This window comes from Erinaceus europaeus, chromosome 6, assembly GCF_950295315.1.
Source record: "Erinaceus europaeus chromosome 6, mEriEur2.1, whole genome shotgun sequence".
In the NCBI taxonomy this organism is placed as follows: domain Eukaryota; kingdom Metazoa; phylum Chordata; class Mammalia; order Eulipotyphla; family Erinaceidae; genus Erinaceus; species Erinaceus europaeus.
The window spans coordinates 14933255-15210509 of NC_080167.1; the positions used below are offsets into that span (position 1 = coordinate 14933255).

General features: G+C 45.7%; 4 protein-coding genes, 1 long non-coding RNA gene and 2 pseudogenes across 18 annotated transcripts; 3 read left to right on the forward strand and 4 right to left on the reverse strand.

Moving 5' to 3' along the window:
* The first annotated feature begins 3194 nt into the window (after positions 1 to 3194).
* Positions 3195 to 21066, forward strand: RNF34 (ring finger protein 34). 2 transcript variants are annotated; one of them, XM_007529226.3, is made up of 6 exons: positions 3195 to 3342; positions 14314 to 14532; positions 15790 to 16188; positions 18569 to 18661; positions 18945 to 19146; positions 20147 to 21066. In XM_007529226.3, exons 1-6 carry the CDS (start codon positions 3337 to 3339, stop codon positions 20335 to 20337), a joined length of 1110 nt encoding a protein of 369 aa, XP_007529288.2. In that variant the 5' UTR covers positions 3195 to 3336; the 3' UTR covers positions 20338 to 21066. The 2 variants fall into 2 exon arrangements, with proteins under 2 accessions (XP_007529288.2, XP_060049143.1); XM_060193160.1 differs by having other exon boundaries at positions 18948 to 19146.
* Positions 21067 to 23273: 2207 nt separating this feature from the next.
* On the reverse strand, positions 23274 to 175124 carry KDM2B (lysine demethylase 2B). Of its 12 annotated transcripts, none has more exons than XM_060193140.1 (24): positions 174900 to 175124; positions 173551 to 173695; positions 170809 to 170887; positions 168482 to 168528; positions 136429 to 136607; positions 136143 to 136249; positions 124126 to 124219; positions 123004 to 123157; positions 113826 to 113941; positions 104824 to 104950; positions 101398 to 101873; positions 86379 to 86465; positions 46532 to 46756; positions 37556 to 37699; positions 36236 to 36323; positions 35806 to 36074; positions 35491 to 35604; positions 34804 to 34842; positions 34007 to 34686; positions 33311 to 33474; positions 33047 to 33208; positions 32310 to 32528; positions 24484 to 24676; positions 23274 to 24390 (listed from the first exon to the last, which is right to left on the reverse strand). In XM_060193140.1, exons 2-23 carry the CDS (start codon positions 173561 to 173563, stop codon positions 24495 to 24497), a joined length of 3765 nt encoding a protein of 1254 aa, XP_060049123.1. In that variant the 5' UTR covers positions 173564 to 173695; positions 174900 to 175124; the 3' UTR covers positions 23274 to 24390; positions 24484 to 24494. The 12 variants fall into 12 exon arrangements, with proteins under 12 accessions (XP_060049123.1, XP_060049118.1, XP_060049117.1 ...); XM_060193135.1 differs by having other exon boundaries at positions 35806 to 36066; positions 36237 to 36323; positions 174717 to 175124; XM_060193134.1 differs by having other exon boundaries at positions 174717 to 175124.
* On the reverse strand, positions 45112 to 45667 carry LOC107522126 (large ribosomal subunit protein eL21-like; annotated as a pseudogene). Its single transcript, XR_001601376.2, has one exon. The product of XR_001601376.2 is annotated as a large ribosomal subunit protein eL21-like (transcript).
* Positions 175125 to 194288: 19164 nt separating the features above from the next.
* LOC132539091 (uncharacterized) lies at positions 194289 to 220664 on the reverse strand. The gene is made up of 3 exons (XR_009550399.1): positions 219990 to 220664; positions 219405 to 219684; positions 194289 to 194372 (listed from the first exon to the last, which is right to left on the reverse strand). It is a non-coding gene; the product is annotated as an uncharacterized LOC132539091 (long non-coding RNA).
* A 189-nt stretch (positions 220665 to 220853) lies between these two features.
* Positions 220854 to 249366, forward strand: ORAI1 (ORAI calcium release-activated calcium modulator 1). The gene is made up of 2 exons (XM_007539817.3): positions 220854 to 221380; positions 248341 to 249366. Exons 1-2 carry the CDS (start codon positions 221081 to 221083, stop codon positions 248950 to 248952), a joined length of 912 nt encoding a protein of 303 aa, XP_007539879.1. The 5' UTR covers positions 220854 to 221080; the 3' UTR covers positions 248953 to 249366.
* LOC103128885 (transcription and mRNA export factor ENY2-like) lies at positions 242414 to 242976 on the forward strand (annotated as a pseudogene).
* An 8955-nt stretch (positions 249367 to 258321) lies between the features above and the next one.
* On the reverse strand, positions 258322 to 269064 carry MORN3 (MORN repeat containing 3). Its single transcript, XM_060192664.1, has 6 exons — positions 269052 to 269064; positions 268150 to 268307; positions 263931 to 264090; positions 259162 to 259346; positions 258863 to 258946; positions 258322 to 258564 (listed from the first exon to the last, which is right to left on the reverse strand). The coding sequence occupies exons 1-5, from the start codon at positions 269062 to 269064 to the stop codon at positions 258869 to 258871; spliced, it is 594 nt and encodes a 197-aa protein (XP_060048647.1). The 3' UTR covers positions 258322 to 258564; positions 258863 to 258868.
* Positions 269065 to 277255: the final 8191 nt, after the last annotated feature.

A 277255-nucleotide genomic window follows, 5' to 3' on the forward strand; every position in this document is an offset into this window, starting at 1 on the left:
GGCTACACTAGATAAGAAGTCAAATTACATTATCTGAGTATTGCTTTACACAAGAATAATCATGTAAGATGCGAGCTTAAACTACAGATAATTTCAGCCTAAAGAAGTGGTATTTATTGGCTTATGCTTTAAAAAATTTTTTTAATTACCTTTATTTATTTATTATATAGAGACAGGTAGACATTGAGAAGGAACGGGGTTATAAAGAGGGAGAGAGACAGAGAGACACCTGCAGCCCTGCTTTACCACTTGTGAAGCTTTCCCCCTGCAGGTGGGGACCAGGAGATTGAACCTGGGTCCTTGCGCATTGTAACATGTGGCCTCAACCAGGTGTGCCACCACCTGGCCCGGTTTATGTTTTTTTCTATATATGTATTTTATTTATTTTTGAGTGAGGTGCAGAGAGACAGAGACAGAGAGAGAGAAAGAGGAACACCAGAGCACTGCTCAGCTCTGGCTTATGGTGGTGCAGGGGACTGAACCTGGGACTTAGGAGTCTCAGGCATGAGAGTCTGTTTGCATAACCATTATGCTATCTCCCCCACCTGGTTTATGTTTTTTTTTAAATATACTTTATTAGGTAGAAAGAGAAAAAAATGAAGAGGGGAGGGAGTGGTAGCGCAGCGGGTTAAGCACAGGTGGCACAAAGCGCAAGGACCAGCGTAAAGATCCCGGTTCAAGTCCTGGGCTCCCCACCTGCAGGGGAGTCGCTTCACAGGCTGTGAAGCAGGTCTGCAGGTGTCTATCTTTCTCTCCCCCTCTTTGTTGTCCCCTCCTCTCTCCATTTCTCTCTGTCCTATCCAACAATGACGACATCAATGACTACAATAAAACAAGGGCAACAAAAGGGAATAAATAAATAAATAAATAAATAAATGAAGAGGGGAGGGGAAAAGAGAGAGAGAGAGAGAGACCGAGAACTGCATTACTGCTTCATGGCTCAAGAAGTTTCCCCTAGCAGATGATGTGGGGTTTGAGTCTAGGTCCTTTTGTATTGAAACATGTGCACTCAACTGGGTCCTGATCTGTGTTTAACCTAACATAGTACATATAAAGGAAACTGTTACTAAAAGTCCCAATTCAGGAGTATCACCTTTCAAATCAAACATAGTGCTTGGAGAGAGGGAGAAGCAGGACTTACTTAGATCTGGCCAAAGTAAGAACAGAAGAGCAAAATCTCTCAAACCTATCTGCCTGGTAAACCAAAGGCACCTTGTTCCATAAGATCAGAGAATAAGAAGAGGAAACTTTAGGTAGGAGATTTACATTTTTCTTTAAGACCCTGTTAACACTGTGCGTAAGTAGATGTCTTGACTTCAGCAGCAGCTGGAACTGGAATATCTGGTGATTGTAACTTTGAAAACTGAACATGGATGCCTGGTGCCACAGAAAGTCAAACATGGTTCCTCACCAACTTTTGTAAACAGGAAAAAAAAATTTTATTGCTATTCAATCCTGCAATTGGAGACCAGGGCTAAGCTCAAATCAACCTTCCTGCCCTCTAAAGAATGAGTTTTGGGGGTCAGGTGGTGGTGCAATCTGTTAAGTACATATGTTACCAAGAACAAGGACCTGAGTTCAAGCCCTGGGCATCCACCTGTAGCAGAGAAGCTTCACAAGTGGTGAAACATTGCTACAGGTCTTTCTTGTCCTGGCCATCCTCTTTCCCTCTCAATTTCTCTATCCTATTAACTAATAAAAAAGTAAAAAAAAAAAAAGAAAGAAAAAAGAAAAGTACGTTTTTGAGGGCTAGAAATCCAGGAGCTGGATTCTGGGGCAAGCCGGGAGAGGAACCCAGGAACTTGAGGTCTTCCTGCCTCCTGGGTCATGGTTTCATCAAACATCATTCTATATAGAGCAAAGCCTATACTCTACTATTTATTCTTCATTATAAGAGACAGGGTTAGCAGTGAGATAACTGTGAGGGTGTTTAGTCTCCAAAAGTTACTATCCATCACCTTCAGGGGTACTTGCTTCTTCTGCAAAGCACATTCATACATTTTCCAGTGACCCTGGAACTTGTCACAGGACAGCAATGCACTAACAAGTTGTGGAAATAGGGTGACTAACAAAGAACCAGTTACTTGGGTGTTGGGCGGTAGCGCAGCGGTTAAGGGCACGGGGCACAAAGCACAAGGACCGGCTTAAGGATCCCGGTTCGAGCCCCGTCCCCCTACCTGCAGGGGAGTCTCTTCATAGGCGGTGAAGCAGGTCTGCAGGTGTCTATCTTTCTCTCCCCCTCTGTCTTCCCTTCTTCTCTCCATTTCTCTCTGTCCTAACAACGACGACATCAACAACAACAATAGTAACTACAACAACAATAAAAACAAGGACAACACAAGGGAAAAATAAATAAATAAATATTTTTAAAAAAGAACCAGTCACTCTGGTTAAATTTAACAATAAAGAAAAGTGGTGTTAATATAGAGGCGATTTGGTTCCAAATTTAATAAGAAGGAATACAACAATCCTGGCTTAAGATCATCACATCTCTATCTCTATTTAAATACTTAAATACTGTTTGGATTAGGGATGAGGGCAAAAAGTGTAGGGAAACCAAGTGTCATCTGATCAGGTTGCAGTTTCTGCAACTCTCAGGTCTTACCGCAATTCTCTCACTGTGCTAGGATAGAACTTACTTTGAACGTGACATTGTAAGGGCAGTTGGGGTCTGAGAACCCTTGCGCTTTCAAATGTCTTCAATAAAACCTTGCTTTGTAAAAGCTAGGGTCCCCCTGGGCGCAGCTGCCACTGCTCAACACACCCTTTAAGGCAAGTGTGCGAGGCCTGTCAGGGCAGGAGACCCCAGGCCCGGCTCTGAGAGCTGCAACAAAAGCCTCGCAAGCCGCCGGCCTTTGCAAATCTGTGGCACCCTTACCCACCCTCTAAACTCCACCGTCTGCACGCGCACTGAAGTCAAATCTCTGACCGCTCAGGGACTCCCCCCTCCCTCCTCTCCCCAGGGAGAAACAGCCCAACTAAGAAAACCGTTTCTGAGTGCGCCTCCCGCCCTGCCCGGATCCGCCCCTCTGCGCTCCTTCCAGAATGGAGCCTTCCTCACCCGGCCGCGCCGAGGAAACGCCCCACTCCCACGATTTCATTGGCTCTGGTGACCGACCCCCTGAGCCTCGGCTCCAGATTGGCTGGCTGGGCTGCCGCTCGGCGTTCTTTGGGGGGGGGGCGCGGCGGGCGTGAGCACGCCCCTGACGTCCGGACGCTCGGTTTCCTCAGAAAGCTCTGTAATCGCCGGCGGGAGCGAAGCAGGGCGTCCGTGTGGGGAGCTGCTATGGTGCGGAGTTCCCGTGTAGAGCCGACCGAGACGCGGCGGTCGCGGCCATGAAGGTGAGAGAGCCGAGGAGCCGGCGAGCCTTCCTCGCTTGTCCTAATTCGGCCGGAATCTGCCGGTTGCTTTCTTCGGCGGCTAGCGGTTATCCCGCCGGCACCTTGGAGAGCTCCGCTGAGGGGTGTGTGTGGTGGTGGTGGTGGTGGTGGTGTGTGTGGGGGGGTCGGCTCCCGGCCCGTTTCAGGGGCCTGAGCAGCTCGGCGCGCCGCTGCTGGGCTCCCGGACTCGCCGGGCGCCTCTGGTCAGCCGGCGGGTGGGCCCCTGTCTGCGTCGGGCCCTTCCGCTTCCTCGTTGGCCGGGCTGACCCCTGCGCTGGCAGCAGCCCCGCACCTCTGCCCGCCCCGAGTTCTTGAGCGACTGTGGCGGCCACCGCGGGGCTGTCGCGGTCTGGAGACCGCAGGGCCCAGGGAAACGGTGCGGGGAGTCGCGAGTCCGGGCCCGGGATCACAGGTTAGAAATGTCTCGGGGTGGCGGGAACCCCACCCTGGAGGATCGCATCCCGGGGGCCGTGTGTGCGTGTGGGGGGAGGGGGCGGTTAATTAAGCCTCGCGCCCGGGTGCGTCGCCGTCGCCACTGGGTGCGCAGCGAGCACCCCGACAGCTTGAGTCCTTGCAGGTGGGTGTGAGCGTGGGAGCGCCGCCGAGTGAGAAGCTTGAGGCGAGGGGGCGGCGGGGGAGAGCCTCCCCGCTTGCTCGCTCAAAGTTGGGAAGAACTGTGTGTGCGACAATCAATCCAGGTATTGATTCACTTGCCCGCACTCGGAGAGAGCAAGTGGCAGTGAGTCATCAGGCGACGTTCTTCCAGCCGCGGGCGAGTTGGTGAAACCCGATGAAGAGATGTGTGAGGGGGCTGGGGGAGGAAAACAGGCGAACTGCTAGCTTCCGACGTGTGCGCACGACGGACGGGGACCCCAGTGGAGAGACTGGGGGGGGGGGGTTCGGCCCACGACTTCCTGGACATGGACTGTGTGTTCGCTAAGAGGGAAGACACTGAGAAGCAGGGGAGCTGAAAATACAATCCCCACCCTTGTAGTCTGCCAATTGGAAGAGAGGCACATTGTAAATCTGTGACTCGAGGTACCAAAATATACAAAACTTTACAGTCCAAGAACAGATTCTTTTGACTGTAACAGACAAGGAAAACATGTCGGTGGAAATATGAAGACATTGTAAATAACTTATTTTTAACTCTCTTCCAGTATAGGTACAAAACACTTAAATTTTTGAACAGCGAGTTATCTACAAAGGAACTTTAATTCCTGAAAGATCCCTGTTAAGACCCAAGAAGCTGTGCAGTGACCTTCATAGTAGTAGTAAATTTTGTGGCCTATCACATTATGCAGGTAAACAGTGTCGTAGCGGAGGGCCAGTCAGATAGCTCCTTGGGATAGTACGTCTGCTTCCACTGCACTGGAAGAAACTCAGGTGCTGTGATATTTTTCCTTCTCTCTCTCAGTCCCTCATCTCTCTGTATCTGAATAAGTTAGCCTGGAGCAGTAAAGCCCTGAAAACACATGTGCGCGCGTGTACACACACACACACACACACACACACACACACATTGTGGCCTATTAAGCAACTAAATATAGAAGAGAATCAGGGAAGACCCTAATTGAAAATTTTAATCAAGTTTTTATTTATTTTGTTTTTTTAAGAAACAAGCAGAAAAGGTGAAAGCTCACAGCATTTTTCCAATGTGGTGTGGGCAGGGCTTGAACCTGGGTGGAGCAAATGATAAAACATCACACTTTCCATTTTTTTTGTTTAGTGACAAAATTGACTTACAACACTGAAAGAGTATAATTTTACACCATTTCCACCACCAGAATTCTGTATCCCCGTTCCCTCTATTGGAAACTGCAGTAGTGGACAGAGGTAGATAGCATAATGGTTGTACAAAGATTCTCATGCCTGAGGCTCCAAAGTCCCAAATTCAGTCCCTTGCACCACCATAAGCCAAAGTTGAGCAGTGCTCTGGTAAAAAAAAAAAAAAAAAAAAAAAAAAGAGTTTGTGTGGTTGGTGGTGCATTTAGTTGAGCACATGCATTACAATGTGCAAGGACCCAGGTTCAAGCCCTTTGTTCCCATCGCAGGGGGAAAGCTTCACAAATTAAGTAGAGCTGCAGGTGTCTCTCTTTCTCCCTATCATCCCTTCCCTCTTGATTTCTGGTTCTCTATCCAATAAATAAAGATAATTTAAAAAATGGAAAAAAGAAACAGTAATTCTCCCAAGGTTGCAAATACGTTGACTGTTATTCTATAATTATTTGTCTATATTTATATATATTTGCCCCCTTTTCCTCCTGTGGTCCTGCCTTCTTTTCCTAAGTCATACCTACATCTTTTACTACTTCTGAATGTCTTTCCTTTTTCCTTCTCTCTCCGGGTACTGTTGCTGTTGTAGTTCAGAGCCCTCTGGTCATCTTCCCTTATCATTTCTCCCCTCTGTGAGTATGGACCAAAATTCTTTTTTGGGGTGCAGAAGGCAGAGTTCTAGCTTCTGTAATTGTTTCTCCACTGGACATGGTTGTTGACAGGTCGATCCATACCCCTGGCCTGTTTCTTTCTTTCTTTTTTTTTTTTACCATTTATTTATTTTATTTATTTTTTATTATAGGGGAATTAATGTTTTACATTCAACAGTAAGTAAATAGTTTGTACATGCATAACATTCCCCAATTTCCCATATAACAATACAACCCCCACTAGGTCCTCTGAATCCTTCTTGGACCTGTAATTCTCTCCACCCACCCACCCCAGATTCTTTTATTTTGGTGCAATACGCCCTGGCCTGTTTCTGTCTTTTCCTAGTGGGGGAGGGCTCTGGAGAGGTGAGGTTCTGGGACACATTGGTGAGGTCATATGCCCAGGGAAGTTAGGATGGAATCATGATAGCACCTGCAACTTGCTGACTGAAAGTCAGTAAAATAGAAAGCAGGACAAAATAATTTATGAACAGGAACCAAAAAATAGAAATAGAGCAGGTGAGAATATGGATCATAGGATGGAAAAAAGGAAGTCTATTAGGTATGTTCCTAGGGGCCCATGACTTTCGTAGTTTTTGCTTGAGTTTGCTAGTTAACATGAAAGTAGACAAAAGTAACTGTCTGGAAAGATGGTGCCAAGAGTTGAGAATAGGGCTGGAAAGTTAGATTAGGACAGAGAGTAGTTCCCAAACTTAAAGAAAATCTATGAATAAAATTAACTTTACCCCATCAACCTGACCCAAGGCCCATATGTATATTCATATTTAGCACAGGAGCCTGTTGGTCTGAACTCGCAGTTCTTGGTCACAGCTGGGAACATTCTAGGTTGTACTCATTTCAGGAACAGTCTCCCTTAAATGGCAGGGTAAAATGACCCAGCCTCCTTTCAGAGAGTGGGACAATTCCTACCGATGCTACTTTATAGGGAGAACAAGCTCCTGGAGTGGGCCATGAGAAGGCTTATGGTAACTTTCCTGATGAAAGTGATCAGTAATGATGGAGGGATCTATTAGAGGTCTAGGTCCATCATATCTATGTGAGAATCCAAGGATTCCTTAACTAGGGCTGCAGATGATGGGTTGGTATTGACCAAAAAGGCCATCATTAAGTGAGCCAGATCTTGCCCTTATGCAGCTTTTGTAGTCCTTTCTTTATCTTAAGGTTTTAAAGGGGAGGTTATTGCATGAAAGATAGAGCCAAAACTATCATTCTGGTATAGGTGGTGGCTGGAATTGAACTCCAAAGCACACACATGCAAATCATACTCTGTTAAGGAAAAAGTAATTTGTTGAATGTAATTGCCTCCCCTGCCGAGACAAAGGTGGGAAGTGGCGTTAAGGTTCAGTTATACTGTTGAACAAACATGAGGCAGGTAACATTTATGATCTCCAGCACTTATCTGCAAAAATCAATTTTGCCAAATGTCTTGCCTTTTAAAGATCACAATCTGTTTTTCATCTGCTTAATGTCCAAATGATGTGAGATAAAAAAACTTAGGATGCAGAATTTTCTTTTATGTGATGCATGGTCATTAAGAAAGCAGAATCCCTGCGTATTATATTTCAGCTGAAGCAGCAGTTTCAATGAGAAATCCTTTCACATTCTAAGGAGGATGTTTCTCAAGTGGCTCTAAAGATTTTTTTGCTTATTATCTCAACTCTCCTTCTGCTTGGTTTGAGTTTTGTAAGAAATTTAAACTGTAAAACTCACTGGTGCTAAGATTTAAAGCATCTTGTTTGACATGAGGACATTGGGTTGAAGGTTGTTTGGAGTTTAAAACAAAGCTTATGGCGGGTGACTTCTGAGGAAACTTTCACTATTGAAGGAACTGAATCCCTGCCTGATCCTTATAGCTTCTTACAACATTCAAGAAAATTAATGTTCTTGAATTTGGGACTTCTAGACTTACCTTTAAAATAAGTGTGTGAGGGCTGGTGAAATAGGTCATTTGGAAGGTTGCGCCTTTTGCCATGCTTGTGACCCAAGTTAAAGCCCCTGGTGCACCACAGGGGAGGACTACAAAACTGGGGAGATCTTCCATGTTGTAGTGTCTGTAAATTTGAAAAAGTCAGCCTGGAGCAGTGAGGCACTAGCGATGACCCAAAAAAATGTGTGTATAATATTTCCATGCTTAGTGTTGTGGCAAGCAACTCTAGGAGGTGGCATTATATACCTAATTTAGTCAAAAGCAAGTGATTTAGATCATCATTTTTCAGCTGTTTTTACCCACCAACTTTTCTTTCTTCCTGCAATGACTGTCATTTAATCCTGGAAATCACATAACATTCCTTACTCTTCATTCTAGTCTTCCTGATTAGCTACATTTGGTGGAATAATTAAAAGGACTCACATCTTTATTTATGGTACAGTTTTTGTTAATTCTTTAAGTAGACCATTTTGGAAATAACACACAGACAGACACACACACACACACACACACACACACATTCTAGAAGCACATTAGATCACACATTCTTACTCAACTGAACTTTGAGGTCATTTGAAAGCTGTGGCACATTGCCACAAAGAAGGGTGGGTTACTGCTCTTGCAGAGAAGACATATTTCCTATCATTTTTGTCAGGTAAAGAGATTATTTGGCTTGGGATTAAATTGTGTGATTCAGACGTTAGAACCTGAGAGAACTAAAAAAATTGGTGATCTGTTATAAAATGAGTGTGTAAGTGGTGGAAACCATCATTCCCACACACATGCAATAATTGGTAGGGTAGTGAATAACAATCCCCTCTCTTTTATACTCCTACAGAGGGGAGGGAATCTAATTTATTCTCTAGTAAGAAACAATATAGGGGGAACATGCTCAGCTTTTCTGTTGCAGAGAAAGAAGAGGAACTTTTTTGTTTGTTTTTATTTTTTTATATTTATTTATTTTCCCTTTTGCTGCCCTTGTTTTTTTATTGTTGTAGTTGTTATTGATGTCCTTGTTAGATAGGACAGAGAGAAATGGAGAGAGGAGGGGAAGACAGAGGGGGAGAGATAGACCCCTGAAGGCCTGCTTCACTGTCTGTGAAGTGACTCCCCTGGTAGGTGGGGAACCGGGGGTTCAAACCAGGATCCTTATGCCAGTCCTTGGGCTTTGTGCCACATGTGCTTAACCCACTCAAAATCTAGGAGGAAAGTAAATGGGGTGTTTTAATCTTACTACCAAAATGTTAGCAGAGAGTAATGCATCATTCGGTGCCTAGTGTACAAGAGTGGTGCTCTAGCTTACCTCTTTGTCTCTTGCAAAACTCACTTTCATATATAATAACTGTATATGTCTTTCAAAAGTGAAATGGATTTTTTTAAGCAGGGATGTAGGCTGATTAAACTTGTGGAAGAGGATAGAAAAGATAGAAATGGAAAGAGAAAGAACACGAATATAGGTATTTAAAAGGTTTTTTTGGGGGGAGAGCAGAAAAAAGGAAGCTGTTTGGTTACTACCTAACCAGAAATCATTAACTGGACTCCAAGGAAATATAACAAGCGGAAAGGCAAGAGCTTTGAGAATAAATTGTTATGTCTGTTTCTATTGCACTGCCGTATATACATATCCCCAGATTCAATAAACTGTTAGGGGAAAAAATGTTCTTTTAAATAGTTCCCTAATTGCTTTTAGAATTTCTGTTGCTTGACAATTAACAAGTATAATAGAAAATTGGGACAGATTTGATTGGAGAAAGCTACATACAGAACATTTCAAGCATCATTTGGTGAAAGTCAAGGTGACATTTGCTTGCAAGGGGTGCTGGTCCCCAGAGGGAACACGCACAACAAAATCATTAAATTGGAACTTTAAGGTAAAGTACAGGAAGATGAAACATAATAAAGGGAAGGCAGGGAGGTAGAGTTCAAGCCTGGGAGGCTTCAATTTTCTGTGTGGGTTCTTGAGTTAGGCGGAAGGACAAAAATAGTTTGAACAATGGCTATTTTTGACAGACCCAGAAATCACTCCTCTCTCCCAGTATTTGGTATTTTACAAAAGAAAATAGTAAAGGAATGTTAGGATATATATATAAAAAAAAACTGGGCTGGGCTTGGGAGATACACAGATAGTAGCACACCTCTGAGCTTCAGAGGTCTTAAATTCAATCCCCAGCACCACCAATAAGCCAGAGTTGAGCAGTGCTTAGTTTCTTTCTCTCATTAAAATACTTTTTAAAGTTTGGATCAAACTGAAAAGAGCAAATAAAGACACCAACATCCAGTGAAAGTTCTATGTCAATATGTTCTACAAAAAAAAAAAAGGACTAATTTAAGAACCAGATTAAATTAAGCTTTTCTAAAAGGATTAGGGGCAGCAGAGAGGGAAAGCAATCACTAGAGGCTTGTTCCTCTCCTGTACACACAAGTTGTGAGGACCACATGGCCCTTTCCCTTTAGGTATATGCTAAGAGCGATTCTGTAGGAGAAATCCTTTAGACTTAACATTTTAAACACCTCAGAAATTAAAAATAATAACAGCATCAACATTATTTTCAAGGTCCAGGCTGCATATATGCCAGACAAGTTAATTCAGAATCTTTGGGACTGAGACCTAGGCATCATTTTTCTTTAAAGTCCCCTAGTGAGTTCAACTGCTGCTGTCTTAAGTGCAGTTCCATAGGCCTAGGCATTTCCTTAGCAAGAGGCAGTGACAGCAGCCATTGTGGTACAGGACTAAAAATACCTGCACCAAGGAAACTAGGGAGGCTGAATCACTAAAGCAGTCACCTTCACTTCATCACTGGAGTGTCAGAAAACACAGAGCTTAAAGGGGAAATGGAAATTAACTTTTAGAAATATGCCAGATAGAGAAAAGAAATGTACTTCAAGTAAAACTAGTGACGGGGGTTTCAACTCTTAGAAATTTCTGAACACTAAAGAAGGTTGGAGTGTTGCGGCCTAGGCACAGTAGATAAAGCATGAAGTTTTGAGTTTGAGCCTTGGCAGCAGATACACCAGAGTGATATTCTGGCTCTTTCTCATAAACAAACATTTTAAAAAATATTTATTTATTGCCTTTTGTTGTCCTTGTTTATTGTTGTAGTTATTATTGTTGTTGTTATTAATGTCATCGTTGTTGGATAGGTCAGAGAGAAATGGAGAGAGGAGGGGAAGACAGGGGGAGAGAAAGATAGACACCTGCAGAACTGCTTCACTGCAGGTGGGGAGCCGGGGGCTCGAACTGGGATTCTTAAGCTGGTCTTTGTGCTTTGTGCCACGTACGCTTAACCCACTGTGCTACTGCCCAACTCCCACAAACATATTTTTTAAAGGTTGGAGTGTGGTGCTAGGCTGTGGCAGACCCAGTAGAACACACGTTACTATGCACACGGATCTGGGTTCAAACCCCCCCCCCCCCCCCCGTCTACCTTTGGTATGAGTGGAAGCTTCACTATCCAAGAAACAGTGCTGTTAGGTGTTTCTCTCCCCCTCCCATCTCAATTTCTGTCTCAAAGGAAAAAATGGTCAAATAAAAAGGATACTAACTAAAGGTGGAATGTTAGAAATATCACTCAGTAAGAACAGACATAGATGCCCTTCAGACAGTATTATTCTTTTTAATGAGATGCCAGGGAATGAACCCAGGACTTTTTGCATCCACAATACCACTGCTGAGCAGTCTCCCCAACCCAACTTTTCACTTCAAAAGGACTTGTGGATGAATCCTTTGGTAAAAGAATAATCACTTTAGAGGAATCAAAATCATGTTTGGGGGAGAGAAAAGATAAGACACCTGCAGACCTGTTTCACAGCTTGTGAAACTCCCCACCCTGCAGGTGGGAAGTGGGGGCTTGTACCTGGGTCCTTGTGCAAAGTAATGTATGCCCTCAAAAGGATGCACCACCACCTGGCCCCCAAATTTAATTTATTTTTTATATTTATTTATTTTCCCTTTTGTTGCCCTTATTTTTTATTGTTGTAGTTATTGTTATTATTGATGTAGTCGTCATTGTTGGATAGGACAGAGAGAAATGGAGAGAGGAAGGGAAGACAGAGAGGGGGAAAGACACCTGCAGACCTGCTTCATTGCCTGTGAAGTAACTCCCCTGCAGGTGGGGAGCTGGAGGCTCCAACTGGGATCCTTATGCTGGGTCCTTGTGTTTGGTGCCACGTGCGCTTAACCTGCTGTGCCACCGCCCGACTCCCATTTTATTTTTATTGCCACCAGAATTACCACTAGGACTTGGTGCCTGCACGATGAATCCACCATTCCTAGTGGCCATTTTTCCTTTTATTTTTATTATTTTTAAAAATTTAATAGGATAGAGAGAAATTGAGAGGGGAGGGGGAGGAGAGGGGGAGAGGGAGAGGACAGGGGGAGAGGGAGAGAGAGAGAGAAAGAGATAGAGAGAAATACAATACTGCTTCAGTGCTACTGAAGCTTTTCACTGGTAGGTGGTGACTGGGGGACTTGAACCAAGTCCTTCTGTATGGTAATGTGTGCATTCAACTGGGTGTGCCACTGCTCAATCCCAATCTTACTTATTTTTAAAGGACTTACTTATTTCACGAGAGAAACCAGACCAACACCCTGGTACATGTGGTGCCAGGATTGGAGACCTCATGCCTGCAAACAAAATGCATCGTGTTGTACTAGCTGTGTTCACTTGTTTGCTTATACAGAGCAGAGGTAGAGAGTGAAGAGACCACAGCACTGAAGTCCTTTAGTATGGTGGAGACTTGGGCTGGAACCTGGGGTCACACACATAGTAAAGTAGCACACTATGCAAATGACCAATTAACATTTCACTGTCCTGAACTGGTTAAAATTTTCTGACATACTGGCCTGGCAGGTGAGTGCACGCATCACAATGTGCAAGGACCTGGTTAAGTCCTGGGCCACAACAGAGGAGCACCTGTAGGGAGGAGCTTCACAAGTTGTGTCACAAGTGTCTCCCTTCTGTTTCTCACCCTTTATAAGAGTGTGTGTGGGGAGGGAGAGGAAGCCATCAGGAGCAGTGGTGCCATGTGTGTACTGAGTCCCAGCAGTAACTCTGATGGCAAAAAAGATAAGTTAAAATTTCCAGTAAACTGTGTGTGTGTGTGTAAGCATAGCCCCTCCCTCCCCTCAGCACCAATCAGCTCTGGCTTATGGTGGTGTGGGAGTCTGAACCTGGGACTTTGGAGCCTTGGGAATAAAATTATGCTATCTCCCCAGCCAGGTGTAAGCATATTCTAATTATTACAAAGAAGCTTCTATATTTTCTGTGTGGATGTACATATATCTGAGCATGTTATATGTGGTTCTTTTGAAGGTAAAATTAAAGTTAAAAAACTTCAGGGAGTCGGGCGGTAGCGCAGCGGGTTAAGTGCAGGTGGCACAAAGCGCAGGGACCAGCGTACAGATTCCGGTTCGAGCCCCCAGCTCCCCACCTGCAGGGGAGTCACTTCACAGACAGTGAAGCAGGTCTGCAGGTGTCTTATCTTTCTCTCCCCCTCTCTCTCCATTTCTGTCTGTCCTATCCAACAACGACAGCATCAATAACAAAGGCGACAAAAGGGAATAAATAAATTAAAAAAAAACTTTATTGAAGATAATGATTTACCAGACAGTTGTCACATATGTAGTTTTTTTTTTAATTGGGGAGACTAATTGCTTACAGTAAACAGCTGATACATGTGTAAAATTTATCAATTTTCTGAACAATACTCACCCTACCCTAGGTCCTTCTCCACTGTCATGCACCAGAGCCTGCAGATCCCCCCTCCCCGCCCTGTTCTTTGCTTTGGTGCAATACACATGTATTTTCTCATCTCCTTGGGATAGGTGTCTTCACACCATGCCCACCACCAGCTCGAGTCTTCCACCATAGTGCACTGGGTCATCAGTCTTTTTTTTTTTTTTTTTTTTTTAAGTTTTTTATTTTTTATTTATTTAGTCCCTTTTGTTGCCCTTGTTGTTTTATTGTTGTAGTTATTATTGATGTCGTTGTTGTTGGATAGGACAGAGAGAAATGGAGAGAGGAGGGGAAAACAGAGAGGGGGAGAGAAAGACAGACACCTGCAGACCTGCTTCACCGCCTGTGAAGGGATCTGCCTGCAGGTGGGGAGCCGGGGGCTTGAACCGGGATCCTGACGCCGGTCCTTGAGCTTAGCGCCACGTGCGCTTAACCCACTGCGCTCATCAGTCTTTCAATCCACTCCCACCACTCCACCTTTGAATCCCTTGACATGTTGCAATAAACCACAGTTAGACCCAAGTTTCATGCTGTATATTCTCTGAGGTCACCAGGCATTTGTCCTTCTGGCTTATTTTCAATAAAATTGAAATATGATTGTATCTTTCCCTGTTTAAAATAAATCATGAATATTCCCTGCATCAGATTTTTAAAAGAATCTGTAAATACTTAAAACTCTCTTTCAAAATAGTGTGATGCATATAAAAATAATCTCAAAGTTAGTTTGGACAAGCTCACCTCTCCAGAATGGTACTCCCAGAAGAATCCAGAGAACCTAGGTTCCACTTCAGCTTTCAAGTGTGACTCCTGTGTTCCTTTTCAGGCGGGGGCCACATCTATGTGGGCTTCGTGCTGTGGGCTGCTGAATGAAGTCATGGGAACCGGAGCGGTCAGAGGCCAACAATCAGGATTTGCAGGAGGCACCGGTCCATTCAGATTTACACCAAATTCTGACTTTCCCACTTATCCATCAGCACCTACAGAAGGGCCTAATATAGTTTGTAAAGCCTGTGGACTTTCATTTTCAGTCTTTAGAAAGAAGGTGAGTTAGATGAAATGTTGCAATAAGAGGTGCTAATGGATGTTCATTAATTTGTATAAAATGTTAATCCCATTAATTATTTCCCATTTAGAAAAGTTTTCAAGTTGAAGGAACTGGATTGCAGCCGTGTTCTGACTAGACTATGACTTGCTCATGTTGATCAAGCATACTGAGTTGTTTAGACATTGAGTCTCTACTAACGCTCATGTTTTGAAAAAGGAAAAGTCTGATTTTGTTCATAAAGTATTTATTGATTGCAACTCTGGCCTCAAAGAAAAAAGTATATATATATATATATATATATATATATATATATATATATATATATATCCATCCTTATCCATGTTCAAGTGAGGAAATGAGTGTATCAAATTAACTACTGGACCAGGGATGTAGCTCAGAGGTAGAGCACACAGTGCTTCTCATGTACGAGGCCCTGAATTTGACACTAAAACAAAACTAGAAATTCATTAGGGGCAGGGGAGACAGCATGATGGTTATGCAAAAGGCTTTCAATCCAGCACCACAAGCCAGAGCTGAGCAGTGCTCTGTGTGTATCTTTCTCTTTCATTAAAAATAAGTAAATATGAAAAGAAAAAAGAACACTTGGGCTAAAATAGTCCTTGCTGTAGGACAGTTAGTTGTTCTGGTACTGTCATAATGCTAGGCTTTCTCACAACCCTTGATTAGCAGTTCAGTCTTTTGAAATACTTAAGGAACAGGATGTTCACTTGTAGCAATAATGCAAAAAAAAAACAAAAAACACACAAGTGACCACTCTTAGTTTCTATTGTGAGTTTTACTAGTAGGATGGCTTTGCTTTTGATTATAGCTCTGTAGGGTACAGATTACTGCCTTTGCTTGAACTGACCTTGAGAGATCAGTTGTTTCTTCCTGTTATACTTTCCCCTCCCTCTTTGAAAAGAGCAGGAGGAGAGTTTGTGGTTGTGCTTCTGCTGCATGTGCTAGTCAGTTCTGCTAATTACATGTTTGCAGCAAGGGGTAGGAAGGTTTTAATTCATTAACACAAGAGTATGTTTTTCTTTAAGGTCTATGTTTGAACTTCTGTGAATCCAGACTGCTTTGGCAGTAACTGTTTTGATTTGAATGGCTTTTGGAACATGAAAAATACCTGAGAGAATTGTCCTGTGCCGTGGGGACTTTATAAGAACTAAAAAATTTAATAAAGGGAAAACTAGTGATTTTACCAGGGTTTTTATCTGGCTATCAGTGAATGCTTCTTTTCTGTTTATTCAGCATGTATGTTGTGACTGCAAGAAGGATTTTTGCTCCGTTTGTTCAGTCTTACAAGAAAATCTCCGTAGATGTTCTACTTGTCACTTATTACAAGAGACGGCCTTTCAGCGCCCTCAGCTAATGCGACTGAAAGTGAAGGATCTACGACAGTATCTCATCCTTAGAAACATACCAATTGACACCTGTCGAGAAAAAGAAGACTTGGTAGATCTAGTACTGTGCCATCATGGGCTCGGCTCTGAGGATGACATGGACACAAGCAGTATGAATTCTTCAAGGTCCCAGACTTCTAGCTTTTTTACACATTCATTCTTTTCAAACTACACAGCCCCCACTGCTACCTTTCAGGGAGAGCTTATGGGTGGAGATCGGACCCTAGGATCTGGAGCACTGGCACAGGTATGAGAGGACCTGATATTTACTTTTGGCTAAACAAGAAGGGAACTTTAGGACTTGACACTTGGCAGAGCAGAACCCACACCCAGCTGAACTCTGGCTCTCTAGATATGAGTCCTAGTGCTTAGGAGCTCTGTGACCCCAAAATTGGCTATTTGTAGGACTCCCCAAATAGCTCAGTCTCTGACCTTAATTATCTCAGTTTCTCTATTTTACATAGGTAAATGCTGTTGAAACAATTTTGAAAAGTAGCATATAAACATTTGCAGGGCTACTAAGTGTCACTGTGTGAAACAGTGCAAATTAACCTAAAAGTTACTTACCTTGCTATAGTTAAAAAAATATATATATATATATACACACACACACACACACACACACACACACACGAGAAAGAGCTATCTGGATTAGTGAAATAATGTGGTTATATCCTAGTTTCAAGGAATGTATTTATTTATTCAAGGAATAAAACAGTTTTATTCCAATGAGGTCTGTGGCTAATTCTCACTGATTAACATGTAAGGGCTTATACTTAACAGTCATACATATGAATGACCTTGAGATAGATACTAAATTGTTTTGAGCAATTCTCCCCACATTTTTCTTCCTTGAAGAAAGGGATACCAGGGCCAAGTATAGTGGTTTATGTAACAGACTTACATACCTGAGGCTCTGTGGCCAAGGTTCAATCCCCAGCACCACCATAAACTAGAGCTGAGCAGTGCTCTGGTATTAAAAAAAAAGGGGTGGGGGGTGGGGAGGGCAAAAATAGAAATTTGCCTTGGTTACCTTATAAATCATCGTAAACTAGACTGTGACTGAGCTATGAGTTATTTTTCCCCCAAATAAGCCCATAATTATGATTTAAACAACCAGCTTTTGTGCCATTTAGGGGGCACATGTGACACCACCTGGGCTAGCTTGGTCTCTGGAGGCTACAGTATGATGCTTACGATCCAGTGGCATAGAATATTTATTTGAACATTGTTAATCTAAGAAGACTGTCTTTAGAGTTGTGGTCAAAAGAGGAGAAAAATACGAAAGTATAGAACTGAAGAGATTTCTGGGGTTCCTAAGAGAAAAAAAAAAAGTACCTAATCATTGAGGAACTTCTAAAAACCAGAACTACTATCAGTGAAGAAATCTTAAAAAACATGTGGTAGAATTAGGATGTCTGGGAGCTGGGTGTGGTGGTGCACCTGGGTATGTGCACATTACAGTGTGTAAGAACCTGGCTTCAAGCCCCCAGCTTTGCAAGTGGTGAAGCAGTGTTGCAAGTGTCTGCTATCACCCCTTCCCTCTTGTCTCTAATAAATAATAATAAGACTTAGAATGTCTGAATATGATGTAGTAGGGTTGAGATCTTTCAAATTAAATACTTCTGACACTTAGGCTGATCTTTCAACTTCAGTTTATCTTAGAGAATCTAGTTAAAGCAGCCATTTGTGGGAGTTGAGCGGTAGCGCAGATCCAGTGTAAGGATCCAGGTTCAAGCCCCTGGCTCCCCACCTGCAGGGAGTCACTTCACAGGCGGTGAAGCAGGTCTGCAGGTGTCAAGAAAAAAAAAGCAGCCATTTGTAACTTTCTAAAATGTATGATTAATAGGTCACATGACTGTAAGATAGTTTATACAGTTCCACACCACACTCACCACCAAAGTTCTATACCCTTACTCTCCCACCTCCCAATTTGTAGCCTTTTGTGAAGCAGTGCTGTTCCATATGCATGTGGTTCTGACTTTCCATGATGGCATTTTCCTCAAGGACTTGATACTTGGGGGCTATGTTTTACAAATTCACAAATTTATCTTTTGAGGTAACTTTTAAGAAAAATTGTTGGGGCTGGATGGTGGCACACCCAGTAGAGTGCACATACTACAGTGTGCAAGGACTAGGATTCATGACCCTGCCCAGTCCCTACCTGCATGGGGAAAAGCTTCATGAACGGTGAAGCAGTGCTGCAGGTGTCAAGGTGTCACTTTCTCTCTCTCCCCCCCAAAAAAATACATATTGGGGAAAAAAAAAGATTGGGTTGGGGAGAATGCCTAATGGAAAAGGTTATGCAAAAAGTTTTCATGCCTGAGGTTCTAAGGTCCCAGGTTAACTCCCAGAACCACCATAAGCCAGAGCTGAGCAATAATTTAGTCTCTGTTTTTCTGTAGCTCTCATTAAAATATTTTTTAAAAAATTAATTGTTCATTGAATTATGTAGGGCCCTACTCTTTGGGAGGTATTGTAGCATTCAAGATCCAAAGACAAGAAGTATGACAGGTGTTGGGGGTCATTCTTGGGGAGGATCTTTGGAAGTTTTCCCTAGTGATAAAATATGTGTTGATACTATTAGGAAAATGATTTCTGACCTTACAGATCTACTGTGTGTGTAGGTACAGACTGAAATAGCTTCAGCAAACACAGATGACGACGACGACGACGACGACGATGACGATGATGAAGATGAAGAAGACTTAGAGGAGCAGGTAATATTTGGGTTCTCTGACATGTCAACCTGTGTTGTATAGGGAGAGGGCTGCCCATGTGAATTTGCTAGATTAGTTCAGGAAGTTTCTTCTACCTTGAATGTAGGATTGACAATATCAACAGTAAAGGATATGTAAGATACATCAAAGGACTGGGACTGTCATTAGGGGAGAATATCCAAGGCCAAGCTGACCAAAGGGTGAAGGGAGAAGTATGTGTTTTCCTTGCTCACTGAAGTCTGGGTTTACAGAAGCAGAGGTAATGTACACTCTCTGATTTCAGAAGCCTGGCCTCTCAAAGAACAGAGTAAGAGCTTCGTTGTCTGACCTGTCAAGCCTTGAAGACATAGAAGGGATGAGTGTTCGCCAGCTGAAAGAAATCCTTGCTCGGAACTTTGTCAACTATTCTGGCTGTTGTGAAAAATGGGAGCTAGTAGAGAAAGTAAATCGGTTATACAAAGAAAATGAAGAAAACCAAAAATCATGTATGTAACTTTTCTCCCCTTTAATCCAATACTCTTGTTCTCTAAGCTTTTTAAAAATGGGCTTTGAGGGAGTTGGGTGGTAGTGCAGCAGGGAAGCGCAGGTGGCACAAAGCATAAGGACCGGCATTAAGGATCCCGGTTTGAGCCCCCAGCTCCCCACCTGCAGGGGAGTTGCTTCACAACAACAATAAAAAAGGAAAATAAATATTAAAAAAAAATTTTTAAAGGGCTGTTGGGGTGGGGGTGGATTCAGGAGTTGGTGCACCCAGTTAAGCACACATATCACCAAGCAAGGACCTGGGTCTGACCCCTACTCCCCACCTGCAGGGGGTCTGCTTCATGAGTGGTGAAGCATATCTACAGGTATCTTTTCTCTCCCTCTATTTCCCTATCCTCTCTCAATATTTGTCCTAGCTAATAAAAATTAAAGAGGGGAAAAAAGATAAAAAATTAATGGGGGGGGGGGAGTTAGGTGGTAGCACAGTGGGTTAAGTGCACATGGTGCAAAGTGCAAGGACCGGCGTAGGATCCCGGTTTGAGCCCCCAGCTCCCCACCTGCAGGGGAGTCGCTTCACAGGCGGTGAAGCAAGTCTGCAGGTGTCTATCTTTCTCTCCCCGTCTTCCCCTCCTCTCTCCATTTCTCTCTGTCCTATCTAACAACGATGACAACAATAATAACTACAACAACAATAAAAACAAGGGCAACAAAAGGGAAAATAAAGAAATTAAAAAAATCTTATTTCTTAAAAAAAAATTAATGGGGGTAATAAATTAGTAGCTTAACATTTGTTGGGCATCTCATAACCTGTCCCTAAACTAAGCATTTCTTGTTCTCACAAAACAGCAAGGAGGTGTAGGCATTGCTTCTATTTTTAAGTGAAGGAACCCAAAGTGCAGAGAAGTTAGGACTATTCTGGGCCTCTCTCCTTGGGTCACCAAGCAGATGGCTGCCAGGTTCTTTCAGGTGTCTGTGCCCTGACACAGCTCTGTTGCTTTTCAGATGGCGAGCGGCTGCAGCTGCAGGATGAGGAAGATGACAGCTTGTGCCGTATTTGTATGGATGCCGTCATTGACTGCGTCTTGCTTGAGTGTGGGCACATGGTCACCTGCACCAAATGTGGCAAGCGGATGAGTGAGTGTCCCATCTGCCGGCAGTACGTGGTGCGTGCTGTGCATGTGTTTAAGTCCTGAAGCTGAGGCTAGCCCCATGAGGACACAGCCCCCAAGCTCAATACCAGACATTTCAATACACAGAAGGGTTTGTAAAGATACTGTTCAAAGGCTGAAGCTATTTTTTAAATCCTCTTCACTAATTGGGGGCTGAAAGATTCATCCTAAATTGCAGCAACACGTACCCTGCCCTAATACCTGGCTGCTTGTGGACATGCATATTCCCAGGTTCTTCCAGCTTCATCACAGGTCTGTGATCACTAGCTGCTGAAGTCAGACTGACTGTGGGCATTGCCACAGCTAAGGAGGACATTCATCCTCTTGTTTCTCCTTCATCCTGTTTCTAACAGAACCACTCAGATGAGATCACTGTCCCCAAGTGGCCAACATGGTACAGGCTAAGCAACAGCCCCTCTGAATGTTCACTTTTAGTCATGTGTATTTTAAATGCTACTATTCTATTTGATGAATGTAAGTTTCCATATTGTTGCTATTTCTGCATTTAAATGTAATTGGGAACAACTGACATTCTAGTCACCTGCCAGGGCCTTAGACTATGTCCATTTCTGTGCAGGTACAGCTTTTTATAGCAAGGGCTGCATCTAGCTTCTTTCATTAGAGAAATGTATGTTTTAAATTCTTAATGTGTAATCAGTTTACACTGTTTTGTATAGTGAAAGTGTATTTTCAGTGCTACCTGCTAGCTAATTTGACTTTAGGAATAAAATTAGATTTTAAATGCTTTGTTTACATTGTCCCGGTGAGTTTTTACTTCACTTGGGTACAGCATGGATAGGTGTCTGTGCCTTGCTAAAGAGAATGAGGCACTTTTTAAAGATATTGTCACCTTTGCTGCTGACTTAACACTAAGATTAATAGGCTTACCATGTGCTGTGCTGGTCCATGATAAATTCCTATTAAAGTTTTTAAGGTAGAATTCAACCCCAGAGATTTACTATTTTAATCTATGCTGATTTTTCTTTGCCCAGAGCACCCACAAAGCTCTGGTTTATGGTGGTGCAGGAGATTGAACATGTGAATTAACAGCTTCAGGTATGAACGTCTTTTTGTATAACCATTATGCTTTCTCCCTGCCCTCTATGCTGATTTTCAATCTGACCAAATGTAGCAGTGAATTAGTGACTAGCCAACAACAACTTTTAGTTGACAGTCTAAATACTTTAAACACTTAAATTACAAGTTACTTTTTTTTGTAGAAAGTAAACATTTTCCCTTGGAATCTGTATTTTTAACATGAGTCTTTTATATTTTTTATTAGACAGAAATTTGGAGGGGAGGGGGAGATAGAAAGGGTGAGACAGAAATACTTGCAGCCTTTCTTTACCACTTGTGAAGCTTTCCCTGTGCAGGTGGGGACCAGGAGCTTGAACCTGGGTCCTTACACACTATAGTGTGTGAGCTTAACCAGGTGCACCACTCCCTGGCCCCTGGCATCTATATTTTAATTGGCATGCCATGTCTTTTAACTTTTTAAAAATTCTTGAAATGCAGTGACTATTCCTTGTTCCTACCCTCACAATATGAAAGTATGATTTGAGCTAAAAACTGCCTTTCCTTTGTAAACTTCAAGTTCCTCACAGGAATAGGGGTGGAGCTGCTTATTATCTTCAGGATTAAGAAGATGTGATTCAGCACTCCTCTGGCGTATGGTTCTCTTGCTCATTAGCTATGGTGTTTGCAAGCATCTAGCTTAGACTGGTCTCATCTACTTTTCAAATACAAGATCTGTACAGAGACTTGTGTGCTAAGATCTAATCTTCTTAGATTGTTCAGCACTCTTGGGAGGAGCTCACTGGTGTCTGACCACTGTAATATTGTAGCTTATGTCAAGCCTGCATGGAGTGTTTTTATGGAAGTCTGGCTGTACAGTTCTTTCCTCATGGAAATATAAATTAAGGCCCTCCCCCTCTAAACCTGAAAATGTTTCCCTGGAGCCCACTATAGCTCTTAAAGCAATTCCCCAGAAAGGATGGCTTTAATGGACAGCAGGGTGTAACTCTTAGGAAATTAAGAAAAATGCCAAGAAGACAAACTTTACTTCTTGTGGGGGGTAAGAACTTGCAAAAGTAACTCATGTCTTTATAAATAAACCCAAGTATTAAACTAATCTTACCTCTGTTAAGTACATCTCCTGAGTTTGATCTTGGTTGCAACAGATTCAGATGTCTCCAGCTTGAGTCAGAATCTTTGGATTTAAATTGACAGGAGTAATCAATCTACATAGAACTAAAACTACTCTGCCAGTGCAAAACCGAAAAAAAAAAAAGTGAGCAGGAAGGGACAATAAGAAAAATATCACTCGCATGAAAGGCTGGGCCCAAGGTCTTGTGTTGCTATTAATTGTTGAAGGAAGTTAGGTTTTTTTTTTTTAATTGATTGCTTTTGTTGCCCTTGTTTACCATCATTATTATTATTGCTGTCATTGTTAGATAGGACAGAGAGAAATGGAGAGAGATGGGGAAGATAGAGAGGAGGGGAAAAAGATAGACAACTTCAGACCTGCTTCACCACTTGTGAGGCAACTCCCCTGCAGGTGGGGATCCTTACGCAGGTCCTTGCGCTTTGTGCCACATGGCTTAACCCGCTGTGCCACCGCCCGGCTCCCTGGAAGTTAGGTTTCTCTATAATATGAGGGTGAAGGGTCCAGTAATTTAAAAATATACATGATCTAAAATGCTCACATAATTTTCTGGATCTGCTGAGGAAGTTATTTCAACCAAGTGCCCATGGTTACCCAGGCCCAAAGCTATAAGCATAATGTGGCCTCCTTGAATTGCTTCTAGTGGTAGGTTTTCCCCAGGGGCACACAGGTCTGAACCCCTGTGCAACAGAAATGCCAAGTGACAATAGAAATTATCAGCTATGGTCCTTACCCCTTAAGGAATTCCTATATGTGATCAGTGCAGCATAACCTTTCTGAAGGACAATCTCAAGAGAAATCAGAGTATAGTTTATCTTTCAAGCATTGTACTAAAGCTGGGGTCATCAGATTTCTATTTACACTCTAGGACAGAAACCCACAAAATCCAAGTTTTTTGTACAACTGTTTATACAAATTCAACAAAGGTAAACCGTGTCAGGGAAGGTCTAGGAAAACAACACCTTACAACAATGGCACTTATGAATGCATAACTTTACATCTAGGAAACAGCCATGTTTTAAACCTTAAATGAGAACTCAACTCACACTTCAAAGAAGAAAAAAGGGGTAGAAAGGCTATGTTGGATCGTTCTACTTCTTGACCCACTTGTATAAATTAATCTAGGTAGAATACAAGAGCTCATGCTGGAGCAAAACTCTCCTGAGTGCAAAGGTTGAAGTTGGAATTTTAAAATTTTGAGAAAAAGGTGAGTTCTATACAGAGGAAAGCTGGCAAAGTATCTTTGACTATAATTTACATATTCCCAACAACATGCTTATGTAACTTCTTGACATACAAAGCAGACCCTCATCATCTAGTTAAACATGCTTTTAACTGGAAGGTTTTAGCCTGCTTTGCCTTATCTGGGCATGTCTGGATTATTTGTGTTGATGAAGTACAGGTTAAGTTCTCTCCTACCTCAAGGACATTAGGAAAGTTGGCAATCTCAAAACAAAAACACTGGTATGCATTCAAACCTTGCATAAATAACTTTTAAACAATTTATACAAAAATAGTTCTGCATAATGTAAGATGTAACAAAACCAAACAAAAAATATGTTAAAAGGGCAGCAGATGTGGTGTGTGGTCCACATTAGGTAGACACTGGAAAACCCTGGAGGAGGTGCAAGGTATGAGGTGTCCAAGACAAAACCCCACCAACCATAAACTCTTTTAAGTTCATGCTTCAATAAGAGAATTTCTCCGAAGTCCACCCTCTCCAACAGGAATGTCTTCTTGGTAAAGGCCGCCTTAGAAATGGTCCAGAAAGCAGTGCAGTTATGTTTCAGAAAGCCCAAAGGAATGCATCCAACTCACTCAGCCACTCCAATGGGTGATGGGATGGCTAGCTTTTCCCTTGGCAAGATTTGAAAAATGCAATCTTTCTGTGGTCTGTTGTTCCAAGGTCCAAACTGAAAGTAAAAGCCCTAGGTTTGGTAAAGTCTTTTTTGTCCTCCACTACTATGTTCCCTTCCCCCCTCCCCACCCACCCCATATTTACATACTTGTCCTAGGACTAACTCAGTTTCTGTAGGAGTTTCTCTTCCACTTGTCCAAACTGGACACTCACAGACATTTCAGCTATGAACTGCTCACAGCCTTCCTTGGTAACTTGCTTGCAGTACCTCAGGTCAATATGACAGATATTTCCACAGCGTTTGAAGAAGGACAGGCACTGATCAGTAACCTTATTGCAGTCTGCAGGGAAGAGGAAATAATGTGAAGGAGTGTAGAGTGTGGAGCCCAAAGACCCCTCCCAAGACTATAGGGGCTTAACAATGAAGAAATGGACCTGGCTCTCAAGAATATTCTGGTATCCTAGAGAAAAGCTGTATTAGCTTAAAATCTAACTTCAAATAGGGAATGGTCTCATCTGCCTATTATAAAATAAATGTTTGGGGGGGGTCAGGCGGTAGCGCAGCGGGTTAAGCGCAAAGCACAGAGACGGGCGTAGAGATCCTGGTTCGAGCCCCTGGCTCCCCACCTGTAGGGGAGTCACTTCACAGGCAGGTCTGCAGGTGTCTATCTTTCTCTCCCTTTCTCTGTCTTCCCCTCCTTCCATTTATCTCTGTCCTATCCAACAACAAATGACAACAACAACAATAACCACAACAAGGCTACAACAACAAGGGCAACAAAAGGGGGAAAAATGGCCTCCAGGAGCGGTGGATTCATGGTGTAGGCACTGAGCCCCAGCAATAACCCTGGAGGCAAAAAATAAATAAAAATAAAGGGAGTCGGGCGATAGCGCAGCGGGTTAAGCACACGTGGTGCAAAGCACAAGGACTGGCATAAGGATCCCAGTTTGAGCCCCTGGCTCCCCACCTGCGGGGGGAATCGCTTCACAGGTGGTGAAGCAGGTCTGCAGGTGCCTATCTTTCTCTCCCCCCCTGTCTTCCCTTCCCCTCTCCATTTCTCTCTATCCTATCTAGCAACAATGACATCAATAACAATAACTACAATAAAACAAGGGTGAAAAAAGGGAATAAATATTTTTTAAAAATTAAAAAAAATAAGTGTTTGAAAAGCCTTCAGATAGCCAGACAATAAATAGTGCACTTAGTTGAGTGCACAAATTAACTGTGCACAAGGATCCAGGTTCAAGCCCCTGGTCCCTACCTGCAGGGGGGAAGCTTTGTGAGGAGTGAGGCAGTGTTGAAGGCTCTTTTTCCCTTTCTGACTCTCCTCCCCATCTCATTTTCTGTGTACTATCAAGTTAGATGGAGAAATGGCTAAAAGGGAGCAGTGGATTCATCATGCAGGCACTGATCCTCAGCAATAATCCCAGTGGCAAAAAGAAAAAAAGAAATCATAAATGGTGGGGTTGGGGTGGGGGTGGTTGATCAGATGATTGGCACACCAGGTTAAGAGCACATATCACTATGCACAAGGACCCAGGTTCTAGTCCTTGCTCCCCACCAGCAGGGGAGACACTTCACAAGACACAGGTCTGCAGGTGTCTTTCTATCTCCCCCTCCCCTTTAATTTCTCTCTAGCCTATCAAGTAAAATAGAAAGAAGAAAAAGTGGTGGATTCATAGTGCCAGCACTGAGCCCCAGCAATATCACTTGTGGCAATAATAAACAAAAAAAAAAAAAATCCTAAATGAAATCACTCAGAATTTCACCAGATAGTTTTGTCTTTTGTATAATGTTACAAGCAGGTCTCTTATGTTGTTTTACAAATATACAATCACACAATATGTTAAGTAGTTCATGTTTTCTGCCTAATGTACTCATGAAAACCTCTGTACATCACTGCACATTTGCTTATTCCCTTTAGGAAAATTCTAGGGAGAAGCCTGGGGAGAGGGAAAGTGTAAGTCATTTTGGAAATCTTTGCTGACATGGGTACTTGTGAGGCACATGCTATTGAAGGTCTATCTTAAACCTACAAAGCAGACCACCAGCATGCTAGAAAGAGCTGGAAACTGTCTACAGATAAATCCCAGCATTCAGAAACCTTCATTATGCCCTTAGCTGTCAATACACTCTTCAACCTGTGCATTTTTATCAGTTTGTACTTTGGTTTCATGCCAGCTAGTGTCCCCTGAAGCTCAGAGTTCTCTCTCAGAGCCAGATGATCCCTTTATCTCAATGGTATTATAATTTTGAGCCTTCTGCTTGTTATCACTAGCATGTGTACTTTTCCATCAAATTGAGTAGGAATATAGTAAAGGCAGACTGCAATGACACAGAGCTTGTACTATGAAGGCCCCTGCAGGTTAGGAGGTGGCATAAACAGTAATGTGAGCAACACAAGTCACCTACAGCAGCCCAGCTGGTGGTGCAATGGTAGAGTCCTGGACCTACACGCAGGAGGTTCTGAGTCGGATCTCTAGCATCCTACTCTGACCTCTATCTCAAAGAATAAGTCTAAACACCCAAGATCTGACCATCTTTCAAACATCTCACATCAACACACAAAGTTTTTGCATTGACAATGATTCTTGGATGCACACTTTAGACAACAAGCCTATCCTCACAAGGCAGTAGTGGCATGCTGTGTCACGTGCATAACCGCTGATAAACAAGGGCCAAATGAAGAAAAGTGACAGGTACTTCAAAAGATAACACCCCAGGGGCAGGGGTAGATAGCATAATGGTTATGCAAACAGACTGTCATGCCTGAGGCTTCGAAGCTAAGTCCCAGGTTCAATCCCCTGCACCACCGTAAACCAGAGCTGATCAGTGCTCTGGTAAAAAAAAATAAAATAACACCTCAGTTTTTTTTTTTTTGAAGGGGGCCCATAAGTCTTCTGATTAATCCTATTTCTATCCAAGTGGCTAACCTCTTTATAATCTTAATTCTAAAGTGTGGGGGCTAGAGAGTGGTGCACTGGGCTGAGTACACAAATTACCATGAGCAAGGGCATAGGTTTGAGCCCACACTCCCCACCTGCAGGGGAGAAGCTTATTGAGTGGTAAAGCAGGCCTGCAGTTGTCTTTTTCCTTATCTCTTTGCCTTCTCAATTCCTGTTTTATAATAAGAGAGAAAGAAAAAGGAAAAATGACCACTGGGAATGGTGTTGACATTAAAAAAAGTCAAGTGTGAAGGATATTGTACAATGCTAGAATACAATTCATTCTGAACACTTATGCTGTCCCCCTCCAACTTAAGTACAAACAGAATTCAAATTAAATTTTACTGCCATATATTCACATTATTTTCACTATGACATATAGATGCCTATAATAGATCTTTTTTGGTTTCAGCTGTCCTTGAGTATAGCAAGAGCCACTTTCATTAGTCTTTTTTTTTTTTTTTGCCTCCAGGGCTATTGCTGGGGCTCGGTGCCTGTACCATGAATCCACTGCTCCTGGAGGCTATTTTTCCCCTTTTGTTGCCCTTGTTTTAGCCTTATTGTGGTTATTATTGTTGTTGATGTCGTTGTTGGATAGGACAGAGAGAAATGGAGACACAGAAGGGGAGAGAAAGACACCTGCAGACCTGCTTCACCGCCTGTGAAGTGACTCCCCTGCAGGTGGGGAGCTGGGGGCTCGAACCGGGATCCTTACGCTGGTCCTTGCACTCTGTGCCACGTGCGCACAATCCGCTGAACTACCAACCCCCACTTTCATTAGTCTTACAGGGGTAGCAAGAGCTGGGGGCTCGAACCGGGATCCTTACGCCGGTCCTTGCACTCTGTGCCACGTGCGCACAATCCACTGAACTACCCAACCCCCACTTTCATTAGTCTTACAGGGGTAGCAAGAGGAACACACTCCTCAGTGGCTGAGCCTTCTTTCCTCTGTGGGAATGCTTACCTGTGAAGGTGTGACCCACCCACCTGCAGGAAAGTCTCCTGTACACAAGCAGGAAACTATCTTCACTTTTCCATGAGAACTATAGATTCTCCCTCCCCAAAAATTCCTTTTCACCTAGTACTGTTAGAAGGGTCTTTTGAACTAAGTAGGAAAGAGTTCTAGAGGGACATGAGTGAGCCTTGAAGTGCAGCCAAAGCTGTTTGCCCAAAGACAACTTGAAAAAGGGGTCAGCTGGGGCTCTAGGCCATACTCCACACAATTTCACAAGCATGGAGGCATACTGGAAGCCCCCTCCACCATCTGACAGCCTAGTGGCATGGGATGAGGGGAGTGAGCAGTGGGGAGACAGTCAGATGGCAAGAATTCTCCTGAGTCAGACTTTTCCACAGGCAACTGGGAGAATACTTCAGGGGAGTTGTTCTGTGATGAAGTTGAGTCTGGAGGTACACATCCCCAGTTGGGTCTGAGTATGAAATGAGATATAATGTGAGAATGAAGTAGCACATCTCAGAAGTGGGGCATTCTGTAGGGAAAACTACACTGGGCACCTCAAAATGTCAATATTAGAGAAAATAGAGGTGCACTATTCTAAAACAAAAGTATCTTCTTAGTCTTAACTAATTTTCTCCTTTGGTATGATAATGCCATTGCATTTATATGGGGGAACTGGCATTAGTCCCAAGTATCTAGGTGCTTAGGGGTTAGTGTCACAATGTTTGCTTGCCCCCTCCCTTTTCTTCTTCTTTTTTTCTTGCCAGAACACTGCCTAGCTCTGGCCTGTGATGGTGCTGGGGATTGAACCTGAGAACTTTGATGCCTCAGACATAGAATACTTTTTTGCATAACCACTATGCTATCTCCCTAGTGCATGCCACTTTCAAATGACATGGTAAAAATTATATCTAGAAATAAAGTACATGTCAACACAATACTAATAATTACTGAACCAGTTGAAGGATATACGTATGTTCACTGTACCACCCCTTCAATTTTTCATGTTTTAAAAGATAATACTGATGATGTGAGGAACATTATGAACAGGCAGGCCCATTAGTAAAAAGCAAAAATATTTTTGCTTAGCTTAGAAAAAAAGTATTCATATTTAAAAAAAATATTTATTGTGGTCTGGGAGGTGGCGCAGTGAATAAAGTATTGGATTCTCACACATGAGGTCCTGAGTTCGAACCCTGGCAGCACATGTACCAGAGTGATGTCTGATTCTCTCCTATCTTTCTATGAATAAATAAATTCTTTAAAAAAATTTACTATCTTTATTGGATAAGGACAGCCAGATATTGAGAAGGAAGTGGGTGATAGAGACCTGCAACACTGCTTCACCATTTGCAAAAGCTTTTCTCCTACGGGTAGGGGGACCAGGGGCTTGAATCTAGGTACTTGTGCATTGTAGTATGTGCGCTCAACCAGCTGCGCAACCACTTGGCCCCTTCATTTTATTTATTACATAAGAGTTTTACTTGAGGAAGAGAGGAAAAACCCCTAAAGATCACACACAAACACATATCTGTTAGAGGTAACATTCAGCAAAGCTGTAAGATTTAAAAGCAGTATAAAGGACCTGGAGTTGGTTCAACAGTAGAGTGCATACCTTGTATGCGGTAGATCCAGAGTTCAGAAACTAGAAGCTCATAAAAACAAAGACAAAAAGCAAACAGAACACCATAAAAGGCCAGCAGTAGTCTGGCCTCTCATTTTAAATAAAATGGAATGTCTTAGTAATCAAAAATCTGAAAGAAAAATAGTTATTGACAATACAATAATAATATATAATATTGATAATACAATAATAATATGAATAAGTTATGAAATGTGGCTGAAATTAAAAGATAGATGTTTCACAGAAGACTAGATATGTTGGAGACTAGATAGTAATATGTTGGAACAGCATAGTGGTTATGCTGAAAGACCATCATACCTGAGGCTCCAGATTCTAACCTAGTACCCTGTAACCTAGAAGCCAGAGTTTAGCAAAGCTCTCATTAAAAAACAAAAGGGCAGGGGCTGTGCACCTGGTTGGTGGTATACCTAGGAGAGCACATGTCACAGCATACAAGGACCTGGGTTCAAGCCCCGAGTCCCCACTTGTAGAGTGGGAAGTTTCACAACTGGTGAAGCAGGTCTACAAGGTGTCTCTCTCCCTTTCTTCTCCCCCTCTTCTCTCAATTTCTCTGTCCTATCCAATACAATAGAAAGGGGGCAAAAGGTGGGGGTGGGAGAAAGAAGAAAAATATGGCCACTGGAACAGTAAATTTGTAGGGCTAGCAGCAATCCTGTGGCAAAAGGGGGGAAAAAAAGACTGGGTGCAGCCTAAGTTGTGATGCAGCGGACAGCGTTAGACTTTCGAGCATGAAGTCCTCACTGTGATCCCTGTTATTACATGTGCATAGGGAAGCTTCACAGTAATGGTGGGGCATCGCTGTGGTGTTTTCCCTTCTCTGTCTCCCCCTCTCTAACTTAAAAAAGTGTTAGCAAGATGAGGGAATATACAATGTTGTAGTCATTATGGGAAACCATGTTAGTTGAAATTCTGAAACATACTACAACATGAATTAATTCTGAGGATATTATGCTCAACATCAGTCCCAGAAAAACAACTATTACAGACTGCAAAAGCAATTTAACTGGTAGATTACTGTGCTTGGGGGTCTGATGTTCCCAGTTTGATCCCTAGAGCCACATGGAGTAGTGTTCTGGCTCTTCTATTTCCCTTTCACATGTAAAGTTTATCTGATAAGAAATCAAATAAATACTGAAAAGTAAATAAAGCATTTAAACCTAAACTTGAAGGGAAAGCAGAGAATCATACTTATCCTATAAAACATCCCAAAGGTTCAGGTACTAGAACAAATGGTACACTAGAGACCAGGTGGAGGGAGTGAAAGTAGTAAAAGAGACTACAGCACCAAAGACTCCTTCAGTGATGTATGGGCTGGGCCTGAACCCGAGTTGTACATACTATCGCACTGAGCTATTTTGTCAGCCCTAAAGCATGCATTCTACCTGCTGAGCCATCTCCAGCCCCTTGTATAAATTTAAACTGTGTGTGTGTGTGTGTGTCGTGTCAGAGAGCATAATAGTTATTCAAAGAGACTCATGCTTGAGGCTCCAAAGTCCTAGGTTTGGGAGTCGGTCGGTGGCACAGTGGGTTAAGCGCATGTGGCACAAAGTGCAAGGACCTGCATAAGGATCCCAGTTCGAGCTCCCGGCTCCCCACCTGCAGGGGAGTCCATTCACAGGCAGAGAAGCAGGTCTGCAGGTGTCTATCTTTCTCTCCCCCTGTCTTCCCCTCTTCTCTCCATTTCTCTCTGTCCTATCCACCAACAACGACATCAATAACCACAATAATGTTAAACAATATTGTTTGGGCAACAAAAGGGAAAAAAGAAAAAAAAAGTCCCAGGTTCAATATCCCCCCCCCACCCATGCATAAAACCTACATAAGCCAGAGCTGAGCAGTTATCTGGTTAAAAAAAAAAAAAAAAAAGTAGCAGAGCTTCTTTTAATGTGGTGGGAGTCAGTATGAACCTGAATTGCTATGCCATGGCAAAGCGGCACACTCACCAAATAAGCTATTTTGACAGTCTACCCTAAAGTCTCTAAGACTCTAGAAAGGCAGTAAGGACTTCTTGCTTTGAGGTGGCATACATAACTAAATGAAATTTTCTTCTTCCCAGCAAGTCCTGAAATGGTAGGAGGCGTACACGCCAGCAGTAACAATGGCAGGAGCCAGTCCCCTTGCCCGTTAAGGCCTGGTCTCTACCCCACATCCCCATTCACTGGCACTTGAAATTTCTCTAGACCACAATCTGGGTCAGGAACCACTGCTATACGTTATCACTGCTGCTGGCACTATTTTTTATTTTGGTAGTAATTATTACAAGTCCAAGAACTTATAAAGCATGCTCCCTCTCTAAGCCAGGTCATGTGTCTTTCTCGCTCATTGGTATATCCTAGCATCTAACACTGTGATATGTGACTGCAGACACCCAAGTACCTCCCAATGAATGTGAAACTCCTAGTCCATCCGGACTAGGAGCCCAACTCACCTGACAAGTTGATCTCAGTTAAGGAGTCCCGGGTGGTGGTGCCCACAGCGGTGAGCAGGTTGATGGACTGGTCAGTAACGTGGTTACAGTAACTAAGGTGGAGCTTGGAGAGCAGGGGCATGTGGCGGATGATGAGCCGGAGGGAGGCGTCTGTGATGTCCAAACCCGCCAGACGCAGCTCCACAATGTTACGGAGCTTGCTCCGATTGTCCATCTGACCTGAGGAGACAGAAAGGAGACACAACAAACTATCAGCATTACTGGGGAGACCTGGTCACTGTGATGTAATACTTGAGGCTCATTTCACCATCAAAGTTTCTCCCCCTAAATCAAAGTTAGCTCTAGTGTCTGAAATCATTAAGAGTCCATATTTAAATTTACATTTTTATATTCTTGGAAAAAAAAATTAGGAATACAAAGCTCACATTCTACCCAGCAGTGATGGGCCAATGGGAACAGAGATGACACCTCAAATGCGGTTTCCTCACTTCAGCTACCAGAAGGACAAATTAACAGAGAAGCAGCTACAGGCATGCAGAGCCCCAACTGATGTCTTGGATGTGTAAAGGAAGCTCTGCTTGCCTTATACGCCTCTGTGTCTGACCCAACTGAGAGCACAGTAGTCAGGCTCTTCTATGCATTCCCTAGACAAGGTCAGAGGACACCCAGATCTGATGGACACCCAGAGTGGTGAAAACCAAGTCCCTCTTGGGCACACTGTGGGCCTGGACACTCACCTGGTCTGTTATCTGTGGGTGGGGACAGAAGATCCCTCATCTGGGCATCCTTCAGTCCTTCTACCCACTGGACATCCAGGGTTCTGAGCAATGGACAGCTGGAGCTACAGAGTGCCGAGACAGCAATCCACGAGCAGCCCGACAGCACCAAATCTCGGAGCCCTGAAGAGAAAGGAGTGGGGGACAAAGATGAAGTAGTGTATCAGGCAACGAAACCCCCTGTCCCTACCACCACACACTTGGGGTCCCTAGCTCAGTGCTTACCAGGCAACCGGTTGATAAGCCAACTCAGTTGCTTCTTGGAGATATTGGTCCAGCTGAGGTCCAGGGAGACAGGCTGCCGCCGGATAATACCACTCAGCATCAGGGGTGTGATGGACTTGCAGTGGTTCAGGTCGATGCGGGTCCATAACCGCTTATCGCAGCACCTGAGGGTCAGATACAGCAAAGGGGACATTGTCAGAGTGGCAGCAAAGACCCTGCCATCCAAGATAAGGCTTCTTAACCCAACCCTTTGGGACCTTCCATTTAGCTATGATTGCCACAGGCCTACTTGCCACTTACTGGGGGTTTTGCTTTCCACCAACCCATTCACAGAGGAGGGTGGGTGAGTAAATTGGTCAAGGTTGGAAAGCATCAAAACTGGCACCATTACTGTAACACGGGCTGTTTCTTAAAGATAAGAGTCCACCTGGCCCTTAACTTTATCAAGTGAGAAGCTAACTCAGAAAATCAAATACTAGTCACTTCTGAGAACACTCTGACAGACTGCTATAGCTGCCAGGTGCCCTCTGGACAAGTAACCTGCACTGGGCTCAGAGGAAAGAACTTTAGTAGTGACTAAAGAGGGGGTGTGGACCACACAGGTTTTGCCTCTAGCCCAGCCCAAGCTTTAACCCAGAGTCTGCCAAGTGCTGGCCCCAAACTGCCTCCCTGAGCTCACCCAGCCCATCCCCTCACCAGCGGTTCCAGGTCCTGCAGACCCGCATGCAGACACATAGGTCTTGGTGGCTGAGGTAGCTGAAGACGGCCATCCACACCTCCCTGTGCATGACATGGGCAGCCCCATCATCCAAGGGCAGCAAGTCAGGCGGGGGGCTGATGGGTGGTGGCCGGATCACATGTCGCTCCATCTGGATACACTTGGGTGGGGACACAGAGGGAGGGGGCCGGGAGATGACTCGGGGTGGGCTGCGCAGGCCAGGCCCCAGCTGGTGGCGCAGCTCCCGGGGGGTACCATTGAGACCCTTGCTGAAGCGATGTGGACGGTCGCAGAGGCCCAGGGGCCGCTTGGGCTCCTCGTTCTCACTCTCAGGCTCCGACTTGATGGGCTGGTGGTTCTCATTGGCCAGGCTATTCTCTGTCTTCTGTATCTCTTGATTGAGCTCCTTGCTCAGCTCCTTACTCAGCTCCTTGTTGGGGAGCCTTCGTTTCCGGCGCATCTTCACCTTCTTCTTCTCCTCTGGGCCTTCAGCCCCCTCCGTGCTGGGTCCAGCTGTGGGGGAGCTGGAGCGAGAATGGTCACTCTCCCTGGTCTTTGGGGGCGCCTCAGGAAGGTCATCCTCAGGTTCCTGCTTGAAACGCCTAAGAGGTTTGTTGGCTAGAGGGAGCCGGTCCTCTGAATTTTTCCAGGATCGCCGCTGAGGAAGGAAAGGGGGGAGGTAAGCCTGTAGACACAGTGCTGCACCCACCAGATCTCAAACTTTGGGACCCCCCCAGGAGTAGGTCTGGGGTGAGGGAAGTAGAGGAAGCGGTACCTTTTTCCTGAAAAGTTTGTCTTCTTTGCCAGGTTTTAGCTGTTAAAGGAAGAAAGTATACAGAGCTTGCTCCCAGGGTTCTTGGGATTTGGGCCACACCACACACCCTCCCCCCAAGTCTAGTCTCTATGCAGTCAGGGCCTGAAGGTTAGCTTTCCCTCAAATCCCACATCCTCCTCTGACAGACAGAGATGTGAGCCTTGACTGCTAATTTTAAGGAATAAGCTGGGACTGGAGGAGTATGGTCAAACTGTTCCCACCCAGTAGCCCTCCCATTCTCCCAGAGGTACGCAACTGCCCATTCAGGTGGGAATGGGCTCTGAGAGCTGTTCCTGGAGGTGTGGGCCTGCCAGCACTCCCAGCAGAGCCTTAGTGGCTAGGGCCAGAAGACAAGTGGGCGCCACCTCGTGGCTGATGCTGGAAGGGCATCATGATGATGGTGGGCGGAGCATGGCTGCCAGGATCTTCAGAGGTTCCCCAGTTCCATAGGGCTTCCCAGCAGCAGCTTCAGCTTCCCAGGCCCCATGCCAGACCCGCGAGGCAGCCGTCTGGGACTGAGTGAGGCCTGGGAAGCTCCGATGAAGAGGTGCCTAGGTCTGGGGACCAGTGGGAGTGAAATGGGGTGGGGGGTAGCCCAGGACTCCAGAGTCCCCAGGGCCTTGGGAGGGCGGGGCGACGTGGGAGCACCTGCTGCTGGAAGTAAGTGAGACTGGATCTCCACCAAGGGCTGAGGCTGCTGCCTAGAGGGGGCCTCGGCGAGAGGTGAGAGGAGGAACCGGGGGACGTTTGAAGCGTTGAGGCCTAAAGGGGTGGGAAGAGGAGTGACTTGCTGGTGTGCCCCTCCTTGCTTTTGGGCTGGGCTCTCGGGACTAATGTGACCTATTCAGGGCAGCAAGAGGCCAGGATCCCAAGTTCTCCCAGGTTACAATCCCCACCCCACTGTACCCCTGCCCCCAGGGACCAGCCTGGCCACCCCCGTTGCCCGTCCCTCCCAGTTCGTACTCGCTTGCGTCCACTCAGCTCTTGGGGCTTCTCATATTTTCGCTTCCTCCTCAGGTGCACATCATCCGACTTTCTGCGCAGGATGCCATCAGGGGGCACCTTTTTGGGGTGCTCGTCTGACCGGCGGCGAGGCGCCTCCTCACACTCACTCCTCCGTTTGGCAGGCTCCTGCCCTTCCTTGTTGTCCCGGTTCATCTTCTGCTCCTTCAGCAGGGAGCCAGGCAGGTTGGAGGCATACTTGAAGCCTGGGCCACGCTTTTGCTTGTAGGCCAAAAAGAGAGAAGGAACAAACCAACTGTATATCTTTGGACATGCCTCCCTCCCCGAGGCTGTGACACCCCACTGGCCACACCAGGAGACAGGCTGGCTATGGGAAGGCCAGGACGCACCACCCTCCCTGGCTGACCCAGCACCTGGAGCCCAGCACTCACTTTCCCGGTCTTGCCGGCATGGTTACACTTAGGACACTCCCAGCAGTTTGGAAGCTCATCGTTGACCACGCCCTCTGACTCCTTAATCTGCAAGACACAAGCCAGCCATCAGCAAGCAGGGAGGGGGCAGTGGAGGCCAGATCTGCCATAAACATTGACGCCCCCTTCCAATCTATCTTTTGTTAAAAGACAAGACTGGCTAAAAGAAGTGGCTCTGAATTTAGGCCAGGGTTCAGATTCTTTGATTCTTCTATTTATAGAACTCAGTGATCCTGTGCAAATCAATTTTCTGTAGGCCATGAAAGTGTCCCTATTTCCTAGTTTTGGGAGAATTCCTTGAGAGAAGGTAGGTAAAGCAATTAGTGCAGGGCCTGGCACAAAGATAGGACCCAATAATCTATACTGACATCATCTGAGTGCCCGGTGTGGGCAGGCCCTGCCCTCCTACAGCTTCTGCTCTGGGTCTGAAAATACGAAGGTTTGAATTCCACAGCTAGAAAAAAATCATAGCACTCCCCACTTAAGAGTGGGAACTGGGGGAATCAAAACAACCTCCACCACCATTTCTGAGGACAAGGGGACATGTCAGAAGTGAGATGTCATTTGGGTCAAGCATGCCCTGATCTCTGAATCACAGGCACACACAGGCTGACACCTGGAATGACAAAGACAACAGCATTCTCGGGATAGGAGGTATGTGCCAGCCCAGACTGGTCTCTTCCTTTCAAAACTGGCCTACCATACATAGCACAGCATTGCAATGCCCAGGGAGAAGTCCTGCCCTGGGCACATGGAAGAAGCAGGTTCCCGGTGCACAGAGCAGGAATGCAGCCACTTGTCAGGATACACCCTCTCCTGGCTTAGGCTCATTCTCCCAGAAGTCAGGAGCCAGGACTCCATCAAGCAGCCCAATCAGCCCTGTTTTTCCTCTAGTCCAAGTGCAAGAAACTTGTCATTGAGAAAAAGAATGCTCCTGTTTTCACAAGATATGGGTAGAAGGGAGGTCTGAGTTCCATGATTACCACTGGGGTTTTCATATCTGCAGTAGTCCTCCAGAGGGTGAGAGACTGAGATGGAGAATGAAAGAAGAGTCACCAGCACTGCTCTACTACTTCTGAAGCTTCCTCCATGTAGGTGCTCCTATGTAGTGGCTGGGCACTCAAATCCAGGCCCTCACACATGGTAAACCATGTGACCTACGAGGTGAGCCACTACCTGGAGCCCTCCAGGGAAGTACTCTACCACTACCAGAAGGTCCTGGGTGCCTGGAGTGTCGAGCAGCACAACCAGAACCCCCATCCCCCTCAGGAGTCACTCACCTTAAGGCATCCAGGGTGGATTATTTCGTTGCAGATGGAGCACTCCATGAGCATGAGGTTAAACTTGCTCTCTTCCTCTTCCACTGTGTCCTCCTTCCCCGCCTCGCCACACACGAGACACACGGCGGTATGGGGTAGCACTGGCTGGAGGACCAGGGAGAACAGACAATTGAGCAGTGGCTGGGGCCCCACAGGGAACCGGCTAAAGGACACCAAGCTGTCTCCTGGGTGGGCGGGCCTGCTAGTAGATGTTGGAGAACCAGCCCAGGCACCACCCATCATTCATTCATTCTTTCAAATTCTGATCCAGCTAACACCCTATTAACCAGGTACTATGAAAAGTAATAGTAATTAAAGTCAGGAAGGCTCTGTTGCCTTGAGCTTATATTTTAGTGGGGGGGGAGTAAAAGCAGAACAATAGAGTATGTCAGACGAGAAGAGAGAAAGAGAAAGATGCAGTGAGGGTCAGGATGGGAATGGGAGACTAGTCTGAAATGTGGCAGTCAGGGAAGGCCTCACATTTAAGTAAGAGCTGATGGAGGTAGGATGTGAGTAAAGTCCACTTTTTTTTTTTTCCTTCAGGGTTATTGCTGGGGCTTGGTGCCTGCACTAGGAATCCACTGCTCCTGGAGGCCAGTTTCCCATTTTGTTGTCCACATTTTTGAAAAGTTGAGACTGCACATATCAACACAGAGCACAGATTCTGGGGTTCCCCCAAACCATCTTCAGAACAGTACAAGGATATTATTTATTTTTTTTACAACATGTTGAAGGTGGCATTAGCTGGAGCAAGGGGACCCTATAGTGACATATGGCCTGGCCCATGACGTCCCTGACCACATCATTCACTTAAAAGGTTTAGTTTCTAAAGGCCTTTGATAAATCAGTGTAAATTGTGAATTTTATGAAAACGGACTCATTCCTTGAATATTCTGCACGATAAACAGGAGTGTGCTCAAAACACTTCCGCATGGCAGGTGACAGCAGAGGCTCTCTGAGCTGAGCCAGCCACTTTCTCAGACAGCATCATTTTAGCACAAGGACCAGCATAAGGATCCCAGTTCGGGCCCCCCCGCTCCCCACCTGACCTACTGGGGAGTCCCTTCACAGGCGGTGAAGCAGGTCTGCAGGTGTCTATCTTTCTCTCTCCCTCTTTGTTTTCCCCTCCTCTCTCCATTTCTCTCTGTCCTATCCAGCTACGACTACATCAATAACAACAATAGTAACCACAACAATTAAAAAAAAAAAAGGGCAACAAAAGAAAGAGAGAAAGAAAGAAATGGATCTGCCACATTTCCCTCAAATATGAAAGAAGCCAGTCTGCCAATTCCAGAACAACATTTGTTACAAATTATAAAATAGGAGGTTTCAAACTAGGCTTTTGAAAAACTTACACTGGCCACCACAAATTGGTCAGCTTCTCAATATTTAAAGGTTTTTCTGTATAAGTACCATGCGCTAACCAACTGCGCCACTGGGGCTCCATTTCAAGGTTTTTCTAACAAGACTAGTAGTAATGTTAATTTTTTTTCTTTACTGGATAATACCATGTGCCACTATTTGAAAAATTCATTAACTTAGCAAGCCTGTATTTCCCAAATGACTTATGCATGATGTTAGAGTAACAAGGAGCAAATGAACTACTCAAAGGGCAAGAAAGACTAATGACTCTAATGTAACAGTCTGAAAGGTCACTGATATGGTTTCAGATTACACATTGCAACTGACCTGGGGGACTTCCGAGAGGCGTGGCTAATGGAATAGCCATGATCAGATCAGCGCTTGCCCCCCAAAAATTGAATGAATACAAGAGACCGAATTGGACACATAATTTACAGCTGAAAGATCCACAGTCTCAGGTGGGTGCTTGCTTGTGGTTGGGGCAATAAGGGGCGCAGGTTGAAAGACCAACATAGTCAAACCAGAGTTTCAGGTGCACCATTTTGGACAATAGTGCAGTTATCAGACCCAGAAGAAAAGAAAAGGGAGCTTAAAACCTCTCAATCTTTGACCCAGGGCTTTCTTTAGCCTGAATTTAAGGCAAGGACACAACAAGAAGCTAATAGCTTTTGCAACCACAACTCCCCCCCCCCCCCATTATACAAACAGGAGAAGCCTAGAGAACACAACTGCACCACCTGCTGGCCAACAATAACCAACACCATACACGTGTAAATAAACAACCAAATATGCCACAACAAGCAGACAGAAAAAGCAGAGGAAATCCAAGAAATTTCAGATGCAGAGTCTGTCAGAGACAGACTATAGAAAAATTAAGAGAACTCTACAAGAACTTAAGCAAGAATTGAAAGAGCATTTTACTTTGGAATTAAGACACACAAAAGAGGAACTCAGAATAGAATTTGATAAGAAGCTACAAAGCTTGAAAGAAGAACTTCAAGCAGAGTTCACTAAGCAATTAGGAAGAATGAAAGAAAAATTTCAAACAGAACTTCAAGAACTGAAAGACACCTTTAGTACAGGTCAAACTCAGGTAGAAGGTTTAGGAAGTATACTCATACATGCAGAAGAATTTCCAATCTAGAAGATACAATTAGCCTACTCTTTCAATTCAAAGATGAGGGAGAGGAAAGGTTTAGAAAGAATGAAGCTACTCTTTGTGAAATTTCAGACTCCATAAAAAGGTCAAATGTGTGGTCCAGGAGGCGGCACAGTGGATAAAGCATGGAATCCTCAAGCATGAGGTCCCTAGTTCAATCCCTGGCAGCACATGTACCACAGTGATGTCTGGTTCTTCATCTCTATCTCCTCCTATCTTTCTCATTAATAAGTAAATAAATAAAATCTTTTTTAAAAAGTTGAGTGTAGGAGTGACAGGAATATCTGAGGATAACAACCAGGTCAAAGGACCAGAGACACCAATTTGCAGGTGCTATCATGATGGCATCCTGACTTTTCCAAGCAGATGACCTCACCAGGGTGTCCTGGAACCTCACCTCTCCAGAGCTCTGGCCCACTGGGGAAGGATAGAAACAGGCTGGGAGTATGGGTTGACCTGCCAATGCCATGTCTAGTGAAGCCACAACTCCCACCTTCTGCTCCCCATAAACAACCTTAATCCATATTCCCAGCGGGGGAGAAGTGAGAGGAGGAAGATAAGAGGGCTCTAAGCTCCAGCTCCATCAGCACCCAGAGAGAGAGAAGGAAAAGGAGAGGGACATGTGGAGGTAGTAATGTTGTCATGAGTGGCTTGGAGGGGAAGAGAGGATTGAATCAGGAAGAAAAATGGGGCACTTATGTATAAATGTAGGCAGGTAGTTGTGGAGATGATGGCTGGCCCATACGGGTGACTGAAGATTCAGAACCTTGGTGGTGGGAATGCAGTAGATATATACCCTGTTGGCATGTAATTTTGTAAATCAATATTAAATCGCTATTTTTTTTTTTTAAGGAACTGCCACCTATTGCAGTATGGTAGAGAATATCAAAGAAGAAACTCCTTGACTGGGTGGGGGAGATAGCATAATAGTTATGCAAACAGACTGTCATGCCCTAGGCTCCAGGGTCAGGTTCAATCCTCCACACCACCATTAGCCAGAGATGAGCAGTGCTCTGGTAAAAAAAAAAACAAAAAAAAACCCTGATTATCTTTAAAGGCTTCCCAATGACAAATTTGCATAAGGTCACATTGGCCTCAATTGGTCTCTCCAAAATCACAGGTCAGGATAGCACAAATAGGTACAAATAGACAGCAAAAACAGATACAAAACCCTGACTTTTTCCCAATGAACCAGAGGTATATAAAAGCAATGCCACTCTTCCTAATTTTTGTTTTGTTTCATAAAGTTATTTCACATAGAAACTTACTATCTTTTTTAAATTTCTTTATTGGGGAATTAATATTTTACATTCAACAGTAAATACAATAGTTTGTACATGCATAACATTCCCCAGTTTCCCATATAACAGTACAACCCCCACTAGGTCCTCTGTCATCCTTCTTGGACCTGTATTCTCCCCACCCACCCACCCCCACCCCACCCCAGAGTCTTTTACTTTGGTGTGATAGGCCAATTCCATTTCAGGTTCTACTTGTGTTTTCTTTTCTGATCTTGTTTTTCAACTTCTGCCTGAGAGTGAGATCATCCCATATTCATCCTTCTGTTTCTGACTTATTTCACTTAACACGAATTTTTCAAGGTCCATCCAAGATCGGCTGAAAACGGTGAAGTCACCATTTTTTATAACTCAGTAGTATTCCATTGTGTATATATACCACAACTTGCTCAGCCACTCATCTGTTGTTGGACACCTGGGTAAAACTTATTATCTTAACATGTTTTTTAAAAAAAATTGTATTATCTTTATTTACTGGAGACAGAAATAAAGAGGGGTGGTCTGGGAGATGGCTCAGTGGATAAAACACTGAATTCTCACGCATGAGGTCCTAAGTTCAAGCCCCAGCAGCACATGTACCAGGGTGCTATCTGATTCTTTCTCTCTTCCTATCTTTCTCATTAATAAACAAAGTCTTTTAAAAAAATAAATAAATAAATAAATAAAGAGGGAAGGGGGAGATAGAGAGGGAGAGGGACAGAAATACCTGCAGACCTGCTTCACGACTTGCAAAGCTTTTCCCCTGCAGGTGGGGTCCGGGGGCTTGAACCTGGGTCCTTGTGCATTGAAACGTGAGCTCAACCAGGGGAGCTACCACCCAGCCCCTACATGTTTTTTTTTTTAAGTGAATAAAAATATTACCTAAGCCCCTCAATTTTAACTTCAAATACAGTCACATTGCAACCCAGATAGTGGCAAAAATGGTTGGAGCATTGTACTTAAGATTAATAAGAGGATAAGTTCCAGAGTTTAATATCTGGCATTGCATGTGTCAATAATGCTTTGGTGTTCTTTCCCATGTTAACAAATAAATAATTAAAAAAAAAACAGTTACATTAATAAAGAAGTCATATAAAATAAAGATTCTTTGGGGTCTGATAATTTTTTAAGTCTATTATAGAAGGGTCCTGAGGGGTGGGGGAAAAAACAGTTACATTAATAAAGAAGTCATATAAAATAAAGGTTCTTTGGGGTCTGATAATTTTTTAAAAGTCTATTATAGAAGGGTCCTGAGGGGTGGGGGCACAGCATAATGGTTATGCAAAGAGATTTCCATGCCTGAGGCTCTCAAGTCCCAGGTTCAACCCCCAACACCACCATAAGCCAGAGCTGAGAAGTGCTCTGGTAAAAAAAAAAAAAAAAAAGTCCTGAGATGAAAGTCTAAGAACAACAAGTTCCAGACCTGTTAAGTATTTGGTCTTAAATTCAATCTCTGGGGTCCAGGAAGTGGCCTACCTGGTTAAGTGCTCACATTAAAGTGAACGAGGACCCAGGCTCGATCCCCTGACCCCTACTTGCAAGGGGGAAAGCTTCACAAGTGATGAAACAGGGTTGCAGGTGTCTTTCTGTCTCTTTCTCGCTCTCTTTCCCTCCCCTCTCAATTTCTGTCTCTATCCAATAAAATATATATATATATGAAATTCAATCTCTGGCATCTCATGTGCCAGAGTGATGCTTTATTTTCCTGCTATGTTAATAAACAAACTGTAAAGAAAAAGGGGAGGAGGAGGAGAACCATTACCACCACAACCACCACATTAAACTGTAAACCACTCAAGGACAGGGTCAGCAGATGGTTACTCTCTCCAAACACCTAACATGCCTCCCAGCACTTCACACTCTATTAACGGCCCAAATGAAACAAAACTTGTTACACTGAACAAAAAGAGTTTTAAATTAAAAGGAGTCAGTAGTGTAAAAGAGGGATATTCACTCCACTGAAAGTCTATATAGCTTGGCACAAGCATTTGAATTCAAATAAATGGGGCACTGAAGATAAAGAGGTTATCATAGTTCTACAAATAATAAGCATCTGCTGATGCCTGAAGTCAGCAATCAGGGAACAGCAAGGTGGAGGAAAGCTGTTCCCTCCAAAGGGTATAGGAAGATGAAGACAGAACATAATGAAATCTCAGGAAAATGAAAAGACATGTGCAAGTGATAGAACAAGTGTGCAAGCAATGAGAACAATAGACGATTTCTGAAGGGTTTACAAGACAAGAGAATTTGGGTTATTCAGGGATAAGAAGGACAAAAGGGTCCTCCAAATGGAAAGACTGAGATCAGTATGAACAAAGAAGCAAGAAAGAGTTGGATATAATTGGAGCAGGAGGCAGGCGTGGCCACCTGGAACTGTCAGGTGGGGAACACCCAGGCTAAAAGGCCAGTGATGGGTGAAGCAGGGACAGAGGAGGACACAGAAGTAAAGCTGCAGCAGAGATGGAGAGCAGGGTACCCAGGTCCGGGCTGGCAAAGAGATGGCACTGTACAGGTCAAGCGCATGACAAAAGCCTTACCAAGATGAAGCAAAGAAGCTGATTCTAGAAAGAGGGAGACTTTAGCACATCAGGAGAGAAGGGTATGTAAAGGGAACAGAGACAGACAAGCATAAGTTAGAGGTGAGGAAAATGCGGCTGGATTGGCCCAAAAAACGCAGAAAGGCTCAAAGAGTAAAAGGGCCCAGAAAGTTCTGCTAAGCCCGCATTTGCTATCAGTTCCATAAGCCAAGTCAGGTTGGAGAGGAAGCAGCACAAAAGTGAAGTTGTCTTCAACTGACTTCACTGTTTCAGGTACCAAGCCAGAGATCAGAGCTGCAAAGGTGACAGCAGATAGGTTTCCTGTAACTGGGCCAGGACACCAGCATGGAAAAAGAGAACACTAAAGTGGCAGAGAAAGCAATGGGTCACTGCCAACATGTCAAGTTTTTGATGTCACTCTTCTTAAAACCAACAGTCCCAGGAGTCGGGTGGTAGTGCAGCTGGCTAAGTGCACGTAGCGCAAAGCACAAAGACCAGTGTAAGGATCCTGGTTCAAGCCCCCAGCTCCCCACCTGCAGGGGAGTCGCTTCACAAGTGGTAAAGCAGGTCTGCAGGTGTCTATCTTTCTCTCCCCCTCTGTCTTCCCTCTCTCCATTTCTCTCTGTCCTATCCAACTACAACGACATCAATAACAACAATAATAATAACTACAACAATAAAATAGCAAGGGCAACAAAAGGGAAAATAAATATAAAAAAAAAAAAAAAACACCAACAGTCCCTATAGATGACCTTCCTTAAATTCTGACAGACATGAAAGGCCACCTGGACCATCGCTTCAGGACAATGCCCACATACACATGCACACAGGCAAGAATCTGTATTTAACTTCACAGAAACTTTCAAATTCCCTGAAATCCATTCAAATAACCTGGGGTACAAGTAGTAATTAAAATCACATGCTGTGAAACTTAAAAGACCTCTATGAGCAAGAGAAACTCATACTATGTACAAGATGACAGAGTACTATAGTGCAGGGGCCTGAACCAGGAACCCGAGCCATGGAAACCTGATACTCTACCAGTTGTGCAGTTTCCCTACCTGCTGTACTTCTTTTTACTGTGATTAAAAATACAACACAAAATTTACCTGAGTACAGTTCATTCATGCTACATAAATACTCATTGTTGTACAAACTTCATCTCTAGAACTTTTTTTCTTTTTTTTTTTTTTATAGTTCTGATATTTTATTAAGTTTTTATATTGATCATGCCATGAATTCATAGGGAATGGGTTACAGCAGTTCTGGTTCCTTTCCATTGGTTCTCACAAAGTGTGCTTCTCTGGGTGGAGCAGGCTGGCGCTTCAGTTGAACCCAAGTCCCCTTCTCTTTGGCTTCCTTTTTTTCCTAATCATTTTCCTTCACACGTTTCAAGAAGCTGTCTCTGCTCTTAGAGTGCTTAATATGCTCAATACGAACATTAATTCTCTTGGCAAGAATCTTGCCCTTTACTTGTCTGTTTACAACAATGCCAACAGCATGCTGGGTAACATTGTAGACTCTTCCAGTTTTGCCATGGTAACATTTGTGGGGCATTCCTTTTTGAACAGTGCCCATTCCCTTTATATCTACAATATCACCTTTCTTATAGATCCTCATATATGTGGCCAAAGGAACAACTCCATGTTTTCTAAAAGGCCTAGAGAACATATAGTGTGTTCCTCTCCTTTTTCCCTTTGTGTTAGTCATTTTGGCGATTTACTGGAAGATGGCTGCTCCTCTAGAACTTTTTTCATCTTGCCTAACTGAAACTCTGGGTCCTTTGAACAAGAATGCCTCACCCCCACCCAATACCCAGCACTCTGTCTTCTCTCTCCTTTCTGTCCCCTGAGAAATGCATAGTAAATTAAATATTAAGAAAGAGAGGAAGGAAGGAAGGAAGGGAGGGAGGGAGGGAAGGAAGGAAGGGGAAGTGGAAGGGGAAGAAAGGAAGGGGAAGGGGAAGAAAGGAAGGCAGGCTCAGCTGAAGCCAGGCTCACCCAGGACCTGGAAACCTGTCTCACCCCCTGAGCCTGCTTCCCCACAGGGTCTGGGAGGAGGACCCATGGGGAGGGGTAGTAGGTGTCCACAGAAGGAGATACAGCGCAGATCACAGGACCACCAGGCTGCTAGAGCCTGCTGTGGTCTACCGCCCTGTCCTGGGGGCAAGGCCAGAGGGAAGGTAGTCCACAGGGCCTGGACAGGTTTCCCAGTGGTCCAGCTCCTGGGCACCATCAATCAGTAACCGTCACTGCTGGGTGGTCTTGAGGAGGGCACTGACCCTCATGAACTGGATCATAAATGTGAGCAATGGGGTCACAGATAGGACAAGATTCCCTGACATCATTAATGGCAGAGGCTTCAAAGTCCTCTGTCATTTGGGAAAGGAAAGAGTCTATCAGACTACAAAAAAAAAGGAGCCCATCCTAAGTCTTAAAATGTGGAATCTGAAAATGGCGTTAGTGCTGGTCTCTATTCCTGGGATAGAGCACCTATGGGGGTTTCTGCAGCTAGAACGTTCTTTCAAGCAGAGAGGGTTGAGATGTGTGTGTGGGGAGGGGGGCAGAAAGCCTGAGGAGGCAGGTCAGGGGGCAGTACTCACCGCGATGCACTGCCTCATGATGCAGCTCTGCTTCATGCGCCCAGGACCCCCGAACTTCTTCATGTCCTTGCAGAAGTGGCACTCTCCGCACTCGGTCCGCAGGCAGGCCTCGCACTTGCGGCATCGCGTCCGGCGCCGGCGAGCTCCCGCTGTCGTCCTGTTGGCGGCCAACTTCACTGCAGAGGTCGGACCCAGCTTCCCCTTGGGCCGGCCCACTGCCCGGTTCTACAAGAGGACAGACAGGACAGGTGAGATAGACAGCTGCAAGGCTGGCTGGGCCCCAGCACAGGATTATGGGCTGAAGCATGTCCCACAATAAAAGACGATATATTTAGGGGCTGGGTGGGTGGGGTCACCTGAACACACATTACAGTGTATGAGGACCCAGGTTCAAGCTCTGGTCCTCCACCTACAGCCAGGAAGCTGAATGAGTGATAAAACAGTGCTCTGCAGGTGCTCTTCTCCCTCCCCCACCCCTCAGCCCTTTCCCTCAATTTCTGTCCCCAAAATAAGCACACACATTTCTTTAGATGATATATTCACCCCAAGAAGTTATTTAGAAACAGGTTCTTTGGGGGCCCAGCGGTAGCACAGTGGGTTAAGCGCACATGACACTAAGCACAAGGACTGGTGCAAGAATCCTGGTTCAAGCCCCTGGTTCCCCACTTGCAGGGGGTTGCTTCGCGAGTGGTGAGGCAGGTTTGCAGGTGTCTTTCTCTCCCCCTCTCAAACAACAACAATAACAACAATAACAACAACTGCAACAAAAGAGAAAAAAATAGCCTCCAGGAACAGTGCAGGCACTGAGTCCCAGTGGTAACTTTGGAAGCAAAGAAAAAAAAAAAAAAAACAGGGTCTTTACTAAGGCCCTCAAATTATAGTAAGGTCATGCAGATAGTCCCTAGACTATCAAGAATGGTGTCCTGATGACTGTTCTTTTAGTGAATTTCGAGTTGTCATGGAAAGCTGCTAAAGAACTGCTGTTACTCCTTGGCCATATTCTGGGTCTATGCTTTGGTGTCCTTTGAAAGGGGGAGATCTGGACACTGGCAGGACTGCAGGACTGCCATGGGACTGGAGTAACACATATGCCTGGCAAGAAACACCAAGGGAGCCAGCAAACACCAGAAGCTAGAGAGGCAGCAGGGTTCTCCCCAGCCGGCTGGCCTCCAGCACTGAGAGGTTTCTCTTGTTCTGAGCCTCTCCCTGCTCCCCGGAAAGCTCCAAGCAGCGAACAGTCACCCCCCCACCCCCTCACCCCCCGCTCCTGATGGCAGCAAACTCTTAATGTCAGTCAGACCCTTCTCTGGTACCCACACCTCACGTCAGGCCCTACTGTTAGGTACACCTTCCCAGAAGACACACAAGGACACACAGTCCTCGCCCCTGTTCCCTCTGCCAAGACACCAAATGCCCTGTACATTCCACATGGCTAGGGCCTCCCTGTCCCATAGCCCTACTTCAAATACTGCAGCTACCCTTACCAACCTGCACTGGGTTCTGGTCACTTCATGGGGCCCTATCATTCTGTCTGTTCCCATGTGTTCCCTCTGACAGCGGACACAAAAGGACAATGATAAAGGGTGTCTCTCAACATGATGGTCTGACACAAAAGACGAGCTCAGTGAACCAAGAGAATGAGAGAGACAGCCGCCCTAAGGCAGGCTGACTCCTGAAGCTTTCACCAAATGCTTCTTACCCGTGTTGGACGGTCCTGTCCCAGGTCCTTCTATACTGGCCACCAGTCACCAGGGGACACAGTTTGATAACCTTTCTGAGTAGCATGACTTTCCTGAAAAATGGCTCTGCCCTCATCAGTGAACACAACGCCCACCCAGAACTATCTGATCTAACTGGCATCTAGCACTTGAAGACCCTTCTTAGATGATTAAAGCACATCAGTCTAGTTTCCCCCCCTTTTTTTTTTTGCCTCCAGGGTTACTGCTGGGGCTCAGTGCTTGAACCATGAATCCACTGCTCCTGGAGGCCATATTTTTACCCCTTTTGTTGCCCTTGTTGTAGCCTTGTTCTGGTCATTATTGTTGATGTTGTTCATTGTTGGACAGGACAGAGAAATGGAGAGAGGAGGGGAAACAGAGAGGGGGAGAGAAAGATAGACACCTGCAGACCTGCTTCACTGCCTGTGAAGCAACTCCCCTGCAGGTGGGGAGCTGGGGCTCGAACCGGGATCTTTATGTCGGTTCTTGCACTTTGCGCCACGTGCGCTTGACCTGCTGCGCTACCACCCGACCCCCTAGTTCCACCTTTTAAATTTTGACTGCTTATCAAATTTGGCTCCCTAAGCAAAACCCCATCCTTCAGTTAACTCCAGGGCCCAGAAGAGCAGCCACAATTTGTCACTACAATGCAGATCACCCTCATCCCAGTAGCCTCAACACCTACCCCACAGGGGCTGCCTAGACCCCACCATGCAGGAAGAATGTAGTCCTCTTTTCTCATCATCAGCTCTCCTCTGCTGCCTGCAGAGAGCTGAGGATCTCTGTTCTTTTCTTTTCTTTTCTTTTCTTTTCTTTTCTTTTCTTTTCTTTTGCTTCCAGGTTTATCACTGGGGCTCAGTGCCAGCACTACAAACCCACTGTTCCTGGAGGCCAATTTTTCCTTTTTTTTTCTTTTTTTAAATTGGCTAGGACAGAGAATTTGAGAGAAGGGGAAGAAGGGGTTGGGTCACTACCCAGCACATCTGCTTGAGTACAACTGTTACAATGCACAAGAACACAGGTTTGGTTTGAGCCCCCATCTCCACTTGCAGGGGAAAGCTTTGCAAGTGGTGAAGCAGTGCTGCAGGTGTCTCTGTCTCTCTCACTCTCCATTTCCTCGTTTCCTCTCGATTTCTCACTTTCTCCAACAAATAATGATAATTTAAAAAAAATTTAGAAGGGGGGAGGAAGGGAGGAAGGGGAGACTGAGAGGGCACAAGAAAGATAAGACACCTGCAGGCCTGCTTCACCACTTATGAAGTGACCCCCCTGCAGGTGGGGAGTGGGCTTGATACTATGAAGCACTTAATCTGGTGTGCTACCGCCTGCTCCCAGGATCTCTTTACCTTCCCACCTCTGCATGTATACCTTGTGCTGGCACCTAAGTAGATCCTTCCCTCACATTTACTCTCCTACTAGCTGGGAGCATTCCAAAAGACTGCAGTGTCTCTGCCACTGGGTGCCCACTTCAGGAAGGTCCACCCAGCTAGTGGTCCTGTCACCAGAGCCCCACATCAAGGCAGATGCCTCAGGGAAAAAGGTTGTCCCAGTGCAACTGAGCAGGAAGGGTTTCACAGTTCCTGACACAAGTCCACACACACACACACACACACACACACACACACACACACACACACCCCTCCCTAGTGGCACAAATGAAGAATTACACAGGAAAACATCTAAAGCAGGGTCAATCAACACACACATCTCCCTGTCCACTCAGGTCAGGTCTTGCTGCCATTGCTAAAGCAACAAAAGATAGTTTGAGAGTGGCACACAAGGGATCACAAACCTGAGAAAAAAAGCATCTCAGCAAAGATGGGCAAAAAGTGCCAAGCAGGGGTGTCAAGGATGACAGCAAGGTAGGGAAAATTCTAGAATACTACCTAGATTCCCCACTATTAGCACTATAGAGATGTTTGCTGCTTTTCTGATATGGAAAGTGGAGCAGGAGGTTAAACAACTAGCCATAGCCATGGAGCCAGTAGAGAATGGACGTAAGTCGCGAGTGCCTCACTGAGCACTGTAAATGCGGCAGATGTGTGGAGGAAGTAGCACCAAGAAGCCTCGGACGCCACTGGAAATGACCACTCTGCTTTGAAGGGAGTCACAGAGCCTAGGTATGAAGTGGACCAACAGGACATGCAGAGAAGCCATGTATGGGTAAAGAGGTGCAATGAGGACGGGTAGACAGCATAATGGTTATACAAACAGACTCTTGTGCCTGAGGCTCAGAAGTCCCAAGTTCAGGGAGTTGGGCGGTAGTGCTGTGGGTTAAGCGCACGTGGCGCAAAGCGCAAGGACCAGCATAAGAATGCTGGTTTGAGCCCCCCGGCTCTCCACCTGCAGGGGAGTCACTTCACAAACAGTGAAGCAGGTCTGCAGGTGCCTTATCTTTCTCTCCCTCTCTGTCTTCCCCTCCTCTCTCCATTTCTCTCTGTCCTATCCAACAACAACGACATCAATAACAATAATAACTACAATAATAAAACAAGGGCAATAAAAGGGATTAAATATTAAAAAAAGAAGTCCCAGGTTCAATCCTTTGTACCACCATAAGTCTGGAAAATAAATAAAATTTAAAATGCGGGGTGGTGGTGCAGATGAAGAGGTGGAAAGGGCTCTCTCCCTCTCTTCATAGGCCACAGGGACTTTCTGACTTTACTCTTCGGGAGAGCCAGAGTCCTGTTACCATCATCACTCAAACCTCTGAAGAGGCAGGCACTAAGTTGGGTGACTTGGAGAGCTTCAAGTCATATTCAGAGATAGCAGTACATTGTCTAGTCTCCAAGGACAAAGCCACTTAAAAAATAAAATAAGTAAACAAAATCAGGCATAAATAGTTGCTGAGTGTCTCTGCTCTGCTGGCCAGGAAGACAGTGCCTCTTGGAGTAGAAAAGAGTCCACCAATCCAGCCAGTCACCAAGTCTACCTGCGATTATAAAAGAAACCCACCTTTCCAAAGCATCTCTCATCTCAACCAGTGGGGGGAAAATTCTGCTTCCATCTCCGTGACATCCGAGACATCCTGGCAATGACAGGCAATGCCTTGAAAAGAGGTATAAGGAGCTGCCTTTCACAGACACCTCGAGTCAGGCCCTTTGTCAAATCAGGTTGGAAAAGCTGCCGCTGCCACAACCTCACAAAGCAGCAGGAGGAAGCGAGCACCAGCTGACCTGAGAGGAGCAAACTGAGCAACACCTGAAACTCGAAATCCTAATAAAGACCAGTGAGGAAACCAACAGGGAAGAAAGACACAGGAGGGGGCCGGGTAGGCAGTGGTGTACCCAGTTGAGCGCATACATAATCATGTGTAAGGACTGGGGTTCAAGTCCCCCCCCCCCCGTGCCCATTTACAGGAAGAAAGCTTTACAAGCAGTAAAGGAATGCTGCAGGTGTCTCTTTCTCCCTCTCTATCCAACCCCATCAATTTGTCTTCATCCAATAAAATAAAAAAAAAAAGTCATGAGAGGGTCTCTGTTTCAGGAAGGTGAACAAACAAGTCAGTTCTCTCATTCTGATAAGAATCTTCTGTCCTAGTCTTTTATGGGATGCTAAATACTCACAAACCAACACTGAAGTCCACTCCATCCTTCCCTTTGCCTCTGTTTAAGTAACCCAGTATCTCTTTGTTAATTTTACCACAAACACAAAATCACAAAAAAAATGACAGCACTACTTTCACTTATAAACTAGTTTCCTGGGCACCCAAGTCACTAGTTTATCACCACATGACCTGTATCCTTGCCTCTAACTGATTAAGATAATCCAAGAGTAAGAGAGCAACACAAATTACAGTATCCCAATGTCTTTTTTCTCTTCACTAATAATTCAGAAGCATTTTCATTAAGAGAATACTACTGAGACCAGAGAAGGTGTTCAGTTACAGAGCATATGTCATGCATGTGTGAGGCCCCAGGTTCAACTCTCAGTACTACAAAAAATAAAGAAAAACAAAGAGGATACATTAGGGTAGTGCTTTGACTCATTCCATAATTATCTGTTGAGTGTTTCCTACCCATCAGATCCTATTTTACAAAATATCTATGGCAATCTCTTCAATGCTTATCTCTAAACTATTGGGATCCTGGGAGGTAGCTAGTGGATAAAGTCTTCAACTCACAAGCATGACATCCTGAGTTTGATCCTTGGCATCCCATGTGCCAGGGTGATGTTCTGATTCTCTCACTCTCACTCCCTCTTCATAAATATTCTTTAATATATTTATTTTGGGTAGAGACAAAGAAATTGAGAGGGAAAGGGGAGACAGAGTGGATGAAAGAAAACATCTGGAGGGGCTGGTGGTGACGCACTGGGTTGAGCACACATAGTACACATAGGGACCAGCACAAGGATCTGTTCGAGCCCTCGGCTCCCCACCTTTGGGGGGTCGCTTCACAAGCTGTGAAGCAGGTCTGCAGATGTGTCTATCTTTTCTCTCTCCCTCTCTATTTTTCCCTCCTCTCTCAATTTCTCTCTGTCCTAACAATAACAAATGGAAAAAACAGACCCCAAGAACAGTGGATTCATAGTGCAGGCACTGAGCCCCAACAATAACCCTGGAGGCAAAAAAAGAAAGAAAAACACCTGAGGGACTGAGTGGTAGCACAGTGGTTAAGCGCACAATGGCGGGAAGCACAAGGACCAGCATAAGGATCCCGGTTCAAGTCCCAGGCTTCTCACCTGCAAAGGGGTTGCTTCACAAGCAGTGAAGCAGGTCTGCAGGTGTCTATCTTTCTCTACCTGTCTTCCCCTCCTCTCTCCATTTCTCTCTGTCCTATCCAGCAATAGCAACAATTAATAATAACAACGATAAACAGCAAGGGCAACAGGAGCAATGGATTTATAGTGCAGGCACCGAGCCCCAGCGATAACCCTGGAGGAAAAAAATAAAAATAAAAAAAACTGCAGCAGCCCCCACACCTATGGACATCTAATCTTTGACAAAGGGGCTCAGACTAGTAAACGGAGAAACCAGAGTCTCTTCAACAAATGGTGTTGGAAACAATGGGTTGAAACATGCAGAAGAATGAAACTGAACCACTATATTTCACCAAATACAAAAGTAAATTCCAAGTGGATCAAGGACTTGGATGTTAGACCACAAACTATCAGATACTTAGAAGAAAATATTGGCAGAACTCTTTTCCGCATAAATTTTAAAGACATCTTCAATGAAACGAATCCAATTACAAAGAAGACTAAGGCAAGTATAAACCTATGGGCCTACATCAAATTAAAAAGCTTCTTCACAGCAAAAGAAACCACTACCCAAACCAAGAGATCCCTCACAGGAAGGCAGTAGCTCAGTCTATTAGAATACCAGCCTGCATGCCTGAGATCTCTGGCACCACCTTAAGCCACAGCTGACAGTGCTCTGGCACTCTTCTTATCCTCACACAGCTCTGTCTCCTATTTTTTAAAAATTACCATCAGGTTTATTGCTGGGACTTGGAGGACTCTACAACGAATCCACCACAGAAGTGAGGGACCTCCCCCCCCCAATTTGATAGGATAGGGAGATACTGAGATGGGAGGGGAAACAGAATCCTGCAGACTTGCTTCACCACTTGTGATGTCCTTGGTTCACTGTCCACTGGTGGGGACTAGGAGCTTGAACCCAGGTTCTTTCACATTGTAATGTGTGCACTACTGCACAGCTTTCATTACAAATAAAAAGACCTATGAGGTATGAATTCTTTCTTTTTCTTTTTTTTTTGCCTCCAGGGTTATTGCTGGAGCTCAGTGCCTGCACCTTGAATCCACTGTTCCTGGAGGCCATTTTCCCCCCTTTGTTGCCCTTGTTGTGGCTATTATTGTTATTGTTGATGTTGTTCGTTGTTGGATAGGACAGAGAGAAATGGAGAGGAGAGGAAGACTGAGAGGGGGAGAGAGAGACAGATACCTGCAGACCTGCTTCACCACCTGTGAAGCGACTCCCCCGCAAGTGGGGAGCCGGGGGCTCCAACCGGGATCCTTATGCTAGTCCTTGTGCTTTGCGCCATATGCGCCTAACCCGCTGTGCTATTGACCGACCCCCGAAGTATGAATTCTTATCTCAACTTGAGATGAGGGAACTGAGGCATATCACATTAAGTAATCAGTTCAGTGTCATACTGCCAATGGATGAGAAGTCCAGAAAGGAACCCAGGTAAGGATGCTAAAACTGTGACCCACCAAGTACTGAACCAAAAAAAGTCTTATCTCACAAGGATGGGATCAAGGACAAGTGTCACAGACACATGAGGTGGTGACTAAGGTGGTAGGTGGTAGGGGTGGAGTAGGGAGTTGTTGGGGGTTCTTGGCAGAAGGATAAGATAAATGAAATTAGACAATATATTCTTGGAACTGCAAGTAATTTGATTGAGTTGCTAGAAATAAGTCCCTGAGGTGGTAGAGCTGAGTCCTGTGTCCCTTATCTGAGAGATGTCACCCCTGTTAAGGACCTTACGTGTTAAGAGTAACACACCTGCATTCTGACAACAGCATGGGGAATGGCTGCTTTGGGGAGTGGGTGGGATAAAAGGCAGGGAGAGGAGCTGATTCCACACTGGTCCAGGCTGAAGATTCCGAAGGCAGGAGAGGAAGCCACAGAGGGAGGATGATTCAGGGGTGTGAGGAAGAAGACCTGGAGGCAGGGTCTGTAAACAGCAGGGGTCCTGAAGACTCTCTGGTTTCTGACTTGAACAAAGTAGGGGCTTAAGAGTGAGAGAGAGAAAACAATGATCCTGCTGTGGACACGTGGAATCCAGGAGACCAATAGGGCATCTAAGGACAGTGGGAGAAGTTATGTGGGACTGGTGACAAGACACACAATTGGGAATCAACTTGGCATAATGCTAAATCAGTTTAGCTCACAAGGCTGTCCAGGGAGAATGGCACAGTGAAGAGAGAATTTAAGCACAGTACCTTCAAGACTATGAACATTCCAGAGTCAAGTGAGAAAGAGCAACTTGCTAAGAATGCCCAGAAAGACACGAAAAGCAGTGGGTGTCTGTCTATGAGGTAAGAGTTTCAGTGAGGGTTTACATTATCAAGAAAGAGCATTGGGGGGAGATAGTAAAAGTAATTATATCCTTTTGCAATTATGACAGTTGTTTCCAACCAAACTAGCCCTAGCAGGAAGAAATACACAGCCCCAGAGCCCCCACCCCCAAGAAAAACAGCTTGCAATTCCTGTAAGATCGACTGCAAAGCAAGATTTATCTCAACATATATCCATTCCTACATCTTCAAGCATGGTGACTACTCAGGGAAAGCTGCATTTAGTAGTGGTGCGGGCCCTTAACACATACATACACATCTGTAGACTCCAGGGAGGACTTGCTTTGTTTATATACTGAGGGGAACGAACAAGCGGATAAAAACAGAAGCGCTACCAGGAGCCCAGGGGAAGCAAGGACCTCTGGAGAATCTGAGGAAAGTGAAGAGCATTTTCCCCAGAAAACAATGCATACTGGTACAAAGTCACAAAGGTTTTTGCATGTGATTTCAGCAAAGTTCAGCAACTTCTGCCTTAAAACCTTAGAATTTAAGAAACTATAATGGGTCACACAATGGTCATGGGAACATAAACTATATATGTGGCTTATGGTGGTGCTGGGAATTGAACCTGGGGCTTTAGAACCTCGGGCATTAGTCTTTGCATAATCATTGTACTATCTCCCCTAACCCTAAGAGATTTTCTTCTAGGTAAATTTCTAATTACTAATTTTTTTTTTTTTTGCCTCCGCTTGGTGCCTGCACTACAAATCCACTGCTCCTGGAGGCCATTTTTTCCCGTTGTTGCTCATGCTGATTATCGTTATTATTATTGTTGTTGTTGCCATCATTATTGTTGGATAGGACAGAGAGAATTCGAGAGAGGAGGGGAAGACAGAGGGGGAGAGAAAGACAGACACCTGCAGACCTGCTTCACTGCTTGTGAAGCGACCCCCCTGCAGGTGGGGAGCCATCCGGGATACCTACGCTGGTCCTTGCATTTTGTGCTCTATGCGCTTAATCCACTGCGTTACCGCCCGGCCCCTCTAATTACTACTATTTATAACTAGAAATACAGCAAGCAGTACTCATTAAATAAAATCAAACTAAGTTGGTGAGAGAAGACCCAGGCAAGAGGTCCCTTCAACCCCTCATTCCTGCCCTTTGAAGGTGGAGCAGACAAAATTCTGATGAGTGATGGGAGGAAGTGGGTGAGAAACTAGGCACTGCTACAGGGACAGATGCCCGCAGCAACTTCCCAAACGGGCCTCCACTGCGTCTATGTATGCAGCAGGTGGGTGAGCATACTTGCTTGGCTATAACCCAGGACTTCTCCTTGAAGGAGACTCACTTAAGCAAGACTGGAGCTTGGAGCCTTGAGTTGAGATTCTGGCTCTGCCCTGGAAGTTATATTCATTTTCAGGTCCAAGAAATCCAGTTGCTAGGAAAAATGTGGGGAAGAGATGGGGAAGTCAAGTGACAAGAGGCACACAGGCTGGCACATCTGAAAGTACAGGGTTCTTAGTTAACTGACAGCCACCTTCTCTGCAGGGACTATGAACAGTGCAGGCTTAGGCACTTCTGCTGCTCACACCAGAAATGCCACATCCAGGCTGACTGATGTGAAGGAAGAGGGGAGAAAAATAGGCTGCCAGGAGTCTCTTATAGGAAGTCCCTCTCAGGAGCAGCAGGACCTGAAAAAAAAGTGTTTCAAGTCCAGAGACACCTAGTCTTACCTGATGCAGTGTCAGAGATCTCACCTACCAGAGGACATTGCCTGGGGTCAAATTAAAAAACCACATGTCACTGGAATGAATAAAAATCCTAAAACACCAAAGCAATCAACACTTGAATGCAACCATCTTAGAGCTGACCAGATGTAGAAAGCGTCAATGTTGGCAGGAGCTCAATCCCAAAACCAACTAAAAAATTCCAAACGAAGAACTGGAAGCGTGAAGTGAGTGGCAAGAACTCAAGAGCCATTCACAGACTGTGCTACTGACTTGATAAAAGTTCCAAGCCGGAGACATCTGGGTTAGTCCACGAGCCCACAGAGATCCTCAAATACCTAAGGAACCCGGGCCTGAAAGACATCCAACAAAACTTAAGAAAACACAGCTAACGTCGTCTCTTAAATAAAACCACTTAATAATATGACGGACTTCAAGTGCAGCGTGTAGAGAGCTTCCTCAAGCTTGCCTAGTGGAAAGGGAGTGAAAAAAACCAACGTTAGGACCCCTAGGCCTGGACATTCCAACACACCTTCATGTGCACAGAGCAAAGACGCCCAGGAAGATGAAGAAGCATCGTTTCCACGCCGTCCCGAGTTCACTGCAATGCTTGTCTGCCTAGCATGCCTGCAGCCCGTGTGTAACACTGTGCGGGTCGGACTTGGTGGAAAACCGCAACTAACTTCGCTAGCTTCCTCCACAAGAACCTTCCCGGAGTCAATTCACGCCGTGAACACACCCAGGGCTTTGTTTTATACAGATTTCAACCCCCCCCCCCCCGGGTCCCAGGAGACGCTACCTTTCCTCCTAAAGCCGACCGAAGCCAAATCCTGCCATCTGGGGTCGCGGCTTCCTCCCGCCGCCAGCGCCGCGCCGGAGCGGAGCGGCCGGGTTCCGGCTCCCCCGCGCCGGCCCGCGGCTCGCAGCCTTCCTGTCTCCCAGCGCCAGCGGCAGGCGGGCGAGCGAGCGGGCGGGCCGCCGGGCGGCGCGCAGACAAAAGCTCGGGCCGTCGGGCCCACGGCCGCGGGCGCCCACTCTGCGGGCCGCGGGCGTCCTCCCGCGCGGAGGCCGAGGGTCCCGATGCAACTTTGTAAACAGAAAGGAAGGTGGCGCCGCGCCCGCGGGTCCCGCTGCGCCCGAGCGGCCGGCGCGCGTGGGCCCGGCGAGGGCTCGCGGGGAGGAGGAGGCGCGCCCCGGCCGCCCGCGCCCGCCCCGCAACTTAGCCGCCGGCCCCGGCCCGCCCGACGGCGAGGCCCGCATTGCCCCCGCTCCCCGGCCCTCGGCCCCCCGGCCGGCCTCCCTCGCGTCCCGCCGCTCGCACACGCCCCCTGCCCGGGCCGGCAGAGGCGCCCGCCGGCCTGCGCGCCCCTGCACGCCCCGCTCGGGCCCGGCCCTGGCGGCCCCGCCAGCAGCCGCAGCAAAACTTTCTCCTCCTCCCCGAGCCGGCGTCGCGGCCGCCCCGGGCGTCAGTCCGGCGGTCGGAGGCCGGGCGGCCGGTCCTCCTCTCAGCCCCACCCCGGGCCGCCAACCTGGTCCGGCTCCGATTCATAGTCGTCGTCCTCGGCGCTCACGGACATGGCCATGGCTCATGGTGGGCCCAGGCTCGCGCGCGCTGACATGGCTGGAGCGGCGCCGCCGCCGCCCGCCCGGAGCAGGCTCGGCTCGGCCCGGCTCGGGCTCGGGCTCGGGCTCCCGCGGCCGCGAGGAGGGAGCCGAGCCGCGCGCCTAGCACGCCCGCGCGGGAGGGGGCGGGAGGGGCTGTGGGGGGAGAGCGGGGGGCTCATGCATATACATGAGACGAGCCAGGAAGGGGCTGGCCCCCGGGCCGGCGGGCCAATGACGCGGCCGCGGCGCTCGGGCCGCACACAAAGGGAGCCAGGCCTGGTTGACACGGGGGCGGACCCGCCGAGGGCGGCCCCTCCCGGCTGGAGCTCCGGGACAGGGGCGGCGTGGGGGCGTGCCCCGCGCCCCGCCCGGCCAGCGCCGCGGGATGCACATGGGTGGCTGCAAGCCGCCGCGGCTCGAACAGGAAATGCATGCACACAGACCTGGGGTGGGGTCTTTTGTGTGGTTCTGAGGGGCGTCTCAAGGGACCCCCCCGGGACGCACGAGCCACAGGGGGCGGCCCCCAGAGGGACGCCAGGCACGCGTCCCAGCATCCCCGGCTGCGGGAGTGGGGCTCCCGGTTGGTGCTCGCTCGCATTGAGACCAAGATCTGATGCCCGCGAACCCGGGAGCCTGGCACCTGAGAGCCACAAGTCTGAATACGATCTGGGCGCCCAGTTCGCAGGGACAGGGGTGGTGGGGTTGGGTCGTCTCCAGACGTTGCCCTCGGGTTTACCTTTCCAAGTGGAGAAAACTTAAAAGGTAGGCAGTTGGTGCAGGCAGGAAGATGCCATCAAGTCGCCTGACTTCACGGCTGCCAGAAAGAACACCCGAAGGCACTATGCCCACCCTCTAGGACAGCCTGAGGTGCCATGTAGGGGTGAAGGTACTACAGACATGAGTCCAGTTTTCCCAAGGGGTTGACAGCCCCCCCCCCCGTTGGCCCAAACTGTGGGTTTCTATCTTCGTACACTGTGAACATTGCTAGTGCTTACTTCAAATGCAGCCTACTGATGCAAAAAAAAAAAAAAAGATAATGGAAATCTAGATGGAGGATTATTAAAATATTAAAAATAATAATAATGAAAGTGTGGGGCATGTATGCCAACAACCCTTATTCTGAAGGATCCAGAGCTCAGTGGCCATTAGCTAGCATTTATTTATTTATTTTTACCAGAGCACTGCTCAGCTCTGGCTTCTGATAGTGGGGAGGATTGAACCTGGGACCTCAGGAACTTAAGGCAATGAGAATCTGTTTGCCTAATCATTATGCTATCTCTTCCCCAGTCCCCTTCCCTCCAATGATCATTAGTTTTTGTAAATAGCAAAACCACACCTCAGGAGCAGCATGACTTTTCTGGGCAGCTGACACACTGACTTCCTAGAGCCGTCCAAAATGAAATTAAGCATGCATGCATACTCAGGTTCTTCATTTATAAAATGGGATGGTTTTTGCCTAGAGGAGAGACAAGCAGCCTGCCAGAAGCATCAGTAACTTTCCCAGGAGATGACAAGCCTTTCCCAAGAATGAGCCCACTTGCTGTGAAATCTGGGGATACGCAACTCTACAATAATGTCCAACTGGAATTCAAGCCCTGGGTTCTGGCCATAAAATGTACCAGGAGCACTTGAAAGTATGGACTTTGAAGGAAGGTAGAAATTGTGGAGGAGACCTTTAGCAGGAAGGTGGCAGGAGTGAGTCAACAGACATGTCAGCTTTACTGAGGGAATTTTAAAGTGCATAAAGAATATACCCACTGACACAACTAGGAAAAAATCCCAGCAGATTTGCTCCTTACTGAAATATATCTGTTAATGTGTTCCCCTCTCCCCTTCCAGTCACTCAAGGTTAACAAAGAACAAAACAATACCCCGCCACTACTCCCATTAATCCCCACCTCCAGCAATTCACTCAAACACCGAAGGTCTGGGCTTTCAGAAAGCAACCTCATTTGGATCTTAGCTAGTGACCTCTTATGTTTCCTACTACCCAGCAGGAAGCTCCTTAAAAAGGGGGAGGGGCGTGGTCCAGGAGGTGGCTCAGTGATAAAGCTTTGGACTTTCAAGCATGAGGTCCTGAGTTCGACCCCCGGCAGCACATGTGCCAGAGTGATGTCTGTTTCTTTCTCTCTCCTACTATCTTTCTCATAAATAAATAAAATCTTTTAAAAAGGGGAGGGAGGGGCTGAGTAAAAGTGCTGATGATACTTTCACTTCACTGTAACTGGATAAAACTGCAAGGATGCAGAGATGCTCAATAAGTATGGAAGCTGAACTTTTTGAGATCTTTCCCTTACAGATTAGGAACCCTGATGTCTTTGGACTTGCCTATAGGCAAGTCTTTTGAAGATTCAGAGAAACCCCTATCTGTATTTAAGGAAGTAAAAAGGTGCAGCTAGTTCTCAATGATCAAAAAAGAGAAAGGGAAAGTGCTGATAAAAGTTGCCTGCTGTTATCACAAACTTCCTTCCTCCTATCCTATTATTTCAGAGCTGGAAGGGCCTTCAACTGAGCACCTCAGTTCACTGTGAAGAAAAGGACACTCAGGGTTGGGGAGAAAGCATAATGGTTATGCAAAATACTTTCATGCCAGACATGACAAGTTCCCAGGTTCAATCCCCAGCACCCCATAAACCAGAGCTCAGTAGTGCTCCAGTATTTCTGTGTCTTTCTATGTCTCTCTCATTAAGACAAATTAATAATTAAAGAGTGAGAGACAGATCACATGTACCAAAGTAAAGTTCTGGTTCTCCTACTTCAAAATAAATAAATAAATAAATAAATAAAATGGAGACTCAGAAAAGTAGTAAGTATTCTTCAAATCCAAGGTCTCTGATACAATCAGTCCCATTCTCTGTATTCACATCCTGCCCCCAGGAAATAATGGTGGCAGATATTTACTAACCATGGATGAAGAGGCAGATGAGGCGTTGCATGTTCTGTAAACATTATCTCATTTGTTTCTTTAATCATTTGTTTAAAAACCACCCCACTGAGATAGGCCCCTTGTTTACCCACTTTTTTAAAAGATTTTATTTATTTATTAATAAGAAAGACAGAAGGAGAGAAAGAGGCAGACATCACTCTGGTATATGTGCTGCCAGGGATTGAACTCAGGACCTCATCCTTGAGAGTCTAGTTCCTTAGCCACTGTGCCACCTCCCGGACCACAGTTTACCCACTTTCTACATGAGGAAACTGAGTCTGACCCCAAGCAGTTAGAGACTATAGCCTGGACTAAGCCTCATGCCAGAGATAGAGGTGAGGCAGCCAAGTAAAAATGGAATAATCCAAATGAAGAATTCTGACTTATACTGGAAAAAACAAACAGCCCCTCAGTCAAGTCTGCAAATTTTATCTTCTTTGTTTAAACTCAACCTTAGAACTAAAGGGCATGGCATTACTATCTGATCTGTCAGGGGCCAACCGTTAAGAGGTAGGAAATGAGGGTTAAAGTATGATAATGTAGTTTGTTCTCTTAGAATACTAAGAAGGTACCTCCCCCCCCCATTATTACTCCAATGTCTCTTTAAAAGTTCTTTTTGGGGGTCGGGCAGTGGCGCAGTGGGTTAGGTGCATGTGGTGCAAAGCGCAAGGACCGGCATAAGGATGCCGGTTTGAGTCCCCGGCTCCCCACCTGCAGGGGAGTCGCTTCACAGGCGGTGAAGCAGGTCTGCAGGTGTCTATCTTTCTCTCCCCCTCTCTGTCTTCCCCACCTCTCTCCATTTCTCTCTGTCCTATCCAGCAACGAACAACATCAACAATGCAATAATGATAACCACAGCGAGGCTACAACAAGGGCAACAAAAGGGGGGAAAAATGGCCTCCAGGAGCGGTGGATTCATGGTGCAGGCACCGAGCCCAGCAATAACCCTGGAGGAAAAAAAAAAAATTGGGGGGGGCGGGGGTAGATGGTATAATGGTTGTGCAAAGAGACTCTCATGCCAGAGGCTCCAAAGTCCCAGGTTCAGTCCCCTGCACCACCATAAATCAGAGCTGATCAATGCTCTGGTTAAAAAAAAAAAAAGTTCTTTTGGTGGGAGGGTGTAGGGCAATAACGAAGTGGATTAACCAACTGCACTGGCCCAAAGCGCAAGGACCAGCATAAGGATCCTGGTTCTAGCCCCCTGCTCCCCACCTGCAGAGGGCCGCTTCACTGGTGGTGAAGCAGGTCTGCAGGTGTCTTTATCTCCCCCTCTCAGTCTTCCCCTCTTCTCTCCATTTCTCTTTCTGTCCTATCCAACAACAACAACATCAATAACAACAATTTAAAAAGGGGGGGAAGCAAATTAAAAATTCTTTTCTGAAACTTGCAAACAGTATTTTGCTTCTCTATTTCTTTGTTTTAAATTTTATTTATTTTCCCTTTTGCTGACCTTGTTTTTCATTGTTGTAGTTATTATTGTTGTTGTTGATATCGTCGTTGTTGGATAGGACAGAGAGAAATGGAGAGAGGAGGGGAAGAGAAAGGTAGACACCTGCAGAGCTGCTTCACTGCCTGTGAAGCGACTCTTCCCCAGGTGGGGAGCTGGAGGCTCAAACCCAGATCCTTCCGCAGATCCTTGCAGTTCACGCTCCGTGCTCTTAACCCACTGTGTTACCACCGGACTCCCTCTATTTCTTACAAACAAGTTGCGTAGTTCCCTACACTTACCTGCTAAATACAATTATCCCACATTTGTTTTGTCTTAATAGTTTTGTCATATATATATGACTAATATATCATTCCCTGCCCAGTAGAATTGCCATTTTAAGATACATGTCCTGGGAGTTGGGCAGTAGCAAACGGGTTAAGCGCAAGGGGCGAGAAGTGCAAGGACCTGCTTAAGAATCCAGGTTTGAGCCCCCGGCTCCCCACCTGCAGGGGAGTCCCTTCACAGGCGGTGAGGCAGATCTGAAGGTGTCTATCTCTCTCTCCCCTTCTCTGTCTTCCCCTTCACTCTCCATTTCTCTGCCCTATCCAGCAACGACAACATCAATAGCAACAACAACTACCTCAATAAAACAACAAGGGCAACAAAAGGGAATAAATAAATATTTTTTTAAAAAGTTTTAAAAAAATACATGTCCTGGGTTGGGTGATGATGCACCTGGTTGAGCACCTCGACCCAAGTTCAATCCCCTAGTCCCCAACTGCAGTAAGAAACCTTCACAAAAGATGAAATAGTGCTACAGGTGTCTCTCTCCCACCTTATCTCCCCTCCCATTTGATTTCTCTCTGCCTCTATCCAATAAAGTAAAAATAATTTAATGGAAAAAAAAAAAAAAAAGGAGCTGGGTGGAGGCACACCTGATTAAGCCCGAGTATTACAATGTCCAAGAACCCAGATTTAAGCCCCTAGTCCCCATCTGAAGAGGGGAAGCTTCAAAATTGATGAAGCAGTGTTACAGCTCTCTCTTCTCTCTTCTCTCCTTTCCCTCTCAATGTCTTGGTCTCTATGCAATAAGTAATAAATTAAAAAATAAAAGCCCCCAAGTTCAATTCCCAGCACCACCATAAATCAGAGCTGAGTAGTACTCTGGGAAAAAAGGAATGAAAAGAAAAAGGGAGGGTGGAGGGTAGATAGCATAATGGTTATACAAACAGACTCTGCCTGAGGCTGTAAAGTCCCAGGTTCAATCCCCCAATCACCATTAAAAGGGGGGGGGGGGGAGTCTGGCGGTAGCGCAGCAGGTTAAGCGCACTTGGCGCAAAGCGCAAGGACCGGCGTAAGGACCCCGATTCGAGCCCCCGGCTCCCCACCTGCAGGGGAGTCGCTTCACAGGCGGTGAAGCAGGTCTGCAGGTGTCTAGCTTTCTCTCCCCCTCTCTGTCTTCCCCTCCTCTCTCCATTACTGTCTGTCCTATCCAACATCGACAACAACTACAACAATGATAAACAACAAGGGCAATAAAAAGGGAAAATAAATATTTTTTTAAAAAAAAGGAAAGGAGAGTGACAGGGAGAAGAGGAGGAAGGAAGAGGAGGAAAGAAAAGGAAATGCATGTTCTTTCTTCCTGTCAACCTTATTATCTTTGAGTGGACCTGTTCTTATTCAACTTAGTCAAGGCTTATGTTCTTAGAAAGAGCTCTCCACCAAGCAGATAATATCGGACAGTTGGTGGTTGCCCTGAGCCAAGAAGATCCAAAACTTTCACCAAGTGGTAAAGAAATAAGCAAAAACTAATGAAAACCAAGTCCTCCTTGGTCATAGCTGTTACCCACTTTCCCCTTTTCTGAGTTTCATTTAATTGACCTGCCTATCACGACAGACCAGGAATGAGCCTTGTCTGTGGAGAGACTTGCTCAGAGTTGACATACCACCAATGGAACAGAGAGAAGCAGTAAGTCAAAAGAGAAGGGAAGACAGGCAAGAGAAAGAAAAGAAAGAAAAGAAAGAAAGAGAGAGAGAGAGAGAAAGAAAGAAAGAGAGAAAGAAAGTTAGAAAGAAAGGTGGTCCTCTGGGAAGTGGCGCAGTGGATAAAACACTGGATTCTCAAGCATGAGGTCTGTTTCAATACCCAGCAGCACAAGTACCAGAGTGATGTCTGGTTCTTTCTCTCTGTTTATCTTTCTCATAAATAAATAAATTCTTTAAAAAAAAAAAAGAAAAAGCAAGATATTACACCCGCACTTCATCTCATGATGCCGTATTATTTACCATTCCTCACTTCTGGAAACAAGAAAGGAAGTGCCCCTGGACTCCTGGCCTGGCTAAAGCTTGGGAATGCTACTTTCCCCTAGACTGTTGGGGCAGGCAAAAGAGAACGAATTCTTTACATCCAGATCAGAAACAGAACGGCTTACTGCTGAACCAACAACAGAGGAGACAGAAATGTGTCCCTAGGGAGCAAACAGAAATGATAGGAGTCTTACAAAGGGCCCCTCCTGAAGCAAACAATAGTGGATGCTCAACAAGCAACAGAGAAAGCATGCTCCAGTTATTTTGTTACTATTTTAATATTTCTCTCTTCTGCCATAGGTTTTCCCCACTGAGCTGTACAAGGAAAAGGTCCTTTAGAGAGTACCCCCCCACACACAAAATGTATATAAAAGGAATTTTTGTGTGGTGTCACATTGCAATTTAAGACTGATTCCTGGGTTCCCTGGATAAAACTACAATTCCAGAGTGAATCTATGACAGACCAAGAGCTGCAGTGATTTGTTAAGAAAATTACTAATGTCATTAATTACTTTATTTCCCCTTTGGAGGGTCATTCCAAGAGGATTAAAAAGCCATATGTCATATGGGTCTGTTAAGCAGACCTAACTTTCTATTAAGCAGGGTTCCTCTCCTAATATTATCTCCTGACATTACCAAAATCTACCAGTAAGTATATTTATTCACTGAGAGATTTGTGACTATACACTATATACAACGATGACAGCAATAACAACAACAACTACTACTACTACAACAATAAAAAACAAGGGCAACAAAAAAGGGAATAAATAAATATTAAAAATAACACATCCATCCAAAAAGATCTGTGTACACATATGTTCTTGGCAGCACAATTTGTAATAGCCAAAACCTGGAAGCAACCCAGGTGTCCAACAACAGATGAGTGGCTGAGCAAATTGTGGTATATATACACAATGGAATACTACTCAGCTGTAAAAAATGGTGACTTCACCGTTTTCAGCCGATCTTGGATGGACCTTGAAAAAATCATGTTGAGTGAAATAAGTCAGAAACAGAAGGATGAATATGGGATGATCTCACTCTCAGGCCGAAGTTGAAAAACAAGATTAGAAAAGAAAACACAAGTCGAACCTGAAATGGAATTGGAGTATTACACCAAAGTAAAAGACTCTGGGGTGGGTGGGTGGGTGGGGAGAATACAGGTCCATGAAAAATGATGAATGAAATAGTGGGGGTTGTATTGCTAAATGGGAATCTGGGGAATGTTATGCATGTAAAAAAAAAAAAAGAAGTAGAAACGCAAAGCAGAAATTGACTGAGTTTGGAGTATGGCACCAAAGTAAGAAAGCAGAAGTATACTAGAGTTTGCAGTGAGTACCTCCCTAATACTTCCTCTCCACTTTTCCAAGCTTTGGGTCCATGATTGCTCAACAATTTGTTTGGCTTTGTATGTTAACTCTCTTTTCAGTCACCAGGTTCCAGGTGTCATCAGGATGCCGGCCAGACTTCCCTGGATTGAAGACACCACCAATGTGTCCTGGAGCTCAGCTTCCCCAGAGACACATCCTACTAGGGAAAGAGAGAGGCAGACTGGGAGTATGGACCGACCAGTCAACGCCCATGTTCAGCGAGGAAGCAATTACAGAAGCCAGACCTTCTACCTTCTGCAACCCTCAATGACCCTGGGTCCATGCTCCCAGAGGGATAGAGAATGGGAAAGCTATCGGGGGAGGGGGTGGGATATGGAGATTGGGCGGTGGGAATTGTGTGGAGTTGTACCCCTCCTACCCTATGGTTTTGTTAATTAATCCTTTCTTAAATAAAAAATAAATAAATAAAAAAAATTATTTTCAGGAGGTCAGGCGGTAGCACACCTGGCTAAGTGCACCTATTACAGTGCACAAGGACCTGGGTTCAAGCCTCTAGTCCTACCTACAGGGGGAAAGTTTCTTGAGTGATGAAACAGTGCCATAGGTTTGCCCCCCCCCCCCAGCACTGAACAGCTCTGGCTTATGGTGGTGTGGGGGATTGAACCTAGGACTTTGGAGCCTCAGGCATGAAAGTCTCTTTGTGTAACCATTATGCTATCTACTCCTGCCTTCATAGGTGTCTCTCTGTCTCCTTCTCTCTCCCTCTCTTTTTAAAAAATATTTATTTATTTATTTTTACCAGAGCACTGCTCAGCTCTGGCTTATTTATGGTGGTACAGGGGATTGAACCTGGGACTATGGAGCCTCAGGCACAAGAGTTTCTTTGCATAACTATTATTCTATCTACCCCTGGCCCCCTCTCTTTTAAAAATTATTTATTAATTAATGAGAGAGACAGGAGAGATAAAGAGCCAGATATCACTCTGGTACATGTTCTGCTGGGGATTGAACTTGGGACCTCATGGGACCAGCACCTTATCCACTGCGTCACCTGCCGGACCATGATCTCTTCTCTTCTCTCAATTTCTCTGTCTCTATTCTATAATAAATAAATAAATAAATAAATAAATAAATAAATAAATGTATTTAAAAGAGAGTGAGAGAAAGTTATTTTCATTTGTTTTTAAATTTTATTTATTTATTATTGGATAGAGACAGAAATTGAGAGGGGAGGAGGAGGTAAGAGGGAGAGAGAGATACCTGCAGCCCTGCTCCACCACTTGTGAAGCTTTCCCCCTGCTGGTGGGGACCAGGGGCTTGAACCCAGGTCCTTGTGTACTGTAACCACTTAACCAGGTGTGCCACCACGTGGTCCCAGTTATTTTCATTTTCTACTCACTTCTGTACAGAAATCCAGGTTAAGGCTGAGTGTCCAGACAGTTGGAAGAAACAAATGAGTTCACTTTAGCACCTTCACCAAACCTCCCTCCCCTCCACAATATGAAGGGTTAAAAAGGCATAAAAGGGGCGGGAGGTAGATAGCATAATGGCTATGCAAACAGACTCTCATGGCTGAGGCTCCAAAGTTCCAGGTTCAAGGCCCCACACTACCATAAACCAGAGCTGCAGTGCTCTGGTAAAAAAAGATATAAAAGGGCAGGGGTAGGGAGCCAAGCAGTCGTGCACAGGGTTAAACGCACATGGCACGAAGCACAAGGACTGGCGAAAGGATCCCGGTTAGAGCCCTACCTGCAATGGGGTCTCTTCACAATGGTGAAGCAGGTCTGCAGGTGTTTATCTTTCTCTCCCACTCTTTTTATTTCTCTCCATCCTAGCCAACAAGGACAGCAATAACAACAACAACAATAACAATGATAAACAACAAAGGCAACCAAAGGGCAAAAAAGGCCTCCAGGAGCAGTGGATTCATAATGCAGGCACCTAGCCCCAGCAATAACCCTGCAGGCAAAAAAAAAAAAAAAAAAAAGGAGGAGGAGGTAGACAGTATAATGGTTATGCAAAGAGACTCTCATGCCTGAGGCTCTGAAGTCCCAGGTGCAATCCCTCAATCACCATAAACTAGAGCTGAGGAGTGCTCTGGTAAATAAAATAAATTAAAAAAAAAAAAAAAAAGCATTGGAGTCACAGAGGTGAGGTCCCTAGTTTAACCACTGGCATATCATGTGCCAGAGTAATGCTCTGGCCCTTTCTTTCCCTCTTTCTCACAAATAAATCTTGAAGAAGGAAAAAAGAGAGAGAAAATGAAGGCCTGGGTGGTGGTGAACCCAGCTGGGCATACACATTACTGTGCACAACAATCTGGGTTCAAGCTCCTGGTCCTCATCTGCAGGGGAGGAATTTCACAAGGGATGAAGCTATGTTGCCTTTCTGTCTCTCTCCCACTCTCCTCTATCCCACCAAATAAGAGGCAGAGAAACAAAGAAAGAGAAAGAGAGAGAGAGAGAGAGAAATGGCCACCAGGAGCAGTGGATTTGTTGTGCTGGCACTGAGTTCCAGCAATAACAGTAGTGGCAAAAATAAATAAATAGATACACTAAATGGCAATAAAAGTAAATTTTAATTTCAAAATATTTTTTTCTTTTTTTATTGTCTTTATTTATTGGATAGAGACAGCCAGAAATCAAGAGGGAAGGGGGAGATAGGGAGACAGACAGAGAGACACCTGCAGCACTGCTTCACCACTCACAAAGCTTTCCTCTTGCAGATGGGGACCGGGGGCTTGAACCCAGGTCTTGCACATTGAAATATGTGCGCTCAACCAGGCACACCACCATCCAGCCCCCAGAATATTTTTCTTTTTTTAGCCGGGGATTGAATTCAGGACCTCAGGCTTGAGAATCCAATGCTTTATCCACTGTGCCACCTCCCGGACCACCAAAATATTTTTAACTAAACTTCTGGATCACTTTGATTTTTCTTTTTCTCTTTTTTAAGCTTTTTAAAAATTCATTTCTTTATTTTCCCTTTTGTTGCCCTTGTTTTTTATTGTTGTAGTTATTGTTGTTATTGATATCGTCCTTATTAGATAGGACAGAGTGAAATGGAGAGGAAGGGAAGACAGAGAGGGGGAGAGAAAGATAGACACCTGCAGACCTGCTTCACCGCCTGTGAAGCGACTCCCCTGCAGGTGGGGTGCCGCTTTACTCTGGTCCTTGCGCTTGCGCCATGTGCACTTAACCACCCGACTCCCCCTTTTTCTCTTTTATTCGATAGAGAAGCTGAGAGAGACTGAAGGAGATGAGAGCACCAAAACTTCTTTCAGTACAGCGGGGACAAGCCTGAACCTGAGTCCCGCACATGGCAAAGCAGTACACTATCCAAGTGAGCTGTTTCAACAGCCCTAAATGGACTGATTTTTTTTGCTAGTTAGAACAATCACCCCACTAGTGTCCAAAGAAAGATCATGGAGAAACGGGCTATAGAATTTCACAGAACCATTAAACTCAAATAAACAAAAACCTAAGGACTTGGATGATGAAGTGACTGACACTCTCACATTAAAAAAGGGGGGGGGCAGTCCCTACATGTAGGGGAAAGCTTCACAAGCAGTGAAACAGTACTGCAGGTTCTCTCTCCCTTTCTGCCTCCCTCTTCCTTTTTTTTTTTTTTTTAAAGAATTTATTTATTGTGGTCCGGGAGGTGTCGCAATGGATAAAGTGTTGGACTCTCAAGCATGAGGTCCTAAGTTCAATCCCTGGCAGCACATGTACCACAGAGATGTCTGGTTTTTTCTCTCTCCTCCTGTCCCTCTCATGAATAAATACATAAAATATTTTTAAATTATTTATTTATTTATTCATGAGAAAGATAGGAGGAGAGAAAGAACTAGACATCACTAGGGTATGTGTGCTGCTGGGGATCAACCTCCTAGTTGAGAATCCAGTGCTTTATCTATTGCACCACCTTCCAGACCACCCTCTTCCTTTTTAATTTCTCTGTCCTATCAAAAATTAAAAAGAATTTTAAACTAGAAAATAATAATAATAATAATAATAAGGCTAAGGAGATATATCTGCTGTAGTGAGTGTATATCTCATGTGTTAAAGCCCTAGATTCCATTCTCAACAATGGGGAAAACAAATAAATAAATAAATAAATAAGGAAAGGAAAGGAAAGGAAAGGAAAGGAAAGGAAAGGAAAGGAAAGGAAAGCTGAGGGAGTGGAGGCAGCTCACCTCATAAGGCACGCACCTTACCATATCCAGGGTCATAGATTCAAACCCTGACTATGCAGCACAACACCAGGAAGTTCTGTCGGAACAATGTTATGTATTTCTCTTCTCTTGATGTCTGTCTTTCTCTACTCTCTTTCTAAACAAAAATAGAAGAATGAGAAAATTGGCTAAGAAAAAAAAAAACTGATTAGGGAAGAGGTATCTTGTATGTGCAAGGCCCTGATACTGTGTTTTAAAAAGAGAAAGAAAAATTAAAACTTCAAGTATGACTCAAAATGGCATGATAAAGCAGACAGTAGAGAGGGAAAATAGTAAAAGTACCAGTTCTAGTGACAACAGTCAAAAAACAATGAAAGAGCTAGAAGATATCATAATGGTTATGCAAAAGGCTTTCATGCCTGAGGCTCCAGTGCCCTATATTCAATCCATAGCACCACCAAAAGCCAGAGTTGAGCAATGCTCAGGGAAAAACAAAGGGGCCAGGCATACATAGTAGAGAGCACATGTTATAGTGCTCTCCCTCCCTCCCTCCCTCCCCTTCCCTCTAAATTTCTCTCTGGCCCATTTTATATACATAGAAAGAAGGGGGGGGGAGGAAAGGAGAGGGAGAGGGAGAGGGAGAGGGAGAGGGAGAGAGTGCTTGGGTCATTCTGAAATCATCCAAACCAGGGACATGGCTGAATCACTTCTCAAAAGAGCTAACAGTCAGTGAGGGCCTCTGACAGCACTTTAATACCTTCCACTTAGGGACATGGGTCTGACAAATGCAAATAAGCATAGGAGTAGAGATGGGGGAATACCTCTCCCCCCAAAAAAAAGCATATATCCACTTTGGCTGCTGCATTTACCATCTTGCTTTTCTCTAAAAATGGCTCCTCTCCAACAGGACAATTTGCTCCTAAAAGCCCCTTGGATCTATGAAAATCTATGAGTGTGTTATGACACTCAAAACAGGGAAAGCCTGACAAAACTCATCTGTCACCATCTGAAGCACCTATTAAACCAACTTCTTACTTTGAAAATTGGTATTTAAAGGGAAAAAATGTGAGCAAATGTATCCCTTCTGGAAGAAACTATATGTAAGGGCATCCCTATTTGGTAAGTGATAGCTCTGAGATAGATTGCCAGACAGCTCACACAGCAGGGATGGTATCTCGCAACACTTAATTTTTCATTTCCTGACAGAATTATTGACACAAGAGAAAATTATCAACTGGCATTGAGCCCATCAGTGAATAGTGGGGGGAAAGTAAAGCTGCAGGGGGCTAGCAGACCCCTTTTCCGATTATTTTCTGCAGGAAAGAAGGGCAAACATAACTGAAGAAGGGAACCATACTACCACTTATGGTATTTAACTTTAATCTAACCAAGCCTTTAGATCTAATTCTGGTTATAGAACTTAATAGTGAGGGGGGCCAGGCAGTGGCTCACCCAGTTGAGTGCAAGGACCCAGGTTAAAGGCCCAGCTCCCCACCTGGGTTGGGGAAGCAACAATTCACAATCAGTGAAGCAGGTTTGCAGTTATCTTTCTCTCTCCTTATCTCCTGCCTCAATTTCTCTTTGTCCTAGCAAATAAAATGTGTGTGTGTGTGTGTGTGTGTGTATGTGTGTCTGTGCCCACTGGAAGCAGTGGATTTGTAGTGCTAACAGAGAACTCCAGCGATAACACTGGCAGAAATGAGAGAGAGAGAGGGAGAGGGAGAGGGAGAGGGAGAGGGAGAGGGAGAGGGAGAGGGAGAGAGAGAGAGAGAGAGAGAAGTTAATAGGGAAAAGCTAAATGACACAAGAAAGCTATCAGACAAATAAATAATGTGAAGTGTTCCACAAGGCACAAAGTTCTATCTTTTCTAGCAACTGGCATCCTGAGAAAGGTCTGGATTAAAAAAAAATTAGGTGACTGGGTAAATAGCTCAACTGGTAGAGCACTGGACTTTCATGCCTGAGGTTCTCAGTTTGATCTTCAGCATCGCATGTATGTACCACAGTGGTATTCTGGGTTATCTCTCATGTATACATATAAAAAATAAAATAAATACTTAAAAGAAAGCAGATTTAGTGTGTCTCCTCTTGGATTAGATCCTGGCTTGGATAAAGCAGTTGAAAAGGATAATCTGGGGAGTCGGGTGGTAGCACAGTGGGTTAAGCACACATGGCGCAAAGCACAAGGGCTGGCGTTAAGGATCCCGGTTTGAGCCCTCGGCTCCCTACCTGCAGGGGAGTCACTTCACAGGCGGTGAAGTAGGTCTGCAGGTGTCTGTCTTTCTCTCCCCCCTCTGTCTTCCTCTCCTCTCTCCATTTCTCTCTGTCCTATCTAACAACAATGACATCAATAATAACAACTACTACAACAATAAAACAAGGGTAACAAAAGGGGAAATAAATAAATATAAAAAAAGAAAAGGATAATCTGGGGGGCTGTTGGTGACACACCTGGCTAAGCACACAAATTACAGTGCACAAGGACCCAGGTTCAAGCCCCTGGTCCCCACCTGTAGGGGGAAAGCTTCATGAGTGGTGAAGCAGGGCTGCAGGTGTCTCTCCCTCCCTCCCTCCTTATCTTCCCCTTCCCTGTTAATTTCTCTCTGTTTCTATCTAATAATAAACAAATAAAGATTTTTTTTTTTAAAGAAAAGGATAATCTGGTGGGTTGGGGAGATACCATATGGTTATGCAAAAAGACTTTCATAGCTGAGGTTCCAAGGTCCCATGTTTAGTCCCCAGCTCTACCATAAATCAGAGCTAAGCAGTACTCTGGTAAAAACAAACACAGGATTATCTGAAAAATCTGAATGTGACCAAGCAATAAGTGGTATTATTAAAAATTTTGCTGGTGTAATAATGTTATTTTGGCTATGTATAAAAATAAAATAAAAAATAATAAAAATCTGTTTTGGAAATGCAAACACTAGTATTTAGGGATAAAATGTCACATCTGCCTCTACTCTATGCCTGCACGACAAATGCACTCCTGGTAGGTTTTTGTGGTTTTTTTTGCAGAGGGAGTCAGTGGTTTAGGACACGTTTTACCATACATAGTTTTGACTTCCCACCTATTTTTTTTTTCAGCTATTTTTAAACTTTTTATTAGAGAACATACACATGTTAGGGGGAGGGAGTGAGGGAGGGAGAAGGGAAGAAGGGATGGAGGGGAGAGAGAAAGAGAGAGAGAAATAGATCCCTCCTTTTTTTTTTTTTTTTTTTAAGATTTTCATTTATTTGGATTTTATTTATTTATTTATTTATTTATTTACCAGAACACTAATCAGTTCTGGTTTATGGTGGTGCAAGGGATTACACCTGGGACTTTGGAGCCTCAGGCTTGAGAGTCTCTTTGCATAACCATTATGCTATCTACTCATGCCCAAGATTTTTATTTATTGAATAGAGACAGAAAAATCAAGAAGGAAGAAAAAGACAGACACCTACAACCCTGCTTCATCACTCCTGAAGCTTTGCTCCTGCAGGTGGGCCAAGGGCTTGAACCAGGGTCCTTGGGCATTGCAATGTGTGCGCTTAACCAGGTGTGCCACTGCCCAAGGTTTCCTTGTCCTAACAAACACACATGCCATCTCGGTTTTACAAAACTAAACAATGTGGCATTTCATTTGCAGTCACCTAATAATGTCCCTTTGCCCATCTTAATCACTAAATTTGGAGAAGGGAGTCTCTGACAGCATCAACTGGTCATGACTGTCCATGTTTCTTTCTTGCTTTTTTTTTTTTTCTCACCTTTTTATTTATTTATTATTGGATAGAGACAGAAATTGAGAGGAGAAGGGGAGACAGAGAGGGAAAAAGGCAGAGAGACATCTGCAGCCCTACTTTACCACTTGTGAAGCTTTCCCCCTGCAGGTGGGGACCAGGGTCTTGAACCTGTAATATGTGTGCCACCACATGGTCCCAGTGTCCATGTTTCTAACAAAGCCAAATTGGGGGAGAGGGGTGGCAATTTATACACAATATCAGTGATCAAGTGTCCTCCTTTAGAATGGGAAATATACACTAACATTTGACAAAAATGAAAGTCTGAAGCACAGGCCATTGTTATAGAATAAAACCAAGATAATGGTCGCAATCACTACACGATCTGCCTCACTTTCTAGTTACCCCACCAAAGCCCTCAATATCTCAACTGCTTTCCATGAATTTGTCTTTGGTATTTTTAACAAAGACAGCTGAGCAGGTTATCAGACTGAGAGAGAAATCCCAGGCTGCAGAATTTAATTACAGGTTATTTCAACTGAATACTGTCTTAAAGTTCTAATAAAGCGGTTCTCAAATGATACAGATGATGTTTGAGAAATTCTGAGTGAGATAAGATCTTCTCAACTCTAGTACCATTCAAAGGGGGTCTGCCTAAACTTGAAGGATAAGAGAGGGGAGTCTGAGGTATTTGGAGAGATGGTGAGAGAGACCAAAAGCTAAAACCAATTGCATACATTCATTCCACAAAGACTTTGTGGGTCCTTGCTATCTGGGAGAAATCTTTTTCTACTGGACACAAAATGGATACGAAGAAAGCTAATAATTCATGTGCCAGAGTGACACTCAAGTTCTTTCTCATGTTAATAAATCTAAAACAAACAGAATCCTGACTGACTCATTTTTTTAAATGTTTTCTTTTAAATATTTATTTTATTTATTCCCTTTTGTTGACCTTGTTGTTTTATTGTTGTAGTTATTATTGTTGTCGTTGTTGGATAGGACAGAGAGAAATGGAGAGAGGAGGGGAAGACAGAGAGGAGGAGAGAAAGAGACAACTACAGACCGCTTTACCACCTGTGAAGCGACTCCCTGCAGGTGGGGAGCCGGGGTTCGAACCGGGATCCTTATGCCGGTCTTTGTGCTTTGCGCCACCTGCGCTTAACCCGCTGTGCTACAGCCCGACTCCACTGACTGATTCATTTTTTAAAAATTTTTTATTATCTTTATTTGTTTATTGGATAGAGACAGCCAGAAATCAAGTAGAAAGGGGGAGATAGAGAGGGAGAGAGATAGAGAGACACCTACAGCCTTGCTTCACTATTCGCAAAGCTTTCCCCCTCCGGGTAGGGACTGGGGGTTTGAACCTGGGTTTTTGCACATTGTAAAAAGTGTGTTCAACCAGGTGTGCCACCACCCGGTCCCATGCCTAAGTGATTCTACCACTCCCACCAGACTTTTTCCCCCTTTCTTTGAATTCCAAACAGACACAGAGGAAGAGAAGAGACACCATACCACTGTTCCACTGTTCATGAAACTCCCTCTGTGCCCATGCATGATGTCCCCATGTGGTTGGGGGTCTGAGGGCTCAAACCCAAACCCAGGTCCTCATGCTTAGCAAAATGTGTGCTCTAACAGGTAAGCCATCTCCTGCCCCACCCCACACACACCTTTTTTTCTTTTTAAAAGATGTATTTTAGGCTGGGAAGACAACATAATGGTTATGTATGTGGATTTTTCCCTTTTGTTGCCCTTGTTGTTTATCGTTGTTGTTATTATTATCATTGCTGCTGTTGTTCTTGGATAGGACAGAGAGAAATGGAGAGAGGAGGAGATAGAGAGGGGGAGAGAAAGATAGACACCCGCAGACCTGCTTCACCACTTGCGGGGCGGGGGATGTTACGAACAGGGATCCTTAATGCTGGTTCTTGCACTTTGCGCCACTTGCGCTCAACCCGCTGCCGCCCGACTCCCGTAAATGGATTTTAAGCCTGAGGCTCTAAGCTCCCGGGTTCAATTCCTAGCACCACCATAACTCATAGCTGAGCAGTGCTCTTATACAAAACAAACAAACAAATAAATGTTTCATATGAAAGAGAAAGCAGACATTTTAGCACAAGTCAGGAGCTTCAGGCATGCAAATCCCGTGCTCTACTAGTTGGACTATTTCCTGGACAGCTATGAGTATTCTTTTATCACAGATTTTAGTTGCACTCCTGGGAAACGTAAGAGTCAACTCCATAAACGACTTTGATAGTCACTTAGGGAAAGTGCTGGGGAATGCAGACAAGGGTCCTAGCGTGCTTTATACTTGTTGCCATTTTGCTTCTGTGGCCTTCCTTTGCTCTGGGGCACAGTGTTTTCTGCTAGCTGCCTCTCCATGCATAGCAGGCTGCCTTCACCTGTTCTCTCTTGGACACTACTGTCCTCAGAGGCCTTTTCCCTGTTCTCCGATTTCGGGAAAATCTGGACACACATACCCTCCCTCCTGGCCAGGAGCCTTACCTACCTCTAAACCCTGCTGAGGCCAATTCTCATCAGTAGTCCCTCTCCTACTGCAAGGTTTGGGACTTCTCCCTCTGATTGAGCAAGGGACAGATGAAGAGAAAGAAGCACTGTCTTAAGTCAGCCTTGGGGGTGGGGGTGGGGAAGCAGTCATTAAAAGGGGAGGGGTCCATGTTCAGCGGGGAAGCAATTACAGAAGCCAGACCTTCTACCTTCTGCAACCCACAATGACCCTGGGTCCATGCTCCCAGAGGGATAGAGAGTGGGAAAGCTATCGGGGGAGGGGGTGGGATATGGAGATTGGGTGGTGGGAATTGTGTGGAGTTGTACCCCTCCTACCCTATGGTTTTGTTAATTAATCCTTTCTTAAATAAAAAAAATAAATAAAAGGGGAGGGGGAGATATAGAAGGAGAGAAAAAGAGATACCTGTAGCTTGCTCCACCACTTGTGAAGCTTTCTCCCTGCAGGTGGAGACCTGGGTCCTTGCACAGTGGTGTGTGCGCTTGACCAGGTGAACCACCGCCTGGCCCCCTAGCCCCATTTCTGTTGCTAGGACCTCCAAATTCTGGGCTAGCTAAGATAATTGCTTATTAACCACTAGAAGCCATGATGGCTGTCACTGATTAATGGCCCAACATAGAGGCATGTTATAAACAGCATCTCCGTGAAGGCAAGGCTAACAACTTCTTTTACACATCGATAAACTAAGGCTCAGATGCACCCATGACCACCTGCCACTTAGTGGCAAAGTCAGGACTGAATCCCTGTGCATCTGACCAGAGGGTATAATATCATGATCTGCATTATGGTTAGAAAGTGCTGCTGAGGGGGGTCACTTCACAGGCGGTGAAGCAGGTCTGCAGGTGTCTATCTTCCTCTCTTCTTTCTTCTTCTATCTTTCTGTCTTCTCCTCTCTCCATTTCTCTCTGTCCTATCCAACAATGAAGACATCAATAACAACAATAATAACTACAACAACAATAAAAAAAAAACAAGGGCAACAAAGGGGAAAATAAATAAATTAAAAAAAAAAAAAGAAAGTGCTGCTGGAGAGGTTGTGAGGACAAAGGAACCATCCTGCACTGCTGGTAGAAATGTCAATTGGTCCAGTCTGGAGAACTCTCAGAAGGCTAGAAGTGGACCTACCCTATGACCCTGCAATTCTTCTCCTGGGGATATATCCTAAGGAACCAAACATACCCATCCAAAAATCTTGTGTATATCTATGTTTATAGCAGTACAATTTGTAATAGCCAAAACCTGGAAGCAACCCAGGTGTGCAACAACAGATGAGTGGCTGAGAAAGTTGTGGTATATATACACCATGGAATACTACTCAGCTATTAAAAATGGTGAATTCTTCTTCTTCACCTCATCTTGGATGGAGCTTGAAGGAATCATGTTAAGTGAGATATCAGAAACAGAAGGATGAATATGGAATGATCTCACTCATAGAAGTTGAAAAACAAGATCAGAATGGAAAACACTAAGCAGAACTTGGACTGGAATTGGTGTATTACACCAAAGTAAAAGACTCTGGGGTGAGGGGGAAGGTTCAGGTCCTGGAACATGGGCAGCGGAGGATCTAGTGGGGGTTGAATGTGGAAAACTGGAAAGTGTTATGCATGTACAAACTATTGTATTTTACTGTAAACCATTAATCCCCTAATAAAGAAATTAGATAGCATAATAGTTACACAAAGAGACTCTCACGCCTGAGGCTCCAAAGTCCCAGGTTCAGTCTCCTGCATCACCACAAGCCAGAACTGAGCAGTACATACATACATACATACATAGCTGATCAGGGGGCTGGGGGCTGGGTGGTAGCACACTGAGTTAAACGCACATAAAGTGAAGCGTAAGGACTGGTGCAAGGATCTCGGTTTGAGCCCCCAGCTCCACACCTGCAGGGGAGCCACTTCACAAGCGGTGAAGCAGGTCTGCAGGTGTCTTTCTCTTCCCCTCTCTGTCTTCCCCTCCTCTCTCCATTTCTCTCTGTCCTCTCCAACAACAATAACAGCAACAACAATGGAAAAAAAGATGTCCCCAGGAGCAATGGAGTCCTGGTGTAGTTAACAAGCCCCAGTGACAACCCTGGATGTAAATAGATAAATAAATAAATATACTGATCCCCAGGCTCTACCACAAATCTACAGAATCACATGACCCCAGGTGGGGCCTGGGAAACTGTATTTTTTTCCTTTAACAGCTTGCTTTTAACACGTTGCCACAGCCTGCCCAGAAGTTCAGCCCTCCCAGAGGGTTGCCTGGCTGAAATGGTAGTCATGCTTCTCCTCCTCACAGTACAACACAGCTTCAGCAGGGACAGGGACTGGGAGCAGGGCAGAGCAGGAACAGCAAGCACATGAGGTTCCATCTCCTGAATCACATGTCTTCTTCAGAGAAAGGCCTCCCCCATCCACATGGCCCGCACACAGAGAAAGGGGAAGGGAAACGACAGAAGAGAGGGCGACAGCCATCAGGTGTGTATGTCATTTCCTCTGTGGTCCCTATGGGGCCCCATAAAGTCCCTTTGAGGAAGCGGGTCCCAGGCTGTATACTCCCACACACCCCAGAACAACAGTCAATGGGAGCTGGGAGGTGGTGCAGAGGATGAAAAGAGCTAGACTCTCAACAATGAGGTCCTGAGTTTGCATCCCGGCATCACGTGTGTCATTGGTGCTCTGGTTCTTTCTTTCTCTCTTCCTTTCTCTCTCTCTGTCATATTACCTAATAAATAAATTTAAAAAGAAACAAAACTTTTAATTTTTTTTGTAAGAAAGATAAATAGCCAGTAACTGAAACTCAAGTGGCAGCCTGGTTTGGCCCCTCTAGAGGCAGACTCTCTCCCCTTCAGCAGTTTCCTCCTGTGAATAAGTCAGCAAACTAATGGGAGCATGGAGCAGGAGGCCGACTAGCTAATCAGGCTGAGGTCAGAGGTCAAGACTCAAAGAAGCTCAGTTCCCTCGGTTTGGTTCTGAGGTCACAGACAGTGCCCCCCCAGCCCTCCCACCTGATTATAAAAGGAAGCAGTTGAAGTGTAGACGATCCCAACAAATCTATCACCGCTAGGAGGGAAGCAGCCAATTGAGAGAAGGGTGATTCAGTAGCATCTTTGATTTGAAAGACACCACATCAGAAATGATGTTGTAGCCCCTAATCAGTTCCAGAGCCGGACTCTGTTCCAGGGAAGGCAAGGTGGGAGATCAAAGCATTGCTCACTAATCATCGTTTAGTGCTAACTACTTGTTGGGTAACCTGATCCAGACTGCTTTGCATCCTGACAGCAGGCACCCTTGATCTTTCAACCCCACCTGCCTCCAATTCGGGAGAAGCAGCCCGCAAACCTGGGAACCCAGAGACCCCACGGCCCAGGCAGTCAGTCATGCACTTACTTCCCTTCCTGTTCACTTTTTAACCCTGCGGGCCAGGAAATGCTTCAACACAGCAGCGCCCCCCCACCTCCCTACACACACATTTCTTTGAGTATCTCCCAGTATGGTGCAGGTACACAGAGACATAGACACTTCTTAAAGACCACAGGTTGTGCACCTCTTTGGGCCTCCAGTTCCCACTGCATTGTGGATATCAATGTTAGCTACCTCCCAGCCTTATTCCATGGATTAAATAATCTCTAAAACTAATGCAGGTGTTAAGCTGTGGTAGGCTATAGGGTTTGTTTCTTAGCATCACTCCTGAAAGAAAAAGAAAAAAAACAAAAAAACAGGGGCTCAGAAGGTGGAGCAATGAGAAGGTGCTGAACTTGGATGCATGAGGTCCTGAGTTTGATCCCCTGAATGCTCATGTGCCAAGGGATGCTCTGTTTTTCTCTCTTCTGCCCTATCTTGCATTAATAAATAAATAAAATTAAAAAATAAACAACAACAACAAAAAACCTGATACAATCTCTAAGGCAGATATGTGGGGGAGGGGGGTTGGCTATACTGACAATAATTTACTTCTGGGTATTTCCAGAGCTGACTAGGGGATCATCATACTTATTCTCTCTCTTTTTTTTTTAAACAAAAGAAAAACAGATAACCAGAGCACTGATCAGCTCTGTCTTATGGAGGAGCTGGGGATTGAACCTGGGATCTCAGAGCCTCAGGCATTAGAGTCTTCTGAATAGCCATTATGCTGTATCTCTAGCCTATTTTTTAAATTTTATTTACTTATTATTAGATAGAAACAGAGAAATTGAGAGGGGAGGGGAAGATAGAGAGGGAGAAAGACAAAGAGACACCTGCTTTATAGCTCGTGAAGCTTTCCCCTTGCAGGTAGGGACCAGGGGCTTGAACCTGGGTCCTTGTGCACTGTAATTTGTGTGCTTAATCTGGTGCACTACCACTTAGCCTCTCTAGCCTATTCTTTTTTTTTTTTACAAATTGTTTTTTTAATTTTATTTATTTATTTGTTATTGGATAGAGACAGAAGTTGAGAGAGAAGGGGGAGATAAAGAGGAAGAGAGACACCTGCAGACCTGCTTCACTGCCTGTGAAACAACTCCCTGTAGGTGGAGAGCCGGGGGGCTTGTGTTTTGCGCCATGTGCGCTTAACTACTGTGCTACCGCCCGACTTCCTAGCCTATTCTTTATACAAAATAATTTAGAATGAATATTATTGCTAAATTGTGCCCCCGCCCCCAAATCCACCTGTTGAAGTCCTCACCCCCAGTACTGCATGGTGTGACTATATTTGTACATAATTTTGAACCCCTCCACTAATCCTATAGTGGGCAGTGGCATGTCAGATTTCTTAAAGAGGAAATCTGCAAACAGCACAGCCTCTCTGGGAGCAACTCCTTGGCTGGGGGAAGCGGGTTGGGGAGAAGCCGGGTTGACCCTCCAAGTGCAGAGACCACTGGCCTGAGACAGTGTGTCAGCTGCCCATCCCAAGTGATGTCTGTGCTCTGAGAAATGCCATTTCTCCTTAGTGCCTGCAGGGAATGTCAAATCAAAACCCTACATGGACTAGGGAACTACATGAGAAGAGTTGGAGACATTTCATTTTGATTGTCATCCGAGCTAGATCCCCCTAAGCTTCAGAAAGAGTTAGGATTGAACTCCCACAGCAATGAGTGCCTGGGGTAATCCCAGCACATTCATACTTAGAAATCAACCCCAAGGGGTCGGGCGGTAGCTCAGTGGATTAAGCACAGATGGCATGTAGCACAAGGACCAGAGTTCAAGCTCCCAGCTCCCTCTTACAGGAAGGTCACTTCACAAGCGGTGAAGCAGTGGGGTTTCCATAGTGTAGTGGCTATCACATTCACCTCACACAAGTGATGAAGCAGGTCTGCAGGTGTCTGTCTTTCTCTCCCCCTCTCTGTCATCTCCTCTCTCGATTTCTCTCTGTCCTATCCAACAACAATGACAGTAATAACAATAATAATAACTACAACAACGATAAACAAACAAGGGCAACCAAAGGGAAAAAATAGCCTCCAGGAGCAGTGGATTTGTAGTGCAGGTACCGAGTTCCAGCAATAACCCTGAAGGCAAAAAAAAAGAAAAAGAAAAATAGAAAAAGAAAAAAAGAAATCAACCCCAAATATGTAATCAAACAGGTTCTCTGGTTGCAGAGAACATAGCAACGTAAGTAAAAAAAAAACAAAAAAAAACAACCGTACATAGCCACATTTAAAAAGGTCAAATAAGGGAACGAGGCTGTGTGGTGTCCCAGTACAGCACACACATTATCATGTGCAAGGATTTGGGTTCTTACACATCTGGGTTCAAGCGCCCAGTACCCACCGGTTCACTTCACCAACTGTGGAGCAGTGCTGGCTGCGGGTGTCTCTCTCCCTCAAGTTACTCATTTTGTTTAGTTAATATATCCAACATATCATTTCAACTTAGTTTGCCAGATTTAGCAGATAAAAATAAAATATATCCTGGGAGTCGGGCTAAGCGCAGGTAGTGCAAAGTAGTACAGTGGGCTAAGCGCAGGTAGTGCAAAGGGCAAGGACCGGTGTAAGGATGACGGTTCAAGCCGCGGCTCCCCACCTGCAGGAGAGTCACTTCACAAGCGGTAAAGCAGGTCTGCAGGTGTCTGTCTTTCTCTTCCCCTCTCTGTCTTCCCCATCTCTCTCCATTTCTTTCTGTCCTATCCAACAAGAACAACATCAATAACAACAATAAAACAAGGGCAACAAAAGGGAATAAATAAATAAAATTAAAATAAGATATATTATAATATATATATATATATATATATATATATATATATCCTATTACATTTCTTGTTTGGCATTAAGTATATCCCATTCATTCAAATATTTTGGGGATACTAATACTATGACTATTTGTTTATATGAAATTCAAATGTAATTGGGGGTCTTTTTAAATCTGGCAAGTCTAATTTCAACATGTAGTCAACATAAAAAATAAATTAATTACATTGGTTTTGGGGAGAATACTAAAGTATTTGAAATATATTGCGTATTTTTCATTCCCATCACATCTGAATTTGGGTGAATCATAATTCAAGGGCTCAACAGCCATGTATCACTAATGCTTGCTATTTATGGGTGGCATACGTCTAGAATGTTCCTCTCAAAATTTTCTTATAACAGCAAAAAAACAAAAAAACAAACAAAAAACCCCCAGCCATTATCAAAATACCCATCCACAGGAAGGTTGCATGAATGACAAATAAATATTCAAAACACATTAACCAGCAATCCAGGAGGTAGTGAAACAGGCAGAGCGCACCAGATATACATGTGTGAGTCCCAGAAGTTATGTCAGAGTGGTGCTCTGGACCCTTCCCCTTCAAATAAATAAATACGACTATGAACACACACAGCACTAACTACATGTGACTATATATAACTAAATGTGACTATGAACACACACAGCACTAACTACAGGTCTATCGAATTCTTGTCCTCCTTGGCATGCTTTACCTCATTTAGTCCTCACAACAACCATTTGAAATAAATGCTAGTGTGATATCTCTCTCTCTCTCTCTTTACAAACAAGGACACAAAGGTTCAGGGAACTCAGACAAGAACATTGACTGTTGCTAGACTGATGGTAGAGAATGGTAAATAGCTATCCTAAACTTGCATCAAATTTGGATGCTCACACACACCAAAGCATTACTGGCTTTCTCAGGATGGTGGGTTTTGAGTTTCCTTGGCTTGGTCAAGTACCCAACAAGTTACTTAGCTCATGAAAGTCTCAATATCCTCCCTTGTCAAAGGAGACACTAGTGTCCACTCCCATTGGTTGCTGGCCCCTAACAAAGGAACATATAGAACCAGGCAAAGCAACCTGATACATTCTCAGTAACATCACTACTTGTTCATGTCTTTTCCCTGCTTGATCATTTTTTTTTTCCCTAATGATGAGCATCCATCAGGTTTTTTGTTTTTGCTTTTTTGTCCTCCAAGGTTATCACTGGGGTTCAGTGCCTGTACTATGAATCCACTGCTCCTGGCAGCCATTTTCCTATTTTATTGGATAGGCTAGAGAGAAACTGAGAGGGGAGAGAAAGATAGAGAGGGAGTGAGAAAGACAGACACGCTTATTTTTTAATTTTTAAAATTATCTTTATTTATTGGATAGAGACAGCCAGAAATTGAGAGAGAAGGGGGTTATAGAGAAGGAAAGAGATAAGAGACACCTGCAGCCCTGCTTCACCACTCGTGAAGCTTTTGCCCTGTAGGTGGGGACTGGGGGCTCGAACCCAGGTCATTGTGTATTGTAACGTGCATTCAACCAGGTAGCCGACCCTGAAAGATAGACACCTGCAGACCTGCTTCACAACTTGTAAAGCCAACCCCCTGCAGGTGGGGAGCCAGGGGCTCAAACTGGGATTTTTGCTCTCCTTACCATGTGCACTTAACCCACTGCGTCATTACGACCCCCCCAACCAATCAGTTACAAAAAAAAAGGGAGTCGGGCGGTAGCGAAGCTGGTTAAGCGCACGCGGCGCGAAGCGCAAGGACCAGCGTAATGATCTCGGTTTGAGACCCGGGCTCCCCACCTACAGGGGAGTCACTTCACAGGCGGTGAAGCAGGGCTGCAGGTGTCTGTCTTATTCTTCCCCTCACTGTCTTCCCCTCCTCTCTCCATTTCTCACTGTCCTATCCAACGACGACGACATCAATAACAACTACAACAATTAAAAAAGGGCAACAAAAGGGAAAATAAATTATTATTATTATTATTTATTTTCCTTTTTGTTGCCCTTGTTGTTGTAGTTATTATTGATGTTGATGTCATCGTTGTTGACTAGGACAGAGAGAAATGGAGAGAGGAGGGGAAGACAGAGAGGGGGAGAGACAGACAGACACCTGTAGACTTTCTTCACCGCCTGTGAAGCAACTCCCCTGCAGGTGGGGAGCCGGGGGCTCGAACCGGGATCCTTACTCCGGTCCCTGCGCTTTGTGCCACCTGCGCTTAACCCGCTGCGCTACCGCCCGACTCCCGGGAAAATAAATTTTTTAAAAAGTTACTTTCAAAAGGGCAGACAGCCCATTAAGCAGCTAGAGAACAAAGGAAAGAAAGAAGGGAGGGAAGAAGAAAAAAAAAAGGGGGGGGGAGAGAAAATTCTCTAAATGAAGCATTCCTTCCCCCAAATCTTCTGAGTGACCACTAGGGGGCATTGCCTGCACTTTCCATAGAGGGAAAACAATCTCTTTAAAACAATCAATAAACATAAAACAAATAAAAATAAAACAAAAAACTTGCAGTAAACAAATTGCCCAAATCACTCCTCTTCTCTAGGATGCCCTCTTCCAGAGGCCCCTGCCTCCCAAAGCTGCTGTCATTAATTTTAACAGAGGTAGGAAAGGCAGCGACTAGATGGTGGCGCACCTGGTTGAGCGCATGTTACAATGTATAAGGACCCATTTCAAGCCCCCAGGCCCCAACTGTAGGAGGAAAGTTTCACAAGTGGTGAGGCAGTGCTGCAGGTGTTTCTCTGTCTGTCTTCCTTTTCTTTTTTTTTTTTAATATTTATTTTATTTATTTATTCCCCTTTGTTGTCCTTGTTTTTTTTTTTTTATTGTTGTAGTTATTATTGTTGTTGTCGTTGTTGGATAGGACAGAGAGAAATGGAGAGAGGAGGGGAAGACAGAGGGGGAGAGAAAGACAGACACCTGCAGATCTGCTTCACCGCCTGTGAAGCGACTCCCCTGCAGGTGGGGAGCCGGGGTTCGAACCGGGATCCTTATGCCGGTCCTTGTGCTTTGTGCCACCAGCGCTTAACCCGCTGCGCTACAGCCCGACTCCCCCCTGTCTTCCTTTTCTATCACTCCCTTCCCTCTTGATTTCTGTGTCTACCCAATGAATAAATATTTTTTCAAAGCCTACACGGCAAGAAAAAAATTTCTAAAAAAAATAAAAGAAAAAGATAGGGAAGGCAGTGGGAATGATCTCCCAGATGTAGATGACTTAATCTTACCTTTGGAGTCTTCTTTGGCCAAGTGACAACAGGGACCCCAGTGATAGCCAAGCTGGGGTCATCATCTGCGTGCTCCTTCAGGACATTCTGTGACCGAACAAAAAAATCATATTAGCCCAGGTTAGGGGCGGACTCTGAAGGAGGCTGTGGGCCAGTTATAACCCTCGAAAGGCCAGCTGAGAGCTCTCCAAGGTCAAAACCCCCCTCTTCATCACTACACACTCAGAGAAAACCAAGTCAGTAGGGATGCCAGGCTCTGCAAAGCACATAACACCTCCCTCTCCCCTCAAAGAAGTTTTTTTTTATTTTTTTAAAATTTTATTTATTCCCTTTTGTTGCCCTTGTTCTTTTATTGTTGTAGTTATTATTGTTATTGTCGTTGTTGGATAGGACAGAGAGAAATGGAGAGAGGAGGGGAAGACAGAGAGGAGGAGAGAAAGATAGACACCTGCAGACCTGCTTCACCACCTGTGAAGCGACTCCCTGCAGGTGGGGAGCCGGGGTTCGAACCGGGATCCTTATGCCGGTCCTTGCGCTTTGCACCACCTGCGCTTAACCCGCTGTGCTACAGCCCAACACCCTCAAAGAAGTTTTAACTATTGTTGACGCCAAGGACTGAACCAGGACCTCTTGCATCTCAGCTCCTCACTGTGCATCTCCCTGCCCCCACTCCAAAAATTTTTAATGCAAATCACAGCAAATACAAAATCTTACTCAGTGCTCACCAAGCACCCTGGCGGGGGTGCCACATACACTCCAGTGGGCACAGACTGTAGCAGAGTCTCCCACATGGTTCACTCTTTTGTGGGTAGCTGGGAGTCCTTTTGAAGAACAATCTGATTTTGTGTGTGGATGACTTCAGCACCTCAACCAGGTAAGCGGTACCACACCAGCAGATTATCCTGAATTTACCAGTGGGATCAGCAATGTCCAGAACTGCTTACAGACTCAGGTGCAGTAACAGATCAGGAGAGCAGAATCCCTGTACTCCACTTTCTGGCAACAAACTCCCTGCCCATTATATGAGTTTTTGGGGTGGTATTCAGAACATGACATTACAGAAAGAGCTAGGGAAGCACACCTTTTGTCACTTGTTTACTCTGACCACTACTTTTTGGATTTACAATACACACACACACACACACACATATCCTGAAGGGACATTTAAAAATAAACATTTAACAAGAATGGCAAGAATTTAATGTAGGTGACATTTATTTTAACTGTACTTTCCCAAAGCTACCTTACAGAAGCTATTCCAATCCACTTTTGGATTTGATATGGTGCGGGAGAGGAGAGACTGGATGACCCAGTGTCTCACGCCTCATGCCTGCTGAGCAGCCTACTCAGTCTAATATCTCTTTTCTTTTCTTTTCTTTTCTTTTCTTTTCTTTTCTTTTCTTTCTTTCTTTCTCTTTTCTCTTCTCTCTGTCTCTCTTTTTTGAGGCAGAAAAAGAGACAACATAATACAGTTCTGCTATCCGTGGAGCTACTCCAGCAGCATATATGATGCTCATATACAGTACCAGAGCTGGAACTCAGGGTCTCAAACATAAGGTAAGACATGCTCTACTGACTGAGCTACGTCCCAGTCCCCAAATTTTTTAAAAAAAGATTCATCCATTTATTTTTAATTTTTAATATTTATTTATTCATTCCCTTTTGTTGTTCTTGTTGTTTTATTATTGTAGTTATCACTGTTGGATAGGACAGAGAGAAATGGAGGGAGATGGGGAAGACAGAGAGGGGAAGAGAAAGATAAGACACCTGCAGACCTGCTTCACCACCTATGAAGCGACTCACCTGCAGGTGGGGAGTCGGGGACTCGAACCAGGATCCTTACACTGGTCCTTGAGATTTGCACCACCTGCGTTTAACCTGCTGCACTACCACCTGACTCCCCCATTTCATTTATTTTTAATTTTAATGAGAAACAGAGGGAGGGAGTGAAAGACCAGAGCACTGCTCAGCTTTGGCTGATGATAGTTCTGAGGATTTAACTTTGGTGTCTCAAGCATGAAAATGTTTTTGCATAACCACCATCAGTCTCCCCCACCAAGATTTATTTATTTATGAGAAAGAGAGTGAGAGAACCTGAGCATCTTACAAACTGAGCACCTTATAACTCCCTGCAGAACTCTCACCTCAAACAGCACAGTGAGGGCTGGTCATGAGTTTAGGTGGAAAGCTGCCAGGGCTCAGGCTCAGCTTCAGCATGTAAGCTCTCTCAAAGTCTCAGAGTATAGGTCAATGATTTGTAAATGCTGTTTATCAGATGTGGCTCACTGCTCGATCTCCACCTCACAGTGACTAATCCACAGCCATCTCCCCGTAAATAAATAGCTTTAGAAAAGGAAAACCTCAAGTCCCCCAAGAGGGACTTTCTACAAAACATTGGACCAGTTCTCCTCAAGTCTGATAAGGTCGACAAAGCAAGGAAAGTGTGAGGAACTATTACACCCAAGAGGAGTCAAAAGAGACCTGACTATAAATGTCACATAAGATCCTGGATGTGGCCCTGGAGTAAGGAGCATAGGATAAAAACTGGGGGCATCTGAGTAAAATTAAAGAAAAAAACATTTTTTTAATAGCTCACTTAGAAGGCAACTGTTTGTGTAAAGTGCAGGACCGGCTTAAGGATCTGGTTCGAGCCCCCGGCTCCCCACCTGCAGGGGAGTCGCTTCACAAGCAGTGAAGCAGGTCTGCAGATGTCTTTCTCTCCCCCTCTCTGTCTTCCCCTCCTCTCTTCATTTCTCTCTGTCCTATCCAACAACAACTACAAAATAACAACAACAATAATAACTACAACAATAAAACAACAAGGGCAACAAAAGGGAAGAAAGAAAGAAGGAAGAAGGAAGGAAGGAAGGAAAGGAAGAAAGAGAGAAAGAAAGAAGGCAACTGTTTTGTCATATGTGCGACCCAGGCCAAGCACAACACTAGGGAAACTTTGATGCTATGGTCTGTCTTTCTCTCTTTTTTAAATATTTCTCTCTATTTTAAATAATAAAAATTTAATAAATAATTTTTTTTATTTATTACTGGGTAGAGACAGAGAAATTGAGAGGAGGGGAGATTGAGAGGGAGAGAGAGACCTGCAGACCTGCTTCAGCACTCATGAAACTTTCCCCCTGCAGGTGGAGACCAGGGGCTTGAACCTGGGTCCTTGAGCACTGCAATGTGAGCGTTTAACCAGGTGAGTCACCACCTGGCCCCCTGTCTGTCTCTTTCTATCTGAAAAAGTCAGCCTGGAGTGATGAAGCCCTGGCGACAACAAAAGCGGGAATGTCTTGCCAAACAAACAAAAAACAATGTTGGTCAAGTAGAAGTAACAAGTACAATAAACAAAACAGAATTCTTATGCTGTCAGTTATTCCAGCATGTATGCAAAAAATGAAAACTAATAGGAAGGGATTAAAATAAAAAGATATGAACATGATTCAACTTAGGAGTGGACCTCACCTGGGACTAAAGGAAGCCCGCAAGAGATGGGGACAATGGAATTTCACCCCTGATGGTTTAAAATTGCCAATTCATGGTGATAACACAGTGCACAAAAACTGTTAACCTATCTTCTTTCTTCTTTTTTTAAAAATATCATTTATGGGAGTCAGGCAGTAGTGCAGCAGGTTAAGTACAGGTGGCACAAAACGCAAGGACTGGCGCAAGGATCCCAGTTCGAGCCCCCAGCTCCCAACCTCCAGCTCCCCACCTGCAGGGTTGTCACTTCACAAGCAGTGAAGCAGGTCTGCAGGTGTCTGTGTTTCTCTCCCCCCTCTGTCTTCCCCTCCTCTCTCCATTTCTCTCTGTCCTATCCAACAACGAACGACATCAAGAACAACAATAAGTACAACAATAAAGCAACAAGGGCAACAAAAAGGAATAAATAAATATTTTAAAGTATATATCATTTACTAATTAACACAAGCTAAGATGGGGCATGGGGGGGGCACAAACCAGAGCATCACTTTGGTATATGGATGCCATGGAACTAAACTCAAGATTTTGTACTTCCAAATCCAGTGTACTACTCACTCACCCTTTCCTGGGCCCATTCACTTATGTCGACACCTGGAAGCCGAACCATAATCAGGTCCACAGCACAGCTGCTGAAAACAGGGCCTCAGGTGGGAAATGACTAAGACGCCTCCAACTCGAAAACCCAGAATAATTCAGTCTATCTCTATAGCTTCAAATTTTGGCAACTGATTTGCAAAATAAATAAATAAATAATTTCTAGACCACTATAAGCCAAATCTATCTGTAGGGTCATGGATCACCAGTATACAAACATTACTCTGCATATGACTAAAAATTATGCCCAGTCACCTTGGTTTTTTCTTAGATTAAAAAAAAAACAAACAAAAAAAAACTTATGCTATTATTTGTTAGTGAGAGGAGAACCAGAGCAACCCTCTGGCACATGTAATCCCATGGTTTAAACTCGGACCTCACAACCTTTCTGACAACCCAAATACATCACTAGGACAGTCCACTGCTTTGTCACATGTGCGACCCAGGTTAAAGCCTGGTCCCTATCACATTGAAAGAGTCTCCTTAGTGCTGTGGTCTCTTTTATTCTCTCTCATTCTGTCTTCCTGCCTCTTTGTCTCTATCTAGAGACAGACACACAGAGAATCAGAACTCCAGCATAGGTAGTGCTGGGGCTCAAACTTGGAACCTCATGCTTACAAGTGCTACTCTGTTCTACTGTGTCATCTTCAAGGACACATACCTTGCTTGAGTTTCCTTTGAATTGTCAAGACTTTTTGTAATTTTAGTACCACAGCAGGAGTCAATGACTCATAAGCATTAAACTGAAGCCTTTAAAAAAAAAATTTATTTATAAAAAGGAAACTTGGACAAAAACCATAAGATAAGAGGGGTACAACTCCACACAATTCCCACCACCAGAAATCCGTATCCCAGCCCCTCCTCTGATAGTTTTCCTATTATTTTTTATTTATTCATTTATCTTCCCTTCTGTTGCCCTTCTATTTTTTTTATTGTTGTTGTAGTTATTATTGATGTTGTTGTTGTTAGATAGAATAGATAGAATAGAGAGAAATGGAGAGAGGAGGGGAAGGCAGAGAAGGGGAGAGAAAGATAGACACCTGCAAACCTGCTTCACTGCCTGTGAAGCGACTCCCCTGTAGGTGGGGACCCAGGCCTTAAGTAGGTCCATGTGCTTGGCGCCACCTCCGCTTAACCCGCTGCACTACCGTTCGAATCCCAGCTTTTCTATTCTTTATCCCTCTGCGAGTATGGACCCAGGGTCATTATGGGGTGCAGAAGATGGAAGGTCTGGCTTCTGTAATTGCTTCCCCAAACTGAAACCTTTCTAAAGGGACATGCAGTTACAGAAAGTTACTAAAGGTGTAAGTATTGCTGCTAAAACATTAGTAATAATAAATAACTGTTTCAGTTTATGGTAGTTCGGGGGATTGATCCTGGAACTTTGGAGACTCAGGCATGAGAGTCTCTTTTTGCATAACTATTATGTTAGCGGGAGTCGGACGGTAGTGCAGCGGGTTAAGTGCATGTGTTGGGGGGTTCAAGCCCCCGGCTCCCCACCTGCAGGGGAGTCGCTTCACAGGTGGTGAAGCAGGTCTGCAAGTGTCTCTCTGTCTCTATCCAATAAAAAATAAATAAATAAATAAACAGAATAAAAGAAAAAAGAAAAAAAAACACTATTCTGCTATCTTCCCAGCCCCACAGCTGACAATTCCCTTCAGTCCAAGGGTCATACACACTCCCTGCAGAAAGTAGTTCCCCTCCATGTGTGGCCTGCAGTGACCAGCAGGGGGCACCCTAGGCTCTGTTCCTCAAGGAAGTATTTTCACTTGAGTCAGGAGGCAGAAGAGATCTGCTGGGAGATGTCGTCTCTTGAGAAATAAATTGTGCTGAAGGGAATCAGGCTACTGGTTCCTTTAGGCTCTGCCAGAATTCACACACAGCTCTGAAGCTCTCAGAAACCTCAGTGTCTGTGCCCTGAGTTATACCCTACACCTATGACCAGGCACTAACTGTCTAAGAAGAAAGTATGGCCTCTGGGCCCTTTTTGCTGCAAGTTGCCCTAGTTTTGATTGAACAAGATGACCACATGCACCAGATAGAGGCTTCCCTCTCTGCCAAATTCTGTCAAAGAGCTTAATTAGTTAACAGTTATTTCAGGGGGCCTTGGTCTCCCAGAATGATGGTACTTAACTGTGACAGAAAATACCACCACTGTGGGGGGCCAGATGGTGGTGCACCTGCTTGAGCATCCATGTTACAGTGCTCAAGGATACAGGTTCAAGCCCCCAGGTGTCTCTGTAGTTCTCTTTCTCTATCACCCCCTTCCCTCTCGATTTCTGGCTGTCTCTATCCAATAAATAAATAAAGATAATACCAAAAAATTTAAACAACAACAACAACAACAACAACAACACTGTGAAGAAAGAGTTGAGGCTCCAGGGAAGACTCACCTAGGTAAAGCTGGTAAAAGGAAAGAAAGATAACAAGAAGAAGCTCAGACTCCTATTCTGGAAGAATCAGCAGCCTGGGGGAGGAGGCTGCAACAAGGCACCCATTCAACTCCTCCCCAAACCCGTTCCCAACCAGCCATATTGTGCCTGACTCCAAAAAAAACCACCTGTTGTTCAAGATGTCCAAGTCTTAGCTCTGGTAGCTAAGAACGTGATCTTGGAAAAAGGATCTCAGTGGATATAGTTCAGGAACTTCAGATGAAACATTCCTGGATTTAGAGGAGGAACTAAATCCAATGGTTGGGGTCTTCAAAAAAGAGAAATGAGGATGACTCACTAAGAGACATAAGGAAGCTCATGGGAAGACAGGCAATGTTGGAGAGACCCAGCCACAAACCAAAGACCCTAAGTGGACTTGGCTCTTTTTCTTTCTTCCTTTTTTTGTTTTGTTTTTTGTTTTCTGCCTCCAGGGTTACCGGTGGGGCTTGGTGCTGGCACTTTAATCCACTGCTCCTGGTTTTTTGTTGTTTTTTTTTCCCATTTTATTGGAGAGGACAGAGAAATTGATACAGGAAGGGTTTTCTATCCTTTTAAAATTTGTAAAAATTACTTTTAAAATATTTAACTCGGGAGTCAGGCAGTAGCACAGCAAGTTAAGCGCGCACGTGGCACAAAGCCAAGGACCAGCGTAAGGATCTCAGTTTGAGCCCCCGGCTCCCCACCTGTAGAGGAGTCCCTTCACAGGTGGTGTAGCAGGTCTCCAGGTGTCTCTCTTTCTCTCACTGTCTCTGTCTTCCCCTCCTCTCTCCATTTCTCTCTGTTCTAACAATGATGACATCATCAACAACAACAATAACAATAATAACTACAACAACAATAAAAAGACAACAAGGGCAACAAAAGGGAAAATAAATAAATAAAATTTAACTTATTTATTTTGGCTAGAACAGAGAGGAATGGAGAGGGAAGGGGGAGCAGTGAAAGCACCACCGCTTGTGAAGCTTCCTTCCCGCACGCAGGAACTAGGGGTTTATCCCTAGGTCACTGTGCATGGTGACATGTGTGCTCTACTACATGTGCCACCACCCAGCCCCATATCCCCTATAAAAAAAATTATTATCTTTATTTATTGGATAGAGAGTCAGAAATTGAAAAGGTAGGGGAAATAGAGGAGAGAGGTAGAGAGACACCTGCAGCCCTGCTTCACCATTTGCAAAGCTTTCTCCCTGAAGGTGGGGGCTAGGGGGGCTGGGTCCTCGCACACTGTAACGTGTTCACTCACAGGTGTGCCACTACATCAGCCCCCTCCCCCATCCTCGTTAATTTATTTATGAAAGAAATTATTTATTTATTATTTATTTATGAAATAAAGAGCAAAAGAGAACCAAAGCACCACTCTGGCATATGTAGTGACAGGGACCTTACACTATCTACTGGGCCACCTCCCAAGCCACACACATACATATCTATAGATGCTGTATAGCAGAAGTGTGTGTGTGTGTGTGTGTGTGTGTGTGTGTGTGTGTGTGTGTTGTTTTAACTGCTCAGTTCTGGGAAATGAAGATGTTGAGGATTGCATCAAGGATCTCTCTTTTTTAAAAAAATTTTTTTATATTTATTTATTTATTCCCTTTTCTTGCCCTTTTTGTAGTAGTTATTATTGTTGTTATTGATGTCGTCACTGTTGGATAGGACAGAGATAAATGGAGAGAGGAGGGGAAGACAGAGAAGGGGAGAGAAAGATAGACACCTGCAGACCTGCTTCACCATCTGTGAAGCGATTCCCCTGCAGGTGGGGAGCCGGGGGCTCGAACCAGGATCTTTACGCTGGTCCTTACGCTTTGCGCCATGTGCGCTTAACCCGCTGCACTACCACCTACAAGAGATCATACATCAAAGATCTCGTGAATGCAAGTCATGTCTACACCACTGTGCAATCTCCCCAGTTCCTGAGTAGCGTTTTGTGTCTCAGGCAGAGATAAAATAAACAAAATAAACAAAATAAACCCCAGTGTTTGGGAAAGAGAGCAGAAGGGCCTGAGTGTGCAGTCAGAAGCTGCTCATTCACAATGACACTCACTCGGAAAGTCAATCTTGGGCTCAAATCTCCTCTGGGCCTCCAGGGACTGTGAGGAACTAACGGTGGAAAAGACAAGAAGTCCCCTGCTGTCGAAGACATGAGACATTCACTTCCTCAACACACACACACACACACACACACACACACACACACACACACACACACGCTTCTGCTATACAGCATCTATAGATAATAGCAGAGACACTTTTCCTGAGTCTCCAAGGACAACTGTCCATGCAATTTATGAGCTGTGTAGCCAGAAAAGGACCTCCTTGGACAAGGCTCAAGAACATAAATATCTCTACACACTGGCAAATTCAATAAGTGAGCTAAGTGGTTCAAGTGTATGAAACAAAGATGTGTTAAATCTAATGCTAAGCAGGCACTTAGGGGACACAGTAGGGCGTGGTGGAGACTGGGCATCTACAGTTAGCTGCTTCTCACTACCCACAACTTGTGGCCAGTCAAGAACATAGGCCTTGGAGGTCCAGCACACTTCTTAAGACTTTTCTGATTTCCAAGTGTGGACAACTAATTATAAAATATATTTAACTCTTTGCAGACCAAATGCAATGTCCAGAGGTGAAATTTGATCAAAAGATTTAATTTCCAACTTCTGTTCCACAACCAAGTGTACTGCTTGTTGTGTAAAGAAACTAAGTCATCTTACTATCTCCTACTTAGATATGGAAGAAGAGGGAACACTGCTTTCTTTATAGCAGCCAGGCAAAGCTTGAAGGGCTGTCCCGTAGAGCAGCACATGTGGCCTTCGCTAGTCACATAGACTCCCTGTTCCTCAATTTTCTCATCTAAAATGGTGACGCACCAGAGATGAACCACTTAAACTATCATGGAGGCTGGGGAGATAGCATAATGGTTATGCAAAAAAGACTTTCAGGCTTGAGGCTCCGAGGGTCCCAGGTTCAATACCCAGCACCACCATAGGCTGTAACTGTACCTTTCCTGTTATCTCATTACAATTTAAAAATAACATATTTCAAAGAAAGATTATTGGAAAGTTTCAATGTGTTTATATGTGTAAAGCACTGCAACAGCACATGGTAACTGTGATGCACTATTGTATGTTATCTCAAGTTGCTGATGAACCTCTAGCCCAGGCCTCCTCCATATCGTCAAGGAACCTAGGCTGAACCCAACAGGCATAGGTAAGGCACAGGAGGGACCAAGCCCATTCCTAGAAAGAAATATAACCAAACAAGAACCAACAACACTGCACATCATCAAGAGATGGCTTAAGAGTAAAAAAGTGTTTTCAAAAGCACAGAACGCTTCCACCTTTCAGACAAAGGTGTTTTCAATTCATTTTTGGGACCCCAATACTACAACAATTTACTTAAGGGTGAAAATATGTGCCTTGCTTTGGCTGGGTTAAGAGCTCAGGCAGAGCACCAGGAGCTGGATGTCTGAGGCTCACAGTTCAATCTCTAATGATGTGTGTCACACAGTGCTACTCTGGCTTCTCTCTCCCATGTAAAATTCTCTTTTTATTTTAATTTATTAATTATTGGATAAAGACAGAGAAATTGAGAAGGGAGGAGGAGATAGAGAGGAAAAGAGACAGAGAGATGCCAGCAGCTATATTCACCACTCATGAAGCTTCCCCAACCTGCGGGGACCAGAGGCTTTAACCTGGATCCTTGCTCACTGTAATGTGTGCATTTAATTAGGTGTGCCACCGCCAGGTCCATAAAACTTTCTCTCTCTCTCCATATATATCATATGAAATAATTGATCTTTTTTTTAAAAAAAAATAACCTATTTTTACTTTACAAGATGAGGAAGAAATAGTCACATGAGAGAATTCTAAAATTTCCCTATTTAAGAAACACAGTATATTGTGCCAGGGAGGTAGCTCAACAGAAGAATGCACAAAAGTCCTCGGTTCAATTCCTGGCAACACAGGCAAGATTAGAAAAACAGAACATGTGGTCTGGGAAGTGGTGCAGCAAAAAAAAGCATTGGACTCTCAAGCATGAGGTCCTGAGTTTGATCCCCAGCAACAATTGTACCAGAGTGACGTCTGGTTCTTTCTCTCTTTCCTCCTGTCTTTCTTATTAGTAAATAAATAAATAAAACAGAAGATCATAATAGCATAGCAGTGCTCTGGACTCATTTTTATACACAAAGATGCAGTAAACACACAAACAAATCAACCAATAAAGAAAAATCCACATCAGGGGAGTCGGGCAGTAGCGCAGCGGGTTAAGCGCAAGGACAGGCATAAGGATGACAGTTCGAGCCCCCGGCTCCCCACCTGCAGGGGTGTCACTTCACAGGTGGTGCAGCAGGTCTGCAGGTGTCTATCTTTCTTTCCCCCTCTCTCCATTTCTCTCTGTCCTATCCAACAATGACGACATCAAGAAGGGCAACAAAAGGGGATAAATAAATATTTAAAAAGAAGAAAAAGAAAAATCCATGTCAGGATGTGAAGGTGATCTGGCTGCAACATCTGTCACCTCACTGATCAACAGGGTTGATTTGGCTGATCTGGCTGGCGAGGTGGGTGTCTCCTTCCTCCCTCACCACTCCATGTCCATCCCTCATGTGTGTGTGTGTGTGTGTGTGTGTGTGTGTGTGTGTAGATCCTTACAAATTTCTCGACAAGTTAGTAACCTTCAAAAAAAGTCGACTCAATTAAAATCACTCATCACAGGAGTCGGGCAGTAGCACAGCGGGTTAAGTGCACGTGGAGGGAAGCGCAAGGACTGGGGTAAGGATCCAGGTTCGATGGGGCAGCCTGGAATGTTCCTACTCATGACCACAGAATGTGAGCTCAGATCTACAGGGATGCAGAGGTCACATAGGTTCCAATGCTGATTATGGGCCCCAGATCACATCAAATCGTTGGGGTTTGCAGTCAACAATATTTATACACCTTTCCCGTATTAGGGAGCTACTCTCTTCCCTGAGAACAACCAGCTTTCTGGTTGTTTTTCCAACCATGACATCATCTCCCCAGACAATAACTTGGATCTACTGGCATATCAGATTTCAGGCTCAGGGGAAAAAAGAAAAGGAAAAAAAAACTAGTATAGACACAGGCCCTTTGGAATATAACTAAAATATGCCTATTAGCAATCTACAAAATGGAGGATCCCCCAACTCTTCATCTGCACTATTCCAGCCTTTAGGTCCATGATTGGTCAACAATTTATTTGGCTTTATATGTTAACTCTCTTTTCAACCACCAGGTTCTAGATGCAAGCATGATGCTGACCAGACTTCCCTGGACAGACAACCCCACCAATGTGTCCTGGAGCTCCACTTCCCCAGAGCCCTTCCCCACTAGGGAAAGAGAGGCAGACTTGGAGTATGGATTGATCTGTCAACGCCATATTCAGCAGGGAAGCAATTACAGAAGCCAGACCTTCAACCTTCTGCATCCCACAATGACCTTGGGTCCATACTCCCAGAGGGTTAAAAATAGGAAAGCTATCAGGGGAGGGGATGGGATACAGAGTTCTGTTGGTGGGAATTGTGTGAAGTTGTACCCTCTTTTAAAAAATATTTATTTATTTATTCCCTTTTGTTGCCCTTGTTGTTTTATTGTTGTAGTTATTATTGATGTCGTTGTTGTTGTATAGGACAGAGAAATGGAGAGAGGAGGGGAAGACAGAGAGGGGGAGAGAAAGAGAGACCTGCAGACCTGCTTCACTGCCTGTGAAGCGACTCCCCTGCAGGTGGGGAACTAGGGGCTCGAACGGGGATCCTTCTGCTGGTCCTTGTGCTTTGCACCATGTGTGCTTAGCCCGCTGTGCTACCGCCCGACTCCCAGTTGTACCCCTCTTATCCTATGGTTTAGTCAATGTTTCCTTTTTATAAATAAAAACTTTTTAAAAAAAATCCCAGTTTGAGCCTCTGGATCCCCACCTGCAGGGGAGTCGCTTCACAGGCAGTGAAGCAGGTCTGCAGGTGTCTATATTTCTCTCCCCCTCTCTGTCATCCCCTCCTCTCTCCATTTCTCTCTGTCCTTCTAACAACGATGACATTAATAACTACAAAAAATAATAATAAGGGCAACAAAAGGGAAAATAAATAAATATTTTTAAAAATCACTCATCAGAAAGGATGGGCTAGGAGAGATAGCTTAATGGTTATGCAAGAGGACTTACATGACTGAGGCACCAAAGTCTCAGATTCAGTCCCCACACCACCATTAGCCAGAGTTGAGCAGTGCTCTGGTCTTTCTAAATTAAAAAATAAAAAATAACTGTTCTGGGAAGTGGCACAATGGATAAAGCACTGGACCCTCAAGCATGAGGTCTTGAGTTAGATCCCCAGCAGCACATGTACTAAAGTGATGTCTGCTTCCTTCTCTTTCTCCTCCTATCTCTCTCATCAATCAATAAATAAAATCTAAAAAATGAAAATGATAAAAAATGAAAGAGAGAGAGAGAGAGAGAAAGAAGGGGAAGATGGACGGGTCAATGTGCTCTATGGAGATATCACCACAGAGTTCTGTCCCCTAGCAGTATCCCCCTGAGTTATAACACTGTAATTTCATTAGGGACAAGCATGCTAATGTTTGCCAGGATACATGATTTTGTAACACTGGCTCCCTCTGCTGGTAGTATCTGCAGGGTTATGTGATCTGAACCCCAGGTCTCACCCCCAGGAAATAATGAGAGTCCAGCCCCTGGCTAATGAGCATCAAGAGGGCCAGACAGACTTAATATATCAATATCCCAGGACTTGGAAAAATGTTACCTCACTGAATAAATGAACAAATAGTTTACAAATTTCAGGTCATTTGCAGTCACCAAAAAAAGAGACTTAAACCTCATTTCCAGTCTCTACTGGCAGCAGGATTCACCTGAGAATGAGATGTTACGCTGCTGGGGAATTGGACTGGCTTGACCCATAGACAGTCAGACTTGCAAGCCTGAGTTTCAGGTTTAATCCCCAGCACTACATGCACCAAAGTGGTGCTCTGGTTTTTCTCCTTCTCTCTCTCATATGGAGCTCTCTCTCACATGCAAAAAGTAAAACTGATCTTTAGAAAAATAAAGAATCTAAAAAAAAGAAAAAGAAAAGAAAAAAAATATGAAAAGAAAAAGAATGAGGCATCTGAGAAGGAAGTCCAAACTCTCTGAGGCTTCACAATAACAACAACAACAAAATCTTACCAAAGCTGAAACAGGAAGCAGTTCTATGTAACAGGAGCTGCACAGGAGCTCTGGGGTCACTCCTGGCCCTCATCCCAGCCCCAACACTAGTTGCTTTGTCACACTAGACATGACCTTTCACCTCCTTGAGTCACCTTCTTCATCCCATAAGTGCAGATAATAAGGATACCTATTGCTTGCCTGACAGGTAAGTAAGCTTTTGATAAATGTGATGACTATAATTAGTACAGCAGGAGGCCAGCCTATGTACTTCCTGTTTCAACACATTGCACATTTATTTGTACTCTGTCCCCCAGCTGTAGAACTCCTATGCAGCCTCTTAGGCCCTAATGTCCTAGCACCCTGGCCCCTGGGGTGGCCAATAAACATGGCCCCCATCCACTTCCACACTCTATGTATACACAGCATGCTTTAATTCCCTATTTCATATTTCTTTGCCTGTCTGCTTCCCAACTAGATGGTAGACTTCCTGAGGGCAGTTATTGTGCCTTCCTATTGTCTGTGCCCCAAATAGCCAGCACATCTAGTGCTCAATAAGTGCTTAGTAGTTAGGGTTGCCAGGGAGGTGGTACAGCGGGCAGAACACTAGGCCTGCATGTGTGAGCAACTATGTTTAATCTCTGGAAGTGCATATGCAGGGTGACGCTCTGGTCCACTCACACTTGCATTAATAGGTCAGGTTTTGGGGCCGGGTGGTGGCGCACCTTGTTGAGCACACATGTTGCAGTGTACAAGGACCCGGGTTCGAGCCCCCAGTCTCCACCTGCAGATGGAAAGCTTTGCAAGTGGTGAAGCAGGGCTGAAGGTGTCTCTCTGTCTCTCTCCCTATCTGCCCTACCCTCTCGATTTCTGACTGTCTCTATCCAATAAATAAAGATAATAAAAAAAAAAAAATAGGTCAGGTTTTTTTAAATTAGGCTCCATGTACCTGGCCACCAGGATGTATAGCCTCCTCACACAAAACAAAGAGATATTCTAGGTTCTGGGTCTAAACCAGCCAGGATAGAGGATGCCAGACCCAACCCCAACTACACTACTGGTACATCCATAAGACATACTGGCAGCAAAGCCTAATTTTCCACAAGTGTATAGCTGGAATCCACTGCCAACCACAGAGTCCACTTCCACTAGTAGATGCCTCCCCCCCATAAGTCTTCATAGTGGCATTTGCTAGGACACATATGATAAACCCTTATTGGAACCAAAGGTCCTCTCTGCACGCTTGGACATAGCCCTAGCACAGCATACATGGAAGCCCTCAAGCTGTTCAAAAAACTGTACTGTGAACAGAACCTGCCCAGCCCCATATGCAATACCCAGCCCACCTTCACACCCTCCAGGAGTGCCTGGGGGTCCTCGATGCCTTCTGGGACACATTTCTTGTTCTCTGGGAGGGATTCAAGCTTCTCCACCAGAGCTTTCAGGCCCTTCAGTTCGAACTCGGTGAGGTGGGTCCACTTGGCAGCGACCTCAGTGGCAGGAGAGCCAGTGGGGGTCTTGGGGTAGTCTGCAGGTATGGTCGAAGACTTCACACTCTCCTCTGACTCATTGGACAAAGTCCTCTTGAGTAGCCGTGTGGCGGGGGCTTTGGGCTTCTTGCCGAGGACCTCCTGGTCCTCAGGGGTGGTGTTGGTGGGAGAGACAGGGCCATTGGGTGGCTTGGGGACCCTGTCTGCACCCTCCCCCTCCTCCTCTTCTTCTTCCTTCTCTTCCTCCTGAGGTTGCTGGTCACAAGACTCCTCCTCCATCTCCAGCCAGGAATCAGATGAGAAGCCGTCTATGCTGGGCTTTCTTGGGGGATCTGGGGGGGGGGGGTGTCATAAGAAAGACTGAGATAAGTCCCCTAGCTCCCCTACTGGAAGTCTCTGGAATGTCTATTCATTACATTTCCCATAACACTGGGCATGCAGCTTCTTTGGACTATTCTAGTGTTTCTGCCTCCCTCAGCTCCTAGAAGGTTGCACTTGGGCCCCAGCTCTGCTATTCCTCCACTGTGTGACCCAAGATAGGTGGCACTACCTCCTTGAACACACCTGTATTCTTCAATGTATGAAAACAAGGCAAATAGACCATATGTATATTACGTATGATTGATTTTCTTCATATGAAATGTTTAGAACAGGAGGAACTCTACAGAGACAGAAAGATTGGGGGTTGCCTACAGCTGAGGAAGAGGACTATGTTACTGGGGCCAGGTGGTGGCACACCTGGTTGAGCACACGTTACAATGTGCAAGGAACTGGGTTCGAGACCCCAGTCCCCACCTGCAGGGGGAAAGCTTCACAAGTGGTGAAGCAGGGCTGCAGGTGTCTCTCTGTCTCTCATCCTCTCTATCTCTCACTTCCCTCTCGATTTCTGTCTCTATCCAATCAATAAATAAAGATAATAAAAAAAAATTTATATGAGGTGTTACTGAGTATGTTCCTGGCATATAACTAGCATTTCCCCAATATCCTTAAAACCCCTAACCCATTTTTTTCTTGGCAGGAGAAAAATAATGAACACCCCCCCAAAAAAAAAAAAAAGCAAGAAGCTATAACCCATACACTGCCTTAGAGATTTCTTCTCTTGGGCAAAGGAGTTGAGGAACATTCTTATGCCTTACATCATCATATAAGGGATATGATGTAGTCTGGGAAGCGGCACAGTGGATAAGGCATTGAACTCTCAAACATCAGGTCCTGATTCTAGTCCCTGGCAACACGTGTACCAGGGTGATGTCAGGTTCTTTATCTGCTTCTCTCTTTCTCATTAATAAATAAGGTAAAATAAAATATTTAAAATAATAATAAGGGACATGCTCTCTACTTCTTGGGCCTGGGCCTGTCACAAAACCAAGCCTCTGGTCCCAAAGAAAGATGCAGACTATAAACGCAGCACTTGCCAAATGAGTTCAGAACCACGACCAGCTGGTAATGCAACTGGTTAAGTGCACACATTACAGTGTGCAAGGACTCAAGTTCAAGCCCCTGAGCTCCACCTGCAAGCGGAAAGCTTCACAAGTGATGAAGCAGGGCTGCAGGTCTCTCTGTCTCTTTCCCTCTCTATCTTCCTCTCCCATCTAAAGTTCTCTCTGCCTCCATCAAATAAATAAATAAAAATAATGGTAGGGTGTTGGTAGTTTTCTACACTTGAATCCACTGCCTCTACTGACAGAAATGAGAATCACAATGAGACCATTTCCCCAAAATGAGTTTTCTAGGAGGCTCACATTGCCTCCCATCAGATATCAAGCCTAAACATCCCAAGGTCACTAAGGAGGAAAACTGAAGAAAGAGAGGAAAAGGCTTTGAGAACAGAAACATCTTGAAGACTTCAGGAGAAACTGTGCAGATCCTAAGAAGAACAGACCACTGAGTTTTCTTTTTCTTTTTGTTGTTGGGGATTCACTACTCCAAGCCAACTTTTTTTTTTCTGCTAGAGAGAGAGAAACAGAGACAGAGGGAAAGATATAACAGCATCAAAACTTCCTCCAGTACAGTGAGAGCTAGGCTTGAACCTGGGTTGTGCACATAATAAAGCACACTATCCAGTTGAACTATTTTGCCCACACCCAAAGAGTTTTTCTGTATGTGCCGAATAAGACTCAGCAGTGAGTGAGGCACCACTGAGAACCTCTCAGCAATCTCTTTCCAGATCACTGTTGGGGGCTCACTGTCACAGCCCAAGTTCAGGGTAGGTGAGCCAAGATTCAAGAACTCAGACGATGTCCTTTAAGTAATTCAGTGGGGCAGGACCTGCAGCTGTGGCTATAAACAATATCCTTTCTCCTTGCCTCTATCAGAACTGTCCACTGCTCTGACAACCCTGCATCTCCACAGTCCTGGTCAGTCTGGCTGGCTCAGAACTGGGCTGGGGTTTGGGGAACTGACTGTATCCCATGGGGCTGCTTCTAAGCAGATAAAAAAAAAAAAAACACCTTAAACTCCCGGGCGCTGGGTGGTAGCGCAGCGAGTTAAGTGCACATGGTGTAAAGCACAGGACCGACCTAAGGATCCCGGTTCAAGCCCCCAGCTCCCCACCTGCAGGGGGACCCTTCACAGGCAGTGAAGTAGGTCTGCAGGTGTCTATCTTCCCCCCCCCATCTTCCCCTCCTCTCTCAATTTCTCTCTGTCCTATCCAACAACAATAATAACAATACTACTAACAATAATGATAACAGCAACGATAAACAACAAGGGCAACAAAAGGGGGGAAATAGCCTCCAAGAGCAGTGGATTCATGGTGCAGGCACCACGCTCCAGCAGTAACCCTGGAGGCAAATTAAAAAAAAAACCTCCCTCATGGATAGGTGTGTGTGTACATGGGTGGGTGGGGCAGCTGTTAGCCACAGAAGCATAAAAAGAAACAGGAGAGTGGAGGAGAAGCATAACTGAAATGTAAACTCTCCTGCTTGAGGTTCTAATGTGACAGGTTCAATCTCCACACCATCATAAACCAGAGCTGAGCAGTGCTCTGATATACCAAGTGAAAGAGAGGCTGACAAGGACAGTGTCCCTTTCTAGGGCAGGGGTAGATGGCATAATGGTTATGCAAAGAGACTCTCATGCCTGAGGCTCCGAAGTCCCAGGTTCAGTCCTCTGTACCATCATAAACCAGAGCTAAGCAGTGCTCTGGTAAAAAGAAATATATATATATATATATATATATATAGTGTCCCTTTCTAAAGGGCTTTCTCCATTTTTCTTGTATGAAATTCCTGGAATGCAGGATCCCCTGAAAACATTACCTGTTATCCAAGGTTCACTCACCAATGAGCATCGATTCTCTCTGGTATTCCTGAGTGAGGTAAGACCGCTGGGTCACACAGTACACATATCTCTCCAAGACATACCAGCACATCTCATAGTAGAAGGGATAACGGAATTTGGGTTGCACCTGAAAGCAAAGACCCAGAGATGGGGATCAGTTTCGGGAAGGGGTAAGGGGAAAGGATGAAAAGAGATGAAGGGTGGAGCAGGAGCCATTTTCATCATCTTTGCAAGAGCACACATGCTGTGAGGGAGAAATGAGAGGAGGGGTGGGCTGAAGAGGAGGCAGGAGGAAGGTGCTGGAAGGCCATAAAACCAGCGGCATGCATGAATGAAGAGGAAGAGGCTAGGTGAGAGGATCACTGCAAAGTCTCCCTGATCCGTGCAGATGGGGTCCGCTTTGTACAGAAACACAGGTGTTCCCTGAACTGCTTGCTGGTGGAGACGTGGGTAAGGGCAGGCACTACCAAACTCTTAACTAGAGCAGACCAGGGCTTTTCTTCCTTCTCCAGCATTCCTGCAGACATTACTATAATCATTCTAACCCCCCCCCCTTAGAAAGAAGAAACCCCCAAACACCCTATTTACATACAATAAAGCATCCCTTGCACTCAGAGGTGGCTACACCAGGCAGCCAATGAGAACAAAGGGGCGTGGCCACTGACCACTGAGGGGTGTGGTCTATGCTCTCCAAGGGTGGGGCTTCAGATGTCCTACTCCAGTTCCTTCTCCTTAACCACTGGGCCCTGCCAGGTCTGTTCTGAGAAAACTCAAAAGTTCTGAGAAAGGTGGGGTCATTCTCATTGAGGGACACACTCCCCGAGTCTGGAGCAGGAGTCCAGATCGAGATTCTCTTTTAGTTTTTCTCGAAGGAAGAAAGAGGAAGTTCAAGGTAGTGAGCTGTGAGAATCAGCTATAAAAAAAAAAACCTAAGTCTCCAGAGGTGTGGAGTGGGTTCCAATGCCAGCAGTTTGGGGTCTGCAGAGAAAGGAAAGGCAATACTACTACTACTTCTTCTACGTCTTCTTCTTCTTCTTCTTCTTCTTCTTCTTCTTCTTCTTCTTCTTCTTCTTCTTCTTCTTCTTTTTTGCCTCCAGGGTTAGTTATTGCCAGAATCCACCACTCCTGGAGACCATTTTTCCCCCTTTTGTTGCCCTTGTTGTTCTATCATTGTTGTGGTTATTATTATTGTTGTTGTTGTTGCTGCCGTTGGATAGAACAGAGAGCAATCGAGAGAGGAGGGGAGACAGGGGGGGAGATAAAGATAAGACACCTGCAGATCTGCTTCACCACTTGTGAAGCGACTTCCCTACAGGTGGGGAGCTGGAGGCTCCAACCAGGGATTCTTACGCTGGTCCTTGGCCTTTGTGCCACATGTGCTTAACCCACTGCGCTACCGCCCGAATCACTGAAAGGCAATACTTCTGATGGCCCCTGCACAACTGGACCTTCCAAAAACTGCATCCTGGCTAGAAGGGGGGTGGGGGGTAGTGTAGGTTCCTTGACTCTCACCGCAGGCCCCACTTTGCTGAGGCTACACATGAATCTTGCATGCTCACACTCACCCCTGGCCTGACCATGAGGGGCCTCAGGAGACGGTAGCCATACCTCCCTCGGGAGCCCAGGAACCAGAAGAAAAGCAGCCACCCTTCTCAGCTGACAATTCTACATCTAGGATGAAGGCAAATGCAGACAGACCTAGGTGCTCTCCTGGCCCCAAAGTAACTGTAAGTATTTTCCTGCCTCGTCCAATGCACAAAAGCCCAGCCCTGCCCTCTGAGAGTCCCACTTCTCAGATTCTACTTCACACAGGTCCCACCATCTTAGTTTCCAGCTCTGAAAGCCCCTCCTACACCAGTGCCTCAATTCTCACATCTGCAAAGTGGGTCCATTTCATCTCCCTGCCTTTGATGGAGGGGTCTGCTGTAGAATGAGACCCTGGCTGCCACATGCTTTTGAGCTCTTGGGGGGGGGGGGGTTGCATGAAGTGGGATGTATTGAGTGGTTTCCTTGGCTCCAGCTACTTTCCTGAGAAATCTGGTCTATTACTGGTGTCAGAGTCCTTTCTTTTTTTTCTCACCATAATTACAGGATAGTGCCCCCCCCCCCAATTTAAAAAAAGAATGAGACTCTTTAGGCTCTGGTTCTGACCTCCTTTGAAGAGAAGTTTTGGGGGGTGTCTCAGCCCCACATGCACTCCAGAGCAAGGGCCAAGTGATTTTTAAAACAAACTACCAATACCTACAGAGAATGCCGAGGCCAAGCTCAGCCCCACTCTCAATTCCCAACTTTACATTTCATTGCATTAAAAAAAAAGTGTTTGATTTTTTTCAAATTAGGGGAAACCATCTGAGCCACTCTGCATAGATGGACACCATGCCGCCTAAGAATCTTGCTAGATTGGGGGGGGGGGGGTGATTTTGTGGCTGTATTTCAGAGGAGGAAGGTACAACTTTTCCTCACTGTTGCTGAACCCAAGGGAAACCAGCTAGGTGGAAACAAATGCTGATGAAAGAATTCGGTTCTGCTTTTATTTTTAAAGTTTTTAAACTTTTTTTTTCCAAGAGAGCACTGCAGGAGACAAAATTTGGAAAGAACGGACTTACAAACAGGTTGTCGCCTTCCACCCTTCGCCTTCAAAAGGTTTCAGCCACATGCCTGGGAACATTAAACACACGATTGCTCAACACCATTTGTTGACACATTCAGAGCCTCACCAAACTGAGCTGCTCACTGTAGACAGCTGTCCACAGCAAAGGCCAGACAGGGAAAGCATGCAGTGCTCTACCGGGCAGGGCTTGGCTCTCCAGGTCTGAAAGGTCCCTCTGAGAGGCACCTGGGCTGAACCCTCCCTTGGAGCCAAGTGACCTCAGGAGATCAGAACCAAAAGTGTTTGAGTGTAACTAGATTTACCAGGCCTCGACGGCTTGGAGGGGTTGGGGTGGGTTGGGGGGGAAAACAAAACTAAAATAGGAGGATGGGTGGAAGTGTCATAAAATTTGTTTTTCTCCTGGAAAAAAAAGGGGGGGCATTGGGGAAAAAAACCCAATGGTAAAGAATCTAAGATGAGAGGAAGGGTAAATTATTTGCATTTTGAAGGAATGGGGTGAACCGGCATTACCTTTCTGAGAAGACTGATTTTTCTAAAGCCATTGGGAAAAAAAGAAGTATAAAGAGATAGTGATTTAAAGATTACTCATGCAGGCCATCCCTAACATTTACCAACCTAACTGCGGCAGGGAGGTGGCTCAGAGGGGAGAGGGGCAGGGCTTGATTGCTTGAGACTCCAGGTTTGATCTCCAGTATTACATATGCCAGAGTGATGCTCAAGTCTCTCTCCCTCATTAAGAAATATTTTTGAGGGGCCAATGGTGGCATACCTGACTGAGCACACATGTCAATGAACAAGGACCCAGGTTCAAGGCCCCATTCCCCATCTGCAGGGAGAAAGCTTTTTGAGTGGTGAAGCAGTGTTGCAGGTGTCTGTCTCTTTCTTTCTCTATCACACCCTCCCCTCTCAATTTCTGGCTGTCTCTATCCAATAAATAAATAAACATTTTTTTAAATAAAATAAGCTTAAAAAATATTTTTTGAGGGGCTGGGTAGTGATACACTCAGTAGAGTGTACACATTACCATGTGCAAAGATCCGGATTCAAGCCCCTGATCCCCACCTGCAGAGAGGAATCTTCACAAGCAGTGAAGCAATGCTGTTGGGTGTGTCTTTTTTCTCTCTCCCTCTCTATCCGTCCCTCTACTCAAAAATTCTGTCCTATCAAATAAAAAGGAAAGGGGGATGGGGAGAATGACTACCAGGAGCAGTAGATTCATCATGTAGGCTCCAAGCTCCAGCAATAACACTGGTGGCAATAATCACTAAGTAAATATTTTTAACAATAAATACTAAAAGCAGTTATGTAAGTTGGAGAAATAGCACAATGGTTATGCAAAGGTCTTTCATGCCTAAGGCTCAATCCTCAGCACCACCATAAGATCTAATTTAAAAAGAAAAAATAAAATAAAAATAAAAACATATATGCAGTCATAATTTTTGAGACACTGTATTCAAATAACAAGCATGGTGTCATTCTTCCTCCCATCCACATATCTTTAGAATGAGAAGGGGTGTGGTGCAGTGGACTGACTCTTGAGCATGAAGTCTCCAGTTCAATCCCTGGCATTGTATATGCCTGAATAATGCTCTGGTTCTTTCTTTTTCTCTTTAATAAATCAAAAGAAAGAAAGAGAGAAAGAGAGGGAGGGAGAGAGAGAAAGAGGGGGCTGGGTGTGGCACACCTGGTTGAGCGTGCATATTACAATGCACAAGGGCCCTAGTTGAGCCTATGGCCCCCACCTGCAGGGGGAAAGCTTTGCGAGGGATGAAGCAGGGCTGCAGGTGTCTCTGTCTCTGTCTCTGTCTCTATTACCCCCTTCCCTCTTGATGTCTGGCTATCTTTATGCATAAAAAATATACAATTAAACAATGTCGTTATCTTTTAAAGATTTTATTTATTGACTGATGAGAAAGATAGGAGGAGAGAGAGAAAGAACCAGACATCATTCTGGTACATGTGCTGCTGAGGCTTGAACTCAGAACCTCATGCTTGAGTCTAGTGCTTTATCCACTGTGCCACCTCCTGGACCACTAAACAATGTTTTTAAAAGATTTATTTAGGGAGTCGGGCTGTAGCGCAGCGGGTTAAGCGCAGGTGGCACAAAGCACAAGGACCGGCATAAGGATCCCGGTTCGAGCCCCGGCTCCCCACCTGCAGGGGAGTCACTTCACAGGCGGTGAAGCAGGTCTGCAGGTGTCTTTCTTTCCCCTCCTCTCTCCGTTTCTCTCTGTCCTATCCAACAACGACAACAACAATAATAACTACAACAATAAAACAACAAGGGCAACAAAAGGGAATAAATAAATAAAATAAATGTTTAAAAAAAAAGATTTATTTTAAGTGGTCTGGGAGGTGGCACAGTGGCTAAGGCAATAGCCTAATCTTTCTCATGAATAAATAAATAAATTCTTTTTTAAAAAAAAGATTTATTTTTTTTTAAAAAGTAGGGGGTGGATGGTGGCGCACCTGGTTGAGCACACATATTATAATGCTCAAGGGCCTGGGTTTGGGCCCCCAGTCCCCATCTGCAGGGGAAAGGCTTTGCAAGCAGTGAAGCAGGGCTGCTGCAGGTGTCTGTCTGTCTCTCTCCCTTTCAGTCAGATCCCTTCCTCTCAATTTCTGGCAGTCTCTATCCAATCAATCAATCAATCAATCAATAAATATAATTTTTAAAAAATTCTTTAAAAAAATAAAAAGAGAAAGAAAGACAAGAAGAATGTGAGAGGAATGGAAGGGACTGGACACACACCACTCCCAGAACTGCACTTCTTCCTTCTTGTCTTAGGTCATAGAGTGAGGTAATTTAATTTAATTAAGTCATTAGGGCCAGGTGCTCAGCACTTAGTAGAGTAGACATATTGCAATACACAAAGGACACAGGTTCAAGTCCTTGGTGCCCACCTGTTTTAGCATTACAAATGGTGAAGCAATGTTACAAGGTCTCTTTCTCTCTACATCTCTATCCCCTCCTCCCCTCTCAATATCTCTCTGTCTCAGTAAATAAATACATAAACAAATAAAGTGGTTTTGAAAATTTAAATCATTACAGCACAAAGTGGCTTTTTTTTTCTTTTACCAACACTTTTCTTTGCCATCACTGGGGCTCCACCGTTCACAGCAGACTTTCCTCCCACTAAGTAGAGGGTAAGAAGGTGAGAGACTGAGAATGAGAGAGGAAAAGAAAGGTAGGAGGAGGGAGTCGGGGTGTAGCGCAGCGGGTTAAGCGCAGGTGGCGCAAAGCACAAGGACCGGCATAAGGATCCCGGTTCGAACCCCGGCTCCCCACCTGCAGGGGAGTCGCTTCACAGGCGGTGAAGCAGGTCTGCAGGTGTCTGTCTTTCTCTCCTCCTGTCTTCCCCTCCTCTCTCCATTTCTCTCTGTCCTATCCAACAGTGACGACTACAACAATAAAAAAAAAAAAAAAACAAGGGCAACAAAAGGGAATAAATAAATAAAAGAAAAGAAAAGAAAAGAAAGGTAGGAGGAAACACCACAGCACCGCTACACCATTCATAAAGCTTCCTTTGTGAAGATGCTTCCATGTGGTAGTAGGGTCCTTATACATGACAAAGTATGCTCTCTGCTGGGCAGCTGTCTCTCAGCCCCCTAAGACATAGTAGCTCCTAAGACATTAAAGCTAGGAGAACCATCATCTTGGGCCACAAAGGCAAATCATCTAAGACAAACCCCCCACTGTAGGGGCTACAGACCTAGGGTTTCCTCTGTCCTGTCCCTTACATTTAGTTTCCAAGGAAAGCCAAGTTTGGAGATTCTTGAAAAACTATTTTATTTTATCTTTAAATGTCTTTCTTTTTTAACTTTTTTTTTTTTTTTTAGATTTTATTTATTTATGAGAAAGATAGGAGGAGAGAGAGCAAAAACCAGACATCACTCTGGTACATGTGCCGCTGGGGATTGAACATAGGACCTCATGCTTGAGAGTCCAATGCTTTATCCACTGCACCACCTCCTGGGCCACTCTTTAATTTTCTAAATTCATTCTAATTTTGATAGGACAGAGAGAGATTAAGATGAGAGGGGGAGATAAAGGAGACATCGGCAGCTGCTTCACTTATGAAGCTTTCTTCCCTGCAGGTAGAGACTGAGGGCTTGAACCCAGGTCCTTGCACATGGTAATGTGTGCGCTCAACCAGGAACACCACCATCTGTCCCCGAAAAACTCTTTTTAAAGATGACCCTAACCTTAAGAGAGCTGGCTAAAGAAAATTAAGCTGTGGTGAGTTTACAAGGAGCTATGGCACTTTCTCTGGCTGCCCACTCTCTTCTCCGGCATCTTTTGTCTGCCCTGGCGCCCGAGACATAAACAACTGGGCCTCCTAGCAAAGCCCTCTCCGAGGAGCAGAAATCCAAGCAGATTAAACAGCCTGCTGCGGCTGCAGCTCAGCCTGCCCAGCAGTCTCCTGCTCTGAAATGTGCTTCAGGAGCAACCTGATGGGGTGTCCACTCCAACAACAAACAGTGAGCTTTGGGGGAGGGGATCCTGCAGTGCTCTCCCTGTGGATGAGACAGGCTGAAACTCCACGGTGCTCAGTGAGAACGTTGCTCCGCTCCATTACCCACCTCCCACCAGGCGGGTAGGGAGGCTGGGCTCTTGGCAGAATGATGGGTCTGAATCTACTGAGATCTGCCATGTGATCCGGTTTCCTTGGGGCAGGAGGATGGCTGCCAACACAGCAGAAGCCTTTAGAAATCCCAGCCTGATCCTGGCTTTTAGGAATTGCCTGAAAAGTCACGGGCTTAACTTTTTCTAGATTTCTCTTTTTCTATCCCCCACCTCTGAGTCTGTTCACAAACAAACCCCAACCAGAAGAACAGTTGGCTAAAGCCCCAGACAGCACTTGAATAAGTCTATGAGTTGTTCACACCCATATGGAGCCTTTCTCCTAAACACCAGGCCAGATCTCCCCAGGGCGGGGGTAGGGGGCTTAAGCAATTGGCAAGTGACAGAGAGGCACCAAAACCCCTAAAACAATCTTTGGGTCCCACAGACCTAGGTCTCTCAGAAAGCAAATGTGCCCTCCGGAAGATGTATGGTCACCTGTATAGTGACTGGTGAGTGGGACTCAAAGTGGTCCCAAGGAAACCCCTGGGAGAGGAATTGACATCAGAACCATTAAACATGTCACACACACACACACACAGTGGCTAAGATATGTGATTCCATGCAGACCACAGTCAGAAAACAAGGCCACAAAAAGCAGGGAGACTATGAGTCCTAGGGAATTTGTCTTGGTAAGAACTTTCTGCAGGATCCAACCATAATGAAACAACTCTAAAGCACAGCCCAAAAAGACAAGGTGAGGCCCATCCAAATACTGGGATGAGATTCAGTCATGAGAAGGATGATACCGTCTCCAGATGCATGGATCTTGACAACATGCAGCTGAGTGAAAGAAGGCAGACAAAAGCCCACTGAGTCAGTGATTCCTACATGAAATGTTCAGAACAGGGAAATCCATAGAGATAGAAAGCAGAGAGGCAGGTACCAAGGGTCAACAAAGGGAGACAGGGAGTGTTACTGGGAACAAGATTTCTCTTGTGATGATGAGAATGCTTGGGAGAGGTAACAGATGCAGACTACTGTGGATATACTTAATGCCAGAGAAGCATGCACTTTAAATGGTGAACTTTAGAAGATGTGGAAACAAATATCAATTAAAAAATAATCAATAAAGCAAAGGAATATGTAAACAACCATAAAAAAAAAAGAAAGAAGAAGAAGGATCAGGTGTTTCATGCCCAGCTGGGATGCTGATCTAGCTCCAACGTGGGAAAGAGGCTGACAAGTGCCAAGCAGCTGGTGGTATTCAGGAGAAACTCACAGAGCAGACACATCAGGTGTCTTCTGGTCTTGGGGTGTAAGGCCTAAGAAACATTGGGGGCAGTGTCCAGCAGAGTTAAGAGACACCCCCTCAGCGGGCAATGAATCAAGAGCTCAGAGGCTATATGTGGGGCCTCCCAGACACTGGCTTCTCCAGGGCTCTGCATCACAACTGTGGCTCCCGGATAGCTTAGCCAAAAACTGATCTTTTTCCTAAGGTCCTAACCCACCTCCAAAGTTCAGCAGCAACAATAAAGTTCCCCCCACACCTCTATGGCTTGGTATCCCTCTGTGCATGTGAGGAGAGGTCAGGCTCCTGATAGCTCAGGTGCTTTCTCAAGAGACTTCCTCTTCCTCCGGGGGTTTTGGCTGCTTCCAACTGGAGAGGAGCAAAAACTCCCAGGACTCTGGTGGGGCTCCAGCGGGCACCCCCTGACCTGCAGAAGCAGAAGTGAGGAAGACCTCACAGTGACTGTCACACACATCCCAGGAGCCTGTAGAGTCTAGGGCCCGCCAGCCAAGACCAGGAGGAGGAAGCCACCTTACCCGCGTTCTGTCCTCGATCTCATAGATCCGCAGCTGCATAGGCACGTTAAAGCTGTGCAGGATGTTGCCGCCAAACACCAGGGAGTCTACCGGCGTGTAGACGGCATGGATCCAACCTGGGGTGGGAAGGCAAAGGGAAGGTCAGCCACGGTGCCTGTGGGGACCCTTGCCTGGGACAGCGTGCAGGAGGCAGCAGCAGCCCCACTTAGGACCCAGCAGGAGCAAGCAACTTGCTCTGGCACCTGATACAGAGAGAGGGCCCCTGGCTGGCTTTGAGGGCTCAAGCCAGCAGAGCCCCTCACCTGCTCCAGTCCAGCTCCCACTTCTTGAGGACCTCAGTGACAAAGGCTTCTGATTGTAAGGTTGTAGCAGCCATCAAAGAAGTAGGCCCAACCCCACCTCATGGGGGGGTGGGGGTGGGGGGTTGTGCGCAATGGTAGGAAAGCCCTCTCCCAGGCTGTCCACAAATCCTTTTCCTCCTCATTCCAGTGACCAGAAGGAGTCAGAATCTAAGGTGTTAACATCTTGCTATAGCGGCAGACCACAGAATTTTCCTCTGCCCAAGGCCACCTTCTGTCACCAAAAATCCTCCTGTGCCCATTTCCCAAGGGTCTCCCTAGCCTCTCACTGCATGCACCTGACACCCAGCTCTGCTTCTGTTCTGGACTACAGGCTGCTGCTGACAAGTCTCTGGCATGCCAATTACAGCCTCTTAACAGTGCTTTTTTTTTTTTTTTTTTTGCCTCCAGGGTTATAGCTGGGGCTCACGAATCCACTGCTCCTGAAGGCTATTTTTTTTTCCCTTTTGTTGTTCTGGTTGTTTTATCATTGTTGTGGTTATTATTATTGTTGTTATTTATATCACTGTTGTTGGATAGGACAGATAGAAATCAAGAGAGGAGGGGAAGACAGAAAGGGGGAGAGAAAGACACCTGCAGACCTGCTTCACCACTTGTGAAGCAACCCCCCTGCAGGTGGGGAGCCAGGGCTCAAACCGGGATCCTTATGACAGGCCTTGGGCTTTGCGCCATATGTGCTTAACCTGCTTCGCTACCGCCCGACCCTCAACAGCACTGTTTTTACAGGCCCAGCACTGTCAGGAGGAGAACGAACTCTTATGCCAGTCAAAGATCTAAGGTTCTGCAGGATTTTGTTAATTTAATCCCCACAAAATGCCTTCAAGAGTATCTATGAGGGCCAGGCAGGGGTGCACCCAGTTGAGCACACACATGTTCAGGACCCGGGTTGAAGTCCAGGTCTCCACTTGCAAGAGGGAAGCTTCATGAGCCATGAAAAAGTGCTGTAGGTATCCCTCTGTTTCTTTAACATTTACTTATTCCCTTTTGTTGCCCTTTTTTATTGTTGTTGTTATTGATATCGCTGTTGGATAGGACAGAGAGAAATGGAGAGGGGAGGGGAAGACAGAGAGGGGGAGAGAAAGATAGACACCTGCAGATCTGCTTCACCACCTGTGAAGCGACTCCCCTGCAGGTGGGGAGCTGGGGGCTGGAACCAGGATCCTTAAGCCGGTCCTTGCACTTTGTGCCACCTGCACTTAACCCGCTGTGCTATCACCCGACTCCTGTGTCCCTCTTTTTCTATCTCTAGCTCCACCTTCCCAATTTCTTTGTCTTTATTAAAAAAAAGAAAAAAAGAAAAGAAAAAAAGAAATGGGTGGGTTTCTTGTGCAGCTACTGAGACCTAGCAATAAACAAAAATAAAAGAGGATTATCTACGAGGTTAATTCTCAGTTTTACAGAGGAAGAGACTGAAGTGAAGAAAAGTGAAGCCACTTATCAGAACTGAAAGTCAGGCATTCTAATGGGTCCATGATGGCTAAGGGCAAAGAAAGTTGCCTTTTTCTTTTTTCCAATAAGTCACTAACAGTATCTCAGATAAGCCACACTTCAAGTACTCAAGAGACAAACCAATATTGGCTCCCTGGTACTACAATGGTCAGCCCAAAGCCTGAGGACAGGGAGCTTTATAATCCACTCCTGGGCACCGACACCCAGGCTAAGAGAAGCTAAGTCACAGCTGGTAAATGGCAGAGGGTCTGCTTCTTCAATTCTGGTTTTGCAGAGTCAGGACCCCCCCACCCCGTGTGTATGTGTGTATGTGTGTGTGTGTGTGTGTGTGTGTGTGTGTGTGTGTATGTGTGTGTGTGTGAGAGAGAGAGAGAGAGAGAGAGAGAGAGAGAATGAAAGAGAGATTGATTGATTGATTTCAGGGCTCCAGGTTTTTCATTCAGAGAGACAGAGAGGGAGCAAGATATCAGAGCAACGGAGCTTCCCTCTGTGCCACGGCACCTCCCATGTGATGCGAAGGCTTGAAACCGGGCCACAGGAATGGCAAGACACACACCCTAATTGGAGAGCCTGACATCTCCAGTTCTGAGCCCTATTTGTTGCATGACCAATACACTGAAGGCTTAACACAGGCCCTGGAGTTCCAGGAGACAGGTCTGGAGATATGGGAAGGGAGGAATAGAGACACAGAGAGAAATGACAGGAGAGGTGGATGTAAAGAAAAGAACAGAGGCAGAGATTCACAGTGAAAGAAAGACAGATAGGTAAAAGGGAAAGAGCAGAGGCCAGCACCACTGCCTCCCCCCATGTGTCTAATATGCTCACTTGGAGGGAAATGACAGCCCCCACCCCAGCTATTCAGAGCAGGTCTGAGGCACCATCGGCCACAGGAGGCCTAGGCTGCTGCAGCAAAGCTGCCACCTGGGAAGATGGCTCAGGAACTAGAGGCCCCAGCATCTGTGTCAGGCAGGCTGGGCTGCTGATTCTCCCTGTAGGGAATGAAGGGCACCCGGGGGAGGGGGATACAATGCATGGGGGAGGTGCCCAGGGGAAAAGCAGGGAAAAACACTAGCCAGGAGCACAGGAACCAAACTTTTATGTGCTAACCCATTTCCGCCTGGAGCACCCACACCTTCGGCTTGCAGCAGGCTGGTGCACCCCTGCAGGCCACTGCAAAGTTACCTTGGCCTGCACTCCACTTCCTGCAGGCGGCAGGATGCACTCTCCAGATCTCAGTTTCCCCTTCACTTCCTTAGCTGTGTACACACTAATTTTCTCAAATGCACATTTTAGGCTCCTCCCAGATAGAGCTCTGCTATCTGTTGCTGCCCCAGATACCACCACTGGCATTATTCAAGAACGATTCCCAAGGCCGGACCTAGCACTGCCCAGTGGAGTAGAGACTGAAGTGGGTCCTATTTCTGTCTGGCCACCAACTGCTACATTGAATGCAAGCACAGTGACTCTCAGTGGCCTCTCCCAGCCCCCTTTTAACCCATGTGACGTAAGTATACCTTGCTTCTCTGATGACTAAGAACTAAGTCCACACAATAAACAGTTGCCGCTGATATTTGTGGTGGTCTTATCCATCATGAGGACCCAGGAGAATCAACATTTCTTATCCCTGGCCTCACCCTTCTCTCTCAGCAGGTAGACAGACAGACAGACAGACAGACACACACACACACACACACACACACACACACACACACACACACACACACACACGACCTGTCCTTGTTACTCTAATTCATGAGCAAAGAAGGGGAAAGGAGAGGTGCTGTTGCAAGTCAGGGATCCAGGGGCTCTTGTACTCCCAGACATTCAAGGGTTCTAGAAGGTTCTACCAGCTCTCCTCCTAAAGCCAGAGCCTCCCAGCGGGCCAGGCAGCTTCCCCTGGGCTGGAATCCCTAGCTCCAGAGTCCTAGTATCTATTCCACTCCTTACATGATTCTCTTAGAAAGAAGCAAGCAGTGGAAACAATAGGGTTCACATGGCCCGTCTGCACATGTCCTGCACCTCCCCGTGGTGTCTTTGGTCACACCCCAGGAAGCATGAGAGCAGGTGTCCCAGAGCCGGATGCAGGTCTAGCAGGGTTGGCATCTGCCTCCTGCATACAGAGCCAATTAGCAGACTCTGAAAGACAATGGGAGAGACAGACCCTGCAGAGGAAGGAAAGCAAAACCCACTGAGGGCTCATGAGGGGTGCAGCAGGGGCACAGTGTGTCTCACCCATAACCCAGACACTCAGGATTTGGACATTTCAACATTTCAGTCTGAATTGCTTCCTTTCCTAAGATGATGTGAAGGTGGCTTTCCAGGCTCCTTTCCCAGCTGGCCTCAGTGGGCTGGAGTTGACAGCAATTGCCCAGTTTCCCACAATCCCCGAGCAACCAGTGACCTCACGGCACCCCTGTGCTGCACCAATTTTACAACTGTGTCAGCTGAGATCAAAGTCACATGACAATGTTAAGTAGTTATTGAATGCCATTTCTCAGATTTGTCAGAAATTACCTAAGGCTACCATGACTCTGGGGTTTCAGGTGGTTCTTGCTACAAAGTGCAAAGCACAAGGACCAGCAGAAGGACCCCGGTTCGAGCCCCTGGCTCCCCACCTGCAGGGGAGTCGCTTCACAGGTGGTGAAGCAGGTCTGCAGGTGTCTTTCTCTCCCCCCTCTGTCTTCCCCTCCTCTCTCCATTTCTCTCTGTCCTATCCAGTAACGACGACAACAATAACAACAACAACAACCTTAAACAACAAGGACAACAAAAGGGGAAGAAAAAAAAAGCCTCCAGGAGCAGTGGATTCATAGTGCAGGAATTGAATCTGAGCAATAACCCTGGAGGAAATTTTTTTTTAATTATTTACTTATTTTAAAGAGAGAACCAGAGCATCACTCTGGCATATGCATTGCCAGAGACTGAGCTGGGGACCTCATGCTTGGGGGCTCAACACTTTATCCAATGCAACACCCTGTCCTCTCCCCCCAGGCTGCACTTGGGATTCTTTTTATTGGATGGGAAAGTTAATTAAACGAGCAAATAATTCCCTGAAGGTCACATGGCCGAGTGTGTGTGTGTGAGGTGGGGGTGGGGGTGGGGGGCAGCAGATCCCTCACCTGCTGTCTGACTAATCAGAATCCAGGTGGGTTCTGGGTCTGCACACACATGGGTTCTTACTCAGCCTGTCACTTATTAACTCTGTGACCTTGTATTAGTTTGTTCATACATGGGCCTCTGGAATCTTTTTATTAAAATAAAGTAAAATAAAATAAACCAGGGGGAGAACCCAAGTTTTCAAATGCATGCTTACAGAAAAGATAAATAATGTACATACAACATTCACTGTTCAGTAACTAGAATTATTATCACTATGAGCTACAGTTCAGCCAGGCAAATGCAGCCAAGAGACCTAGTCAGGGCATTAGCCATCAGTCAGGCCAGGTGTGGGAAAAAGAAGTCACCCGGTCCGTCCAACTTCTTAATTCTAGGGAATGAGTTCCACTCTGTTTCCCTTACTACTACTGGAAAGAACAGGGTCCAGGAAGAGTAGCAGGTATCAGCTCTAGACTAACCCCTTCTCTCCTTTCAGGTAGAAACACCTAAACTTTGCTTCATCAAGAGGTGGGCTGTCCAAAAGGACAAACACCCTTTTCCCCAGTTATCCCACTCACTCCTCAAACACATTCAGTGGTCTTCCTCCTCCAGAAAGCCTACCTGGAGTACCCAGAGATGAGGTCTGAAGCACCACCACCACAAAACACAGCCACACTTCACACTCAGAAATAATATTTCCATGCATGAGGACCTGGGATTAATGCCCACCAAACAAGTACGCTAAAATGGAAGAATATTCTGGTCTTACTCTTTTGTAGAATAAATTAACCTTAAGAAGAAAAAAAAAAGGGACCAGGTAGTGGTGCATCCTGTTGAGTGCATGTATTACAATATGCAAGGACCCAGGTTCAAGCCCCTGTTCCCTACCTGCAGGAGGGAAGCTTCACAAATAGTGAAGCAGTGGGGTTCGGGTGGAAGCTTAGTGAGTTAAGCGCGCACGCACCTGACGCAAACCACAAGGACCAGCATGTAAAGTTCCCGGTTTGAGCCCCCGGCTCAACTACCTGCAGGGGAGTCACTTCACAGGTGGTGAAGCAGGTCTGCAGGTGTCTAAATTTCTCTCCCCTTCTCTGTCTTCCCCTCCTCTCTCCATTTCTCTCTGTCCTATCCAACAATGAACAACATCAACAACAACAATAATAACCACAACAAGGGCAACAAAAAACGGGGGGGGGGAAATGGCCTCCAGGAGCAATGGATTCATGGTGCAGGCATTGAGCCCCAGCAGTAACCCTGGAGGCAAAAAAAATATATAGTGAAGCAGTGCTGCAAGTCTCTATCTCGCTCTCTTCCTCCCCTTCCACTCTCAATTTCTCTATCTCTAGCCAATAAATAAATAAAGGCCTGTGTTCAAGCTCCAAGTCCTCACCTGCAGAGAGGAAGACTCACAAATGGTGAAGTCTGTCTCTCTCTCCCTCTTTTTTTTTTTTTTTTTTTTTTTTTTACCAGAGAACGGCTCAGCTCTGGTTTATGATGGTACAGAATCTGGGACTGCAAAGCCTCAGGCATGAGAGTCTCTTTGCATTACCATTATGCTATCTAACCAAGTTTTCTCTCCCTATGTCCCTTTTCCCTCACAATTTCTGTCTCTGTTCAAAAATAGTAAAATAAAGCAAAGGAAAATTAAATTAAATAGAAAGAGGTAACCACAAAAAAGGACATGTGCCTTGCCCAGATTTGAGTCCCAGCACATGTACTATGGCACCACAGTAAGCTCAAGGCTGTGATATCCCTCCACTTCTTTATCTGAATAAAAAAGCAGCTCAGGAGGGCTGAAGAGGTACATATTCTAATCTCTAGCTACACACAACAAAAGTAAATATTTATAAATAAAACAAAGAGGGCCAAGTGGTGGTGCACCCAGTTAAAACGCACATATTGGGGGTTAGGCGGTAGCGCAGCGGGTTAAGAGCATGTGGCGCAAAGCGCAAGGACCGCCATAAGGACCCCGGTTCAAACCCCCGATTCCCCACCTGCGGGGGCGTCGCTTCACAGGCCGGTGAAGCAGGTCTGCAGGTATCTATCTTTCTCTCCCCTTCTGTCTTCCCCTCCTCTCTCCATTTCTCTCTGTCCTATCCAACAATGAACATCAACAACAACAATAATAACCACAACAAGGCTACAACAAGGGCAACAAAAGGAGGGGAAAATGGCATCTAGGAGCAGTGGATTCATGGTGCATGTGCTGAGCCCCAGCAATAACCCTGGAGACAAAAAACAAAACAAAACAAAACAAAAAAAAAAACGTACATATTACCATGCACAAGGACGACCCAGGTTTGAGCCTCCACTCCCAACAAGCAGGGAAGAGTTCTTTTCAAGTTGTGAATCAGGTCTATGGGTGTCTTTCTTTCTCCCTCTTTATCTCCCCCTCCCCTTTCAATTTCTGTCTCTATCCAATTAACAAATAAATAAAATTGAAAAACTGAGCCAGGTCAGGAGATATTTCACCCACTAGTTACCATTCATGAGGCCACATGTTCAAGCACAAGCTCCACATGGGAGGTTGAAGCAGTGTTGTAGTGCTGGTACCAAGCAACTGGAGGCAAAAATAGATAAACAAAATAAATAAATAAAACATATAATAAAGTCAATCAGGGCAGGGAAAATAGCATAATGGTTATGAAAAGAAACTCTCATGCCTGAGGCTTTAAAGTCCTGGGTTAAATCTCCTGCACCAGGCAAGCCAGAGAGAGATAAGAAGTGCTTTTGTTAAAAGAAGAAAAAAGGGGAGGGTTTGGACAGTAACGCAGTGGGTTAAGCGCACATGGCACGAAGCACAAGGACTGGCTTAAGGATCCCGGTTCAAGCCCTTGGCCCCCCACCTACAGGGAAGTCACTTCACAAGTGGTGAAGCAGATCTATAGGTGTCTCTCTTTCTCTCCCCCTTTCTGTCTTCCCCTCCTCTCTCCATTTCTCTCTCTCTGTCCTGTCCAACAATGACAACAACAACAACAACAACAACAATAATAACTACAACAACAATAAAAAACAACAGGGGCAACAAAAGGGAAAATAAATAATAATAAAACAATTTTTTTTTAAAAGCCTAGCCTCTACCATGTTGAAAGAATCTTTTGTGCTATTGTCTGTTTTACTCTCTCTGCCTCTATCTCAAATTTGAAAATAAATAAAATTAATTTGTAAGGAGCTGAGAAGCAAAAGCATTTAAGCAAAATGACTCTTACTAGCCTGAGGCTCCATGGTCCCAGATACAATCTGTAGCACTACTATAAACGAAAGTTGAGTAGTGCTCAGGTAAAAGCAAAAAGGCTCTGTCTCCACCCAAAGCCTCTTTCAAGAAACCACCCTTATCTGGCTACCTCAAGTAAAACCACCCAATTCACCTCTTAGAACTTATATCTCCTACCAGATTCCCCTCTCCTCAAGTCATCTTCACCTCCAAAGCACCATAACCAAGAGGAGCACAACCTCCCACATACAGTCTGACTCCCTCCCTCTCTTAAGGGAGAATGTCATCGTCCTCATCCATGCAGCCAAAGACTACACCCCCCAACTCCCAGGTCACATACCACATCCACTACTTGTGCCACGGTCTGTCCATCCATCTCCAGAGAGCTGTAGGCAAGTGATCCTAGCTCACATACTCCTCAAAACCACCTAGAGTCTTAGTCCCATCTCACAGATGAGAACACTGACAAACAGGGCAGTGAAGTCACTTCAAGGAAGCAGTGCTAGAATTTCTCAGTTTAAAGTCTGACCCCAGGCCATTGCTCTTAACTATGCTCTAGCCCTGGGCAGTGGCAGTGAAGTTCAGTTAGTAGTTGCTGTTGTTTGTTTTTTGAGTGGGGAGTCCCAAGGGTGAGAGCTAGGATTGACCCAGATTACATTCATCTAGTTCTGTAGGAGGCTGAGACTCTGGGTCCTTCTCCAGTGACACATACCCTCTAAGAAGGCTTCAGGCCGCTCCTAAAATCCCTGGCCCTTCTTCCCAAATTCTCAGGGTAAAGCTACTTCCCCACTCCCACAATCACCAGTTCAGAAATCTTTAGGAAATCCTGGAGAAAGCATTCAGATTCCTGGAGGGAGGGCACTCAGCTTTCTCCCTAGGAGAGAATTCTAGCCTACAGGCAAGAAAACAAAGGTTACAAGTAAGAGTTGTTCCCCCTACAGCCTGGAGACTGCCAATGACCCAGACACACTCTGACTGAGGCCAAGGCCTGTAGGAGACTGTACCCTTACCGGGTGAGCCAAGACTAAGAAGGCCTGGCACCAGTCCCACAGGAACCTACCGGAAGGGATGAAAAACGTGTAGCCCTGTTTCAGCTCAATTCTTTGGCATCGTTCCACGCGGTCACCCAGGAAGATGTCACTCTGTTTTCCTGACAGCACCCACTCCTCATATAGTGCCAAGTTGTGCAAGGTTGGAGGAATCAGCCAGAAGATCTTGGGAGAAAAAGGAGACAGCTAAGGACCCGGGCCAAAGTTTGATTTCTTCCAAACTCTGTCACAACCTAAGGGGACAACCCCACCTGCCAAACAATGGGTAGGACAGGGGAAGCTCCTTCCCCCAGGCTTTCTCCTCCAAGACCTGGCTCAGAGGTGTCTGGGATGACAGGGGCCTGCACTGCCCTCCCAGGATACCCTTTCCAATCTTTAGGGACGCTCTGGTCCAGCTGCCACATCAGGGAACTGAACTTCCTGAACTGAGCTGAACATTCTTTCTCCTGAGCCTCGGGCCGGCTGTGGGGAGGTGGGGGGAGGAGAGGAAGGCAAATTTGCTAAGCTGTCTGATAAAATGGTCCAATAAATAAACCCAGCTCATGTTCACTCTGGAGAAGGAGGGAAAACATCTGGAACCAAGCAGGATGACTACTTACCCAGAATTTCTTCCAACACATTCGGTGAAAACAAAGGCACACATAGATCCAGAAGAGCAGGGTGGCACACACTCTCTCTCAAAGAATACCCACACCCGTGCAGGATACATAGGAACAGACATGGCAGGAGTGTCCCACAAGCCTACAAATTAACCCCCTTCCCCCTAGATGATCTCTGTTCCGGATGTCAAATGATCTTGGAGCAAGTGATGCTGACAACTAGACTGACTTAAAAAAAAAAAAAAAACTCTCAGCACTAGAGTTGAGGAGAAAAGCAGGTTGTAGATTCTGGGGGAGAAAAATCTATAGAGTTCAAATCTGATCTAAAGTGGACAGGTGTAACAGGTGTAAACAGGTGATGTAATGTATTACAAAGAAGGTGAACTTGATCTTTTTCCAAAAGACAGTAAGGAGGGGACTCTAGGGTGTTCCATACCCTGAAAATCTTTGCAGGTGTGCGGATTAAAAGAGGGGAAAGAGTGGGCAAACCCCCCTTCCACAGAGAGACAGACAAGAGTTAAAAAGACAACTCACCTTCCCACCCCGGAAAACGTGGTACCAAACCGAAGTTCCTCCAAAGTCGATATGGAAGTCAGTGAAACAGCCCTTCACGCTCATCAGACAGTACCTGCGGCACAGAAGAAAGGGGGCAGGAAAAGCAATGCAGTGCCCAGCCTGGGGCTGAGCAAACAGCTCTGGAGACTAACCTACATACTGCATCCTTTTATACACGCTGAAGCCAGGGGATTTTCTTTTCTTTTTTTGAAACCCAAATATAATGGGAGTTCCCCATGGGGGAAGCCCCTGACTTTGGGTGACAAATATCAAGCACTGGCTACTTGTCCTCAAGACTAGGCATTTTTGTTTGCAGGGTCTTTGGAGAGCTGCCAAACTGAAGGTAACTGCTTTCCTTCCTTGCAAACAAAGTCTATTCTTGCCCCACCACCATCACCCACCCAAGTAAGAGGCCTCCTTTGTACCCCTGGGCCTGTAGCTCTTCCAAGCTGCCAGACCCTGCCCAGCAGCTGGGCCTCCAGAATTTAGTTGTAAAACACCTGTAGGGCTTGGCAATAACCCGTCTCGGTCAGCTCCTCTTTAAATCACTTCCTGTGAACCCAGGACCAGGCAATGCGCTAAAGCTACATGAGGACGGCACCCTCTTCATGAGCACTGCTCAAAGTCAAACAGTAAAACAAGCTACAATGGACGGGAAAGCCACTCAGGCAGAGAGCAAGCACTACCACCTATGACCACAGTTTAGTAGTCCCCATATATGAGATATTCAGAAGGCAAATTACAGAGATGGGAGTGGCCAAGACTGGGGAATGGAGGAAACAGGGAGTGACAGTTAATGACAGCAGGTTTCATTTAGGGGGTGGGAGGAGGTGATGGAAATGCCTCAGAATTGATTGTGCTTGTGCAACTCTAAACATACTAAAGACCAGTGAATTGCACCAGCTTTAAACGGAAGGTTAGTCCTAGAAAAACTCAATAAAACTATATAAAATGGGGAGGGGACAGAGGGTAAGATAAAAGAGAAGACCCCTGGGGGTGGGGTGGAGCACAGACATCCAGAGAGAAGTGGGCAGGGTCGAGCAATCAGAAGGAAGTCACCAATCCTCCAGAGCACCAGTCAGTAAGACAAACCACCCTTCCCTAAGGCACTTCTGCCTGCCCTGCTCCAGGAGTGGGCAGAGCCCAAGGAGGAGGGGGAATGGGGCAGGCTTCCAAGTCCTGGCCAAAAGCAGAACCTGGACACCCTCCTTCTCCCCCACCCTTTCCCCCAAGAGCCCCAAGGGGCATGGAGAGCAGCCTCCGATCATGCCCATGCACCTTGGCACCTCCAGGGGCCGGCGCACACACGCTTACCCCACTGACCTCTTTTCCCAGCTGCACTTTGCTTTTCCAGGGTTTGGGGATGAGGGGAGGAAGGGCAGGGAAGGGGAGGGAGGAGCCAGCAGCCAGGAAGTGAAAGATAATAGGGGTCCTGGAGCTGGGCTTGGTGAGGAGGCTCCAGGTGCCCCCACTCCCTGCAAACTGCCTTTTGCACCTCACATTCAGGTGGACCCAGAGCTCAGCAGTATGCAGGCAGCGTGCCCCATGTTCCTCCTCCCCATAGGCTGGAAGGAGCCTTAACCATGTGTCTGCGGGAGGCTGACAAATCAGAAAGCCTTCCCCGCACATCAGAGCCCCGCTGCCTAGCAACCCGAGCAGAGGGGTGTAGTTGACAGCACAGGACTCAGGACTCAGCCCTGTCACGAAGACAGGCGCGCGCGAGCAGTGGTGCAGGCGGGTCCCTACCCACCTCACTGTGCCCAGGGCTACACGCCAGCCCACCGCCACCAACCCAGGGCCCCGCCCCAGCTCTCAAGGTCTGGGCAATCCCCTCCCCTCTGAGGAACAGGCGGGGGGGGGGGGGGGAGGAGGGGGTCCTGAAGCCTTTAACCCATTCCACCCCCACGGGGCAACACTGGCCTCTTCTTTCCAAGCACCACTTCAAAATATTAATCCTCCTTTTCCAAAAACCACTACTCAGTTATGTGTTTTCCTTCTTTTCATCTCAACCTTGGTTTCTACTCGCCGCTCCACTCTCCAGGCCTCAGCTAAACACAGTCGAGGGAAAACAATTCAAGTGTCCGTGGGGTGGAGCCAGGGGCTGTGTTTCCCTCAGTTAGGAGCCGGATGCCCACTCGGGTGCCCTAAGTAACTGAGGGAGGGAGAGGAGCTTGGCCTGACCAAACTGCTTGCCCCTCCGCCCTCTCGGCCCCAGCCTCCCCTGCACGTGTGCCACGCAGGAAATCCCGGGAGTCGCGCAGCCGCACGCAGGCAAAGTTCTCCAACTTGAGTTTATGTCTCATCTGCCCTCCCTGTCACCCTACAGCATCCCGGAGGCCCTCGGGGGACTGGGGGGCGCCGCTTCCAGACCCGCCTCCGCTGGAGAGGCCCCGCCTCCCACGTCCCTCATTTCCTGGCCTCGGTGCCTGAGCCCCTCCTGCGACTTAGCGGCCAGTGTGGCTTTGTCCATGGGCCCTTACAGCCGCCACTCCCAGCCTCTGCCCGACGCTCATTCTTGGTCACCCTCCTCACTCCCCTCACTCCAGCGCACCCGCTCTGGCGTGACGCCTTTGCACTGACCTCTACAGCTTCCTCTTCCAAAGCACACCGCAGTCACATGGGTACCCCGGCTCGGTGCCACCTCTGCTCGGCTCTTCCCGCGGCCAACCAGCCCGGCTTCCGCCTCGGCGGGCCCCCTACTCAGAAAGCCGCGACACCCGGACCCTCCACCCGAGGCCCTGTGGCTTCTGTGCAGGAAGTCACTCACCAAGTTGGGGACTGCAATTCAGGTGCCCCGGAGCTGTGCCTTTGGGGGGTCCCTGCCACCCAGCCTCAGGCCCCAGCCGGGCAGGGAGGAGCATGGTAGAAGCGGGCGCTGCACCTGCAGCATTAACTTCGGGGAGAGCCCTAGGTGCGTGGAGGCAAAGAGGCCCCACCCCTCCCGTATCCCTTCAACTTGGGGAAACTCGCCCCGCGGGCCAGGCAGGTCCCCTCGAGCAAAGGTCTGGCTGGGGAGACCTGGGAAGCTGGCAGCAGGTGACAGAGGCGCCCGGCGTGCACGCACACACTACACACTTACACGCAGCCCCAGGAGACACAAAGAGCTGCTCGCGATGCGGGCCGCGCAGCCTACCCCGCCGGCCCCGATGGAGCAGGGACGCCCTGGCTGCCCGGGAACCGCGGGGCTCAGCGCAGAGACGCCCGGCCCCGCCCCGCCCCGCCCCGCCCCGCCCCGCCCGCGGTTACCCTCGGTGGCAGTGGCGCCGCTTCCAGGCGGCACCCTCAGCGGAGGCTCGACGCGCACCCTGTCCGGGTGAGCGGGGCCGAGCGCCCTCCACCGCTCCGCCAGGCCGGGGCCCTGGGCCACAGAGCCCTCTCTCGCTTCCTGCCTTCCTCCGGGAGCCGGCCACAGTCTGCGCTCATCCCCGCGCTGAAACTGAACACCCGCGCTGCGCGGCCGGGCCGCCAGGGAGGCGGAGGGAGGCCGGGCGCAGACAGAGAAGCGAGGCCAGCGCCAGGGGGCCAACGCCGCCTCCTTGCCCCTGCCAGGTGGGGCCGCCCAGTCGCTCTCCGCTCCCCCGGTTTACCAGCAGGTGCTCAGGGATCCCCGCACCCTGGGTTTTCAGCGAGCCTCCTGCTATGAGATACAGACCTAGCAAAGCCACCTTTCTTAAACGTGCCCATTCTGCAAGGCTTGAGAGAGGCCCTGTGAGGGCCTGGGAGGAGTGTCAGACTGCAAGTATGACATCCCAGACAAGAAATGCCATTCTGGCCCTAAAACAAACTTGCTGTGTGACCTTAGTTAACTGCATTCTCTCTGAGCCATTTCCTTAGGGCAGGGAGGCGGCCTGAAGTTCAACTCTGCATTCTAAGATATTCACTCTTGGTTGGCTCTTTCTCCTGCAGTCCCCTTAACTGCTGTGTGATCAATGTCATGGAATTATCTTGGCCATTCACTGAGCTAAAAACATGTTAGCTAAGTACTTAATCCAGTTACCACAACCCCTTTATGAGGGTGTACCCCAGGGCTGTTCCCATTTTACAGATGAAGTAAAGGCTCTTTCAGTGACTTGCTCTGGTCACTTACTTTCAGCCATGGGGGTGGGGGAGGGATTACCCAGCACAGCCTGTCTCCCATGTCTACTTGGCAAATCTAGAATCTGAGACACAGAGTCTGCAGGTCTTAGCCACACCTTGGCCTCTGACTTCCACTGAGGGTTTGGGTCCATCTCAAATCAGAAGTCCCACCTCCAGGACATGCTCACCAGAATTACCATCTTCCTCCCACCCAGACCCTCCCCCCACCGCCAAATACACAAACCACAAGGGGTTGGGATACTAGTGGGCAACAGTCTACAGGTCCTTGCACATTGTAATGTGTGCACTTAATCAGGCGTGCTACCACCCAGCCCCATAAAGTTAATTTTGTCTGCAGCAAAGAATAACTATTATAGGGATACTTCCAATCACTGGTCACTATTTACACCTTCATGAGGGATTTCCAGGATGAGTAATCCAAAATACATTTGCAGGGTAGGAGATGAAGAGAGGAAGACACTGACAAAATGCAAGGCCCAGTTGATATCCATTCAGTCCTCTTCACCACTCTTTTACCTTTATCCAGTCCTAATAGTATATCACTGGTTACCTCCTACATTGCATCATTCACTTCTCTGCTTACCTGTCTCTTGCTGGGAAATTGTGCACCACGGCCCGCGCTCAACAACAGTCTCTGATCCCCAGCAGAAAATAACCTCCATGAGAAAAGAGAGCTTCCCTTTATTCACACTAGTCTGTCCCCTTTCTTTTTATTATTTTTGTTTTTCCCCACAAGTAATCCACCAATTACTTAGGGTAGCACTTTCATATTGAACATTAAGGAAACAAAGCAGAGACAACTAACACACTAGCATCCTCTCTCCAAATCTTCTCTCCCCCACAGAGTTGTAGCCACCCCACTCCACTACTGTCACTGCCCCATGCCTTAGGCATCTCAACTGAAATCCATTAAAAATCCCTAATCCTGGGAGTCAGGCAGTAGCACAGCGGGTTAAGTGCAGGTGGTGCAAAGCAGAAGAACTGGCGTAAGGATCCTGATCTGAGCCCCTGGCTCTGACCTGCAGGGGAGTCACTTCACAGGCCTTGAAGCAGGTCTGCAGGTGTCTATCCTTCTCTCTCCTTCTTTGTCTTCCCCTACTCTCTCCATTTCTCTCTGTTCTATCCAACAACAACAACATCAATAACAATAACAATAACTACAACAAGGGTAACAAAAGGGAATGAATAAATAAATATTTTTTAAAAAATCCCTATCACTATCCCCATTAGGGGGACAGAAAAAAATCAAGGAGCCAGGGAGAAGGCAGAAACAGGTAACATTTCTCAACTCAGGGGAAGCCCCACTCTCCAGCCACCTCCAGCCTGGAAACTCTATGTGATTTCTAGAAACTGTATCATTTTCATTAAATTCCACAGTACCATTCGACAGTCCCAAAGGATACCATCATCATCATCATAATGGGATTTTTACTTATTAACTAAAAATCAGCATTCTTTGCTGCTAAGAAAATGGACTATCTCCAAGGCGACATTATCTTTCCTAACAAGGTTCAAATCCTGTAACAGTTTCCCACAACCACTGACAAGGTTTGTAAATCTATTTGCTACACAATCCAACCAATATATTTAAGCCATGTGGTCCTAGAAAATTGTATGTGTGTGTTTTGATAATGAGGAGGGTTTCTCAATAGATGAACAGACCAAACCTTACTATTTAAAGCAATCTTTCAATAAAATGAAGAGTATGTCAAGAAGGCAAGGCAGACATAAGTGAATTAAAATTTGTGTCACCCAGTGCTATCTATTTGACTTTTCTAAATACACATCCAGGGAGTCGGGCGATAGCGCAGCAGCAGAAGGATCCCAGTTCGAGCCCCCAGCTCCCCACCTGCAGGGGAGTTGCTTCACAGGTGGTGAAGCAGGTCTGCAGGTGTCTCTCTTTCTCTCCCCCTCTGTCTTCCCCTCCTCTCTCCATTTCTCTCTGTCCTATCCAACAATGATGACATCAATAACAACAACAATAATAACTATAACAACAGTGAGTCAGGCAATAGCACAGCGGGTTAAGTGCAGGTGGCGCAAAGCGCAAGGACCCAAGAAAAGATCCCGGTTTGAGCCCCGGGGTCCCCACCTGAAGCGGGGGTTACTTCACAGGCGGTGAAGCAGGTCTGCAGGTGTCTGTATTTCTCTCCCCCTCTCTGTCTTCCCCTCCTTTCTCCATTTCTCTCTGTCCTATCCAACAGTAATGACATCAATAACAACAATATAAAACAAGGGCAACAAAAGGGAAAATAAATAAATATAAAAAATAATAAATAACTAAATTTTTAAAAATAAATAACTACAACAACAATAAAAAACAGCAAAGGCGGGGGTCGGGCGGTGGCGCAGTGGGTTAAGCGCGTGTGGCGCAAAGCACAGGGACCAGCGTAAGGATCCCGGTTCGAGCCCCGGCTCCCCACCTGCAGGGGAGTCGCTTCACAGCCGGTGAAGCAGGTCTGCAGGTGTCTGTCTTTCTCTCCCCGTCTCTGTCTTCCCCTCCTCTCTCCATTTCTCTCTGTCCTATCCAACAACGAATTGCGTCAACAAGGGCAATAATAATAACCACAACGAAGCTACAACAAGGGCAACAAAAGGGGGGAAAAATGGCCTCCAGGAGCGGTGGATTCATGGTGCAGGCACCGAGCCCAGCAATAACCCTGGAGAAGGAAAAAAAATAATAATAATAATAAAAAAAAACAGCAAAGGCAACAAAAGGGGGAAAGGCAAATAAATAAATAAATAAATAAATAAATAAACAACAATAACAAATGCTCATCCAATGTCCCTGAATGTTTGCAGTGGCTACAAGGTCAGACTAGCACGCTGGGGGTTCCAAGTTCAGTCCTTGGTAATGCATATACCAGAGTGATGCTCCAGTTCTCTGTTACTCTCATTAACAAATAATTAAATTTAAATAAGAATACATTTAAAGGGACTTGGCGGTAGTGCAGCGGGTTAAGCGCACATAGCGCTAAGCGCAAGTACTGGCTTAAGGATGACAGTTCAAGCCCCGGCTCCCCACCTGCAGGGGAGTCGCTTCACAAGCTGTGAAGCAGGACCACATGTGTCTGTCTTTCTCTCCCCCTCTCTGTCTTCCCCTTCTCTCTCCATTTCTCTCTGTCCTATCCAACAGCAATGACATCAATAGCAACAATAATAATAACCACAACAATAATAAAACAATAAAGGCAACAAAAGGGTAAAAAATAGCCTCCAGAAGCAGCGGATTCGTGGTGCAGGGACTGAGCCCCAGCAATAAAAAAAAAAAAAAAAAACATTTAAGTAGACTTATGATTTGTCCTCTGCATTCTTCTTCCCGCCCCCTCCTCTACCTTTATCACTTTGAGATAATGGAATCTCATTGAGGAGATTCACTCCTCCAACTCTCATAGTGGGAATCTGAACACATCCTTCTTTGTTTAAAATGTTAGAGGTGCAACAGGGGAGGTGACACAGGGGAACCCTGGCATCATGTGTGCCAGAGTGATGCTCTGGCTATCTTTTTCTCCATTCTTTCTTCAGTCAATAAATAAATCTTTAAGAAAAAAAAAAAACATATTTGTGACAACAAAAATAGTATAAATCAACATCACTTTAAAAAAAAATTTTTAAGTTTATTTATTCCCTTTTTGTGGCCCTTGCTTTATGTTGTAGTTATTGTTGTTGTTGATGTCATTGTTGTTGGATAGGACAGAGAGAAATGGAAAGAGGAGGGGAAGACAGAGAGGGGGAGAGAAAGATAAGACACCTGAAGAACTGCTGTGAAGTGACTCTCCTGCACGTGGGGGGCCGGGTGCTCAAACCGGGATCCTTATGCCAGTTCTTGCACTTTGCACCATCTGCACTTAACCTGCTGCGCTACTGCCCAACTCCCCAGCATCACTTTAATAAAGTGATATTGGAACTGAAGAGAGAAAAAATATGTGTAGTCTGGGAGATGGCACAGTGGATAAAGTACTAGACTCTCAAGCATAAGATCATAAGTTCAATCCCCATCAGCACATGTACCAGAGTGATGCCTGGTTCTCTCTCTCTCCTCCTATCCCTATTATTAATTAATAAATAAATTAAATAATTTTTTTAAAAAGGGGGAAAAAGTCAAGGTTCAGCCTGGGAAGTGGATAGAGAGCACTGAACTTAGAAGTATGAAGTACTGAGCTCAAACCCCAACATCACTCATGCCAAAGAAATGCTCTAGTTCTTTCTCCCTCTTTCTCTCCTCTTTCATTAAAGAATATATATATGTATATAGTTGTTTTGTTTTGCCTCCAGGGTTCTTGCTAGGGCTTCGGTGCCTACACCATGAATCCACTCCTCCTGGAGGCTATTTTTTTTTCCCTTTTGTTGTCTTTGTTGTTTTATCATTGCTTGGTTATTATTATTATTATTATTGTTATTAATGTCATCATTGTTGGATAGGATAGAGAGAAATAGACAGAGAAATAGATAGAGGAGGGGAAGACAGAGAGGGGGAGAGAAAGATAGACACCTGCAGACCTGCTTCACCATTTGTGAAGCGACTCCCCTGCAGGTGGGGAGCCGGGGGCTTGAACAGGAATCCTTAAGCCAGTACTTGAGCTTAGCACCATGTGCGCCTAACCCACTGTGCTGCTGCCCAACCCCCAAATATATATTTTTTAAAGCATGAGGTCCCAAGTTTAATCTCTGACACTACATATGCCAGAGTGATGCTCTGGTTCTCTTTCTCCTACTAATTCTTTTTTCTTTTAAATATTTATTTAACTTGAAAGGGCAGAGAGAAATTGAGAGGGGAGAAGAGACAGAGAAAAAGAGGAAGAGATACCTGTAGCCCTGCTGTACCAATCATGAATCTTCCCCCCACTGGTGGGAGCCAGGAGCTTAAAGCTCAGTCTTGGTGCATTGTAACTCATGCGCTCAACAGGGTGTATCACTGTCCAGTCCCTTCTGGTTCTCTCTCTCTCTCAAGTGTCAATGAATAAACTGTTCCAAAGAGTCATACTGTAACCAAGCAGGTGGCTCTACTGATGGGACACATCCCTTGCATGCATAGGGCCCCAGGTTTAATCCTCCACATCAAATATGAGGGAACTGTACTCTGAACCTCTCATAAAATAAATCCTGAAAGGGGAGGGGGGATAATAGGTGGTGGCATGCACAGTAGAGCACACACATTATCATGCAAAGATCCAGGTTCAAGCTCCTTTCCCCCCTACAAGGGGGAGTTTCAAAAGTAGATCAGTGCTACAAGTGTCTCAATACTACAAGTGTCTCTCCTTCTTCTCTCTTTTTCTATTTTCCTGTCTCTCATCCCTTATCAAAAACAAGTGGGAGTCAGGTGGTAGCACAGCGAGTTAAGCACAAGGACCAGCGTAAGGATCCCAGTTTGAGCCCCCGGCTCCCCACCTGGATGGGAGTCCCTTCACAGGTGGTGAAGCAGGTCTGCAGGTGTCTTTCTCTCCCTCTCTCTGTCTTCCCCTCCTCTCTCCATTTCTCTCTGTCCTATCAATGACGACATCAATAACAACAACAATAATAACTACAACAACAATAAAAAGACAACAAGGGCAACAAAAGGAAAAATAAATAAATTTTTTAAAATTTAAATAAATTTAAAAAAACAAGGAAAGGCAAGGCAAGGTGGGCTGGGGTGATAGCATAATGGTTATGCAAAATGACTTTCATGCCTGAGGCTCTGAATTCCCAGGTTCAATCCCAGCACTACAATAAACCAGAGCTGAGCAATGCTCTGGTGTCTCTCTCTATATATCTATATCTATATATATCTATATATAAGTATATATAAATATAGATATATGATAAAAATGTAAAAAAAAAAAAAAGAAAGAAAGAAACTGGCTACTAAGAACAGTGCAGTCATTTAGGCACTGAGCCTCAGCAATAGCCCTGGTGCCAAAAAAGAGAAAGCTCAAGGAGATAGCACCATGGATGCATACTTGACTTGTATACCTGAGGTCCCAGAAGTCACAAGATGTCTTATTTTAACTAGAGCACTACTCAATTCTGGCTTACAATGATGTCATGGACTAGGGCCAGGTGATGGCACACCTGGTTAAGCACTCACATTACAATGCACAAAGTTTCCCTACCTGCAGGGGAAATGTTTCACAAGTGGTGAAGCAGGGCTGAAGGAGTCTCCCTGCCTCTCTCCCTATCTCCCCCTCCCCTCTCAATTTGTCTCTATCCAATAATAAATAAATAAATAAATAAATGTAAAAAAAATGATGTCATGGACTGAACCTGGTACCTCAGCATCAGACATCAACTGCACAAATTATTGCATAAACTGTGAGTCTATTTTCCCAGCCCCTAGAAGTGAAGCCCCAACACCAGAAAATTAAACAAATAATTAAAATAAAATAAATAGAACTCAGCTCCAATGTCCCCTCAGAGGTGACTCCCAGAGTCCATCAGCCAGGACTGAAGGATTCCTCCTAGCCTGCTCCACACCAAGGAACTGTTCCCTCTGTCTCAGGCCGGACTGGTGCACTATCCTTCCAACACAACTCAAACCTTGGAGTGTGGGGGTTTCCAGTCTTGCTCTCCTTTTCACTTCCCTGTCTCAGAGCTCTGTAACTCCGCTATGATGGAATCAGACTGGAAGGAAATTGAAACCTACTCTTGTCCCCACTCTGAGTTCCATCTCTGCCTTTGATGCAGCCCAGATGCAAGCAGTGTACCAGCCTCAGCTCAGAAGGAAGGAAAAATGCCGGAGACATAATTAAAGAAAAAGCAAGCACACTTGAAAGCAAAGCTTTGAACAGCCCAGGGCCAGCGTGCTAGCCTGGCTTACAAAGCCTGGCATGGAGTCCACATTCAATATGCACTGAATGAAGGGCTTAGTGAATGAGAGTTCACAGCCTTTAAGCTCCCAGGGGCACTTCTGGCAGCAGGACTGAGCAGAGATGCTAATGGTTTTGGAGCCACCAGAGCCAACTCTTCTAGGAAACCCAGAGCAACAACCCAGCCCAGTATCGGCCTCCCAACCTGGGAGAGCCCACTGACCCCCAATGCCTCTGCCTCATAAGACAACTGGCCTCAGGGACCATGTTGGTGACACAGCATGTAGTGATGTTTCTGCACTGAGATGAGCCCACTCTTCTAGCTTAGAGGCAACCTAATACTTTAGTGGGCACGTGCAAAGTCAGGACTGTGTGGTGAACAAGTGGCCCCTAGATTCTTCAGATAGAAAAAGTTTTGAGGGGGTCGGGCGGTGGCGCAGTGGGTTAAGCGCATGTGGTACAAAGCGCAGGGACCGGCGTAAGGATCCTGGTTTGAGCCCCCGGCTCCCCACCTGCAGGGGAGTCGCTTCACAGCCGGTGAAGCAGGTCTGCAGGTGTCTTTCTCTCCCCTTCTCTGTCTTCCCCTCCTCTCTCCATTTCTCTCTGTCCTATCCAACATCGAATTACGTCAACAAGGGCAATAATAATAACCACAACGAAGCTACAACAAGGGCAACAAAAGGGGGGAAAAAATGGCCTCTAGGAGCGGTGGATTCATGGTGCAGGCACCGAGCCCAGCAATAACCCTGGAGGAGGAAAATAAAAAAAAAAGAAAAAGTTTTGAATCAGAGACCCCAGAACAGCAAAGAACAGAAAATGAAAATCGCCACTACAAGGACATGGTGTCTCTTGGGGCAGACAAATGTTTGGCAAGTGTACACACACACACAGAGAGAGAGAGAGAGAGAGAGAGAGAGAAAGGGAGAGAGAGAGAAAGGGAGGGAGGGAGGGAGGGAAGGAGAGAGAGAGTTTTCAAGGCTCACACCTTGGCTCCAAAAGGGATGGGCTATAAAGCAATGCTCAGGCCTCCATGAACAGCCAAGGAGCAACCTTTCCAAATGCCAGTGCCCTCTAAGACTGAGCATCAACTCTTCACAGAAGTTACTCTCTTACTTCTTCACTTTGGGGTACTTCATCTCTGCAATGGCATTCGTGGCTTCCGTTTGCTTCTCCTTCAGGTGCTGTGGCCACATGTTGTCCACCCAGTCCACCAGGTCTACCTGAAAGCCAGACCACCATCAGCACTTCCCGTTTCCAGGTGTCCAGTTGGGCTCCCATGCCAACCTCATTCCCAACATCCCTCCCAAACCACCCCCAGATGCCCTCAAGGAACAGAGCAGGGGTGATAAGGTAAGGAGAGGTGGAAGAGGCTAGGGCAGTGGACCCCACCCGGGCCTACCACTGTGGGACGCTTGACCAAGTGCTCCAGTTTGGTGTGGCTGAACTCCAGGCTGATGACGTTGTACAGCTTGTCCCGCTGAGCCTCGGGTGTCTCGTAGTACCGCACAAACTGAGACATGCTCATTTCTGTGCCCTTCTGGGTGTTCACGTCCATCACATCCACTAGCCGCCGGCTACCTAGGGAAACAGAATCCACACACTGGTGGGGTCCAGATCTTACACAACAACCACAATAAAACAAATATGGGCCTCCTCCAGGCATCTTCATATGCCTCAACTCCTATGCCAGCATCACTTGATTGCCTTCTCTGTCCATTTTCCGTGCTGAATCTCTTTCCTTCATCACTATAGCCTCCACTCTAGTCCAATCCACTACAACTGCCCTCCAAGAAAACCCCAAGAGCTTCCTACAAGGACCACAAAATACCCCTTTCTGCCCATCTTAAATACTGCTGCCACACTGAGCTTTCCCAGAGACCTGACCTAAAACCTTCAATGGCTCCCCACTGTCCACTAAAGACTGCCTTACCATGGCACGCAAGGACTCTGTTTCTTCCTAGCACTAAGTTCATACTTATTACTAGAGCTAATTTCCTGTTTAGAGTCTCCCTCTCTCACCTGTGAGACCTGGAAAGTCACTTGACTTCTCTGACCCTCTGTGTCCTCAGAGTTAGTGATAAGGATTAAGTCAGACAATGATTACACAAGTACTCAGCAGTGTCTGGCGCTAACCACAACTCCCCTGGAACATATCTCCTTGCCACCTTTGCTGTCTGTCTGCTCTACCTTCATCTTATCTCACAGGCAGAAATTTCATCTGCCCTGCTCACTACTCTACCCCCAGTATCTAGAATTAAGCCTGGGCCAAAGCTGAGCACTGACCTGGTAAAAAGAAAGAACGGAAAAAAAGGTAAAAAGGAAAAACAAACAAACAAAAAAAACCTGCTGGTGGTTCGGGAGGTGGCGCAGTGGATAAAGCATCGGACTCTCAAGCATGAGATCCTGAGTTCAAACCCTGGCAGCACATGTACCAGGGTGGTCTGGTTCTCTCTCTCCTCCTATCTTTTTCATTAATAAATAAATAAAATCTTAAAAAAAAAAAAAAACTGCTGAATTAAGGAGTGAGGGTCCTTCCTCAGCTAAATCCTCCTTCTCAGTGGTTCTTAGAGAGAAAGGACCTACACTGGATGGTAACCTTCAGAAGGGAACCTTCACTGCTAGCATGGGGGAAACCACTGACTGACAAGCTCCTCAAGGAAATCAAGACATTTCAGGGGCTCAACTTCTCCATCTATAAAATGGGTATAACAATAGCTCTCCAGCTTAACAAATTGTTTGGCTTCATATGTTAACTCTCTTTTCAATCACCAGGTTCCAGATGCCACCAGGATGCTGGCTAGGCTTCCCTGGATTGAAGACCCCACCAATGTGTCCTGGAGCTCTGCTTCCCCAGAGACCCACCCTACTAGGGAAAGAGAGAGGCAGACTGGGGGTATGGACCGACCAGTCAACGCCCATGTTCAGCGGGGAAACAATTACAGAAGCCAGACCTTCTACCTTCTGCAACCCTCAACGACCCTGGGTCCATGCTCCCAGAGGGCTAGAGAATGGGAAAGCTATCATGGAAGGGGGTGGGTTATGGGGATTGGGTGGTGGGAATTGTGTGGAGTTGTACCCCTCCTACCTTATGTTTTTGTTCACTAATCCTTTCTTAAATAAAAAATTAAAAAAAAAACAAAAAAAACAATAGCTCTCCAACTTTAGCTAAGGTGAAAGGAACAAAACAAAACTAAGGGGAGGGGGTTCCTGAAAGAGAAAAAAAACACAAAGTCAACTGCTGAATTAACAGGGGTCTATGATGAAACCTGCCATTTCCTATCTAGTAGGACTCAAAACGAGCATCATAATTGAGGTCCAGTTAATAGGCAGTGATGCACAGGGCTTGTATGCATGAGGCTCTGGGTTCAATTTCTAACACCACATTTTATAGCTGTATTTGGTTCCTTTCTCACACTTGCAAAAAGGAGGGGGGCAGGATTTGAGCCAGAATTTGAGCAGCCAGCACCGTGCAAATGGGAAGCTTTACAAGCAGTGTATCAGTGTTGTGTTGTCTCTTGTTCTTGCTCTACCTCACTGGTTCTCTCTCTGATATTGAATTAAAAGGGAATTCATCAAAAGCAGCTGGATCATGCAAGCATGAAGACCCAGCAAAAGCTCTGGCAGCAAAATATAAGTAAACAAGTAACACTTTAATTGAAAAAAAATTAGCCATTTTTAGAAGTATCATGAGGTCCTATCATCTGAGAAGGGGAAAGATACACCCCTCCCCCGACCAGTAATGAATTTCTGAACTCAAGTGGTCATCCATATGTTGCAAAAGTCAAATGGCAGCCAGAGGCAATTCTTGGCAGATGCCTATTTTATATAATCCCATAAGCTAAAAATGACTTTTGCTTTCTTTCTTTCTTTTTTTATTTGACTTGATAGGACAGAGAGAAACTGGAAGGAGATGGCATAAAGAGGGAGAAAGAGAAACCCCTAGAGCACTTTTACTGCTTGTGAAGCTTTCCCCCTTGCAGGTGGGGACCAGCGGCTTGAACTTGGGTCCTTGTGCATGCTAACACCTGCATATAACCAGGTGTGCCACTATCTGGCCCTCTTTTCCTTTTCTCTTTTTCCATTTTTAAGTATTTTTAAATATATATATTTATTTATTATTGGATAAGAGACGGAGAAAAATTGAGAGGGAAGGGGGAAAGAGAGAGGGAAAGAGAGGGCCCAGCAGTGGTATACCAGGTTAAGTGCACATAGTACGAAGTGCAAGGAACCGTGCAAGGATCCCCAGACTCCCCACCTGCAGGGTGGGGGATTCACTTCACAAGCTGTGAAGTAGGTCTGCAGCTGCCTTATTTTTTTTCTCTCCCTATCTTCCCCTCCTCTCTCAATTTCTCTGTCTTATTGAATAAAATGGGGGAAATGGCTACTAGGAGCAGTGGATTCACAGTGCAGGCACCAAACTACAGTGAGAGAAGAGAGAGAGAGAGAGAAGAACCTGCAGCCCCACTTTACCACTCCTGAAGCTTTCCCCCTGCAGGTAGGGGCTTGAACCCAGACTTTTGCACACTGTAATGTGTCTGCTTAACCAGGTACGACCTAGTGGGGGTTGTATTGTTATATGGAAAACTGGGAAATGTTAGGCATGTATTTACTGTCGAATGTAAAGCATTAATTCCCCAATAAAGAAATTTTTTATAAAAGAAAGAAACAGGGAATCTGGCTGTAGCGCAGCGGGTTAAGCGCACGTGGCGCAAAGTGCAAGGACCGGCTTAAAGATGCCAGTTCGAGCCCCCAGCTCCCCACCTGCAGGGGAGTCGCTTCACAGCTGGTGAAGCAGGTCTGCAGGTGTCTATCTTTCTCTCCCCCTCTGTCTTCCCCTCCTCTCTCCATTTCTCTCTGTCCTATCCAACAACGACATCAATAACAACAATAACTACAACAATAAAACAACAAGGGCAACAAAAGGGAATAAATAAATAAATAAATTTTTTTTTTAAAAGAAAGAAACAGCTCACTTGAATAGTATGTGTATGACCCAGGTAGAAGCCTGGCACTCATGGAATAGAAGCTTCAGTGCTGTGGTCTCTCTAGATCTTGCTCGCTTTCTGAGGGTGAGGGAAAGAGGAGGGGAAGGAAAGAAGAGAATTGAACAGAAAAGAAAAAGGAAGGAGGTCCAGGAGGTGGCGCAGTGGATAAAGCACTGGACTCTCAAGTCTGAGATGCTGAGTTCAGTCCCTGGCAGCACTTGTACCAGAGTGATGTCTGGTTCCTTCTCTCTCTCCTCCTAACTTTCTTTCTTATAAATAATAAATAAATAAACAAACAAACAAACAAACACAAATTTTTAAAAAAGAAAAGGTCTCATGAAATTAACTTAAAACAAAAAAAAAAAAAAAAAAAAAAGGAAGAAAGGAAATCCCTACTTCCACAGATATAAAAGCACTGGCTGAACCTATGGTTGATGAAACTGCAGTGGAGACGCATGGCTTCAACAAAGACTGACTATCCCACAAAGCCTGAAAATTCACACTCTGGTTCTTTTCTTTTTCTTTTAATAATAATTTAAATTTATTGGATAGAGACAGAGAAATCAAGAAGGAAAAGGGAGGAAGGGAGAAACCTACAACACTGTTTCACCACTCATGAAGTTTTCCCCATGCAGGTGTGGACAGGAGGCTTGAACCTGGTCCTTGTCCACTGTAATGTGTGCATTCAACCAGGTGCACCACTACCCGGCCTCCTTTTTTCTACTCTTTTTTTTTTTTTTTTTTTCTGTTTCCAGGGTTATGACTGGGACTCGGTGCCTGCACTATGAACCCACTGCTCCTGGAGAACAATTTTTCCCCTTTGTTGCCCTTGTTGTTTATTGTTGTCATTGCTGTCATTGTTGTTGAATAGGACAGAGAGAAATGGAGAGAGATGGGGAAGACAGAGAGGAAGAGAGAAAGATAGACACCTGCAGACCTGCTTCACTGCTTGTGAAGCGACCCTCCCAGCAGGTGGGAAGCCAGGGGCTTAAACCAGGTCCTTGTGCTTCGCACCATGTGCAGTTAACCCACTGCGATATCACCTGGCCCCCTCTTTCTTCTCTCTCTTCCTTCCTCCCTTCCTTTTTTTCTTTCTTTCTTTCCTGATCCTCCTCCTCCTTCTTCTTTTTAACATTGTATTTATTTATTACTGAGAGAGCAGGGGAGAGAACCAGAATATCACTCTGGAACATATGCTGCTGGGTATCAAACTCAGGACCTCAGGACCCTTGAGGGTCCAGCACTTTATCTACTGCACCCTGCACCACCTCCTAGGCTACTCACCCTCTGGTGTTTTTTATTTTGTTTGTTTGTTTGTTTTTACCAGAGCATTGCTCAGCTCTGGTTTATAGTGATAAGGGGATTGAACCTGGGAACCCAGAGCCTCATGCATGAGATTCTCTTTGCATTACCACTATGCTCTCTCTCCTGCTCTATTAATATTCTTTTAATATTTACTTATTTATGAGATAGAGGGATACAGAGAAAGCATATCACTCTGGCACATATGATACCAGGAGTCAAACATAGGATCTCATAAATGAAAGTCCAATGCTTTATCCACAATTCCTGGGACAATTCCTGGGACACCTCACCCTCTGGCTCTTTAGAGAAAGTCTGCTAGCTTTGAACTAGACAAAACCCTACTTACAACTTACAAACCAAAGTCCTACCTCCATTCCATCCAATCTGCCCCATAACAGGCCCACAGTCAATATTTGTTGAGTAAACACAGGATGCCTTTTACATGGTAAGAACTGAATAATAAAAGTAATCCCTTAAGCATGAAGACCACGGAAGCTAGTATCTTTTGGTTTGATATTTCATTTGCACAAGAACCCCAGAAGCTAGGTGAAGCTTACAGTCTTTCAACGGAGGAAACCAATGGCTAGAGATGTTATGAATGACATAAGTCCCTAGAACAGTTTCCCTCAGTTAAATAATCAACATCTCCTGAGTACTTCAGCGCAGGCCAACAGGCCCCATACAATACCTACCATTAATTGTGAGAAGTTCTACCAGTAGGATTGTAATTACCCCACATGATGGTGGGGAAAGAGACTGACACCTGAACAACTAACTTGCTCCCAAAATGCCCAGCTAGAGAGCAGCAGGGCTGGGATTTGAAGTCAAATCAATTTCATTCTTCTCCCTTAGTCCCTTAGTTCTCTGCCTGGTGCAATACTGAATCTTAATACTTAAATCTTAATGCTGAGGTTGAAAACTAGCCCCACTCCCACCTTTAGTGGCTGGTATCTGACCCCTGGGCTCCTGGGGAGCCATGGAGACTGACTCTGCTTCTGCATCAGGAACACAGATCCACCAGGGGGCAACCCTGAACTTCGTTGGAAGTTGCTTTTAGAGGTGCTGGCTCCTTTACCAGGGAGGCTTTTCTGGAATAACCAGCAAACAGTGAAGCTGCTGTCAGAGCAGAGGAAGATGAGGAATGAGTCTCAGGATCTCCTCACACCACTGACAGTCTCTCCCAATCCTGCTCAAGATCTTATCTGCTAAGTCTGCTGTGAAAGGGGTTTACTGGGCAGATGGAACATCAGATAAAGAACCTTGGGCTGGGGAGTTAGCTCAGCTTGTCAGATCACAGAACTGGCATGCCTGAGGCCCCAGATACTACATGTTCTGTCCCCAGCACTGTCTTAGGCTAGGGCCAGACTATTTATTTTAGCTAGAAACGGAGAAAGTGAAAAGCACCACAGCACCAAAGCTTCCTCCAGTGCACTGGGGCCAGGCTGGAACCCGGACTGCACACATAGCAAAGCAGCACACTATTTCACCAGCTCTAGTTACTATAGAGAGAGAGAAATAGGCCGTGCAAGCCCAGGAAATGAACTTGAGAGCTCACACCTGAGAGCCCAATACTTTATCCACTGTGCCATCTCCTCTCTCATAATACACAAATAACTCTAAAAGACAAATAAACAAACAAAAGCAAGCCCCAGAACCTCAATCAAGTCAACACTAAGGGATACCTATTCAGCACAATACAGGTTAGAGTTAATATGCCCTGGTTTCAAAGCCCAGCTGAGCCTCGGGTCACTTAACTTCTTTTTTTTTTTTTATCTTTATTTATTTATTGGATAGAGACAGTCAGAAATTGAGAGAGGGGAGTCGGGCTGTAGCGCAGCGGGTTAAGCTCAGGTGGCGCAAAGCACAAGGACCGGCATAAGGATCCCGGTTCGAACCCCGGCTCCCCACCTGCAGAGGAGTCACTTCACAGGCGGTGAAGCAGGTCTGCATGTGTCTGTCTTTCTCTCCCCCTCTCTGTCTTCCCCTCCTCTCTCCATTTCTCTCTGTCCTATCCAACAACGACAACAACAATAATAACTACAACAATAAAACAACAAGGGCAACAAAAGGGAATAAATAAATAAAATAAATATAAAATAAATAAATAAAAAAATTGAGAGGGATGGGGGAGATAGAAAGAGAGACAGAGGGGACTGGGTGGTAGCGCAGCGGGTTAAGTGCATATGGTGCAAAGTGCAAGGACCAGTGTAAGGCTCCAGGCGTGAGCCCCCGCCTCCCCACCTGCAGGGGGTCTCTTCACAAGTGGTGAAGCAGGTCTGTAGATGTCTATCTTTCTCTCTCCCTGTCTTCCCCTCCTCTCTCTTGATTTCTCTCTGTTCTATCCAACAACAACAGCTATAATAACAATAACAACCACAACAAAGGCAACAACAAGGGCAACAGAATGGGGGGAAAAATCCTCCAGGAGCAGTGGATTCCACTGAGCCCCAGCGATAACCTTGGGTGGGGGTGGGGAGAAAGAATTTAAGAGAGACAGAGAGCACTGCTTCACCATTCACAAAGACCGGGACTCCAATCTGGGTCCTTCTGCATTATAGCACATGCGCTCAAACAGGTGCGCCACCCCCCAGCCCCAGGTCACTTAACTTCTGAGTATCAATTTCGTTATCTGTAACATGGGAATTAAGCCTACAATGTTGTCTAGAGACTAAAATGAAATCATGCCCCTGAAACCCTTTTGAGAAGTGACTGTAGGCAGGCAGTATTCCCTAATGGGATCAGTACCCATGGAAGGAGAGTGAGGTGGTAGAAGCCAGCTTGAGAAACCAGTCCCACTGGCCCAGCCTATGACGACTTTAAACAAAAGATGGTTAATGGGTGTGGAGACTTGGAGTGCAGGGTTAAAAACAGTCTAAAACTGACTGTGGTGGTGTCTGCACAACTCTAACCAGATGAAAAAATATGGGATTGTAAACTTTCAATGGGTGAATGGTAAATGAAGTTAAAATGTTAGTTTTAAAAAGGCATCAAATGACTGGCAAACTTTCATTTTCCTTCTAAAGTTCTTCTATCAACATAAAAATACACACACATAAAAGGAAATGTAAATTATTCAAGCATAAGAAGGAACAAGGTTCTGACGCAAGCCACAAACTGAGAAACCTCAAAGACATGATGCGAAGTGAAAGAAGCCAGATCCCAACGGTCGTGTTCACCTACCGCTTGACATGAGAGGCATGGAAATGTCCAGAACAGGCCAGTCCACAAAGATGGATGGCAGAAATTCGATTATTAATCAACAATTAGCTGATTGCCAAGAAGTGGGGGAGGAAAAACAGGGTAGCATATAATGGGTATGAGTCTCCTCTTAGGATGTTGACTATAGCTTTAGAGGGGGTCTGGGAGATAGTCCACCAATAGAGCATGCACTTTGCCATGTGTGAGGACCCAGGTTCAAGCCTGCATGGAGGAAACTTCAAGAATAGTGGAGTAGTGCTACGGTGTCTTTCCTCTCCCTCTATTTTTTTTTTCTAAAAAAAAAAAAAAGAGGAAGAGGAGGAGAGTAAAAGAGTTCACTGGTCACACAGGCACAGAACCTCTTCTCATATACATCTATATACTGAGAAGAGCTATAACTCTTCTCATTTACATCTATATACTGAACACTTTATGGATTAAATGATATCGTGTCTGGATACGCTTCAAATATTGCAGGGGGGAAGAAGTGTTTTTTAGATTTTTTTAAATATTTATTTATTCCCTTTTGTTGCCCTTGTTGTTTTATTGTTGTATTTTATTGTTTTATTGTTGTTATTGATGTCATCACTGTTGGACAGGACAAAGAAAAATGGAGGGGGAGAGAAAGACACCCGCAGGCCAGCTTCACCACTTGTGAAGTGACTCCCCTGCAGGTGGGAAGCCGACACTCAAACAGTGAACCTTATTCTGGACCTTGAGCTTTGCGCCACGTGCACTTAACCCACTGCGCTACCGCCAGACTCCCGAAGAAGTGTTTAGAGTATGAAAAGGCAAGCGAGCTTATTATATATTGTCTACTTTTTTTTTTTTTACCTCCAGGGTTATTGCTGGGGCTTGGTGCCTGCTTTATTTATTAATTTTTTTATTTTCCCTTTTGTTGCCCTTGTTGTTTATTGTTACTATTAATGACATCGTTGTGAGATAGGACAGAGAGAAATGGAGAGACATGGGAAAGATAGAGAGGGGGAGAGAAGGATATAGACACCTGCAGACCTGCTTCACTGCCTGTGACGGGCCTCCCCTGCAGGTGAGGATTTGGGGGCTCGAACCGCGATCTTTACCCGGGTCCTTGTGATTTGCGCCATGTGCGCTTAACCCACTGCGCTACCGCCCAACTCACGGTGCCTGCATTATGAATCCACTGCACCTGGAGGCTATTTTTTCCCTTTTGTTGTCTTTATTGTTTTATTGTTGTTATTGATGTCATCGTTGCTGGACAGGACAGAGAGAGAAATGGGGGGGGAGATAGACACCTGCAGACCTGCTTCACCGCTTGTGAAGTGACCTCCCTGCAGGTGGGGAGCCAGGGGCTCGAACTGGGTCCTTGAGCTTCTCGAGGTGTGTGCTTAACCCGCTCCTCTACCACCTGACTGCCTTGTCTACTTTTTTCTAGACAGGCAGAGAGGCACACAGAGAAAGGGTGAAAGAGACCACAGTACCTAAGTTTCCTCCAAAGCAGTAGGGGCCGGGCTTGAATATGGATCAACACTTGACAAAGAAGCACACTATCCAACCAAGCTATTTTACCAGCCCTTTCTGTCTACTCTTGTTGTTTTTTTTCCCCCCCTGATAAATACAACATACAAACTTTATTTAACAAAAGCAATAGGTAAAGCCAAACAGCCACTTAAGATAAAAGTTGGGGGCCCGGTGGTGGCGTACCCAATTAAGCACACATATTACCAAGCTCAAGAACCCAAGTTTGAACCCCTGCTCCCCATTTACAAGTGATTTGCTACACGAGTGGTGAAGCAGCCCTGCAGCTGTTTATCTTTCTCTCCCTCTATCTCCCCATCCTCTCTCAAATTAGAAAAAAAAAAGAGAGAGAGAGAAAATGGTCGCTGGAAGTGATGGATTCACAGTGCTGACACAATGCCAGAGTAATACCCCTGGTGGCAGTAAAAGAAGATGGGGGTGGGGGGGGAGGAGAAAAAAATTTACTAGAAGAAATTCTGTAATGTGGCGCAAAGCGCAAAGACCAGCTTAAGGATCCTGGTTCGAGCCCCCGGCTCCCTATCTGCAGAGTTTTGCTTCACAAGCAGTGAAGCAGGTCTGTAGGTGTCTATCTTTTCCTCCTCTCTCTGTCTTCCCCATCTCTCTTGATTTTTCTCTATCCTATCCAACAACAATAATAACAATGGAAACAAAATGGAACAAAATGGAAAAAATGGCCTCCAGGAGCAGTGCATTACCGGGCCCCAGCAATAACCCAGGAGGCAAAAAAAAAAAAGAAAAGAAAGAAAAGAAAAAAAAAATTCTGTCTTAAATATCTTGTAACTACTTGTTACATTAGCTTGGTAATGTGTGTGCCATTGCATTTTACTGAGCTCTGCTGTTGTGAAGAATACGGCTCAGTGCACAGGTAAGCATGAACCATTTGTACATTTTTCAAATATTCACTGAATGCTACATGTGCCTAAGCATTAACTTTGAAAGATTTCACTAACAGTCTGTTATACTTCATTTATGTTTGTCTTTTAGAAAAGGCCATTTAAAGAGAAGGTGTGTGGCTCTGGTTCAAGAGTTATGTAATGAACCCAGCCTCAACCCTGTGGGATATCAAGTCTCCAGTCCTATGCAGACACCAGATGGGTTTGGGTTCTTGTTTGGAAAGTTCTCTGGGGGGGGGGGGGTGGACACAGCATGCCAGTACGCATTGTGCTCACTAAAGTATCAGAGTAGTAGACCTGCTCCTGGGCTATTCTGCATCAGCACAGAAGGGAAGAGAAGCAAGACCACATTACACCAAGGCAATGGACAGTTTCACACCTGAAGGGTTCCACAAATCCTGGAGGATTTTCCATTTTCTTTTCTTTTTAATATTTTATTTAGTAATGAGGGGAGAGAGAGAAAAAGAGAGACAGAGAGAGGACAGACAACACTCTGCTACATGTGTTGCCAAGGATAAAACTCAGGACACCTCATTCTTCAGAGTCCAACGCTTTATCTACTCTCAGACCACTCTTTTTTACCAGCTCTAACTTATGGTGGTGGTGGCTTGAACCTGTGACTTCAGAGCCTCAGGCATGAGAGTCTCTTTTGCATAACCATTATGCTACTTACCCGTCTTTTTTTTTTTTTTTAATAGAAACAGAAATTGAAAGGGGAAATGGAAAGGGAGACAGAGATAGCCACAGCACTAACTCACTACTTGTTAAACTCCCCCCTCCCCCTTGGCGGGGACTGGGGCCTTAAAACCTGGTCCTTAAGTGCTGAACCAGGTGTACTACTGCCATGCCCTTTTTTGTTTATTTATTTGTTTATTTTTAAAGAGAGGGTTGGGTGAGGGAGATAGCATGATTTTTATGCAGAGACTCTCATGCCTGAGGTTCCAAAGTCCCAGGTTCAATCCTCCATACCACTATAAGCCAGAGCTGAGCAGTGCTCTGGCAGAAATAAAGTAAAATAAATGAATTAAATTAAAAAATAAGTAAAGACAGAAGATGGGAGAAAAAGAAAGAGAGAGAATGAGACACACCATAATACTGCTCCAATGTTTGTGAAGCTTCCCTCCTGCACGGTGCTCTCGTGTGTTGACCAGGAATTCAAACCCGGGTACTTGTACGTGCTCAAAGTGTGTGCTCTGCATGGTCAGCTATCTCCCAGCCCTACTGTTAAAACCTTTCAAGTCCAGGGAGACAGCAGCATCTATAGTGCCTCTGCATCCAGAAATCCCAGCTTCAATCCCCAGCTCTACCATAAGCCAGAGCTGAGTGCTCTGGTAAATATAAATAAATAAACAAATAAATAAAAATAAAATAATAAGGGAGCTGGGTGTTGGCACACATGGTTAAGCACATACATTACCATGCACAAGGACCAGGTTCCAGCCCTTCTTCCCTACCTGCAGGGGGAACGCTTCAATAAGTAGTGAAGCAGGGCCACAGGTATCTTTCTCCCTCTTTTTAAAAATTTATTTATAGGGGCCAAGTGGTGGCGCACCTGGTTAAGCCCACATGTTACAATGTGCTAGGTCCCAGGTTCAAGCTACTGGTCCCCACCTGCAGGAGGAAAGCTTCACAAGTGGTGAAGCAGGGCTGCAGGTCTCTTTCTCTCTCTCTCCCCTCTCAATTTCTGGCTGTCTCTATCCAATAAAAAGATAATAATAAGAAAAAATTAATTATTTATTTTCTGCCTCCAGGGTTATTGCTGAGGCTCAGTGCCTGCACTACCAATCCACTCCTCCTGGAGGCCATTTTCTCTATTTTGTTGTCCTTGCTGTTATTGTTGTTGTTGTTGGATAGGACAGAGAAATGGGGAGAGAAGAGAAAGACAGAGAAGGGGAGAGGATAGACACCTGCAGACCTTCTTTACCGCTTGTGAAGAGACGCCCCTACCCCCACAGGTAGGGAGACAGTGGCTTGAGTGGGGATTCTTGTGCTGATCCTTGCACTTTGTGCCATTTGTGCTTGACCCACTGCACCACCACCACCACCACCACCACCACCACCACCACCACCACCACCACCACCACTACCACCACCACCACCTTTTTTTTTTTAACCAGAGCACTGCTCAGCTCTGGCTTATCTCGTAGTGCAGGGGATTGAACCTGGGCCTTTGGAGCCTCAGGCATGAGATTCTGTATAACCATTATGCTATCTACCTTCACCCTTCTTTCCCCCCATCTCTCCTTCCCCTCTCAATTTCTCTCTATCCTATCCAATAAAATGGAAATGAAAAAAACAAAGAAAGAAGAGAGTGGTCTGGGAAGTGGTACAATGGATATAGCGTTGGACTCTCAAGTGTAAGGTCCTGAGTTCAATCCCTGGCAGCACATGTATCAGACTGATACCTAGTTCTTACACTTTCTGCCTATCTTCTTTATGAATAAATAAATAAAATCTGTAAAAAAAAAAAAAAAAAAGAGAAAAGAAATGGCTGCTGGGAGTGGTAGATTTGTAGTGCCAGCACTGAGCACCAATGACAACCCTGCTGGCAATAAAAATAATATTAATACTAATATTAATAGCAATTAAATTAAGTTGTTTGCTACCAGGGTTACTGCTAGGACTGAGCACCTGTAAACTTGGCCTTTTTTTTTTTTCCTTTTTCTTTGATAGAGGTTGATAAAAAGTGATAGAGGGAGTTATGCTGTAGCGCAGCAGGTTAAGCGCTGGTGGTGCAAAGTTCAAGGACCGGCTTAAGGATCCCAGTTTGAGCCCCAGCTCCCCACCTGCAGGGGAGTCGCTGTTGTTGTTGGATAGGACAGAGAAATGGGGAGAGAAGGAAAAGACAGAGAAGGGGAGAGAAGGATAGACACCTGCAGACCTTCTTTACCGCTTGTGAAGCGACGCCCCTACCCCCACAGGTAGGGAGACAGTGGCTTGAGTGGGGAAGCAGGTCTGCAGGTGTCTTTCTCTCACCCTCTGTCTTCCCCTCCTCTCTCCATTTCTCTCTGTCCTATCCAACAATGATGGCATAAATAACAATAACTACAGCAATAAAAAACAACAAGGGCAACAAAAAGGAACAAATACATTTTTTAAAAAATTTTCTTTCTGGGGAGTTAGGCGGTAGCGCAGTGTGTTAAGTGCAAGTGGCGCTAAGCACAAGGAGCGCTGGAAGGATCCCGGTTCCCCACCTGCAGTGGAGCTGCTTCACAGTTGGTGAAGCAGGTCTGCAGGTGTCTATCTTTCTCTTCCCCTCCTCTCACCATTTCTCTCTGCCTTATTCAACGACGACGACATCAATAAGAGCAATAACTACAACAATAAAACAACAAGGGCAACAAAAGGGAATAAATAAATATTTTAATTTTTTTTTTTTAATTTTCTTTCCAGTGGTCCAGGAGATGGTGCATTGGATAAAGCATTGGACTCTCAAGAATGAAGTCCTAAGTTCAATCCCCAGCAGCACATGTACCAGAGTGATGTCTGGTTCTTTCCTCCTATCTTTCTCATTAATAAATTATATATTAATTTTATCTCCAGCAAAAATAAGTTTTAGGGTTTTCTAAAATAAATTTTAAGATCATTGATTTATTCACCTTTTTATTAATTATGGAGAGGTACTCAAAGCATTATTCTGATATATGCAATGCCTGAGATCAAACTCTGGACAGGGGGTCCAAAGCCTTATCCACACACCACCTCCCAGGCCAAACAAAGAAGATTTCTTTTTTTATTCCCTCTTGTTGCCCTTGTTGTTTTATTGTTGTAGTTATTATTGTTGTTGTTGATGATGCTGTTGTTGGATAAGACAAAGAAATATGGATGGGGAGGGGAAGACAGAGGGGGAGAGAAAGATAGACACCTACAGACCTGCTTCACTGCTTGTGAAGCTACTCCCCTTGCAGGTGGGGAGCCGGGGCCTCGAACCAGGATACTTAAACCAGTTCTTGTACTTGGCGCCACCTGCACTTAACCCGCTGTGCTACCACCCAACTCCCAAGGGTTTTCATTTGTCAAATAGAGCCATTAGTGTAAGAAGGTCTGAAGTAGTGTCAGAAAGGATATGCAATACACTCAGCTACAGTATGGGATCTGAGCTTTGAAAGAACCAGGAAGTTCTTCGGCCTTTTATCTTTTTCTATTTCTCTTTTTTAATTTTTTTTTTTTTGCCTCCAGGGTTATCACTGTGGCTCAGTGCCTGCACTAGGAATCCACTACTCTTGGAGGCTATTTTTTTCCCCATTTTATTGCCCTTGTTGTTATCTATTGTTATTGTTGTTATTGCTGTTGTTATTGGAAAGGACAAAGAGAAATGGGGAGTGGAGGGGGAGTCATACAGGGGGAGAGAAAGATAGACACCTGCAGACCTGCTTCTCTGCTTGTGAAGTGACCCCCCTGTAGGTGAGGAGCCGGGGGCTTGAACCTGGATCCTTACGCCGGTCCTTGTGCTGCGCGCCATGTGTGTAACCCACTGCGCTAGTGCCTGGCCCTCTCTTTTTCTTTTGTAACCCAGAGACATACAGAGAGGCACCAGGGCAACATAGCTACCCGCCCCCTGGTGCCATAGCACCTACCACAGGGTGCTAATTATCAAACCTGGGATTCATGCATGGCAAAGTAGGCACCCTACTCAATGAGCCACCTCTCTAGAACCCAGAGAGGGAAAACAGGCTCTCTGTTCCACCCAGTACACTTCTGAGGCTAATTTCGACAGTGGAGCCAGCTATTTTCTTCTCCCTTGAAGAACCAGGCTAAATAGCAAAACTTACATGCCTAAGGCCCCAGAGACTACAGATTGAATCACCGGCACTGCCTTAAGGCATAGCTGAGTGGTGCTCTGGTCTCTCAGAGTAAATCAATAAATAAAAAGAACCAGACGAAGGCAATAAATAAATAAATAAGTAAATAAATAAATAAATAAATAAAAGTAACCAAACTGGAGGTGCCTGATGGGTCCCCCAGTGACAGATGGCTCTGGGGAGGGTAGTATTAAAGGAGCAGAAGCCCCACCCAACCCTGCTCTAGACCCCAGGTACCTACCAGTATAAAGACAGGAAGGAGTTGACCTTTAATTTTTTCTTTTTCCTACCACAGAACTCTTTCTTCACACAGAAACTTTAAGAAGAGTCAAATGCATAAAATGAAAACAAGCAGTTCAGGCTGAAGTGGGAAGAGGGGAAACATGCAGCATTTGAATCCAGATTTCTGGGATATCCCTCGGAAAGCCACTGGGTCAGGTCACATTTAGGTCATCTTCAAGGATATGGAGAGCAGGTTTAAAATCAGGCCCTTGCACATGGTGCAATGTGGACTCACCCTGTGAACTACTACCCACCCCGCCCCTTTATTTATTAATTTTTAAATATTTATTTATTTATTCCCTTTTGTTGCCCTTGTTGTTTTATTGTTGTAGTTGTTGTTATTGATGTCGTTGTGGGATGGGACAGAGAGACATGGAGAGAGGAGGGGAAGACAAAGGGGAGAGAAAGATAGACACCTGCAGACCTGCTTCACCGCTTGTGAAGTGACGCCCCTGCAGGTGGGGAGCCAGGGTCTCAACCAGGATCCTTCTGCTGGTCCTTGTACTTTGCACCACCTGCGTTTAACCGGCTGTGCTACTGCCCGCCCAACTCCCGTCCCGCCCCTTTATTTTAAGAGAGAAAGTGAACCACAGAATCACCAGATGCAGTGCTGGGGATTAAAATCAGGACCTCATGCCTATAAGTTCAGTGCTCTACCCGCTGCACCAACTCTCAGGCTAGAAGCTCACGTTCCTTGAATATGAATGGGGGTGGGGGAGGGGGGAACAGGCAAACCAACAGGTGATTTAGTGTGGACTCTCAAGTATGATCCTTAGCATTGCATGTGCCAGAGTGATGGTTCTCTCCCTTTGACATTAATTTATTATTTTTTAATCATGAGCTGGGGGGAATGGAAGGCAAAGGGGAAGAAGAAGGGAGGAAGAGGCTGGCAGGCTTGCCTTAAGGGTCACTTGGGACACATGGGACCTGGCCGTTCTTTCAGCCTGAGCTGGGGGATTAGGAACTAGAACTCCATCTTCTCAGGTTCCGGCTCTGTCAGCCACTGGTGACAAAGGACAGCTAGATCTAAGCAGCCAGTCTCTGAGCAGGAAACTCAGAGCTCAGGAGGAGGCAGATGACTGAAGGGGCAGAAGAGACAGAAGGAAGCAGCCATCAATGGAGGAGATGACAGGGACAAGCTGCCCTTTGGAGCCAGCAAGGGCTCCACACAGCTGAAACGCTCCAGCCTCTGAACTCAGTGAGAAAATTTCCACGTGGGCTCAGAGCCTGGAGTTCCTAAATAGGCCAACAGCTCAGCACGCAACAAACCCCCCCCCCCCCCCCGCCCCCAGCATAGTCCCTTCCTTCCACTCCTTCCTTCCTCCAGCCTCATTGGATCTCTGGGCTCACAAACTACAAACACATCCAACAAATTCCAGCTGTAGAAATTAATCCGTGGCCCTATGGCCCTTGCTTTGAAGGCTCCATCAGTCAACTCCAAGAGCCAAGGGCTTAGCGCAGGGAGGCGGCTGCCGAAAGTCACCTTGAAGACTAATGGAAAGCATATGGGGGCACTAACCTGAAACGCCCCCGATCATGCTCTTCAGAGAATGCACACAACTATTTCGTATCATAGTTCTGGATCCTTCTCCAACATCCTCAAGGATCTGGACTAGTTTTTTAATTCTGCTCACGGGGAGTATCTTTTCACCCATCTCACAGGCAGTGTTTATTAGTGAGAACAGCCATGGTTCAAACACTGCTCTGCTATTTGCCAGCAGTGAAGTTGTGCCCAAACAACCCTAGGCCTCAGTTTCCTCATCAGCAAAGTAATATAATAGAGCCTACCCTTCTGAGTGGACACAATTAACAAATGTGCTTTAAAACCTTAAAAGTAGGGAGTTGGGCCGTAGCACAACGGGCTAAGCGCACGTGGCTCAAAGCACAAGTACAGGTGGAAGGATCCCGGTTCAAGCCGGCCGCTCCCCACCTGCAGGGGAGTCTTCACAGGCAGTGAAGCAGGTCTGCAGGTGTCTATCTTTCTCTCCCCCTCTCTGTTTTCCTCTCTCCATTTCTCCCTGTCCTATCCAACAATGACATCAATAACTACAACAATAAAACAAGGGCAACAAAAGTGAATAAATAAGTAAATTTTTTTTAAAAAAAAACCTAAAAGTATATACCTTAGCTCTTCCACACACTAGCTATTTGTTTGTTTTTAAATATTAATTAATTAATTTATTCCCTTTTGTTGCCCTTGTTGTTTTATTGTTGTCGTCATTGTTGGATAGGACATCAATAACAACAATAAAAGCCACAAGGCTACAACAAACAAGGGCAACAAAAGGGGAAAAATAATAATAATACAGGGCCAAGGAGGTAGCTTAGTGGTAGGGTGCATGCATGAGCGCCTTAAATTGATGTAGCATCACATAGAATTAAAATTATGCTAAAGATTTATTGATTTAAGGTGGGGGTAGATAGCATAATAGCTGTGCAAAGAGACTCTCCTATCTGAGGCTCTAGAGTCCCAGGTTCAATTCCCCCACATCACCATTATCCAGAGCTGAGCAGTGCATTGGTTTAAAAAAAAAAAAGGGTGGGTGCAGCTATCAAGAACAATGAACCCACCTTCTCTGACCCATCTTGGACAGAGCTAGAAGGAATTATGTTAAGTGAACTGAGTCAGAAAGTTAAAGATGAGTATGGGATGATCCCACTCATCAACAGAAGCTGACTTAGAAGATCTGAAAGGGAAACTAAAAGCAGGACCTGATCAAATTGTAAGTAGGGCACCAAAGAAAAAACCCAGTGGTGAGGGGTAGACATGTAGCTTTCTGGGCCAGTGGGGGGTGGGAATGGGCGGGAGGGATGGGTCACGGTCCTTTGGTGATGGGAATGGTGTTTATGTACACTCCTAGCAAAATGTAGACATATAAATCAGTAGTTAATTAATATGAGAGGGGGAAATCAATTGTATGTCTCAAAGGTTCTCAGGAGACAAACTGAATCTTTTTAATAGATAGGCTACGTATTTGATATGCGGACTCTCTCAAAAGCCTAGACCAAGTAGATTGGAGGCTTCCAATAGCACAGCTATATACAAGATACTGGGTACTGTACAGCAAACCATAACAAAGGGACTTTTCAAAGTTAACCCAATTAACAAATAATGTGATGATAATATTAACTATTGATTGTCTTTTTGAACCCTAAGACAGCAGGAACCTCACATCTTCACTATAGAGCCCCTACTTCCCCCAGTCCTGGCACCCATGGATAGGGCTCACTTTCCCGTATGCTTCTCCCAATCCATACCAAATAATATTGCATCCGCCGATCACAACCTAACCAAAGCAACGATTGCCATCTCAACATGCTTCACCTCAGAGTGTATCCAGAGACTTCACGTGTGGAATGACAACCCTTCAGCTTCATTACTCGGGTGAGACCTTTCCTTTTATAGTACACTCTAATTTCATCTCAGGTAGTTCACTTTCTAACAAAGTCCCATAACCTAGACATACACCAGTTTCTGTGAGAGAGAGCGTATGCGCACACGTATCCATAAACTACTGCAAAATATATACCTGAAAGCAGGATTACACTAGAGTTTGCAGTGAGTACCTCCCCAACACTTCCTCTCCACTATTCCAATCTTGGGATCCATGTTTGCTCAACAAATTGTTTGGCTTTGTATGTTAACTCTCTTTTCAATCACCAGGTTCCAGATGCCACCAGGATGCTGGCTAGGCTTCCCTGGATTGAAGACCCCACCAATGTGTCCTGGAGCTCAGCTTCCCCAGAGACACACCTTACTAGGGAAAGAGAGAGGCAGACTGGGAGTATGGACCGACCAGTCAACGCCCATGTTCAGCGGGGAAGCAATTACAGAAGCCAGACCCTCTACCTTCTGCAACCCTCAACGACCCTGGGTCCATGCTCCCAGAGGGCTAGAGAATGGGAAGGCTATCATGGGAGAGGGTGGGTTATGGGGATTGGGTGGTGGGAATTGTGTGGAGTTGTACCCCTCCTACCTTATGCTTTTGTTCACTAATCCTTTCTTAAATTAAAAATTTAAATAAAAAAAAAAAAAAAAAAAAAGGGTGGGGAGGGGACCGTGGTCGGGCAGTAGCACAGTGGGTTAAGCGCACGTGGCGCAAAGCGCTAGGGCCGGTGTAAGGATCCGGGTTCAAGCCCCTGGCTCCCCACCTGCAGGGGAGTCGCTTCACAGGCGGTGAAGCATGTCTGCAACTGTCTGTCTTTCTCTCCCCCTGTCGGTCTTCCCCTCCTCTCCCCATTTCTCTCTATCCTATCCAACAACAAACGGCATCAACAATAACAATAATAATAATAACCACAATGAGGCTACAACAAGGGCAACAAAAAAGGAAAAAAAAAAAAAGGCCTCCAGGAGCAGTGGATTCATGGTGCAGGCACTGAGTGAGCCCCAGCAATAACCCTGGAGGCAAAAACAAAATAAGGGTGGGTGCCGGGGCAGTAGTGCAATGGGTTCGACCAGTGTAAGGATCCCTGTTCAAGCCCCAGGCTTGAACACCTGCAGGGGATTGCTTCACAAACAACGAAGCAGTTCTGCAGATGTCTATCCTTCTCTCCCCCTCTCTATCTTTCCCTCCTCTCTCTATTTCTCTCTGTCCTATCCAACAACAACAGCAATGACAACATTAGCAATAACAAGGGCAACAAAAATGGGGGAAAACGGCCTCCAGGAGCAATGGATTCATAATGCAGACAACAAGCACCTCAATAGCCCTGGAGGAAAACCAAAAAAATTCATTGATTTACATAAGAACTAAAATTAAGAATTCATTTATGGGGAGTCGGGTGGTAGCGCAGTGGGTTAAGTGCACATGGCACAAAGCGCAAGGACCAGCATAAAGATCCCAGTTGGAGGCCGCGGCTCCCCACTGGCAGGAAAGTCGATTCACAGGTGGTGAAGTAGGTCTACAGGTGTCTCTCTTTCTCTCCCCCTCTCTGTCTTCCCCTCCTCTCTCCATTTCTCTCTGTCCTATCCAACAACGACAATAATAACAATAATAATAACCTACAACAATAAAAGCAACAAGGGCAACAAAAGGGAATAAATATTTTTTAAAAATCTTTAAAAAAAAGAATTTAATTATGAACGTGGGGCACAGAACTTCTAGTGGTGGGTGGAGTGTACAACACCCCTGTTGTTTTATAATTTTTTTGAAATGAAAATCTAAAAAGTAAACTCAAGGACAAGCGTAAGGATCCCAGTTCGAGACTCCGGCTCCTCCCCTGCAGGGTAGTCGCTTCACAAGCAGTGAGGCAGGTCTGCAGGTGTCTTTCTCTTCCCCCGTCTTCCCTCCTCTCTGTCCTATCCAACAACGATGACATCAATAACAAGAATGATAATAACTACAACAGTAAGACAACAAGGGCAACAAAAGGGAATACATAAATATTTTTTTTAAATAAACAAGGGCGGGAGTCAGGCGGTGGCGCAGCGGGTTAAGCGCACATGGCGCAAATCGCCAGGACCTGCGTAAGGATCCCAGTTTGAGTCCTGGCTCCCCACCTGCAGGGGAGTCGCTTCACAAGCGGTGAAGCAGGTCTGCAGGTGTCTGTCTTTCTCTCCTCTCTGCCTTCCCCTCCTCTCTCCATTTCTCTCTGTCCTATCCAACAACAACGACATTAATAACCACAACAATGTTAAACAACAAGGGCAACAAAAAGGAAAATAAATAAATAAATAAATAAAAACAAGGGCAACAAAAAGGGGAAATAATAATTATAATAATAAATAATAATAATAGAGAGATAGTAAAAGAGACCATAGCACTGAAGCCTCCTTTAGTGCAGTGGGACCTGGCTTGAACCTGAGTAGCACACAGAGCAAAGTAAGCTTTTTTTGCTGGCCCAGCATCAAGGTTTTGACTTCAAAACACTAGAGCTTCCTAGAATAAGGGGCACAGGACAAGCCTATGAGGTGGGTGTGCACCTTAAGAGAAAACATATCTGAGAACAGAGTGAACTCCTGAAAACCTACATCCCTTGGGGCTCATGCTCTTCAGCTCTGTTCCTTCCCTTCCTTTGCATATGGCCTCTGCCACCCGCTTGTCCAAACTTGGCTTCTCTCCGGGCCTCAAGTTCAGTATGGCAGGAAATGAACTCATTCATACCCCATACACAAGCCTCCTCTACCTCTCAGGCTCTGCTACATGCATCACTATCTAACCTGCTGGGATGCAAACCTACATTTTAATCTGATGTACCTTCTACCATATCAGCAAAATGTCAATCAAACCCATAGTTAAGTCTGCTTTTCTCTCACCTGCAAAATGGAAATATATGACTAGAAGTTCAAATACTCTTACAGATTAAAAAACTTAAAAGTGGGGGGCCGGGTGGTGGTGCACCTAGTTGAACGCACATGTTACAATACACAAGGCTCCAGGTTTGATCTCACAGTGCCCACCTGCAGGGGGAAAGCTTCGCTAGTGGTGAAGCAGTGCTGTAGGTGTCTTTCTGTCTCTTTTCCTCTCTATCTCCCCTTTCCCTCTCAATTTCTGTCTCTATCCAATAAATAAATAAAGATAATAAAATAACATGTGCAGTTGCTGGGGCTCCACTTCTGCAGGCTGACTAGAAAAACAAATAGCAATACTTAACTTATAAGATGAACTAGTCAATTCTGAATGAAGTTGTCATGATTTTTTTTCAGGAAAAGGAAAAAAAATTAACACCTCCAAGGCCACAATAATTCTGTTCTTAAGTGTACGCCCCACAGAAATGCATCCCTCTATTCCCCAAATGTCATGATGTTGTTCCAGAAGGCTCATGGCAGCACTATACTTATTTTTTTCTAGCACTGTATTTATTGCCTTAAACAGGGACAGTTACCACAGTGCCCACTAATAGCAGAATGGTGGCATGGGAGGTAGTTCAAAAGGTAGAGCATAGGACCTGCATGCCTAAGGACCTGAGTTTGATACCTGTGTCAGGGCAATGCTGTGGTCTCCTCTGTCTTCTCTCTCTCTCTGTCTCTCTCTATCCCCTCTCTCATAGCATACATATATACAAAGATACATATTGTTTAAAAACTGAAGTATTGTGTGTGGGCATGGGAGATAGCATAATGGTTATGCAGAGAGACTCTAATGTCTGAGGCTTCCAAGTCCCAAATTCAATTCTCCACACCACCATCAGCCAGAGCTGAGCAATGCTCTGGTAAAAATAAATAAATATAAAAATTTGGGGGTTGGGCAATAGTGCAGTCAGTTAAATGCAAAGTGCAAGAATCGGCACAAGAGTCACAGTTTGAGCCCCCTGGCTCCCCACCTACAGGGGGGTCACTTCACAGTGAAGCAGGTCTGCAGGTGTCTATCTTTCACTCCCCCTCTCTGTCTTCCCCTCCTGTCTCAATTTCTCTGTCCTATCCAACAATAACAATAACAACCAGTGCTACAAAAATGGGGGGAAAATGGTCTCCAGGAGCAGTGGATTCATAGTGCAGGCACCAAGCAAGCCCCAGTGATAACCCTGGAGGCAATAAATATATAATACTATTTTAAAAAACTACAGAATTGTGAAATGTTCCCAACTACAACAATACAGAGGGATCTCATAAACACAAAGTTGAGCAAAAGAAGCCCAAACCAGAGGACACCTTGTGTTAAGTCAACCGTCATGAAGTTCAAAATCAGGCAAAATTCAACCAGGCTATTAGAAGTCAGGAAAAGGGGCCAGGTGGTGGAGCACCTGGTTAAGCGCACACATTACGGTGCATAAGGACCCAGGTTCAGTTTTGTGTTAGACCTGCTTCACTGCCTATGAAGCGACTCCCCTGTAGGTGGGGAGCCAGGGGCTCGAACCAGGATCCTTAGCCCGTCCTTGTGCTTTGCGCCACGTGCGCTTAACCCACTGTGCTACCTACCGCCCGACTCACCTGATCCCCAGTTTTACATATGCCAGAGTAATACTTTGATTCTCTCTCACTTTCCAATTCATTAATAAATAAATAAATATTTTTTGTTTAAGTTCCTAAGTATACAGTGTTATAAACAGCTTCCAACACAGTAAGTGCCCATCTTCCTAGTGTGCAGATATAGATGACTGACAGGCTGAGGTCCCACCACTAACTGGCAGGGGTGGCTGAGACTCCCTGATACACTGCCTTCCAGATGATACACTGCCTTCCAAAAGCAGAACTTCCATGTCTGTGAGGAGCACACTTCTGTCACTCAGTCACCCTAGAGAATCACTGTTGGCCAACACTCTAATCCACAAACTCCAGCCACCAGTTCCAGCCATCAGACCCAATCCAGAGACACTTGGTAGGGTCTGGGGAAGGTTAGGAAGGAGGGCCCTCACCTGGCAGGTCAAAGCCTACAGATACCAGGTCCCCATCTTTGTCACCAGATAGGAGGAGGCTTGCCCAAGAATGAAACTGAAAGAGGAAACACAAAAGAGGAAACAGAAAAGGAAAAATAAGAGTCAACTTTCTGGGGCCACCCAGATGCAGATATGGCTGGCGGTCATGTCGTGACCTATTACATAAGATGATGAACTCTGCTTTGTTTAAGCCAGCTTGAGTTACATTTAGCACATGTCACTATGACAAACATGCCTCACAGACACCCTGTGGAAGCCCATGTATAGACTTAGAGACCAAAATGGGCAAAAAAGCAACCTGGGAGATGGTGCAGTGGGTTAAGCAGTAGAGGAGGAGGAATCCCATAGAGCATATCCTATAACACACACTACCATACACAAGGACCGAGTTCAAGCCCCCACAAAGTCCCCACCTCCAGGGGGTAAGCTTCACAAGTGCTGCAGGTACCTCTCTTTCTCACTCTATCCTTCCTTCCCTTTGTATTTCTGTCTCAGAGGAAAAAAAACAAAAAAGATTTAAGCATTGAACACTCAAGCATGAGGTCTCAAGTTCAACCCCTCACGTTGCATTTGTCAGTGATGCTATGGTTCTCCTTCCTCCTCATCCTCCTCTTTCTGTCATAAACTACTAAATATTCCTTTTATTTTAATGGGGGGAAACACGGGCAGAGCAGTTACTGACATCCCTCATTATCAGGGTGTGTGCTACCTTTCCAGAGCACTTTAGTCACCTGCAGGGGGAAATCTCAGGAGTGGAGAAGTGCTGCAGGTGTCTCTTTTTCCTCCTCCCTATCTCCCCTTTCCCTCTTGAGCTCTCTTTGTCTCTACTCAGTAAAATATAAATTTCAGCCTAGTAGAGTGTGCATGTTACAGTACACAAAGACGTGAGTTCAAGCCTTTGGTTCCCACTTGCAGAAGGGAAGCTTCACCAGCAGAGAAGCAGAACTCTCTCTCTTTCCCTCTTTCTCCCCATCTCTTATCAACTTCTCTGTCTTTATCCAAAGTAAATAAATATAAAAGAAAAATATTTTTAAATATTTATTTATTTATTCCCTTTTGTTGCCTTTGTTTTATTATTGTAGTTATTGTCATTGTTATTGTTGTTGTCATCATTGTTGGATAGGACAGAGAGAAATAGAGAGAGGAGGGGAAGACAGAGAGGGGCAGAGAAAGATAAGACACCTGCAGACCTGCTTCACCATCTGTGAAGCGACTCCCCTGTAGGTGGGAAGACAGGGGCTCAAATCGGGATCTTGAACCGGGATCCTTATGCAGGTCTTTGTGCTTCGCACAATGTGTCCTGAAGCTCCGATTCCCCAGAACCCCATCTCACTAGGGAAAGAGAGAGGCAGGCTGGGAGTATGGATCGACCTGTCAATGCCCATGTTCAGCGGGGAAGTAATTACAGAAGCCAGACCTTCGACCTTCTGCATCCCATAATGACCTTGGGTCCATCCTCCCAGAGGGGTAAAGAATAGAAAAGCTATCAGGGGAGGGGATGGGATACGGAGTTCTGGTGATGGGAATTGTGTTGAGTTGTACCCCTCTTATCCTATGGTTTTGTTAGTGTTTTCTTTTTATAAATAAATTAATTAATTAAAAAAAGAGAAGAAAGTGGGAGTTGGGTGGTGGCGCAGGGGGTTAAGCGCACATGGCACAAAGCGCAAGGACCGGCTTAAGGATTCCAGTTCGAGGTCCCGGCTCCCCACCTGCAGGGGAGTCGATTTACAAGCGGTGAAGCAGGTCTGCAGGTATCTTTCTCTCCCTCTCTCTGTCTTCCTCTCCTCTCTCCATTTCTCTCTGTTCTATCCAACAACAACGACATCAATAAAAGCAACAACAACAACCACAACAATGTTAAACAACAAGGGCAACAAAAGGGAAAATAAATAAAAGCTTTGGACTGTCAAGCATGAGGTCCCAAGTTCCATCCCTGGAAGCACATGTGCCAGAGTGATGTCTGGGTCTTTCTCTCTCCTCCTATCTTTCTCATACAACAATGAAAAAACAGCAAGGACAACAAAAGGGAAAATAAATAAATAAATTTAAATAATAATAATAAAATGGGGTGGCCAAGGGGAAATTTTCTTTCTCTAATATCTGGGGTAACAGAGAGGGAGACAGAGAAACACCTGCAACATTGCTTCATCATTCATTAAGCTTTTCCCCTGCAGGTGGGGACCAAGGGCTCAAAACCAGGTCCTTGCACATTGTAATCAACCAGGTGAGCTACCACCTGGCCCCATTAAAATTTTTTTTAAATATTTATTTATTTATTTCCTTTTTGTTGTCCTTGTTTTTATTGTTGTTGTAGTTATTATAGTTGTTGATGTCGTCATTGTTGGATAGGACAGAGAGAAATGGAGAGAGATGGGGAAGACAGACAGGGGGAGAGAAAGACACCTGCAGACCTGCTTCACCACCTATTGAAGCGACTCCCCTGCAGGTGGGGAGCTGGGGGCTCGAACCAGGGCCCTTACACCAGTCCTTGCGCTTTGTATCATGTGCGCTTAACATGCTACGCTACCGCCCAACTCCCTTTTTTAAAATTTTAATAACTTGTCTCAGTGCTGGACAGTGGTGCACAGAGCAGAGCACACATCAACATATGCAAGGACTGGGGTTCAAGCTAACAGTACCAATCAGAGAGGGTAAGCTTCACAAGCAATGGAGTAATGCTACAGGTGTCCAATCTCTCTTCCTCTCTCCCACTTTATCTCCCCCTGTGCTCTTTATTTCTCTGTCTCTATCAAAAAGAAAAAAGAAAAAGGGAGTGGTCTGGGAAGTGGTGCAGTGGACAAAGCATTAGATTCTCAAGCTTCAATCTCTGGCATTAGATTCCCGAGTTCAATCCCCAGCAGCACATGTACTAGAATGATGTCTGCTTCTTTTTCTCTATCTTCTTCATGAATAAATAAATAAAATCCTTTTTAAATTTTTGTATCTTTATTTATTGGAGAGACAGAAATTGAGAGGGGAGGGGAAGATAGAAAGAGAGACACCGAGATAGCACTGTTTCACCACTACAAAACTGGGTGCTTGCGCATTGTACCATGTGCATTCAACCAGGTACACTACCACTGGGCCCCTAAATAAAATCCTTAAAGTAATAATATTTATTTATGTATTTTTAATTTTGTATTGTTATTGATGTGGTTGTTGGATAGGACAGAGAGAAATGGAGAGAGGAGGAAAAGACAGAGAGGGGGAGAGAGACAGACACCTGCAGACCTGCTTCACCGCCTGTGAAGGGACTCCCCTGCAGGTGGGGAGCCAGGGGCTCGAACCAGCATCTTTAGGCAGGTCCTTGCGCTTTGTGCCATGTGCGCTTAATCCAACTGCGCTACTGCCTGACTCCCAAAATAATAAGAATTTTTTAAAAAGGACAGAAGGGAGTTGGGTGGTAGCGCAGCGGGTTAAGCGCACGTGGCGCAAAGCACAGAGACTGGTGTAAGGATCCCGGTTCCAGCCCCGGCTCCTCACCTGCAGGGGAGTCGCTTCACAAGCGGTGAAGCAGGTCTGCAGGTGTCTGTCTTTCTCTCCTCCTCTCTGTCTTCCCCTCCTCTCACCAGTTCTCTCTGTCCTATCCAACAACAATGACATCAATAATAACTACAACAATAAAACAACAAGGGCAACAAAAGGGAATAAATATTTAAAAATTGGGTGTTGGGTGGTAGCGCAGCGGGTTAAGCACACGTGGAGCAAAATGCAAGGACCGGCATAAGGATCCCAGTTCGAGCCCCAGCTCCCCACTTACAGGAGCGTAGCTTCACAGGCGGTGAAGCATGTCTGCAGGTGTCTGTCTTTCTCTCCCCTCTCTGTCTTTCCCATCTCTCTCCATTTCTCTCTGTCCTATCCAACAATGACGACAACAATAATAACTACAACAATAAAACAACAATGGCAACTAAAGGGAATAAATAAATATTCTAAAAATATATTAAAAATTAAAAATAAATAAAAATCAAAAAGGAAAGAAAAAAATTACCACCAGGAGAGGTGGATTTGTTGTACAGACACTGAGCCCCAGGGATAATCTTGGTAGGATAAAAAAAAAAAACCTTTCTCTTGGGTGGGTCACAAAGCTCAGCTGGATAGTGCATCTGCTTTGCCAATCATGAGACCCTTGATAGGGCACAGCCCCCACTGAACTGGAGGAAGTTTCTATGCTCTAGTTTCTTTCTTTCTTTTTTTAATATTTATTTATTTTCCCTTTTGTTGCCTGTGTTACTTTACTGTTGTAGTTATTGTTATTGATGTCGTCGTTGTTAGACAGGACAGAGAAATGGAGAGAGGAGTAGAAGACAGAAAAGGGGAGAGAAAGATAGACACCCGCAGACCTGCTTCACCACCTGTGAAGTGACCCCCTTGTAGGTGGGGAGCCAGGGGCTCCAACCAGGATCCTTAGGCCAGTCCTTGCGCTTTGCACCACATTCACTTAACCCGCTATGCTACCGCCCGACTCCCTATGCTCTAGTTTCTTTTTGTCTCTTTGTCTGTGACTTTCTTTCTATCTGAAAAAGTAAGCCCAGGGTGGTAAAACCGTATAATGAAGAGGAAAAAAAAAAAAACCCAAATTCCTGCAATTAAAAAAAACTAACTCTTAAGCAAATCCTCACCAATACCAAGATCCTTCTATCAGTCATCAACACCATCTACTTAGTAAATACTACTAAGTCCTCCCTTCTGAGTATCTGTTGCCATACTTTTGAGTCAATTATTCAGGCTGGATCATCTGACACACCCACTGGTCAGCTGTCTTCATCCTCCACCAGGCTGCTTTTGCAAAATGGGTAAATCCGACTGCACCACTTCACACCCACCAGGATGGAGATCATCAAAAGATAGATGACAACAACTGCTGGCAGGAAACTGGAGCCCCAGTACCCTGTTAATAGAAATGTGAAAGGGCCCAGCTGCTTTGGAAAACAGTCTGGCACCTCCTGAGGAGGTCAGATACGGCTACCACCTGACCCAGGCATTCTGCTCCAAGGTCTAAGAGAAATGAAAGTGGGTGTTCACAGGAAGACTGTACATGAATATTCAGCAGCAACATCGTTAATAACCAAGAAGCAGAAACAACCCAAATGTCTAGCTACTGGATGGAAATGCATGCCGCCTGTCCACACAATGGGGAATCTAATCAGTCACAAAAAGGAATGAAGTACCAAAGCACGATCCACTAAGGACAAACCTCAGAAACATAAGGAAGTCAGATCAAAACAACAGCTTGGGCCAGGTGGTGGCACACCTAGTAAAGCGTACATGTTATGATACGCAAGGGCCCCGGGTTGAAGCCCCAAGTCCCCACCTGCACAGGAGGAAACTTTAGAAACAATGAAGAAGTATGATAGGTTTCTCTCTCCCTCTCAATTTATCTGTCTCTATCCAATAAATAAATAAACATTTAAAGAGAACAAATAGTGCAGGGGGACAGCACTATTATACAAAGAGACTCTCATGCCTAAGGTTCTAAAGTCCCAGGTTCAGCCCCTTGCACCACCATAAGCCAGAGCTGAGCAGTGCTCTGGTAAATTAAAACAAACAAACAATTGCTTATCCTTATCGGGCAGGAGAGTTAGCTCGGCAGTCTTGCCACATGAGTCCCAGCACTCCCAATGTGGTGCCTTGGCACAGGGGAAGCTCCAGTGTTGTGCTTCCCCGCCCCCAGCCGCACCTCCCCCTTTTTTTCTCTTTTCTTTTTTTAATTGCCACTTAGGTTATCACTGGGGCTTGATGCCAGCACTACAAATCCACAACTCCTGGTATCCATTTTCCTTTTTTTTTTTTTTTAAAGATTTTATTTATATATTCATGAGAAAGGTAACAAAAATTATTCATGAGAACGTAAGAGAGAGAGAAAGAACCAGACATCTTTCTGGTATATTTGCTGCCAGGGATTGAACTCGGGAACTCAGGCTTGACACTCTAATGCTTTATCCACTGCACCACCTCCCAGAACACCATTTTTCCATTTCTTTTTTCTTTTCTTTTACTTTTTTGTTAGACAAGATAGAGACGTTAAGAGGAGAGGGAGAGAGAAAGAGAGACACCTGTAGATCTGCTTCACCGCTTGTGAAGCATCCTCTCTGCAGGTGGGAATCAAGGGCTTAAACTCAGGTCCTTGCTCATGGTAAAGTGTGTGCTCAATCGGGTGCACCACAGCCTGGCCCCCTCTCTATTTCTATTTCCATCTCTCTATCTGAAAGAAAACTCAGTCCAGGAGCAGTGAAATCATACATGATGCATGAGAGCCTGATTCCAGGAAAAAAAACAAAACAAAAAAACCCCACATACTTGTGATTTCACTCATGAAATGTGAGAACAGACAAATGCATAGAGGCAAAAAGCAGTCCACTGATTGCCAGGAGAGGGAAGGAGAGAAGAGTTGGGAGACACAGAGTTTATTACGAAGGTGACAGAAATGCTCCAGAATTAGGCAGTGATGGTAGTTGCACCATGATTATACTGAAAAGTATTGAACTGCACACATTCAAGTGGTTAAATGTGACTCTTATTTCAATCTTTAAATGATTAAAAGTCTTCTCCCAAGTCATCAAATCACAAATACTACCCACCTCTACCACTTTAAAACTCCCCAATGGTGGTCTGGGAGGTGGTGCAATGATAAAGCTTTGAACTCCCAAGCATGAGGTCCCAAGTTCGATCCCCAGCAACACATGTGCCAGAGTGATGTCTGGTTCTCTCTCTCTCTCCTCCTATCTTTCTCAAAAATAAATAAAATATTAAAAAAAAAACCTCCCCAATGGTTTCCTCACACACTTGGAGTCAAACCCAAATTTTAAATCAGTCTCTATAGCCCTATGTATTCTCCCACCACTCACGCTTCCATTCTGCTCAGGCTCTGGCTTATGGTAGTTCTCCCACCACTCTTTTTTTTAAAATTTTTTTTTATATATTTATTTTATTTATTTTCCCCTTTGTTGCCCTTGTTGTTTAACATTGTTGTGGTTATTGATGTTGTTGTTGTTGGATAGGACAGAGAGAAAAGGAGAGAGGAAGGGAAGACAGAGAGCGGGAGAGAAAGACAGACACCTGCAGACCTGCTTCACCGCTTGTGAAGCGACTCCCCTGAGGTGGGAAGCCGGGGGGCTCGAACTGGGATCCTTACTGGTCCTTGTGCTATGCTTAACCCGCTGCACTCCCTCTTTTTTTTTTTTTTTAACCAGGACACTGCTCAGGCTCTGGCTTATGGTGGTGCGGGCGATTGAACCTGGGACTTCGGAGCCTCATGCTTGAGAGTCTCTATGCATAACCATTATGCTATCTACCCCTGCCCCCACCTCTCTCCCTATCTACCTGACCTGTTGATATCATTTCTCCCCCCACCCCCTTCTCTGTTCTTGTCTCAATCTACAATGTTCTTTCAAATAGCTGATTTCTCATTAGATCTGTGTCCAAATGGCCACACCCTCCCCCACTCTATCACCCCATCCAAACCCAGCTCCATCATGTTCCATCACATCATTTCTTCACAGTCCTTATCACAACTGCAAAAGGGAATATAATGTTGCCTATCATCCCAACCAAGAATGCTGGGATTCTGGGTCATGCTCATATCTCTGAACTGGCCTGCTAAGTAGGAACTACCTGAGAGACATCTCTGGAAAGGATGAATGTATTGATCAACTTCCAATAAGATCTGCAGTGCCATCTGCTCTCCAGCCAGGAGTCAGGAGCACTCAGTGATCAGGCAAGCCCCACCCCAGATCTTTCTAGAAGCCTAAGTAAACAGGAAGAATGATTCCCTCCCCTCCAAAGTCAGAATATCTTCCTGGGGTGACAAAGCACCCAGTGTTTACCCAGCAACCCAAAAACACACACTCAGAAGAGGTCTAAGATCACTCTCTGACACCCAAGCTGGAGGCTAGGGTCCAAATCAGCCTCATAAAACTGCGCACTGGCAAACACCCTCTCTGGCAACTTCTTATGACTCTGCAATCTGACCGGTTCTCCTGAATAAGAGGGTTGCAGCTCACACCTGCTGCTGCCTCCTCCCGTGGGGACTGGGGACGGTCTTTTCAGAGGCAGTTAACAATCTAAGCAGGCAAGTGGTGCAGCTTCTTCCCCTTCCTTCTCCTCCTCCCTACTGCAGCAGCTCCCAGAACACACAGCAAGCAACTTACCCACCAGGAGTTTGACATCTCGGACTGTGAAATCAGGGTCAGGCATCCTACCAAAAGACGAGCACAGACATTTAGTGAGAAGTCAGAAACAATAGATTAGGCCTAACTCTGGAGACAGGGGTTGTGGATGACTGGGGGATGTAATTTTTCCATGAGAATCCCCTGGCTCTTAGTTTGGGAATCCAAAATGTGTTAATAGGTAGGCTGGGTGGTGACACACCCAGCAGAATGTAAACACTACCACAAGGACCCCGGTTCAAGCCCCTGGCCACCACTTGCAAGAGAGAAGCTTCATAAGTGGTGAAACAGTGCTGCAGGTCTCTCTCTCTTTCTCCCTCTCCCCTTATCACTCTTTCCCTCTCAATTTCTCTGTCTCTATTAACAGAAATAAATAAATATCTTTAAAAGCACCAATGGAAGGGTCAGGTGGTAGCACACTGGGTTGAGTGCATATGTTACAAAGCACATGGACCTGGGTTTAAGCCCCCAGACTCCACCTGCAGAAGGAAAGCTTTGCAAGTGGTGAAGCAGTGTTGCAGGTGTCTCTCTGATTCGCTCCCTGTCACCCCCTTCCCTCTTGATTTCTGGCTGTCTCTATCCAATAAACAAATAAATAAAGGTAATTCCAAAAAATTTACATATAAGTAAAAAAATAAAAGTGCTAATGGAGAGGCGGATAGATCAGGTATATCAGACGTTGCCTCAAGAGGTCAGCCCCAAACAACTGAGTCCCCATCTCATCAAAAGGCTAACCAAATTCCCTCACTATTCTTCTGGTGCCTAACCCCAGCACCTCTACAGACAAGAGAGTAAAACAGAGTGCACCCCACTCTCCGGGTGAGATTGAAATAGGGTGCTAAAGTTAAGTGCAAGAGAGGCACTCAGTCTCCTGTCTCTCATAGGTTGGAGGACTTCTCTACACCCATTCTCTCACTCTCTCTCTTTTAATTTTTTTTAACTTTATTTATTGGAGTAAAGACAGTCAGAAATTGAGAGGGAAGGGGGATAGAGAGGAAAAAAGACAGAGAGACATCTGCAGCACTGCTTCACCACTCGCAAAGCTTCTCCCCAGCAGGTAGGGAGTGGGGGCTCGAACCCGGGTCCTTGCGCACTGTAACACATGTCCCCAACCGTGTGTACCACCACCAGGCCCGATCCATTTTCTCTCCAGAAAGTACTTCCCAGGGTCTGAGAGGTGGTGCAGTGGATAAAAGTTTGGACTCTCAAGCGTGAGGTTCAACACCCAACATCTATGTGTCAGAGTGATGTTTCAGTTCTCTTTCCTATTAACATAAATAAATCTTAAAAAGAAAGCAGGGGTGGGGTGGGCAGTAGCACAGCAGGTTAAGCGCACATGGCACGAAGCACAAAGACTGGCGTAAGGATCCCGGTTCCAGCCCCTGGTTCCCCACCTGCAGGGGGGATCTCTTCACAAGTGGGAGAACCAGGTCTGCAGGTGTCTATCTTTCTCTCCCACTCTCTGTCTTCCCCTCCTCTCTCAATTTCTGTCTTATCCAACAACAACAGCAATGGCAACAATAATAGTAACAAAATGGAAAAAAAAAAAAAAAAGGAAGGAAGAAAGAAAAAGCACTCTACATAGGAGTTGATACAGATGGAGGTGAAAGGGACTCTTAACTTTAGAGAGAAAAAGAAGACACATGTATCTGAATCCCAGTCTCAGAGATTTGTCAACGTACAACATTCATTCAGTGTTGACATTCACTATTAATTCCTAGTTACAGGAATAAGACTCTTGAGCGAGTCTGGCAGCAGATGCTAGAAAAGGAGGCAATCTGGGATAACACTCTCAGCCTCTTCCCCACCCCTGCCCAAGGGGCAGAAACCTGTTCTTCCAGCTGCCTGTGGATCTCTCCCCCACCTGGAGCTCTGACAGGTCTCTAGGAGAATGTAAACTAAACAAGACTCAGTGGGAAAAGTGGGGAGTTGTGGGTCCAGCATCCCAAAGGATCTGAGTAAAAATCCATAACCAGGTATCCTGCCTCTGGGCTGAGAGGTAGGGCAATTCCTTTATAACTCTGCCTCTTCCTTCCTCCCCTGGTGTGGAGTATACTTCTCTTTAGGAAAGACTGAAGTGAGCCAGAAGGAAAAACAGTGTTAAAGTGCCCTGGTCCTCACTGCCCAAATTCTCTGAAAAATGCCAGTCCCCTTTGTCAGGCCTCAGACAGGGAGGTGCTATCCCCAAATAATGAAAAATTATTCTTAGAGATGAAGTGGGGAAAATGGGAGAGAAGAAATTCATCTCAAGCTAGAAACTGTATTAAGGAGGAAGAAAGGGAAAGAAGAAATTGATTTCAGCAACTTACTTAATTCCCAATCCATCCTTTTCTCGAAATACCAGGGGGACCCTGAGAGCTTCTCTCTGCACGTACTCATAGTTGAAATCTGTTTGGATATTGGAATTAAAACAAGTTGGTTAAGTCATGAAGGGGTAAGTAAATCCCAATTGATGGTTTAGGAAAGGAAAGCACAATGGAAGAAGTGGCAAAGGTGATAAGGCATCAGCTTCAAGGCAAAAGGCTAGTGGAAAATGACAGAGAAATGGATTAAGCAAAGCCCAAGTGAAGCCATGCCAACTATCTGTTCCTCTGCCTACTCAGTCATTCCCTGCATGCCCCACGGGTCAGAACTTGTCAATGAACAGCATAAGGCCAGCATGGGCTGGGGAAGGGACTCATGAAAAGAGTCCCACTCAGAAAAGTGAGGACTATCACCTGAGTATCTGAAATCTGAAGAGAGGGGCAAGAGAAGGGTTCTTGTGGTAGTTGAGCTTCAGGGAAGATTTGATTGTAATATCCTGCACAGTGAAGGGGGGTGTGGGGGGCATTTCACTGGAAACTGTGTATTTGGTGCCAAAATAACTGGGGAACTGAGCACACAACTTTGTTGTCTTAATAGTGAAATTCTGCTGCAAAGCATCACAAAACTTGCTACAGTGGGATAACGAAGTAGGATGCTCCCTTGATACAAGGTGAGCCCCGAGGACATAATGAGGCCCCAAGAAAGGCCACAGGGTAGTTTTCTTTGTGGTTCAGATCCCAAAATCCTTATCAAAAGCCCCTAGAGAAAGGAGACCTAAGACCTAGAAGCAAGGGATATGATCAGACCATACCCATAGATGACAAAGGCTGGGTAGGATAAAATCTCTCAGCCCCCAAAACTCAGGTAACTAAAGCAACCCACACAGGCACATTCCTCCCTGCCCATCAGAAGGGAGACAGAGATCTCAGGCCACTGAAGTCCCTGCCCCAGGGAAGCAGTTCACCAGGGCAGCGTGGGGGGAGGAGGCCAAGAGCTCAGAGGAGAGGCAGAGAACAAAACCCAGAGCTGGGGAAAGCCCCGACCTTAGCAGCTCAGATCCCTAGGGGTTCACAGTGAATGGGGATTCCTAAGGATTGAAAGGCAGAGAAGTTTAAGAAGCTTCTATTTTGAAGCCAGGCTAAGGGCTCCTTCTGTTTGGGGGCAAGATCTGAATTAACCATCAAAACCCTAGGGCCCTGTTGTTTGAAAAGAGTGGGGACAGCAGATTTAAGGACACACGGAGCTCCCACCCCCAGGGTAAGCTTTAGCTTCCAGAGATCCAGGGCTGGGAATTCCTCACAAATAACTAGGAAGCAGTAGCATTTCTTTTCTTTTTTTCCCCTCATGAGATTCACCAAATGACCAAGTAAAAAGGGGAAGAAAGGAGAGGAATTAAAGTCCCATTTGTAATAAGCGAATTTAAATGCAGCTGAGATAAACCTTAGGACCTTCGGACTTAGTAGGCAATGAATGTTCTTAAGAGCAGACAGGCTGAAAGAATTTCTTTCCTCCCCCACTACAGAAGGCTAGCACCCCAGGAAGCAATGGGCTAAAAAAATTTTAAAAAAAAAAACTTCACACATGCAAAGCCTGGAAGGTTTCTTCTAACCCTTCAGGCCCAGCCACTCAACCAGAACCTGGAGGCGGGAGGCCTACCATTATCAACTCTCTGAGAGAAGGAAAGGTTTTCCAAGGGGGTTAGGGGATAAACAGGATGAAAAAGAAGTAGCATAAAGGAAATTCAGATATCTCAAGGGAGGGGAGCTCAAAATGGATTTACAAACCTCAGGAGGGTGAGGACATGGACATAAGGGGGGGGCATCTCCAGAAACCCCAACTCCACAGGCCTGAGACTCAAAAGCATCACCCCAATCTCTAGGGGCCAACACCGACACCCCTAGTACTGGGGTCAGGGGAAAACTCAGGCCCTGAAGTTCACCCTAAAACACCAGAAGTCTCCCCAACTTCTGAGGGAACTCTCTAGAGACCACTCAAAGTCTCAGGTCTGGTAAAAGGCCTTCTTTTTTCAGGAAGGGTGCCCAAATACTCCCTGCTATCTGCCAGGACGCAGGCATCTCAGACTTAAGTTTAAGGGGTGAACACTCCATTACCCCATTCTTCACCACAAAACGTCAAGGCCAAGGAACTAGAGTCTCCAGGCTTAAGTGAGGGCTCTAGCCAACAAAGCTCTCACCTATACACTAACTGCTCCAATCTGGCTGCACGGAAATAGACAAATGGGGGTTCTGCAGACCCCAGGACTGAGGTATCAGTTAAGAGGTGAGGAGCGTCCCCGGTGCCAGCACATAAGTACGAAATGATATGGCGTTTGTGAGGTTTCAGGCATGGGGATGTGGATGGGGGGGGTCTCCTCCCAAAGCCACAGGGGTGCTCCAGCTTGCTCCAGCCAGGCGGCCGCACCTCCTGCAGCGAAAGATGGGCCGGGTCCTGGAGGGGAGGACCCGTGCACCAGCCCTCGCTCCGTGCGCCCCTCGCTTGCTCCATCTGCTGTTTCGCGGGTTCTGCCCACCCTGAGACTGGTGGTGGGCGCTGGCTGGGCCTAGGCCACGACCCGGTTCCAGCCAACCCTCCTCCCTCGCCACCCCTAGTGCTCAGCCTCGTTTCGTCACCGGATCCCCTGGAATGGGGGACGCGGGCGCGAAATACGAACCCAGCCACCCGCAGCTCCCTCCCCACGTGCGCCCGGGCCGCAGCGCAGAAGGCGGCCCGGAGAGGGGGCGCCTCACCTTTGCCCTCCATGGCGTGTACGAAGTCCCCCTGGTACAGCTGGCTGCGCAACTTCTCCTCCAGACTGAAGCCTCGGACACTGACAATCTCCTCCACGTCCGACAAGTCCTCGTTTTCGTCGTATCTCTGGCGGTCGATCGGACGCTGCGGGGACCCAAACCAGAGAGCCCGGGAACATTACTGGGGGGCCGCCTCTCATCCTGGGACAAGCTCGAACAGGTGCAGGAGCTGCGCGCCCCCTGCACCCCACAACTACGACCCGATCAACTTTGCGAAAATCTAAAGATGCTGTAAATTAGTGGAACCAGAGGGGCCCGAACCCCTAGAGTCCTGCTGCGTCCCCAGACAGGACACTCCCCTCCTCCTGCATCTCTGGAGGCCTTGGAGGGAGGATGGGGGTCACCTCCTCTGCCCCCCACCCCCGTGAGGTATGAGGTTTGTCCACTTGGCCCGGAGCCGATTATGTAAGTCCAAAAGGGGGCTCGGCGCACTGGCTAGCTGGGTGTTTGTAGGCCCCGGGAGGAGCCGCCGCGGCGGAGCAAGCAAACCGGAACCCGGGGCCGGCGGCATTTCTAACACTGGAGCCTCCCCCGAGCTACCGGGGAAGCTGGAAAGCTGAAATGGAAGAACTGAGACCCCAGCCTTCCCCACCGCCCGCCCGCCAGTGTAAGAAGGGAGGGTTGGGGGGTTTCGAGGTTTGGGAGGGGGAGAGGCACACGGCCCGCCACAAAGCTCCCGGCGGAGACCCCCAAAACGCACCAGCAGCTGCCTCATCTCCCCACAAGCGCGCGCGCACACTCACTTCCTAAGGAGACTCCCCTACAACTCCCCGCATCCCCTGCCTTCTCCCTCCACCGCACAGCGCCCGGCCCCACAGCCCCCCAGATCCCGGGAGAACCCCGAGTCTGCTCAGTCCCCCACCCCTCCGCGCCGTTCCCGGCTACCATCTCCCCACTCAAGTGTCTGAGACTGAGCCTCACAAGGGACTGGAGGAGTAAGCTGCTTGCTTGCTTCCTTTTGCATGCAATTTATTATATATTTTTCCGGTCCTCTTTCAAGATACAGGAAAGGAAAGGAAAGGTAGCCAGAAACAAGAACAACAACAACAAAAATAGATCTATCATATACCAGATACAGATTTGGGGGGAAAAAAAAAGCTACACACCAATCTTCTTCCAGAGTCTTTCTCTGCCTCCATTTTTTTAGGAGAGTTCACCAATTAATTGTCAACACTCCTGCCCCCTGCATTTTGGCGTAGGGGGGGAAGGAGGGAAGACCAAAGAAAACAAGCCGAAAAACAAATAAATAAAGCAAGCCAGAGTCGAGATCTACAAAGTTTTGCACCAACACTTAAGCAGATCCGTTTGCAAAGTCCTAGGAAACCATTTTCAGCAGTTGTGGGGGGGAGGCGTCGACGTCATAATCCCCGGAACGTAAACATTGTTGCCGATCGCGCACAGAGCCCGCTGCCCCTCTAGTGGGTTGAGGGGAGCATTCGACTCGGGCTGGGGGGCGGGGGTGGCCCGAGGAGGTGTGGGGCATGGAGGGCGCCCGGGAGGCACCCGGCGCCGTTAGCGCCCTGGCATCGCTGTTTTGTTGTTGGGTCACGAGTGTGCCTCTGCACGCAGGCGCCGCCGCCGCCCGGGAGTTGTGTGCAGAGCTGACTTTTGGAGAGCTGAGTTGCAGGCGGCGGGCGCATCCCGGAGATGGCGGGGCAGGGAGGGAGGGAAGGAGGAGGGGGTGGGGAGGGAGGTGCAGATTTGCACGGCTGGCCTCAGCGGGAGGCGCGGAAATGCAAGCCGAGCTAGCTTGCGTGAAAGCCCCCGGGGCCTGGCACCCTCCAAAAAAAGAGGGAAAAAAATCCCGACCCCCCCCAACTAAATCCCTGCCCCCAGTTTCCCTGTCCTCCTCCTGCTACCCCTCCTCCTTTGCTTTCACCCACCCACCAACCCCACTTCATTCCCTATGTGAACGACCTAAATTCAAAGCATTTTGTATTTATAATTTTTTTTTTTTTTACTTTTCTGCTGCATGTCTTTGTTTGTTGGGGGGAGGGATATTGAAGACAACTCTTAACCAGACTCCCACATGAAGACCTGCCCGACTGAGAAATATTTGGGGGCAAAGGAAGGAAGTAGCGCAGCTCCATACCTGTGCGGACTGCATAACTTTTTAAACTCCCAGGACTTAAGAGTCAACACACATACACACACACATACACACACACACACACGTACAGGAAATAAAAGCCAGACTTATAGCCTTTGCAGACTTCAGCTGACCGGAAGAAGTTGCCTTTCATACATTCTTTTGCCCGCATTTGTGGGGTCCTTTCCTAGGCGACAAGTTTTGGAGCAGGAATTGGACTTTTTTTTTAAAGGTCCCTATGCTCTTCAAGTGAAGGAACTAGCTAGCTCAGGAGTGAAATACAGAAAAATCGGATCTGGCGCCTCCTAACGCAGCTGGCAAACTGGCGAAGGGTAAGCCCTCATTGGCTGTTTACAGGAGTAAAGTTGATGGAAAGGTACTCGCGCTGTAGGACTAGGCGGGAAATTTTGGGACGCCCCTTCATCAATCCTATAGGGCGTCTTGACAGAAGACGTGTCTTGGCAGAATCCTCTCTATCCATGGGGTACCATTAGGACTGAATGCATTTCCCTGACCACACAACTTGTTCTCAGTGCTCACCCCCAGAACTGGAACCCTAAGTGTGGTGTGTCCCATAGCTCCATTCTAAAATATGTTCATTTGGGTTGTGGGAACACACCCTAAACATTCCTCCAACCCAGCTAGGCCTGATTTGGATGGGGCTGGGTGGGGAAATTGCATGTTTTTCTATGTATTTCGGTCATTAGCCCTGACATGGCAGATAGGGAAACAGGCTTGGAGAAGCTATGAATCCGGATGGTTGCTCAACCCCCATATGGTCTCAGAGTCAACAGGGCACCCAGACAGATATGTGGGGAGGAAGTGGCTTCCCCATCTAAGATCAGCTGTGAACAAACCACTTGGTCACCCTAAGAGACAACTCCTCTGCACTCACCTTAGTTTCCTGCCCTAGCTTTCTATATTTGTTCCCACCCATTCCCCAGAGACTGAACAGTCCTTTGAAATTTGTTTTGACCCATGTCCACCAGCTATAAATCTTCTAAAAAGGGATGAGGCCGGCAAACATGAAAATGTTTCCAAACTGAAATTCACCTTAGTGTAATTAGTTTAGTGACTCTCGGGATTTTGCTTCCAACCTCTGTCAAGAATCAGGGGCCAATTTTTTCCTCTCTCACAAAGACCTTTGAAAGGAAACAATCTTGTTATTCCTTCTTTTGCTAACCAGGAAACTGCAAAACTTCAGAAAGACGAGCCATTCACCCAAGATCTTAAATTGCTAGGGCTTAGTCACATGCCTTCCCTGATTCTGACATCACAACTGCTTCCACAGAAAGAAACATGTTCAAGAGAAGGGCCCTGAAAAGTGAACCAAGTGAAACAAAATGAGATGATGAAAAATAAATGCTTGATTGTAATTTTTTCCTCCCAGAGATCTTTCTCCTCATGAAGCTTCATGAGGTGCCCAAAAGCTGGTGGGAAAGAGTGGAGGGCAGGTACCTTAGTATAAAAACAGTCCATATGTCAGGTCAGTGGGGGAGTTTCTGGCCTGTCAGAGTGGGAAGAGGTTGAGTAGTCACCTAATTTAGTTTCCCTTTACAAACCAAGAGGAAACCACAGAGGCAGGAGAAGAATGGTCCATGGATTTGTTCCCCTCTGACTCTCCCAGAGTACCTACCCTGCAGCCTGGTCCTAAGTGGTCACTCCATAAATGTTGAACCCTTGATGGATCACCTTCCCCAAGGATATTTGCATTTTCCCTTTATCAGTAATTGGCAGATGAAAGGCTTTGTCCTCCAGTTGAAAGAATTCCAGGCATTTGCTCAAAGTGGGGGTGGAGGTTATTTTGGGCCAAAGGGGGAAGGGCCAAGACCCTTGAGCTCCCAGGGTTGGCTAATTGTCCCACTTGAGTAGATTGAAGGTGAGATCTGGAAGAAAAGCTTGAGAGACTTTTCCAAGAAAGGTACTTTTCCTTGCTGGGGAAGAAAAAGAGCAAAGGGATAATAAGCACAATGGTTATGCAAAAAGACAATTCATGCTTTGAGGCTCCCAGTCCCCCGCTTCAGTCCCTGCACTACCATAAACCAAGTTGAGCAGTGGTAGGGGGAGGCCAGTTGTATTTGAAACCTAATAGTGATGATTTCCTGGATCCTTCTGCATATTCTTACAAAAGACCCAGTCAAACCAGGACTGTGTAGGCTCCATTCATTTCTTCATTCATCAAAGACTGAGCTGCTCAGAGCTCTAAGACCCCAAAGGCTAAGAGAACCAACTGACTAGAGACATACTGTCTAGGGACACAGAGTGGACCCATGCTCCAAGGGAGTTAGGAAGGGATGAGGCTGGATGGGACCCGCCAAAAGCAGAGCACAAGGGGCCAGGCAGTGGTGTACCTGGTAAAGTTCACACATTACACTGTGCAAGGACTCGGGTTCAAGCCCCTGGTCCCTTCTGCAGGGGTGGAAGCTTCATGAGTGGTGAAGCAGTGCTGCAAATGTCTCTATCTTTTCCTCCTCTCTCAATTTCTGTCTCTATAATAAATAAAAATTAAAAAAGACAAAACAACAAAAGCAGAGTATAAGACTTGCAGAATGGGGAGTCGGGCTGTAGCGCAGCGGGTTAAGCGCAGGTGGCGCAAAGCACAAGGACCAGCATAAGGATCCCGGTTCGAACCCGGGCTCCCCGCCTGCAGGGGAGTCGCTTCACAGGCAGTGAAGCAGGTCTGCAGGTGTCTATCTTTCTCTCCTCCTCTCTGTCTTCCCCTCCTCTCTCCATTTCTCTCTGTCCTATCCAACAACAACAATAATAACTACAACAATAAAACAACAAGGGCAACAAAAGGGAATAAATTAAATAAATATTAAAAAAAAAAGACTTGCAGACTGTTAGAAACTAATGCTGGGGGCAAGAGTGGGGGAAGGAGGAGGTAGAACAGTGGATAAAATCTTAAAGGGTGAGGACCCTAGTTCAACACCAGGTATCCTATGTGTCAGAGTGAAGCTCAGTTCCTTCTCTCCCTCCCTCTCATTTATAAATAAATTGGGAGGTCAGGCAGTTGTGTACAGGATTAAGCCCACATAGTGTGAAGCACAAGGGCCTCTACAATGATCCTAGTTCTAGCACCTGGCTTCCTACCTACAGGGGTCACTTCACAAGACATGAAACAGGTCTGCAGGTGTCTATCTTTCTCTCCCTCTCTCTTCCACTCTTTCAATTTCTCTCTTTCCTATCCAACAACAACAACAACAATGGTGGGGGCAGGGGGGAGGGAGATGGCCTTCAGGAGCACTGGATTGTAGTGTTGGCACTGAGCTCCAGCAATAACCCTGGAGGCAAAAAAAAAAAAAGAAGCTGGGGCTGGTGATGGCTCAACCAGTAGAGCTTGTGTCTTACCATATAGAAGGCCCTAGGCTTGAATCCAGGCACTGCATGAGCAGCACCTAGGAGTGAACAAAGCAATGGATTCTCAAACCAGAGGCCCCAAATTCTGTTTCTGGCATTACAAGTACTAGAGTGATGCTCTAGTTCTCCCTCATCCTACACCCCAAATAAATAAGTAAATCTTAAACAGGAAAAAAAGAAAAAAGAAAATTGGGCTGTGGAGGCTGCTTAGTGGTATAGCCCTTACTTGAGGTGCAGGATTAATTCCCTAGCACAGCATTAAAAATATAATAGGGTGGGGAGTTGGGCTGTAGCGCAGTGGTTTAAGCACAGGTGATGCTAAGCACAAGGACCAGAGTAAGGATCCTGGTTCCAGCCCCGGGCTCCCCACCTGCAGGGGAGTCACTTCACAGGCAGTAAAGCAGGTCTGCAGGTGTCTATCTTTCTCTCTCCATCTCTGTCTTCCCCTCCTCTCTCCATTTCTCTCTGTGCTATCCAAAAACAATGACAATAATAACTACAACAATAAAACAAGAAAGGCAACAAAAGGGAATAAATAAATAAATATTTAAATATATATATAATAGGGTATGGGAGATAACAATAGTTCTACAAAACACATTCATGTCTGAGGTTCTGAGGTCTGAGGTTCAATCTCCTAAACCATCATAAGCCAGAGTTAAACAGTGCTCTGGTCTTCCTCTGTGTGTATCTTTCTCATTAAAAAAATAATAAATCTAGGGAGATAACAAATGGTTATGCAAAAAAATTCAATCCCCAGTATCACCATAAATCATAGCTGATCAGTATTTCCATTAAAATATATATATGGGATATGGAGATCGGGTGGCAGGAATTGTGTGGAGTTGTACCCCTCCTATCCTATGGTTTTGTCAATGTCTCCTTTCTTAAATAAATAAATATATGAGTCAGGTGGCAGTGCAGCCGGTTAAGCACAGGTGACACAAAGCACAAGGACCTGAGTAAAGATCCCAGTTCAAGCCCCTGGCTCCACATCTGCAGGAGAGTCCCTTCACAGGCCATGAAGCCCATCTGCAGGTATCTTTCTTTCCCCCTCTCTGTCTTCCCCTCCTCTCTCCAGTTCTGTCTGTCCTATCTAACAATGTCGACATAAGTAACAACAACTACAACAATAAAAGTAAATAAATGTGCCAGCTGGTGGCGCACCTGGTTGAGCACACATGTTGAAATGCTCAAAGACCAGGGTTCGAGCCCCAGGTCCCCACATGAAGGGGGAAAATTTTGCAAGTGGTGAGGTAGTGCTGCAGGTGTCCCTCTCTGTCTCGCCCTTCCTTTCGACTTCTGGCTATCTCTATCCAATAAATAAATAAATAAATAGATAAAATAAAAAAAAAAAAAGGGAGTCAGGCGGTAGCACAGCGGGTTAAGAGCAGTTGGCCCAAGGACTAAGGATCCCGGTTCGAGCCCCAGGCTCCCCACCTGGAGGGGAGTCACTTCACAGGCGGTGAAGCAGGTCTACAGTGTCTGTCTTTATTTCCACCACCACCACCACCACCACCACCACCACCACCACCACCATCCCGCGTCTTCCCCACCTCTCTCCATTTCTTTCTGTTCTATCCAAAACTATGACATCAATAACAACTATAACAACAACAAAAAAAAAACAAGGGTAACAAAAGAGAAAAATAAATAAAATAAATATTTTTTTTAAATTAAATAAATAGGGAGTCTGGCAGTAGCGTAGCAGGTTAAGCATAGGTGGTGCAAAGCACAAGGACCGGCCTAAGGAACCCGGTTCAAGACCCAGGCTCCCCACCTGCAGGGAAGTCGCTTCACAGGCAGTGAAGCAGGTCTACAGGTGTCTTTCTCTCCCCTCTCTGTCTTCCCCTCATCTCTCCATTTCTCTCTGTCCTATCCAACAACGAGGACATCAACAGCAACAATAATAACTACAAAAATAAAAAAACAACAAGGGCAACAAAAGGGAATAAATAAATATTTTAAAACGTAAATGAATAAATAGGGATCAGGTGGTAGCACAGCGGGTTAAGCTTACATGGCACAAAACGCAAGGACCAGCATAAGGGTTCTGGTTGGAGCCCCTGGCTCCCCACCTGTACAGGGGTTGCTTCACAAGCGGTGAAGTAGGTCTACAGGTGTCTTTCTGTCTTTTTTTTTTTTTTATCTTTTTTTAATATTTATTTATTTATTTTCCCTTTTTGCCCTTATTGTTTTTCCTTGTTGTTGTAGTAATGATTATTGTTGTTATTGATATCCTGTTGGATAGGACAGAGAGAAATGGAGAGAGAAAGACACCTGAAGACCTGCTTCACCGCCTTTGAAGCGACTCAGCTGTAGGTAGGGAACCCGGGGCTCGAACCGGGATCCTTCTGCCGGTTCTTGCACTTTGCACCACATGTGCTTAACCCGCTGTGCTACCACCCAACTTATCTTTCTCTCCCCCCTGTCTTCCTCTCCTCTTTCCATTTCTCTGTCCTATCCAACTATAATGACATCAATAACAACAACTATAATAACCACAACAACGATAAAACAATGACACCAAAAAGGGAAAAAATTAATCTCCAGAAGCAGTGGATTCATGGTGCAGGCACTGAGCCCCAGTAATAACCCTGGAGGCAAATAAATAAATAAATAAAACTATAGCCCTATTATAGCAACTCCTGGGCTTGCTTGCTTGCTTTTTTCCCCCCCTTTTATCAGAGCACTGCTCAGCTTTCTCCTGGGATTTCTTTCTTTTTTCTTTTTTTTTTTTTTAAGAATTTATTTATTAATGAGAAAGATAGGAGAGAAAGAACCAGCCATCATTCTGGTACACGTGCTGCCGGGGACTGAACCCAGGACCTCGTGCTTGAGAGTCCAGTGCCTTAGCCACCTCCCAGACCACTCTCCTGGGCTTTCTATTTAGTTTTCTGTTTGATTAAATAATTCTTGAGGAAGTCGGTCGGTGGCACAGTGGGTTAAGCACACATGGCAGTAAGCACAAGGACCAGCACAAAGGATCCCTGTTGGAGCCTCTGGCTCCCCATCTGCCAGGGAGTCACATCACAAGCAGTGAAGCAGATCTGCAGGTGTCTGTCTTTCTCTCTCCCTCTTTCTCTTCCCCTCCTCTCTCCATTTCTCTCTGTCCTATCCAACAACAACGACATCAATAACTACAACAATAAAATAAAAAGGGCAACAAAAGGAAATAAATAAATATTTAAAAAATAATAATAGGGAGTTGAGCTTTAGCACAGCTGGTTAAGGACATGTGGTACAAAGCGCAAGGACCGGCATAAGGATCCAAGTTCGAGCCCCCCCCCCCCCCCCGACCTGCAGGGGAGTCGTTTCACAAGCAGTGCGATACTTTGGTGCGATATGCCAATTCCATTTCAGGTTCTACTTGAGTTTTCTTTTCTGATCTTGTTTTTCAACTTCGGCCTGAGAGTGAGATCATCCCATATTCATCCTTCTGTTTCTGACTTATTTCACTCAACATGATTTTTTCAAGGTCCATCCAAGATCGGCTGAAAACGGTGAAATCACCATTTTTTACAGCTGAGTAGTACTCCATTGTGTATATAGACCACAAGTTGCTCAGCCACTCATCTGTTGTTGGACACCTGGGTTGCTTCCAGGTTTTGGCTATTACAAATTGTGCTGCCAAGAACGTATGTGTACATAGATATTTTTGGATGGATATGTTGGGTTCCTTAGGATATATCCCCAGGAGAGGAATTGCAGGGTCATAGGGTAGGTCCATTTCTAGCCTTCTGAGAGTTCTCCAGACTGTTCTCCACAGAGGTTGGACCAATTGACATTCCCACCAGCAGTGTAAGAGGGTTCCTTTGACCCCACACCTCTCCAGCATTTGCTGCTGTTACCTTTTATAATGTATGACATTCTCACAGGAGTGAAGTGGTATCTCATTGTTGTGTTTATTTGCATTTCTCTGACAATCAGAGAGTTGGAGCATTTTTTCATGTGTTTCTCGGCCTTTTGGATCTCTTCTTGTCCTGTCCCGTGGGACCTTCAACGTGGGTAAACCTAGGAGAGGGAGTGAGGACAAGGGAGAGGGAATGGGGACAAGAGACACAAGAGAGAAATTCTGAGGATTCTGATCAAGTCTATTTATTAGCACCAAAGGTGCTGTTTTTAAGGCCTGGGTAAGGGGGAGGTTGGTTAGCAGCTGGGGGCAGTTGGTTGACGTGGCATGTTGTCATGGTGATCAGCCATGGATCAGCCTGGAAGGTCCTGGGTGATTCATAGGGAGGTGGGCAAGTTACCTGACTTAGGAGAAACGGTACAGTGGTGACAAACAGAAACTTTTCTTTGTCAAGACTCTAGTTAGGAAACAGAAACTTATCTTTTAAACAAGGCCGTCTGTGAACAATGGCTATGTGGCCATGCCAATAGCAACCTTCAGGGCACATGTGGCTCCCCACATCTTCTGTGGTGAATATTCTGTCCATGTCCTCCCCCCATTTTTGGATGGGGTTATTTGTTGTCTTGTTGATGAGTTTGGCAAGCTCTTTATATATGTTGGTTATTAAACTCTTGTCTGATGTCTGGCATGTAAAGATCTTCTCCCATTCTGTGAGGGGTCTCTTGGCTTGGGTAGTGGTTTCTTTTGCTGTGAAGAAGCTTTTTAATTTGATGTAGTCCCATAGGTTTATACTTGCCTTAGTCTTCTTTGTAATTGGATTCGTTTCATTAAAGATATCTTTAAAATTTATGCGGAAAAGAGTTGTGCCAATATTTTCTTCTAAGTATCTGATAGTTTCTGGTCTAACATCCAAGTCCTTGATCCACTTGGAATTTACTTTTGTGTTTGGTGAAATACAGTGGTTCAGTTTCATTCTTCTGCATGTTTCAACCCATTGTTTCCAACACCATTTGTTGAAGAGACTCTGGTTTCCCCATTTAATAGTCTGGGCCCCTTTGTCAAAGATTAGATGTCCATAGGTGTGGGGGTGCATACAGTTTTTTTTTAATTTATTTATTCCCTTTTGTTATCCTTGTTGTTTTATTGTTGTAGTTATTATTACTGATGTCATCACTGTTGGATAGAACAGAGAGAAATGGAAGAGGAGGGGAAGACAGAGAGGGAGCGAGAAAGACAGACACCTGCAGACCTGCTTCACCACTTGTGAAGTGACTTCCCTGAAGGTGGGGAGCTGGGGCTTGAACCAGGGGTTCAAACCGGGATCCTTATACTGGTTCTTGGGCTTTGCGCCACCTGCACTTAATCTGCTGTGCTACCGCCCAACTCCCAGTTTTTGTTGTTTCTTTCCTTCACCAGTGTTACTTTTTCTTAAATATTTATTTATTTCTATTTTATGTGTCCAACAACAGATGAGTGGCTGAGCAAGCTGTGGTCTATATACACAATGGAGTACTACTCAGCTATAAAAAATGGTGACTTCACCGTTTTCAGCCGATCTTGGATGGACCTTGAAAAAATCATGTTGAGTGAAATAAGTCAGAAACAGAAGGATGAATATGGGATGATCTCACTCTCAGGCCGAAGTTGAAAAACAAGATCAGAAGAAAAACACACACACAAGTAGAACCTGAACTGGAATTGGAATATCGCCCCAAGGTCTGGGGTGGGGGTGGATGGGTGGGAGAATACAGGTCCAAGAAGGATGACAGGACCTAGTGGGGATTGTATTGTTATATGGGAAACTGGGGAATGTTATGCATGTACAAACTATTGTATTTACTGTTGAATGTAAAACATTAATAAAGAAAGAAAAATAATGTTATGCATGTACAAACTATTGTACTTACTGTTGAATGTAAAACGTTAATTCCCCAATAAAGAAATAAAAATAAATAAATAAATAAATAAATTTGTCAGTTTTTTCAAACATAAGGTTATAGAAAATAAATGTAACGGGAGTTGGGAGGTAGCGCAGCGGGTTAAGCACAGGTGGCATGAAGGACAAGGATGGTGTAAGAATCCTGGTTGGAACCCCGTCTTCCCACCTGCAGGGTAGTGGCTTCACAAGCAGTGAAGCAGGTCTGCAGATGTCTATCTTTCTCTCCCCCTTTCTGTCTCCTCCTCCTCTCCCCATTTCTCTCTTTCCTATCCTACAATGACGACATCAATAACAACAATAATAACTACAACCATAAAAAACAAGGGCAAAAAAAAAAAGGAATAAAAAAAAGAAAGAAAGAAAGAAAGAAATGTAACATCCAATGTCCCAGGTTAAATCCCCAGTACCACCATAAGCCAGAGCTGTTCAGTGCTTGTGTAAATTATAATTAAATAAATGACAATTATAAAAGGTAAAAAAGTAACAAATACGACAGTAAGAACATATGCATCCATTCATATGATTTGATAAACTTAATATTTTCCTTTACTTTGTATAACTTTTGCAATAAAAAAAAATACTCCGGAGCTAATTATTTTTCCCCAAGACTAGACCACACTATTTCTGTTAAAGTGATTGGAATTTCCAAAGACTTATTTTAAATTCCTCAATCCCTAGATTGGAGTATCAGAAAAAGAAAGAAAAGAGTTACATATAGCCTGAGTAGCAGACTTTGGTCATCTTGGAAAGATTTAAGTTTAGATCTAGAGATATAATATATATGTATATAATATAACAATATGGGCAGGGGAGATAGCGTAATGGTTATGCAAAGAGACACTCATGCCTGAGGCTCTATAGTCCCAGGTTCAATCCCCCTGCACCACCATAAACCATAGCTGAGCAGTGCTCTGGTGTTTCTCTGTGTGTGTCTCTCTCCTTGCATCTAAATAAATAAATAAATAAATAAAATATATAACAATATATTTCTTCCTGTGTGAAGATTGCAAAGAACCTTGGGACTAAGATGTGAATTACAGGGTTAATGACAGGAAGACAGTCAAAAAGCTCAAAGATACTTTCAAAACTTGTATCTTTGGATTAATGGACAAGTATGTTAACCAATGAAAGATAAAATCCCAACATTACTTCATCATGCTAAATCCTCATTGGTTAACAATCTCCAGCAGAGGTGGACAGCAGGGCTGGCAGTTAACCCTTTCAGGGACAAAATGTAGTGCCTTTTAATTTTATTTTGGAAGATGAAAATAGAGATAAAAGTCTAAAAAAAGGCCCCCAGACCTTTGGATCTCATCCCATAAAGCACAGTTTCATCCAGCAGAAGGGACTCTGGGGACAAATCTCCTGGAGACAAGTTTAAAATTTTTTTTTGGTTTGATGTCTCCTGAGATTGAACCTGGAACCTACATGTTGGTGTTAGATCCTAAATTTCATAATTTCAAAAAGGAAAGTCAAGACAGGGAGGGTAGAACCGGGTAGAATAAGGGACTTTTGTGCACAAAATCTGAGATATGATCCCCTGCATATGCCAGAACTAAACAGTGTTCTGTTCTCACTCTCAAAATAATAATAAGGCTTAAATAAATTAAAATGGGGAATCAGCTGACCTTGCTTAGTAAGGAAAAGATAGGAGTGGATTCACTTTTTTGTGCTATTAGAACAGAGACCAGTGTTGGAGCAGATTCCATTAATCTTGCAAAGCTATCAGTCACTGAGAGGATTGAATTGCATTTCCTGCCCCAAGATCTAGAGACAGATGACCTTTGCAGCAGCCTTCAGACCCCCAGTTCACAGCTGGAGAGAGGATGTGTCAGCATTTACTTTCAGGTCTCACCCTGGCCTTTGTTCAAAATTCAAATTCTTTGTATGCAGGCTGCTACAGGGTTTTTGTAGTTGTTGATGCTGCTGATTTTTTTTAACCTCCCACTTCTTACAGCTTCTGAGAAACAAACTCTCTGTTTCGCAGAAGATAGTATCTGGAGGTGCCCCAGAAAGAGATCCAGAATAGAAGCTGGGGAATTTTAAGAGAAGCCACTGGGCCTTTTGGTTTGCTTGCTTGCCCTTCCTGGGCTCGCTGCATGCTGCTGGCTGCACTAACAGCAGCAGAAATACAGCCAAGGTAATCATGGTGCCTCCTGTCTACATGGCTCAATTACAAAAAAGCTTTCACACACATTGCCTTGTGGAAAAGGCACTGCTAGAACAGTAGCATTTACATAAAGGGACATTCTAAATTCCCAGATACAGTGGGCTACATGACCTCAGACAAGGCACCCACACTTAGTTATCTGATCTATAAAATGAGTGATAATAGCAAATATGTAAGAGTTCTGTGAGGAGCAAACAAACCTGTATGGTATTTATGGGGCAGAGAGGCGATAGCATAATGGTTTTGCAAAGAGACTCTCAAAAGTCCCAGGGGTTTTTTGTTTGTTTGTTTTTTACTAGAGCACTGCCCATCTTTGTATGATGCTTGGGGGGTGGGGTGATTGAACCTGGGATTTGGAGCCTCAGGCATAAGAGTCTCTTTTGCATATCCATTATGCTATCTACCACCTCTACCCCCCCCCCCCCCCTTAATCCCAGGTTCAATCCCTCTGCACTACCATCACCCAGAGCTGAGCAGTACTCTGGTATGTATAAATAGATAGGTAGATAGATAGATAGATGGATGGATAGATGGATGGATGGATGGATGGATGGATGGATAGATAGATGGATGGATAGATAGGTAGATGGGTAGATGGATGGATAGATAGACAGACAGACAGATAGATGGATAATATGGGGTGTTCCATAAATGTTGTATGCTCTTTAAATGAAATCAACCTCTTGGACTGCCTCTGTGGATTGGACAAATTTAGTTCCCCAACTAACGGAGAAAGCTGAAAGGGACTTCTGTAACAGGTCTTCCCCTCTCCAGCATTCTTTGAACAACTGGTCTACTTCAAGGCTGAACTCCCTGAACTATTATGAGTTCTTTGAATAACAAATGCTGATGCCTTCACCCAGAGCATTCAATCCAGCCTGCCATCCCTCCACCACCCAGCCCCCATCTCCAGCTAATGCCTTTGTGGCCTTTGAGCTTTGTGGGCTCAGTCAGACTGTGCACCCTAGGAGGGCAGGGACCCCTGCCTTACTCCTGCATGACGGATCTCCTACCTAGATATATAACACCTTTTCCAGATGGAGCCAGGCTTTTTTTTCCCTCTTGGAAATGACATTTGTTCATTTGCCAATTATAATGATTATGACTAACCCTTAAGAGAGAAAGAACCAGAGCATCACTTCGTGCTTGAAGAGTCCAACACTTTATCCACTGCAACATCTCCCAGACTGCAACTCACCTCTTCTTCTTTTTTTTAATATTTATTTATTTATTCCCTTTTTTGTTGCCCTTATTTTTTATTGTTATAGTTATTATTCTTGTTATTATTGATGTCTTTTTTAGATAGGACAGAGAGAAATGGAGAGAAGAGGGGAAGACAGAGAGGAAGAGAGAAAAATAGACACCTGCAGACCTGCTTCACTTCTTGTGAAGCAACTCCCCTGAGGTGGGGAGCCAGGGGTTCGAACTGGGATCCTTAAGCTGGTCCTTGCGCTTTGTGCCAACTGCACTTAACCCGCAGTTGTTAACTCACTTAACCCGCAGAGTTAACTCACCTTTTCTTAAAACACCTTTACAGGGGCTGGACAATGGCGCACCGGGTTAAGTGCACATATTACCAAGCGCAAGGACCCGGTTCCAGCCCCAGTCCCCACCTGCACAGGGTACACTTCACAAGCAGTGAAGCAGGTCTGCAGGTGTCCTTCTCTCCTCCTCTCTATCTCTCCATCGTCTCTCACTTTTTCTTTCTTCTTTTTTTTTCTTAATGATTTTATTTTTTTTAATTTATTTTTCTTACCAGAGCACTGCTCAGCTCTGGTTTATGGTGGTGCCAGGGGATTAAACCTGGGACTTTAGAGCCTCAGGCATAAGAGTCTCTTTGCATAACCACTATGCTATCTACCCCGCCCACTCTCACTTTTTCTTTATCCTATCTAATAAAAAAGAAAGAAAGGAAGAAAGAAGAGAAGTGAAAATAAAAGAAAAAGGCCATCCAAAAAGATCTGTGTACACATGTGTTAGCAGCACAATTTGTAATAGCCAAAACCTGGAAGCAACCCAGGTGTTAAACAACAGATGAGTAGCTGAGCAAGTTGTGGTATATATACACAATGGAATACTACTCAGCTATAAAAAATGGTGACTTCACTGTTTTCAGCCGATCTTGGATGGACCTTGAAAAATTCATGTTAAGTGAAATAAGTCAGAAACAGAAGGATGAATATGGGATGATCTCACTCTCAGGCAGAAGTTGAAAAACAAGATCAGAAGAAAAACACACACACAAGTAGAACCTGAACTGGAATTGGAGTATCGCACCAAGGTAAAGGACTCTGGGGTGGGGGTGGATGGGTGGGAGAATACAGGTCCAAGAAGGATGACAGAGGACCTATTGGGGGTTGTATTGTTATATGGGAAACTGGGGAATGTTATGCATGTACAAACTATTGTATTTACTGTTGAATGTAAAACATTAATTCCCCAATAAAGAAATAAAAATAAATAAATAAAAAGAAAAGAAAAAGGGTGGTCCAGGAGGTGGCACACTGGATTCTCAACCATGAGGTCCAGAGTTCAATTCTCTCACAGCATATGTACCAGAGTGATGTCAGGTTCCTCTCTCTTCCTATCTTTCTCATAAATAAATAGCCTCTGGGAGTGGTGGATTTGTAGTGCCAGCACCAAGCCCCAGCAACTGGAGGCAAAAAATAAATAAATAAATAAAAACATATTCAGGTAGAGATAGTCCTGTGCCCCAAAGAAGACAGAATGCTCTGAAACACAAAAACACTAATGCTGCCTCCTCCCCCACCCCCGGCCCCCATAAAAGCCATTCCTGTGATTACCCTTTTACAAACTGAGAGCAGGTGAATTTGTACCCAGTGTACCCCAGCACAAAACCCTTTCTCATTCAGATCACTTCTCACAATTATAGTAAAATACTCTTGGCTGCTTCCTTTAATTTACATTAAATGAAAAAAGCCTTCAAAATTTACATTAAAAGAAAAAGTCTCAGTCATAAAACACATTTCAGGGTCAGGAAACAGCACAGCAGTTTACACAAACAGATCTTTTTTTTTTTTTTTTTTTCCCAGAGCTCTTCTCAGCTCTGGTTCTTCTTCTAGCGTTTGCCCTTCTTCCGTAGCCAGTCAACAGTGTCAGGTTGAGCCTGATGTAAAGTTTCGAGACCTCCTTTGAATCTGGAGAGGTGGCAGTCGTTGACTATGTGGGTCATAGTCTGTCTGGAGCTGCAGGGGCAGTTTGGGTCGTCTCTGGCTCCCCAGCGATGGAACATAGCGGCGCGGCGCACCGGCCATGGCCTGTTCGATAGCGATTGAGGAGGGCCCAATCATAACGTGCTAGGTCAAAGCCAGGTTGACGCTTGCAGGGGTCTGTGATGAGGTGTTTGTTCTTTACCTCAACTCTGGTATATAATGGTACTAGGGATTGAATTTGGGACTTCTAAGCCTCAGGCATGAGAGTTGTCTGCATATCCATTAGTCAATCACCCAGGGCACTACACAACAGACTCTTATGTCTTAGGCTCAGAAGTCCCAGGCTCATGGGAGTCCAGCAGTAGCACAGTGGGTTAAGCGCATATGACGCAAAGTGCAAGGACCAGTGTAAGGATCCAGATTCGAGCCCCTGGTTCCCCACCTGCAGGGGAGTCGCTTCACAAGCAGTGAAGCAGGTCTGCAGGTGTCTATCTTTCTCTCCCCCTCTCTGTCTTCCCCTCCTCTCTCCATTTCTCTCTGTCCTATCTAACAACAAGGACATCAATACTAACTACAACAATAAAATGACAAGGGTAACAAAGGACTGAACCTGGGACTTTGGAGACTCAGGTATTAGAATCTCTTTGCATAATCATTATGCTATCTACCACTACCCTCTCCCTTCCCTCTCAATTTTTCTCTCTCTAAAAAATGAAAAAGTAAAAATGATGGCTTATGGGAGCAGTGGATTTATCTTGCAGTTACCAAGCTCCAGTGATACCTCAGGTGGAGATAAAATAATATATATATATATAATTATTATTATTATTATGCCTCCAGGGTTATTACTGGGGCTTGGGGCTTGCACTAAGAATCCACTGCTCCTGGAGGCTTTTTTCCCCATTTTTGTTTCCCTTGTTGTTATTGCTGTCATTGCTGTTGAATAGGACAGAGAGAAATCGAGAGAGGACAGGAAGACAGGGGGGGAGCGAAAGACACCTGCAGACCTGCTTCATCGCCTGTGGAGCGACCCCCTGTAGGTGGGAAACTCAGGACTTGAACTAGTATCCTTATGCAAGTCCATGAGCTTTGCCATGTGCACTTAACCTGCTGCACTACTGCTTGACCCCTATGTTTTAATTTTTATTACTATTATTTTAGTTACTATTTTTTACTATAGTACTTACTGCTCAATTCTGGCTTATGGTGAGACTGGGTATTGAACCTAAGAGCTTGGACCCTCAGGCACAAAAGCCTTTTTCTTAATCATTATACTATCTCCCTACCCCTTATTATTTTTAACCAGAGCACTGCTAGGCTCTGGCATATAGTGGTTCTGGGGACTGAGCCTTGTAGCCTCAATCATGAAAGTCTTTTTTTTTTTTATCTTTATTTATTTATTTAGTGGATAGCGACAGCCAGAAATCAAGAGAGAATGGGGAGAGACAGAGAGACACCTGCAGCCCTGTTTCACCATTTTCAAAGCTCTCCCCCTACAGTTGGGGATCCTGGGACTCGAACCCAGGTCCTTGCACATTTTAACATGTGTGCTCAACTGGGTGTGTTACCACCCAACCCCCATGAAAGCCTTTTTGTATAAACAATATACTGTCTCCCCCATACCAAATAAAATATATTTCTTTTCAGCTTGAACTAAACTTTAAAACTTTTTTTTTTTTTTTTCCCAGAGCACTGCTCAGTTCCATGGCTGATGAAATGGTGATGTGGTGTTTCTGTTCTCCTTAAAAAAAAAAAAAAAAAAAGGGTCGGGTGGTGGTACACCTGGTTGAGCACATATGTTACAGTGCATAAGGACCCAGGTTCGAGTCCCTGGTCCCCACCTGCGGGGTTGTGGGGGAAGCTTCATAAGCGGTGAAGCAGTACTGTAGGTGTCTCTCTCCCACTCTATCACCCCTTCCCTCTCTCATTATTATTATTATTATTTTTTTTTTTTTAAACAGAGCACTGCTCAGCTCTGGTTTATGGTGGTGCAAGGGACTGAACCTGGGACTTTGGAGCCTCAGGTATGAGAGTCTCTTTGCATAAACATTATGTTATCTACTCCCACACCACCCTTCCCTCCCAATTTCTGGATGTCTACCCAATAAATAAAGGTAACAAAAAAAAATTTTTTAAGATTACCTTAGTTAATAATAATAATAATAATAGAAAATTGGGTGAAGACACAAGGTCCTGTATTTATTCTCCTGTTTCTCATTTAAAATAATAATAATAAGAAGAAGAAGAATAGATTTGCAGTCTGGGAGGCAGCAGTGACTACAGTGTTGAATTTGCAAGCATGAGGTTCTGAAATTAATCCTGAGCATTGCATGTTCAGAGAAATGCTCTGATTTTCACTCTCATTAACAAATAAATCAAATCTTTTGAAAAAAGCAAGAAAAGGAAGCAAGGAAGCAAGGGATCTGCTAGACAGAAACTTATGAGGTCCAGGGAAGTAGCACAGTGAATAAGACATTGGACTGTTAAGCAAATGGTCCTGAGTTCAATCCCTAGTATTGCATATGCCAGATACTCTGGTTCTTTCTTCTCTTCTCCCTTTCTCTCATTAATAGATAAATAAAATAGTGGGAGTCGGGCGGTAGTGCAGCGGGCTAAGGGCAGGAGGCGCAAAGCACAAGAACCCAGCGTAAGGATCCCGGTTCGAGCCCCCCCCGCTCCCCAACTGCAGGGGAGTCGCTTCACGGGCGGTGAAGTAGGTCAGCAGGTGTCTGTCTTTCTCTCCCCCTCTCTGTCTTCCCTGCCTCTCTCCATTTCTCTCTGTCCTATCCAACAATGACGACATAAACAACAATAAAAAACAAGGGCAACAAAAGGGAAAATAAATAAAATAATTAAAAAATAGATAAATAGTATATATATATTAATTTTTATTTTATTTTATTTTTTAACTAGAGCACAGCTCAACTCTAGCTTATGGTGGTGTAGGGAATTAAACCTGGAACTTTGAACCCACAGTCATGAGAGTCTTTGCATAACCACTATGCTTTCTAGTCCTGACTAAATAAGTAATTAAAAATTTTTCTTTATTGGGGGATTAATGTTTTAAAATTGACAGCAAAATACAGTAGATTGGGAGTTGGGTGGTAGTGCAGTGGGTTAAGCGCAGGTGGCGGCAAAGCGCAAGGACCCGCGTAAAGATCCCAGTTCAAGCCACCCGCTCCCCACCTGCAGGGGAGTCGCTTCACAAGCGGTGAAGCAGGTCTGCAGGTGTCTGTCTTTCTCTCCCCCTCTCTGTTTTCCCCTCCTCTCTTCATTTCTCTCAGTCCTATCCAACAACGATGACATCAATAACAATAATAACTACAACAGTAAAACAACAAGGACAACAAAAGGGAATAAATAAACAAATATTTATTTAAAAATACAGTAGATTGTACATGTGTAACATTTCTCAGTTTTCCACTTAAGAATTCAACCCGCACTAAGTTCTCCTTTGCCATCATGCTCCAGGACCTGATTTCTCCCCCCAGCCCCAGAGTCTCTTACTTTGGTGTAATACACCAAATATAAGTAAATCTTAAACAAACAATAATCCATGAGGTAACACAATGGATAAAGCATTGTACTCTTCAAATATTAGGTTCAGCCCCCAGCATCTCTTGCACCAGAATGATGCTTTGATTTTCTTTTTCTTATTTATTTATTTTTATTGTAGTTATTATTGTTGTAGTTATTGTTATATAGGACAGAGAGAAATGGAGAGAGGAGGGGAAGACAGAGAGGGAGAGAGAAAGATAGACACTGCAGACCTGCTTCACCACCTGTGAAGCAACTCCCCTGCAGGTGGGGAGCCAGGGACTCGAACCGGGATCTCTTTAAGTCAGTCCTTGGGTTTGGCGTCACATGCGCTTAACCCGCTGTGCTACCACCCAGCTCCTTATTTATTTATTTATTTATTTATTTATTTATTGCCTCCAGGGTTATCGCTGGGGCCTTCATGGTGCCTACACTACAAATCCACTGCTCCTCTGGCCATTTTATTTAGCTATGTTTTATTTTTTGGATAGGACAGAAAGAAATTGAGAGGGGTGCGGGAGATAGGGAGAGACATACCTGAAGACCTGCTTAATCGCTTGTGAAGTGACCCCTGCAGGTGGGGAGCCGGTCTCGGGGAGTCTCGGGGAAACATCAGGTCCCAGGGAAACATCAGACACCACCTGTGAAGCAAAGTTGGGGAGCTGGGGCTTGAACCAGGATTCTTATGTTGGTCCCTGTGCTTCACACCATGTGTGCTTAGCCCGCTGTGCCACCGCCCTTTATTTTATTTTTTTCTTTTATAAGACAGACAGAAATTGAGACAGGGGGCTGGGGAAACAGCATAATGATTATGCAAAAGCCTTTCAAGCCTGAGGCTCTGAGGTCCTAGGTTCAATCCCCTGCACCACCATAAGCCAGAATTGAGCAGTATTCTGGTCTATCTATCTATCTTTCACTTTGTATCTACTCTTTCTCATTAAAATAAATTTAAAATTTTTTTTTAAAATAAGTAATTGAGAGGGGAGGAGGGATAGAGAGTGAGAGTGAGGGGCTGTGTGGTGACACATCCACTTGAGCACACATGTTACAATGCACAAGTACCCAGGTTTTTTTTTATGTTTTTTTTTTTTTTTTTGCCTCTAAGGTTATTGCTGGGGCTCGGTGCCTGCACCAGGAAACACTGCTCCTGGAGGCTACTTTTTTTTCCCTTTTGTTGCCCTTGTTGTTTTATCGTTGTTGTGGTTATTATTATTGTTGTTGTTGTTGATGTCATTGTTGTTGGATAGGACAGAGAGAAGTGGAGAGAAGAGGGGGAGACAGAGAGGGGGAGAGAAGGATAGACACCTGCAGACTTGCTTCACTGCTTGTGAAGCGACCCCCCCCCTGCAAGTGGGGAGCCAGGGGGCTCGAACCAGGATCCTTACCAAACATTGCGCTTCGTACACTGTGCTACTACCCAACCCTAAAGACCCAGGTTTGAGCCAGTAGTCCCCACCTGCAGGGGGAAATCTTTGTGAATGGTGAAGCAGTATTATGGGTATCTCCCTCTCTGTCTCTCCTCCCCTCTTGATTTCTGTCTCTATCCAACAAATAAAGAAAGTTTTAAAAAAAATTAAAAATAAGAGAGGGAAAGAGAAAGATAAGATACTTGAAGACCCACTTTCCCACAGACCCACTTCACCGCTTATGAAGCATTCCACCTGCAGGTGAGGAGCAGAGGCTCGAACCCAGGTCCTTAAGCATGGTGACTAGTGTGCTCAGCTGAATGTGCCACCCCCCAATCCCCTGGACCAAAATTATCATCATCACCATCATCATCATTTATTGGATAGAGACAACCAGAAATTGAGAGGGGAGGGGGAGGCTAAGGGGGAGAGACAGAGACTTGCAGCACTGTTTCACCACTTGGAAAGCTTGCCCTTGCAGGTGAGGTCCAGGGGCTTGAATTGGGTCCTTGTACATTATAACATGTGTGCTCAACCAGGTGCACCACCAACCACCACACACCCCCCAGAAAAAATCTTTTTTTTTTTTTTGCCTCCAGGGTTATTGCTGGGGCTCACTGCCTGTGCACTGCTCCTGGAGGCTACTTTTCCCTCTTTGTTGCCCTTGTTTATCATGGTCATTGTTATTATTGCTGCTGCTGTTGTTGGATAGGACAGAGAGGAGGAGGAGACAGAGAAGGGGAGAGAAAGATAGACACCTACAGACCTGCTTCACCATCTGTGAAGCGAACCCCTTCAGGTGGGGGGCTGAGGGCTCAAACTGGGATCCCTGTGTCAGTCCTTGTGCTTCACACCATGTGTGCTTAACCCACTGCACTACTGCCGAACCCCCAGAAAAAATTCTTTATGGGGTTCAAAAGTTGTGAATTCTGGCTTCTGTAATTGCTTCTCCACTGGACATGGCCATTGTCAGGCCGATCCATACCCCAGCCTGTTTCTATCTTTCCCTAGTGGGGTAGGGCTAGATAAATAATTTTAATAAAACTTTTAAAATTTTATTTATCTGATAGGACTAAAAGAAATTGAGAGAGATGTGGAAATAGAGGGAGGTGAAGAAAAACCTACAGCACTACAGCACTGCTCCACAACTAGTGAGGTTTTCCCCCAGCGGTTGTACTCAATCAGGGGTGACACCTCCCAGCCCCTTAAATAAGTATATTTAAGGGGCTTAGCAGAGTGCTTGGCATACAATAAGTGTTCAATAAACAATGACTCGCAGTCAACACTATTCATACTAGAGGGAGCTGCTGAGTTAATTAAGTTGCTAAGCACTTAAAATATGTCAGAGTCCAGGGAGTTTAATTAATGTTTATTGACCTTTATCTATGAACTCCTCAAGGGAAGGGACTAAGTTTACATTTCATGATCTTGGCCCTTAGTAGATACTGCTTAATGTTAAACCATGCTGGAAATATGACATAATGGTCTTGCAAATGAGTGAGAACATGGGGAAGCTAATAAGAATAATATCAGTTGTCAGCTGTGCCAGTATTGGGTGCAGAAGATTCAGCAGTTAATTTAGACTAGCATGGTGGTTACTACCTTTAGCCTGCTGAAATTTTGTGGTGGAGAGACTTTGTACCACTAGTTGCAGAGAGACCTAGAACATTGCAACTGCTAATGTATTGCAGTGGGCATGGTAAATGAAACTATGAGCTATATAACTGGGCTGGGGGAAGGGAGTTTAGAGGAGGAAGGCAGGGAGTTTTAGAGGGAAGGTAGGGAGCAAAATTCTGAGGAAGGAGCCAGGCTGAGGGGTGGGAGGGGCAGGGAGATTCTTAGCAGAAAACAAAGTGGATCCAAAGACCTCCTGATGGGGAGCACAGGTGCTCAAAGAACTAAAAGAAATTTGGTCTGACCTAAATGTACTCAGCTAAAAGTGGAGGATGGGGGTGAAATAAAGTGGAAAGATATGTATTTTGATAACACGTTGGGCAATGTCTAGTAAAGCTAAAAGAACAGGTGATTTATAATCCAGCAGTTCCACAATTAGGAAAATCCTAGGGGAGAAAAAATATATATAGTAGGGGTAGGTAGCACAATGGTTATGCAAAGAGACTCTCACACCTGAGGCACCAGAGTCCAGGATTCTATAACCTGCACCACTAGAAGCCAAAGCTGAGAAGTGCTCTGGTAAAAAAAAAAAGAAAAACAAGTACCAGGATGCATGAACAAAGATATTAGCCCTAGTTACACTGTCAGTGTCTAAAAAAATTAAATAGTAAAAGCACAATTAAGATGTTCAAGAATAGAGGGGGCAAATTGCATGTCTTAGATTGGCTTATATGGAAAATATGTTTTCTCTCTGTCCTATCCAACAACAGCAGCATCAATGGCAACAATAATGACAACAACAAGGGCAACAAAATGGGGAAAAAATGGCTTCCAGGAACAGTGGATTTGTAGTGCAGGCACTGAACCCCAGTAATAACCCTGGAGGCAAAAAGAAAAAAAAAAAAGAAAGGAAAATACGTTAAATCAAAAGCTTACAAAGAAATTTTGTTGAGGCAGTGGGCAGTAGCACACCAGGTTAAGCACAAATGACACAAGATGTAAGGATCCTGGTTTGAACCCCTGGCTCCCCACCTGCGGGGGGCGGGGTCACTTCACAAGCAGTGAAGCAGATCTGCAGATGTCTTTCTCTCCCCCTCTCTGTCTTCCCCTCCTCCATTTCTCTCTGTCCTATCCAACAACAAGGACAGCAGTAACAATAATAATAACAACAAGGGCAACAAAAGGGAAAAAATAGCTTCCAGGAGCAGTGGATTTGTAGTGCAGGCACTCAGCCCTGACAATAATCCTGAAAGTAAAAAAAAGAAGAAGAAGAAGAAGAAGAGGAGGAGGAGGAGGAGGAGAAGGAAAAGAAAGGGAAGGGGAAGGGGGAGGGGAGGGGGAGGGGGAGGGGGAGGAGGAGGAGGAGGAGGAGGAGGAGGAGGAGGAGGAGAAGGAGAAGGAGAAGGAGAAGGAGAAGGAGAAGGAGAAGGAGAAGGAGAAGGAGAAGAAGTTGTGTTGGGGACTATAGTCCCAAAGAAGCAAGAGAAGGGAAACAGGCACAGAGGGTGACTGAGAAAAAGCCATCTGATAACTTACCTGGATAGTGTGCCTGGTGTGCCTGTTTTGTCATGCACACAACCCAGGGTTAAGCCTGGATCCCACTACAATGGGGGAAGCTCTATATCTTTTTTTTTTGCTCCCTCTGTCTCTATCTGAAAAAGTTGGTCTAGAGTGGCGAAGCTCTAGCCATGACAATCAGTCAATAAAATGGGAGCCAGGAAGATGTGCAGCAAAAGTGCTCTGGACTTACACTTATGAAGACCCAGAGGTCCCATGTTCAATTGTCAGCATCACCATATGCCACAGCAGCACTCTGGTATCTCATCAAAGTAAGTTAAAGGGCAGGAGACAGCCCTTTAACTTAATGATGGTTATACAAACAGGTTCTCATGCGTGAAGTTTCAAAGTCCCAGATTCAATTTCTCACACCACCATAAACCAGAGATGTTCAGTGTTCTGGTAAAAGGGGGAAAAAAAAAGTAAATGGGGGAGTTGTGTCATAGGACTTTGTCACTCTGTGTGCAGTGTGGAATTTTGCCCCTGCAATTTTATTTTATTTTTAAATGCATATTCAATTTCTTTCTTTTCTTTTTATAGAGAGATATGGAGAGAGGAGGGGAAGACAGAGAGGGAAGAGAAAGACAGACACCTGCAGACCTGCTTCACTACTCATAAAGCGACCCCCCCACGCAGGTGGGAAGCCAGGGGCTCCAACCAGGATCCTTATGCCAGTCCTTGTGCTTTGCGCCATGTGCGCTTAACCCGCTGCACTACCATCTGACACCCTCCCCCTGCAATTTTATAATCTTGTAAACTATTAATAAATAACTAATAAAAGAAAAAGTAAATTAAGTAGTCTGGGAGTTAGTGCAAAAGATAGTGTCAGAGTCAGACTCTCAAGCATGAAGTCTCCAGTTTGATCCTTGTATAACATGTGCTACAGTTATTTTCTGGTTCTCTCTCACTCTTTGAAAAATAATAATAATGTTGTTGTTTTAAGACAGAGAGGTAGAGAAACCATAGCACTGAAGCCTCTTTCAACATAGTGGGGGCTGAGCTCAAACTTGGCTTATGCACATGGTAAAGCAGCATACTATCCAAGTGAACTATTTCCCAAAGTCCCCTCCCCCATCAACATTTATGTATTTATTTGATGTGTAGTAGGAAAGAGAGAAGACTAGAATATCACTTAGGCATGATCTTCTTCTTCTAGCGTTTGCCCTTCTTCCGTAGCCAGTCAACAGCGTCAGGTTGAGCCTGATGTAAAGTTTCGAGACCTCCTTTGAATCTGGAGAGGTGGCAGTCGTTGACTATGTGGGTCATAGTCTGTATGTAGCCGCAGGGGCAGTTCGGGTCGTCTCTGGCTCCCCAGGGATGGAACATAGCGGCTCACCGGCCATGGCCTGTTCCATAGCGATTGAGGAGGGCCCAATCATAATGTGCTAGGTCAAAGCCGGGTTGATGCTTGCAGGGGTCTGTGATGAGGTGTTTGTTCTTTACCTCAGCTGACTGCTAACTCTGTTTCCAAGAGTCTGGAACAGAGAAGTTCAGTGTAGGTGTAGGGGACCAGATTGGGTGACGAGACGTCAAGCATTGGACAGGGTGGGCGAAGATATCCGCGTATATTGGCAGGTCCGGTCGAGCGTAGACGTGGGAAATGAACTTAGATGATGCCGCATCCCGACGAATATCTGGTGGGGCGATGTTGCTAAGAACTGGCAGCCATGGAACCGGGGTGGAACGGGTGGTTCCAGAAATTATCCTCATTGGAGGAATATAATTTGGAATCGACCGAGTGGACATGGGGGCTACGGAACCATAGTGGGGCACAGTATTCTGCAGTGGAATAGCATAATGCCAGAGATGATGATTGTAGTATGTAAGCGCTCGTGCCCCATGAGGAGCTGGCCAGTCTTGCAATGATGTTATTCCTCGCACCCACCTTTGCTGCAGTTTTTATGAGATGTTCGTGAAATGACAGGGTGCGATCGAGAGTAACGCCAAGATAGGCTGTCTGGGCTTCATGCCGGATTCTCGTATCGCCAAGCTGCACATTAAGCTCACGCGAGGCCGAGGCATGGTGTAGATGGAAAACAGATGATACCGTTTTTGCAGTGCTAGGGATTAGTCGCCATTTTTTACAGTAATCAGATATCAGAGACATGTCTTTCGTGAGTGTTTCCTCGAGGATGTCAAACTTGGATGCCTGAGTTGCACAGCAGATGTCATCGGCGTAGATGAACTTCCTTGAAGAAGTTTCTGGGAGGTCATTGATGTAAATATTAAATAGCGTAGGAGCCAGAACAGAGCCCTGGGGGAGGCCACTTGAGACAAGTCTCCATCTGCTAGACTTGTCACCCAGATGCACCCGGAATCTTCTGTTTTGGAGAAGAAATGATATAGTGTTGGCCACCCATGGAGGCAGGCATCTTGAGATCTTGACTAGGAGACCACGGTGCCAGACCGTGTCATAGGCTGCTGTGAGATCAACAAAGACAGCACCCATCTTTAAATTCTTCTGGAATCCATTTTCAATGTAAGTTGAGAGGGCCAGGGCTTGTTCGCAGGTAGATCTTCCTGGGCAGAAACCAGCTTGGGCGGGTGATAGGAATTTCTCTGTAAGAGGAGAAATATGTGACAGAAGCAGCCTCTCAAGGAGTTTGTAACACACGGAGAGGAGAGAAATTGGTCTATAGCTGGCGGCCAGTGTTGAGTCTTTCTTTGGTTTCGAAACTGCTATTATCTTGGCACGATGCCAAATTTTGGGCATAGATTCCGATTCCAAGATGTGGGACAGGAATGTAGTGAGCCACTTCTTTGCCACAGGGCCCAAGTTAAGAATGAGTTCTGGGGTGATGTTATCATAACCAGCAGCCGTTCCCGGTTTAACCCTCTTCAAAGCGTCCAGTTCAGACAGTGTAAAGGGAGAGAGTTTTGGATATGGACAAGATAAACGGAAGTGGGATGACCACTCATGGGAAATTTCTCTTTTCCAGACTGGGTCGATCTTAGCACGTCCAACTTGAGTTAGGTGACTGGCCACTGAGTTTGGAGATACGGGAGCATGGGAGACGGGAGGGGGTTGGCTACCGGCACCCAGACTATGAAGAAGCTTCCAGGCCTTCCTACTTGAGTGGGTGAAGTTCAGACTTTCCGTGAGTTGTTGCCAGCGGGCTTGGCGTGCTGCATCCAGGGAGGCAATGAGATGGTCAGCCACATCTGGGTCGCCCGACTCATCATACTGCTTTAGTAGTTGCTCGCATTCAGCATCAAGACCAGGTGTATAGTTAGCACATCTCCCACAAGGAATAGCTTGGGAAGCTGCTTTGAAGATGGCTTGGTGGAAGCGCCTGTAGGAATCTTCAGAGGGGATAGAGTTAATTGGAATTGCAGGAATAGATTTGTTGGTAAGATCACTGAACAGACGCCAGTTTGCTTTCCGAAAGTTCCATCTTAGTTTCTCCGAGCACAGAATCAGTGGGAGCTGGAGACCAATGTGGATGATAGCTGGGCGGTGATGACTGTGCGGGAAGTCCTCGAGAACTTGTCTCGTAGCGGGAAAGGCTTGGCCGTTGACTGTGCTAATCCAGCACAGGTCGGGTGACGAGTCTTTATTCCATCTAGCACTGTGAAAAGAGCCTGGCTGTTTGGGATCGTATAATAGGGATCGTATAATATCTTTTCAGATAAAGGTAAGAGACAGAGAAGAATAGAGACAGCACAGCACCATTTTATCATTTATGAAGTGTCCCTTTTGCATAATGCTCCCATATAGTGCTGGGTCCTCAAACATGGTAAAGCATGTGCTCTACCAGGTGAGCTATCTCCTGGCCTCCTGGTTTATTTATTTTATAAGACGCAGCATTATTTTGTCATGTGGTTCCAGTAATTGAATCCAGGCCTTAAACATACAAGGAATACACTCTACCCTCTGAGCTACCTTCTTGTTCTGCTTGAATTTATTATGAGTGTGTTTCTTCTGATATATATATATGTGTGTGTGTGTGTGTATGTGTGTGTATGTGTTTTTAATTTTATTTATTTATTTGTTATTGGATAGAGACAGAGAGAAATTGAGAGAGAAGGGGGAGGGAGATAGAGAGGAAGAGAAACAGAGAGACACTTGCAAACATGCTTCACTGCCTGTGATACAACTCCCCTGCAGGTGGAAAGCCGGGGGCTTGAACCCAACCGGGATCCTGACCAGTCCTTGCACTTTGTGCCACGTGTGCTTAACCCACTGCACTACTGCCTGACTCATATATATATATGGTTTTAAAAATGTTTTATTTACTTATTTATTCCCATTTGTTGCTCTTGTTGTCATATTGTTGTGGTTATTATTGTTGTTGGCTAGGACAGAGAGAAATGGAGAAAGGAGGGGAAGACAGAGAGGGCAAGAGAAAGACAGACACCTGCAGACCTGCTTCACCACTTGTGAAGTGACTCCTCTGCAAGTGGAGAGCCAAGGGCTCAAACTGGGATCCTTATGCCGGTCCTTGCACTTTGCGCCATGTGTGCTTAACCTGCTGTGCTACTGCCCGACTCCTATATATATGTTTTTTAATTTCTACAAGGATTATCACTGGGGCTCAATGCCAGCACTAGAAATCCATCACTCCAAGAAGCTATTTTTCCTTTTTTGTTTTTATTCTTTCTATTTTATTAGGTAGGACAGAGGGAAATTGAGAGCGAAGAGGGAGATAGAGAGGGAGAAAGAAGGCTAGACACCTGCAAATCTGCTTTACCACCCTTGAGTGAAATGTCTCCCCTGCAGGTGGAGAGCAGGGGCTTGAACCTGGGTCCTAGACATGGTAGAGAGAGTGGACTCATGGTAGAGAGTGCACTCAGCTGAGTGAGCCACTGTCTCGTCCCTGACTTGCAGTTTCTTGGATGCTGGCTGTATGTGATTAGACTGGAATAGTTCTCTGGGAAACAAATGCCCTCAGTCTAAAAGGCTTTTACAAGCCAGGGCAGGGGATTAAAGGCAGTCAGACTGAGCAGAAATCCTAGGGTCAGGACACAGCAAAGCATGGAGACTTTTAATCTAAACCTTAAACATTTTTATTTTTCACTTCCTAAGCCCAGGGTGTCACTTTAAATACATGTTAGGCAACAACAACTGTTCTATTTTTCCTTTTAATTATACCAAGCAAGAGCCTGGAAACAGCTCAACCCCAGGCTGGGGGAGGCAAAGAGAGTTTGGCAGCCGCTGGAGGCAAATACACCTACTAAACTTATCCAACATCTTTGCGATCCTCTGGAAGCAGTTTGCAGCCCAACTCCCAATCAGGCTGAGCTCAATGGCCAGCCCTGACTCAGGCTTTCTAAAAGGAGACTGCCAGTCATCAGCTGAGCATGGAAAGAGGACAGCGGGACACTTCCCCAAGATAAAAATACCACCAACACAGGCACTGTGCTGACCCAAGTTTATCCCAGGGGCTCTGGCTTCCTCTTCCCTTTCAACCTCTAAGCAGAAAACATCTATCTAGCTCATTCAGTCCCATTTTCCAGATTTGGATCCAAGGCATAAAGAGCTGAAATGTAGACATGGTATGGTTATACAAAGACACTCTCATGCCTGAGGCTCCAAAGTCCCAGGTTAAAAAAAAAAAAATAAATGTGACCCCCTCCCATCCTCCAGTGGGTGGGCCTGGACTGTTATATCAGCGAATCCATTTGCTTCTGTCCCTTGGAGGCCAACCCCTGCAGGCTGCTACACCACAGACTCCTGCTCAGATCAACCAATGGCCCACAGTGAAGTGCAGAAGGAAGAAGTAGGGTTTGTCTCCCTCTGCCCTGGTTCAGGTCTCCAGCTACTCTGCTTTTTCTCTACCACACACCAGACAGACCCACTGTAGGGGTTCAGTTACTCTCCAGCAACAGCAACGTCTCCTCCCTCTGCACCACCACCTACTACTTTGGCTTGTAGGTAGGTACTTCACTCTCATTCCATCGCCAGTGAAGCGATTCTCTATATAAACCCCCTAGTTGTGGCTATCTGCTTTTGCCTTTGGATTCTTACTGGTATTTTGCCTCTTAGTGGCCAATTTAGGGGCTTTGGCAGGAGATGATCACTTCGGTTGGACTCAGTGCATCCCACAGGGGGAAGATAGTAGTTACCAGTGTTTACTACTGTTTGGTGGAAACTTCAAAAGCTCCCCTTCCCCCCTCCCTTTTAAAATTATCTTTATTTATTGGGTAGAGACAGTCAGAAATTGGGAGGGAAAGGGGAGATAGAGAGGAAAAGAGACAGAGAGACAGCTGTAGCACTGCTTCACCTTTAGCAAAGCTTTTCCCCTACAGGTGAGGGGCTGGGGCTCGAAGTGAGCAAGCCACTGCCTCACCCCTGACAGGTAGTTTCTTGTCCTTGTGCATTGCATACAAGTGTACATGTATACAGGTGCACTCAACCAGGTGTGCCACTACCCAACCCCAGAAGCTTTCTGCCAAGACACCTGTCATCCCTACTGGACAGAGATTGGGTCACTCATGCATCCTATGGCTAAACTACCACCCTAGACATTTCTGTTGGTATCCTGAACACAGTTGTGTAAAACTGGGGTAAATCCACTGGAACTCAGCTTCCCTAGGTGACTAAAGGCCCAGTTCTGGAGCCAGATGGTGGCACACCTGATTGAACGTACATATTACAATACACAAGGATCTGGGTTCAAGCCCCCAGTCCCCAGCTGTAGGGGAAAAATTTGTAAGTGATGAAGCAGTGCTATAGGTGTCTCTCTGTCTCTCTCCCTATCATCCTCTTCTCTCTTGATTTCTGGCTGTCTCTATCCAATAAATAAATAAAGTTAATAAAAAACAAACTTTAGGGTGGGGGGTGGATAGCATAATGGTTATGCAAACAGACTCTCATGCCTGAGACTCCGAAGTCCTACGTTCAATCCCCCACACCTGTAGGAGGGGCAGCTTCACAAGCAGCAAAGCAGATCTGCAGGTGTTTCTCCTTTTTTTTTCAACCACAGCACTGTTCAGCTCTGGTTTATGGTGGTGTGGGGGACTGAATTTGGGACTTTGGAGCCTCAGGCAGGAGACTCTGTCTGCATAATCATTATGCATAGCCCCTGCATAACCCCTGCACTCTCTCCATTTCTATCTTCCCCTCCCCTCTCAATTTCTCTCTGTCCTAGCCAATAAAATGGAAGAAAAAAAAATGGTTGCCGGGAGCAATGGATTTTTTTTTCCAACAGGATTACAGGATTATTGCTGGGGCTCAGTGCCAGCACTACAAATCTACCACTCCCAGGGGGCTTTTATTTTTTTTCTTTCCTTCATTTCTATTTTGATAGGACAGAGAGAATTTGAGGAAGATGGGGGAGGGAGGAAGAGAGAAAGATAGACACCTGAAGACCTGCTTTGCCATTGAAACTTCCCCCATGTAGGTGGGGAACAGAGGCTGGAACCCAGGTCCTTGAGTATGGTGACATGTGCACTCAACTAGGTACGCCACCTACCGACATTTGTGCCTTCTTCTTGTCCATCTTCCGTGTGAGCATGTCTGGGTGTCCACATTTTTTCAGCTTTATTATTATTTTTTAATTTACTTTATCTTAATGAAAGAAAAAGGGATATATAGAGGGAAAGATACAGAGACTAGCGTACTACTCAGCCCTGATTTATAGTAGTGTTGGGGATTGAACCTGGGACCTCAGACTCAGGCAGTGGTTATGAAAGTCTACATAACCACTATACTATTATACTATTTTCCTAGCCACTCAGCTATAATTCTTCCTTCCTTCCTTCCTTTCTTTCTTGGCCTCCAGGATTATTGTGGGGGCTCAGTCCCTGTACCATGAATCCACTGTTCCTGGTAGCCATCTTTTCCATTTGTTGTTGTGTTGGATAGGACAGAGAGAAATGGAGAGAGGAGGGGAAGACAGAGGGGGAGAGAAAGATAGACATCTGCAGACCTCTTTCACCGCCTGTGAAGTGATTCCTCTGCAGGTGGGGAGCCGGGGACTCAAACCAGGATCCTCAGCAGGTCCTTGCACTTTGTACTATGTGCACTTAACCCATAGCACTATTGCCCAGTTCCCAATTCTTTGTTTTTAAATTAAATCAAAGTAAATTTAGCAGAGCACTGCTCAGCTCTGGCTTATGGTGGTAAAGGGGATTGAACCTGGAACCTCAGACCTTCAGGTATAAGAGTCTTTTTTTTTTAAAGACTTTAAATTTATTATTATTATTTATTTTCCCTTTTGTTGCTCTTGTTTTTTATTGTTGTTGTTGATGTCATTGTTGTTGGATAGGACAGAGAGAAATGGAGAGAGGAGGGGAAGACAGAGAGGGGGAGAGAAAGACAGACACCTACATACCTGCTTCATTGATTATGAAGGTATGCCCCTGCAGGTGGGGAGTCAGGGCTTGAACCGGGATCCTTAGGACGGTCCTTGTGCTTTGCACCATGTGTGCTTAACCTGTTTCACTACCGACCCCCAAGAGTCTTTTTGCATAACCATTATGCTATCTCTAGCTATTATTCTGCTGATACCTTATCCCTATAAGATATGCCATGAGGGACAGGTTTGAGTCCCCAGTAACTACATGGGAGCACTGTGCAAATGAGGAAGCTTCACAAACACTGGAGTAATATTCTGGTGTTTCTCCTAAAAAATATAATTAATCTAGGGCCAGATGGTAGCACACTTGGTTAAGTGTACATGTTACAATGCACAAGGACCTGGGTTCAAGCCCCTAAGCCCCACCTGCAGAGGGAAAGCTTCATAAATGGTGAAGCAGTGCTGCCAATTTCTCTGTCTCCCTCTTTTTTTTTTCTTTCATATTTATTTATTTTTATAAGAGAGAGAAATAGGCGAGGGTGCTGCTCAGTTCTGGTAACTGATGATCAAATTTGGGTTCTCAGACATTCAAGTCTTGTGCTATACTGCCCTGAGAGATCCTCCCTTTTTTCCCCAGGTTATCCCTTGGGCTCTGTGCCTGCACTACAAATCCACTGCTCTTAGCAGCCATCTTCTTTTCCCATTGTTATTGTTGCTATTAGTGTTGTTGTTATTGCTGTGTTGTTCTTGGATAAGACAAGAGAAATTGAGAGAGGAGGGGAAGACAGAGAGAGGGAGAAAAAGATCGACACCTGGAGAGCTGCTTCACTGCCTGTGAAGCCTGTGAAGTGACCACTCTGCAGGTGGGAGCTAGTCCTTGTGCTTTGCCCTCGTGTGCTACTGCCCTCCCCCTCTTTCCCTCTCCCCTTCCCTCTTGATTTCTGGCTGTCTCTAGCCAATAGATACACAAAGACTTAAGAAAAAAAAAACCTGTGGGAGTCCGGAGGTAGTGCAGCGGGTTAAGTGCACCATGCTTCAAGCTCAAGGACCGGCATAAGGATCCCGCTTAAGGATCCCAGTTCGAGACCCTGCTGGTTCGAGACCCTGCTGGTTCGAGACCCTGGCTCCCCTCCTGCCAGGGAGTTGCTTCACAGGCGGTGAAGCAGGTCTGCGGGTGTCTATGTTTCTCTCCCCCTCTGTCTTCTTCTCTCTCCATTTCTTTCTGTCCTATCCAACAACGACGACATCAGTAACGAGAACAATTAAAAAAAAGGGCAACAAAAGGGAAAAAAATTAATTAAAAGAAATCTGTATGGCAATAAAAAAAAAAACACTAAGTGGTCCAGGAGGTGGCGCAGTGGTAAAGCTTTGGACTCTCAAGCATGAGGTCCCGATTTGATCCCAGGCAGCAGGTCTGTATGCATATCTTTCTCCCTATCTTCCCCTTCCCTCTCAATTTCATTTTTTTAATGTTTATTTATTGATTTCCTTTTGTTGCCCTTGTAGTTCAATTGTTGTTGTTGTTACTGATGTCGTTGTTGTTGGATAGGACAGAGAGAAATGGAGAGAGGAGGTGAAGGTAGAGAGAGGAAGAGATGTGCCAGATGATGTCTGGTTCTTTCTCTCTCCTCCTATCTTTCTAATAAATAAATTAAATCTCTAAAAAAAAAAAAAACACCTGAGGGAATTGGGCGGTAGTGCAGCAGGTTAAACGCACGTGGCGCAAAGCTCAAGGACTAGCCTAAGGATCCCCACTTGTAGGGGAGCTGATTCACAGGTGGTGAAACAGGTCTGTAGGCATCCTTCTCTCCCCCTCTCTGTCTTCCTCTCCTCTCTCCATTTCTCTCTGTCCTACCCAACAAAGACGACATCAATAACAACAATAATAACTACAACAATAAAGCAAGGGCGACAAAAGGGAATGAATGAATAAATAAATAGTTAAAAAAATTTAAATGGTGGGGGTATAGCATAATGGTTATGAAAGTATTATGAAAATACTTTCACGCTCTGGTAAAAAAAAAAAAAAACACCTACGGGGGATTGCTTATGAGTGGTAAAGCAGGTATGTATGTGTCTATCTTTCTTCCTATCTTACCCTTCCCTCTCAATTTTTAAAAAATATTTATTTATTTTTAAGAGCTGTTTTGTTTTTTTTACTGATAGTTTATTTTTTAAAATGTATTTATTTATTCCCTTTTGTTGACCTTGTTTTATTGTTGTAGTTATTATTGATGTCACTGTTGAATAGGACAGAGAGAAATGGAGGGAGGCAGGGAAGACAGAGGTGGGAGAGAAAGACAGACAGCTGCAGACCTGCTTCACTGCCTGTGGAGCGACTCCCCTGCAGGCTGGGAGCCGGGGGCTCGAACCGGGATCCTTATGCCAGTCCTTGCTTTGCGCCACATGAGCTTAACCCGCTGAGCTACTGCTTGACTCCCTTTATTTATTGATTGATTCCCTTCTGTTGCCCTTGTAGTTCTATTGTTGTTGTTGTTATTGGATAGGACAGAGAGAAATGGAGAGAGGAGGGGAAGACAGAGAGGGGGAGAGAAAGATAGACACCTGCAGACCTGCTTCACCTCTGTAGTGCAACTCCCCTGCAGGTGGGGAGCCAGGGGCTCAAACCAGGATCCTTATGTGGGTCCTTGCGCTTTGCGCCACTTGTGCTTAACCTGTTGTGCTACCGCCCAACTCCACCCTCTCAATTTCGTTCTCTTTTTATTTTTATTTTTTGCCTCCACGGTTATTGCTGGGGCTCGGTGCCTGCACCACAAATCCACTGCTTCTAGAAGCTATTTTTCTTCTTTTGTTGCCCTTGTTTTATTGTTGTTGTGGTTATTATTATTGATGTCATTGTTTTGGGATAGCACAGAGAGAAATGGAGAAAGGAGAGGATGACAGAGAGGGGGGAGAGAAAGATAAACACCTGTAGACCTGCTTCACTACTTGTGAAGCAAACCCCCCTGCATGTGGGGTGCGGGGGGCTCAAACCGGGTTCTTTATACAGGTCCTTGCACTTTGCACCATGTGCCCTTAACCCGGTGTGCTACCACCACCACCCCTAATTTCTTCCTTTTTTACCAGAGCAACACTTATGCTCATAAACATTAAGTAATTAACTAATTAATTGCAGCCTGGCAGAGGCATACACATTATCATGCTCAAGGACTCTTAGGGTTCGAGTGCCTTGTCCCCATCTGTGGGGAAGGCTTTACAAGTGGTGAAGTGAAGGGTGAAGCAGGCCTGCAGATGTCTTTTTCCCTTTCCCTCTTCCTCTCTCTTTTTTGCTTCCAGTGTTATTTCTTGGGCTCAGTGCCAGCACTATGAATCTACCACTCCTGGCGGACACCCCCCCCCCCATTTTATTGGATAGGACATACAAAAATTGAGAGAGGGAGAGAGAAAGACACCTGCATACCTACTTAACCACTTGTGAATTGTCCCGTAGGTTGGGGTGTGTGTGTGTGTCTGCTCAAAACCGGATACTTGTGCTTAGTACTGTGTGCCTAACCAGATGTGCCACGGTCTGGCCCCCTCTCTCCCTCTTTCCTCCTCTCCTCTCCTCTCCTCTCCTCTCCTCTCCTCTCAATTTTTCTCTAACCTATCAAATAAAAACAAATAAACAAAAGAGAGAGAGAGAGCTGGTGAATTTCCAGGGAATTGAACCTGGGGATCCTTGGAGTTCTGGGCATAAATATACTACAATATCTCTTTGGCCCTCAACACTTATGTTAAAGTTAGAGTCATCAGGGCAATTTCTAGTGGCATAAGAAAAGTCAAACAGGGAGTCGGGCAGTAGTGCAGTGGGTTAGTGTACGTGTCGCAAATTGCAAGGACTGGCGTAAGGATCCTGGTTCCAGCCCCCAGCTCCCCACCTGCAGGGGAGTCGCTTCAGAGGTGGTGAAGCAGGTCTGCAGGTGTCTGTCTTTCTCTCCCCATCTCTGTCTTCCCCTCCTCTCTCCATTTCTCTCTGTCCTATCCAACAACGACAACAATAATAACTACAACAATAAAACAACAAGGGCAACAAAAGGCAATAAATAAATATTTTTAATTAAAATAAATTAAAACATTTTTTAAATATCCAGTTTTTTAAAAAGATTTTATTGATTTATTAATGAGAAAGATAGGAGAGAAAGAACCAGGCATCACTCTGGCATACGTGCTGCCAGGGATTGAACGCAGGACCTCATGCTTGAGAGTCCTTGCTTTATCCACTGCGCCACCGCCCGGACCACTAAATATCCAGTTTTTTTAATCAATGTTTATTTAAATACTTATTTATTCTCTTTTGTTGCCCTTGTTTTATTGTTGTAGTTATTATTATTGTTATTGATGTTGTCTGATAGGACAGAAAGAAATGGAGAGAGGAGGGAAAGAGAGAGAGGGAGACAGAAAGACAGACACCTGCAGACCTGCTTCACCACTTGTGAAGCAACTCCCCTGAGGTGGGGAGTTGGGGGTTCCAACCGGGGATCCTTACGCCAGTCCATTAACACTTTGCCCCACATGTGCTTAACCCGCTGCGCTGCCACCAGGCTCCCTATGTTTATAAGTTTTAAACAGTGGGGGAAGAAACTTTAAACATAGGTAAAGAGCCTTCTGACCTTGGGGTTGGTAAAGATTTCTTAGCCAGGACACAAAAGGCACAAACCATAAAAGGCATGGGCACAATCACATAGACCCAGCAGTGGTTTCTAACTATGAAGGGAGCACTGAGAAGGAGCAGGAGCTTCCCAAGAGATGGTTTCTGAGCTCCAGGTCTAGAGAATCTTTTTGAGGTCAAAACCACAGAGCAGAAAGTTTAAGTCTGAATTTCGTACTCACTCACCTGACCATACCTAACACTGTTTCTATTTCTTTTCACCCACTTCTTAGACTATAAAAGCCTCTGCATTGTTCACTGAAGTTGTCCTCCAGATGTCTAGTGTAGTTGGTATCAGACTTGGGCACCAGAGGGATTTCACACATTCTAGAAGACAAGCAGAGGGAATCAGAGGGAAGCTGATACCAGCTCCACAGAAGGAAAAGTTCTGAACTGTGTGTGTGTGGGGGGAAGATTTAGAAATGCATGACTTCTGGAAGCAGTGAACTGCTTATCCTCAGAGGTATGTAAGCACTGTTGTGTAAAATCACTAGTTCTAGAAGTGTCTCAAAAGAGAATGGGGGGCCTGGGGGTGGGCAGGGGCAAGGAGTCAGGGCAGAGAAAATAGAGTAAAGAAATAAACAGGGGAGTCAGGTGGTAGCGCAGCGTTAAGCGCAGGTGGAGCAAAGCACAAGGAGCGGCATAAGGATCCAGGTTCCAGCCCCTGGCTCCCCACTTGCAGGGGAGTCACTTCACAAGCAGTGAAGCAGGTCTGCAGGTGTCCATCTTTCGCTCCTCCTCTCTGTCTTCCCCTCCTCTCTCCATTTCTCTCTGTCCTGTCCAATAACTATGACATCAATAACAACAACAATAATAACTACAACAATAAAACAAGGACACAAAAGGGAATGAATAAATAAGTATTAAAAAATCTTAAGAAAGAAAGAAAGAAAGAAAGAAAGAAAGAAAGAAAGAAAGAAAGAAAGAAAGAAAAGAAAGAGGGGAGTGGTTTGGGAGGTGGCACAGTGGATAAAGCATTGGACTTTCAAGCAGCAGGTCCTGAGTTCAATCCTCAGCAGCACATGTACCAGAGTGATATCTAGTTCTGTCTCTCATCTCCTATCTTTGTCATTAATGAATAAATAAAATCTTTTAAAAAAAGAAAGAAATAGGAGAGGTGGGGGTAGATAGCAGACTCTCATACTTGATGCTCCAAAGCCCCAGGTTCAATCCCCATACCACCATAAGCCAGAACTGAGCAGTGCTCTGGGGAAAAACAAAAAACAAAAATCAGGAGGCCTGGGAGGGGATGTGGCACAGTAGACAAATGAAACCTTGGATTTTCATCATGAGGCCCAGAGTTCAATCCTAAGGCATAATATGTGCTTGAGTGATGCTTTGGTTCTCTAATAAACAATTTGAAACAAACAAGCAGAGACAGAACATCAATATGAACTCTGAAAAATGCTACTTTTTATGGGCTGAATATGCCAGGATGATGCTATAGTTATCTCTCCTCTTTCTCTCAAAAATAAATAAATAGCAGCTTTGGAGGGGATACATTAGATAATGGTAGGCCAAAGAACATGAAGTCCTGAATTTCATCCCTGGAATTACACATGCCAGAGTGATGTTCTGGTTCTTTTTTCTCATGTAAATAAATAAAGTGAATTGGGGGGGGGGGGCGTTGATCGGTGACTACCAGGTTAAGCTCACCTAGTACAAAGCATAAGGACCTGCACAAGGATCCTGGTTCTGCACCTGCGGGGGTTACCTCACAAGCAGTGAAGCAGGTCTTGCAGGTCTTTCTCCCTTTCTATCTTCCTTTCCCCTCTCAATTTCTCTCTATGTCCTATCCAAAACATTGAAAAAATGGCTACAGGAGCAGTGGATTCATAGTGCAAGCACTGAGCCCCAGCAATAGCCCTGGAGGCAAAATAAATAAATCAAGAAGAAAGTCATATTTTATTATTATTATTATTTTAACCAGAGCACTGCTCAGTTCTGGCTCATGGTGGCAAGGGAAACTGAACTTGGGATTTGGGGTTATGGGGTGGTGCACCTGTTGGAGAGCATGTTACAATGAATTTGGGACTGTGGCACCTCAGGCATGAGAGTCTCTCTGAATAACTATTATGCTATCTACCCTCTCCCAAGAAAGAAATCTTTCAGATGGTGGTGCACCTGGTTAAGTGCTCATGTTACAGTGTGCAAGGAACCGGGTTTAAGCCCCCGGTTCCCACCTGCAGGGGAAAAGCTTTACAAGTGGTGAAGTAGGGCTGCAGGTGTCTGTCTTTCTTTCTCCCTCTCTACCTCCCCCTTCTCTTTCAATTTCTCTCTGCCTCTGTCCAATAATAAATAAAAATTAAAAACAAAAATAAAAAAGAAAGAAATCTTTATTTTTATCTTTATTTATTTACTGGATAGAGACAGCCAAAAATTGAGATGGAAGGGGGAGACAGATAGAGAGATAGAGAGACACCTGCAACACTGCTTCACCACTCGCAAAGCATTCCCCCTACAGTTGGGGTCTGGGGATTCAAACCTGGGTTCTTGTGCATTATAACATGTGTGCTTAACAAGGTGTGCCACCACCTGAAAGAAATATTTAAAAATATAGAGAAAAAAAAATTTTTTCCCCCAGAGTACTGCTCAGCTTTGTCTTATGGTGCTCCAGGGGACTGAACCTGGTGCCTCCAGCATATAGCTCACTTAGACAGTATACTGCTTTGTCATGTATGCAACTGAGATTCGACCCCACCACAATGAAGGAAGCGCCAGTGCTGCGGTCTCTCTCTCTTTTTTTTAGCCTCCAGGGTTATTGCTGGGGCTCAGTGCCTGCACCATGAATCCACTGCTCCTGGAGGCCATTTTTTGCCCCCTTTTGTTGCCTTTGTTGTTGTAGCCTCGTTGTGGTTATTATTATTGTTATTGTTGATGTCGTTCATTGTTGGATAGGACAGAAAGAAATGGAGAGAGGAAGGGAAAACAGAGAGGGGGAGACAAAGAAAGACACCTGCAGACCTGCTTCACCTCCTGTGAAGCGACTCCCCTGCAGGTGGGGAACCGGGGGCTCGAACCGGCATCCTTACACCTGGTCTTCTCTCTCTCAAAAAAAAAAAAGAAAACAAAGTTGGAGGCCAGGTGGTGGGGCACTCAGTTGAGAGCCTTTTCCCAGCCCCTACTTATATGTATTTTTAAATTAATTGATTAATTTTTTTTACTACCGCACTGTTAGGTTCTGACTTACAGTAGAGCAAGGAATTGAATCTGAGACTTCCATAGCCTCTAGCCTCCAGGGTTATTTCTGGGGCTCAGTGCCTGCACTAGGAATCCATTGCTCCTGGAGGCCATTTTTCCCATTTTGTTGCCCTTATTGTTTATCATTGTTCTTGTTATTATTGTTGTTGTCATTGTTGTTGGATAGGACAGAGAGAAATTGAGAGAGGAGGGGAAAGACAGAGAGGGGAAGAAAGATAGACACCTGAAGACCTGCTTCACCACTTATGAAGTAACTCCACTGCAGGTGGGGAGCCAGAACTTGAACTGGGATCCTTCCTCAGGTCCTTGCACTTTGTGCTATGTGTGCTTAACTCGCCCAACTCCTTCCCCAGACCATTTTGAGAGGGAGTCTCCAGTGTGCCAGGCCCAGGGAGAGGCCCTGGGTGAGAAGAAGTGATTTAAACAGATTCTATCTTGCATTAATAAATGAAAGCTTTAAGAAAGAGAGAAAAAAAAAATAAATCTTAAAAAAAAAACAGGGGGATGAGTGGGGATAGAGAGCATAATGGTTATGCAAAGAGGCTTTCATACCTGAGGCTCTAAAGTCCCAGGTTCAATCACCCACACCACCATAAGCCAGAGCTGAGCAGTGCTCTGGTAAAATAAATAAACAAATAAATATCTTTTAAAACGGGGGGGGGGGCAGGCAGTGGCGCACCTGGTTAAGCGCACACATTATGGTGCATAAGGGTACAGGCCCCAGCTTCCCACCTGCAGGGGGAAAGCTTCATGAGTGGTGAAGCATGTCTGCAGGTGTATGTATCTCTCTCTCCCGCTCTACCTCTTCCTCCCCTCTCAATTTCTCTCTATGTCTATCCAATAATAAATTAATAAAAACATTTAAAAGTAGGGGGCTGGGAAGACTGTATAATGGATATACAAAAAGACTTTTATGCCTGAGCTCTTTAAGGTCCCTTGTTCAATCCCCAGTACCACCATAAGCCAGAGCTATGCAGTGTTCTGGCGTCTTGGTCTCTTTCTCTCCATATATATATATATTTATTTATTTAAAATAAGTAATTTTTTAAAGTGAGAGCTGGGCACTGGTGCAACCAGTTGAGCACACATATTACTATGTGCAAAGACCTGGGTTTGAACCCCCATTTCCCCACCTGCAGGAGGGAACGCTTCACTGTGAAGCAGATCTGTAGGTGCCTGTCTCTCTCTCTCTTTTTTTCTCTCGCTCGTCATTTATTTATTTATTTTTAAAGATTCAGAAATATTTTTTTGTTTAGAGATTTATTTATTTATTCATGAAGAATGATAGGAGAGAGGGAAAGAACCACATTTCACTCTGGTACATGTACTGCCAAGGATTGAACTCAGGGCCCTATGCTTGAGAGTCCAATACTTTATCCACTGTGCCACCCCCAGACCACCCTTTCTTTTCCTCTATCCTCTCAATTTCTCTCTGTCCTATCAAACAAAATAGAAAGAAGTAGAAGAGGAGGCGGAGGAGGAAGAGGAAGAAGAAAAAGAAGAAAAAGGGGAGTCAGGCAGTAGCGCAGCGGGTTAAGTGCACGTGGCACCAAGCCCAAGGATGGGCGTAAGGATCCACTGTAAGGATCCCAGTTCGAGACCCAGGCTCCCCACCTGCCGGGGAGTCGCTTCACCTGCAGTGAAGCAGGTCTGCAGGTGTCTATCTTTCTCTCCCCCTCTTTGTCTTCCCCTCCTCTCTCCATTTCTCTCTGTCCTATCTAACAATGATGACATCAATAACTACAACAACAATAAAAAACAAGGGGAAATAAATATTAAAAATTAAAAAAAAAAGAAAAAGTAAAAACCCAGTGGTGAGGGGTAGACATGCAGCTTCCTGGGCCAGTGGGGGGTGGGAGTGGGCGGGAGGGATGGGTCATAGACCTTTGGTGGTGGGAATGGTGTTTATGTACACTCCTAGTGAAATGTAGACATATAAATCAGTAGTTAATTAATATGAGGGGGAAAATCAATTGTATGTCTCAAAGTTTCTCAAAACACAAACTGAATCCTTTTAATATATAGGCTGTGTATTTGATATGTGGACTCTCTCAAAAGCCTAGACCAAGTAGATTAGAAGCATCCAATAGCACAGCTATATACAAGATACTGGGTACTGTACAGCAAACCATAACAAAAGGACTTTTCAAAGTTAACCCAATTAACAAATAATGTGATGATAGCATTAACTATTGATTGTCTTTTTGAACCCTAAGACAGCAGGAACCTCACATCTCCACTATAGAGCCCCTACTTCCCCCAGTCCTGGAACCCTTGGATAGGGCCCACTTTCCCGTATGCATCTCCCAATCCAAACCAAATAATATTGCATCCGCCGATCACAACCTAACCAATGCAACGATTGCCACCTCAACATGCTTCACCTCAGACTGTGTCCAGAGACTTCACGTGTGGAATGACAACCCTTCAGCTTCATTACTCGGGTGAGACCTTTCCTTTTATAGTACACTCTAATTTCATCTCAGGTAGTTCACTTTCTAACAAAGTCCCATAACCTAGATATACACCAGTTTCTGTGAGAGAGAGCTTATGTGCACACGTATCCATAAACTACTGCAAAATATATACCTGAAAGCAGAAGTACACTAGAGTTTGCAGTGAGTACCTCCCTAACACTTCCTCTCCACTATTCCAAGCTTGGGATCCATGATTGCTCAACAAATTGTTTGGCTTCGTATGTTAACTCTCTTTTCAATCACCAGGTTCCAGATGCCACCAGGATGCTGGCCAGGCTTCCCTGGATTGAAGACCCCACCAATGTGTCCTGGAGCTCAGCTTCCCCAGAGACACACCCTACTAGGGAAAGAGAGAGGCAGACTGGGGGTATGGACCGACCAGTCAACGCCCATGTTCAGCGGGGAAGCAATTACAGAAGCCAGACCTTCTACCTTCTGCAACCCTCAACGACCCTGGGTCCATGCTCCCAGAGGGCTAGAGAATGGGAAAGCTATCATGGGAGGGGGTGGGTTATGGAGATTGGGTGGTGGGAATTGTGTGGAGTTGTACCCCTCCTACCTTATGTTTTTGTTCATTAATCCTTTCTTAAATATAAAATATATTAAAAAAAGAAGAAACAAACAAACAAACAAGCAAAAAAAAAAAAAAAAAAAAAAAAGGCCCCCAGGAGCAGTGGATCCCTGTTGGCAGCACTGATAACCATGGTGGCAATCAAGGAAAGTGGACTCGGAGGTAGCACAGTGGATAAAGTAGTAACTCTCAAACATGAAATCTAGAGTTTGATTCCCAGCATCATATATACTTTGGTAATGCTATTTCATTTTATCACTGATTAATAAATAAGTCTTAAACAAACAAACAAAACAGCTGCCAAAGAAACAACACTCAGTAGGCTAAAATTCCAGATTCCAAGTTCCCTAGTGAAAACACCTAGAAAGATCTCTGGGAACCAGGTGGTGGCACACCAGGTTAAATGCACATAGAAAAAAGCCCTGCTCGTGGTTCGGAAGGTGGCTCAGTGGTTATGGGAGGTGGCTCAGTGGTTAAGGAACTAGACTCTCAAGCTTGAGGGCCTGAGTATCAGTCCCCGGCAGCACATGCACTAGAGTGATGTCTGGCCCTTTCTCCTTCTCCTCCTATCTTTCTCATTAATAAAATAAATAAAATCTTAAAAAAAAAAAAAGAACTACTCAAGGATCACCTGCAAGGGGGGGTTACTTCACAGTGAAGCAGCTTTACAGGTGTCTTTCTCTTTCCCTCTCTGCTTTCTCCTCCCCCTCTCAATTTCTCAATTTCTCTCCTATAAAAAGGAGGAGGAGGAAGAGGAGGAGGGAGAGGGGGAAAGAGAAGGGGAAGGAGAGGGGGAGGGGGAGAGGAGGGGGGAGGAGAAGAAGAAAAGATCTCTGCTGGGGAGAATCTCAGAGTCTGGGGCCTTCAGTTTTCTCCCTTAAAGTGGACGAGTAGAGAGGCGCTCTCTAGTGGTGACAAGAGTACATCACATGGCTGACCTTCTAGCGTTTGCCCTTCTTCCGTAGCCAGTCAACAGCGCCAGGTTGAGCCTGATGTAAAGTTTCGAGACCTCCTTTGAATCTGGAGAGGTGGCAGTCGTTGACTATGTGGGTCATAGTCTGTCTGTAGCCGCAGGGGCAGTTCGGGTCGTCTCTGGCTCCCCAGCGATGGAACATAGCGGCGCACCGGCCATGGCCTGTTCGATAGCCATGGAGGAGGGCCCAATCATAATGTGCTAGGTCAAAGCCGGGTTGACGCTTGCAGGGGTCTGTGATGAGGTGTTTGTTCTTGACCTCAGCTGACTGCCAGCTCTGTTTCCAAGAGTCTGGAACAGAGAAGTTCAGTGTAGGTGTAGGGGACCAGATTGGGTGACGAGACGTCAAGCGTTGGACAGGGTGGGCGAAGATATCCGCGTATATTGGCAGGTCCGGTCGAGCGTAGACATGGGAAATGAACTTAGATGATGCCGCATCCCGACGAATATCTGGTGGGGCGATGTTGCTAAGAACTGGCAGCCATGGCTGACCTGAATGAGCTTCACTCATTACAGTCCCTCTTCTTCTTCTTCATCAATAACAACAACAATAATAACCACAATAATAAGACAAGGGAAACAAAAGGAAATTAATAATAATAATAATAATAATAATAAAAGAGAAACCTTATAGAATCTCATGAAATAGTTGAGACAGACCAGTTAAAATTAAATTACTTTCTAAATAGTTCTGAACATTCAACAATAGGGCTTCTTCTTCTAGCGTTTGCCCTTCTTCCGTAGCCAGTTAATGGCTTTGAAAGTGACTGGGATCCATGTGGATTCAGTCGGCTAGGAAGGATCGTCAGTTTCCCCAATGAATGGGTACTTACGGGATGCACCACGGGAAGGTCGATCTCACATCTATTCAATGGATAAGTATTCCAAGTACTGCAGCATTGACATGCAGGGGGTAGTGTTGGGAAACCAACAGTAAGGGCCCCTCACATTCCCGGAGAAGTTCTGGCTCCATCTGCTGTGCTCACCTCACCTCTGCCTCTACTATTCTGCAGCAGAAGTTGGAGTCAGCTCCCATAGCCAGAAGTAGTTGCTTTAGGGTCTTGCTCTTCCCTCCTCCCCTGGAAAGCAGGTCCCTGGCTCTTTGCTTTGCTGGTTCAGGTCTTTGCTCAAATGTGACCAAGTCACAAAGGTGATGTGAGTTTCTCTTATTCGCCTGTTGGTCTCACTAGAATATAAGGGTCCATGAAGGTTAATTACCATTTCCTCACTAAACACTTGCTGAATGGGTGTGAGCATTCTGTGACTCTAAATCCATGGTAAACAAATGGATTATTATAAGTCAGGGACTTGTGAATCACAAGCAAAACAGACCAAAATCCCTGCCCAGGGCATTTTACAATGAAAATTGTGGCCCCACTCTCCATACCACTACTCCATTGACTTATTTCTCCTACGCATTTTATTTATTTATTTATTTATTATTTATTTTACCAGAACACTACTCAGCTGTGGCTTATGGAAGCCGGCACCTCAGAGCCTCAGGCATGGAAGTCTTTTGAGTAACTATTATGCTGTCTCCCCAGCCCTTCCTATGTATTGATGTTTGGCACCTTTTTAACCACGATGATTGATTCCTTGGTACACAAGGGAGTTGGCTGGTGCATCCTTTTTTCTTTTTCCTTATCGCTGCAGCTTCAGATAGAGACAGGGCCAAAGAGACAGAAAGAGTGAGAGAGACCATGGCACCTAAGCTTCCTCCAGTGCTGTGGGGGCCGGGCTCAAAGGTGGGTCGCACAGACGACAAAGCAGTGCACTACCCAAATGAGCTCTCCTTTCTTTTTCTGAAGGCAGAGATAGAAAGTTGAAGAGAATGGCAGGGGTAGATAGCAGGATGGTTATGCAGAGGCTCTCAAGCCTGAGACCCCGAAGTCACAGGTTCAATTCTCCGCACCACCATAAGCCAGAGCGCCGGTAAAAATTTAAAAAAGAGACCACAGCACCACAGCTTTCTAATGCAATGGAGGCCAGTCTCGAATCTGGGCCGCTGCGCACATGGCAAAGCCGCACATCAGGGCTAGTAAAGTCTCCACACTCGGTAGGTGTTCTAGACCCTTCACTCAAGTCTTTTTCCTGCAGACCTGGAGCCATCTTGTTCCCTGAGGGATACGAGCCTCAGCAGGCGCACAGAGGTGACCTCAGGCCGAGCACCGGAAGGGCCATCCGAGCAGCGGCAGCGCAAACCTGTGGAGGCCTCTGGGCCTGAGGCGCTTCCAGGAAGAGCGAGCACAGATCGCGCAGCGTCGGAGACAGTGGGCGGTGTCGCCTGAGGAAGCGTCTCACGTGACGAGCGTAGAGGACGCCCACCTTAGCACCGGAGGGGCGTCTAGTGGGCGGGGCGTATGCAAATACGATGGGGGCGGTGTCCAATCGCTGCGCTCGCCAGGGGCCTGAGCCCTGGGTTTGGGGACGCTGGCTCGCGCGCAGGCTCGAGTAGCTAACCGCCTCGGCTTTTGCAAGAGTTGCGGAGGCTCCGCGAGCTGAGGTTGCAACCTCTTGCTCGACTTCCTCCTCGTCCCGGGCAGCCGGCTGAGTCTGGTCCGACTGTGTCCGACTGGTCAGGCGGAGGCAGAGGCGCGGCAGGGCGTGAGGGGCCGCTGCCTCGCAGGCGCCCGGGCCCGCCTGCGCCTTTGCAGCGTGCTCCATGCATCCGGAGCCCGCCCCGCCCCCGAGCAGCAACAGCCCGGAGCTTCCCCTCAGCGGCGGCAGCACCACCAGCGGCAGCCGCCGGAGCCGCCGCAGCGCGGACGGGGAGCCCCCGGGGTCGCCGCCGCCGCCGCCGCCGTCGGTCACCTACCCGGACTGGATCGGCCAGAGTTACTCAGAGGTGATGAGCCTCAACGAGCACTCGATGCAGGCGCTGTCCTGGCGCAAGCTGTACTTGAGCCGCGCCAAGCTCAAAGCCTCCAGCCGAACCTCGGCTCTGCTCTCCGGCTTCGCCATGGTGAGCCCGGGCCGCCCTGCCCTGCCCCCTCTCTTGGCTTTGGCCGCTCCGGCCCGCATTCCCGACGGGGCCCACTGGGGAGCAATCCGGGCGGGCCGGGCGGGCAGGGGGAAGCGCTGGGACAAGGCTGCCCCGAACGCGGGAGGGGCCCAGCGGTGCTGGATGATAGGAGACACCCGGAGGGGAGGGCAGGTTGGGTGTCCAGGGGTTGCGAGTCCACGACCGGGGGGCTCAAGTGGGCCAACTTGATGCAACGAGGAGGGAAAAGCGCAGCGGGCTCCCCGAAATGCAAACGTGGGGGGAAAAAAACCCAGCCCTGCTCAATTTTGTTAGGAAGGTCCGATCTCCTTGGGGAACAGGTGTCAGGAGGCGGGGAGAGGAAGGCGGCCCCCGAGAGCTGCCTCGTGTCTCCACATTCCGCCGAGGGGATTTCCCGACCCCCAGCTCTCGCACCTGGGGGTTTGACAACCACTCCCCATCCTCAGTTTTTTCTCCAGAAACTTGCCACTGAGTCACTGGCTGTGGGGGAGGAGGGTGGGACACACTGCTGTTGAATGGGCTCTTGGTTGGGGGGTGGAGTGGGAGAGTTTCCTTTCCCCGGCCCCGCTGCAGTGAAACCAGCCTGTGTGGGGTGGGGTGAGCGAGGCGGCTGCTGGGCTTGACAAGTGGCCCCGAGGATGCCCTCAGGCCTGGAATCTCGGAATCTGGGCCCAGGCCTGGCATAATGGTTCCTTATATTACTTTGGGTGACCTCAGCCTGCTTGAATGGGACTGGACCCCATTCTCTGGCTCTTGGCCCAGTGCGACCTTGGCCTCAGCAGGAAGGAGTGGCTGCATCCTCGCCTTTTCTTGGGAAGGGAGTGTCTGGGGTCCATGTGACTGGTGTTGTGGACTGATGCGTGAACTTGTTGAGCTGAGTGGAGTAGGGCACCCTGGGCCTCAGTGGGAAGGCTCCGTGGTTGAGGGTGTTGGGACCCTGCTCTGCCCCCCACTGCTTGTGACCTGGGACACATCCCTCCCTGGACCTGAGTTCCTGAATTCTGTGGTTTTAAACTTCTATGAATTTTTTTAATTGCTGGGTTTTCTGATTTTTTTTTCTTCCCGGGTTATTGCTGGAGCTCTGTGCGATGCCTGCACTACGAATCCACTGCTCCTAAAGGCTATTTTTTTTCTCCTTTGTTGCCCTTGTTTATTGTTGTTATTATTGTTGTTATTGCTGCCATTGTTGTTGGATAGGACAGAGAGATCGAGAGAGGAGGGGAAGGCAGACGGAGAGAAAAAGACACCTGCAGACCTGTTTCACCACTGTGAAGCGACCCCTCTGCACGTGGGGAGCCGGGGGCTGGAACCGGGATCTTTACACGATCCTTGTGCTTCATGCCATGTGTGCTTAACGTGCTGAGCTACCTCCCGGCCCCCTGCCCTTGCTGTTTATTGTTGTTGTGGTCATTATTATTGTTGTCATTGCTGTCATTGTTGCTGGATAGAACAGAGAGAAATAGAGAGAGGAGGGCAAGACAGAGAGAGGGAGAGAAAGATAGTCACCTGCAGACCTGCTTCATTGCTCATGAGGCCACCCCCCTGCAGGTGGATGCTGTGGGGCTCTAACTGGGATCCTTAAGGTGGTCCTTGCGCATCATGTCATGTGCACCCAACCCACTGCGCTGCCCCTGGACCCGGGTTTTCTGATTTTAAGAATTAAAATAAGGATTCCCCTGAGAGAGGAGTGGCCTTCTGGTAGTATGACTGATAGGAGGGATTTCTCTCAGTGCTAATTTCTAATGCCCATGCTAAGTCTTCACACAGTCTCTAAAGTGATTTTAGTCAACAACTCTCTGAAAGGCACAGCTAAGTGCTAGATGGGGATTTGAGGTATTTGGTTTGGTATTTATTTATTTAATTTGGTTTGGTATTTGTTTCACCAAAGCACTACTCACCTTTGCTTTATGGTGGTGCTGGGGATTAAACCTGGAACCTCAGAGCCTCAGGTACAAAAATTTTTTTGTACAACCATTATGCTGTCTCCTCAACCATGATTTTTGGTTTGGTTTTAGGATTTATTTAAATGTGAGACAAAGAGATGAAAACACTGCTCAGCTCTGGCATATGGGGGTGTTTAGGATTGAACTTGAGGTCTTGGATATGAAAGTGGTGTGCAACCATAGTACCCCAGCCCTTGGAGGGCGATTTGAGCCAGGTGTGCTGACTTGCCAGACTCAGACACTTGTGCCACTTGAGGTGTGTGCACGTCTCTACATGAGAACTGAAGCAGACTTTGTTTTTGCCTCCAGGGTTATTGCTGGGACACAAATCCACTGCTCCTGGAGGCTGTTTTTCCCATTTTGTTGCCCTTGTTGTTACCCTTGTTGTCATTATTATTGTTGTTGTTGTCATTGCTCTGTTGTTGTTGGATAGGACAGAGAGAAATCAAGACAGGAGGAAAGACAGAGAAGGGGAAAGAAAGACACCTGCAGACCTGCTTCACCGCCTGTGAAGCAACCCACCTGAAGGTGGGGAGGCAGGGGCTCGAACTGGGATCCTTCCACCGGTCCTTGCACTTTCTGCCACGTGCGCTTAACTTACTGTGCTACCGCCTGACTCCTCCGAGATGTTGCTTTTAAGCAAAGCAGCATTTTACAGTTTCTAGAAAGGGAGCACAGAGAGAAATGGAGAGAGGAGGGAAAGACAGAGAGGAGGAGAGAAAGACAGACACCTGCAGACCTGCTTCACCACTTGTGAAGTGACTCCCCTACAGGTGGGGGAGCTGGGGACTTGAACCGGGATCCTTGCGTCCGTCCTTGTGCTTTGCGTCACCTGCGCTTAACCACTGCACTACCGCCTGACTCCCCCGAGATGTGAGATGTTTCTTTTAAGCAAAGCAGCATTTTACAGTTTCTAGAAAGGGAGTGATTCTACCATTTTGTCTCTTTTAGTTAGGCTGACACTTTCATGTCCCTTCTTACTCTAGATGTGAGGATAGGATGGGTGACACTTTATCATCATCTGAATCTTTTCTCCCTCCCAGAGAAGCTGGGCCTTTAATCAAGTGTCACCTCTGTCTTCCTCATTTAAGCACAGTGCAGGGGACTGAAGAGGCAACAGTGGACCTTGGCTCACCCAGGTGCCTCTTCAGGCCCTTTATTTTGCCTGGCTGGGCTGGAGAAGGCTTCCTGTTGTCCTTGATGAAATTGCCAAAGTTCTGGCAGATGGGAAAGACTGATCTCAGGACAGCCTCCCTTCTAAGGAACCAGCCACCACAGGGCAAACTGTTTCTGAAGTAAGTCTGGAAATCTCTGGAGAGGTGGGTCTGGCACTGGGAGGGGGCTGCAGGACAGTCCCTTGTTGCAGATAGCCAGATGTGTGAGAAACCTCATGAGAGAAAGGGGTGCCACACTGCCCAGTGCCATGGAAACGAAGTGGGTTTCCTGGACAGCTTTCTATGGTCTGTGAGTCAGCACAGCCAGTTTCCTGCCCCCAGAGGGCTTCCTTCTTAGAGACCTGGGAAGTCAGGAGTAGACCTTGGCATTTGATCTCTGGGGTAGGAGAGCTGGCTCAGATACCAGACTCATCTACTACCCAGGTAAACCGAGGAAGGGTCTTGCAGGAGCCTGGAGGGGATTGAGAGACACCCCCTTGTGCTGGAAGGGCCTGGCACTTGGGACCTCAGACCTCAGTTTTTTTGTTTGTTTGGGGGGTTGTTTGTCTATATGGATGTGCATCCCCTCCTTTTCAAGCATTCGTGAGGGTTCATTACCAGGCCACATTGGGCCTGGAGGATTTTCAGGATCTACTGATGTCCACCCTAACTGGACCCTCTGTAGTCTACAGACAACACTCAACATTCCACGCTCTGAACTGCCAGGCCTGGTGAAATAGTTTACTTGGACAGTGTGCTGTTTGCTATGTGCATGACTCAGACATAAGCCCAGCCCCCACCACACTGAAGGAAGCTCCAGTGCTGTAGTCTTTTCACTCTCTTTCACTCTGCCTCCGTCTTTATCTTAGAAAAAAAAAAAAGGCAACTGGGTGGTGGTGCTCCCAGTTAAATGCACATAGTACTGTGCGATAGGACTCAGACCCCACCTGCAGCAGGGACGCTACACAAGTGGTGAAGCAGGTTTACAAGTGTCTTTCTTTTTCTTCAATAAAGACAGCTAGAAATTAAGGGGGTAGGGTGTGGTAGACAGGGAGAGAGACAGAGAGACACCTGCAGCACTGCTTTACCACTTACAAAGTTTTCCTCCTGCCGGAGGAAAAAAAAAGCTTTCCCCCTACAGGGGCTCAAACTTGGGTCCTTACACACTGTAATGTGTGTGCTCAACCAGGTGAGCCACCACCCGGCCCTGTATCTGTTTTTTTTTTTCTCTATCTCTCTCTCCCCTTCCCATCTCATTTTTTCTCTGTCCTATTGAATAGAATGGAAAAAAGGAAAAAAAGTGGCTGCCAGAACCAGTGGATTTGAAGTGCCAGCACCAAGCTCCAGTAATAAACCTGGAGGCAAAAAGGGGGAAAAATAAATAAACAAGCCAATAGGCCTAGGCCTTGGGTAAATTTAATTTTAGGGTCAGCCTCCAACAAAAGTTGCCAAGACAGGGCCCCTGGAGTTAGCACATAGGATCAGCAGGGTGCCCTCAGGAGCTCAGATTCAGATCTGTGCCTCAGTTTACTTCTCCAAGGCAGCATGTCCTGGCCTGACTCTGTGCCTTTTGGCAGGACCTGGGTACATACACGTGTCCTGGTTTGTGAGGAAGGCAGGCTGTAACGTTAGCCTAAGCAGAAGATAATTGGGAAGGCCAGACTACTGCCGTAAACAAAAGGCTTTCCACGACCTGGGATCAATTATTTTTGGATTATCTGCCTCCTCAAATTCTCTGCCCACCATCACCCTTTTGTCCCCAGGTCCCAGAGAGGGTTCAGAAGTTGATTGGAATTTCCACAAAAATGAGTTGGAGAACAGGGCTCAAATCACAAGACACGATTGAGTCTCTGTGACCTATTTGGAGTTCGGGGGGGCATAAAGATTACACAGGACATTGCCATTACTACTCAGAACTAATTACGGTGGCCCTTGTTGCTGTGGTTTATTGGCTCTTGACAATAGACTGGGCATACTGTCATACTTTTGTGCCACCTCGTTCAGCCTGGTGAGGGTAGATGTTCACTCAGGTGAATGGCAAGCCTGAGGTTACCTGGCTGGTGAGTGGCAGAGCCCTGGAACTGAAGTAGTGTCACCTCCCCTTTCCAGCCATGGGAGACAAACCTCAGCATGATAGTGGCCTCAGATAACGGTAGAGCCAAGTAGGAACAGAGAGTCTAGTGGCCAGGAGATAGCTTATCCACTAGAGTATATACCTTCCTGTGCATGAGATTCTTGGGTTTGAGCCCCAGGACCATATGGGATGGTGAAGAGGTACTATGGTCGATCTCTCTCTCTCTAAGAATTTTTTTTTAATTCCTTTATTGGGGGATTAATGTTTTACATTTAACAGTAAATACAATAGTTTGTACATGCATAACATTTCCCAGTTTTCCATATAACAATACAACCCCCACTAGGTCCTCTGTCATCCTTCTTGGATCTGTATTCTCCTCACGCACTCACCTCAGAGTCTTTTACTTTGGTGCAGTACGCCAATTCCACTTCAGGTTCTACTTGTGTTTTCTTTTCTGATCTTGTTTTTCAACTTCTGCCTGAGTGAGATCATCCCATATTCATCCTTCTGTTTCTGACTTATTTCACTTAACATGAATTTTTCAAGGTCCATCCAAGATCGGCTGAAAATGGTGAAGTCATCATTTTTTATAACTGAGTAGTATTCCATTGTGTATACAGACCACAAGTTGCTCAGCCACTCATCTGCTGTTGGACACCTGGGTTGCTTCCAGGTTTTGGCTATTACAAATTGTGCTGCCAAGAACATATGTGTACACAGATCTTTTTGGATGGGTGTGTTGGGTTCCTTCTCTCTCCAAGAATATATTTATTCATGAAGAAGATAGATGGAAGAAAAGAACCAGGGGCTGGGCGGTTGCACATCTGGTTAAGTGCACATAGTACAAAGCACAAGAACCCAAGTAAGGATCCTGGTTTGAGCCCCTGCTCCCCACCTTCAGGGGGAAAGCTTTAAGAGCAGTGAAGCATGTCTGCAGGCGTGTGTCATTCTGTCTCATTCTCTATCTCCCCTCCCCTCTCAATTTCTCTGTACTATCTAATAAAATGGGAAAAAATATCCTCCAGGAGCAGTGGATTCATAGTGCAGGCACTTCTTCTTCTAGCGTTTGCCCTTCTTCCGTAGACAGTCAACAGGGTCAGGTTGAAAGCTGTCAGGAGCTGCTTGTTGCTGGCTTTGAAAGTGACTGGGATCCATGTGGATTCAGTCAGCTACGAAGGATCGTCAGTTTCCCCAATGAATGGGTACTCACAGGATGCACCACGAGAAGGTCGATCCAATGCACTGAGCCCCAGTAATAACCCTGGAGGCAAGAATAAATAAAAAAAATAATAGAAAGAACCAGACATCACTCTGGTACATGTGCTGCTGGGGGTTGAACTTTGGACCTTATGCTTAAAAGTCCAATTCCTTATCCACTGCACCACCTCCTGGGCCTTGTTGTTGTTTTTTTTTGTGTGTGTGTGGTTTTTTTTTTTTTTTTTCACTTCTTTTTTTTAAGTTTTTTAAAATTTATTTATTTTCCCTTTTTGTTGCCCTTTTTTTTGTTGTTCTTGTTATTGTTGTTATTATTGATGTCATCATTGTTAGATAGGACAGAGAGAAATGGAGAGAGGAGTGGAAGACAGAGAGGGGGAGAGAAAGATAGACACCTGCAGACCTGCTTCACCGCCTCTGAAGTGACTCCCCTGCAGGTGGGGAGCTAGGGGCTCGAACCGGGATCCTTAACACTGGTTATTGCGTCATCTGCGCTTAACCCACTGCGCTATTGCCTGACTCCCATTTCTCTCTTTTTTAAAGTTTTGTTCACACATGAGAGAGAGAAGCCAGATCACTGCTCTGGTATATGTGGTTCCTAGGATGAAACCAAGAACATGAAACATATAAGCCTGCTGTCCTAATAGTTGAACTATTTCCCTAGCCACTCTCTTCCTCTCAAAAGAGTAAAGAATAGGGATCAAGCTGGGGAAGACAGCATATTCGTTATGCAAAAGACTTTCTTGTCTGAGGCTCTGAGATCCCAGGTTCAATCCACAGCACCACCATAAGCCAGAGCTGAGCAGTGCTCTGGTGTTTCTCTGTATCTCTTCCATTAATATAAGCACGTATATATATGTGTGTGTGTGTGTGTGTATATATTTATATCTGGGAGATGGTGCAGTGGATAAAGCATTGGACTCTCAAGCAGGAGGTACTGAGTTCAATCCTTGGCAGCATATGTACCAGAGAGTGATGCCTGGTTCTTTCCTCCTGTCTTTGTCATTAATAAATAAATAAAATCTTTAATATATATGTATATGTGTATTTATATAATGGGGTCCAAGGGACCCAGGAGGTGGCACAGTGAATCAGGTGCTATACTTGAAAGCATGGGGTCCTTGCTTAGTTCCCTTGGCTTCCTGTGTATCAACGTGAAACCCTGGTTCTCTCATTTCTCTCTCTCTCTCTCTTTGAGAATAAATTGTATGTGTGTTTAAGAATGGGGCTAGGAGGTAGCTGGTAGAACACATACATTACCGAACACAGTGAATGAAGAACTAGGTTTGAGCCCCCAGCTAACACATGGAAGCACCAGGCACAGGGGTTCGGTACTGTAGCATCTCTCTTATTCCTCCCTCTCTAGGAAAAAGAAAGCAAAAACGTTGGTCAGGGACAAAAAAAAAAGAAAAAGAAAGTAAGTTGGTCTTTGGAGACCCCTCAGCAATTTAGAGCATGAACCCCCTGGCCACTATGTGGGAACATTATGCAAAGAGGAAACTTCACAAGTAGTGGAGCATGCTGGTGGTATCTCTTTGTCTCTCATCCTCTGTGTGAAAAAAGAACAGAGATTCTGGAGCCAAACAATTTGGGTTCAAATCCCATTTCTACTGTTTACAAGCGTAAGGCCCTGGGTAAGCCCTTAGAGGCTCAGAGCTTCATCTGTAAAAGGGAGCTGACCATAATACCAACCTCATGAATTGGCACGAAGACTCCTTTAATAAGTTGCTTTTTTTTTCTGCCTCCAGGGTTATCGATGTGGCTCAGTGCCTGCACCACAAATCCACTGTCCCTGGAGTCATTTTTGTTTTTCCATTGTTGCTGTTGCTGCTATTGTTGTTGGATAGGACAGAGAAAAATTGAGAGAGAAGGGGAAGGTAGAGGAGGGGAGAGGAAGACACCTGCAAACCTGCTTCACTGCTTGTGAAGCGACCCCCTCCCAGTTAGAGCTAGGGTCTCTAACTGGGATCTTTGCACGGTCCTTGCGCTTAGTACTATGTGCACTTAACCCAGTACACTACCTCCTGGACCCTTATTGAGTATGTTTTTAGAAAACACCTGGGGGGGGGGGGCCACCGAGCCACAGCGATAACCCTGGAGGCAAAAAACATTAATTAAAAAAAAGAAAGAGGGGAGTCAGGCGGTAGCGCAGCGGGTTAAGCGCAAGTGGCACAAAACACAAGGACTGGTGTAAGGATCCTGGTTCGAGCCCCCAGCTCCCCACCTGCAGGTTCACCGGCCATGAAGCAGATCTGCAGGTGTCTGTCTTTCTGTCCCCCTCTCTCTCTTCCCCTCCTCTCTCCATTTCTCTCTGTCCTATCCAACAATGATGACATCAGTAACAACAATAATAATTACAACAATAAAACAACAAGGGCAACAAAAGGAAATAAATAAATACTTAAAAAAGAAAGAGAGAAAACACTAGGCCCAGGTATCTATGAACTGCCTGTTGAGACCACTTTCGAAGAGCTAACTGGTTAAGAAGAATGTGGCGGGTAGTGGAGTTAGAGCTTGGGAAGAGTCCTCTGCTCAGACAAATTACTAAGGAAAAAAAGTTGAAAGGTAAGAAACTAAAAGGGTCTTGGAGAATGGCAAAGGGATTGTGGGGGGATGGGTGGTAGCACAGTGGAAAGCACATATGGCGCAAAACCCAAGGGCTGGCCTAAGGATCCTGGTTCGAGCCCCCAGCTCCCGACCTGCAGGGGGGTCACTTCACAAGCGGTGAAGCAGGTCTGCAGGTGTCTATCTTTCTCTCCTCTCTGTCTTCCCCTGCTCTCTTGATTTCTCTCTGTCCTATCCAACAACAGTTATAACAGTAACAATAATGACTACAACAAGGACAGCAAAATGGGGAAAATGGCCTCCAGGAACAGTGGATTCATAGTGCAGGCACCAAGCCCCAGTGATAACCCTGGAGGCAAAAAAAAAAGGGGGGGGATTGTGTGACTGGGTCTGAGGGTGTGTAGGGTGTAGTTGAGAAGGATGACTCTAATCAGACAAGATGGTGGAGGGCTTTGACTTTGACAAAATTCAAGTTTTTGTGTTGGTACTAGGGAGCCATTGAAGGTTTTGGAGCAGATGAGTTTGCAGGATGAATTGAAGTGGCCCCCTGCAGGTGGGGAGCCGGGGCTCAAACCGGGATCCTTAGGCAGGTCCCTGCGCTTTGTGCTATGTGCGCTTAGCCAGCTGTGCTACTGCCCAGCCCCCTGAAGTTCATTTTTTACTTTTTATTTTTATTGTTTTTTTAAATTAATTTTATTTATTTTCCCTTTTGTTGCCCTCGTTATTTTTTATTGTTGTAGTTATTGTTGTTATTGATGTCATCATTGTTAGATGGGACAGCGAGAAATGGAGAGAGGAGGGGAAGACAGAGAGGGGGAGAGAAAGATAGACACCTGCAGACCTGCTTCACCGCCTGTGAAGCGACCCCTCTGCAGGTGAGGAGCCGGGGACTCGAACTGGGATCCTTATGCTGGTACTGGGATCCTTATGCTGGTCCTTGCCCTTTGTGCCTCGTGTGCTTAACCCACTGCTCTAACACCCAACTCCCCTTTTATTGTTGTTTTTTTTTTTTGATAGACGAAGAATTTAAAAAGGGGGGGGGGAGAGAGAGAGAGGAGCAGAGAGTCACCTGCAGCCCTGCTTCACCACTCCTGAATCTTTCCTCTCTCAGGTGATGAACAGGGGCTTAAGCCTATGTCCTGTGCACTGGACTGTGTGTGCTCACCCAGGTGTCCCACTGCTTGGCCCCTTGGAGTTCATAGACGTTAAGAGCACCCTGTTAGTAGAATTCAAGCCTTTGTTTGTTTTCACTTGGAGTCTTTTCCACTCAAGCCCCTCACTTTTGCCACCCTTCCATTGGCTGACGGTATATCAGTGGACTTTTGCTAAATGCCCCATAGAGAGGGTGCTCCCTGGCTAGTAAGGAGCCTTTTTGTAGAACCTCACAGAGCCCTGTGACATTTCTGGAATTTTCAGCTGGGAGCCCTGTTGAGCTCTGCTGCTTGCTAGGCTGGGGCCATGTGATGGAGAACCAGAGAACCTCTGAGGTTAAGTCAGGTTTCCCAAGGCGACACTATGGTAATCTTAGAGGGGGGTCGGTGTCCTTGGAGAAACGAAGGCTGAGTTGAAACAAAAAGTAGTCATTTTATCTCAGATGGGACTTCTGGAAGGCTCTTAATCTGTCACAAACTGTTAGGACCAGGGGGACTCTGCTTGAAAGGACACTCTGATGGAAATATGACTTGATAACCTTTTATTTATTTTGATTATTCTTTTTTTAATATTTATTCCCTTTTGTTGCCCTTGTTATTTTATTGTTGTAGTTGTTATTGTTGTTATTGATGTCATTGTTGTTGGATAGGACAGAGAGAAATGGAGAGAGGAGGGGAACACAGACAGGGGGAGAGAAAGATAGACACCTGCAGTCCTGCTTCACAAGCAAGCAACTCCCCTGCAGGTGGGGAGCCGGGGGCTCAAACCAAGATCCTTAGACTGGTCCTTGTGCTTAGTGCCACCTGCGCTTAACCCACTGTGCTACCGCCCGACTCCCTTGATTATTTATTCTTTAACTTTATTTTTATCTCTTAGGACTGAGAGAAATTTAGAGGGAAGAGAAAGATAGGGAGGGAGGGAGACAGATACCTGCAGACCTGCTTCACCACTCGAAAGGCCTCCCTGCAAGTGGCAACTGGAGCTTGAACCCAGGTCCTTGTGCACTGTAATGTGTGCACTTAATCAGGTGCACCACCACCCGGTCCCTAGATTATTTATTTGTTATTGAGAGAGATAGATGGGGAGAGAGAGATAGAACGAGAACCATAGTGTCACAATAGCACATGTACTGCTGGCATTGAACTTGGGACCTCATAATTGAGGGTTCAGTCTTTACCCACTGTGCAACTTCTCAAACTGCTATAGCCCCCCCCCCTTTTAAAATCTCCCCCAAATCTATTTATCTGATTAAGTAGAGGGGGTGGGGAGAGACTAGAGTGCCACTCTACTATATAGTGTCAGGGATCAGTTCTGTAAAGTATGTGTTCTACCCACTGAGTCATCTCCCCCTGCCACAAACACCTCTCCCTCTCTCTCCCTCCCCCTTTAAAATTTTTGTTTTATTTTACTTTATTTATTATTATAATTTTAAATATTTATTTGTTTTCCCTTTTGTTGTCCTTGTTTTTTTATCATTATTATTGCTGTTATTGATGTCGTTGTTGTTAGATAGGACAGAGAAATGGAGAGAGGAGGGGAAGACAGAGAGGGGGAGAGAAAGACAGACACCTGCAGACCTGCTTCACCGCCTGTGAAGCGACTCTCCTGCAGGTGGGGAGAGCCAGGGGCTCAAACTGGGATCCTTCCGCCAGTCCTTGTGCCTTGTGCCACCTGCGCTTAACCCATTGTGCTACCGCCTGGCTCAATATTATTATTTTACTAGAACACTAATCAACTCTGGCTTTTGGTGGTATGGAGGATCGAACCTGGGGCTTTGGAGCCTCAGGCATTAAGAGTCTTTTTGCATAAACATTATGCGATCTACCCCTGACCTCTTGGAAAATTTAATTTTACTTATTTATTTAATCCTATTATTGGGGGCTTGGTGGTTTACAATACAGGTATTGACACATTGGTATAGTTTCTCATCTCCCTGTGATAAGTGTCTGCAGAACAACTCTCCCCCCATCTTAGGTCCATTTCCACCATCATGCACCAGGATCCCAGTACCCTTTCCATTCCCCCTTCCTCTTCTTCCCCAGAGTCCTTTACTTTGTTAAATCTTTTCCTCTGTTTTTTAAAAAATTATTTATCGGGAGTTGGGTGGTAGCTCAGTGGATTAAGCGCACGTAGTGTGAGGCATAAGGATCCCGGTTCGAGCCCCCAGCTCCCTACCTGCAGGGGGAGTCGCTTCACAAGCAGTGAAGCAGGTCTGCAGATGTCTGTCTTTCTCTTCCCCTCTCTGCCTTCCCCCTTCTCTCTCCATTTCTCTCTGTCCTATCCAACAACAATAAAACAACAAAGGCAACAAAAAGGAATAAATAAATGTAAAAAAAAAAAAAAAGAAGAAGAAGAAAGAAAGAAAGAATACTGCTTATGGTGGTGCTGGGGATTGACTCTGGGATTTGAGATTGAATCTGGGACCTCAGGTCCTCAGACGTGAAAATCTTCTGCGTAACTACTATGCTATCTTCTCAGCACCCTCACTTGATGTTTTTAAGATTTGTTTTAGTTTATTTACTTCATCATAGACCAGAGCATCATCTGGCTCTTGTGATATAGGGATTACAGGCCTGTGCTCTGCACACTGCACCATCTCCTGGGCTGCATGCTACCAGCTCTTGTTGGGAGTGTTAGTCTTACCCAGGAAGTCATTGGCTTTTGTAAAATTGTATGGCTGGGAGATAGCTCAACTAGTAGGGTGTGCACTTCACCTGCATAAGGACAGGTTGAGCCCTGGCACCATGTATGATGGAGCACTGTTGTGGTGTCTCTCCCTCTCTTTTTTTTAATTCTTTTAAAATTATCTTTATTTACTTATTGGATAGAGACAGCCAGAAGTTGAAAGGATGGGGGAGACAGAGAGGGAAAGAGACAGACACCTGCAGCCCTGTTTTACCACTTGCAAAGCTTTCCCCCTGCAGGTGGGGACCAGGGGCTCAAACCCAGGACATAGAGCATTGCAGCATGTGGCTCAAGCAGGTGTGCCACTACCTGTCCCCTGTGTCTCTCCCTCTGTCTCTCTCTCTCTTTTTAATTTTTTGCCTCCAGGGTTATCACTGGGGCTCAGTGCCTGCACCATGAATCCACTGCTCCTGGAGGCCATCTTTTCCATTTTGTTGCCTTTGTTGTTATTGTTAATTACTGTTGTTGGATAGTACAGAGAGGATGAGAAGACAGAGAGGGAGAGAGAAAGATAGACACCTGCAGACCTGCTTATCCCCCTGCAGGTGGAGAGCCAGGGGTTCGAATCAGGATCCTTATGCTGGTCCCTGTCCTTAACCCACTGTGCTACCACCCAACACCCCCCCGCCCACAGTCTCTCTATCTGAAACAAAAAGAAGAAAAAAAGTCAATTCAGGAGGAGTGGAATTACAAATTTGAAATACTGATAAGCTGAGCTAAATACTGTAAATGAATCATTTAGAAGTTAGAAATTTTAGGGAGTCGGGCTGTAGCGCAGCGGGTTAAGCGCAGGTGGCGCAAAGCACAAGGACCGGCATAAGGATCCCGGTTCGAACCCCGGCTCCCCACCTGCAAGGGAGTCGCTTCACAGGCGGTGAAGCAGGTCTGCAGGTGTCTATCTTTCTCTCCTCCTCTCTGTCTTCCTCTCCTCTCTCCATTTCTCTCTGTCCTATCCAACAACGACAACAACAATAATAACTACAACAATAAAACAACAAGGGCAACAAAAGGGAATAAATAAATAAAATAAATATTAAAAAAAAAAAAAGAAGTTAGAGATTTTGTTCTCCAGAGTTCTGATGGATCACCTAGGGTTGGTCACCTGAACACTTACGGAGACTCAGGGCTGCAGTAGTAGAAGGTGAGGTTATCCCTTTGCTCCTTCCGTTACTGCCTTCCTGGAGAAGCAGAGAGAACTAGAGTGGAGTGCAGGAAACAAGCCATAGAACTACTTACTGGGGCTTGGGCGGTAGCGCAACAGGTTAAGTGCAGTTGGCACAAAGCGTAAGGATCCCAGTTCTAACCTCTGGCTCCCCATCTGCAGGGGGTCGCTTCACAGGCGGTGAAGCAGGTCTGCAGGTGTCTTATCTTTCTCTCCCCCTCTATGTTTTCCCCTCCTCTCTCCATTTCTCTCTGTCCTATCCAACAATGACGGCATCAGTAAAAACAATAATAGTAACAACAACAGTAAAAAAACCAAGGGCAACAAAAGGGGAAAAAAAAAAGCCTTCAGGGAATCCGGCGGTAAAGCAGTGGGTTAAGTACACGTTGCGCCAAGCGCAAGGACCAGTGTAAAGATCCTGGTTCAAGCCCCCGGCTCCCCACCTGCAGGGGAGTCACTTCACAGGTGGTGAGGCAGGTCTCTGGGTATCTGTCTTTCTCTCCCCCTCTCTGTCTTCCACTCCTCTCTCCATTTCTCTCTGTCTTAGCCAACAACGATGACATCAATAACAACAATAAAACAACAAGGGCAACAAAAGGGAATAAATAAATAAATATTTTTTTTAAAAAAAGCCTCCAGGAGCAGTGAATTCATGGTGCAGGCACTTAGCACCAGCAGTAACCCTGGAGGAAAGAAACCAAACAAACAAGGGCAACAAAAGGGAATATATAATTTTAAAAAAAGAGCTACTTACTAAGTGAGGGAATGGAGGAGAACATTGATGATGAGACAGGGGTCACAGCCAGCAAATCTGTGCCAGCCTCAGTATTTAGTGCCTGGCATCTCCCAGGGCACTGACTGTCTTACTTCCTGCTTTCTCTAGCAGAACCCCACGATCCTGCTGACATGGAACATGTTCCTAATAATTTTTTTCCATGAAAGAATGAATAGACATTGTCCTCACTTGAGAGGTGATGGAACGGGAACAGGGCAACTTGGAAGGTAAAACTGGGAGAAGTCAGAATTAGCCAAAGAAATAGAAATTCTAGGTCTGTTCCCCCCACCCGTGTACATGTGCAGGTGTACACACCAAGCACTGCTCAGCTCTGACTTACAGTGGTACAGAGGAGTGAACCTGGAACTAAGGAGCTCAGGCATGAGAGTCTCTTTGCATAACCATTATGCTATCTACTCCTGCCTTGTGTGATTTTATTTTATTATTTATATGTTTTATGTGCGTGAGAGGGAGAGACCAGAGCACTATTCTCGTGGTGCTGGGGATTGAACCTGGAACCTCAGAGCTCAGACCTGAGAGTCTTTTGGATAACCATTATGTTGTTTCCCAGGCATATTTATTGTTTTGTTGTATTTTATTTTATTTTATTTTTATTTTAAAGAGAGAGAGAGAGACCTGAGACCAGAGCACAGCTCATCTCTGGCTTATGATAGTGTAGAAGATTGAACTGGGGCTTCCAAAGTCTCAGGCATAACACTCTTTTGTATAACCATTATGCTCTCTCCTCCTGACCAATCGGCATTTTTTAACAAAGCAAGAATGGAATGAAGTAGAAGCACTGTATGTGGCAAGACTAGACTGCGTTACTGTGCTTTAAAGACCAGTATTGTTTGGCAGAACTTTTGTTTCTGTTATACATGTGTATGTGTCTATTTATAGAAACGTGGAGTACTGGGCTGTAGTGGTCAAGAATTTGTAAAACACTGTATGAAGGCTCGGTCCATTCCTAAGGGACAGTTTGCTTTGGAGATGGTGTTGCCAGGTTTGGACCACCCTGGTGTTCCGAACTACAGTCCTCCCCCTCCATCCCCCTCTTTCTCAGCAGTGACCCAGCGAAAGCCAGACTGGAGAGAGCTATGTCCCAGCTGTGAGGACTGTTGGCCTCAAATTGGCCTGGCCTTCCAGACGCCAGGTGGCTGGAGTTTCAAGAACCCAGCAGGAATGAGGAGAGGCTGGCATCTGGGCGTGGAGGGCAAGCCCCTAGTCAGGCCCTGCCCTTCCTAGGATCACAGTGTCCTCTTATAGCTTCAGGCTTAAAAATTAGTCTCCTAATTTTTGGGGTTTGGGGTCTGGGAGTTGCTATCTGTGGCCCTTCTCTCTAGGCCCTTGTGGCCAGGTTCAGGCATGCCCTCAGCTGACTGGGAGCTGTTTGTTTTGGGTTAACAGGCCTGGAGCTCCAGCTATATTTACCCTATGAGTCTGCCTGCAATCTGAGCTGATTTGATCTCTTTGCCATTCAGCCAGGGACCCCAGCGTGTCTCCTGCTAGATACTGCCTGGCCTCCCTGAATCCACTTCTCCTTACCTCTAGGGAGATTTCCCAAGTGGGAAGCATTCTGGAAGAATTTCTTTATTTTTTATTTCCAAGAACGTGTCCCCTGCACATATCCCCTCGCCCCCAATGATTTGTGCTGATTCTTCTCAATAATTCCTTCACACAGCACCACACAGCTGGGTGTCTGGTGTAGGAATGTACAGCCAGCCAGTCGGCATGGGCAAACTTCCAGGAATAGCAGGGTCCAGTAACGGTGATGGGCTTTCTTCCGGGGCCCCTTCCTCTTCGTTGGACGACCTGCCCCAGCCCCAGACCTCAGGAGAGCTGACCAGGTATTGGTGCCCTGGAGCCCTTGAAAATGACAGATACCACAGCTAGGTGACCATTTGACCAGATGTGGTTTGGGGCACTCCGTGTACTGGCTTTGGAGCTGGAGTAGCGGCAGCCCAGAGTAAGGGTACAGCCCCTCCCTCAGTCACCTCCAAAGAGCAGAACAGTGACTCAGGACGTTAGCTTTCTCCTGGAGCTGAGGCTGTCTGGAGGCTAATTCTCTTCCGTGTCAAGCCTCATGTTTTCCTTGTAACTAAGACTTACTTAAACACCTGCTGGAGACTGGCCTTGAGTTAAATGCTCACATGCTCTAATCTCTTTTCTGACTGTCTTGTTACATTCGGGCTGCTAACAGAATACTACAGGCTGGGCGATTTATGAACAGCAGGTATGTGTTTCGAACCATTCCTAAGGCTACAGGTTAGAGGCTTGGGCCCACTTGGTATCAGAGGCTACTTACTTGTTTTCTGATTCATAAAAGCTATCTTCTTACTGTGTCCTGAAACAGACTCTTTTCTGAGGGTTCTAATCCTGACATGAGGGCCCCACTCTAGTGACTTCATCACCTCTCAAAGACCCTACCTCCTGACACCTTCACATTGGGGCTCAGGTGTCAGGGTGCTAATGGAGGAGGCACAAACACAGAAACCTTAGTCTATGGCAGCTACTTGAGGGAATGCCCCAGAAGCCCCTTTGCACAAGAGCTTTATTTTGGGGGCGGGGCTCTGATGCTTCATACCTGTGCAATTCCACTGACCTAGCAGATACTTTTTTTGTTCCTTTTAATTTCAGAGAGGGACAGAGAGAGCAAGAGAAGGAGAACACACACAGCACTACTCCATCATTCATGATGCTTATCATGTTGTACATTATAAAGTGGTGTGTGTGGGTGTGGGTGTGTGTAAGTAAACCAGAGCATTGCTTAGCTCTGGCATGTGGGGGGGGGGGGAAGGGACAGGGATTGAACCTGGGACCTCAGAGCCTTAGGCATGAGAATCTTTTTGCAAAACCCATATGCTACTCACTCAGTCTAAGCCCTCTGCATATGGACTTTAGAGCCAAGTAGACTCACTCCCTCTTGGACAAGTGACCTCACTTCTCTGATCCTATGTTTTCTCATTTAATAATAACAACAATGTTGTGGCATAATGGGGTTAAGTGTTAGAGCCTCAAGCATGAGAGCCTGGTTCAATTCCTGGCACCCCATGTGCTGAAGTGATGTTCTGGTCTATTTTTCTGTTTTCATCCCTTTCTATTATAAATAAATAAGTTACATATATCTAGATAGATATGTCACACACACACATAAGTACATATGTCAGGTCTTACTCTCAGGGCTTCATAGTCATCACCTCATTGGATCCTTGTAATAACTTAGATAAAGAATACATCCCTACTTTATAACAGTGGAAACTGTCACAGAAAGGTTGAAGTGCTGGCCAAGGTCATCAGCTTCGAAGGTGGCGTTGCTAAGTCACTTTATACAGGTAGGGAAATTGATTAAGAACACTACCTGTGTAACACACACACACACCCCTGCTTTCCAACCCACAGTACCCATTTCAGTTTCCAGTGAGTGAATTAATAGCCAGTGGACCAAGGCTGCCAAGCACTGGCCTCTCATGCTTGTCCCTTCTCTGGTTTCAAGTTCCGGGGCAGGAGGCCAAAACAGGAAGAGCAAGTGTGGGAGGTGGGAAGGAGGCACAGGGCACAGAAGGGCACTCCGCTTTGCCAGTGTGACCAGGCCTGGGGACAGAGACCAGGGATCCTCAGAATATGTCCCTTCAGACTAGGAGTATGGACTGACCAGTCAACGCCCATGTTCAGCGGGGAAGCAATTACAGAAGCCAGACCTTCCACCTTCTGCAACCCACAATGACCTTGGGTCCATACTCCCAGAGGGATAAAGAATGGGAAAGCTATTAGGGGAGGGGATGGGATATAGAGATCTGGTGGTGGGAATTGTGTGGAGTTGTACCCCTCCTACCCTACAGTCTTGTTAATGTCTCCCTTTTTAATAAATAATAAAAAAAGAATATGTCCCTTCACTTTCCCTGCCCCATGGCTTGTCCTAGTGCCCCATGTCTCCTACCCAAATGTACTGAGTTCTCAGGCTTGGCATTAAGCCACCAAGGATCTTTAAAGTGGTCAGAGCCTTAATGGCACTGCCCCAGATTTAGATCAGCAAAATCCTGGACTGAGGCATTCATAAGGTCATCAGCTGTGGAGATTTCTTAGGCAAAAGTCCGTGGATCCTGTGCAATTGCCAGAAAGACTCTAGAAATAGAGATCTGGATGTTCTATTGAGAATGTCTGTTTTCACCTTATCTCAGGGATGCTGGACCCCAAAATCAACTTTATAAACTATACACCTGAATTTTACCATCCCACTTCTACAGATTGGGAGACTTGAATTTTGCCACCCCATTTTTACAGAGAAAGGGAGAAGTGTCTGGATCAAGTTCATACAGGGAGGCAGGGAAGAGTGGTTTTGAAGACAGAACCCAGGCTTGAGAACTTGGCCCTGGTATTCTTTGAGCCCAAATGCTTCCCTGCAGCAAGAGGGTAAGGGGCCCCGAAGATTCCATGTCGAGATAGTGGCATTGGTGTTTCTAAGTATAATAATAAAGCTCACTTTCAAGGGTCTGGGAGGTGTTGCACCTGGCAGAATAGATAAAACCTTGGACTTTCAAGCACGAGGTCCTAAGTTCAATTCCCAGCACCACACGTGCCAGAGTGATACTCTTGGTTCTCTCTCTCCTCTCATTGACAAATCTTTAAAGGAAATTCTTATCTTTATATATTGGATACAGCCAGAAATCAAGAGGGAAGGGAGAGGAAGAAAGACAGACACCTGCAACACTGCTTCACCACTCACAAAGGTTTACCCCTGCGGTTGAGGACCAAGGGCTTGAACTCAGGTCCTTGCACATTGTAATGTGTGTTCAACTAGGTGTGCCACCACCCAGCCCCACAAATAAATTCTTTAAAAATAAATAAAGCGTGGTCTGGGAGGTGGTGCAGTGGCTAAGGCACTCGACTTCTCAAGCATGAGGCCCCGAGTTTGATCCCCGGCAGCACATGTACCAGAGTGATGGCTGGTTCTTTCTCTCCTATCTTTCTCATGAATAAATAAATACATTATTTTAAAAAATAAATAAATAAAGTGAGAATCAGGCGGTAAAGCAACGGGTTAAGCGCATGTGGCGCAAGGACCAGAGTAAGGATCCTGGTTCAGTCCCCAGCTCCCCACCTGCAGGGGAAGCAAGTCTGCAGGTGTCTTATCTTTCTCTCCCCCTCTCTGTCTTCCCCTCCTCTCTCCATTTCTCTCTGTCCTATCTAACAATGATGATATCATCAACAACAATAATAACTACAACAACAATGAAAACAAGGGTAACAAAGGGGAAAATAAATAAACAACAATTTAAAAAAATTAATAAAGCTCATTTTATTCAGTCTCCTTTCTGCCAAGTACTAGGAGAGACAACACAGCACTGGAGCTTCCCCCATGACATGACACTCCCGTGTTGTGCCTGGGCTCAAACCTGTGCCGTACACATGGCAGAGTATGTGCACTACCCATCAGTTAGCTCTTTGACTTACATGTGTTTGTTTGATAATTGCCACCAGGGTGGGGCTCAGTGCTGACACTTTGAATCCATCACTCCCAGCAGCTCTTTTTCCCCCCATTTTATTTGATAGGACACACAGTTTAGGACCAAGGGCTTAAACCCAGGTCCATGGTGATGTGTGTGCTCTGTTGTTACGCCACCGCTTGACCCCTTAAATATATTTTTGAAGATTTTAAAAAAAATTATCTTTAGTTATTGGATAAAAACAGCCAGAAATCAAGAGGGAAAGGGGTGATAGGGAGAGAGAGAGAGACACACACCTGCAACAGTGCTTCACCAATTGTGAAGCTTTCTCTCTGCAGGTAGGGACTGACTGGGGGGCGCAACCCTGGGTCTGTACACATTACAACATAGATCCTCAACCAGGTGTGCCACTACTGGCCCCAAGATTTATTGCTTTTTAAAAAAATATATTTAAAGTTTTAAAATATATTTATTTATTTTTCCTTTTGTTGTCTTTGTTTTTATTGTTGTTGCAGTTATTGTTGTTGTCATTGTTAGATAGGACAGAGAGAAATGGAGAGAGATGGGGAAGACAGAGGGAGAGAGAAAGACAGACACCTGCAGACCTGCTTCACCACTTGTGAAGCGACTCCCCTGCAGGTGGGGAGCCGGGGGCTGGAACCGGGATCATTACGCTGGTCCTTGCGCTTTGCACCACCTGCCTGCTGTGCTACTGCCCAACCCCCCCACCCCGCAAGATTTCTTTCTTTGTTAACAGAAGGAGAGAGAACCTGAGCATCACTCTGTTGCATGTGATACCAAGGATAGAACTCAGGACCTCTGAAAATGCGGGTTCTAGCTTTCTGTGTGCTTAGGTGCCTGAGCTACTGAGGGTCTAAGTCTGGAGGCAGCCAAAGAGTGTGGTTAGCAAGATGAACAAAGATGCACAGATGAGAGCATCGATTAATCAAAGTTGATAGAAACTGGAGAAAGAGAACACCTTAAAGAGTTGCTGAGAGCTAAATTAATTGAATGTGGCTGGAAGGATCACTTGAAGGCACACTGTAAAGAGGTAGTTAAAGAAAAAAGACTAGAACACGCTACTGTTGATGACTTGGTGGTGGAAATCACACCAAAAGGCAGAGCCCTGGCACCTGACTTTGTAAAGAAGGAGCTTCTACAAAGAATAAGAACATTCCTTGCTCAGCATGCCAGCCTTTAATATGAATTAGATTGTGTTGTTTTATGGTTTTGTTTCTGAAAGTAAAACTTGCCATAAATTAGAAATCAGTTTTCCAAAATAAAATCCTTTTTTGTATAATGGTATACAGTTTTCAGTAATGATGTATACATTGTATTGATTTTTCCCCTAAATGTGTTATTTTAATAAATATCTCATGAATGAGTTTGAAGTTAAAAAAAAAAAAAAAAAAAGAAACCAGGACCTCTTCACAAGCGATAAAGCAGGTCTGCAGATGTCTGTCTTTCTCTTTATTTCTTCCCCTCCTGTCTCCATTTTTCTCTGTCCTGTCTAACAATGATGACATAAATAACAACAACAATAGTAATAACGACAACAACAATAAAACAAGAAGGGCAACAAAAGGGGAGAGAAAAAAAAGCCTCCAGGAGCAGTGGCTTCGTGGTGGAGGCATGAACCCTAGCAGTAACCCTGGAGGCCAAAGATAAATAAATAAACAAATAATAATTCAGGGCCTCATGCTTGTGAGTCCAACATTTTATCCACTTTGCCACCTCCCAGCACCCTTTTTTGAAGATTGATTTTGCAAGTGAGAGAGCCAGAACAATGTTGTAGTATATGCAGGGCTGGATATAGAACTGATATTTCATGCACTAAAATTCTGTGTTCTGTGCTAAGCCACTGCTGATAGTTTTTAGTGGTTTAACACAGTCTCCACAACAATTCTGAGTCATGACGTTTTGTTGTCCCTTTCTCTTTTTCTTTTTTGTCTTTAAAAACAGACTTTAATGGTAACAATTCCCATAAGACCAAGTGACCTTAGCTATTACAAGTCTTTGGCAGATGTCACTAGCAGACAATATTGAGTGGCTTCAACTGGGTTCCTCATAAATTTCCTTTTTTCTGATAAGGGGACTGAGACCCATACAGTTGAAGAATCAGTAAAAAGTCAAGGTTCAGGGCTGGTAAAATAGCTCACTTGGATGGTATGTTACTTTGCTATGGGAATGACCCAGGTTTCAGCCTCTGCCACACTGGAGGGAGCTTTAGTGCTGTGATGTGTGTGTGTGTGTGTGTTTCTTTTTTAAAAAATTATCTTTATTTATTGGATGGAGATAGCCAGAAATCAAGAGGGTAGGGGAAATAGACATCTGCAACACTCTTGAAGCTTCCCCCTGCAGGTGAGGACCAGGGACTCGAACCTAGGACCTTGTGCATTGTAACATGTGCATTCAACCATCTGGCCTTCTCTACCTCTTTGTTTCTATCTGGAAAAACTCAGCTCAGAGCCGTGGAGCCCTGGTAATGCCGGGGGTGGGGGTGGGAGAGAGAGCAGGGGTAGATAGCATAATGGTTATGCAAACAGACTCTCATGCTTGAGGCTCCATAGTCCCAGGTTCAGTCCCCCGCACCACCATAAACCAGAGCTGAGCAGTGCTCTGTTAAGGGGGGGGGGGGGGGGGACTCAAAGCTAGACAGCCTGATATCTGAGCCAAGCTCTTCAGTGCCCTCCAGTGCTTTCCAGACCCTTGGCAGGACAAAGGGAAAAGATTGAGGAGGCCAGGCAGTACAGGAAGGAGAGTGGGCAGAAAGAGCTCCTCTCTTCCCCAGGAGCCCTGCCCAGTGGACTAACTGGTCAGGGATACGAGTCAGTGTTTGCGATGTCCCCTCTCAGTTGCTAGGCTTAATGGTGGTGTTGTCACTGGTACACTGCCCACTGCCTGCTGCTCCCAGCCCACATCTGATGAGCTGGTGCCTGCACATAGGGGTGATTGCAAGGCCCAGGTGAAAAGCAGTGGGTGGCAGGCCCAGGGCATGGCCCTAGTGACCCCATATTCTCCAGGAACTGGGGAGCAGCTAATGCGTCAACCCTCGGGCCCAGAGCCCAGGCTAGGGAGTAGATGCCCCTCTCTTCTTGGAAGCCCTGGGCTCCCTATGGCTCAGTACAGCTAGTTCACAGAAAGGGCCTGAGTTTGACCTGGGAGGGCTTCCTCTTTCCACCCTACCCTTCCCTCCTCATTCCCAGAGCAGGGCATAAAGAACTCTGCTGGGCATGGTGTGGAGGTGTGGGGCCAGTAGGGAGGGTTTTGGCAATTGCTTTTTTTTTCCATGCATACTTTCAATACATGCCCAGAAATGAATCCAGTATCTATTGCATGCTTATTGCTAAACAGTGTAGCACTAACACTGTATCTACTGGGGGTAGATAGCATAATGGTTATGCAAAGAGACTCTCATGCCTGAGGCTCCAAAGTCCCAGGTTCAATCCCCCTGCACCACCATAAGCCAGAGCTAAGCGTTGTTCTGGTTTAAAAAAAAAAAAATTAATCAGCAGTTTATGCAGCAGACTTTCCAGCTTGTGGTACCAGAGGTTCCAGAAGCTAGCTCAGCACACTTTACCTTTGTGAGGCTCTGGACTCCATCCCCAGCACCATGTGGGCACACACCATGGACAGCATGGATGGTGGAGAAGTGTTCAAGAGTGTCTCTGCTCAGCCTGCTTCTCCATCTCTCTCTCTTTCTCTCTCTCAAAAAAAAAAAGAATATTGGGGGTCGGACAGTGGCGCAGTGGGTTAAGCGCACGTGGCGCAAAGCGCAGGGACCGGCGTAAGGATCCCGGTTCGAGCCGTGGCTCCCCACCTGCAGGGGAGTCGTTTCACAGGCGGTGAAGCAGGTCTGCAGGTGTCTATCTTTCTCTCCCCCTCTCTGTCTTCCCCTCCTCTCTCCATTTCTCTCTGTCCTAGCCAACAACGAACAACATCAACAATGGCAATAATAATAACCACAGTGAGGCTACAACAACAAGGGCAACCAAAAGGGGGGAAAATGGCCTCCAGGAGCAGTGGATTCATGGTGCAGGCACCGAGCTCAGCAATAACCCCTGGAGGGAAAAAAAAAAAAAAAAAAGAAAATGTTAAAAAAAAAAAAAGAAAAAGAATATTGAACCTGGGGGGAGTAAGGCAGTAGCATAGCGGGCTAAGCGCACGTGGCACAAAGCACAAGGACCGGCTTAAGAATCCCGGTTCAAACCCCCAGCTCCCCACCTGCAGGGGAGTCGCTTCACAGGCGGTGAAGCAGGTCTGCAGGTGTCTTTCTCTCCCCCTCTTTGTCTCGCCTCTCCTCTCGATTTCTCTCTGCCCTAACAGCGACAACAACAACAATAATAACTGCAACAACAATAAAACAAGGGCAACAAAAGGGAAAATAAATAAATATAAAAAAATTAAAATGTGATTGTTGGGATTAGTGGATTTGTAGTACAGGTATTGAGCCCCATTGATAACCCTAGTGGCAATAAAAAATACATGTGGGGAGTCAGGCGGTAGCACAGTGGGTTAAGCGCACATGGCATGAAGTATAAGGACCGTTGTAAAGACCCGGGTTCAAGCCCTTGGCTCCCCACTTGCAGGGGAGTCGCTTCACAGGCGGTGAAGCAGGTCTGCAGGTGTCTGTCTTTCTCTCCCCCCTCTGTCTTTCCCTTCTCTCTCCGTTTCTCTCTGTCCTATCCAACAATGACAACATCAATAATAACTACAACAATAAAACAAGGACAACAAAAGGGAGGAAATAAATATAAATTTTTTTTTTTAAAAAAAGTACAAATACAGAAACATGAAATTTAGCATTTTAACCACCTTTGGTTGATGACTTTTGGTATGTGGGTGAGTGGTAAGAGCAGTGGTTACCACATAGGGACCTTTTATTATATACCAGAAGTTCTCATTTAATTGTTAAAAGGAGTGGTCTAGGAGGTGGTGTAGTAATAAGGTGTTGGATGCTCAAGCATGAGATCCTCTGAACTAATATAAGCGAGTTGCAGCTCAGAGGACTTCCCAGGACACAGGGCTTGTAATAGCAGAACTGAGATTCACTTCTGGGTATCCTCAATGCAGGGCCTGTTTTCTTTCCATATCCACACCTCCCACTCCCATCCCCTGATTTTTTTCCCCCCAGAGCACTGCTCATGTCTGAATTATGATGGTGTGGGGTATTGAGCCTGGGATCTGGGAGCTTTAGACATATGAATCTATTTACATAACCCTTATACTATGTTGCCCCTAGTCTCCCTCTCCCTTAGATTCTGTTGATAACACATCAGAGAGAGTTTCACATGAGACAGAAAGGAGAGAAAGAAGCCATAGCATACTCTGGTATTTGTAGTGCTGGTGACTGAACTGGGAACCTCAGCACTGAAAACCCAATGCTCTCGCAGTTGAGCTGTTTCTCTAGTTGCCTTCCTTTTCTTCATGATAGACAGAGAAATTGAGATGGAAGGAGATAGGGAGAGAGAAGAAGAGACACCAAGTACTGCTTCGCCACTTGTGAAGCTTCCATTCTGCAGGTGGGGACACAGGACTTAATCCTGGAACCTTGTTCATGATAGTATGTGCACTCTCCTGCGTGTACCACTGCCTGACTCCTAGTCCTGCTGCTGCTGCTGCTTTTTTTTTTCTTTCAAACCAAAGCACTGCTCTGGTTTATGATAGTGTTGGGACTTGAACCTGAGACCTTAGAACTTCAAGTATCAAAATCTTTTTGCATCACCACTATGCTATCTCCCCAGCTATCCTTTCCTGCTCATTATTACTATTTTTTGTATTTATTAATGGATAGTGACATTGAGAAATTGAGAGGAGAGGTGGAGATAGGGAGAGAGATATCTGCAGCCCTGCTTCACCACTCACGAAGCTTCCCCCTGCAGGTGGGGACCAGGGGCTTAAACCTGGGTCCTTATACATTATAGCATATAACCAGTTGCACCACTGCCTGTTCCTCCCTGCCTTTTTTTTTTAAGAAAATTATCTTTTTGGGAGTCGGACAGTAGCGCAGCGGGTTAAGTGCAGGTGGCGCAAAGCCCAAGGACCAGCTAAGAATCCTGGTTCAAGCCCCGGGCTCCCCACCTGCAGGGGAGTCGCTTCACAGGCAGTGAAGCAGGTCTGCAGGTGTCTGTCTTTCTCTCCCCTTCTCTGTCTTCCCCTCCTCTCTCCATTTCTCTCTGTCCTATCCAACAATGACAATGACGACAACAATAATAACTACAACAATAAAACAACAAGGGCAACAGAAGGGAATAAATAAATATTTTTTAAAAATGAAAAAAATTATTTTTATTTATTTTCCCTTTTGTTGCCCTTGTTTTATTGTTGTTGTTAGATAGGACAGAGAGAAATGGAGAGAGGAGGGGAAGACAGAGAAGGGGAGAGAAAGATAGACACCTGCAGACCTGCTTCACCACCTGTGAAGCGACTCCCCTGTAGGTGAGGAGCCGGGGCTCGAACCGGGATCCTTATGCCAGTCCTTATGCTTGGCGCCACGTACGCTTAACCTGCTGCGCTACCACCGGACTCCCCTTCTAGCCTACTTTCTAGACCAGTACTTTCCTTCAGCTTCTGAGCTTCAAATGGGTATGTCTGATTATTCCCATTACACAGATGTGAAGACTGAAAGGGCGGACACAGAGGCCAGGAGATTAGGTTCAGAGCTGCATGGGTAGAGCGCCAGGAGCTGAGCACAGCTGTGGGGATTGTGACGGTCCTGACACTCCACCCGCCTCTCCCTTTCCCTGCAGGTGGCCATGGTAGAGGTGCAGCTGGATGCTGACCACGACTACCCTCCGGGACTGCTCATCGCCTTCAGCGCCTGCACCACAGTGCTGGTGGCCGTGCACCTGTTTGCACTCATGATCAGCACTTGCATCCTGCCCAACATCGAGGCGGTGAGCAACGTGCACAACCTCAACTCGGTAAAGGAGTCACCTCACGAGCGGATGCACCGCCACATCGAGCTGGCCTGGGCCTTCTCCACTGTCATCGGTACGCTGCTTTTCCTGGCTGAAGTGGTGCTGCTCTGCTGGGTCAAGTTCTTGCCCCTCAAGAAGCAGCCGGGCCAGCCTCGGCCCACCAGCAAGTCCCCACCAGGCAGCGCAGTCGGCCAAGGCAACAGCACCAGCCCCGGTGGCATCACCCCGGGCCAAGCTGCTGCCATAGCCTCCACCACCATCATGGTCCCCTTTGGCCTGGTCTTCATCGTCTTTGCTGTGCACTTCTACCGCTCCCTAGTCAGCCACAAGACAGACCGACAGTTCCAGGAGCTCAATGAGCTGGCCGAGTTTGCCCGTTTGCAGGACCAGTTGGACCATAGAGGGGACAACCCCCTTACCCCCAGTGGCCACTATGCCTGAGTCTTTCCAGACCCAGGCACTTCAGAGCTTTGGCCTTAAGCCCTTCCCCATGACCTTGACCTGCCTGGCCTCAAAGACAGCCTGCAGCCAGACTGGACTTTCACCAGCAGGCAGAGTGGAGGGAAGAGGCTGTTTTTGTTTTTGTTTTTTAAAGAGAAATTAACTGCACTTTGAAGCTTTCCTCTGAGAATAAGCACTTCTTGTTGTTCCAGCTCCAGGCTCACCTCCTAAGAGGAGATTCCGGTGGGAGCCAGAGCAGGGACAAATGATCCCTTTGTCTCTTCTCATCCTCGCCCCCTCGCCCCCCGCTCCAGTGCCACCTGGATGCTTCCTGTCTCTTCCATCCTGACCCCCTTCCTGTTCAGTGTTGAGTGTGTGCATGTGTGTGTGAACACAAATATACTCATAAGGGACTCCTCTTCTTGTGTCAGTATTTGTTGGGTGTGGGCCACAATCATCTGAACCATCAAATACAGTTTCCCTAGTGTCTTACTGAGAAATTTCAAACCTGCTGAAAAATTGCAGGAATAGTCATTGTAATACATATGTATAAGCCATTCTTGTTTTTATTTTATCTCTTTGTTATAACCAGGGCTTCACTACTCTTGGATAACTTTCAGATAAAGAGACAGAGAGAAACAAGAGCCTTGAAGCTTCCTTCAGTGTGGTGGGGACTGAACTTGAACCTGGGTTACTTACATGGCAAAGCAATGCTCTATCCAAGCTATTTTGCCAGCCCATATAAGTCATTCTTGTGACTTTTAGGAGGTGGTGTTTCATAAAGTCATATGGACTGCACATTGGTACTCAACCATTGCTCCTTATACAAGTTAGTACCTCTGGTCCCAGTATTTATTTATTTTTTAAAAAATTTATTTATTTATGAGAAAGATAGGAGAGAGAAAGAACCAGACATCACTCTGGCACATGTGCTGCCGGGGATTGAACTTGGGACCGTATGCTTGAGAGTCCAAAGCTTTATCACTGCGCCACCTCCCAGACCAAGGTCCCCGTATTTTCATCAGCCATCGATGTGTAACTGTTTTATGTGTTTCTTTTGAAAATCACCTTAAAAAACAAACAAAAATCAAAACCAGGGATGTGGCTCAGCAGAAGGTACAGGAGTTGCATGCCTGAGGCCCTTTTCCAACACTGTATATGCCAGAGCAATCCTCTGCCTTCCTCCCTCTTCCATGAATTCTTTAAGGAAAATGCAGCTCGGGAGTCGGTAGTGCAGCAGGTTAAGCGCACGTGGCGCAAAGCGCAAGGTCCGGCGTAAGGATCCTGGTTTGAGCCCCTGGCTCCCCACCTGCAGGGGAGTCGCGTCACAGGCGGTGAATCAGGTCTGCAGGTGTCTATCTTTCTCTCCCCCTCTGTCTTCCCCTCCTCTCTCCATTTCTCTCTGTCCTATCTAACAGCAACAATAATAACTGCAACAATAAAAAAACAAGGGCAACAAAAGGGAAAATAAATATTTAAAAAAAATTTTTTAAAAAATGCAACTCTGGGAGCTGTGTGGTAGTGCAGGTGGCATGAAGCGCAAGGATCAGTGGAAGGATCCCGGTTCGAGCCCTCGGCTTCCCACCTGCAGGGGAGTCGCTTCACAGGCGGTGAAGCAGGTCTGCAGGTGTCTTTCTTCCTCTCCCCCTTCTGTCTTCCCCTCCTCTCTCCATTTCTCTCTGTCCTATCTATCAACAATGGCATCAATAACAACAACTAAAAAAACAAGGGCAACAAAAGGGAAAATAAAGAAAAATGCAGCTCTGAAGGTGGCACAGTAGACATGGCATTAAACGTTAAAGAAAAAATTTTAAGGCAGGGGTTGATAGCATAATGGTTATGCAAAGAGACTCTCATGCCTGAGGCTCCAGAGTCCCAGGTTCAATCCCCTGCACCACCATAAGCCAGAGCTGAGTAGTGCTTTGGTTAAAAAAAAAAAACTCAAGAAAAAATTTTATAAACTTTTGAGGTTGGGCAGTGGCACACCCAGAAGAATGCACATGTTACCATGCTTGAAGACCTGGGTTCAAGTTCCTTGATACCCACCTACAAGGGGGAAGATTCATGAATAGTGGAACAGTGCCGTAGGTGTTTCTCCTTTTGATAGAAATTGAGAGGGGAGAGGGAGACAGACACTGGCAGCACTGCTTCACCACTTGCGAAGCTTTCCCCCCTGCAGGTGGGGACCAGGGGCTTGAGCCTGTACCTTTGTACACTGTAATGTGTGTGTTTAACCATGTGCCACTGCCTGCCCCCCCACTCTCCCTATTTCTCTCTGCTTCACACTCCCCAAAAATAATAAAAAGGAAACAGAAAGGGTACCAGGATTCATGCAGGCACCTAGCCCTATTGATAACCCTGGTGGCAAAAGAAATAGTAAATACTTTCTCAGCCAACGAGGTAGCACTGAACTCTCAAGCATGAGGTCCTGAGTTCAGCCTCTTGCAGGTGTCCCAGCCTGCTGACTCATGCTCTGGCTCTCCCAATTTCCCCCAACCTTCTCTGTCACTTTTTATTTTGCCTACAGAATAATCACTAGGGCATGGTGCCAGCACTATAAATCCACCATTCCTGGTGGCCATTTCCCCCTTTTTTTCCCTTTCTGTGTTTATTAGATAGAACTGATAGAAACTGTTGGGGGAGGGGAGTGGTGGTGCATCCAGCTAAGCACTCAGTATATGTGCCAGGATCTGTGCAAGGACTCTCCAAAGCAGGGATCTTTACGGATGGAGAAGCACGTCTGTAGGTGTTGTGTCTGTCATTCTCCCTCCCTGTCTCTCCCCCTTTCCTCTCAATTTCTCTCTGTCCTATCGAATTAAAAAAAGAAATTCATGGGGGGTAGACAGTAGCATACTAGGTTAAAGGCACATGGTACTAAGCGCAGGGACCAGCACAAGGATCCTAGCTTGAGGGAGTCGGCGGTAGTGCAGCAGGTTAAGTGCAGGTGGCGCAAAGCGCAAGGACCGGTGGAAGGATCCCGGTTCAAGCCCCGGCTCCCCACCTCCAGGGGAGTCGCTTCACTAGCTATGAAGCTAGGCTGCAGGTGTCTATCTTTCTCTCGCCCTCTCTGTCTTCCCCTCCCCTCTCCATTTCTCTCTGTCCTATCCAACAACGACATTAGTAATAACTACAACAATAAAACAAGGAAAAAAAAAAGGGCAACAAAAAGGAATAAAATAAATAAGTATTAAAAAAAAAAAAAAAGGATCCTAGCTCGAGTGCCAGGCTCCCCACCGGCGGGGGATTGGTTCCGTAGCGGTGAAGCAGGTCTGCTGATGTCTTTCTCTCCCCATCTCTATCCTCCCCTCCTCTAAATTTCTCTCTTTTAAAATAAATGTTTTTTTTTTTTAAATATTTACTTACTCACTTTTGTTGCCCTTGTTTTTTATTGTAGTTGTTTTTACTGATGTTGTCATTGTTGGATAGGACAGAGAGAAATGGAGAGAGGAGGGGAAGACAGAGAGGGGGAGAGAAAGATAGACACCTGCAGACCTGCTTCACCACCTGTGAAGCGACTCCCCTGCAGGTGGGGAGCTGGGATCTCCAGCCGGGATCCTTACGCTGGTCCTTGCGCTTTACGCCACCTGTGCTTAACCCACTGCGCTACTGCCCAACTCCCAAATGGAAAAAATGGCTCCAACAGCAGTGGATTTGTAATGCAGGCACTGAGCCCCAGCGATAACCCTGGAAGCAAAAAAAAAAAGAAAGAAATTGCCAGGGAAGGGAGAGAAACGCCTCAAGAATGGCTTCACTGCTTGTTAAGCTCCTCCATGCAGGCAGGGAGTGGGAGCTCAAAGCTGGGTCCTTGCACATAGTAATGTATGCATTTAACTGCCACTGCCCAGCCCCCCCCCTGATTTTTTATAGTGACATTTACTGCTTAATATTTTGTTATTGGATAGAGACAAATCAAGACGGAAAAGGGAAACAGGAAGAGATTCAGAGAGAAACCTACAGCACTACTTCATTTTTCATGAAGCTTTCCCCCTGCAGATGGGAGCAATGACTTGAAAGTGGGTCCTTGGCATTGTAACAGGTGCACTGCTCAACCAGGTGTGCCACCACCCGACCCCTGTTAAAAGCTTTTCTTCTTTCTTTTTCATTTAATTGCCACCAGGGTTATCACTGGGGCTTGGTGCAGGGTCCACAAATCCACTGCCCCCAGTGGCCTTTTTTACTTTCTTTTCTTTCTCTCTTTAACAATACAGAGAAATGGAAAGAGAAAGATACCTACTTATCTGCTGCATTGCTTGTATAGTTCCCCCCCCCCGTAGGTGAGGAGATAGGACTCGAACCCAGGTCCTTGCACATACTAATATGTGAGTTTAACTGGGTGTGCCACTGCCCAGCCCCTTTAAAAACCAGAGCACTTGGGGGAGTCAGGTGGTAGCGCAGCGGGATAAGTGCAGGTGGCGCAAAACGCAAGGACCGGCAGGAGGATCCCGGTTCGAAGCCCTGGCTCCCTACCTGCAGGGGAGTTGCTTCACAAGACTGCCTTTCTTTTTTTACCTCTCTACCCCACATTAACTTTTTTTAAAAAATTATTTTATTTATTCCCTTTTGTTGCCCATGTCGGTTTATTGTTGTAGTTATTGTTGTTCTTGATGTCGTCGTTGTTGGATAGGACAGAGAGAAATGGAGAGAGGAGGGGAAGACAGAGAGGGGGAGAGAAAGAGAGACACCTGCAGACCTGCTTCATCGCCTGTGAATTGACTCCCCTGCAGGTGGGGAGCTGGGGGCTCGAACCTTATGCCGGGATCCTTATGCTGGTCCATTAACACTTTGCACCACATGCGCTTAACCCGCTGCACTACCGCCTGACTCCTTTTGTTTTTTTTTAAGGAGTCCAGGTCTTTGATTTTTTGTAAACACCCCCATCCAACTTAGTTTTTCTTATTTTTTTATTATTACAATCAATTATTGCACATTTTGGCAGGAATATTTATGTTTTGCAGACAACAAAACTGATGCCCAAAGAGATTAAGTGGCCGGAATTTGAACCTGGAAATGTCTGGCTCAGAGCTTATGCACTCTCAAAATCCTTACGTGGGCTGATTCTGGTTTCACTTTATTTCTCTTTTTTTTTAATTTTTTTTAATATTTATTTTATTTATTTATTCCCTTTTGTTGCCCTTGTTGTTTATTGTTGTTGTAGTTATTATAATTGCTGTTGTTGTTGTTGGACAGGACAGAGAAACTGAGAGGAAGGGAAGATGGGGAGAGAAAGATAGACACCTGCAGACCTGCTTCACCACTTGTGAAATGACGACCCTGCAGGTGGGGAGCCAAGGGCTTGAACAGGGATCCCTATGCCAGTCTGTGCACTTAGTGCCATGTGGGCTTAACCCACTGCACTACTACCCGGCCCCCTTAAAAAATATTTTTTAAAAACAGGGAGAAAGAGCCGGGTGGTGGTGCACCTGGTTGAGCGCACATGTTTTAATGTGTAAGGACCCAGGTTCAAGCCCCCTGTTCCCACCTGCAGAGGAAGCTTCATGAGTGGTGAAGGTGTCTCTCTGTCTCTCTCCCTCTCTATGCCTCCTTCCTCTCAATACCTGGCTGTCTCTATCCAATAAATAAATAAAAATAATAAAAAAACTTTAAAAAAAGGGAGGAGTCGGGTGATAGCACAGCAGGTTAAGCACAGGTGCCACAAAGCACAAAGACCGGCATAAGGATCCTGGTTTGAGCCCCCGGCTCCCCACCTGCAGGGGGGTCACTTCACAAGTGGTGAAGAAGGTCTACAGGTGTCTTATCTTTTTCTCGCCCTCTCTGTCTTCCCCTCCTCTCTCCATTTCTCTCTGTCCTATCCAACAACGGCAACAACAATAATAACTACAACAATAAAACAAGGACAAAAAAAGGGAATAAATATTTTTTTAAAAAAAGGAGAGACCACCTCAATCTCTATTCCACCACTTGAAGCTTCCCCCTACTGGTGGGGACCTGGGGCTTGAACCTAGGTCCTTGCACACTAATATGTATGCTTAACCAGGTGCACCACTGCCTGGTTCCCTAACACTTCTTTTCCTATTAGAGATTTATTTTATTGGAGTAGGGTCATGATTTACCTGGCAAAGTACACACATTACCATACATAAGGACCAAAGTTCAAGCCCCCAGTCCCCACCTCCAGGGAGGAAGCTTTACAAGTGGTAGAACAGTGCTGTAGCTGACTCTATATATATATGGTTTCTCACCCCCTATAAGAAAGGAACAGCATGGGGGGGGAAAGCCACCTGGAGCAGTGGATTCATTGTGCAAACACCAGCCCCAGCTATAATCCTGTTGGCAAAAAATAAATTTATTGCAGGGGAGTTGGGCGGTAGCGCAGTGGGTTAAGTGCACATGGTGCAAAGCACAAGGACCGGCTTAAGGATCCCAGTTCAAGCCTCCAGCTCCCCACCGGCAGGGGGGTGAATCAGGTCTGCAGGTGTCTGTCTTTCTCTCCCCCTCTCTGTCTTCCCCATCTCTTTCCATTTCTCTCTGTCCTAACAACATCAGTAACAACAACAATAATAACAACAACAATAATGAAAAACAAAAGGGAAAATAAATAGATATAAAAAAGAAGAAACTAGTTTAAAAAAATAAATAAAATTTATTGCATGCAAGAAAGTTTCACATGAAACAAGAGACAAGAGCAACACTGGCACATGGGGTATTGAACCCAAAGTCTCAGGCAAATGTTCTATCAGTTGGGTGGTTTTCCTGGCTGTTGAAGTCACTCGGGTTGTCATCTAGAAATGGTTCTTCTATGACTGTAGCCTTAGTTTTTGCTCTACTTGCCTGAACTCAGCATCACTGTCACCTGATCACCTTACAAAATTCGAGTTTCCCAACCCATCCATCCCCCAGAGATTCTGATTCAAGTCGGTCTGGGGGTGTGTCTAGAATCTATTTTTAACCACTGCAAACCCAGGCAATTTTTTTTTTTTTTGGAAACCAGCAGTTAAGAACTCAGGTGTTTTTGTTTTTTCCTCCAGGGTTATTACTGGGGGTTGGTGCCTGCAGTAAGAATTCACTGCTGAGTGGTCCGGGAGGTGGCGCAGTGGTAAAGCTTTGGACTCTCAAGCATGAGGTCCCGAGTTTGATCCCCCGCAGCACATGTGCCAGAGTGATGTCTGGTTCTTTCTCTCTCCCTCTGTCTTTCTCATAAATAAATAAAATATTTAAAAAAAAAAAAGAATTCACTGCTGAGAAGGGGAAGACAGAGAGAGAGAGAGATAGACACATGCAGACCTGCTTCACTGCTTGTGAAGTGAACTCCCCTGCAGGTGGAGAACCAGGGGCTTAAACCAGGATCCTTGTGCTAGTTCTTACACTTTGTACTGTGTGTGCTTAACCCAGTGCACCACTGCCCATCCCCCACGTCAATTTTATTTCTATATTGAATAACATAGTCACACATTTCGAAACACAACAGTGCAAAGTTGCCTCCTCTCCATTCCTAGGTTCTGGTCCTTCATAGAGACAAACATTGTTGCCATTTAATTGTGTTCTCAACAGAGATTTTTATACATAATCATACACCCTACTTTTTCTGCAGAATGGTAGCCAGCACACACTACACCTTAAGAACAGATCTACTGGGAGTCAGGCGGTAGCGCAGCAGGTTAAGCACAGCAGCGTAAAGCGCAAGGACCGGCCTAGGGATCCCAGTTCGAGCCCCTGGCTCCCCACCTGCAGGGGAGTCACTTCACAGGTGGTGAAGCAGGTCTGCAAGTGTCTATCTTTCTCTCCCCCTCTCTGTCTTTTTTTAAATATTTATTTATTTATTCCCTTTTGTTGCCCTTGTTGTTTTATTGTTGTAGTTATTATTGTTGTTATTGATGTCATCGTTGTTGGATAGGACAGAGAGAAATGGAGAGAGGAGCGGAAGACAGAGGCAGCCATGCTGGACCTCTGGTGTCAGGAGGACAGAGAAGACCACACCTTGGGTCAGGTCACCCCACTAGTAATTGGGTAGGTAGAGAAGCTCAACAGAGCCAGTAAGTGTTGGCTGAGCTTGTCTTGTGTGCCAGGGATTGATGAGGATTTAAGATTTATCACTGCTTGGGGGCTGGGTAGTGGTGCACCTGGTTGAGAGCTCATGTTACAATGCACAAGGACCCGGGTTTGAGCTCCTGGTCCCCACCTGCAGAGGGAAAAGCTATGCAAGTGGTGAAGAAGCAGTGTTGCAGGTGTCTGCCTCTCTCACTCTCTATCTGCCCCTTTCCTCTCAATTTCTGACTGTCTCTGTCCAATAAATAAATAAAGATAATAAAAAATTTTTTAAAAAGATTTATCACTGCCTCTCAGGGGTCCCCATTGTCAACACCAACTTTGGGCTGTAGCCCATGTATGGTGTTGGGTTAGAGGTTTCCCTGACCTCCACTCCAGATACCAGTAGCAATTATCCTCCACTAGTTTGACAACCAAAAGGGTCTCCAGGCTTACCAAGTGGCCCCGGGAGTGGGGGGAATAAAAGATCACTCTTGGATTAGGAATATACCATCTGAGGAAATGGGCTGAGGAAATAGTGTAACAGTTATGCGAAAAGACTTTCATGACTCAGGTTTAATTCCCAGCAACACCATAAGACAGAGCTGAGCAGTTCTTTGGTAAAAAAAAAAAAAAAGAAAGAAAGAAAAGAAGAATACATCTATAACCTAGTAACTCTAGGTGGTAAGTACCTTTACTGTCCCCTATTAAGGGGGAGAAAAATCCAGAGATAAGAGAGGTTGGTTGACACACCCAAGGACGCAGTTAATAAACCACACCAGGCAGAGTCCATGTGCCTGCCTATTATGTAACCTCCCTCTTACCTTGAAGGAATGTTGTCTAGATGAGAATTAAGCAAAACCATTCCCAGATAACTGGTTCACAATTAACCTCAATACATGCTCATTATTAATACATGGCAACAAACCTAACCACCTAGTGAGAGCATGTAAGTTTCTTCTGATACATAGAGCCAGCTAAGGGCACAGTCTTTGGGTCACACAGGCAGTAAGTCAGGGCTCTCATCCAGCTACATACTAACTATATGGGAGGGGGTCCATTTTTTGAGGCTCCAGGGTCACTCCTCACAGATGGGGCTTTCTGGTGTGGGCTCTGGCTGGCTATTGCTATTAAAATTCCACTAGAAGCCCAAGATGAGAGCCTTTGTGTTAGAAGCAAGTCAGGTTTGAACGCCCAACCTCAGCAAGCAATGTGGGGTGCAGACTCTTACTCCCCTGTAGTATATCAAGGCCTATCCTGCTGCCCTTCTCTCCCCAACCCCCACCACCAAGAAACATGTAGCCTGAAGGAAAGTCTTCCATCTCCATATCAGTCCCTCTGAAGTTCCCTGTATGCCCCAGCCCAAGTGTCACCCATAAGCCCCAGGAGAATGCCACCAGGTTCTTCTTTATTGTCATGCACTTGGGACCAGCTCAGTACTGAAACAAAAGTCACTACCAGAGGGTCCCCAGGGCCAGCTGGGGAGAAAGGCCCTGGCATCTTTTGGGCGAAGTGATCTGGTGCCAGGAGAGTGAGGTCCTCTGAGGGTGCCAGGGGTGTGCCTGGAGTCTCTGGTCTGAGCAGTTGGGCGGCACAAGTTGAATCTCCCCTAAAGCATATGTGTTCTTTCTGCTGGGGCAAGGGGGTGGTAAGGGATGGTGCTGAACTGATGCTCTTTGTCAAACCCCATGCTGGAGTGGGAGGTGGGGGGCTTAGGTAGGACATGGCTTCACTGACAGATGAGCAACATGGATCACCCATCACACCCCCAGTGAGGGCAGAGGAGGATTAGAATGACGGGTATTTAGGAAAATGAGTTTTGATGGGACTGAACCCAGAGAGACCAGTTGGACTTAAGAAGACAAGAAGCCACCCTCTGGGCAGACCCTGGGAGATCCTGTCAGAGGCTGGCAGGTACAGCTCTCACCTGGCATCAATCTTCATCCTCCTCTGTCTTCCTGAACATGGCCAGCGCTTCCTCCAGCACACCATCGGGGTCCAGAATCTTGATCTGTAGAGAAGCAGACGGGATGCATCAGGGGACATGAAAGGCCCCAGCTGTCAGTTTGGGGGTGCTTTCAGCCTCATGAGGTGCTGTCAGACTCCCTGGGATTCTCTGACTGAAACAAAACATTGGTTGTTCTCTGGCTGGGCTGGGCCAGGCTGGGCTGGGTGTGCTGGGGTGCTATTCTCTGTCCCCACTGGATGTGTTCAGGGGCTGCTCACCTCAGGTATGGGGAACTTGGTGGGCTCAGGGGCCTCGTCACGGCCAAAGTCGATCATTGTGCCACACTTAGCCACATCGTCCACCCAGAAGCCCTCAAACAGCTGGCCATGGTCCAAGTGGAAGAAGCGCCCTGGCCCATTCTTCATGCCTCTCTGCCACTGGCCCTCATAGCGGTTTCTGTTCTCTGGGGGGAAAGCACAAGGAGGCATGGATACAGGCAAAGCAGACCCTCTGTCCTTCAGGCTAGAGCTTGACTCCAAAAACTAGAAGGAAGCCAGATTGAATAAAGTGTCCTGGGCCTGGTGGAGAGGGGAGTGTGACTCCTGGAGGCAGACAGGATTCAGGCCTTGCTTCTGTTTGCTACACTCCTGAACCTAGATAAGCTACTCTTTTTTTTTTTTTTTTTTTGCCTCCAGGGTCATTGCTGGGGTTTAGTGCCTGCACCACGAATCCTCTGCTCCTGGAGGCCATTTTCCCCATTTTATTGCCCTTGTTGTTACCCTTGTTGTTATTATTATTGTTATATTACTGTTGTTGTTGTATAGGACAGAGAGAAATTGAGAGAGGAGGGGAAGACATAGAGGGGAGAGACAGAGAGACACCTGCAGACCTGCTTCACCACTTGTGAAGCGACTCCCCTGTAGGTGGGGAGCCGGGGGCCCTCAAATCGAGATCCTTACGTCGGTCCTTGTGCTTAGCACCACGTGAGCTTAACCCACTGTGCTACCACCCGGCCCCCAAGCTGCTCTTTTAGCATCTTTTCCCATCTGTAAAAGCTACAGAAAACAGGACTGTCAAAAAAAGTTCACTTGGATAATGTGCTACTTGGCCATATATGTGACTCAGGTAACAGCCTGGCCCCATGGCAGTGGAGGAAGCTTTGGTGCTATGGTCTCTTTCATTATCTCTATCTCTCCCTCTCTCACTCTGTCTCTTTGTGTCTATCTGAAAAGTGTGGTGAAGCCCTGATTATGACAAAAAAAATAAATAAAAATCAAAAACCAAACCAAACTATATCAAAGTAACATGAATGAGCCAAACTTCCCCAGCACTTATAGATGCTGACCCTAGGCTATGATTGTGTTTCATTTTGCCTCCCCGGGACAGTTCTATGAAGAAAAAAAAATCTTTTTTACATGTGGGACTGAAAGAGCTCAGGGAGCCTGACTTGCTGAAGGTCATCACAGAGCCAGGAAAGGGCAGAGGCAGGATCTGAAACCTGGAATCCAACTCAGAATCATGAGCCAATTCTAAGTTTTATCTGATGGCAGTTTAACAAAAACAACAAAGCTCACACCTCTCAGTCCTAACACTTTCTAGTTGTGTGACCTTGGACCTCATGTGTAAGAGAAGAATCACAGTAGCGCCCACCATGAAGCATTGTTGTGAAGATTAAATGAGTGTTTAGGACATGGAAGGACTAGAAAAGAACATGGAAGATGACTAAATCAACTCTAAGTCATAGGTAGCAAACCTTTTATTTTAATTAATTAGTTAATTTATTTGTAAATGGGCAGACTATTAAGTCATTTTAGCTTTGTGAGACCATTAGGTCTCAGGACAACATGTAAATGGCACACAAGTCTGGGGTCAGTAGAATGGACACATTATCATGTACAAGGATCTAGGTTCAAGCCCTGGTCTCCACATGTGTGTGGGAGGGAGGTTTACAAGCAGTGGAGCAGTGCTGCAGGTGTCTCTCCTCTCTTTCTATCTCAAGTCTGTTTCTCACCATTTATCAAAAGAAAAAAATATATATATGGCCATTGGGAACAGTGGTAGACTCATGCAAGCACTGACCCCTATTGATAAAACTGGTACCAAAAAAGTGCAAGTCTATGTGTCAAACTTTATTTACAGATACATGTTGGGGTGCTGGGGAGACAGCATTATGGTTTTGCAAATGACTTTCATGCCTGAGGCTCTGAGTTCCCAGGTTGAATTCCTAGCACCACCATAAACCAGAGTTGAGCAGTGGTCTAGGAAAAAAAAAATGTTGGACTGGATTTGGCCCAATGGCTCTAGTTTGCTGACTTGCTACATTGAAGTATTAAACTGTATCAGGCTCTGCACTAAGCACTTTGCACTAAGCACTTTGAATTCCTCATCAAATCCTCACCACAGCTTGGAAGACTGATTTACTGCAGTCATGTGTGGTTCAGTGTAATATTCTGAGAAATTCAACAATTCCATCATGTGACAAAATCATAGACTGTAATGCCGCATACCTAGGTGATACAGCACACTATACACCTAGGTCGTGTGGGGCCGCTGTCATACGTGTGGTCTGTCATCGACTGAGATGTTGCTAAGCGCTGAAGGATTTTTATTCTAATTTTACAAAGGGGGGCACTGAGGCACATAGAGGCAAAGTAACTCACCCAAGATAATATACCGAATGCTAAGAAGGAAAGGAAGCAAGTGCTGAGACTAATGGGAGAAGTTGCTTAAGCAGAGTGAACAGGGAGGTTTTCTCTGAGAAGACAGTGCAAAGCTCTGGGGGGAATCTCTCTTTCAGGAAGAGGGAACAGGAGTGCAAAGATCCTGAGGCAAAAAGAGTGGGAGGGAGGGAAAGAAATTTAGTTTGGGGGCTAGGTGGTGGTGCACCTGGTTGAGCAAACATGTTACAGTGCACAAGGACCCAGGTTCAAGCTTCTGGTCCCCACCTGCAAGGGGAAAAGTTTATTAGTGGTGAAGCAGGGCTGCAGGTATCTCTCTGCCTCTCTTCCTCCTCTCTATCTCCCCCTTCCCTCTCAATTTCTGGCTGTCTCTATCCAATAAATAAATAAAGCTAATAAAAAATAAAGAAAACGGGGTTGGGTGGTGGCACACCTGGTTGAGCACACGTGTTACAGTGCAGCAAGGACCGGGTTCGAGCCCCCGGCCCCCACCTGCAGGGGGAAAGCTTCGCAAGTGGTGAAGCAGGTCTGCAGGTGTCTCTCTGTCTCTCTCCCTATCACTCTCCTTCCCTTTCAATTTCTGGCTGTCTCTATCCAAATAAATAAATAAAGATAAAAAAAATAAAAAAAGAAAAGGTAAAAAAAAAAAAAAGAAAGAAATTTAGTTTGACTGAAACTAAGGCAGTCCAAGTGGAGAGAAGGGATAGGAGTAGATGCTGCAGGGCCCCAGAGACCACAGTAAAGGTTCTGAGGGCCATGAGGACCATAGATAATCGGAGAGCAGATGGCAATAAGGTCTAATTTCTGGAAGCTCTCTCCCATTGCTATGCAGAAACTAAATTAAGTTCTGACATTTCTGTAGGTTTCTCATAACTCTTCCCTCTGCTTAGTAGTCCAACTCCTCCTTCCCTTCTGGTCTCTATTCAAATGTCACCTCCTCAGTGATGCAATCCTGGACATGTCAACCTAAATTATTACCTGTCCCAATTTCTTTGTCATTTCTCAACACATTTTTATGTCTTCATAGTTTGTTTTTTTTTTTTTTTTTAGCACTTTAGTCCTCACAACTAACAGGATGTGTAACCTTGAGAGGTAAATTAACCTCTCTCTGTGCCTCACTTCACTGGTGAAATGAGGATGCACATATCTGATAGGATTATTGCAAGGGTTAACACAGCTCAAAGATAGGCTCTGTATTGTGACCATAAGAAACCTTGTTTTAAGGGCCAGGCCGTGGTGAACCTGATAAAGTATATGTGTTACAATGCTCAAAGATATGGGTTCAAGCTCCTGGCTCTCATCTGCAGGAAGAAAGCTTCAACAGTGCTGAAGCAGGCCTACAGGTGTCTCTTTCTCTCTCCTTATCTCCTGTTTCCCTCTAGATTTCTGTCTCTATCTGGTAAATAAAATAAATGCTTAAAAAATTTTAAAAATCTTATCTTGTTTGTTTTTTTAATATTTATTTATTCCCTTTTGTTGCCCTTGTTTTATTGTTTTAGTTATTATTCTTGTTGTTACTGATGTCATCGTTGTTGGATAGGACAGAGAAAGAAATGGAGAGAGGAGGGGAAGATAGAGAGGGGAAGAGAAAGATAGACACCTGCAGACCTGCTCAGCTCTGGCTAATGGTGTGGCAGGGGACTGAATCAGAGACTTCAGAGCCTCAGGCATGAGAGTTGGTTTGCATAACCATTATGCTGTCTACCCTGCCCATTGATTAATGCTTATTTATTTATTTTTCCTTTTCTTAAAATTGTTGTTGTAATTATTGTTATTGATGTCGTCGTTGTTAAATAGGACAGAGAAATAGAGAGGAGGGGGAGACAGAGGGGGAGAGAAAGATAGACACCTGCAGACCTGCCTCACCGCCTGTGAAGCTACCCCCCTGCAGGTGGGGTAGCTCTAACCAGGATCCTTAAACCAGTCCTTGCACTTTGTGCCGCGTGCGCTTAACCCGCTGCGCATCGCCCGACTCCCAATTAATGTTTATTTTAATATTTGTATTTATTATTAGATAGAGACAGAGAAAATTTGAGAGGGGAGGAGATAGGGGAAGAGACAGAGACACTTGCAGGCCTGCTTCACCACTCATGAAGCTTCCCCCCCACCTTGTGTGCATTTAACCAGGTGCACCACCGCCTGCCTCCCCTGATTAACGTTTATTACTAGGTTTCCATTTTTGAGTATAAGCTTCCTAAAGGCAAGATTCTAGTCCTTTTCGTTCATCTAGCCCATCATAGAGAAGCTTGGCTCGGTTGGGGCGTGGCCTCGGAGAGGGGTGGAGTCATCGTGGGGCGTGGTCAAAGGACTGAGGGCGAAAGACCTGGAGTCCGAGGGCGGGGCCAGTAGGGATAGGCAGGGGTACTCACTCAGCCTCAGCATGCCCTCCCCTTCTGGCTTGTCATTACACCACTGTCCCTCGTAGACGCTACCGTTGCTGTAGTACATGCGGCCCCACCCGCCACGCTGGTTGTCACTCCACTCGCCCTCGTAATACTCCTTGGGTCCGAAAAACCGGATGCCATAGCCCTGAGAGTACAAAGATAGGGACGTTCACCGTACTCCTTGGCACCCGAGCCAGACACCCGGGTGCACCCTCGCCGCCTCTCGCAGCCCTACATCTTAGCTGATGGTCTATCTACATAAATCTTCCAGGCTGGTGGTGGCTCACCCAGTGGAGCACACGCGTTACCACGCACCAAGATCCTGGTTAAAGCCTCGGGTCCCTACCTGCAGGGGAGAAGCTTCACAGTACTGAAGCAATGCTGCAGATGTTTATCCTTCTCTTTTCCTCTTTATCTCCTCCTCCCCACCCAATTTTTCTGTGTCTCCTCAATAAAAAAGCAAGAAAAAGAAATATCTCGGGCAGCGGTAGATAGCATAATGGTTATGAGACTCTTGTGCCTGAGGCTCCAAAGTCCTAGGTTCAGTCCCTCACACCACCTTAAGCCAGAGCTGACCCGTGCTCTGGTAAAAAATAAATAAATAGGAGTCGGACGGTAGTGCAGCGGGTTAAGTGCACGTGGCACAAAGTGCAAGGACCAGCATAAGGATTCCAGTTCAAGCCAGAGGCTCACCATCTGCAGGGGAGTCACTTCACAAGTGGTGAAGCAGGTCTGCAGGTGTCTATCTTTCTCTCCCCCTCTCTGTCTTCCCCTCCTCTCTCCATTTCTCTCTGTCCTACCCAACATACCCAACAATGACGACATCAATGATAACTACAACAATAAAACAAGGGCAACAAAAGGGAATATATATATATATCAGTCTTCCCATTCCTCTCTCACTTTCTGCCATCTTAACTTTCTCTCCCTAACTGTGTCTCCCTAACTCTAACTTGACCCTGTTAAAAGTTGCAGGTGCCTGGGACCGGAGGTGGTGCACCCAGCTGAGCACACACATTAACATATACAAGGACCAGGAATCCCTCATCCCACCTGCAGGGGAGACACTTTAGGAGAGGTGAAGCAGGTCTGCAGGTGTCTAACTTTCTCTGTCCTTTTGTTTTTCTTTTTTTAATAATTTTCTCCTTTTGTTGCCCATATTGTTTATTGTTGTTGTTGTTATTGTTGTCATTATTGGATAGGACAGAGAGAAATGGAGAGAGGAGGGGAAGACAGAGGGGGGAGAGAAAGATAGACACCTGCAGACCTGCTTCACCACTTGTGAATCGACCCTCCCTGCAGGTGGGGAGTGGGGGGCTTGAACTGGGATACTTGCACTGGTCTATGCGCTTCGTGCTATGTGTGCTTAACCCACTGTGCCACCACCTGGCTCCCAGTCCTTTTTTTTTTTTTTTTTTTTAACCAGAGCACTGATCAGCTCTGGCTTATGTTGATGTGGAGGGGATTGAACCTAGGACTTTGGAGCCTCAGGCATGAGAGACTGTTTGCATAACCATTATGCTATCAACTTTTGCCCTCTCTGTCCTTCTTTATCTCCCACTTCCCTTAATTTCTCTCTGTCCTATCCAATTACAAAAAAAAAGAAAAGAAAAGAAACTCAAAAAAAAAGAAAAGAAAAGAAACTACGAAAGGAACAATGGTTGCTGGGAGCAGTGGATTTTAGTGCTGACATGATGCCAGAACAGTAATCCTGGGGGCAGGAGAAAAAATTCCCAGGTGCCTCTGAGAATCCCATCAAAGCTATGAGTTTTCTCACCTGAAAAGTTAATGCCAGGGTAGAGGGTAGATAGCATAATGGTTATACAAAGAGACTCTCATGCCTGAAGCTTCCAAGTCCCAGGTTCAATCCCTCATACCACTATGGACCAGAGATGAACAGTGCTCTGATAAATAAATAAATAAATAAATAAATAAATAAATAAATATTAAGCAAAAGTGTCCAATCACAGAGAACCACCTGTACTCCACATATCACACCTAGAAAGGTTTCTTGAAATCACAGTCTGCTCAAAATCCAGGCTAACTTGATTCCATAGGGAAACCTGCCGCACTGCAGTTAACTTGATGTTCGACTGCTCCTTCCCACTGCTACTTGTCCCTCCTTGGCTACTTCCCTTTCCCTTCCTCCCCATGGCTGACTCCTTGCCTCTGGTGCTATAACATTTCCTACTGGAAGTCTATCCTGAATTATCAATGACTATCCTCTGGGGTCTTTTGAAAAATCTCTATGCTTGGGGCCCAGTGGTAGTAGTAGTAGTACACTTAATTGAGTGCACAGGTTCAAGCCCCCAATCCCCACCTGAGTGGGGGGAGGTTCATGAGTGGTAAAGCAGTGCTGCAGGCGTCTCTCTCTCTCTCTCTTTCTCTCTTTCTCTCTGTCTTTCTCCCTCCCTCCCCCTTTTCTCTCAATTTCTCTCTGGCTCTATCCAAAAAAAAAAAAATCTCTATGCTAACACCATATTATATATAAGATGTTTATTCTGGAATCTCTCTCTCTACTAGTAAGTGAACAAAATCATGAAATCTTGGGTTCTGAGGGTCAGGGTCGGACAGTAGCACACTTCTTTGAGCTGGTTTCCTCATCTGTAAAGTGGGGTTTGAAGATGCTGAAGAAGGGCTGGGAAAATAGCTCACTCAGATAGTGAGCTGCTTTGTTATATGTGCAACTCAGGTTCAAGCCGGCTCCTACATCATTGAAAGAGCTTCAGTGCTGTGATCTCTCTCTCTCTCTCTAAATATATATGTTCTTGATATTGGACAGATACAGAGAGAAGTTGAGATAGTTAAGAATAGAGAGACACCTGAAACACTGCTTCACCACTTAGAAAGCTTCCTCTCTGCATGTGGGGGCTGGAGGTTTGAACCCAGGTCCTAATGCATGGTGGTGTGTGTGCTTAAGTGGGTGTGCCACCACTACCACCTCCCTCCCCCACCCTCTCTCTGCCTTTATATCCTATTTTTAAAAAATAAAAGAAGGGGTAGGTAGCATAATGGTTATGCAAACAGATTCTCATGCCGGAGGCTCCAAAGTCCCAGGTTCAATTCCCTGCACCACCATAAACCAAGGCTGAGCAGTGTTCTGGTTAAAAATAAAAAAATAAATAAAAATTAAAAAATAAAATAAAAGAAGGACACTGAGGAAGACATAGTGGTGTGAGAACAGCTGAAATAGCATCTGTCAGATTCCAGGATCACAAAAATGTTGCTCAGTAGCAGTATTATTGGCCCAGGAGATGGTGTAGTAGGTTAAGTACTGACTTTTCAGGCATGTAGTCCAGAGTTCAGTCAAGAACTCATGTACCAGAGTGATGCTCTAGTTCTCTGTCTTCTTTACTACATACATACATTATTTTAAGTAGCAGTACTGTGTTATTATGGCCTTGTGGAGTGATCCATCCATGTGTACTTGAATCATGCACAAGGACCTGGGTTGGAGCCCCCATTCCCAACCTGTAGGGGGAAGCATCATAAGCAGTAAAGCAGATCTGCAGGTGTCTCACTGTCTCCCTCTCTATCTCTCCCTCCCACCTCAATTTCTCTGTCCTATCAAATAAAGGGGGAAAATGTGCACTGGGCCCCCACAATAACCGTGGTGGCAATAAAGAAAGAGAGAGAAAAGAGTAGCCTGAGAGACAGTGTCCCCAGTTTGGGTCTTTAGGTCAAGGATATTTCTCTGGCTGGCTTCTATCACTCAGGACTCTCTTGTCCAATGACCAAGGGCTGGCCTCTGCTTTCTTACTCCCACTTTTCCCACAGTCCTCATATCCAGGCCCTACAAAAGAGTGATTTTCAGAAAAAAGAAAGTCAGGAAATGAGTGGGGATGGGAAGGTGAGGTGGGTTCAACCCACACAGTCTGGCTGACCCTTGCAGTCTGGCTGGCTTCATTTAGTCACAGTGTTTCAAAGGCTCCTCCCCAGCCCATTCCTCCAGCTTCCTGTTTCCTGGCTTTTGTTCTGAGAAACCTTCGTGATGCCCCACCCCTTCCTTCTCCCACCCACCCACAGCACCCCTGTAACTCCTGCCATCACACAACCCCTCCCGTTCTCCCAGGCTTCTTTGACTTCTGCACACACACACATGTGCTTTCACCCCATCTCACTAACCACCCACCCATTACACGCGCGTGCGTGCGAACACACACACACCACACCCTGCTTTCACCCCCACCCATAAACCACTCACCCATTTCTTATCGCCTTTCCACCAGCCTGAGTATACTCTCTTGTACTTTCCTGTCTCGGGGTCAGGAAGGCTGAGGGTGCCATAACCATCTCGCTTTCCAAACTTCCAGTCCCCCTCATAGATGGCTCCTGTTTTCTTCCAGATTTGAGTTCCTTTCCCTGCTGACACATAGATGGGTCAACACTGCAAACGAGGGCTCCATGGGCCTGGGGGTGGTACTGTAACTACTTGGGACTCAAAGTTTCACAAATTTATCTACTTATTTATGGTCGAACCAGGGTTTCCTTGCTCTGAACCATTTCTTTCAGAGAGAGATGATGGATAGAGGCAGAGAGAAATTGAGAGGAGAGGGGGAGATAGAGAGGGAAAGAGACAGAGAGACACCTGCAGCCCTGCTTCACTACTCAAGAAACTTTCTCCCTGCAGGTGGGGACCAGAGGTTGAACCTGCACTGCAACATGTGCGCCTGGCCCCCACTTATTTTCATCATTTGCTTATTTACTTATTTTCATTAGAGGTGAATGAGAAAGAGACCAAAGCACCATTCCAACATATTCAGTGCAGGGATCAAACCAAAGCCTCCCACGTGTAAGTCCTACACCCTCTCCACTGAGCTGTCTTCCCAGTTCTCTCCCACCCCCAGATTGCGGTGGTGGTGGGAGGGGAGAAGATAAAGAAACTAAAAACACCTTATTTAGGAGGTGATGCAGTAGATAAAGATTGAACTCTCAAACGTGAGGTCCCTAGTTCAATCCCCAGAACCACATGTACCAGAATGATGTCTGGTTCTTTCTCTCCTCGTATTTTTCTCATAAATTAATTAATTAATTAATTAATTAAAAAAAACTAACAAAACCAAAACAAACAAACAAAAAACCTTAAAACACCATTCTATCACCCACAGACCACCCACATGGTGGCAGGAATGCAATTCACAGCCTTCTACATAGTAAGGCATGTGCTTTATCTGCTAAACTACCTCCTGGGTCTCCTTTATCTCTCTTTTAAGTTGCATTCATTGATATTAGAGACAACCAGAGCACCATTGGCTCTGGCTTGTGTGGTGCTGAGGACTGAAGCAGGGGCTGCACACATGGAAGTTTTGCACTCCTGCTGAGCCAACTCAGTTTATTGCCACCAGGGTTATTGCTGGGGCTTGGTGCCTGCATGATGACAGTGGCCATTTTTCTCTCTCTTTTTTTTCCCCATTATTTATTAGATAGGACAGAGAGGAATTGAGAGGGGAGGGGGAAGGGGATAGAGAGGGAAATAGAGGTTTAGGGAGACAATATAATGATTATGCAAAAAGATTCATTTGGGGGCTTGGGCAGTGGTTAAGTACACACATTACTATGTGAAAAGACCTGGGTTTGAGCCCCAGCTCCCCACCTGCAGAAGAGACACTTAAGGAGTGATGAAACTGGTCTCCCCTTCCCTATCAATTTCTATGTGTCCTATCAAATAAAATAGAAAGAAAAAAAGGGGGGAATGTCCACTGGGAGCAGTGGATTCATAGCATCAAGCCCCAGCAATAACCCTGGTGGCAATAAATAAATAAATAAATATAAAAGTCTTTCATGCTTGAGGCTCTGAGGTTCCAGGTTCAATCCTCCACACCATTATAAGCCAGAGCTGAGCAGTTCTCTTTTAAAGAGAGAGAAATCTAGAGAGAGAGAGAGAGAGAGGAAAGAGGAGAGAGAGGAAAGAGAGAGAGACCTACAGCCCTGCCTCACTGATCATGAAGCTTCCTCCCTGTAGGTGAAGATAGAGGCTAGAAGCCAGTCCTTATACATGTTAACATGTGCACTCAACTGGGTGTGCCACTGCCTGGCCCCTGGGGCTTCTCATCTCTTAATAATAAATCATAGAGACTCTAGATTATCAGAGTTTCTTTCTTTTATTTTTTAACTTTTTTATTTGCCTCCAGGGTTATTGCTGGGGTTCGGTGCCTGCACTACGAATTCACTGCTCCTGGAGGCCATTCCCCCCCATTTTTGTTGCTCTTGTTCTTACTATCATTGTTGTAATTGCTGTTGCTGTTGTTGGATAGGACAGAGAGAAATGGAGGGGGAAGACAGAGAGGGGGAGAGAAAGATAGACACGTACATACCTGCTTCACCACTTGTGAAGTGACCCCCCGCAGGTGTGGAGCCAGGGGCTCAAACCAGGATCCTTGGGCTTTGAGCCATGTGCGTTTAACTTGCTGCAATACTGCCCAGCCCCCCCCTTTTAAAATTATCTTAATATTTATTTATTCCCTTTTGTTGCCCTGGTTGTTTTATTGTTGTAGTTATTATTGTTGTTTTTATTGATGTCTTTGTTGTTAGGACAGAGTGAAATGGAGAGAGGAGGGGAAGACAGAGAAGGGGAGAGAAAGACACCTGCAGACCTGCTTCACCACATGTGAAGCGACTCTTCTGCAGGTGGGAAGCCGGGGGCTTGAGCCGGAGGCTTGAACCAGAATCCTTATGCTGGCCCTTGCACTTTGTGCCACATGCGCTTAACCCACTGCGCTACTGCCCGACTCCCTATTTTTAAAAATTGGTAAGTATTTTTATTTATTTATTGAATAGAGACAGTCAGAAATCGAGAAGGAAGGGGTGATGAGAGGAAAAGAGACAAAGAAATACCAGGAACACTGCTTCATCATTCACAAAGCTCCCCCCTACACCTGGGAAGTGGGGGCTCAAAGCCCAGGTCCCTGAGTGTTGTAACTAACATGTGTGTGCAACCAGGTGCACCATCACTAGGCCTGGACTGCCAGAGCTTCTAGAAAATAATCTTTATACTTCAGTTAGTTTTCCCAAACACACATGCAGACCCATATTTTTCTACTTTAGCCCTTTCTGGACTCCCCTGTGGCTCTGATGTTCCTGGAACCCAGGAACATGCTCCTGTTGTTCCTGACTGGAATCTCTCCTCCAAATGGTAACCCCTTCCTCCCACAAGTCTTTGCTTAAATCTCATTTTCTTACCAAGTACTATACTAACCATCTCATTTAAAACTACATACTTAAGCAGCTGGGGAGGTGGGTCAGCAGATAGTGCTGAACTTGTGTGCATAAAGCCCTAGGTTTAATCTCTGGGCAACATATATGCCTGCCCTGAGCTGTGCTCTCATCGCTTTCATAAAATAAGTCTTTAGATAATAATACTAGTAAAAGACTATACTCCCTAATTCACATCACTTATTGGACATAGTGGCTAATCATTGTATTTACTATTATTTATTATTATTTTTCTTTTTACCAGAGCACTGTTTAGTTCTGGCTTGTGGGGGTGCAGGAGCTTTAGAACCTCAGGCATGAGAGTCTCGAAACTTTACATCAGGCTCAACCTGACGCTGTTGACAGGCTACGGAAGAAGGGCAAACGCAAGAAGAAGAAGAAGAAGAAGAAGAAGAAGAAGAAGAAGAAGAAGAAGAAGAAGAAGAAGAAGAAGGCATGAGAGTCTCTTTGCATAACCATTATGCTATCTTCCCGCTATTATTATTATTATTATTATTATTTTCAGTGAGGGAAAAGATGCAGAAAGGAAAGACCAAAGCACTGCTCAGAGCTTGAGAGACAGCATAATAATAATGCAAAAGGCCACTTGGCAAGAAACTGAGGAAGTCTCTAGGGTGGCCTTTAAAAACTGCCACGGGGTGGGGTGAGGGGGAAACAGGGACAGTAGTGCAGCAGGTTAAACGCACATGGCATGAAGCCCAAGGAGTGGCTTAAGGATTCCGGTTTGTGCCCCAACCCCCAGCTGCAGGGGTATTACTTCACAGGTGGTAAAGCAGGCTTACAGGTGTCATTCTCTCCACCTCTCTGTCTTCCCCATCTGTCTCAATTTCTCTCTGTCCTATCCGGCAACAACAACAGCAATAACAACAACGATAAAGAACAAGGGCAACAAAGGGGAAAGGATGGCCTCCAGGAGCAGTGGATTCCTAGTGCAGGCACCAAACCCAGCTTTAACCCTGGAGGAAAAAAAAAACTGCTCCAGTGGGGAGTCGGCAGTAACGCAGCGGGTTAAGCTCAGGTGGCACAAAGCGCAAGAACCAGCATAAGGATCCCAGTTTGTTCAGGCCCCTGGCTCCCCACCTACAGGGGAGTCACTTCACAAGCGGTAAAGCAGGTCTGCAGGTGTCTATCTTTACCTCCCCCTCTTTGTCTTCCCCTCCTCTCTCTATTTCTCTCTGTCCTATCCGACAACAACGCCATCAATAACAACAACAATAATAACAGCAATAATACAGCAACAATAAATAAGGGCAACAAAAGGGAAAATAAATATTTTAAAAAATTAATTTAAAAAAAACTGCCATGGGGGCAGGCAGGCAGTAGTGCACTTGGTTAAGCACACACAGTATGAAGTTCAAGGACCCACACAAGGATCCCAGTTTGAGCCCCGGTTCTCCACCTGCAGGGGTGTTGCTTCACAAGCCGTGAAGTAGGTCTGCAGGTATCTCCCTCTCTCTCTTCCCCTCTTTTTTCAATTTCTCTCTGTCCAAAAATAATATATAATAATAAACTGCCACAGCACTGATATTGGCCTCCAGCTGATAGCCAGCAAGAACCTGCCCAACAACCACATAGAAATCAGATAATATCTATATCTTTCAACTTTTTTTGAAATTTTATTTAGTTTATACATATGACAGAGTTTCACATGGAAAGAGAGAAAGAAAGAAACTGACTAGCACAGCTATATACAAGATACTGGGTACTGTACAGCAAACCATAACAAAGGGACTTTTCAAAGTTAACCCAATTAACAAATAATGTGATGATAATATTAACTATTGATTGTCTTCTTGAACCCTAAGACAGCAGGAACCTCACATCTTCACTATAGAGCCCCTACTTCCCCCAGTCCTGGCACCCTTGGATAGGGCCCACTTTCCCGTATGCATCTCCCAATCCAAACCAAATAATATTGCATCCGCCGATCACAACCTAACCAAAGCAACGATTGCCACCTCAACATGCTTCACCTCAGACTGTATCCAGAGACTTCACGTGTGGAATGACAACCCTTCAGCTTCATTACTCGGGTGAGACCTTTCCTTTAATAGTACACTCTAATTTCATCTCAGGTAGTTCACTTTCTAACAAAGTCCCATAACCTAGATATACACCAGTTTCTGTGAGAGAGAGCTTATGTGCACACGTATCCATAAACTACTGCAAAATATATACCTGAAAGCAGGATTACACTAGAGTTTGCAGTGAGTACCTCCCTAACACTTCCTCTCCACTATTCCAAGCTTGGGATCCATGATTGCTCAACAAATTGTTTGGCTTCGTATGTTAACTCTCTTTTCAATCACCAGGTTCCAGATGCCACCAGGATGCTGGCTAGGCTTCCCTGGATTGAAGACCCCACCAATGTGTCCTGGAGCTCAGCTTCCCCAGAGACACACCCTACTAGGGAAAGAGAGAGGCAGACTGGGAGTATGGACCGACCAGTCAACGCCCGTGTTCAGCGGGGAAGCAATTACAGAAGCCAGACCTTCTACCTTCTGCAACCCTCAACGACCCTGGGTCCATGCTCCCAGAGGGCTAGAGAATGGGAAAGCTACCATGGGAGGGGGTGGGTCATGGGGATTGGGTGGTGGGAATTGTGTGGAGTTGTACCCCTCCTACCTTATGCTTTTGTTCACTAATCCTTTCTTAAATAAAAAATTTAAAAATAAAAAAATAAAAAAAGAAAGAAACTGACCAGAGCAACACTCCAATACATGCAGTGCTGGGTATCAGCTCGGAAACCCCAGTTTCCTCTTCTGTCAAAGGAGATGTTACTTATAGTTCAAGTTTCCTGTGAGACTGGAAGCTCCCCAAGGGTTGAGATCTTGCCAGAAATCCCATACAGAGTCTGGCATAAACTAGCAATGCCATATCTATTACAGTTTCCGCTGGCAGGGGGTGGGGACACAGAACTCTGGTGGTGGGAATGGTGTGGAACTATACCCTTTTTATCTTATAATTGTGTAAATCACTAATAAAAAAAATAAAGGAAGAAAGGGGCCAGGTGGTGGCGCACCTGGTTGAGTGCACATGTTACAAAGAGCAAGGACCCATTCAAGCCCCTAGTTAGTCCCCACCTGCAGAGGGAAAGCTTCATAAATGGTGAAGCAGGGCTGTAGGCGTCTCTCTCTCTCTCCCTCTCTATCTCTCCCTTGCTCTCAATTTCTAGCTATCTCTATCCAATAAGTAAAAGATAATAAAAAATTATAAAAAAGAAGCAAAAAGAAGTTTTTTTTATTTTTCTCCAGGGTTGCCACTGGGGCTCAGTGCCTGCACTATGAATCCACTACTCCTGTAGACATTTTTATTTATTTATTTATTTATTTATTTATTTATTTATTTATTTATTTTTTGATAGGACAGAGAGAAATTGAGAGGGAAGGGAAGATAGGGAGAAAGACAGAGAGACACCTGCAGACCTGCTCCACCGCTTGTGAAGTGAGCCCTCTGCAGGTGGGGATTGGGGAGTTTGAACTGGGATCTTTGTGCGGGTCTTTGTGCTTCATACTATGTGCACTTAAGCTGGTGCACTACTGCCTGCCACAGCCCAAAAGAGTCTTTGCCTAAACTTTATGCTATCTTCCTAGCCCAAGATTGATTGATGGCATACAGATGAAGAGAATGAATGAATTAATTAATTAATTAATTAAAAGTGTGGGGGACCAGAGCATCATGCAGGCACATGCAATGCCAGGAATCAAACTCAGAACCTCATGCTTAGTGCAAGGACTGGCGTAAGGATCCCGGTTCGAACCTCAGCTCCCCACCTGTAGGGGAATCACTTCACAGGCAGTGAAGCAGGTCTGCAGGTGTCTATCTTTCTCTCCCCCTCTCTGTCTTCCCCTCCTCTCTCCATTTCTCTCTGTTCTAACAACAACAACATTAATAACAACAATAATAACTACAACAATAAAAAAACAAGGGCAAGAAAAGGGAAAATAAATATTTAAAAAATTTAAAAAAAAAGAAAGAACCTCATGCTTGTGAGTTCAAGACTATATCCACTGCACCACCTTCTGGGCCATGTCATCTCTTATCTTTCCAGAGCGATTGCTCCCATGTGACAGAGAGGGAAACTGAGGCTTAGAATAGTACCAAAATTCACTCAGGTTTGGAATGGTGAAACTGAGATTCTTACCTGTTTACAGTTACCAAAGCAATTAATGCAGAAAAGCAGGAGACAAGGGTGGTAAGAATCCAGAATTTGGGGGGTTGGGTGGTAGTGTAGTGGGTCAAGTGCATTTTGGGAAAAGTGTAAGGACCCACGCAAGGACCGGTGTAAGGAGACTGGTTTGAGCCCCTGGCTCCCCAACTGCAAAGAGAACTGCTTCACAAGTGGTAAAGCAGGTCTGCAGGTGTCTATCTTTCTCTCCCCATCTCTGTCTTCCCCTCCTCTCTCCATTTCTCTCTGTTCTATCCAACAACAACAACAATGGCAACAACAATGGTGAAAAACAACAAGGGCAACAATGGAGAAAATGCAGGAGCAGTGGATTCATAGTGCAGGCGCTGAGCCCCAGCAATAACCCTGGAGGCAGGAAAAAAAAGAATACAGAATTTGGGGGTTTGGTGGTGGCACATTTCATAGAGCACACACATTTCCATGAGCAAGGATCTGGGTTCAAGACCCCAGGATTCACCTGTAGGGGGGAAGCTCTCTCTTCTCTATCAGTCAGAAGAGAAGGAAAAGGAGAAGGGCAAGAAATGAAAAAAATATTTATATATGTATTTATTTTTACCAGAGCACTTCTCAGCTCTGCTTTATGGTAGTGCGGGGGATTGAACCTGGGACTCCAGAGCCTCACACATTAGTTTCTTTGTATAACCATTATGCTATCTACTCCCATCCCAAAAGGAAAAAAAGAAAATAAAAAATACAACGCAATAAAAAACAACCTGGAACAGTGGAGTTGTGTAGGCACTGACTATCCCTGGTGATACCCCAAGTGGTAACAAACACAGAAGCTAGAATTGCTAGGCAGAGTGCTGTTTGTTTTTGAATAACACTTTCCTTTTTTTTTTTTTTTTTGCCTCCAGGGTTATTGCTGGGGCTTGATGTCTGCACTGTGAATCCACTGCTCCTGGAGGCTATTTTCTCCCTTTTGTTGCTTATTGTTGTTATTTTTTAATATTTATTTATTTCCTTTTGTTGCCCTTGTTTGATTGTTGTAGTTATTATTATTGTTGTTATTGATGTTGTCATTGTTGGATAGGACAGAGAGAAATGGAGAGAGGAGGAGAAGACAGAGAGGGGGAGGGAAAGATAGACACCTGCAGACCTGCTTCACCGCTTGTGAAGTGATTCTTCTGCAGGTAGGAAGCTGGGGGCTCGAAGCAGAATCCTTATTCCTCTTTGCTCCATGTGCACTTAACCCGCTGTGCTACTGCCCAACTCCCACTTATTATTGTTACTGTTGTTGTTGCTGTCATCGTTATTGGATAGGACAAAGAGAAATCAAGAGAGGGTGGGTTAAAAAATTTAAAAAGGGGGGCCGGGTGGTGGCGCACCTGGTTGAGCATGTTACAATGCACAAGGACCCAGGTTCGAGCCCCTGGTCCCCACCTGCAGGGGGAAAGCTTTGCAAGTGGTGAAGCAGGGCTGCAGGTGTCTCTCTGTCACTTCCTCTCACTATTCCCCGCTTCCCTCTCAATTTCTGGCTATCTCTATCCAATAAATAAATAAAGATAATTAAAAAAAAATTTAAAAGGGAGTTGGTCAGTTGCACAGCGGGGTAAGCACATGTGGCACAAAGCGCAAGGGCCGGAGTAAGGATCCTGGTTCCAGCCCCAGCTCCCTACCTGTAAGGTAATCGCTTTTCAGGCGGTGAAGCAGGTCTGCAGGTGTTGATCTTTCTCTCCCCCCTCTGTCTTCCTCTCTCCATTTCTCTCTGTTCTATACAACAATAACAACATCAATAACAACAACAATAATAACTGTAACAACAATGAAAAACAAGGGCAACAAAAAGAGAAAATAAATAAATGTTAAAAAAATTTTAAGGGAGCCGGGCGGTGGTGCGGGCGGGTTAAGCGCATGTGGTGCAAAGCACAAGGACCGGCGTAAGGATCCCGGTTCGAGCCCCTGGCTCCCC

Bases quoted from the DNA above. Each gene is read 5' to 3' on its own strand.
- RNF34 (XM_007529226.3), top strand. The intron at 16,189-18,568 runs GTATGAGAGGAC...CTGTGTGTGTAG, and splicing joins GATCTGGAGCACTGGCACAG to GTACAGACTGAAATAGCTTC. The intron at 18,662-18,944 runs GTAATATTTGGG...CTCTGATTTCAG, and splicing joins AAGAAGACTTAGAGGAGCAG to AAGCCTGGCCTCTCAAAGAA.
- KDM2B (XM_060193134.1), bottom strand. From the start codon at position 174,749: ATGGAGGCAGAGAAAGACTCTGGAAGAAGATTG. The intron at 32,529-33,046 runs GTGAGTGTCCAG...CTGTCTCCTCAG, and splicing joins ACCCACAGATAACAGACCAG to GTCAGATGGACAATCGGAGC. The intron at 24,677-32,309 runs GTGAGTTGGGCT...TCTTCCCTGCAG, and splicing joins AACTGAGATCAACTTGTCAG to ACTGCAATAAGGTTACTGAT.
- ORAI1 (XM_007539817.3), top strand. From the start codon at position 221,081: ATGCATCCGGAGCCCGCCCCGCCCCCGAGCAGCAACAGCCCGGAGCTT. The intron at 221,381-248,340 runs GTGAGCCCGGGC...CTTTCCCTGCAG, and splicing joins TGCTCTCCGGCTTCGCCATG to GTGGCCATGGTAGAGGTGCA.
- MORN3 (XM_060192664.1), bottom strand. The intron at 264,091-268,149 runs GTGAGTGGTTTA...TTGTACTCTCAG, and splicing joins GGAAAGGCGATAAGAAATGG to GGCTATGGCATCCGGTTTTT. The intron at 259,347-263,930 runs GTGAGTACCCCT...CTTTCCCCCCAG, and splicing joins GGAGGGCATGCTGAGGCTGA to AGAACAGAAACCGCTATGAG.